Source organism: Lates calcarifer, linkage group LG6, assembly GCF_001640805.2.
Source record: "Lates calcarifer isolate ASB-BC8 linkage group LG6, TLL_Latcal_v3, whole genome shotgun sequence".
NCBI lineage: Eukaryota > Metazoa > Chordata > Actinopteri > Centropomidae > Lates > Lates calcarifer.
The window spans coordinates 15606604-15894961 of record NC_066838.1 but is presented as its reverse complement, the minus strand read 5'-3'; the positions used below and the strand labels follow the sequence as shown (position 1 = coordinate 15894961).

General features: G+C 41.2%; 11 protein-coding genes and 2 long non-coding RNA genes across 14 annotated transcripts; 7 read left to right on the top strand and 6 right to left on the bottom strand.

Annotated features, from left to right (window-relative positions):
• Positions 1-9123: 9123 nt before the first annotated feature.
• On the bottom strand, positions 9124-22530 carry LOC108877905 (NUAK family SNF1-like kinase 1). The gene is made up of 7 exons (XM_018668134.2): positions 21966-22530; positions 17397-17517; positions 16281-16432; positions 14687-14752; positions 12373-12492; positions 11573-11705; positions 9124-11404 (listed from the first exon to the last, which is right to left on the bottom strand). The coding sequence occupies exons 1-7, from the start codon at positions 22296-22298 to the stop codon at positions 10179-10181; spliced, it is 2151 nt and encodes a 716-aa protein (XP_018523650.1). The 5' UTR covers positions 22299-22530; the 3' UTR covers positions 9124-10178.
• A 362-nt stretch (positions 22531-22892) lies between these two features.
• si:ch211-117c9.2 (solute carrier family 26 member 6) lies at positions 22893-45365 on the top strand. Of its 2 annotated transcripts, none has more exons than XM_051071286.1 (19): positions 22893-23512; positions 35444-35583; positions 35911-36021; positions 36163-36335; positions 36440-36604; positions 37716-37868; positions 38084-38166; positions 38941-39088; positions 40451-40564; positions 40683-40760; positions 40905-41000; positions 41100-41206; positions 41331-41400; positions 42583-42675; positions 42859-42969; positions 43092-43454; positions 43545-43599; positions 43833-43963; positions 44089-45365. In XM_051071286.1, exons 2-19 carry the CDS (start codon positions 35568-35570, stop codon positions 44113-44115), a joined length of 2094 nt encoding a protein of 697 aa, XP_050927243.1. In that variant the 5' UTR covers positions 22893-23512; positions 35444-35567; the 3' UTR covers positions 44116-45365. The 2 variants fall into 2 exon arrangements, with proteins under 2 accessions (XP_050927243.1, XP_018523647.1); XM_018668131.2 differs by lacking the exon at positions 22893-23512 and adding an exon at positions 34066-34553.
• On the bottom strand, positions 23510-29374 carry LOC108877907 (kelch repeat and BTB domain-containing protein 12-like). The gene is given in 11 exon segments (XM_018668136.2): positions 23510-24519; positions 24907-25104; positions 25196-25280; positions 25282-25344; positions 25952-26222; positions 26312-26670; positions 26784-27017; positions 27433-27565; positions 27742-27923; positions 28082-28309; positions 29215-29374. Coding segments are annotated over 10 exon segments (1845 nt in total). The 5' UTR covers positions 28253-28309; positions 29215-29374; the 3' UTR covers positions 23510-24370.
• A 5-nt stretch (positions 45366-45370) lies between the features above and the next one.
• On the bottom strand, positions 45371-60392 carry si:ch211-117c9.5 (sodium- and chloride-dependent creatine transporter 1). Its single transcript, XM_018668135.2, has 14 exons — positions 59782-60392; positions 58025-58327; positions 54993-55124; positions 54555-54888; positions 54183-54315; positions 52707-52841; positions 52467-52570; positions 49783-49907; positions 49560-49672; positions 47642-47782; positions 47166-47268; positions 46974-47074; positions 46725-46895; positions 45371-46474 (listed from the first exon to the last, which is right to left on the bottom strand). The coding sequence occupies exons 1-14, from the start codon at positions 59810-59812 to the stop codon at positions 46346-46348; spliced, it is 2055 nt and encodes a 684-aa protein (XP_018523651.1). The 5' UTR covers positions 59813-60392; the 3' UTR covers positions 45371-46345.
• LOC127142568 (uncharacterized) lies at positions 52483-58151 on the top strand. The gene is made up of 5 exons (XR_007813418.1): positions 52483-52589; positions 52743-52811; positions 54989-55104; positions 55616-55703; positions 58009-58151. It is a non-coding gene; the product is annotated as an uncharacterized LOC127142568 (long non-coding RNA).
• A 1187-nt stretch (positions 60393-61579) lies between the features above and the next one.
• On the bottom strand, positions 61580-72097 carry LOC108877909 (transmembrane prolyl 4-hydroxylase). The gene is made up of 9 exons (XM_018668138.2): positions 71216-72097; positions 70818-70899; positions 65946-66142; positions 65696-65786; positions 64353-64515; positions 64065-64250; positions 63865-63955; positions 63542-63665; positions 61580-62799 (listed from the first exon to the last, which is right to left on the bottom strand). Exons 1-9 carry the CDS (start codon positions 71594-71596, stop codon positions 62585-62587), a joined length of 1530 nt encoding a protein of 509 aa, XP_018523654.1. The 5' UTR covers positions 71597-72097; the 3' UTR covers positions 61580-62584.
• LOC108877910 (secreted frizzled-related protein 5) lies at positions 67808-70753 on the top strand. The gene is made up of 4 exons (XM_018668139.2): positions 67808-69204; positions 69629-69804; positions 69887-69973; positions 70120-70753. The coding sequence occupies exons 1-4, from the start codon at positions 68513-68515 to the stop codon at positions 70437-70439; spliced, it is 1275 nt and encodes a 424-aa protein (XP_018523655.1). The 5' UTR covers positions 67808-68512; the 3' UTR covers positions 70440-70753.
• A 1883-nt stretch (positions 72098-73980) lies between the features above and the next one.
• LOC108877908 (cyclin-dependent kinase 17-like) lies at positions 73981-112005 on the top strand. The gene is given in 18 exon segments (XM_018668137.2): positions 73981-74355; positions 79669-79828; positions 82491-82655; positions 93771-93904; positions 97400-97525; positions 102220-102276; positions 102388-102502; positions 102722-102816; positions 102934-102996; positions 103301-103424; positions 104212-104332; positions 105032-105129; positions 105281-105386; positions 105650-105692; positions 105805-105822; positions 105824-105896; positions 105985-106062; positions 108998-112005. Coding segments are annotated over 17 exon segments (1584 nt in total). The 5' UTR covers positions 73981-74355; positions 79669-79698; the 3' UTR covers positions 109036-112005.
• Positions 112006-113680: 1675 nt separating this feature from the next.
• LOC108877871 (uncharacterized) lies at positions 113681-118852 on the top strand. Its single transcript, XR_001960159.2, has 5 exons — positions 113681-114011; positions 116394-116457; positions 116912-117009; positions 117741-117800; positions 118389-118852. It is a non-coding gene; the product is annotated as an uncharacterized LOC108877871 (long non-coding RNA).
• Positions 118853-161494: 42642 nt separating this feature from the next.
• Positions 161495-164652, bottom strand: parapinopsina (parapinopsin a). Its single transcript, XM_051071285.1, has 6 exons — positions 164548-164652; positions 163440-163994; positions 162800-162890; positions 162487-162724; positions 162150-162392; positions 161495-162057 (listed from the first exon to the last, which is right to left on the bottom strand). The coding sequence occupies exons 2-6, from the start codon at positions 163768-163770 to the stop codon at positions 161917-161919; spliced, it is 1044 nt and encodes a 347-aa protein (XP_050927242.1). The 5' UTR covers positions 163771-163994; positions 164548-164652; the 3' UTR covers positions 161495-161916.
• Positions 164585-171065, top strand: ddx20 (DEAD (Asp-Glu-Ala-Asp) box polypeptide 20). The gene is made up of 11 exons (XM_018668172.2): positions 164585-164846; positions 165422-165516; positions 166184-166352; positions 166454-166568; positions 166747-166889; positions 167406-167544; positions 167667-167725; positions 168256-168338; positions 168510-168615; positions 169497-169598; positions 169750-171065. Exons 1-11 carry the CDS (start codon positions 164651-164653, stop codon positions 170916-170918), a joined length of 2376 nt encoding a protein of 791 aa, XP_018523688.1. The 5' UTR covers positions 164585-164650; the 3' UTR covers positions 170919-171065.
• Positions 171066-171211: 146 nt separating this feature from the next.
• Positions 171212-175199, top strand: LOC108877925 (5-hydroxytryptamine receptor 1). The gene is made up of 2 exons (XM_018668175.2): positions 171212-172605; positions 173121-175199. The coding sequence occupies exons 1-2, from the start codon at positions 171559-171561 to the stop codon at positions 173274-173276; spliced, it is 1203 nt and encodes a 400-aa protein (XP_018523691.1). The 5' UTR covers positions 171212-171558; the 3' UTR covers positions 173277-175199.
• Positions 175200-175298: 99 nt separating this feature from the next.
• LOC108877923 (potassium voltage-gated channel subfamily D member 3-like) lies at positions 175299-265279 on the bottom strand. Its single transcript, XM_018668173.2, is given in 10 exon segments — positions 175299-176734; positions 178140-178399; positions 179662-179754; positions 179892-179924; positions 182987-183088; positions 192366-192534; positions 262518-263171; positions 263173-263698; positions 264548-264635; positions 264771-265279. Coding segments are annotated over 8 exon segments (1935 nt in total). The 5' UTR covers positions 263622-263698; positions 264548-264635; positions 264771-265279; the 3' UTR covers positions 175299-176559.
• Between the last annotated feature and the right edge of the window lie 23079 nt (positions 265280-288358).

The following is a 288358-nucleotide window of genomic DNA, read 5'->3' as shown; positions in this document are numbered from 1 at the left end:
AAGAGTCTGTTTCAAGGGAAGCAGTGAATGCAGCAAATTTTTGGAAACTATAATGCAGATTTCCAATGCTCTCTTGTTTAGTTAGGGAGTATACCAACACACCCTGTAAGATGTTTAAGCTTTAATAAAAGTTGTTTGATTTGCTCGTAGATCACTCCCATGGTTGCAAGAGCATCTGTCATTGTCTCCTAATAATAACAATAGTACCATTAAACAACCCCCGTCAGCGTGCAGTCATCTGATATTTGTATTTCATTGTACCCTGCCGACTGCAAACACAAAAATTTCTCTCACACACACAAACACACCCATCACAGTTCTTCTCTTTCACTAAGCAAACAGAACAACTTTCTGCCACACAATACTGTGTGCATTGTGTGCATCACATTCACATCACAGAATTTAAGAAATAATATTGTGGTAAACTGTTGTCTACATTGTCTGAAAAAAAAATTACTCACAGTAACTGCCAGCCAGCCCTCTGAGCTAAATATGCAGCTGCAGTTCAGTTGTGTGTGCTGATGGCAAGATAAAGCGAGATAAGAAACTTTAACCATATGTAGAGTTGTGCCATCAACATCATTACTTGTAATGAAGTATTTTCACATTGTTACTGTCACATCACCTGAAAATCAGACAACTGCGCTTTGCTGTTTTGGGGTCAGCATTTCACAGTGACTGTCACAGCTTACGTCACAGTGTAGACTTTTTGTCTACAGCACATGTGTCAAATTCAGGGCCCGCGGGCCAGATGTGGCCCGCCACGTCATTTTATGTGGCCCGCGAGTGTTTAATTGGTCTTAAAAATCTGTGTTAAAATAGGTCTATGCTGCTTTAAGGCGTGCGTTGACCATAAGCTACATTTCCCTCAATGCATGGCGATTGTGTTACCCGCAAAGTGATGGCATCCCGCCACTAGATCATAGTGTATCATGTATATGCATCATGCGACAAGTGAAATTGAAATTGAAATATCCACAAATGATCCCAAAATGTCCAGGAAGAGAAAGGTTGATGCAGATAGAAGGCAGTTTCAAGAAAGATGGGAAGGTGAATTTATTACATACTTAATGTATAGCAATGTATTTGTTGTTTACAGGTTTATGTGTTTAGGCAGACAAATGTTTACTCCTGCAAGGCTGTGTGCAGCCATTTGTTTTTGTAAAATTTGTCGCACATGTTCTTAGCAGCTCACTATTGTTGACTGTACGTTATTCTGACCCCCTCAACTGTGACAAAACAATTTTGAACAACGTTTATGTCATCTATAATGCATACCATTTGTAACTTGAATAAGTAATAAATACAGAAAGTTATTTAGCAATATGTTACGAAGTAGTTACCTTTATTTTACATTATATTTGGTTACATTTAGTTACATTTATTCTGTCTTACAGTTACATCTGGCCCTTTGAGGGCAACCATTATGCTGATGTGGCCCTCAGTGAAAATGAGTTTGACACCCCTGGTCTACAGGTTTATTATTACTGGTGACAGAGATAATAAAGTAGGATGACATATTGTAATTTCTGAATGTAATTACCTTAAAGTCAGAAAACACACTTACTGGATTGATCCTGTTGATGATGAACTGTTCCTGGCTCATTAGATTTGTATTTGAGAGTGTACAGTTGATGACTGAATTTTACTTAAACAGAAAACAAATTTGAAACACCTAGTTGGCCTGAGGACTGGTGATCTGTACAGGGTGTACGCTGCCTCTCACCCAATGTCAAAGCTGGGACAGGCTCCAGCCCCCCCACGACCCTTAACGGATAAGCGGTGTAGATAATGGATGGATAGTTGATAGTCCTACAGAAACAAAAGTTATAAGCTGATATTGATATTAGCTGTATTTATGATGACAACATCAACAACACTCACAGTTTACATTTTATCTTATGCAGCTCTTTAGCATAATATTTTGGCAATTTAAGTATTTGTTAATTATACAGTTTTATGTGCAACATTAATTTCAAATAACTGCTTAGTAACACTTTTAATATTACCTGTGTGTGTTTGTGGGAGGGGGTACAGTCCATTTAAAGTTCTGATAGCTTGTGGGAAAAACCTGTTCAGTGGCCTGGTGGGCAATGTGTTTTTCCTCTCTAGGTGTGGCAGAGTTAGGTGGAGTGTGGTGGAGAAAGCATCCTCTGAGGACCTTTTGGTTTTATATGCAAACTGTAGGACATCAAGATTTGCAGGGAGCAAATCTATTTGCATACATGTAGACTTCTCTGAGAACTTTACATGCACCATTTTCTGTTTCCTTGTCCCATATTTGCAATAATTTTAGTTTTACAATAGCAACAGTGATTCACCTCTGCCATAGTAGACAGAACTCTTTTGTTTTTCCCCTGTGGCTAAGGATAAAATTTGCATACATGCAGATGTATCTGAGAACTTTACATGCAAGCTCAGCAATGAAAATCAAGCCTTCCTTTTTGGTGGCAGCCACAAACAAACAACCCTGTGTGTATGCAGTGTATGCAACCATTTTGTCAACAAAACAACCTATTTTTCAGAATGAAAACAAGCCTAAAACTAAGTAGTCACATTTGAAACTTAGAACTATGATGAAAAGTCTTACATTTCTCCACTAAATAACAACTACCAAAAAGTTTTCTACCAGTTGCAACTTTCAATTGCACTTTCAGAGACCTTCCCAGCAAATTATGACTTATTAGGGTTTGGTGAGGTGTTCTCTTGTCATGAAGCGCTCAAACTTGAACAGATGAAAAATACAAATTTTGGTCAACGAATAACAAATAAATAATGATGTGAAAGACAGATGAATGAACATGTTTTAATGAAGTCTTATTCAACAACCTGCATACATCTGTAGAATCACAGACGGTAGGTCCTGATTATTAACAGTTTCCTCCACCACCTAAAATACTTTTTGTTCAGAGGATGATGTAGCCACCTGACCTGTTACACAATAAGAAACAGCATTCAAAATGATGTTTCTGTCAATAATGATATCCGATGTCTTTATTTGATTGTAGGCACTTACTGTTGTATCCAACACTGCTCTCACCCCCTGATTTCTGGCACTTGTGTAGCACCCTTGCTAACCTATAAAGTCCCTCTCAAGCCCCATCCATGTTCACGTTTCAGGTACAATCAGCAGCAATGATGTCAGTCACCATTTCCTGTTTCCTTGTTCCATATTTGCTTATCTTGCAATAATTTTAGTTTTGCAATAGCAACAGTGATTCACCTCTGCCATAGTAGACAGAACTGTTTTGTTTTTCCCCTGTGGCTAAGGATAAAATTTGCATACATGCAGATGTATCTGAGAACTTTATATGCAAGCTCAGCAATGAAAATCAAGCCTTCCTTTTTGGTGGCAGCCACAAGAAAACTACCCAACATACATTGGGTAGTTTTGACAATGAAAACTGTGAAACAAAATATTAAGACAGATGAATGGAAATGTTTTAATGCAAAGTCTTATTCAGCAGCCTATATACAACTGTGGAATCACACACTGTAGCTCCTGATTATTAAGTTTCCTCCACCACCTTAAATATTTCTTATTCAGCAGATGATGTAACCACTTCTTTTACAGTACTGTTAATAGGAAACACCTTGAAACGTTATGTTTTTGTCAGTAATATTATGCAATGTTCTTATTTTATTTTGAGTACTTACTGTGACGTCCAGAGCTGCTCTCTCCCTCTGATTGTTTGATTATCTGATTATGTGCTGCTGAACTAAAGTTTCCAGTGCTCTCTTGGTTAGTTAGGGAGTGTAACAGCACACCTCAGTTGTTTAGGCTTTAATTAAAGTTAGGCTTTATAAAAGGCTCTATTTGTTGTATTCTGTGTGACAGTAGTCTGATGGGTAGTTTGTTGTCCTGCATTTGGGATTATGGTCCTATAGCACCATTATGGTTCAATGTCAAAGAAGTGACAAAGAAATTACTCAGACTTTGCAGTTTTCGAAACCTTCCTAGCAAATGACTTGTGAGGGTTCAGTGAGGTGTTCCCTCTCATGAAGAGCTCAAACTTGAATCTTTGAAGAGTCTGTTTCAAGGGAAGCAGTGAATGTAGCATTGTAATTTCTGAATGTAATTACCTTAAAGTCGGAAAACACACTTACTGGATTGATCCTGTTGATGATGAACTGTTCCTGGCCCATTAGATTTGTATTTGAGAGTGTACAGTTGATGACTGAATTTTACTTAAACAGAAAACAAATTTGAAACACCTAGTTGGCCTGAGGACTGGTGATCTGTACAGGGTGTACGCTGCCTCTCACCCAATGTCAAAGCTGGGACAGGCTCCAGCCCCCCCACGACCCTTAACGGATAAGCGGTGTAGATAATGGATGGATAGTTGGCCGTAGTTCCTACAGAAACAAAAGTATTGATATGTTATTATTGTATTATTGAGATGATATTAGCTGTATTTATGATGACAACATCAACAACACTCACAGTTAGACATTTTACTCTTTAGCATAATATTTCAGCAATTTAAGCAATAATAATTTTCAGGGCACCTTTAAAAGTGTCCATGGTCTGTGGTGCCCTCTGGTGGTCTGGGAGGGCATTCCATAGGTGGGGAGCAGCCGAGCAGAAAGCCTTCAGGACTGACTATAACACACTGTCTGCAATAATTAATGTGTAATAATGTTTACACACTTTAATGTTAACTCACTATGGTATAAGCATATTATGTGGGTACTTTGGGCAAATTACATCAAAAGGCCACAAGATGGCACTGTTGCTAAATTCTTTAGGGTTCAGTTTACACTAAGCGATCCACTGAATCAGGCAGTGTGTTGCACCACGTGTTCAAATGAGTACTGATTTATCCTTTGTCATAACTTTTGTGCTAGACCTGGATGGAAATGTCAAAATCAGAGATGAATACCAACAGAAGGAAAAAGAGAAGAGTACAATCATGTTAAAGATGTTCTTCATCCACGATGATAAAGCTGTGCCCCATGCTTAGGACGTTTATCTAAATGTTTGTATCCCAACAAAGGCAGTTTAACATCTTCAGTAATAATATTATTAGTATGTGAGATATTCATAAGTCATATACCCATCAGATAGGCTCAGTATATAATGGCAGTGACATAATTTCTGTTGTAGTTCTGATAAGCTCTAATGGAACTTAGATCTGAGACAAGATAAATGACAAAACTTTAAAAATGGGCAAAATATAAACAGAAACCAACAAACATGGACACAGATACTCTAGCCTTATCCAAAATGAAGATACACTCCTCTATCAACTGTGAGAAATCAGTTCCTACTTTGTCCTGGTTGTGAAGTCATAGATGGAGGTTTTAAGATGCTTTCTGTGCAGACAGACATCACTTTGTTGCACTGTAGTTCTTGCAAGGTCAGATATGCTCTGAAGCCTCAGCAGCTGACATCAGAACTGTTATCTAACCAGGACGAGTGGTTGGTTTTCTCAGCGTCATCAGCATGATATGATCTTATTTCTGGACCAAGGTCATTAACTTAAAAGCAGCTCTCTTTTGTTAAAACAAGGCAACACAAAGCTAAAATATATTTTTTAAAGTAAGTAAGTAAAGGTGAACTATGATATTTACTGTAATATATTTTAAGTACTGTAGTGGTCAGTGTTTTGTTTAAGACTGAAAAGGAGATGTGTCAAGTTGAAACTGATGATAGTGAACAGAAACAAAGACAAATCATTTTACAGATTTAAAAACAAATCCACTGAATTACACTGGATCTAGAGAAAATGGTGAATAAGCAGCCAGGGAGGGGTAATGGAAAGTATGAAGTAACTAACTGTATTTACTTGAGCAGTGTAAGTGTAATTTTGGAGCAGGAAGAGGGTTCTAGCTGAGGAACACATGCAGCATCAAGACTCATATGCCGCAAGTAAATCTTAGATGGAGGAAAGAGCAAGGCCATGTAGGGTAGTAAACGTTTAGAACTGATTCTATACCTAATAGGTGGCAAGGATGGGAGTGGTATGGTATCTCAGGTTCTCAGTCAGGTTTTTAGAGAGCCTAAGACAGGAGATGGTCTTTTGGCTGAGCCCCAAATACAGGTAGTTACAATAATCCAGACATGACAAGATGAAAGCATTGGTGACTGAAGGTCCACTTAGGATTTTTTTTTTTTTTTTTTTTTTTTTACTGCAATGTTCTTAAATTGGAGAAAGCATGATTGTACCATATTGGTAACTTGTATATCAAAACAGAACACACAAATTGTGGATGGAGTGCGTGACATCAGAGGACAGGTTCTTTTTTAAAGTCCTAGGTCAGGTTTGGGGTCCCCAGCATGCAAACATATGTGCCGGATATATGTGCACATATACACATAAATACCTACCCACATGTACATACCTTGCATTAAGACACATTATACATCCAAAACACATCTACACACAAAGCTGCATGCAGGTATACCTTACTTTCCATAAATCTGCAAACTCTAAAAAGCCAAATTCAAGGATTCATAGCCACAGCATGTAGGTAATGAAGAATTTCTCCATCCTAATACTACTGTTCTCTAACTGCCTGAGCCCCAGTAAGCAGCCTAAAAACCAGTAAAGTCTGGCTGCTTTTGTTCACTCAACGGTACTTTTATCCACACGTGACAGAACAGAGAGAAAAGCGTCTTGGCCAGCAAGACTTAGCTGTGAACCCCTTCCTCCTGGTTTGCATTAGTAAGTATTGCAGATATTTGGAATACTTCAGCATCTTTAAAGTCTTTAGCCAATGAGTCTGTGCTGCCTAGGGAAATTGTCAGTGTGATTGACAGGAGGCCCACACACAACTTAGAGGGTCTAAGCTGCTGTCACTCTACAGTTATCTTCCTCTGACTATTAAAGCCAAGTCTTCATTTAGTTTCTTGAGCTCCCCAGTGAAAGAGACCATTACTTGGATCATACAGCTTACCGGTCAAGACTCTTCACCATTTCAATTAAAAAAAAAAAAGAAAACATATCCCTATAACATGGCACAAAAAGGTGTAAGGAGAAGTATTGAAAGCTGTTCCATCTCCCTTTCCAGATACAGTCCACTCTTGAGTGGAGTGGTGTGCAAATACTGAAGCAGTGTCTTTCCAACAGTGAGTGAATAAGTATTCTAATGTATTAAGTAAAAGGATAAATCTGAGGGGCCATAAGATAATAATGATTGAGGTAAAATCTTAAAATGAAAAGTAACTGATACTATAGCTGCATTAGTTAACTATAGCTGTGGTGGAGTAAAACTATAAAGTACCATAGACTAGAAAAGTAAGATACAAAAGCCTCAAAGCTGTACTTCCTACATTTCTACTGTTAAAGCTTTGGCCTTGTGAATTCTTGCAGGTGACAGTTCTTACAGTTACAGGCAGTAATTAGTAAAAGATTTTTTACCTTTTAGTCTTTTAGTCTGTCACTTCTTTCCAGAATTAGAGAATAGTCCCACACCATATGACTGTAAATGCCTTTGTGAACACAGATCACTATTTGAACTTGAAAGTAACTTTATTTTGCATCACAAAGTAAGAGATTGATAGATTCTGTGGCAAAATGTGAATTAATTGGTTGGTTAATAAATGCTAATCTGATTGGACCAAAGTTAAGCATGCACTTTGATTTACAGTATATTGGAGCAGTGCTTATGGGGATCAAGAGTTCAAACTTCAAATGTTATTCTTTACCCTGGAAACAGAAGCTGATAAACAGTGTCCTTTCAAAATCTACTCAATGGCAGTTCTGGAGCTGTCCACTATATCATATGATCTTCTTCATCAGAAGGATTTTGACTGGTTGTAAATGTCTGAATTAAAAAACAAACAAACAAACAACTTTTTATCCTTGTTGATCAAGTTAAAATTTGTTCAATTCAGTGACCACTGGGCAAACTCCACCTGCTAAAGAAGATCATGTGACATTACTGAAAACATCAGAACAGCTCATAAGAGACCTTGACGTTAGACTGAAAGAAGTATATTCCTTCTACTTATGCATATTTTTAGTCTTTCCTTTACTATTTTCTATTTGCCAACCAATCCAGTATACAGCAATGATTCTGTGTTTACACCACCTGATAAGGAATGATGAAGTATCACAGAAAATGTCTTGGACAGATACAACATAACCTAACACATACTGTACCCTGGATCACATTAACTAACTTTTTTCCTCCGTTATATACATGCAGTGTCAATATTAGCTAAGCAGAGATAAATGGCAGTTGTTATGTAACTAAATGACCCCTGTGTGACTGACAGGAGATAACGACTGTTTTGAAATGTCACCGTCAGACTGCTGCTCTGGACTTCATCCACCACTGGCCAAATGAACAAAGTACCTTTCTGCCATCAATCAACCATTTAACATTAAAGTCATTAGACCATGTATTGCAACAGGAAGAACACTTAAATGACTTAGAACCATACAAGTGGGTGGTATAAAGTAATCCCCATGTTTATGTCAGCCATACCAGACTTCTCCATATCTAAACAAGGCATGCTGGTGAGCTTTGCTTTGTTTCATCTTGAAACTGTGAAAACGTGTATGTCCAAAAATGTAGCGTTTCAGGAAATAAGGATCAATAAGGATGACAATATTTAAACCTTTTGAAGGGAATGAATCAAACACATTTTGTCAATCTATAAATATATCTTAAAGCATTAGAATCCTCAAAACTGGAGATATGAGGTTTTTAGCTAACAGTGGTGATGGGCTCTCTCCATTAGACAGAGGACTGTGTTTAGAAAAGTATTTAGTGAAAGCAGAAGGAGGAAACAAAGGGGAAAGAATGTAGGGGTCACAGTAAATGCCCCACTGCTTACTTTTTTACAACATGTAGTTTTGCATGGTTGATATATTAAACCTATTCTTTATACTAAATGATCAAATAAAATGTAAATTTAACCTGAACTGAAGTGAGTTTACGGAATATTTTCAGACACTGCTGAGTGTTTTCGTCTTTCAGATGCATTTTTATTTAAGAACATGGCCTATAATGAAAACAGTCTGTAGGGTAAACACAGCTCTGTGTTTATGGAGACATGGGACTCTGGACATTTATTAAATGGAGAGCTTTTTGTCTTTTGTAAGCACTGTCCCTCGAATTCTCTGTGTTGTGTTAGACTCTGGGCAGAAAAGAGAAAAGGACTGGAAAGTATTCAATTTCACATAATTTATTTACTTAAAAAAAATGAAATGCTTGAACAAAATGAATTTGCTTCTCACAGTATGAAAATTACAGATTTAAAATTGCATACATCTACTGCATACATCAACAGTTTTTTTTTAAACGTCCACAGCAGCGTTGGTGGTGTCACGGTAAAAAGCAATGTGATCCATCTGCTATTCACACTGTGTCTGTTGGTGCAAAGGAGCAAATTGTGCACAGTGTAATACTGTGTAGTACAAATATACTCAATAACATGGTGAAATAGATAAAACTGTACTTTAACCCCGCCTATTAAACATTTATAAGCAGTATATAAAGATTTGATAAATGGTTTATGACACATTATGATGTAGTCGTATGCAGATAACACCAACTGACAAATGCTGTAACATTAGTAAACACTTAAAAATGTCCTTATATCTGCATACAACTATATTTCAGTTAGTCACAAACTATCAGTTAAATGTTTATATAATGCTTATAAATGCTAAATAGGCTTAAGTGTTAGTGAGTTAGAAGTATTAAAACAGTTTAGCAGAATTTATCCTCACAATAGAGCTGTCTATCTAGTCAGTTTATTGTCACTATTGACACACTTGCTCGTTGGCGCTCGTTTATACTTCTCGTCAGTTTTCCAAAAACCTGCAGTGTTAACTTTACCAGATTACAGCATCCAGATTCAGACTCTAAAGGCTTATCTGAATGGAGATCTGCTAAAATCTAAAAAGAGGATTTGTAGTGCAGGTGAGGTTAGCGCAAGTTCATACTGTTTGTCCACTTTTCTCTGCAATACCGCAGATACTGGATCCCCTTTGGGTTCCACTTAATATCATGTAACTCTCTGTTCTGCCTCACATTCACAATACAGTTAAATTGTAAGAGAGTACACTTTAATTTATCATATTTGCCAAGAAATGGTGTTTTTCACTGACAGTACAATTCTCCGGAGAGTCCAAGAATTAGAGATGCAACCTTTCCAGAGTTCATTAAGTCTTTTCAAGATGGCAGGCACTGATAATCAGAAAAGATTGAACTTATGTCTCTTATGTTAGCATTTTCTTCTGTCCTTCTCCATCTTCACCAGCCCTGTCTGCCTCAGCTCTGAGCTCCTCCAGGTCTTCCTCAGAGCTGCAGGCGCTGTGCTGTATCCCCCGGGAGAAGATCCTGCGACGTGACTGGGCGCTGAGGTCCAGCAGGTCAAAGGAATCGGAAGAGAAGAGGCTGTCCTCGCTCACCACGCTGGAGGGGCGGCTACGGCGGCCCTCAGCACCCCCTGCGGCCTGGAGGAGCTGCTGCAGAGCCTCGGGGAACATCGCTGGGGCCGAAGAGGGAGATGAGTAGTGGTCATCAGGAAGATCCAGACTGCGTGAAAACTTGCCATTGCGTTTCAGAATACCCTTCCTTCTTCTTACTGCCTCTGTGCGCATGGTGGGACTGTCTGCTGCTGCTGGGAGACAAATGTCCTGTTTGTGGGAGCACAAATCACTTGCATCGCCCTCTTTTACTCCTGCTCCAGAGCCCCTTCTGTCTGAGGGTGAGCCATAACCTGACTCCCCTCCATACAAGTTCTTCAGTATCCCCTTCTTGGGCATTTTAGATGAGGGCTGACTGAATGTAGAGGGAGACGGCAAACTTGCAGACAGGACTTCAGCGTGTGTTTGGGCAAGTGTATGTGTTCGATAAGGCTGGAGAGAGGTGCTACGTGGCTGGGAGGGAGAGTTTTCTTTAGGAGGGCTGTGAAAGACTGAGTCAAAACTCCTCTGTGGTTTCAGAATACCTTTGGGTTTCTTTCTCTCAATGGTGGACGTGGAGGAAATCACAGCAGAGGAGGCAGCTGTTGCACCAACACCACCGCATGCTCCCTGTGCAGTCTGGGGAATTGCATTCTCTTTGCGCGACTTCCTGAGGCTTGACATTCCTCCGCGTGCTCTTCCTACTCCACCACCTCCTCCTCCTCCTCCTCCTCCACGGTCGCTCTTTAGAGGTAAGCTGAAGTAAAAAGAGTGGTGAGAGCACTGAGTCGGACGGGAGGACTCCGTGGAGAGACACTCTGGGTCAATGGCCATCTCGCTGGCGGCAACGACCCGATTCTGCCAGTCGATGTAGCGAGCCAGCAGGGGGGAGGGGCATTCTTGGCGTGGAGATGAAGAGCAGTCACACACACTCTCTTCGTAACCCCAGTTCACCCACCAATGGTTGGCCACATCCTCTATCGTGGCTCTCTCGTCCACACGTACTGTCAACAACCAGTCGATAAGAGCGCAGGCGTCTGGAGAGACAGAGTCAACAGTTATTTATAGCAGCCGCACTGACTGAACACAGTGTAAGTGACAGGACACTAGTAAGAACAACACACAGAGGAATCACACTGGGCACTCTGCAGAATAGAAATGTAAATATAATGCTGACGGAGACCTGGACATTGACAAAGGTTTACCTGAGGGAGGGTTGGGTCTGTGGTAGCGACCTTGGCTGATCTGCTCAGTGAGGGTGGTGTGACTGCCCCCATCAAATGGCATGCTGCTGTACACCAGGGCATAGAGCAAGACCCCCAGTGCCCAGCAGTCCACCTATACAGCACAAAAACACACATGATGAAGAACATGCCATGCACATAACTCACTAAATTTAGCTTTTAAAACAATGATTCAGCTCATATGCAAGACAGTATTACTCCTTTAAAGCCACGAGTCATAAATATTTGTTTATCTAAAACCAGAATACAAACACCATATGGATTGATTCACTAGGATGTAACTTAAAGCAACATTATGTAATTTTTTCCAGTGTTTTAATTGCAATATGCTTTCTTAATGTGGAGAGGTGCTGTCAAAGTTTTCTGTGACCCAGACTCATCGAATAGCCCGGCAGCAGTGGAGAGATATTCCCCTCTAAAGTTTCTCAGAGCCTCAGCCTCACAACCAATCAGAGAGGGTCAAAGTCAGAGATGGGAGCTTACGCACTTCTGGTCTAGTACTTGTCTTGCACTGAGTATTAGGCCAGTATTAGTATTAGCCGCTATAGCTGACTCAAAGACTAGCAAGCCCCCGATTTCTGCATTAGCTAGAACAGTGTACCCAACAAGGATGTAGGTGAAGAGCAGGGAAAGGGAGGGGCAGAGTGGTTTGCTGTCAAGTTAGCGCTGGCTTGATTTCCAGAACTTGCATGTTGTAGCTTTAATGAAAACACCCATAATGTTTCTCATGAGGAAACCAGAGATGGCAGTGTGTGACCCACCTCTGGCCCCTGGTATGGCAGTCCTTTCACTATCTCTGGCGCAGCATAGAGTGGACTTCCACAGTAGGTCTGCAGCAGAGTGCCCCTCCGGAAATGATTGGACAGGCCAAAGTCAGCCAGCTGCAGAACAAGAGAAGGAGAGAACACAGATTAATACATTCTGATTATATTTATTTTGTGTCCCTTGACACTCTTTATCCAGAGCTAGTATACGACTAAATCATTTTATTAATTCCCAAAGTGGAGCAGTAGTAGTAACACTAACACATATTCCAAGTGAACGTCACGCCACTAAAATAAAACAAAATGTATTCAATGCAGTTGATCTATTATTAAATAAAGACTGACGATAACTGATGGCAAAAATGGGACAAAAAAAGTAGGCAACATATAAAAGAGTAAAAATTAATAATGGTAAAAACAACACATATTATATGAAATCTATATCAGAAAAAAGTATCATATGTCTCTCTTAAGTTTTCCAGCTGTGGACACAAATGACCTGTCCAGAATGTGTTCATATGTATGAGTCAAGGATTTATGTGACAGTGACAGTCATGAATGACATAACCAGCTAACAGCTGTAAATCCTCCATAAATTGAATTCACTCATTCACTTCAACACTCACACTCATCCTCACGCAACCCACATTCCTTTTCACTGAGCATGTGCTGCAAACTTTTAGTCGTATGGCAAAAACACAATAACTCAAAGCAATTCCTTTTAAAGGAGCCAAAAATAGGTATGCTGAGCTTTTGCCAGAGCAAGTGTGAGAGAGGAAAGAGAAGAGGGCCAAAAACATCAGGCTGCTCACAGTCACGTAACGGAACAATCACTCACTTGAGGCTGCGAGAGCCATACGCAGACAAACCGAGGCTCCTCTCTATCTGAAGAGATTATTAACATGCGCACCAGCCCACTATCAGCCCCTCTGGTGTTAAAAATACTCGACGTGACAGCTTTATTTCCATGGAAGAGAGGTACAGGGACACAGAGACCTCACAGACGGAAGATGACACTGTGTGTATATACGTCAGTGCACTGTTGATATTATACCTGTACATGCAGTGGCAATAATGAAGTGTAGACTGAGCACGTGAGCCGCGCTGTTTAGACAGCTTTACTTTCTACTGTAGATGCTACTGTGTGTTTGTGTGTGTGTGCTCTGTGCAGTGTAAATTCGCTTCTGCTGCCAGCAATCCATCTGTGTGAGGTTCATTTCAGTGCTTTGGCAAAGACATTCCTCAGTGTTGAATGCTTGTATAAGACACTCTTTCTCCTAAACATACAAACGACTCCTGCACACGTGCCTTGGAACTGCATGGACCTAGGATCTTGTCTTACTCTTGTTTGGCTCCATACATGTAAACGGTCAAACTGACCTACTGTCTAATGAATAAACCAGCTGATTTACTTTGGTAAATCAAAAGTTCAAGAAAAAAGTTACACACTGTGCAGACTTCTGCCGCTTCTGAAATGAACCTAACATGTCTGGCTGTTTCTGCCTTTAACACATACCATCAAGCAGCTATTGTGCAGACAAAACACGCACATGCATTACACAGAGCCTTGGTCATTTCCTGGAGCGGATGCTGTGAAAGGCCAATGTGGTGAACCTGAGGTTTGCGATGAATGAAGAGCTGCTGAGAGGTCTGCACATAGTGTTTTCTTTTGACGGATAGACAGAGCATACTTATATTAAAACCCCTGCGATTGGCACGATTGCCACTGGATTCCCTGCATTCCCCTTTGGTCGTTGTGCACAGCTCCCATATAAGGAGAGGAATATCCAAATAAGGCAAAAAATGACCCCTAGGCTCTTTTTTTATAAGACCTGGCACCATGTTTGCACTGGTTCAGTGTGCGCAGCTTAACAACACATTAAAATTACTGTGGGCAGAAAGTGTTCCAATGTATGTTCTGAATGTGCACGTTGTTTGCATTTTATTTCAGAACTGGCAAAATAATCCATTATCAGCTGCACTACGCAAGACTTCATTCCAGCATGCTAAATACAGCAGCAGGGGAAAAAAGATTGTTCCCTGAAACATACTAGCCAGTGTGTAATTAAGATGTATGCCTTCATGTTCAAAACAAAAGTGAAATCAGGGGTCTTTGGATGATTCATTGTAATAACCCATGATGTATTTAAAACGCAGGCCAACAATGACTTTGCCAGAGGACATATTCATTTTTTATGCGGGGCAAAATATCTTGTTTTTTTGAGGAAACTCTTCATTTATTTTCCTGCAGCAGCTTCTTTTTGGGAAAGGGACACAAAGGCTCGGTTTGTGTATGTTTTATTCATCTTACCTTTACATTCAGATCTTGATCTAAAAGGATGTTCTCCAGTTTGAGGTCTCGATGCACAACACCGTTCTGTAAGAGAGCAAAGACACATGTGAGGTCCTGCGCCGCTCCTCCCTCCTGTTTACAGTCAAATGTTTCTCTCTGCATGCAAACATAAGACTGAAGGGGCTTAGGTTTACAATATAAACCCAGCCTGTTGTGCATAGGACATTTGTCATTTATAATTTCATAACCCATAACATTCCACCCATGCCTTGTGTTGCAGGGCCATGTGTTTAACATATTGGAGAGCCCTGAGAAAGGTTCTCAGACTGTTTAATCGTCGTCAGGCATGAGGAAGTGCTTTGTTTGGGTTAATTAATCTGATGAGATGAGATCTGATCCCCTGATGGCATTAAGCACCTGGGAGCCAACGAGTAGCCACAGAGTGTAGACAGCTGTGGGCCCTGGTGGGGAAGAGCTCGAGTATATGGGAGGAAAAGCTGGTTGCAGGATCAAGTACTTCAGTGATACTGAGTAAGCAGTAAGTCATAAGAAAAGACAATTCTTCTATAGATGACTGCGGCCACCCAGGAAGCCGTGTGACGCAGAGAGCCTTTAAACATCGCTGTCTGTTTCTCTTAAAGCCACGGGCTAATGAGCCAGAATGGCCTCCTTTCATTCATTAATTACATCCTCTTCAGAGCCCTTAAGTGGAGGAAATGACCCTTGACCTTAGCCAATGTGTTGTGCACAGCATGTACAGTATGTAAGCTTGTATGTGTGTGTATGCAAGGCAGAGACAACGATGAAAGAAATCTGCCTGGTTCACCAGATTATATTCTTGCTATTTTGGAACTGATTTGGAGAATAGCAGAAAAAAAGCAGCAAATGACTGAATTATTTTCATTCTTCCCTTGAAGCCTTTATAATTCCTCCATGTGTCCTGCATACCTCAGAGGCACATTCAATAATTCATTCATGCCGCAACATTCATGTCTATTTTGGGACAATATTCAAGGGCACGAGGAGTGCAAGATCCACCTCCCTTCCTGCTACAAAGCTACAGGAGCTGAATGCTAATCTCTAAATTGAATGTGAGGGATTCGTGAAGAAATCAACCTGCTAAAATAAGAACGATATGAAAACAACAACCTTCCTGTCACATCCAACTCAGCTGACTGTGAGGCACAGATCCTTACTTTTACTGTAACGCACTTCTGTACTAATAGGATTTATGTATTTCCTTGATAATTCTTGTTGATTTTATGTACACAAAAATACAAACAAAGAAACAAAGAAGAACCTGTTCCTTTGCCAGGACTTACAGAGATGTGGAGGGAGGAAGGAAGCTCATTCAAGCAATGTGCTTGTTAAATGTGTCAGTGTGTGACTGTAAAAAACAATCAAGGCTTAATGCGCTCTTAACCCAGAGAGATCTAAAAACTCAAGTCAAGTTTTTCTGCAGTATTAGGATTAGGATTTAGTGGATTTAGCCGTACTGTATTTGCTTGTGCACAGTTGAATACGACCGCATGCAATTCAACACGTGCCTACGTGTCGTTCCCTAATTTATACTGAATTCCTGTGGTGTATTTACGTGTGTGAGTGTGGAAACCTTGTGGCAGTAGTGGACAGCAGATGTGATTTGTCTGAAGATGCTTCTGGCTTCTGTTTCTGGCAGTCTCCTCCTCTCCTGGATGTAATCGTACAGCTCTCCTCTGCTGGCATACTCCATCACTATCACAATCTTATCCCGGCTCTCAAACACTGCACAGGAACACAGGGGACACATTTACAACATGGCATTATGCAGATGCATTTATATGAGTGTTATGGGATAGCTCAACTTTTCACTATCAAACATTAAGGGGGGCTATTCTGCATGTGTAGAAACAGAGACATGAATAATTAAGAGGCTGGAAGCTCGATGTGTGTGGTCCAGTCTAGTCAATGTCTCAGCAGCTCACTGTATCTGCTAAATGGAGTTTAACTGACGTCCTTTAGAGTCTTCTTTTTAGGTGTTTCTGATTTTTTGTGTGTGTTACTGTAGGGATTTTCTACTTTCTTCTTCTCCACTCATATATTCACTGTTTTTTTTTTCCTTTCACCATTCTTTTAAGTAGAATCTACTTAAACCAAGAAGGAACCAGAAATCATGCACACTGACAGTCATTTGAAGTGACTTTGTGAGGTTAGACTCTTACCTGATTATGGATTACTGCCCAAAATAATGTAATTGAGCAAAGTGAACACATGTCTGAAGTACCATTCACAACATATGTATTTGACAGACATCTTAACAGCATAAAATCTAAAATAGGTAGATAGAACAACATATCACAGACTTTCAGAGGATAAGATATTCTGTGTTTTTGTTCTGGTCAACATGTCCCATGAGAAAACCAAACACAACAATGTGTTAGACTTTCTCTCAATGCAGTTTTTACGGACAAAAAATTTCACAAATATACAGTTTCTTTTTTTTTAAGGCTGAATAACTGGGCACTACAGCTATTAGCAAAGCTTTCTCACACAGTAGTATGTGGTGGTCTTGTTGGAGACTATTTTCAGCTCCAGATTTGGTGCATCAGTGACTATTTTCAGCTGTTTACATGGGAACAACCAGAAATTAACTTACCATAGTATAGTGTTCATGGTAATGAGTACAATGTTGTGACTGGGCTTTAAGTCACACACTGTGTGTGTTGTGTGTGTGTGTTTGGAGTCTTACCCTCGTGGAAGCGTATGATGTTGGAGTGCCTAAGCGAGGAGGTGATCTCGATCTCTCTCTGGATGTGAATTTTGTCCAGGTCATCAGTGATGCGCTCCTTGCGGATCGACTTGATCGCCAACTGAGAAAGAAGACACACCAGTGAGTCTGTATGTCTGTATTCATATATCACATTATATGAAACTTCATGTGCTGTAGTTATAAACTTAACAACTTTAAAAAGACAAAACTAATCCTAGAGAGCAAGAAAACAGCATTAGGTCATCGACAGACAGTCGTTACCGTGGTGATATTTTGCAATACTTGTTTTCTCTCACAACGAGCCATTCAGAAAAGTTGATAAACACTGATGAATGCACAATTGCGTGTATTACTTGCACAGACATGCATAGAGACAAAGACACAGTACATAGTGTTGATACACTTACACACAAACACACACACGTACACAAATAAAATCTCTGGGTATTAGAGGTGATTATGTGGGTTTTAAAGGCTGGATGGTGAGAGCAGGTCTCCTGTGATCTGAGCTCGCTCAGAGGCAGAAGGTTGACAGCTGCACTGTTCACACTCTGCTTCCTTAATCTCAGGCACTCACTGTACCCCAATGTAAACCCCCCAACACACACATAAACTCACACCAAAACAGACACCCCAGCATGAGCTCCTAAATCTCTTTGGATAGAATAACTGTCACCAAAACGACATTATACAAACAGAAGACAGATCAGGGTGACCTTTTCAGGAATTCTATATACTAAAAAAAAAGAACAACAGAAGAGTCAGAGCTGTGTTATGATGGGATGATGAGGCAATGGGACCACTTTGTGGGGCTGACGCTCTAACATAGTACTGATTATACCACTGTATAATTCTGTCAGCCCCTACAGAGTCCCTGTAGGCGAGCAGGCCTCTCCCTCGGGTCACAACTCCAGAATTCTCAGCTGCCGGAAAAAACGTCTACGAGACACTGGAAGACACAATTCACACGCTCTGTCAACCACAGCAGTTATGCAACACAACACAAACGCACTCCAGGGAACTCCCAGGACTTGACCCAACCTTTTATAACTGATGTGACGCTATCCAGTGAAAGAGAATATTTGTTTTTTTGGGTTTTTTTTAGGGTTTGTATCTTTTCTGTAATCAAACACTCAGCATACCGTATCACCAGACTGACGTGGCAAAACTAGTGGATGCTGGGTCAGAGATTAGGCCACACATATTCAGTCGTTGTCAGCTGAATGGCGCATGTCCAAGCTCAGGGAGCTATATTAACATGTGGATGCTTACATGTTCACAAATGTTTTCTGACCCAAATACCTGCTGGCTGGGAAAAGCAATGTGAGAAAGGGAAGGGGGGGAATATGAAATAAGCTGAGGGGAGGGTGTAAGAGGCAGCTAAGCAGAACAGAACAGGTGAAAGGAATGGATCAAATATATCAAAGTATGTGGACTCAGGGTAAAAAGACTTGTATTTTACTGTCACTCTAAGCCTTCAGTTGCCCCCTGCAGACTTGGCATTTAAGTCTGATCAGCAGAGCACAGAGAAGAGAGACACACTCAGGGCATTGTTCAGCCTTCAGGGCATTAAGAGCATTTTTTTTAAAGGGGCACGTGTGTGAGGAGGAAGTGTGGGTATGCTTATGTTTGTGTGATTTCACCCTGGTGCATGCAAATATGTTGTGCACATGCGTCATGTCTAAGTATGACCTCTAAAGTATCCTTCTCACTAACAGTGTATTATTGTTCATCTGAATGATGTGCTGCGGGTGAGATATTGGCTAAAAGCACCAAAGTAACTGGACACATGCAGGAAACATAAGCAGCTATGTGTGTGAGTCATGCAGATGTAACCAGATATTCTTTTACATTATTAGAGAATGTGTGTAGGAGAAGAACATACTGTACATGTCGTAATGCTGCAGCCAATACAAATGTACAATATGTACAGAAAAATACACAATGTTCTGCACAGCCATATCATAATAAGACTTAATTTAAACCAGCTGAAGTAGAACTTTTTCTTTTACTGCAAGAGCCCTGATTGTGCCTTTCCTTGCTGAAAAAATGTTGAGGCTGCTGTCTTTTTGCAGGTGTTTTGTGGGCATGTACTAAGTCAGGATGGGGTTTGGGGTGGCGAACGGCCACTCACTGACCTCCTGTCCCATTATTCCCACAGAAAAATTCATGCACATCCTTAGAGCCAGAGCATCACTGAAGATCCCTGCTGCATCTGTGAAAGATTTTAACAGCAGGATTATACAGGCTTCTTGCCAAAAAGACCCTTGACCTCACCATCCAGCTACGTAAACACACAAACACACACAGAGCCCTAAGCTGTTCCTCCCCATAACCAGGAACTTAGGAATTGCACTGTGTGTTGATGATGGTGGATTGCAAATGACGAATATACAAATTCAAACTAGTATGCTGATGAGAAGAATGATATTACTCTCATATCTGTCTGTTCAATATGGAGCCAGCAGCTGTTTAGCTTAGCTTCAGCGCAGAAATAGGGAAAGAGCTAGCCTATCCAGTGGTTTTAAAAAAAGAAAACCAGCACCTTTAAAGCTCACTAATGAACACAATATATCTTGTTTGTTAAATCTGAACTAAAATGTCAATTTGTTGTTTTACAGGGTTTTATGTTTTGGGCTGGGCGCAATGGAGTCTCTGCTGGTGAAGACAAGAAGACGAGAAGGTACAAACATTTTGTTACCTTGGTACAGAGCCGCGCTAGCTTTTTCCCCTTGTTCCTAGCCTTTATGCTAAGCTCAGTTATCCAGCGGCAGTCTCCAGCTCAGTACAGATATAAGTGAGCGAGAACTGGTTTCAGCATCAGCCCATGAGCTCATCCACAAACAACTCTCATTAACTCTCAGCAAGGAAGCAAACGAGTGAATTTTTTAAAAGTGCAATTTTTCTTTGAACAGACTAATTTAGCATACAACAGCATACCAAACATCAGGTGTGTGTTTTTGTATCTAAGAAGATTCAAGTAAATGTCAAAATGTGAATTGCTAACATCTGCTAGTCATGATCTTGAACACAGCACTTTTCTTCCTATAAAAGCTGCATATAAATGATGAAATTATGTTACTTTTAAAAAAACATCAGAATGTACTTTGCGTCAGGCTTCCAGCCATTGTTAGTGACCTACAATACAGACTGGTGACCCAGCATAGCTAAGAACCTGTGTTCATCATCTTTTCCTTCCATTTCATCCTGTGCATTAGTCATGTTCACCTCCTGCAGCAGAGCACTTAGACATTACATGCAGGGACAATCTCCCTCAGTCCACTCTTTAATCTAAAACATCTCCCTTTCCTCCTCTTCTTCCTCCCTCTTGGTCTAGAACTGCCTCCTCCCCACTCTCAAACAACAGCCCCCTGGTCTTGTTTCCAAAAATAATGTCCGTTTTGTTTCAAAGAATCCTTGGTATGTGCTGGCTACTGGCTCAAGGAATTCAGCATTTTCCCCTTGTGCCCGACACTCACACACACACACACACACACACACACACACCATAGCTTATTCTCTCTGCTCCCCGCTCTCTGTATATTCTTCCAACAGTCTACCTGTCTTCTGTCTTTCACTCCATCTCTCTGTCCTGTCTTTCTCAGATGCAGGTATTGGAGTTACAGTAAAAGCAGCCAGAGGGACTGTGCCAATTGCACTTCCACAATCTGATTGCAAAAAAGATTATCCCTATTACTGTGTGTTTGTTTACTAAAAAAAAAAAAAAAAAAAAAAAAAAACAGAAGGGGAATTTGAGGCTGACGGGGTCTCTCGTCTCTTTGTGCTTGGATCACAGCAGAGTGGGGGATTAAATCCTGACTGTAGACATAAAACCACAATTATTCAAACTAATCTGGCAACACGTTCTGTTGTTTAACCTGGATATTCAGACTGTAAAGTTAAACAGACACATAAACATATTATTGTCTGAATGTGCCTGTGTGTGTGTTGGTGTGTGTCTAAGTGTGTTTCACCGGACTTGCTGGTAAAGGGGGTCAGACTCCTGTTGGAGGAGACCTATTGTAGTAATTTTATCCCCTTGTTCAAGTGCTGAGTGAGTCACACCAAAGGCATCTCAGCCTGGCAGCACAGGAAGCAAGAACTGGGTTCAGCATCAGCCCATGAGCTCACCCACAAACACACAAACAGGCATATACACACATAGAGACACACACATGCCACCCAGGCGCTCAACCCCACCTCCAAATTAATATTTAATAACCAATGGGGAACTTTCTTGGAACAGCAAGAAATACCATGGCACAGATACACACACACACACACAAACACACACATAGGGAAGCTGCAGAAGACAAAATCATTAACAGCATATCACATTATCTCTACCAAGCTTTTAGCATTGGTCAGCAGAGGAGGTTAAGAAGTCAAACATTTTCAGAAACGGCTCCATCATAATGTAGACTCCATTCACAATCTCACTCTGCGTGCTCAATATTTAAGACGAGAACAGACATTATCCTCGAGGCAAACAGCTGTGGAAGCCTTAAACTAATATTTTTGCATCATGTTCACTAGCACATTACTGACCGTCTTCATGCTCGCCCTCTCTACCGCCTTCTTCACTTTGCCGTAGGTGCCTTTCCCCAGAGTCTCCATCACTTCGTAGCGATGTTTCAAGTTGTGTTTGTGCTGGTGCTTCTTCACTTCCATCGGCGCCGCGGCCGTCGGTGCCCGGCCCGCCGCCTCCGCGTCCTCTGGGTTTCTCTGCCGGTTGTCCGCGCTGCAGGGACGGTGGCTGCCCAGCCTCGGAGACTCCCCGCCGGCTCGGTGGCCGCTGGACGCCGCGTCCTGCAAGCAGCCGAGCTCGGAGCGGTCACTGGTGTTCATTGCGCCTCTGCTGTCCGCCTCGCGTCTGCCCATCCTCTCTGCGCACTGCGCGCACCTGTCAGGAGCAGCCTTCACCGAGGACTGGATCCCCAAATCGCTTTAATGTCTGAACAGGAGCAGCTGAAGCGCTTGTCAGTGACAGAGAAGTTGCCCATGTAGAGCGTTATCAGAGACTTAAACTAGTCTGTTGTTGTTGTCTTTTTTAACGAGCAGTTTCAGCTAAGCCATCTGATCCATCTGAGCAGCGGCGATGTTTTCTTCTCTCCTCAAAACCACAGCAACAGGAGCGGTGGGAACCACATGGTCCGGAGCGATGGGTGGAGCCTCCTCATTCCAGTGCCAGCTCTCATGGCAACATCCCGGCGCGTCACACTCTCACTTGGGATCATTTTGGGTTTTCCGACGGCTCATGCTCGACCCTGCACAACAGCAGGAGGGAGGCTATGAAGGCACGTATGGAATGTCATGCGGGTCAGACACTCACTCCTAAATCCACCACTTCAGTCAGACATGCTCGTTGATGCTTTGCCATGCGGTGAGCCGAGACAAAAATAAATCCTGGAGAAGGCTTTGAAGAAAACTGAGAGGAAACAGAGACTTTGAAGTCAGAGAGGAGGAGTAATGGCTGGAAAGATTGCGGGATTGAATCATTTTTATTTCAAATTCACGTATAAATAATCAAGAAACATAAAAGTTATCCATCTGTGGAAATGCAGCTTAACTGGTATCAGTTCATCACATAGCCTAAAAAAACATGAAAAAATGACCACAGGAATTCAGAGACACTACACAAACAGACATAATTTTGCTTTGCCATTTGTTGTGGCTGTAGTGACATTAATATATGTGATGTTGATGGGTTATGATGCTAAACCAATCAGTAACAAGCAATTTCAATGTTAAAAACTCTTGATCAACTCCACCAACGTTGCCTCAAATTTGGGTTCACAACTTTGCCACCCAAAAAATCCATTACAAATACACTGTCGCAAGTTATTACTGAACTTTTTAAGCATTCACTCAAACCATTAATAAAGACATAAGTAACCTATCAATAAGTCTTTCCAGTCTTAGCATAACTGGAAACAGCTAGAAATAGCCTGCCTCTGTCCAAAACGAACATAATCCACTGTTAAAAGTGCCAATTTTGTGGTTTGTGACTCTCAGCAGGACACACTGACGTCCTGGAGCCTCCACTGGTTGTCTGGCAACCTCGTGGTGACAACAAGAGTCCATTAAAGATGCTGGTAGGTGTATTTTTTTTTTTTAACTTTTGGAAAGAACCAGACTTACTGCTTATGCAGGGCTAAACTGACTGTTTCCTGGGTGTAGTGCCATATTTGATTGATAGTCATGAGAGTGGTATCATTCTTTGCATTTCTCAGCAGAGAAGCATCTATAAGCCTGTTTACCAAAATATATATTCCTATAAAAAGGCAAATGTTTTTTTTGACAATCAGACTTGTGGTCAAGCAGTCAACAATTGTTTTTTTTCCAAACTTTTCAGAAGGAAAGATGGAGGAGGCCTGACATTTTTGTAGAGCTAAAAAGGACTATTAAAGCAATCAGTAACAAGCTATTTCAATGTTAAAAACTCTGTTGACTGATTTTCTTTACCTCAAATTTGGGTTGACAACTTTGCAACCCAAAAAGTCCATTACAAATACACTGTCGCAAGTTATTTTGTTATTTTGGTTTGTGAAGCATGACCTTTCTCTGCTCTTAATCAAATAGTTTAAATATCCAAACTTTAACCTTAGCAGTGAAAGATGAGAAAACATTCATATGAAGGAAGTGACCAACTTGGTGTTTTAGGTTTGAGGATTTACAGATATTACAGATTGAAAAGGAAAAATCTCCTTGTAGATGTTTTACACCTGAGGTTATAGACCACAGAGAATATTGCCTTTTTGGGGAAGTTATAGACTGACTTCCTTTGTTCATTAAAGCAGCAGCAACCAACTAGACATCCAGATTTCACATTTATCAATCTTGATGTTGAGACATGTGCAATCCTGGAGTTAAGCCAAGTTTGGATAAAGCTGTGTGAGGTTTAGAGGACAGAAGGCCCCTTGCATTGTTGCTCAGAGTCAGGAGGAGGTGCATTAGGGTGTGAAGAGGTTTCGAGGATTGAGGTTAGCCACCAGACAGACGTCATAGCTGTCGTGCATGGCTGCTCGTCTTTCCACCACCGTCCACACATTGTCTACAGGGTCCAGTTCCAGAATCTCCTTGGTGATGATCTCATGACGGCCTGGAGTCATGAGAGAAAGAATGTGTGTTATGGCTGACCAAAATCTAATTTCCAGAGATACTGGCTCATCAGTGAGCTGGCATTCTCTAACTCTGATGCAGACCAAAAGTGTGTCTTGTGTTTGTGCAACAGGAAGCATTTCACCACAGTGATGGAAATTTTCACCACAATGTTGGAAAATTTCTTGGTGACCAGGAGCCAAGGGGGCCAGATGGGTCCCAAAATGACCACAAATAGATGCAAAATGACTACAAAAAGACACAGAATGACAACTAACAATGCAGCCACTTTATAAACAATGTAACTATTCAAAAGTTTGTAACCGGTCCCTGTTGGATACTTTACAAAAAAGCTGCTGCAAATAATGACAGGCATTCAGTAACTGACCGGCCCCCTTGAAGTATCCACAGAGGTAGAGCTTTCCCTCTACTACTCCTATATTGGAGGCGTTGGTTCGGAGGGAGAGCAGGGACATGGGTAGGGTTGGTCCAGCCCTCCAGGTGTCTGTATCTGGGTTATAGATCTCCACAGTACTCAGGCAGCGACGTGATTGGCCACGGTCCTCTCCATCACATCCTATACCACCTGAAGAGAACACACACATTATCTGGCTCTGTTCCTTCTCATACAGAATAAATACATAGGAATACAGCTGCAGCGTGTCTCATAGTCTGACCTAATATGTAGATTTCACCATTGAGGACAGCCGTTCCGCAGCGGTACCTGGAGTACTTCATCCTGGAACACTCTGTCCACCTGTCCTTGCCTAGGGTCAAACTGAAACACACGGTTACTTAGCTTGTCAGGCTCATCATCCGGCTCATACTGTGGGAGGAGAAGAAGGTAGGATTTAGGTAGAAAGAGGAAGAAAAACACAGGAAAACTGTGAGAAGTGAGAACTGAGAGGCAGCATTGGATAAACAGTGAAGGGGAAAAGGGGGAAATGATAGACTGAATCTTTCACCAAATCGCTGAGTTGACTTACATCTACTGCATGTAGGATTTTGTCAGCATTTTCAAATAATTCTGCAGGCATAAGGTTGTGTTGTAGATAATTGAGATGTTGCAGTCTTTCTGCACATTCATCTTAGTCTTTTAAAATCTTTTTTTTTTAATTCTACCACCAGATGGAGCCAAAGTTTGGACTTTTCAACTTTTACTCAAAGTGGATTTATAGCCTTTGATAAATTGGCTTCACATTGTATTTCTCTATAACATCAGATATCACTAAATCCTGATGGTTTGTGCACATTTTGGACGTCACCTTTTTCCAGCTAAGGTCCAGTCACACAAAACCAGTGCGAAAAGCAAGGTAAAACACAAATACAGGAATCTCTCAGCTAAAACATGTGTGGAGAATCTCTTTTAGTTTGTCAGTACACCCCAATTATTATTGATTGCACAAACTATATTTATTGACAGGTCTGTGTACCTGTGGTGTCCAACCCCCCAGCACATACAGATGCTCCTTTAGGGTCACGATGCTGTGGCATGCTAAAGGGAGAGGCAAAGGGGCGAAGCTGAGCCAGCTGCCTCCTCTCTTGAGCGACCATCTCTCCACGCTGTCTGTGATGATGTAGTGATTGTGTACTCTCATCTGACCACCTATCATATAGAGGGCATCGCCTACTGCCCCTAAAGCGTACATGTCCCTGTGTGCTGCTGAGCACACCTCCATCCAGCTGTTCTCTGAATTATCATACCTGGAAGATAAACAGGAGGTTCAGATCTGGTTCTGGATGTAGTGCCACTCAAAAATGTGTGTTTCTTAACCACGAGACAGTACACACACCTGTAGATATCCACCCTCTTCTTCCTGTGTTGGTCGATTGCCTCTATGGCCACCACTACGGTGTTGTCCCGTGTCACTGCTCCCGCCGTGATCTGTCCCATGCCTCCCCAGCCCCTCAGTGGAGAGGGGATGTAGTGAGTCTTTCTACCATGGGGGGCAAAGCAAAAACTGAGGTCAGCAAGTCCTCCACGACGGGCAGGCACTCCCTCCATATCAACCCCACCCAAACAGAGCAGCAGGTCAGTGGTCTCCATGCCGTAGCGAAGAGCCGGGCGAGGTGGAGCTGATGTCTCACAGAGCCCTGAGGTCTGGAGAGCAGCATCAATCATCCCAAAGCACTCAGTGTCCCTCAGCAATACCTGGAAGATTCAATTATAGTCATTATATTCTGTCAATCTCCCAAAGCCTTGATAAATGTAGGTAAAGAGCCTTGACTTTTATCACTCGGCCTTTCCCTCCTATCCCCTCTCACCGGGTTTCTCCTCCTGGCTTTGCGGAGGAATCCAGGGTCCACAAGCTCCAGTCGGACTCGCCTGAGCAACTGCACAGCCTGGGCTTCGCTCTGTGAATCCCCTCTTCGCCTCTCTACCCAACGCAGCACCAGTTCCAGCACAACCTCCTCCTGTGATATGTTGAGGTCATCTGAACCCAGAAGATCCCCAAGACTTTGGGCATCCAGCTCCAATACTTCCTCTTCTTCACAAACCTAGAGAGAGAGTAGGATAAAGAAAAAACAGTGACATTGTCTGAACTATCGAAAAACAAAATATACATGATTGTAGCCAAAACTCTATAGGAAAATCAACACAAATTCCCAAAGCATCTAAAAACCTGTGTTTGACTGTGCAAAACAGCACAGGGGATTGCTGCCACCTAGTGGCTGAAAAACAAAAACCACTGAATGGGGACATCTGGTAAAACTTCAACAAAAAGTTCACCTGTTCTGAGCCTTTGAAGTAGCCTGATCAGCCGGCATGGACATTATAAAACAGTTATTTTCTTAAATCATTTGCAGAATGTGCGTATTTCTTTCTTCATAACATGTTTTATCTTGGAGCCATGAACATTTTTATGGCTCTAACTGAGAGGATATTTGACAATGGTACGACTGAATGCCCCACCTGTGCAAAGTGTTGGCAGAGGTATCTCAAGGCGCAGTCAGCCAGACCAGTGGCCCCCAAGTCTCTGGCCCAGTGGTATAGACCAATACAGTTGGAAGGATCCATACGAGCCTCCATGTGGCTCTGACACAACCTTAAACAACAAGGAAACCACCTTTTTATCTTACTACTGCACGTAACAGAGGCAGTTACATGCTAGACAACAAGTGAGATTAATGGCGGTCATCCCTAATGTCCTAACCTAAAACTATAAATGAACACTGTGAAAATGATCAACATCCCACTTCCCAGTCCCCCTTTTTTTTCCACCTGAAGGCTCCGTCTACATGGAGCAGAAAGGCAGCAGCAGCCACTCCCTGAATGTTGTCATTGGAAAGGGGGAGTTCAGCACGGTACATGTAGTCCAGTAGCAGTTCCAGGCTCTGAGAAGGAGTGTCTCTGAGTGGTACCTCTCCTCCCCGGGTCTCCTTCAGACCACATGTAAACATAGCCTGGACACAGCAATTCAATAAATTCATAGAGCACGATACAATTACACTCTCAGAGCATCCTCAACAAATCTGCTTTGCGAAACACAACTTCCACATTCTTGTGTTTTTTCCCATCTCAGCACAGTAAAATTGAGTGAATCTGTGTGTGGTCTCTTTACCTGAAAGTAAGGGCTGAATGCAGACAGTACAACCTTGTGGCAAGGAAAGGGAATCCCCTCTGCCAGCAGCACCACATCAGTGAGCTCCTCAGTCGCTCTCATCCTCTCCAGCTGCCTGAGCAGAAGTGAGCCATGCTCTGCCTGAGCAGAGTCCAACACCTCAGCATCCATGCACTCTTGTTCTGGATATCAGCATAGAGAGAAAGCTTGGGGCAGAGTAGCGCCAAACTCATATAAGGGGAAAAAATAAGGGGGAATTGGTTAATACACACACTTGTGTAGGTTGCACATGCTGCTGCCTGATTATTTGCTTTGTAATCTTTGTGTGATTTGCAATTTGGACTCAAACCATAGCTGTGATTTGAATAAAAATGTGTATAGACTGGCCTGCTTGAAATGCTGCATGGAAATGAAAGCACTTTCCAAAGCAAAAATTAAAAGCTGAATGTACTCTGTAATTATATCCAGTGAACTGGATCGATGTACAGAGGACACACGCATAAGTTCCACTTTCTCTTTTTTCCAACTGAGCTAATGAATCACTACAGGTTGTTTTGCTTAGTGGTACTGATTGCTATTGTCACTGTATTATTATTATTATCACAAAACATTAAGGATGCTTTGTTTTGTTACACATATAATTGACTTCTGTTACAATCCACCCAGTGTCCCTCTTTGATTTCACTTAATCTACTCCAGTCACAAAAGTAACATTGATAAAATGCTGCAGATGAGACAGCTTTTTTAGACTATTATGTCTCATGTCTTGTGCAAAAAGGGCTTCATCAGGAAGTTGCCGTTACCGTTCCATTCAGTCAGGACAAATCATTTAAAATGAACACAAATTCAAGGACAAACAGAAGTGAGCCTCTCAGACTATGTATTTGTTAGTTACCAGCACGTTCATAGAGGCCTTCCTATTCCATGTCGACCAGTGCCTTAAACTAGTTCTGCCCCCGAGCAGCTGGCCCACCATCTCACACACTTTCAGAGACAGTAATGACACTGTTGGTGGGTGTGCTGAACATACACAGGTCACCCCACTCCAGACACACTGGCAGTTTACAGTATAAGCAGTAGCATGTTAGCATGACTTTATCTAAGCACATGCACATGATTCATAGTTATCATACCAGTAGTGTCCTGAGGCTATCCAGGGGAAGGATATAGAGATTTCTGAATTGAGGTGATGTCTTCACAAGCTGTTGTATTTTGTTGTTGTTGTTGTGGTTTGCTGGCAGGTCTGTCTTGTGTTCTGTGCTGTTTGCTGCCTGTGAGAGGGGGCAATAGTATGCTCACTGGTGAAAAGGTTTAAAATAGACCAGCAAGTGCTAGCAGGGCTGTTCAGGTTTCCAGAAGTCACTCTGCAAACAGTCTTTATGATCATTCAATGTTTCACTCTTATTTATCATGGACTGTAAAAGACGTGCAATTTTCTCTGTAATGTGTTTAAAATAGAAACAGTAGAAGGGTGAAAGCAAACCGACCTGTAAACACACATGTAACTTGACACTGGATTTTCAGCAGCTCTGAAACGTAGAGTGCACAAAGATATACAATATAGACATATAGCTATTATGTCCAGAGAGTTGGCCCAAGTTACAATCATTACATAGAAACTACAGTATGGAGAGCATAGGACAAGAACTAGGAGTACATTGATGTCAGTCCATCTGCAGTAGGCCTGCAGGGCTTTATATGGAAGACAAAGAAATTATATGATTGGATAGTTCACCTTGGATAAATCCACCTTATACCTCCTCTTGATAAGACTTGAGTCAACAGCACAAACCTTTGCATCCATTTTGAAGAAAACACTACCTGGAATCAATTATACTTTATCTACTAATTAGTCCACTTTAAAACACACCCATAGTTCCAGTGTGTTAGAAAGTAGATTTTATGGTTTTATACTTGTTTGCTTACAATCGTGACTCAGCAGCTTCATGCACCTTTGTTCAAGAGGAAATAACTGTTGAAACTTGATGAGGACCACAACTGAACGCACACAGTCAAACATTGACAAAAATGCAGACACATACAATGTACATGATGATCATTTTATAGACTCCGACGCAGGAGGTGTGTCTCCCTCCTGGACAGGTTATTGGCGGTGACAAAATCTCAGCACAGTGTTATTTCAGGCTAATTGTTTTACTAACAGTGTTTCCATGCACAGTTGAGCATACTGTATTACACAACAGCAGGAGCAAAACAATGTGGTCTTTACAGTGGGCTGTGCAGATTAATCAGTGACACCTGGTCAGGATGTGTATACATGAACTTGTGTCCACATGTGAAACGTGCTCACTTGCTTACCAGTAACAGCACTGTCACGCTGCCAGCTCCTCATCAGGACCTTTGGCCAAGTGTGAACCTCAGGAAGGCCTCGGCTTACAGAGCAGGAACATGAATCTAGTGATGAAGCAAAAGAGGCTAAAAATGCTTTTAAAATGTTTAATATCCCAATACATAACCACGTTTTAAGCTTTTTTTTAATGCACTTTTCCTAGATTGACACACTTTGCAGATAGTTGTGCTTTAAAAATAATGATCTTTTCATATATAAGATTATATATTATATTATATATAAGGTCATATATAAGGTTAAACTTTAAAGTCAGTGGATCAAAAGAATCCAAGAAATCAAGCATCTTTTTTTTCTTTTAGCTTTTTCCTGAACCTTGACTATTGGACTTTTATTTTGTGACTTATACACCCATTGTTTTGTTTTGTTTAGCTCTGCTAGCGTAGCTCTAAGAATGAAAATGTTGGTCTGTTGGTCCAGACTGAAATATCTCAAAAACTGTTGGGCAGGTTATCATGAACTTTTGTACAAACATTCATGTCCCCCTGGAGATAAATTGTCTTAACTGTGATGATCTCCTGACATTTCATTTAGTACCACCATCAGGTCAAAATTTTAATTCTTTAATACTGACCTTAGCTTCATAGACTGCTAGCATGGCTATAAAACCTCAGTTGTAACTCCCCCTTTCTCATTCTCTTCTATCTCCATGCAGTTTGTAATGTCTGTATGTAAGATTCGCTTGCTTGCATGCTCTGTTATTAACATAATATCAAGCTGCTCATTCATTTCTGTTGTTTCTACTTTTACTCCATTTATATCTACAAGTAAGACCATTTTTAGAAACTAGGTCAGGAAGAAAAACTTACTCTGCCTTTCAGGTTGTGAGGAAACCTACAGCACTTAATAGGTTATCAAACACCTCACCTATTTATCCAGACAGTTAAATGATTTATCTTGCTATTTACGTATTGATAAGCGTTATCACAAGAGGTGAGCAGCAGCATCCTATATTTGGAAGTCTCATACAGACATAATACCGCATCAATCAAAAGGTAATAAAGAGTTTATTTTTCACCTTTGTACTGCTCAGTTTCAGCACGTGTTGCTCTGCATTCAGATCAACAGATATTTTGAGAATAGAGAGGAAATTGCATCTCTATTTAAAAATTAATTTCAATTTTTATTATGAAAAAAATTAAAAAATACTACTTGAAGCTGAAGAAACATACACTGTTTTTTCTATTAGCAGGACACACTCAATGATGGTAAACCAGTAGAAGGACTTAGATAAAATTTGTAAAATTTGCTGCACAAAAACAACAAAAAAGTTTGAATAAATAAGTGAAAATGGAGCATCTTACTGTCCTGTGTTTGTACATTAGCCATCTAAAAGTTATGGGATATTAGTTGCAACAACCAGCCTTTGCCACTCCAAGTGGTTGTGGTACCAATGCAAACTTGACCAAGTCTAAACAAGGACAATTCCAGAGTAACAGACTAGTGCTGAATGACATCAAAGATAAACAAGAACATGTATCAGTTTTGACTGAAATTGTGTAACACTATATTTATTCTGGTAGGGTTACATACATGCTAAACCATGTTAAAAGATTGTTGATGCTATTTGTTTAAGTTTGAGTTTGATCTTTAATTAAGATTAAACATATGATGCTATTTTGTATAATCTGTAAATGAGCTGAGATGTAAGTGAGGTTCTCTGTGTTCACACTAGTTATGCTTTCAGTGGTGCTTGGTCATCAAAACGTTCCAGAGTTTTAACAGCACACAAACATGTGTGTTACAGGGGCCAGAGTTAATATGTGCAAGAATGTTTCCTATTACATCCAACACTCATCTATTACTGTTAGGCATTTCACTTACAAAAGTGAAATCTCCTCCTGTAACTCAGTTGTTCCTTTACGTAAATGCTGAGAACCTGTGGTAGTGATTACTTTGCCAGTTATCACTGAAAGTGAAATCTGAAACATAAACATATAGTTTCAGGCATTTAAAGCACAAAGAAAAGCATTATGAACAGCCATGCTGCAGGAGTGAAGCATGTAACCTAGCTTTTTGTAATTCAAATCTAATAGAGGAGGTGCTGTTTATCCAAGACTAGTCTCCTAGACAAGACAAATAAAATACAATAAAAAGCTTTATTGTCTTTATTTTCCACTGGCATGGACAATTGTCTCCAACTTCAACTACCACACATCCATAAAACACCATTAAAACATAAACCATTGAAGACAACATGTGAAATGTAAATCATTAATGATATTACAAAGCTGTGAGGAACATCTATTATACAGCACGTATCCTGTCAAGCACAAATTAGTCATATGCTGAGTGCAAGGTGTAATCTAGGATATATAGTAAAAACTGTAACTTCAGGATTAAGATCACGACTGGAATAAAATATAAATCTTTCAGCTCATTCTGATGTTTTACTGTTATTTTACTGGCTACATTAACCACTCCAGCATTAAGTATTTTCATTTTTAAATTGCTTGCGGCAAAACAGATAATTGTATCAATGGGATCCTAACTCTCATCAGATTTTTTTTTAGTTTTTCTGGAATCGTTTATCCTTGTCTCAATCTTTCACCTCTCTCTCTCTCTGTTGACATTTGAACATGCGCTGCTCCTCTTCACGCGGACTGAATAACAAGATAAACCCCAATCAATACTGAGAGTCATTTTGACAAAGACCCGATTAAAAGTTAACCAGCTCAACATAAACATCAAATAGATGAGCTGAAGGAGCCCTGTCAGGAGTGTGACTGATGAATTTGTGTTATAAGGTTACCTGGTTCAAAGGTGAATGGTATTTTATTTACCAAGATAAAGTGATATATTGGACCCTTTTTAAATATAGAGTGTATATATTGGGCCCTTATATAGGCTTCTTATTGTTTATGATACTCCATCTGTGGAGCTTGAGCTTATTTTTTATTCGTTCACTCATCTTATTTCACATCTTGCTCTGTTTCAATTTTCAGTGTCTAATGAGACACATTCATTCTATTTAGTACTTTTATTTTTGTTTTATTCATCACTCACAATCAACACAGTCTGTGTGAGAGAAAATGACCAGATGTCTAATATGTATAGAGTTTCCTGCAAAAAAAAAAACAAAAAATAAAAACTGGTGCATAAACCTTATCATGTTGACGCTGATTGGAGAGGCTTGCACTCTATGTTGAGTGGTATCATTAAAGCAACATGTTTAGGCTGTACATGTGCCACTTAAATAGTAAAGACAAGAAAATTTGGCAAAATCAAATGATTTACTTTTAGTAGTCTTAGGTTAGTGAAAAATCTTTGGAAAATATATTTTTTTTGATTGCCACATCCCATAAAACATATTGGGCAAACGGCAGTAGCACAATGTGTCGCGGCTTTCCTGCTGATAGGGAAAATATTGTTCTTTTACCTCCTGACTGAGGAAATTTAGGCAGCAATAAAGATAAGATGTTATGGTCAATCTGGCGCATACACACAAACCAAACTGGTGAACTGAGATGTGTGTGCTTTCTGAAAGAAAAGCTACATTTTAAACTTTATTCTTCAACATAGAACTAAGTAATTGTCACCAGATGTGTGTTTTTGCATATGCACTACAATATGCATTAAACAGTGTTTGTCAGTTAAGGTGTTTCAGTGTCAAGACACAGTGATTTAGCTGTTTGTTTGTTTTTGTTTTGTTTTTTTTACAGTTTGGAGTGTTTACCAACAGCCTACTATAGGTTAACACACATGCACTTACACACATGACCTCAGGTGTGTGTATGCAGAACAGGGACATGTGGTTGCTCTCTTAAAAAGGACAGGAAAGGGACAGTCACTCCCACTGTCAATCAGTATAGAACAGTGTTTGGGTTAGAACAGCATCTGGCTTGGAACGGTATTTGGCCTTTGTTGTGCAACAGACACCAGTGACTGCCCTCTCCATTCAAGAGGACCCTCGATCAGAAAGGAGGAGCTCAAAGAGACTCACCACCTTCAGAGAGGTGTGCTGAATTTGCTCAAACAAGACATGGACGTGGAGTATTTTGTGCAGAGGGAGGTTCTGGATGAGTCGCGTCTGGATGAAGTGGCACAAAAAGGGACGTGGTCCACCAAACCAGCCCTGGGTGAACGGGTGAAAGACTCCCTGAGGTAAAATTAGACAAGGAGAGGACACAGGGAAGGGAGGTGTGACAGGCAAATGAGAAAACACTGAGATGCACAATAACACAACAACAAACAACAACAGAAAGGAAGTGTTTGCATTAAGCTGTGAACATAATTGTGCTTGTGTGCGTCTATATGTGTGGCTTTACTGTGCCTTTAACTGCTAACTCAGCCTGTTGATAGTGACTTGTGAAAGAGTCATTAATGAATGTGTGTGTGTGTGAGTGTGTGGGTGTGTGGGTGCATGCAAATGGCTGTGTGTTTGGTTGGTTAACTATTTTTGCTATCTCAAATCAGAAAAGTGATGATTTAAAAAGGTGGAGCAATAGTTTCATCCTAATCGTTTAATGACAACGCATGAACAAAGTTCATAGTTTTATTTAGTAGGAAGTGTTATCACAGTTACTTGGGACATATAGTTCTGACCCCAGTATGTCTAATCCAGTGAATAAATGGTAATCCTGTAACATTTCAGAACTTTGTGCACTCTCTGTCTATAAGTTGCATAAGTTTCTCCAGCTAAATCAGAACTAATATTTGTTTATGCCAGCATTCTCACATTAAGTTCATTACTACACAGTCTCTTTCATTGGATGTGAACAGTAGCACACTGACATACTGCTGTTATCCAGTGTGTCATTATTTTACAAGGTCGGCTGATAATAAACTGTAGCAGGTGTAACAATTCTCAAGTCAACTCATTTTGTTTTTATAGCAAACTAATAAAATGGATGTTTGATATAGCTTTCAGTTTGGTGACCCAGTTAAAAAAATCTACTCTTTTTATGTGAGTGTGAAATGTTGTACTTATGTGACCCTCAGTTCTACATACTCAGTAATGTGAATGTTAAGTATTTCTGGGTTGATTCTTGCAGGTGTTCAGTGCCCAGGTTGAAACACACAGTATTGAACTGGGTGCCCGTTCTTGGCTGGTTGCCTCGCTACTCCATCAGAGAAAATGCCATAGGGGACCTGATCTCTGGCTGCAGTGTGGGCATCATGCACCTGCCGCAGGGTTCGTTTGCATGAATGTGTACTAACTCACAAACTTGTCACTTTAAATCCATAGTTTTGGTAAATGAGTTTTTTCTCTTTCTTGCTCATATCTGTCCAGGCCAGGCTAGTACTTTCCATTTCCTTCCAGTCTTTATGCTAAGCTAAGATAGATAGATGGTATCAATCCTCTAATCTAACTCTCAGCAAGAAAGCAAATAAGTGTCTTTCCTAAAATGTCAAACAATTACTCAAACAACCAAAATGTGTCCACTTGAACTAACATCACATTTGTTTGGTATAAGGAACAGACTGTCTTCATTTTCTTTTTTTTTTTTTTGTAAACCAGGCATGGCATATGCTCTCCTGGCTTCCTTGCGCCCTGTGTTTGGCTTGTACACATCCCTCTACCCGGTGCTGGTCTACTTCATCTTTGGTACTTCCAGACACATCTCCGTAGGTGAGATAGTGTGTGTAGGTGGCTGTGATTAAAAAGGAAAGAAATGAAAATAAAAAAAAAGTCTTGTCAACATGGATAAAGTGATCTTTTATGTCTTTGTGCATTAATCTGAATTGGCATGCTCATGTTCTGTACATCCAGGTACGTTTGCTGTGATCAGCATCATGATTGGGAGTGTAACAGAAAGGCTGGCACCTGACAGTAACTTTATGGTAAATGGCACCAACGGGACAGACAGTGTGGACTTTGATGCGCGGGATGCCTTCAGAGTCCAGATAGCATGTTCCCTCACAGTCTTGGCAGGAATCTTTCAGGTTTGTGTTTCTGTTCATGTGCCCGTTTTAACCAGTTGGTGACTCTACTGAGGTACTGAACAACCCTTTCAAGTCATATTTCTCTGCTTTTTTACCATCCTTAGATCCTATTAGGTGTGGTGAGGTTTGGTTTCGTGGTCACCTACCTGTCTGAGCCACTGGTTCGTGGCTACACTACAGGATCAGCATGCCATGTATGTGTCTCACAGCTTAAATACCTGTTTGGAGTCTCACCAGCTCGATTTGCTGGTCCTCTCTCACTTATCTATGTGAGTATGTCTTGTACCATACAACTAACATGTCACTATACAGACAAGAAAATAACTGATAGATAGTTTGTTGAAGCTCATAGTATTTAGTTTAGTTTTGAGGTGTTGATTCAACCCTTTTTTGAATAATAACCTAAGACTTTTAAAGCTAGCAGCTGGTTAGCTTAGCTTAGCACAAAGACTAGAAAAGGAGGGAAACAGCTAATGATTTTCTCATCAAACTCTTTACCAGAAAGTGAATAAGCATAGTCCCCAAAATATTGAACTATTCCTTTAAAATACTTTTCAGAGCTAATATTTGTTTAAGGTCCAGCATACCCACACAGGTGTTTGTAGTTGTTCTTTACTCTGTAGTTACTTCTACTTGTGGAATAGTTTTACCATGTGGTATTAAAACTTTTACTTCACAGTTTTTGTCATAGGGACGTGCATTGCATTCACATAATTATCATATCTCAAACTTGTGGCTTACTATCTCATCTTTACAAGAAAACAACCTTTACCCTCAAGGTCCTGATCATGTAAAAGAGAGCTATCTCAAAATTTTGAGATAATGTAGTCTAATGTAACAGGAGTTGGAACCCTTCAGAACTTGCCTGGGAATCATCCAGTTTTTAAGATTTCTTTAGTCTCAAAGTAATTCAGTATACTGGGGGCTCAAGTTGTTCACTACAATGTAACTCACTGAATCTGTGGCAAAATTATACCTGTTGTTTCTTGAAAAGGCTTGCATTTGTTCACAGAAGTGAAGACTTTTAATGTAATATTTTCCAAAGTACTTTGTCTTCTCAAATAATGATGCTTCATAACCACCTTAATCATTTACCATAATTATGAGAAAAGATCTTATGAGATATTTTCTTGTAATTATGAAACAATAATCATAATCATTTCTTTTCTTTTGTGAATGCAATGTGCTTCCATATTGCCATTATGCTGCCACTACACTTGCTACATTACATTGCATAATTTTGTCTTTGTGTCAGATGGTCCTCCTGAATCTACCAAAGTGAGTCATACTATGTTGAAACAGTTGGAAGCAGGCTGCCAGTCAGCTTTAAATATTACATTTATGTTCCTTCCTTCTCTCCTCTACTCCTTCCCCTCACAGACCCTGGTGGATATTTGCAGACTGCTACCTCTGACCAAGGTGCCAGAGCTGGTGGTCAGCCTGGTGGCGCTCGCTGTTCTCATTGTGGTGAAAGAAATCAATGCCTGCTACAGACAGAAGCTGCCTCTGCCCATCCCTATAGAACTCATAGTTGTGAGTCCTCTCTTTGGTGTTTCCTCTGTCCTTCCTTTTTCTCTCATTCTGCAGGTGTGTTCCCCTAACAGTCCAGCAGGGGGCATCTTGATCACAGGAATCTCACTGGGCTGAGGGACTGGTGACCTTGTTTTACTCTTGCTAAAAACAGGTGTTCAAAGTAATGATTTACCACAAATACTGAACCAACATTCCTTTTGCCTTTTTCTCAACAGATCATAGCAGCAACAATCATCACCCACTTCTGTGGACTTACGAGTACATATGGCATTGATGTGGTTGGAGAGATACCCAGTGGGTATGTTCATCTCTCTGCGTTTGAAATTGTGTGGGGGTGTGTGGACCATAGACTGTGGACAAAACAGAAAGCGGGAGGTGGGGGGGGTGGGCGGGTGGAAGTACAACTAAGGACAGCTGCCTGTGCAAATCTGTTTACAAGACAGAAAAGCAACTAATTTCCTTGTTATCTGATATGTTGTTGTCTGAGCTGTAACATGCCCTAGAAAAAAACAGGGCTACAGTGTGTGAGTTTTTAAAGAGCTCCTGATCCTGGAAAAGCTCCTGTGATGGAAAACTCCTCAAGTGAGTGGAGTTTCCCCCGAGGGGATATGTAAACAGAGGATAATTGCAGATTATTGTAATATATACAAAAGCTGCTCTTTGGTTTTCTTGTGTTTGCTCTTAATATGAGAGTCATTGAACTCTGGTTTGGCCATTTTTGGTAAAAATAAAGGTTGTAAGTTGGGTGTGTTTCTAAATTATCGAAAAGGTTAATGTGTCTGCCAGCTGAAACGTGTGCTTCTATAAATTCTATAACAATAACAGGAGGCTACAGCATTTGCTAAGTGCAAGACCACTAGTCAGCAAAAGGTTACACATGCTGCTGGAATTTAAAACACTCACTCTCACAAGAAGCCTGTTAGTTAAATTTCTTGAACAGGCCTCAGGGGAAATGTGAGCTGTACTAATTCCCTAATCTGTCTGAGGTGCTGTCTGTGTGTCAGGACTCTTGTGTTCTACATGCTAACAGCAAAAACATGCCTGAACCATTCACTTTTTCCTCCTGCTGCAGACTCAAGGCCCCTCGTGCTCCGGATGCCACTTTGTTCTCACAGGTGATAGGTGATGCTTTTGCTGTGGCCATCGTGGGCTACGCCATCAACATTTCCCTTGGCAAAACATTTGCTCTCAAACATGGCTACAAGGTGGACAGCAATCAGGTGAGGCACAGACACATTTGGTTCTCACAAATAGCCATGAGAGTTATACTTGGAGTCCCTGTTCCTCTCTGACTCACTGCTACCAGGGAAGGGCCAAACTTTGGCCTAATATTAGATTTTAGCATCTGCTCGCTCACAGTTGGTCCTGACGGTCACATCAGTGGAAAAAATTATTCAGGTTGTTCTGGAACGAGCCGCGCCCCAGTAGCACAGCCATGAATAACTTGTTTTGTCTGCATTGATTTGTTTCTCGTGCTCAATTCATTTCAAATAAATCCAATTCAGGTATTTTAATGTCATGAATTACAAGAGCAATACAGTCTTTCATCTCAGACTGAGACCGCACCCTTAACAATGTGACAGAAGCAACAACAGAAATGGCTTCATGTCATATTAATCACAAGCTCAACACATTTTTAAATCACTACTCTACCTTGTTTTGAAATTATAGTATAGTAGTAATAGTAAGTAGTAGTAAAGTACAGACATTTATTTTACTGTGAGCGTGGCACTGTTTGCAAATTTACAAATTGCAGTTTTTCTTGAGGCATGATTGTCCATATTTCATCCACCATATTTTACACAGTGGAATAGTGATTGAATTTGAGGTTACTTGCTATGCATCTGACAAAGCTTAATGAAATGTGGTTAAATGTTAAACTGGAATGTATACACACATTTGGGGATCACTGATACTACAGAACAGTGTTTTTGACTCAACCTGGTCATGGAAATGCAAATACTTTCTCATTTGCTCATGCACTGTCTCCTGATAATTCATTCCTGCCAAACTGCAGCCTGAGACTGAACTGCTTTTGCTGGTAGAGCGCTTCATGCCATCACTTTATTGGAAAAAATGATTAATGTTCCCCTGCAAATAGATAAGCACAAGGGTAAAACGTGTATTTTCTCCACAGTTCTGTTTTCACATATATACATATATACACACAGATGTGTTCTTTACTTCTTATTATTGTCTGTAGAACACAGACTTAACAGTACTCCCACACAGACACACTTGCAGAGGCATGTGACTGGGATAATTCCACTCTGGAGAGGGATGGGTTGGGAGCACTCACAGCCTCTAAGAGCTGGCCCTGCTAAATCATTAATGCCCAACAAGCTTTATGCAATCAAGTGTGTCTTAAATATGCTTGGCATTGCTCTCAGAGTGGCAGTGATGTGTTGACAGAACAGCACACTAATGTTATTGACCTGAAGGTCATAGACTCCAGACCCTAAAGGTTGTTGTGTTATTATATCATCAAGTATTGGGATTAATATCAAAGGCCATCTGTTTTTCAGCCTAAATGTGTATGTTATTACCTCAAACTGTGCCTGTCCTGCTGTTTCTTTTTCCAGGAGCTGGTTGCTCTGGGTCTCAGTAACACTGTTGGCGGCTTTTTTCAATGCTACTCCGTGACCTCCTCCTTGTCTCGCAGCCTCGTCCAGGAGAGCACAGGGGGCAAGACACAAGTAAATACACATACACATATGTGCACAAACAGCACAAATACCAGTACCTGATCACACTGAAGTCATGTGTTCAACTTGACACCATTTACTTAACACTAGGTGTGTGTGTTTTTGGCAGGTTGCTGGAGTGATTTCGTCCATCATTGTGCTGATAACCGTTTTAAAAATAGGTGCTCTCTTCGAGGATCTCCCCAAGGTAACACTCTCCTCTCTGTACCAGCTCTCACTAATGATCATTATCTCTCCTGGCAGAATTTAATAACCAATAAGGTTGTGGGTATACGCGAATACATCTGTGTGTGTGTGTGTGTGTGTGTGTGTGTGTGTGTGTGTTCCTCAGGCTGTCTTATCTACAATAGTGTTTGTGAATTTGAAAGGAATGTTTAAGCAGCTCATGGATGTGCCTATGCTGTGGAAGACAAACAAGGTTGATCTGGTACGACTAAATCCTCTTTAAGAGTCATTCTGCTCAGTTAAACACCGTGTGAACCTTACATCACTGTTGACCCCATTGCCTGTTTATACTGCCCTCTAGCTGGTGTGGCTGGTAACATTTACAAGTACCGTCCTGCTCAATCTGGACCTGGGTCTGGCTGTCTCCATTGGCTTTTCCATGCTGGCTTTCATCTTCAGAACACAACTGTAACTACACAACCACTCATTATTAATTATTTATGCAAATGTAATGAGAGATCATGATGAGGTTTCCCCAGAGCTGCGGGGCAGGCAGGTCTTGCTGTGATTTTGGCATTTTATTGCCTTTCAGACCCCGTTACTCTATCTTGGGCCGCGTGCCAGACACTGACTTATATCTGGACACAGACACGTACAAAGAGGTAAGACTTTTTTAGGGGATAAATGAAAGATGCTCATCCACAGAAAGTCAAAGGAACAGGTCACTCAAATGACAAAACTACATATTTTCTCACTTACTTTTAGCCATGTAGATTGCTTTTTTTTTTTTTTAAATTTCCATCTCTGTGTTATCCTCCTGAGAGTTCTACCACTACCACATAAAATGGTAGAGAACGTATTTCTGGCAGTGTCCCAGTTAATAATCTGCTAACAGTTTTCATCTGGCTATCTCCTCAGTAGAAAGTAATTTTATATTGCTCTTGAATTTTTGTTGCCATGTAAGTGGCATGGCTTAAGGGGATGACAGGTTTAGTCCCGACTGAAAAATCTCAACAACTATTGGATGGATTTGCCATGAAATGTAGGAGAGTCATTCATGATCCACAGAGGATGAATCCTAATCACTGAGATGGAGATCTCCTGACTTTTCCTGAAATAGCACCATTGTAGTTGTAGTTTTTAGTGAAATGCATCTACAATTATTTGACAGATTGTCAAGGTTTGGCACAGACATCTCAGGTTGTAATAACTTTGCTGATCCCTTAACTTGTAATCCAACACCACCAGTATTTGAATTGAATTAAATGTATCCAATACTTTAGTTTATGACAATATACCAGAAGAGTTAATAACATTCTCATTAGCCTCAGGTGTATTCTGTGTTTAGTGCCAGTTAGCAAATGTTAGCATGCTAAACTATGTTGGTGAACATGGTAAACATTACACCTGGTAACATCAGCATGTTTAGCACTGTAGTTGTGAGCATGTAATCCTGCTCATGTTAGTATAGATACTGTGCATAAGTACCGCCTCAGAGAGCTGTTACCATGGCTGTGGGCTTTTAGCATTGTTTACAAATACATTTTCTGATGCTGTGAGTTCCCACAAACAAAAGTCACATCTGCTGGTATCTTAATATTCAGGCAAACAAAAGCAAAACTAATCTGCATTTCTAGATAGCAACAGTAAATGAGAAAATATGCTTTTTCTAAAATTTGGGTGAACTGACCCTTTTAGAGGAACACTCTGTGAATAGAGTTATATCATCAGTGGTAGGAAAACTCCATTTAGTCAAACAATACCTGGGGGAGGTAGAAAGTGCAAAGTGAACAGAAACAAGCCTGAGTTTCTGAACTCTTCTACTTCATGATGTGTCCCTGCAGGCCAAAGAGATTCCAGGAGTTAAAATCTTCCGCTCGTCTACAACTATCTACTACACAAATGCTGAGATGTACTTGGAGGCCCTGCAAGAGAAGGTGTGTGTACGTGTGGGTACATAAATGTGGGCGTGTGTATGTGTTTGCATGCTGGCTTGCATTTGATTACAAGATGTAATCCCTGTCTGCGGTCTACAGCACCCCTAATTGCTTTCATTATCTCTCTCACTCGCCTCACTTTCTCTCCTCTCTCTTCAATGTGGTGCTTGGCTTTTTGTGCAGAGTGGAATTGAAATCGGGAAGCTGCTGACGGCAAAGAAGAAACGAGATGCGCAGCTGAAGCGTAAACAAGAGAAAGAGAAAAAGAAAGCGAAAAAGGAGGCAAAGAAAGAAGTATGAAATCCTAAATGACACATTCAGGGACACCATAAGTTATACTAACTCCTCTGAACTGAAACCGATCACTTTAAACTAATAACTGTCTAATAGTTTATACTTTTTCAATTTATGTCCAGAAAAAAGCAGTCAGCCACCTGTCCAATGGCACACTGTCTTTCAATGGGTTGGAGATGAATGAGGGAAACGTCTCTGCAGGGCCGAGGGAACAGAGTCAAATGAATGTTGCAGCCTTACGCCTATCAGAGACCTCTGCAAATGGCAATCGCAAAGGACAAGTAAACTGGGCTTACCAACATGACACAACCACGTTGGACTCAGATTCAGACACGGGTTGCCAAGGTGATGACAGCATCAACCAGGTATCGTGCTGTAGCGACGAGGAGAGGGGAATGGCCTGTGAATCAGGCACACACAGCATCATCTTGGACATTTCAACAACCAGCTTTGTGGACACTGTCACTGTGAACACACTGAAAAATGTATGTGCGATGACAGAGCATACAGGTTCTTCTCAATTTAAAAAAAAAATTGACATAAAAATAAGTGATGTCTTATCTTTTTTCTTCCAGATTTTCAGGGACTTTGGGGCGATTGAGGTGGACATCTATCTAGCAGGCTGCCAAGGTTAGTGGAACACCAGACAAAACAGAGACAAAGTTAATGTCCTTAATGCGGAGTGAAGGCAGCGAAGCTTTAGATAATGAATGCATCAAGGTCTCAGCCTCAGCAGCGCCACATTGTTCCCTGTCCGAAATGTCACTCAAACATAAATATTTATTCCTATAATCACTACATCCCTCTCATGATCTCTCATTGTTACGCATGTTTTTCTGTTTGTATATGCTTTTAAATGTTAGCCTGTGTCGTGGAGCAGCTGGAAACTGCAGGTTTCTTCTCAGAGTCCATCCCAAAGAGCAGGTTGTTTGTCACAGTCCATGATGCAGTGCTTCATATTCTCTGGAAAATGGGACAGACAGACTTCACACTAGTATGTTCATCACTACGAATATTCATAACCCTTATAAAGATCTTTCAGCTTCACTCACATATCACCACTGTTATATATTCTGAAAATTTCCTACCCATAGCTCTGAATCTTCCTCATATTTTCAGGATATTTCCTGCAACACCAAGATGTAACCATCAGGGGTCAGACTGTTCCAACTCTCGCCATCTTCCTCCTCCTCTTCCTCCTCCTCCTCCTCCTCCTCCTCTTAGGCTGCTGGCTGTTCTGTTGCTCACCATTGGCTGTCACTGTCTCCTCCCCCTTTCAGTGGGGGAGAATGCACCACCTTGACATGGCGGCCGGTTGCCGTGGAAATACAGGGAGCCGTTGCTGTGGCAACAGGCTTTTTATGATATCGCCTAATGAGATAGCCAGCAATACGTCATTGCAGCTCTCTCGCTCTGTGGTGTGTGTGAGAGACAGAGAAGGGGCGGAGGTTGAGTGGGAGAATGTAACATTGGACTAATAGGAGTCTGTATTTATAGCCTGTGTGAGAGTGTAGAGAGTGAGGAAAGGTTGACTGTAAGGGGAAACTCATATGTGAGAGGTGGTATTGTTAACAGATGGGCCACAATGTGTGTGCTTGTGTTTGTCACACTGTATTCTTGAATCAATGCAAAAGGAGGAGGCTAATGTCTCCCACAACAAATCAATAGAATGTAAATATTTGTCATTGATACAGTCAGGCTATGCCCTCTGGGAGGGGTTCTTAATCCTTACATTACCACCATTTTGTGCCAAAAGCTGAATTACAGATATGGTGTAATATGTGTTACGTTTTAACAGAGCAGCAGCTTTAAAACACAGCGTGGGTGCATGTATAGTCACTATTCACACGTCTGATTCCTCTGACATCTTAAGCTTCCATCTATTTTTGGGACCCAGTCTCATGTCATCATCTATCATATGTATCTAGCATATGTCAGACACTGTGTTGCAATATATGCTACATGTTTAATTGATTTTTTACTTTCAGAAATTTGTGAGAGTGCAGAATGTTTAGAGGGTCTGCAAGACAGTTTATGTGCATTTCTGTAAATTGGAAAAATGAGTGTCCTAATCATATTTTCTCATGAGTGCAGAGCTGTTTTTCAGCTGACCCTCCAGACACAGTAGCCGACCACCGGAAATAAATTATCTGCGTGCAGAAAACATAGATATGTCCGCCAAATTTCCTCGAGAGTGCCTATCGCTCTACATTGTGTTCACTGACTGATAAAACCTCTAGTAGTGTGTTTAACTATCAAAAGTCTCTTGGAGTTTATTTTTATACAGGTGTAACATTTTTAATGTGATTGAACCAGAACACTTCCTGTACATATCCACAGTATGTTTTATGAATATAGGATGAATAAACTGTGTAAATAAGGAGTCACAAACCACATAGCATCCATCTTCATCTGGTCATTTATTGCTTCTTTCTTTTCATGGCATCAAGTCTCTTCCCCCTCCCCACATCCCCATCTCCTGCTCTTTGCACAATTCAGTTTCTCTCTTTCTCCCAAGGTGGAAATACTGATCGTCATCCCCTCCAAATATTGTTAACACTGATTCACAGACCCTACAATACACTGGATACTTAAGTTAGTTCATAACACACAGCTGGAAGTGGTGATGCATTGTCTCTTTTTGATTATTTTTTTCTTTACAAATGGAAGTTATTTTTGTACAGTTAATTAAGAGAGTACAATTGGCAGAAAACAATGACCAAAGGCAATGCTACATGTAAATGAAGACACCACTGCCACGGCCCCACACACACACTCTTTCTTACAGACACATGCACCCGCCCATACACACACACACAGATACACAGGCACAGGCATTCATGCATCCACACACACATTCAGACCATGGCATATCAGCAGCAGATATGAGGTCTTTCATTTTGAAAGTTTCATCAGAATATTTTGAGTTTCTGCTCACTCAGAACAAAATGGCATGACATGTTAGGACTAATGAGGCTATTGAAACCCTAACAGAGAGGCGCAGGAAGGGAGGATATTGCAACTACACTGGACACGTCACACTTACAGAACAAGACAGGACGGGACAGCACAAAGGCAGGGAGCGGAAAGAGAGGGGAGAGTCAGCGAGGTAGAGTCAGAAAGCAGAGCGGAGGGAATATCAGCCTGTGATTACTGTATAGGTGCAGGTGTGTTTCAGTTCTTTTCCCATCTAATCTTTGGTCCATTTGTCCAGGGCTTTTCCATAGTTTTAAACCTGTAGGGTGCGTAACTAATCTGCACTTTGTTGTGGTGTTGGTTTGGTGTTGCATGTATTTTGAATAGTTTTATGTGTTTGTGTATGTGTGTGCTGATGTCAAGGGCGACCTTGGCTCTGTGTTCTGTAGGGCTCAGCATATCAGATCACACTCTCAAAGAGAAGCGTACTCTTGGTTCCCGCAGGGGGCAACAGCTTGGCCTCGCTCTCCGGCGCCAGGTACTCCAGGTGATGTCTGCCCCAAACTGGGGTGGTTAGGTGCTGCCACCGCTACACAGAAAAAAAAAACACAAAAAACAAAAAGCAGGGACTTCATGAGCTGTTTATTGGACTGATGCTTCAGCCTGCTCTAATGAGCCTTCTCTAATGAAAAATGATGAAATCAGCAAACCAAATAACTAACAGGAGAGGGAGTGCAGTATCCAAGGAGACACATTCCTACTCACTTATCAGCAATCATCAACAGAGACACAAACACAGGAGAATGTGTGCAAACACATTTGCACCCAGGCGTACTGACCTCCCGCAAAGATCCTTTGCAGCGCAGTAGTTTGTAGAGAACAGTGAGAGGGATGCAGAGCATGGAGGACAAAGCCAGTGCCCAGCCAAGCGCTTCACCCCACAACGGGTATGTGTACACTGTGTTGTAGGTCAGGGGCTTGTAGTTCACCACGTGGAACAAGAAAACTCCCTATATGCAAACAAAAAATGTCAGCTGTTTTCAACTGGCAGGTAGAACTTGTAGAAAAACAAACAGAACAACACTTACCACACAGACAAAAGGCGTGATGTAGGACCAGCACCACTTCATGTAGGGCAGGGGCTGATAACCGATCATACGAGCCACGTCGTCCATGAAACGGTCTGCGCCTACCATGGATGACATGGAAAGATGTTGAGATGATGCACTGAATAGTGCGATTTGTGTTGTCTGTGTTGTAATTGTGCAGTACTGTCTCACCATAGACCCATGCAATCACCACACACTCCCAGAAGGCCTGCCACAGCAGAGTGATGCCACTGGCAGAGTAGTAGTCAAACAGCTGGAAGACATACATCCCTCCCTGGCAGAGAGAGAGAGAGCAGTCAGCATTAAGACTATCCTGTTAATACTTTATGTGTGACCTATTTCCAGCCTTGTCTCCACTGTTTAGGCATTCATCCCAGTTCAGTCCTGGCAATAGTTTCCTCAGTCCAATTAAGCATTAGGTACACAATGCATGTATTTTAAAGAATCATTAAAATAATCTCCTGATAGCAAAACAATCTTAAGCTCCGGTAAGAGACTATGGCCTTTTGTTTAGCCTCTGAATGGCATCGTGTTCAGCCCGGATGTTTGTTGTTGTATAATCTGCCAGCCTCCAAATGACTGTGTGTCCCACCTAATTCTGAAGAATTCAACTAAGAGTCTAAAACTCTGGGAAAACCTCACTGTACCTCTGTGACCATTGACATGTCGATGAGGAAGCAGATGACGCAGCAGATGGCGGCTACCACCTCTCGCCGCAGGGAGCCCAGGACAGATTTAGGGGGTAGCATGTCCATGATTCCCGTTATCAAACCCTCAACCCCTACAAACTGAAAAGTGAGAAAAAAGAAAGTGAAGAGGTAGCAGAGAGAAAGAGAGAGGGAAAAGGTGAATGAGAGACCAAGAGACATAAGGCCCTATCTTACACCTGGTGCAAGGTTTCAGCAAAAGGGTTGCAAGTGTCTTTGCTGCTTTCAGACCAATGCAGTTGTCATTAACCCATCCAGCATCTACATTGTTTAAATAGCACCTGCACCTGCACCCATCTGAGCACCCACGGCCATGCTACTCTTAAAATGAGGTGTGGTCAGGCGCATTGTTGGTGCATTGCTATCTTGAGGCAGCGGAAAGCAACTACATGACAGACCAACAAAATCCTGTTCTGAAGTCAACGGTGCAGTGCTTTTAAAGGTGCATTATCAAAATAGTAATATGCACCTACATAGGTGGGTGCACAATGTGCATAAACTCTGCTTGCACACACATCATGGCTGTCTCTTGGACATAAATTAGGACACATTACAGGACTTTAGAGGGTGTGATGCTGAATTGCCTGTGGTGATGCCAGTGAACACAAATTTGCCAGCAGCAACATGGGCAAGGAGAGATCAGCTGGCATAAGAAGCTGTCAAATCTACCATTATAATAGCAATCTGCCAAGCTGCAAGCGCACCTGTCATTTAAAGGGAACCAGAGATAGCACTCTGATTAGTTCATTGCATGTTACACCCAAAACACACCCATGGTTAACCAAGAGGCTAAGTACAACTCTTTTGAATCATGGCATGGCACTGCGGTCGTTTTTTCTGCTGTTAAATTAGCAAAAATTGACGCCCTAAATGTACTCGCTCCATGTGCTTTAGACAGTGGGCTTAGACAGTTAAAATAGAACCCAAAGGGACACAAAGGTGAGGAAGTGGACTAAAAGTCTGAAACATGCGTCTTACTGTACTAGACTCTAGTAGATAGTAACTCTAGTAACTAGAGTATTGTACATGGAAATAACATTAATGTGTTCATTCGATGACAGTGTTGGATACATCAAACAAAAATATCCATGCAGAAAACATTAAAACTTAATGCAAAGGCAGGGGTAATGGTTGAGAATTATACACAAAATTTCACTGTTGCTGACTCAACCCCATGATTATCTGCTAACCTCCCCTTTCAACCAATCAACGTACATGTCACATGCACTGAACTGCAGATGCAATTGACATGTAATTGAGATTTTGCAGGTGAGCATGTCAGCTCAGATTGCCCTTCCCAGTCTCCTGACACAGGAATGTTTTATGTGGATCTTTGCAGAAACATATTTCAACCACCAGAATGAGTTCAGCTGTGCAGCTATTTTTACATCATTTACTAGAAATGGCAGCACATGCATGGGCAATGTGGCTATGGCAGGAGAAACAGAAAGATGGATGGAGAAGAAATGAGGGAGAGAATGGAAAGTGAGAGTAAATGAATGGACTGGAAAGTAGACAGACGTGCTCTGTGTGAATCAGACAGAAGCTCATTGACAAATCCCTGGGCTGTAAAACAATGGATGTAGGCACTGGCTCAAACAGACACACAACAAACAGGCTGCTAAGAAATGCAATGCTAAAACTGGACATGATGTGCCTAGACTATTTCTGTGAGAGGAAATGAGAGAGAAATAGAAACAGAAATGTAGATCTACTACTATATCAACTCTACGTCAAGTTTTAAAGTGCTATAGAATCAAAAAGCAGTTAATACCTTATAGTAGCATACAGTTCCTCAACGCTAAACTAGAGTGGATATAAATAAACAAACAAACTCAGATATGCCTGTAAATATTACCTGGCTGTCCAAGCCCAGTATGAGCAACATAAAGAAGAAAAGTGCTGCCCACAGTGGCGCCAGAGGCATCAGAGTCACAGCCTTGGGGTAGGCTATAAAGGCCAGGCCTGGACCTGCACATTAAGAAACACAGTGAGAAGCATAAAGCATCAAGGGCATATAGCCCTCGCTGTCAACACTCAGCTCATTACACTGGGTTTTAGGCGGCTAGCTGCATTCTTACCACTCTCAGCTACCTTACTGATGTCCACGCCTTGCTCTGCAGCCATGAAGCCCAGCACAGAGAACACCACAAAGCCAGCAAAGAAACTGGTTCCACTGTTAATGAGGGCCAGCACGAATGCATCCCTGCACAGGAATATAGGGAGGAGGAAAAAGGAATAGGGAGATAAAGTGGAAACAGAACAGCAAGAATGGCATTATGAGAAAAAGATGCATTATAATATACTGTAACATGAGGCTTACATAAGATACTCAAGACAAACACTGGCAACAGAAGTTATGGGCTGGGATAAATAAGTGGATCAATAACAATTTCTCTGAAAGCTGCTGTTGTCTTTGTAGCTGGCAGGGGGAGAGGAATAGGAAGTCTGTTTCAAGGTCTGAGAGGGTAGAGAGCGAAAGGATAACCCCTACTGACTAATAGCTACATATATAGAATATATGTCCCACATTATAATAACGCATGCATGTATAAATTATTTTGGATCCTGGATCTAATTCCCATTCAAGTATGAAGTCAACAATATCCCTGTTATCTGGTATGCACAGCGAGGAATGACCTTGTGTTTATCCTGACAAGTCAAGTCTAGTTGGCAACGCCAGCCAAGAATCCTCTCTGTATAAACAACAGTTGCACCATGATAGTTATTATAACACTATTGCAGCTGATTTCAGCAGCAACCTCCACTCTGTTAACTGTCAATGAGCTCTGTCAATCTGAGGCAGTACTCAGAGGTATGTTTGTGGATGTAGATAATCAAAAAAAGTGAGAGTGGGTGTTTGGGTTATGTTAGCAGTCTATGTTAAGACCACAATCATTAAGCAAGACTTAAAGTCTACTGTCACACTAGTAGCCCTGTGAGGCTGTAAAGCTCTTTAGATAATAGAAAACAAAGTTGCTGTATGGAGACAACACTTTCTGTAGAAGTGCAACATGCTAAACTTTGCACTGTTGGTGGAGGTGTTACTGTAGACAAAGCAAAAGGATTTATCTACTGTTCAGTCTGCACCTCAAGACATGGGTCAACTTTCATCAGTGTGTACTGGCTCACATGTACTTGGAGATGAATGCTAACATTCTTATACAAAAGTTAGCATGCTAACAGCTTTTGGATATTAACGTGCTGATTTTTACTTTATAGCATCTAAGGTTATGGCTTGCAACATTAACACTGTAAAGATTACCACGTAATGCCTAGCTTAACTTTGACAAATGTTAGCAATGTTAACAGAGTTTTTCCTAAGTTTAGTAAGGTATGCGGGGATCCCCACCCATGAAAATCTTATGCTTTTAAATTAAAACTATACAATTTTAAAACATTTTGGACCATTTTTATAACCATCTGTGAACGAAAATTTGGACAAGCTAGAGCATGTAATAAATAAACAACACGCAAAAAGCTTGAAGACAAACCTTCACTGGGGACCAACTACAACCATTAGATCTGGGAATTTATTTTGTTAGTTTTGTTGCTACTCACAATAATTTTACATTAATTTGGCTTAGGTGCGGCGCAAAATGATTTGGGTGCTGCACCTAAGCCTTATAATGGTAGGGGAAACCCTGAATGGTTCCTGCCATTAGACACATGAAGACTGCTAATATATCACGTTTCATGACACGATTCAAGATATTTCACGCTGCACAGAGGTCTTGCAATAAAGAATAACAGATGGACAGACTGACATGTGACTGACATTTTAATCCCTAAAGCTACACCATTAGCATGGCTTAAAAAGACAGAAGTTGACCAAAGCTACGTGATTTGAGAGCAAGTGAACAAGACCCCAAAAGTCCAGAGTCCTTAATATACTGTACAGTACATGAGCAATTGACATACACATCTCCCAAAATATTCCTGGGCTACTTTTAGTGTGTGTGAGAAACAGGGCTGAGCTGACATACCTCAGAATCTAAACTCATCTTTCAATTTCCAATTAAGGTCAAGGCAGAGAAAATGTCAGATGGCAGGATATTCATCAGACTCGTCCTATTACGGGCATTACAAATATTCAAGCAATAAGTGCTTTTTTTTTTAATGACCACTACTACTCCTGTGAAGCTAACTACCTCATACGGGTCCCGATATGTTTACCTCTGTCTGTTTAGGGTAAACACATCTAAGCTCATCAGTCTACCTACAAAACAGAAACCTTCTACTGTACCAGTTCATTTGTATAACAAAATAAAATAGAGCTAGTAGGACTTAAGGATACTCTTATGATTCATCCTGGAAACCTATGCATTTCTATTTTTTATCAGGGAGAGAATTACTTTACATCTGAAATGTGAGTAGCGTGCTAGGAAGTCTTTGGGTCTTCGATCATAATTCCTGGCACACTCATACAGTGTATTCATCAAGCCTAATGGTTCTTCTGGAGGCCAGAGAACAGCACAGTCATTACAATACGACATTCATTCAACACAAAAATGAATGAAAAAGAACAGATCTTTTGGTCATGTGATTGTAAATACAGACTGTGGTTGCTTTCATTCTCTCTTTCTGTCAGAGTGTGAGAAGTGAAAGATAATTTTTGAAATGGAAATACTATTTATTTTTTCTGGTTTGTTTGGTAGTCCTTGAGTCCACAGTCACATGCAGAGTCTGGCTGATGGTATTTGTGTTGATGTTGGCCTCCTTCCAGTGACAGTGGTGTCTGATTTTATGTTGTGTAAAAACTCACTGGTAACAGTTGTTATGGAAGCGGTTGTAGCTGCCCAGTGCAGTCAAGGCACCCAGTCCAATGGCATAGGAGAAGAAAATCTGAGTGCCGGCATCAATCCACACCTATCACAAGGAGAAATATGTGAGTAACATCTCACATTCTTTTAACCCATATTTTTTGTCTGTCATATTTTCTTTTCACTACACTGCTACAGTACTGTGTATTGATATCTGAATGCAAGTTTGTGAAAAGTTATACCTGTGCTTCACCAAGTTTGGACCAATCTGGTTTCAGGTAGTAAACAATTCCATCTAAAGCTCCAGGTAAAGTGACTCCGTGGGCAAGAAGAACGACCAGAACCAGGTAGGGGAACAGAGCTGTGAAGTACACAACCTACAGAAAGAAAAAGAGAACTGTGAAATACATTTCTAGATACTATTGGACCAATTTGTAGGATATACTTGGGGGTGGGGAGGTGAAGTTTGAGTGCTATGCATTAACTTGCATTAAGTGAAAGTAAAAAAAAACTCCACAGTAAACATTTAAACCCCTCACATTACATGAAGTAAGTACATTAAAAAAGATGTGGTTATATGATGAATTTAACAGGCTAGCTGGAAAAGTTTAGTGCTTATCAACATGGTCCATCAGCTATGGTCAAATGTTTCAATGCAATAGCACCTAAGTATGTTTTTATCACTTTGATTAAGCAATTACCTGCTTTGCAAATACTCAAGTCTTAAGTAGAAGCCCATTAGGTCCTTCCTGTAGTAGATGTGTAATGGGCCCTGTCATGTTACTTTGAAGAAAAGGTAGCCTGTAAAATGGAAAGCCAGACAATTTGTAAACCTCCTGCAATAGCAGGGGTTTTTGGCAGACCTTTTCAGAAGGTAGTCTTTGTCAAGTTATGCTGAGAAAGCCACCCCATGCTACCTAGTAGAAGCATCAAGTCCCAGCTAAATTAGTACGGTAAGAGCAAAGTAGTGAGAAAGCACATATTTGCCTTGATCTAGGGCGAACATGGGCAGAAAAGCCCCTTTCCAGCTCTAAAACATCTACATGGTGGAAAGTTACTAATCGGCTTACAGCTGGCTGGCTGGCTCAATCTCCTTCATTATTTTTTCCCCTTGCTCTATGAGCTGCAGCTACTCTGGAGACACAAGTATGCAAACACAGACAGCTCCATATGCTATACATTAAGGATGCATTCATTATGTCAATGTATCAGAGCAGACACATTTAAAAGAATGACAAGTAGACCTCTTTTTTCTATAACTAAACTGAAGTCACTCAGAACAATGTGTATATAGATCATAACATAATAGGGATCTAGGGATCAATGGAAGATTAAAGCCTGACTGAAACATTAAGCTACACGCATCAACATATACACGTGAGAAAATGGTAAAAATGCAGCTACACAAATCAACAGACATTCAAAAAAATACACGAGTGTTCTTATATTTGCATTCATATGTGTTTCTGTCTAGACACTGATCCTCTCACTATACTAAAGCTGATTTGGCGTCAAGGGGCAAAATACTGCAATTATTTAAATCTTTCACACGAAGCCATGCAAATAATAGTCTGCACTCCATGAACCCTGATAATGGCACGTAACATTTTATGTACAGTGTGCATATGAAGCCATAAATATTCATCTGCGCTCATTAACCCCAAACACTATCATGTGACATTAAGCGTTATGAATTGCACAGTCAGAAAAGACTTTACCTTGCCAGTAGATTTAACTCCTTTCCACATGCAGAAGTAAACAATGATCCAGGTGGCTATGAGACATAGCACCATCTCATAGCTGATGTCGCCAGGCTCATGCAGCCCACCAGACAGACGGAGCACTTTACGCCTGAGAGGGAGGACAGAGAGAAATGCCCATTAGAAAAGACAGTGGTTTCAAACACACCAACGGTATATATTTAAAGACAAAGTAAATAAGCGAATAACTTCAGCAAGGAGATATTAAGGTACTTTACATTTTGCAAGCCGTATTAGATTTTCATAAGCCTGGAATTATTCAAATCTTTATGGTTTTGGTTTTACATAATAAAATCTCTGTGCTAGTCCACCATGAAAATTTAGACATACTCCCAGAACTCGATGACCGGGGAGCGCATGCCCTCAGCCTCCACGCAGCTGCCGTTGAAGACGAGTTGGGCTGACAGGTTCAGTGGAGATGTAGAGGGGAGCAAGTTGGAAAGGGGGGTAGCAGATGAAGGCAGAGCAAGCTGGACAGCACTACGGTTGTGGCAGGTGCGCCGAAAGTCCTGTGTACAGTTCGGGGTGTTCCAGAGATGTCCACAGGTGGCCCAGGGTAGCGGGTTGGTGAAGGAGTGGAAGAGAAAGTAGAGGCCCCACACCAGAATCATGATGTAGTAGGTGTTACAGAAGAACACAATCACCATTGAAGCCAGGCCCAGACCTGAAAGAGAGAGATGAAATTTGCAAATCAGAGGTGATGAACGGTATCAAAATAACTTCCTGAAAGAAATATAAGTGTGTTCTCTGTGTGTCCGAGATAGGCACCTTTGAAGAGGGGAGCGATGTTCCATGCAGAGACCCCTCCTTGCTTCATGAACTGTCCCAATGCAATCTCCAGGAAGAAGACTGGGATGCCCCCAATGAACACAATCAGCAAGTAGGGGATTAGGAAAACCCCTGCAACACACAACACACATATTCATCACATGGTACCTGAAGTAACAGGAACTATGAGATACATTGTCTGATAGCGGGAAGTACCCAAACATTCAGTAAAACTCAAAAACAATGATTACCTCTGTTTCAAATAAAAACACTGGCAAGGTTTGGATATTTAATAGGAAACATAAGTGAGTGGTTTTTGGTCCCATTAAGAACATAAGAATGATAATAATGGCAACAAATCAATAAATCCCTTGTTGTCACACTTAACCACATCACATATTTGGCTTTGTTCACTTCAAACAGCAGATGTTTCGGGAAGATGAGATGAACAGCAAACATGACATTACGTAACATCATATGTTCCAGTTAAGTTTACTGTAGTTGTTAAAGGACTCTGTCGTTATGTGCCACAAAAGGTATATTTACTGAACAAGTGTGTTTTTGATGTATGTATATAAATAATATGTTAACAGTGTTTTTTTTTTTTACTTGTTGTTTTTTAGGGAGTGGGCATCCAACAAAGGTCCTTGGCACTTAATTAAACCCCTGGCATCCAAAACATCCCATAGTAAAATTATTTGTGTTTAAATGGTAGGTAAAAATCTGAATTAATCATATAGATATATTTTGTTTTTTGGTAATAAATTACAGTATTTTGGATCACACTATTCAGATTGGAGTTGAAGTGTTAAGCGTGCACCATTTTGTCAATCATGCTTCACAAACCTTGAGAAGTTAAAGGACACAAACAGAGAAGGTCAGTGTTTTCTATAAATAATCTTATTTTCAACTCTCATACTGCAGCAGAAACTTGCAGCGATCAAGAACAGACAGCAGAAAAAAAGACATGAAAAAAGGCAGCATGAGACTTTTAATTCACTAAATGGAATTGCAACGATCTGGTTTGAATAATAACATAACTGGGTGATGCCACCACAGTGCGCAGATGGGAGGGAGTCACATGACCAGCTATGACGCAGAGCAGAGAGAGGCTGAGAAGAAAGGAGGGAAAGATGGATAGATCACAGGAGACGGAGGCAGAAAAACTGGGACAACGCTGTGGTAGAGGAGGTTCAACAAATACAAAAATGACACACCAAGGCATTGACCTGGTTGTCTCTGCAACTGCGCTATTGATTGACAATTTGTGCCTCATTCAGTTCATCATTCTTTATGTCATTCTCTGAGAGCACAGGGCTGTAGCCTTATAAGGAAACATTCGTGAGCGGGAGTCTAAGAGAGAAAGGGGTGGGAGATCAAGAGAGACACAGGGAGAGGGAGAGGGAGAGAGAGAAAGAAAGAACGGGAGAGAGATGCAATAGGAGGCGTGAATGGAATGACTGGAGAAAATGCTTGCGCTGACATACCCCAACATATTGGCTAAATCATAGAGGAACTGCAACCTTAATAGGTTTAAGTAAATCCTCTCTAATCATAACTGGACCAGACACATCAGGCCTAGCAGCTGAGTTACAAATAAATAAATAAAAAAATGAGATTAGAATAGATGAGAACATTAATTCCACACATTTACAGTACACTCATCTATTACTGACTCCAATAGAGTGTGTCCTTGATTCAGTAAAAAGAAGATCTGACTAAGAGCCCCAGCCCTTATCTGAAACAGTTGTGTTACAAGGTGTACCCGGGGTCGGTCAAGGACGTAAACTGAAGTACTAGAAGGGATGTGGCTGCGCTGGCACTGAGGGGAGGAAAGGACAGGCACAGTCACAGGACAGTTATTGTGTGACATACCCATATGCCTCCTTATCAGGAGCAGAGTGGGAGAGAGCACCTTTGTATGCTACATGAGTGCTGGGCGGGAGCACAGGGGGGTGGACTGTGTGAGGCAGGCCATTGTTATACGATACCAGAAGGTGGGTATCAGAGCCACGGGTCACAAGACACACACACACACACACGAGAGAGAGAGAGGGCGGGCTAGACTAAGAAACACACACACACACACACAGTCGCCCATTCAGTTTCATTCCAACTAAACACCTCATAAAAAAATAGGAAAGTGGGTAGGACAGAGATAAGAGAAGTCAAGGCCAAAAGCTGCAGTCAGGCCAGGTTACTATTGGACAAGTTGGCACAGATGAAAAAGGTGAGGATACAGGAAAAGACATAAAAGAGCTCAATTGCCAGTAAGATAGCAGCGGGGCTACTATAGACCAACTTGTACTAAGTCTGTCTGTTGAGCAATAGGTGGCTATAACCAATAACATGAAACCACGTGGGTGGGCACAGCTTCCCAGCTACGTGCTCGCAGCCACGCAGGCCCTGGTTTGTCTACCTGTTTCGTCTATTACAGTATTATGTCTCCACATGCTGCCTTTTACTGGTATCTGAGGTGATCTAAACTTTTACAAGCTGACTACAGTAAAATACCAGGGAGATTCTTAATCTAGGTGAACACATTTTTGCCCCTTAAGATTTTCTAAAATATGTATATATATGTTAAATGTATACTGTATTCTAATACAGAGGCAGTGGTAGCTCTAAACCTTTGAATTTGACCCTTTTATTCACCATGCACAGACATCTCCCAACATGAGAGAAAGTAAATAATTAAGCTTAGAGACAGTATCCTTGGCTAGATTTCAGGCGAATGTGATGGGCCATGCTGGGAGGAAAGTGGTGCACTATATTAATAAACTAAATGATGTGTGTCCACGCACAAAACAACTTTAATGGAAGACAAACTCACAATCCACTGTTGAAAATCCAAAGAATGTAGTTGCACACTAACATTTTATACTCATTTGCAGTTTTTGAAAATGTCAGCCTTGAATATCAATCAGAAATGTTTTTTTCTAAAATGGGCCAAAGACATTAAAGTGAGAATTCTCATATGTTTATAGTAACACAGAGACCTGTATTAACTCCACAGTGCTCCTGAAGCTCACCTCCTCCGTTTTTGTAGCAGAGATAAGGGAACCGCCACACGTTGCCCAAGCCAACGGCAAAACCCACGCAGGACATGATAAAGTCCATCTGTCTGGTCCAGGTTTCTCTCTCCACCGCTGGTACTGCTACAGCCCCGTTTCCAGTCCCAGCTGCAGCCCCATCCTGGATCTGTGGTGGGCCAGCCCCTCCGCCATCACCACACCCTGGGCCCGCACCGGGCACAGGCACCAGGGGGCGAGCTGACCCCCCGCTCTCCTCCTCGGACAGGGTCCCTGCCTCCAGCTGGGGGAGACTGATTTCACCTGGACGGGGAAAGATGTACAAAGGTCAGATGAGAAAGAAGAGCAGATCACCAGAGGAAGGAAGCAGACAAGGAGAAGAACAAATGGAAGCAGATAAGACAGCAGGAGTCAGTTATGTCTGAGTAACACTAATAAAATATCTACATTCTTATCACGGACGGCAGCAAACAATATTTTAACAACACTCATATCTAAAATATACACACTCACAACTTCACATCACACGTCAGCACTGGAGACCGATGAGCCACAGTCCTCCTGGGCCAGACTTGCAATGAATGGAAGAGGGAGACTACGCGCTTTCCATTCATTGCAATAAAGCGCCAGCACAACCTTAGCCAGTTCCTACAAACCTCCACTAAGACAGAGCTGAAGTACATCTGTACACATTCACTGTTTTTTGTGTGTAAACTGCCCTTACACAATTAGTATTAGAGCTAAAATCGTGTTGCTGTTGTTCTGCCATCACTGATCCCTCCCCCCGATGTTCATTCTCTGTGTCTGTGTCTCGCAGACAGAGTGATTAGTGTGCTGCGGTACGACGCAAGCAGAGAGAGCCCGCTCAAGGTTTATCTCAAGCCCCCGTGTCACCTATTGTCATCTATTTTGCACACACAACAAAAGAGTAAATGCATGCAGACACCAAAACTTAAATAAATGCAATGTGTCACTTAATCGCTGCCATTCCATGATATCAATGTCAGCCACTCTGTGCTGGATGCAAAGGGAAGCAGCTGAATCCAGATCAGAGCAGTTTGAGGGTGTGTGTGTGTGTGTGTGTGTGTGTGAACAGAGGAGTGGAAAAGAGTGGGAAAGGTAAGGGGTGTCAGCACCTACAAAGCAACTTAATGAGAGGATACCTGTGGTTTAAGATTATTTGTGTGAGGGAGAACTGTTATGTGTGACAATTTAATGTTTATCAAAATAGACCACTAGTTAGGTTTGCTTAGAAGTGAAAAATCTATTGTTCTTGGACATGAATGGAGTCTGTGTCAAGAATATAACCCTAATTACTCACATCTCAAGTGGAAACAGACTATTGTGTGTCCATGAGTCATCTAATTTTGTGAGCAGGATAAGCCTTGTCAAACTAAATGATGATGCACTCATGATACTGACGTAAAACGCGACAATTATTTGTTAGGGAAATAAGTATCTTCTGTGCTTACAGGGAGTGACACCTGTTCAGCGCCATATTTAGCATTAAAATGACTTCTGTTCAGTTGTTGGTGTATATTAGATATTTTTAAGTGTATTTATAATGTGATGAGAAATATAGACTGAGGCAGGTTGAGTGCAGCTCGTGTGGGGCTGCTCTTGTCCCCCAAAGAACAATGTCAAAGCAGTGGCTTAAGGCAGGGCTGCTCTCATTTACTAGCATGTTCTTATTGGTATAAATCATATGTAAAATACCAAGACATTATTAAGCAGTGGAGGTCATTCAGCATACTCACCTTGGCTGTTCTCTTCCAACTCAGGTGACATGTTGTTGGGTAGCGGCAGAAAAATCTTTTTTATTTTATTTTCTTTAAAAATGCAAGCTGGCTTGTTGAGTTTAGCCAGAGACTGCTTAAGTTTTATAAATGTGCCTGGCTAACAAGGCACCCGGCGGGCTCAGAGAGGCAGAGACAGAGAGACGTAGCCACAGTAACAGCTATGCCAGAGCTCCAGTTGTCTTTTTTTGGTTTTCCGAGTTTGTTATTTCGCCTTCTTGATATGAAAAAAATCGCAGTTTTTGTGTATTATCACACGTTGGAACCCCTCAGCTCAGCCAAGAGATGGAAAATTTTCACAAAGGCGCCGCGGTCAGTTCAGCCGTTGACAGGGGGAGATTCAAAAGCAGTCGACGAAGCACTTGAAGGTAAGCCTGAAGAATCTCATGGATAACAGTTAAATGAAAATGATACTGTGCCTTAGGGTGACGATTTTTTGGTTTGAACAGCCCAGTCAGAAGTCCATGAACCTGTACGTGATGCCGCGGCTCAACCAGACGAAGAATGCGAACTGCTGCCTCTGCTGCTGCTGCTGCTGCTCCACCACGGTCCGTTAGCTGTGACGGACACCCCCCCCTTCCCCCCCTCCGCCCCCCCGCTGTTGGCTGACGTGATTGGCTGAGGCCGACCCAGTGCGGTGCGCACAGCATCAGCAGCACCACTCAGTCAAAATGAGAGGAGTCACAAGGATGGGTTTATTACACTTGCATACGTCCTTGACCTGAAATCACACAAATAACTGCAGATAAATGCCCAAAGCGGCGTCTGATGGCGTTTTGCTCTGCTTATTTGGTTTATATTTCGAGGCCTGTCGAGGGACAGTAGAGACTTGGGAATGCAGGGAGAGGCACTGATTATCCACTTGAGAACTGCCTTAGGACGTTTCGACTATTTAAAATTATAGATTTTCTTATCTGTCTGTTCTCTCTCATCTCCCCACCTGCAGTAAGTCTCTCACAGACATTGCGGGATTGACCTCCTGGGGGGGCCCTACTGACCTGGGCTATATATGGCAGTTTCATTATGTCCCCAGGCATCCAGAGACCAACCAGTACTCTAGAGCTGAAAATATTCAGTTGATCAGTCGCATAGCTGACTGACCGAAAAGTCAATTTCGATAACTGATTACTTCTTGAAGGTGAGTTTTTTTTTTTTGGCCGTATTTCCTCAATATTTTGTTTCTGACAAAACAATACATTAGAATATGTCAACTTGTGTGTTAATTATTTGACATAGAAAAGAATTAAAGCAACAAAACTTTAAATCGAGTCCCTACCTCAGATAAGTGAAAGAAAAATTGAGTCTTAAACTAGATTTTCATACAGAATCCCTTTATTAGACCAGGCTATAACATGTCTGATGGAGGAGCTGGCATAGTTAATATTCTACTTCAGTGGTGCAGAAAATTTGAGATCAATCAAATTATATAGGTAATCATGCCTTACCCACCAGGAACTGTGGCATCATTAGCCTTAGTAAATGTATCCTAATTTACTAGTTATAGTAAGTGTCCATCCAGAGTGTGCATGTGCCATCACCAGTATTTCAGTCACACATATGCACTGACATGTTGGTGGCTTATCCATGGTGGAACTACTACAGCAGTTGTAAATTACACCACAATTAGAGCAGTTTCTGAACTAGCTCATGTTTAACAACTCACAGAGATTGCAATGCTCTATTTAATATTGGGTGACATCTAGTGGACAATGTCTATATCAACAGGTTTGCATACATAAATGATCCCACGCGACACCAGTAATAAAACATTGCTTTTTATATTTCATAACATAGAACAAATACAGTGACAAATTCAGTGCAACATCAAGCTGTAATAAATATGCTTTCCTTTAATCTAAATAATCAAATAATAAATAACACTCAAATAAATACTCTCAGACAATTACATATTTTTGAGTTGTGAGGGTAAGGAACACAAAAGTTGGAATATCAAAGACCTAAGTTTAAAGTTAGACCTGAAGGACTGGCCTCCCACAGCCACTGAGACAAGCGACCTTTCCTGTCCAGTTTAGAACAGTCCTGAATTTGCAGTAGGTGTCGCAAACCCATTAAATAACACGTCATGCTAAAATCTCATTAACTCTGGAAACAAAACCTGAAGAACCCGAAGACAGACATGATCTCACAAAAAACATCCTTCAGGAACACATTCACAGATTAATATTGTGATATGGCTTCTAACAACAGAATTGAATTCTATAACAATAAATAACACTGACCTGCAACAAGGGCAGATGCCTAGTAAACTGAAACGCAAGGCAGGTAAACAGGCTTATCTCTTACATTATGACTGCATCTTTTCCGACTCGCATCACAGCATTCATAAATATCTTTTATTCTGAATACATGATATTTTCTTTAAGGCGCGATTTAATATGGAATGGCATTCACTCTATATTTGATACTTATGTATTACAAATGAATTGTGAGGAAACCAATGCACTTGCCTGCCATAACTCTGTATTAAAATCTATGTCAAAAATTCACCAAACTTTCCTAATAAGATTGACTTATTTATTAAGTAAATGTGGATATCCAAGCAGTGGCTTGAGAGACATAATCTAATGCAAGACAGATTTACTAAAAGGAGAAAATATCTGGGATGATATTTTGTGCAATTTTCATTTCAACTACAGCCTCTGACGTTGTGGAAAAGTGTGTCAGCCCTCACTGGCTTCACAGATGCAAGACTGACTCAGTTTTTAAATTATGGTGGCTTTGTCTTGTCATTAAAAAGTCCCGGCTATAGATCCTGGTGGAGGTCACTGTGCGAGAGAGGTTGGTAATGCTCCTCCGCAGCTGATTTAGCTCGATGCCTCTGAGCAACTAGTCTCTGGTAGCGGGCCTGCATCTGATGGTCTGGGTCCACATTTACCCAGCTGTTGGCCACCCACTTCACCCCCCGCCTGACTGGGCAGTCGCCGTGCAGGGAGTACTCATCTAGCTCACCCATCCAACCTGGGGAAGGCATGGGAGAAAATGAACAGCATTTAAGACAGAGGAGTGTGAGCAGTAACTACTGGAGAGAGGTGAACGAGATAAATAAATTCAGATGTTGTATGTTGTTGCTTTATTAGGTACTTCAGTTAGATTTTGTTTTTTGAAAAAGGTTCAGTCATCCAGTCACCACAGCCTTGTATAAAGCTTCCTTACTCTCCCTGAATCCAATCAGATAATCATTTCAGTCCAGTAAGTTATTAAGTTATGATCATCACAACAGATTGAATAAGTTACAGAAAACAAGAGTGGAAAGAGAAAATGAGAATGGAGAAGACAGAAGACATGGAAAAGGAGAGAAAAGGGCATAAAATATTAAAAAATAAACACTTCTTTTAGAAACTTGTTTCCCCAAAGGCTCTCAGTCTGTCATCTGCCTATCAGCTGATACTGGCAAACTGCCTTTTTTTTTTCAAATTCTGTGAAACAGATCCTCCCCTCCCTCGAGTGGTTTTCTCACTTAGTTTGCATAATGTATGTGTTTTGGCGTCAAATGTCGTAAGTTTTCACCTCTGCAGGGTGACAATCCACAAAGAAGTGGGGATTAAAAAGTACACTGGCATGCTTGTGCCTCCGTGGATTCAGGCCTAAAGGCTAGTGACATGGGATTTGATGTACATTGCTTCCTACAATAGATTCAACATAATGAGGGGCTCGCAAGGCGTGTGTGTGCACGTAAATAGCTAAAGTCTTCTGTTGTTACCTCTACCATCAGAGAGATGGTTGTACCAGAGGAGCGCTGTCCCAGCAGTAGGTTTTATTCTCAGGTTCCCTCTGCCACATGTCTCCTGAGTTTCTGTCAGATCTACTCCATCCTGGACCAGTGCCTAGGACACACAAAACTGTAAACAGCTTGTGTCTCATTTGTTTTGGTGCACAGTGTTCATGACGGTATCAGATTCCTTGTCATGGGTCAGCATCATCTGTGTCTTATCAGCAAAAATTCAGGTCATGCACAGCTGTTATTGTTTCACAGTGGCAAAAAGAAAGCAGGTTTATGACTGCATGTTCTGAAAGCGCACTCACCTGCTCTTCATAGGTACGATTGTCTGCCACAGGAAAGGTGGTCTCACCACCTTCCTCTGCAGAGCTGAGGTAGAATGACACTGTAAGATACCTGGAAAAACGAGAAAGGAAGCGACAAATACAGACAATAATGAAAAAAAATTACACTGTAAGCATTACAAAAATCCCTAAATATAAAATATAGTATATGCCACACATACCTGCAAAAAACCTCTGTGAGAGCAGATGTGTTTCCTGCCAGTCGTGTGTGCGCGCAGGTGGTCTCTGTATGAGAGGGGCTGCTGTCATGGTGGGCATTGCTGAAGTCTCCGTGCTCATAGCGAATCACCTGCAGCGGCTCACTCAGGTCAACCAATGCAGAGGGCAGACGTGTCAGACTGGTTACTCTGAGTAAAAGAAATAAAGGGGTAAAACAGTAAAATTTACATACGCATTCACATATGAGTGTATGGGTTACTACATGATTAAGTGTATGCATGTGTACTTACCTGTTCCTGAGTGTTTGCAGCACATGATGGGATCCCAGGCCTTGGTAAAGCCACGTATGTTTGCTTCTCTGTTTGAACTGACTCCAGAGCTTCCCACTTCGCTGTTGTCCCGGCCGTTGGGAGACATCATAAACACGCCTGAAGTCCTCCAAGGTTAGCATCCCTGTCAGAAACACACACACAAACACACACAAAATCCTTCATTTGACTATTTTCTTCCCCTTCATAGAGTTAGGACACAGAAGTACAGTTAAAATACAACCTCATAACTACAGATATGACTGGAGCCCTGTGAAATGATTAAACCAGTCTTTCCCAACTCCCATTCAATTTTATTTAATCTTGAATTCTTGGACAATGTCGTGACCAGTAGGATATGACAGCTCCCTTCTCTTTTTTCCTCCATTCCTTCCCTCTTTGTTCAACTGTATGCTGTTACTCTCAGCTGAATGAATGTCTGGCCCCCATCACTTCCCCTGGGAGGCCGCGCCCCAGCCGCAACAATAGCTCTGGGGTGCCAGAGAAGAGGTGACCGGGGGAGGAGGGGGTGGACTAACGAAAGAGTGTAGAGGTGGGAATTGGTGGTGGTGGTGGTGGGGGATACAGGGAATCCGGGGGAAAAATAAAAAAAGGGGTTGGAGAATAATCAGGTTTTTAATGAGATAGGATGAGGTACATCCGGACTGGGACGTGTACAACTGCCTGGCACAATGGCATCAGGTCAAAATGGTGTCACCCCTCTTCCGGCCTTGCCACTCACAAAGAGTTGCACGCAACCACAACCACCAGTCACCACCACTTACTCTACTCTTATGAATACACAATCACTACAGAAACACTCACACATACAACAGATTAGTCCAGTGGATTTATTATTTACACATGAATCTGACATGCTGATCTTGAACCTCTGAGTTAACTGATTGTAATGAACAATGAAAGTCCAATAAAGGAGCCTTTTGCAAACACAGAAATCAGATGAGGACAAACATGTAACTAGCTGTTGAAAATTAATAGCACCAGAACATGCATTTTAAATGGAAACTTAACTCAATTTTCTCACTTTTCCAGCTTTTCCAGATATTTGTCTCAAAGAGCTCGATCAGAATTCAGAAAATGTCTTTTAAACTAAGAAAGTTGCATTTAAAATCATGGTAAAAAGATACATTCACTTGCCTATTCCATTTCAAATTGCATTCAGTTTCTACAAGTGTCTCACAAATTCATTTCAAAGTTGTACTTTCTGAGCCCCAAAACTGAACTTTGCTGATGTTCTTTTCTAAATGGAATCAGCTGGAACAGTCTAAGATGTACTGACACTCATAAACCACATGAACACAAACCTGAGGGCCGATCTTCCAGACCAGTGAGTATCTGCCGTAGGTTGTCTGGGCTCAACCAAGTTCCATCTCGAGAACGTGAATGACTCACAATCTGAAGGAGAGACCACAGTGTTTTTCTCATAGCAACAAAAAACATTCAATGTTCTGCCATTTCTTGTAATTTGTTATTACTTGTTATTGATTTTTCTGGAAATGTATTTCCCCCTATAGCTGTGTGGCACATGGATACAAGATGTTTCTATCTTATCACCTCCTGCTTCTGCAGCAGCCCGTCCTGGTTTAGGTCCAGCAGACTGAAGACCTCTTCTGTGCTGAGAGAAAGTAGAGGCTGGTTTGACTCCTCTTGTCCCTGGCTGGGTGCTGGTGTCTGGCTCTCCATCAGACCCTTGAGCTGAGCCAGCTGCACCACCACACGACACTCCTCCTCTGACAGGAAGCCAGGAATCTCTGACAGGAACAGGAAAAAGACAACGGTGGCGAAGGTTAGGACACACTGCGGCTTAGGACATGCGTGATCAGATCAATGCCAATACCTCTCAAAGATCTTAATTTGAAATAGGGACACATTTATTTCTCATACCCACCCTAATGATCTAAAGCACACATTTAGTTTTAATGTGACAAATTATGTTGAGTCTGTGGAGTCCTGGGGAGTTTCCCAGGGGAGACTGAAAAAAATATCAGTTAAGAGCTTATTTTTGAAAGCACAAATAGACCGCCACATTACGTGACTTTTCCAGAAGCACAATTATGGAAATGAAAGGCTGCCAAACCCCAGTCTAGCCGCGATCAGAGTGAGGATCAAGGATATACAATCTATCAAAGAGATTGGCTTGGAGATTAAGCGAAGCTAATCAAAAACATGCAAAGTGCGGCTGAGATTCTGGGCTTGTTCATAGATTAACTGTTGTGCATGATGACTCACACATTCACACGTTAAGAGTACACATGGTGATTAGGTAATAGTGATGCTGCTAATTGATAAAAAGCAAACAGACTGAAACAGTTTCTTCTGAATTGCAGATGGATACCAGTTGCAGATTTCCTGATGTCTATGGCATCACTTTAACACTGATTCAACGTTTCTCAAGTTTGAAAAGTCCCTTAACAACCTTGGCACACACTCAAGTGTAACAGACCTGTATTACACCTGAAATTGTGAGTGAGTGATTGATGTTTAAGTGGATTAAAAGATGTCTGTGAGCACTGCTGGCTTGATCTGTCAGACTGCTAAATGGATTACTTTAGATTGCCTTACAAAACCTTTCAGGGTGAAAGGGCAACTTTGACATACTTTGATCAGTGTATGCTAATAATCATATGACTAGGATGTGTAGGCCCTAAAAGGTAGGACAAATCCCAATAAAATTCTTCATACAGTGAATAAGTAAAATGTTTTTTATAGAAACATGAACTCAAGAAAAAACACACAGAAAAAAGTCATAGGGACAAAGGAGTTAAACATAGGGACTTTATATTAGATCAAAATTAACTGGCTAAGGGGAGCTAAACTTGGTGCTAATTATTAATACCTTGCATGTTTCCCGTGTTTAAGCACAGGAACTCCATTAACAGACTGTGCATGCTAGTCCCCTCTGTCACTCCCCAGTGAGTCACTTGTGGTATAGCCTATCCCACAGGACTTCTCCCAGAGGACTTCTCCCAGAGGAAGGTAGAACCTGTGGAGGCTGCTGGGACTTTGTAATTGATGTTGATATCAATTACAGCAGAATTCTAATTTGCACCTACTTATTAGATGACTTAGTAGACAATATTGTTCCAAACCACCTAACACCAAAACAGTTTGTTTCTTTTGTTTGAGATCTGTCCCTGGACTATTACCATTAGTAGGTCTTCCTGGGTTTCCTAGAACTAGGAACACTAGCAAAACATCCTAATTTATGTATTCTACTGGATAGGTTCATTGATTTATTAAGACCTCAAGTGTGAAGGCAGTAGTGTGTCATGGTCCCCTCCCAGCAAAGCATCATGTCTGTCAATCATTACCCCTCTTAATAAAAGGCTTCCGGCAGGTTGCCTGCCTGTACAGTAGAGGCCTTGTTTGTCACCCGTGTCTTTTACACTGTACCCACTTGGTTAATCCCTATTGTCCAGTCAAACCTCATTAATCTGGATAACTGATATGAATAAAGGGGGACTGAGCCTCTCTCTCTTCTCCCCCGGAAAGGAAGTGACCTGCTTGTCTGAACAGGAATCAGGCCATGGCTACACAGCAGGACAACACCAGTTTTATTTGTGTCCACACACACACACTCACATTTGCAAGTGTCTGCACGCAGGTCTTACATGTTCTGTAACTTTGAGAGACATTCTGCATGTTGATTATCTTCTCTTGAATGTTTATAGCTCTGCAATGACCTAACCCTGGGGGCAGCTTAATTGTATCCTTGCTATTATGGGCATCTTCAGTCTCTCATGAGCAGTAAATAGTCATAAAAAAATCCAATCTCTCCCTCTCAGCAGCAGGGGTGGATAAGAAAAGAAGTGCAAAAAGCAAAGAGGTCAGGGCAGGACAGGGTAGTTAAGTGTGGGTTGGAAGAAAATGTGGGATGAAAGGGGTGGAGGAGTTTCGCTACATGAGGGCCAGTCTCTTTCTCAGTTCAAGCAGTGGGGATGGAAATGGCAGAAATCCAAAAGTATCCAAATGCCAAATCATCCACATTACTAATCTCGAGCTCTGTCAAACACACTTAAATCTGCTCATAAATTCTAGTGGATCTGCATCTCTAATACTGCTTTAATGTGTGCCCCACCCCTTCTCCCTACTGTTCTCTAAACCTCCCCTTACCCCTTCCTATGCAAATGTCATCACTGCCCACTATAAATACACCTATTCTGCCATCCTCTCTTGCACTGTCACACAGGGGTCTTTTATCACTCAAGAGACACACTACAGGATTCCTCCTTCTTTCCAGCTTCGGTTCCAGGATGACTTCAGTGCTCTGTCCTCATTTTAGCTCCAGAAAGTCCTCCCGCTCAGCCTCTGTACTATTTTTCTTTTTGCTTGTGGGGCCCAGCAGTACATTAGTGCTGGGTCCTGGTGCTGGTAAAGTAAAGTCGGGGCTGGAGGGACAAGCAAGAGCTGAGGGTAGGGTTAAATCTGGGGTAAAGGACAGGGCAAGTACTGAGGGCAACACTGAAACTGGATTTGGAGATACTCATGTTTCTAGACCAGGAGCTACAGCAGGAGAGGATGGTGAGGTGTGGGGGGACCCTGGTACTACTGACCTCAGGTCCATGCTGTCTATAGGAGAGGGTGGACTGTGGGAGCCCCGCAGTTCCTCTCGCTGTGTGTCCATCCCATCCGGCATGGCCTTGTGCCAAAACATTGGTTATGACACTATGAGGATGCCAAACCTGCTGGGCCACGAGTCTCCAGCTGAGGCTGTACAGCAGAGTGCCAGCTGGTTGCCACTACTTGCCAGAGAGTGCCACCCAGATGCCCGCATCTTTCTCTGCTCTCTCTTTGCACCCATTTGCCTTGACAGGTAAGTTCACTTGTGATTTCTGTGCACAGATAGACAATATTGTGGTAGCCAGCATCCCAAAGTAAAATCACCCTTGCAGTGGGCACCGAATTCCCAGCTTTATTAAAAGGAAAAATGGCTAAGATGTTGATTAATTACAAAGTAACACAGCAGTGGGGTCATTAAGGGTTAACGCCCTTTTGAAAGCTATGCAAATTGGTGCTAGTCTCAGTGGAAAGGGCCTGGTTTCACACAGAAACCAAGCCATCAAAGCACTATAATGCCCTTTTAGTAACATTAGCACTTCTCAGTTGAGAAAGAGAAAAACAAGCAACCAAATGGTATCTAATCCGCTGTTGTTTGTTCCCTGCCACTTCACTATCGATTCAAATCCTTTCATCTATTCAGTGCCACCCATGTTCTCTCTCCATCTCTTCTTTATCAGGTTTATATCACCCTGCAGGAGTTTGTGTGAATCTGTGCGGGACAGCTGTGCACCAATCATGAGTTGCTATGGCTACCCCTGGCCAGAAATTCTGCGCTGTGACCAGTATCCTGCAGACCATCTCATGTGTATCTCCTCCATCACTAACACCACTGCTCACACAGGGGGGCGTAGAGGTAAGAAACTGACTATGCGGACACATATAATTGAGCTGACTTCATTTAACAACTGATTCAATCAGTGGTTTGACTATTTCAGTGCCTCTGGCAAGCTGTCGGGATTGTGAGCTGGAAGAAGCCTCCTCCTCAAAAGATGCACTGGATACCTTTTGTAGGAGTGATTTTGGTGAGTGTCAGTATTCCTCCACCTCTTTGCTCCTGTCTTTTATAACTTCTTCTCATTAATTCTGTACAAGAAATAACAGACAAGAGGACACTGCTCCACAAATAAGTGATGTCAATCATGTTTTGTTTTATCTTCTTTCTTCCTAGTTGTGAAACTGCGTCTGACACGACTCAAGTACAGTCCAGTAAGCCTGTCTCAGTTCTCTCTGGCTGCCAAACTGGATGTCCTGAAGCACGGACCCCTGTTAGGAGGGCAGATCCGCTCTCAAATTGAACTGTGGCTAGAGAGGGATGCCACCTGTGTAAGGAACATGACGCGGCAACACCCTCGAGGCGGCACCTTCCTAGTGACGGGCACAGTCCAGGGGGAGCGCTTGGTGGTCACTAAGGCTTATGCCTGGCAAAAACGAGACAAGAATCTGATGGCGGCTGCGCGCAAATGGAAACAACACAGATGCAGGAGCTAAGATTATGTGTGTGATTAGAAAATTTGAAAGAAATGAATTGTGAAACAAGCATTACGCAGCTATGGTTAGGGGAAGCATAGGGATAGCATATAGATTTGAACCATAACCTAACAGCTGTATATAATGCTTCTTTTTGCCTTTGAAAATCATGTTCAAAATTTATGAAAGAGATAATATCCAATACTCTAGTCACAAAGGAGCTCTGTCAGTCAGGAAGTGTTAATAGAAAATGTACATATCTGTGAATTGTAAGTAAATATTGCTGGTCTATATTTGTATGACTTTGAGAATCATAATTAAACTTTGTACTCTAAACCCTGATAAAATGCCATTTATTCATAACTGGCAGATTAAATCCAGAGACTACCGTGTACTTACCAAATAGCAGAGGTTTCAAGCTTAGTGTCCTCATCTCATGTGTTCTGTCTGGAACAAGGGACACCTGCTGAACATGTCCAACCTGCAGATGCATAGGAGGCATTATCACCACACTCATTTAGTAGGGGTTCAGGATCATGGATATTACTGTAGCAGCTGTAAGTCACAATATATTTTTTAATTTGGACTTCTGCAACTTAATTAATTAACATAACGTTTTAGTTATGCGGCACAATTTGATTAACAAGGCGAAAGTAAGCATCTTTGAGTATTTTAGAGGCTGAAATATCAGCAATCATACCCGTTCTTGAGAAACACATTGCACTAGAGGACTCTTTGCATTGAGTTAAAATGGCATACTTGGCATACTCGCACCGAAATGATGCCAGTTTTCTTACCCGAATCCCCTCAATGCGAGGCAGACTGTAACTTTGACTGTAGTCCTCTACATGAAGCTCTCTCGGAGCTGGTGCAGGATGGGGCAAAGGGCTCCCACTCTCGCTGACCGACGCCGGGGTGGCCCCGTCTCCACTGACAAGATCCCCGGGTCCGTTGTTGTAGTGCACGTAGAGCAGCAGAGCGATGACATTCAGGATGTACACATGGAAGAAGACCATGACCACAACGAAATAAGCCCGGGAGCAGACATTGCTTCTCTGGATGTGCAGCCGAGTGGAGCGAAAGGGGGAATTGAAGGGCGACGATAGTGGTTTGTCGCTGAAAATTGATTCGTCCTCCTCCATTACATTTTCTTCAGTTTCTTCCATTTTCGATTGCATATCAATCACAATGGAAAAGCTGGGAATATCAATGCACTGGGTATCGTAACTGCCAATGTCAGTCGCTTTACGTTGTGCCTGATAACGTTAGCAAATCTAGCTAACTACGAGGCGAACCCCACCGCAAACCTCTGGCTGTTTCGATAAATATCGATGATGTCGTCTCTGCTGCTTTCACCCAAAGAAACGGGGCAGCTCCAAGAGGAAAAGCAGTTATGCCGCCAGTCGTTTTCTCTAATAAATAAATGTGTCATCATTAACTAAAGTCCCTTAATCCCCTGTTAGCTAACTAGGCTGGTGCGCTGCCCCTGACAACCTGCCTAACAACAAGACGGACAAGCTAACGACTGCAGAGGAGCCGCTTTTTCAGGCCCATCAGTAAACCGTTAGCGGCCTCTAACGGTCAACTCCAGTGAAGAAAAAATAAATAAACGATGGTCAGGACCGCTGATTGACTTTTATCATACATACAAGAAGTGGAAGAGGAGCTCGGAGCTTTTATGTAAGTAAAAGTACCAATACAATATTGCAGATATACTTCACTACAAGTAAAGGTCCTGCATTCAACATTTTACTTTAGTTAACGCTAACTACACAGTATTATTACGCCTATTTTTCATTATTAAACACTGATGCATTAATGGGTAAGCATCATTTTACTGTTGTAGGTGGTCGTAGGAGAGCTCATTTTAAATTTCTACATATTATGGACTGTACACCTAGCTAAAACTAATGCAGTCCTGCAGTAAATCTTATCTTCGTGAAGTATATAATGTTCAGTTTGATTTGATTTTTTTTTTAAAAAAGAGGTGTTGATTCAACTTGGTCATCCTATGGTCATTGTGGAGGATGTAGTATGTTTGGTGCCTTATCACGTTATCACGTGTTTCTGTTATTATATCCACCCAAATGATATCAATGAGGTTAAGATAAATAACAGAAAAAACGCCATCACAAACTACATCCTTCAAAATGACCATACAGTTGAATCAACACATCTCTACAACATTTTCAAGTAAAACTGAACATTACGACTTTCATGAAGGTAGGATTTGTTGCAGGAATGTATCAGACTGTATTAGTTTTAGCTAGGTTTACCAAATACTGAGTGTATATAAAGATTACAAGCCTTTTATATAAACATTTACATAAAATGTTTTTATAAACAGTTTGGTATTTCAGTAATTTAGTCCTGTATTTATCAACCTAGGGATCAGGCCAAAGAATCCCAACCCTGGGGGGGTTATGAGATGATAAATAGGGCAAGAAAGAGGCAAAACCAAAGTTACGTTGCACAGACTTGTGCTCATATTTTGGATTTTTCTCTAATCTAGTTTAATCTTGTAATCTGCTCTTTTTAACAGGAAGGAAATATTCTTAAAAGAGTACTCCAGCATTTTTCCATTTTGCTTTTCTAAAGTCGGGGGCAGCACAGGAGACAGTTTAAAAAATAAGGGTCAAAATGGAAACAGCAAAGGTCAAGATGTCATGATTCTTAGTCTCAGAGCATAGGCATATATGCTTAAAAAACATTTGTGGATTCCAGTATTGCACATGATACTGCATTAATGTACATGTTTTACTGTGATTTCCATCTATAGCTATAAATACAAGGACTTACTGAGAGTAGTCCTACAGGCTCTTGTTCAGTCAATGACTTTGGCTTGTGAATGAAAACATGCTGCTCGTGTAAACCACACGGTGGCGATGAAGACCAGCAGGCACACATCTCATCATCAGCTTTGTTTGCTGTGTCATCTGAGATTCCCGACGTAACTGTTGGGGATTCAGGTGATCCCCTTACAAAAAGTATTCAGCTTAGAGTTCTATTCACTTCACAGAAACACTGAAGGTATGTTCTTTGAAAATCTTTGCTTCAACTCCCCACAGCACAGTCACCCAGTAGCCATTTTACATCAAAAGGAGAATATGCTTGTTACTGCACGTATCTGGGCTGTTTAGGACTGTAATTAAATGTAATCCAGTTGAGCCAACTCATCCCGTATTTTACATTGAGGCCACTACAATTTGCCTGATGCGTGCATCACTATGAAGAAATTTTATTTCAACGGGGAAGCGAAACTTGACAATTATGTTTGGGCTATATTTTCACGCACGTTGATGCCAAATAAGCAGTGGTGGATTTCCATAATTTTCAGTCCATGCATTATTCACTAGGAATTTTTCTCTGAGGTGCATATTTAGATGGGAATGGAGCTTGGATAATGAAGAGCTAATTTCCCCGGTGACGCTGCCCCCCTAAATTAATCTATTTGACCCCCTTTTCATACACAGAGGGAAAGGTTTGGAGGTGGGGGTGGAGGTTAGAGAGTCTGATACACACACACACACACATTCACAGTCTCTCTCTCTCTCTTTCACACTCACATGCACAGATATGCACACACACACCCCTTGCGGTGTTTTCCGGGATCACGCCACCGCTTCCACTTGGGATCCACACAGCAGCAGCGATATGGCTGATCATCGCCGGACGGGACGGTGTCGATCATGAGCGAAAGTAAAGGCAAATAATGCACTATTACAAGCCAGCGATGCAGCCAGTCAGGCGAGGGGACACTGCGACACACCGTAAAACACAGGGATAAGAGTTAACCGACGGCTAATAGGCAAATCTGGTGTGTTTTCACAGCAAAGTAGTTGGAGGAACTTGTCGCAGTGGATTCATCCCGGCGTGCTGCCTGGATTACCATACACAAGTGGAACAATAGTCTCCTGCAGCAGAAAAACATTAGCAGGTCAGTGGCAGCGGTGTTGTTGTTTGTTTATGTCCGGCCTGTGTTTCCCACGTTTTTACCCTGTAATGTCAGTGCTGGGACAACCACCACAACGATAACCATGGTTGTCCTATCACCTGACATTGCAGGTGGAGTTATTTTTCGACTCGTTAAAACAAAGGTGTTTTGGTGATTTTTGACTGCGTTAGTGTGCGCCTATGTTGAACTAATGCGGATGCTTTAAGTATCACTGCAAAAAAATCCGAATCGCAGTGGATAAATTGTGACACCATAGCAGATAAAATGGATAGATAGCGATAAGGGCACCTTATACCGACTCGATTTTAATTAGAGCAGTGTACTTTAAATATTACATTATGGGTAAATACAATTTTAAAAACTGAGTTGATCCCAGTCTTGTTTCCATAGAGTTTCAGAGCCGGCCGGACGGCTGTGCAACTTTTTCTTTGCCCTGCCAGACTCTCCTCCTCCCGGATACTTGCGTCAGGAAAACACGGGGAGAGAGGAACTGACCGAAAACGCAAAAGGCCCGGTAGGAAGGTAGAGGAATCTCTCCCCACCAGTCAGGCCAAACGTGAACTGCCGTGTGTTTTAGTTCCGTGATGTTTATCGAGCGGCCGCTTCGCTTCATGTGCGCCCAGCCTGGAGAAGTGTCGGGTTAGCGACGAGGGATATTGTCGGGACCTTCGCTCGTCCGCGAATGTGACAGCGCAGTCCAGTCCCGTGGTCCTGCAGTGTTGTCGATAACCTCGTGGATGTTTCCCCGACAGCAGTCCGTATATTAACACCGTATAGGTTGAACAATCAGTGCCTCTGGCAAAATCGTGCCTCCGAACAGTTAGTTTCTTAGCGGCGTGTTGGGGGTATCATTTAGCACTAAATTATTTATGTATATCTCCATGTGGGATGTCCAGATTCATCCATCAGTGCCTTTGCCCTTGTGTTGCACCCCATTTGAAACATTTCAGTAATATTCCCACACCAATACTAATCCTGTGTTTTTACTATATATATATTACCTGTCTTATTACAATAATGACAACATGACTGCAGCTCCCCGGAGGGCCTCGTTATATATTTTGCAGTCATCAAACATAAGTTCAGGACTTTTGTTGCATATTTGCGTGTGCTTGTTGCCAAGTGGGATTGCCTGTATGGTATTACCTCTGCACAGTTTAATGTCCTGAAACTAGTTAACCAGTGCATTTACATAGGATGCACCATACATCTGTGTCCTCTGGTTTGAATGTCACCCATTTGTATTCTACTCTGTGGTAAAATGAGGTTTATGAACCAGGAGATCAAAATCTCCTAACCAGTAATTCTAATAATGTATGACGATACTAAATAACAAAGTTTTTGCTGTCCAATTATCCAGCATTATTGTGTTCCAACTTTTGGTGGAATCTTATCATGATGAGTAAGACAAAGTTTATTGATGAACAGAAATTTGATGATTCTCTCTATATATTTTGTGCTCATTTCCCATATGTATAGTGGAAAAATAATTCTTTTAATGTGATATTGATTTCAGCCACATTATTCAGCCCTAAGTGAAGTTCTAGGAATATTTCTGTACTTTGTTTGACCCCTTTGAGCCAGATCTCTCCAGAATTATATCAGTTGGTATTCTATTTTTCTTCCTCCTCTTGTGGCTGAAAATGGCATTTCAGATGTTTGGGTTTTTTTACTGGGTTACCCTGTTTTGCAGTTTTTGTTTTTCTGCTTATTCATTCATCTTTTTCTCTAATTTCTTCTTTTCATTTTACTCTGGAGATTTAGGTTAAATGACAGAATAGATGTTGAGGAGGAGCCACTGGGCTTATTAGGACAATGTGCCTCTTTTTGGGTTATTTGTCGGTTCATGTGTTTGTTTACGTGGATGTGTGTAGGATCCTGTAGTTGGGCAGATTTGTGCATTACTCATGCATCCTCAGGCCGCTGTGCCAAGCAGTGTTTCGGAGAGCCACTGAGTGCCCGCTCCGCTCTGCCACATTGTATGTGTGTGCATGCATGCGTATGATTCATGTGCCACTGAATTGCAGAAGAATGCTTGTTTGTTTGTGATGAAAAGGAGACACAGAGAGGTACAAGAAGTAAGACAATATGTGGCAGAAACACAATAATCCCTTGATCACAAGCTGTCAAAATTGTCTCCTCTGTTTCTGATAAAATACGTTTCTGTGTCTGTATGTGTTGGTACCTAAGTGTGTCAAACATGCAGCTAGCTACTGTTTGTGTACGGCATGCGGATACTGCAGACTCAGGTCCTCAGGTCCATTCATTCTTTGGCTGAGGTAAAATTGGCAGCGGAATCCCAGAGCCAGGCTGGCAAAGATTGCATGCTGCAGTACTGTGTGGCATCCCAAGCACTGGAGGGCTGGAAGTTTTTACAGTGGTGTGTGTGTTTGTGTGTGTGCAGAGGGGGTGAGTGTAGATAGTGGAGACAGAGAGATGAGAATCGTGAATTCTCAGCTTTTTGCCTCTCTGTGTTTCATTTCTCAGTCTCTTCACCTCAGAGACAGAAACTGCGGTTCCAGCCTGGGCCTGTAACCTAGCAACCCAAATGGTGTGTGTCTTGAATAAATCAGACTGTATTCTTCCTCTGTCCTCCTCAGGGGTGTGTCAGTTCACCTCACCTCTATGCTACCACATCCGTGCAGCCACTCACACCCACACACATGTGGAAACAGATGTGCACATACTCACAGGCTGTTAACAGACACACACAAACACCTGAGTACAAAGTTAGATTGGATTTTACTTTGTATCACTTACTGATTTACCCTCTGCTTGTGAACAGTGGGTTGTGCTGGTTTCAGCCACAACAGCGGAGAAGCTTGTAGGAGTGAGAACAGCCTTGGTCATCTGAAGTGTGTCCCTCCATTTAGTGAGAGTTATGCATCAGAGATGTTGGTGGTTTGCTGGGTGTCTGGTGAGTGTGGCCTGCACATGCTGCAGCCTGGAGCCACATGTCTCATCCCACTCACTGACGTGCCTCTGCCAAGCTCTTCATGTTGCCACGTCCATCTGCACCAGGCAGGACCCAACATCCAACGCACATTCATAACACATCATTCTTCCTGAAACTTTTTTTTTAAATCTCAAGCTGACCAACATACAGCAGATACACTCTGGAAATCTCTTACATTACGCTTAAGTTTTGTTCTAAATAGTACCAAATGTACTAACTTTGCACAAAGCTAATATTGTAGCAAATATTTGAACATAACGAAAAGTTAATATTGCGTCACAACTGGAATAGAAGGTAATTAAAAGCAACTTTGATGGAATCACAAGGTAGAAATGTTTGAAATGTGTAAACTAAGTAGAAAGTTATTAGTTTTACTTTTTCTACAAAATGTATTTATGTTGTGCTTATTTTGTACAGAGGTTCACAGGATAGGCTGACCTTATTTCATCATAGTATGAATAAAATTGGAGATCTCAACGACATATGCAATATACAGTGGCACTCTGAAGTGTTTCCCACTATGAGATGCTGGGTAATGAGATTCCCACTGCGTTATTGTTTGGGCTAATTCAACAGAGATAAGATGAAGACTGTGAAATTAATCATTATTGTGTGTCTGTATGTGTGTGCGTGCATGGATGGTTAGAAGCGCAAGTGTGTGTTAATGATAACACTGGTATGTATTAATCTGGGTAATAAGCAGCGCATTATATCATTGGCTGTTCCCACATAATGTCAGTCATTTATTCTTGAAAATTCATGGATGGTGGCTGCAAGGTTGCGTGAGGAGAGGCCAGTGTTCTTGTCCGCACAGGCTTCCTCTTCTCTAGTGAAGTCTGGGAAAACATGCAAATGAGGGGGGGAGGGACATTCGTTCCATACTGATAATCCATTGGTGACGGATGATATGAAATGAATGTGAGATGCTCTCCTTTCACTCTTTTGTTCTCTTTTTTAACTTTTTTTTTTCATCTCGGAGAAACGCCTCCAGCTAAGGTGCAAACGGCATCCAACAGGGCTCATGTAAATTGGCAGGGGCAATGTTGTTAGCAATGGATACTCGCCTAAACGCATCTTCTAGTGAAATAAAGCCAGTCGTCCTGAATGAGGATCGCTGGGTATGAATTCCCTCAGAGCACTGGCTGTCTCTAATAGGCCTGAAAGACTGAGAGCCTGAAAGGATGAATGGCTTTTGTTGAAGCCTCCAAGGTTGGACACAAAGAGAAAGGCAGTGGGTGCCGTGTGCGTTTTTTTGTGTCGGTGTCTGTCGGTGTGTGCGTGTGTGAGTGCGCGCGCTTGTGTTTGTCAGCTCCCCGAGCCCTTATGGGTGAGATAGAAGGAGCAGGAAGTGGAAGGGAGACAGAAATACTCTGCCGTAGCTGCCTCTACCTCCAGGCCAGTAAAACAGAGTGACTTCAACACACACTCATGCAAGCACACACATACTGTACAAACACAAACAAGATTTTAAATGTCTGCTGAGGGGCACTCTCAACAATATATAACTTTGAAAGCTTAGTGACGTTAAGAGGTATACACACACAAATACATAACGCACACAGTTGGGTCAACATTGAATATGAAGAGCACTTTGCTGGGAAAATAATATGTGCTTTATTTTAAGGGTGGTATGCTTCTCCCCTGTAACCACATATATACTGTACAGTATTCAAAACCAGCTTTCCATTAGAATTGTTTGGTTGTTGTCACATGACACTAGCATAGATTGGACTACTGCAGAATCAGTGATAGATGGTGTGTATATGGAGTATAAAGAACTTTATTCTTGTGTCATATGATAATTTTGCCTGCCATTCTTGCATTGGAATACTGTAGACTTAGAGTGCACTGTAGTTTGTATACTTCACTATGGATAGCTGATGAACAGCCAGTGAAATGTGTCAATCACAGCTCATCTGCTCTTGTCTGAAACCTCCTGGGAGCTGCACAGTCAGCCATTTACATGTTGTTGGTTTTTTTTTTTGTACATTTTTTTTTTTTGTTTGTTGCTCTCTTTCTCTCTCTTTCTCTGTCTCTCTCTGGGCCTGTCTCTCTCTCATTTTGTGTCTTTTATTCTGCAATGTTTGCACTTGGGATACATAACAATGAGAACACACGCTGCGTGAGCAAACACAATCATCAGGAACCCAAAGAACAGTTGAAAATGCGCCGAGGCTGCACTGCAGTAGTTTCACTGTACAATGAAGATTACCGGGGGCAGTGTGGATCTGTCTGTTAATGGTTATAATGAGAACAATGTTCATGATTATGGTAATGGGGGATGCAGGTGGTGCTGTTGATGATAATGATCATGTTGGTGGTTGTTCCCTTCCCCTCAGCCTTTGGGCCCCGGTGGTGCGGTTGAGAAGATGGACAGGATGAAGATAATCAAGCGGAGGCTGTCCATGTCTCTACGCAGTGCTCGGCCCGTTGACGACTCCCTGTCTGAACTGGCAGAACAGATGGCCTTGGATGAGCCAACCGCAGCCAGGGACAATGGTGAGACACGTGACCTAGTGCACTTACACACAGGTATACACAAGCATTTTAGGAGATGCTGTCACACAAGCATATAGTATGTAACAGAGCACATATTTCAACCTCGCACCTCCCCATGTGCACTGTATCAGCATTCCTCCTCATGTAAGTACAATAACTCAGGTCATAATAGAGGAAACAGAAGAATAAGTCATTATGTCATTATGATGAAGAGTAATTATGCTCTATAACTCTCTTGGGAGTTGCACAGTGATTAGTTGACTCCAGCAGCTAGTCTTTTTACCACATAGGAGCAGGCAAACCACGTTATTAAAGGGCAGCTTCTCATGTGCTTCAACAGTTCAAGACCTGGAGTCTTCATTTAGAGCTTTTTCAGCACCTGAGGAAGCATTAACTGATGCAGTGGTTTGCAAATGAGGTTGTACTTGGAGTTAAAATAGAGGTCATAACTGAACAGTGCATGGAAGTTATGCAAAATTATTGCAGTCTATGTTGCACTGTCCTCCACTCTTGTGTGTCTTCAGTTTAAACTGAAGTATGTGCTCACGTTTCAAAAATGCTTGTGTGTTACTATTTATGCTCTCATAAAGGCATATAGACATGCAAACACAGAACTGACACACACAAAGTTTCACCTGAGCTTTTCAACCCTCTGGAGCCATCTTGACCTTCATCTTCACCTCATCACCAGCTTTGCCACCATCATTTCACTGTTCACTTTACTTCATTAGTGAATCATCAAGAAGAATTCACAAAGCTTTGTTGTGAATTCAGATATGTCAATTTGTGTGTTCACAAAGTGAAAGAGAATGTGTTGGCTCTGAGAGGAAAGTGCAAAAAGCAATGTCATTCTCAGAAACTCTGGGTGCCATCTGGTGGGCATCTTCCAGGACTGCAGGTCCCACTTTGGAAAAAGTCTGAGACCTCACCTGACACTGACATAATGCAAGTGTGATCAGTCTTTGTGTGTGTGTGTGTGTGGTGTGGTGTGTGTGTGTGTGTGTGTGTGTTCACATCTTTATCTTGCTCTCAGGCAGAAACCAGGTCAGAACACAGAGTGAGGGAGGTTGCCTGCATTTCAGCAGACGCTTTTGTCTCGGAAAAAAAGAAAGAGAAAGACAGACAGAAAGTGAGAAAACAAGAAAAGTTTCAGTGTTCAAATATAGCTGTGCTGGGTTTTAGGCTAGAGGTGTTGGCTGCCTTGCAGTTTGAATACAAGGAGTGATGATATTGTTTGTTCATTGTTGCTGTTACTCCCGGGCTGCAACATCCATATCTCCACCTGATTAATTTCAATCCCTGCCATCTCTCTCCTCTTTTCTCCTATTTTTACTTCGCTCTGTAGTCTTTAATAGCTCAAACTGCGTGAGTACATTTCATGAGAGCACAAGGAGCAAGGAAGAGAGTGGGAGTAGGATGGAGGAAGTGATGTAGAGGATGAAGAGAGGGGCATTAAACATTAACCACTGCTATACATCTTGCACTTATCATCCTCTCTTGCCCTTTTCCCTTGCTGTATCACCCTCCCGACCTCCACATCTCGATGTATCTTCGTCAGACTGTGCAAAAGAGCGTTAAAAAAACATTCCTCACATTTTTCAAAGTGCTAATTAGAAACGATGTTGAGGCTGGTGTTGACCTCAGATCTGTTCCCTCACTGCGTTCTTGGAGGACTTAGACCTGTGTTACTGGAGGCGAGAGGCTGGAAGGGAATTGTGTGAGGACTCTAGAGGAACAGTAAGCCCTAATGCTCGGGGATAACAGTGGAATTTACAGTGCAAGGTGAAGGAAATGAGGGATTATTTGAAAGATAGGAGATGTGACATGTTGGGCTTCCACCCACATTCTGCGAAAAGAATTCATTAATACTAATGAATGTGAAAGGAAGGTGATGATGCATGCAGACTGACAGGGTGTTCCACACATTCGTGAGGGATTAGGTTGGGTATTTTGCTTTGAAAAGGCCATTTGTTTGTCCATAAGCTTAACTTTGACTGATTTAGTTATCTTAAATATCTATTCTAGCCCTTCCATCAGTGATTCGGTTACTCCCTTATCTCTGTGGCCTGTTTCCCACAGTGTGTCTGCCATGTCTCTCTTTTACTCTTTGTTCAGTCTTGTTCAATCTATGACTCAACATATTTTCCACTATGCATGCCTCATGTCTTATACAGTTTCTGTGGCTATTTCTTCTATTGTGTGCCACAATTGTTCCTTGTTCTAACACGAGTACAGCAGCTGTATGTTTTTCCACCTTTTTATCTTTCACTACTACATATTTTACTGTTCCTACATGTTCTGCTACTTTTCTGTGTCTGGTCTGTGTGACCTTGTGTCGTCTCTTTTCCTCTTTCTCTTTTTCTCTTTTTCTTTTTCTCCTGTTCCCTCCTACAATTCCCGTCATTTGGCTGTTTCTATTTTGCCGCTTCTGTTCCCTCTCCCCCTGCTATTTCTCAACTTTTCATCCCTCTCTTTCTTCATTTTCCCTTTACCTTGCCTTGCCTTTTTCGGTTTTCTTTCTCCTTGCACTCTTTTTTTGTCAACCTGCTGTCCTTCTGAGCTTTCTCTTATCTTTCTTGCCTCCTCTGGCACTCTCTTTCTCCTCCCCCCCTCCTTCGTTTTCTTCTTCTTCTCGGCTGTCCATCTGCATCATGTGTCTCAGAGCCCGTGGTGGTGTGCGCCGTGCACCCTCCCGCATCCCATAGTGCTCCCTCCTTCCTGCGTCAATACGCTGGTCATCTGGGCCGCACCGCCCTGCGCAGAGAACCAGGTGGGGGGCTGGAAAGAGACAGAGCCTACCTGAGCCTGCACAGGACTGGATCTCTGGGTATACACACACACACACACACACACACACAAATACACACACACACACACACACATACACACATACATACACAGTTTACACAGTGAAGTATGCATGCAACCATAAGCACACAAAACCATATAGCTGTATATATATAATGTATATAAGTAAAATGGGTTAATTCCAAATTTCTGTATATTCAGTTTGGAAAATTAAACCAAAGCCTGGAGCTCATTCTATGGCCAGAAGTCAGTAAGGGAGTCATTTTAAAACAAACCAGTGGTGGAAAATAAAATTGAATTAATTTTGATTTTATCGTTTCATGCAAATATTGTACAGTTAAAATTACTTGATACTTTGAAGATCTTAAGTCAAGATTTTACCCAGAAAGCACACAATCCATTTTTAAAATCTGATGCATTTTTACAAACTTATGTATAAAGCAGGTCTATGAACTAGCTTTACTTCAACCAGCTACAATATAAAACACTACATATACAGTATTGCTTCAGAAAGAACAATCCAGTAATATAATATGATAGTGACAGGAGCCATTCTGCTGCTACTTTTGTACTTTAGTACTTTTGCTTTTGATGCTTTAAAGGCCGTTACTACCTCTGTAGGTCTGCGTCAGTGAAATTTTGGATACAGATATACATGTTGTATTTTTACTGTGAGGCATCGCTACTTTTACTTAACTAAAAAATCTGAGTACTTTGTTCACCACTGAAACAAACACACTCCCAGGCACAGACCACTCGCCACACACAGTTTCCAGTATCATTCCCAGTCAACTTTGTCTTCTGTCATTGTCTTTGTCGTAACATTTTCTGCATATTTTCATATGTCAGTAGTTCAGAAAACAGAGCCTGTCTGTATCTCTCTGTCTTTGCATGCATTAAGAAGACTTTATTATTCAGCTGTCATTGTTGAATACTTATTTAGCATAATTATATAGACTGCGTTACAGTATATAGCACATGATTGTCAAGCTTGAGCAATACTGCCACCTGTGGGTGAAAAACTCTCATTCTCTCTCTCTCTCTCTCTCTCTCACACACACACACACTCACACATGTCATGTTAATGTCAATTTTATGGGCAACAATAAGAGGTGAGTTTGTGTGTGTGTGTGTGTGTGTGTGTGTGAGAGAGAGAGAGAGAGAGAGAGAATGAGAGTTGTGCATGCATGTATGTGGGTTTTCAGTGAGTATAAAACCATATTTAATGACACAACATGGCTATCCTCCCAACATTTACTACGAATCTGGAAAGCTAAAACTCTAATGACCTTAATCCAACATACACAAACACACACGCACACACATGCACATGTTCACAACACTCATTGCTCACACAATCACTTTTTCCCTCTGTCTGTCTGCATTATGTAATGGAACGTGTGGTCCGTGGTTCTATGGATCCCAGTAATCTCATTTCCCACTGTGGCAGAACAGCTTATATCAGGAGCAGTGGGACAGAGCGAGGAGGGGAAAGTCAAGGATGGAGGGAAAGAGACGAGCTGAAGACCTGGATGCTGGATGGGTTTAAAATGAAATGGAGCTTAGAAAATAGCGAGAGATTGATTTATGGGGGACTGTGCGATAGGGAAGGAGAAGTGAAAAGTACAGATGAAAGAAGGGAGCGACAGACAGAGTAGTAGGAGAGTGTTAGTTCCACTATGGCTCCTTCAGGAGTCATATTAGCTTTGTGCTGTGTATCGCCTGAGTCCTCAGCTACATGAACTGCAGTAGACCTCAACAAGACTTCTTGCATCCATTGAACTCTGGCTGACAAGAGACCTAGTCTTGTAATATGAGCTCACAGTTCTTTGCAAGCTGGGAATAGGATGAGAGTGGATGGATGAAACTTAAATGATCCCTGTACAGAAATAGGGACAGCAGCATAGGGAAAGGTATCATTTGAACACTTTCGGTACTATTGTTCATGTGATTCCTGTTTTTCAGTACCAGTGCCAAAACATACACATACAAGTTTTCAAATTGTCTAAACACACAAGAAGAACTACACCAGAACATTACCTAAAATGCAATAGTCAATCTGATCAAAGACTAAATAAATTATAGAAATCGTCTTAGACACTCAATGCCAGCTTTCAGTACTCAATGGTTTTTAATAGCTGTCACCCTGAGCAGCAGCAGCAGCAATACAATAGTAATAGGATATAGCAAATGCTAAAGGGATGACGTTAACATGGCACCTGTAAATATATCAAATGTTAGAAGGTGAGACTGAATCAAAGCTATAAGAATGAAAAGGACAAAATCTCTATGCATAATCATGTTTGGGTTTATCAATTACCCTCCACTGGAGTTTATTGACACAAACTCATAGTTAAAGTAATTTCCAGTGCATTGTAAGAGATGAGGACAGTATGGTAATATGGAAAATAGAGCCTGACTGATAACTGGATTTTTGAGGCCATTAATAATGAATACTTTTATTTGAGTTCAGCAAATCTGATTTTTTTTTTTTTAATATAAAGACATTTTTCTAAAGGGTCAATTAAGTTTATTTCTGAGTGGGACACTAAGTAAACTTGTCAGAGCTTTCTGGTAGAGCAACTTGGTTTTATGTCTACTTCTAATAGAGAAATACCAGTAATATATAGAAACATGTGAACGTCACAGTCTGTCTGGCAGAGTGACTTCATTCTGTGAAGTCCACAGCTGAGCTCAGAGAAGCCCTAAAAAGGACGTAGCTTGACTCAGAACCTAGAATAGATGCTATTCTATTATTAAAATCTTGATAAGGCGTAGTTAAGAGGTACACTGTGTGAGTGCATGTGTGCGTTTTCCACTGGTTGGTCTCGCTGACTCACTGTGTGCCACTCAGCAGTCAGAGCACGTCGCACCCTTTAATAAAACGACATGATGATGCAATCTTTCTTTCCTGCTGCACTAAAGAGATTACCAACCTTTCTCTCTTTCGCTCTCTTCCCCTCCTTTCTCTGTCTTCCTCTAACTTGCTCCATCTATCCATAGGAGTATACAATTAAATCCACTTTTCATCTGTGTAAGTGGGCTTGACTGCAGGGTTACAGTATATGTGTATGTTACAGGTGGCCAGTAGCCAGAGCTGGAGAGTTTTTACAGGTTTGTGATTCATCTATTGCTAACTGGGCCAACACCCACTCCAACCACACTGTACTTACAGTCTTGGAGAGATGAACACTGCACTTTTCATTTCAGCTTTTCACCACTACCCGATCTCTTTCCCTCTGTGAAGATCTGTAGTTGCACTGTTGAGGATTAGTCGGTCCTCCTGTCTGTTTTACTGAGAGAGAGGACTCTACTGAAAAGCTGCCTTCTCCTCTCAAAACCCGTCGCAGGCTGCTATTTCTGATACCGTCACAGATGTCTCCTCTCGTTCTTTTCTCTCCTCTGTCTCTGTATCTACCTCTTTCTCACCACATACATCAAAATGCTATATTTAACCTCCAGATAAAACCAGAATGGGGCAAAGATAAAAGATGGAAAGCTTTTCAGACCAGCCTTATCTCTCTCCCTGTGTATTGTTCACCATGAGAGACCTTGTCTGTGCCAGGGATTTAATGTAATGCATTAACACTGCATTAATCGCTGTAGCCCTCTCCCTCTCTCCCTACACTCTTAGCCGTCCATTTGCTCACACTAACCCTTTTCCCTCACTCCCAGATTGGGTTTAATAAGAACAATGGAGTGGACTCCTTTTATGTAGTTGGTCTTGTAAGCTTTAATGTGTGTTAGAGCGGCTTGCTTGAGGCTAAAGGAAGATGTTATTAAGGAATGCTGGTGATTTTCAGAGCTACATAGAAAGGAGAAGAGGGGGTGAGGCGTTGGGGACCAGCACATATGGAGCCAGTAGCTTACAGTAGGCACTCTGGTCGTAATTGAATAATAAGATTCCTTAGATGCAGATAAAAGGTTTAGAGGTAATTACTGCAGTCTAAATTCTCCCTCTCTCCAACCCCGTGTGTGTTTCTCTATGCGTGCGTGTTCCTCGGGGATGTTATATGCTCTTTGATTTTTATGGTCTTGCTAGTCTGGAGGCGGACTGTGGTATTTACAGTAAAAAAATGATGAAAACAATATATTTTAAATTGGTATCTCAAATGTAGCAGAGCAAACACACTGTAAAGATGTTTAAAACAAGGTGGCAAGAAAATGTGACAGTGAATGAGACCTTGAATGGGGTGAAAAGCTGTGTGGAGGTGGCTGCAGAACAAGAGAGAAATCTTGGGTGTACAGTCGCACTTGTGAATATAAAGAGACAGGGAGACAGTGATGGGTGAAGGGTTGAGTGGCGAGCTTTTGTCCTTGACGTTTTAAACAGCCTGAAGCTCAAGGATGCAGCACTCTGCATCAATATCTGTCGGTCAACACACTGTAAATGGCCATTACTCCTTACTTCAGTCTAACTGAAAACATAGAGTAATGAACCCAAAGAAAACAGTCATGAGTACATCTCATGTAGGTTTTACTTAAAAATGCTTACATGCTTACAGTCCAAATATTTATTTTGATATAACCTCCACACCTAGCTAGATTAAAAAAACAATAATATGTGTTAAGTAAACAGTAGGCCAATGATGTCATATTTAATTATTTAAGCCAATTACACCATTACATTTTGGCTGCTGCCATGTATGGTTTGTATAAGTAGTCCTATAATTGAGTGCATCATTATTGACATGTGGGGTGTGTAAGCTTCTCTGCATGAATGTGTTTTGTTAGTTAAGGCCTACAGGACAACCTGTTTATTGACATGAAGGGAGAGGTGAGGTTTTATCTTTCAGCAGCTGGGCACATTTGTTAAGTGTTAATCCTTGAGAATATTATGAGGAAAGATGGCATTTAATATTTTATCTTGGTGACATTTTGAATGCAGTTGCCATTCAGCACATTCATGTTCTATAAACACTTACTCTGATGTTTCTATGGTGGCAAGATCCACTGTTCCATACCATGAAATATGCATACTAACTATACTAACTACTATACTACTACTATACTAACTATACTAACACACTGGTAGCTGTAGCATATTTATCAAAAATACACTTCTACTGGATTATCTATCTCTAAAAATTGCTACAGCTGCATTTTTCTTTGTCATCTTTTTATCTTTTTATATTTTTTAGATAGTCTTTCTCAAAAATACATTACCATTGTAATACCTTCTGAATAAAAGCCTCACACTTTAAAGATCCCATGAATGGACATTTTAACTCCCTGAAACACTGTTATTTACAGTGCTGCAAGAACTGTGCAGATTACTCTCTCTAGTGAAAATGGAAAAAGCATACTAAAAATAGTCCATTACAAGTAAGACCCTGGCACTTTAAATTTGACTTATGTACTTTTACTTAAGTGTAAGCAACAAAACTAACTTAGATCATTACTGTATTATCCTGTTATTGATGCATTAGTATATAAGCAATAGCTGCAGTTAATTTCTTTAATCTGCTTCTTGTACTGTTGGGTGGTTTAATCAATATAAGGCATTATATATTACAAACCGATCATTTGTTTAATATGTAATATTCTAATTTGAAAAGTAACTAGCAACTAATGCTTTGAAATAACTGTAGTGGAGTAAAAACTATAGGGTTGGTGCAAGTCAGTGGATTAGAAATATGAAGTAGCATAAAACGTAAATACTCAAAATTTTACTTGGGTAAATGTAGTGAGTTACTTTTCATCAAAAGTTATTTCCCAGATAACAGTAAACCTTCAACCAGTGAGGTCATCATAAAACAGCCCATTACTTAACATGGAGAAGGATGGATCCTTTGTGTTGTGTCGCATCAGGAAAAAGATAACAGGAAGTAATGGGACCTTCAGACATGCTGGTTGTACAACACAGCACTACAGAAAACAATCACTTGATGCTCGTGATGCCGCCCCCCTCGGTCACTGCTGCACATTTTAATTAGAACTGAAGTTTGGAATCTATACAAAGAAAACACAAGTGCTCTCAAGTGCTGCAAATCATTCTTCAGGATTAACACTTATACATGCTGCTGAACAGTTCCTTGTTTGTGATTTGTATAAGGAATATAATTGTGCATTGCCTGAATGTGCTGCAGGTGTGTCAGACAGAGCCTTGTGCTGTATGTGTGTAGTCTTCATAGGTATGTGCAGTAAATGTGTATGCAGTGGCATGTATAGGGAATTGTGTGTGTACTATATGTGCACATGGGCTGAGTATGAATAATGGCCCATGGTTCAGGTCCATGGGGAAGGACGGAGGAAGGAAGCGAAAGAGGAAGATAGAGCGACTGTATGAGAGAGGGAAGATGGGAGCCAGGATGCCAGAGGCATCACTCAAAAGCCTCAGGGTTTCAGTTTCTGCGCTAGCGAGTGATAAGGACGGGAGGCACAGGGTGGAGAGGAGGGAAGAAGCAAGAGAGAGGGAAGGCAATTGAGATAGAGCGATAGATAGAGACAGAGCGCAAGAAAGAGGCTGATCAGGCAGAAAATGTTGTCATCGGCTCCTGAATAGAAAGAGAGGAGGGACTGTACTGTATATTCAACACCATCTCTGGAAGCAGATAGAGATAGCAAGAGCAAGGGAGGAAGCGATAGAGACAGGAGGTGGGTGGGAGAGAGAGAGAGGGAGATAGAGAGAGAGAGAGAGAGATTGGTATCACATGAGAGGGAGGAGAGTAATGGCAAGGTGAAGGGAGGGAGCAGGACGACTAACAACACTGAAAGCACTGATAGGGGCGCCAGAGGCAAGGAAGGAACAATCGAGAGAGGGGAGTGAAGAGAGGGAGAGCGGTACACCAGCCTGACTAGAGTGGTGTGCTGAATAACAGAGGAAGAACAGGGAGGACAAAGGGAGGAGGTCTGACAGCAGGAGAAAAAGAAGAGGAGGAGGAAGAAGACGACATCGGACTGTAAATGAAAAAGTAACCAGTGGGAGAGTGTGAAAGGAAGAGCTGGGAGCCAAAGAGGTCAGATAGTTGAACACCAGACAGGTGAAAGTGTTTTTCTTCCTGGACAGAGTTGTAAGTTTCGGTCTCTGTGCTTGTGTGTGTGAGTGTGTTTCAGCATGAATCATAGAGATGGAGACAGAACACCTGTTATTTTGAGATGACGGGGTGTAACAGTTTTCAGCTTGCGTGTGTCGGACCGTCTCTGCAGCATTTTGCCTACCTGCACAGTGTTTGACCTTCCTTAGTCAGCAGGCAGAGTGTGACTGCGGAGAGAGAGAGAGAGGGAGAGGGAGAGAAAGAGGAAGAAAGAGCAAGAGAGAGGGAGTGTCTACTGGAAAACAGAGAGAGAGAGAGAGAGTTAAAGTGGAGTAGTAGCCGAGGGAGTTGTTGCATTGTGATTAGTGTGCCTGTGCAGTCTGCGCTGTCCTCCCAGTGTAAGACTTGTGTTCTACTACATGGGGCTCTCCTGGAGGTAAGGAGGCAGCCAGAAGACTGGATTTGACCCATAATTAGTTGCAGCTCCTAAAAAATTGACTGGACAATAAGACTGAACCAAAGTGGTCCCAACTCCTTAAAAAAACCTGGATTTTATATTTTTTAAATCTCCTTTTGAAATGTATTTTTGAATTTTTATACACACTCTCAGCAGTAGAGCTTTGAATCCTCTGGAACGATGGATATGTCAGGCAACCCCCCAGGGTGCTCTGCTCGTGCTCCCAAGGTGGGAGACTCTAGGATGGGGGAGGCTAGAGTAGGAGAAGGGATGAGAACAGGGGAGAGAGACACCCCGCTGAGGCTGTCACCTTTCCGTATGCTTCGAGTGCTGGACTCATGCCGTCCTCCAGGAAACCGTATTGGTGAGTTTCATCACTGTCATCTTCACCACCAAGTTCATCTACATCCTGTTCCTCCATTCCCTCAGATCCAAGTCAGTCCCCAAGAATAAACTGATCAGATGACAACAGTTTTTAAAACAATATGAGTTTAATATTGTATATTCTTTAAATATTGTTCAATAGTTGATACTGAAATTAATTATACATTTTTGTGCCTTATAATGTTTTAGAATAGTTGTATTCCCATTGCATTAGCACATATAGTATATCTGTATATACTAATTTCAATCTTTGGACTTTGTAATTAAGATCAAACAAGTGACCTGAGGTTTTATTAATTACAAAGACACAGATTTATGCTAAGTAACTTTCTCTCCCAATCTGCTGATCCTACAACTTTGAACTCCTTAAACTTATTAATTTCTGAATATCATCTCCTTTATGTGGCTGGTTTAAAGATTAGGGATGGCTCAGGGCAGTGTGTGTGTGTGTGTGTGTGTGTGTGTATGTATCTTCAGGGATCCCATGTACTCCCCAGAGAAGTGAAGAGTCCTCCAAGTACTTCCTCTGAATTTTTTATTTCCTTGTCAGCACAATGACTGCAGTATCTGTATTCCTTCCGCTCATGTCAAAACCAGACAGTATGGTGTCCTGTGCTTAGAAACTGTTTGAGAAATCTTGACCTAAGAGGAAAAAAAAGAGAAGCCAAGTTCAAAGCCTTGTAATAAATAGCAGGTAATGTATTGGATGTGGAGAGTGACTGTTAATTCTACCAGTTCACCCCTTGAGCAACCCACTGAACTGGGTGCCTGGCCTTGCAGAGTGAAGGCTTATGACAAGAGAATCCAAACATTTCCATTACTCTTTGAAGGGCTCTTGAAGTGAATCTTACACTTACTTTACTTCTTTTAACATCCTTTCCACTGGCTTTTCAATCATTTTCTGAGGCACTGCCAACATTTGCCGGAGATGGATTTCCAGCTAAGTGGAGTACATGCAGAGTTGGGTGAGGTAAGGATAGTTCTAAAAGCAGCCCACTCACTCCTCCAGACGTGCTAGCAGGGAGTCAGCAACCCTAACTAGGCCAGCCGGGATCCACACAGGGAGGCAGTGGTAGCTCATGACATTTACTGTCTGCTCTTAGTCTGTTATGGAAATGGAGCAGAAAGAAACTGCAGGAGACTAGGAAAAGAGTGTCCTGTGTGATTGTGTGTTTATTTTGAGCAGAGAATGAAGCCAGTAAATGAGAGAAAAATGCACGTACTGCATGTGTTAGCGGAACATAATCATATTATGTTGTGTCCTGAGCCCAGGTGATGGAATTTTCCTCCCTGGTCAGTCATCCTGTCTCGTGCCACCCGTATCTGCCCGACTGTTTACGCAAACAGACGAGCTGGAGACCTCTCCGAAAGTGAGAAAGACCTGTGACATAATAGGAGCACTGGATACTTGCTTGTCGTGAGCGTGTGGTCATGTGTGTGCGTCTCTCAGTATGTAGATATCCTGGATCAATTTCCCCTCACTGTCGTATCAGTTACCTTGAGTTTAATGTTTCACCATCAGGGTTGTGAGGGTTGATTCCTGATATGACTACTCACCGCTCAGTTTTCTTACCAAGCTATTGCATTCCCAGAATCCTTGTGTCTGGATTTGAGGCCGCAGGCAGAACATCAGACTTGGAGATTTAAATGACTACGAAATGGTTTACTAAGCATTTACACAGATGGCTTGTGTTTGGGTTGTGTTTTGCTAATGAGCATATGCCGTTTTGTCAACAGATAGTTGGACCAATGGACAGATGTAGGTGGAAATTAGCTACTGGGTTCTATACAGGTAGTTGACTGTGTCAGTAAGAAAATCTCTGACTCAATTCAAATATAGATTTGGTTTCTGCAAGAAATTCAAAAGGGAGGATAGTTTTCATGAGTTTTTAGAAGGTTTATGGAAGGTTTGAGTTCACAGTAAAGCAACAGCAGAGATTAAATTTAAGGAAAAACACCCAGCCCAGATGATGACATACTTAATGTTTATTCCTGACAAATATTTTCTGGCCATTACATATTATATCATGCTTTTAGCAGTGCTTAACTGTATGATGAAACCAATTTTCTCTTCTTTTACTATAGGCTATAAAAAAGTAAAACGAAAGCTGTGTTTAAAAGATAGTTTGCTTTATTTTGTTGATACACTGTTTGCAGAGTCCATATAGCATCTTTTCCATTTTTTAAGTCAGAGGCAGAATCCATAAAACTAGCCTGCCTCTCTCAAATCCTAAGCTTGAGTACAGGAAAGAGACACACAATGACCTAGAATCAGCCTCAGGTGGAGTTGCCCCGCTCTGCAGCTGACAGACAGTGCATTATAATAAATAGCTTTACCTACCCAGCCCTCCGTTGTTCTATCCTACGGCTGAGGTGTCACAGCCTCTCAAGGGACTTATTTTTCTTCCACTTCATTACCCCCCCCCCCCACACACCACACACACACATCTAATCTTCCCTCCATCTCCCTCTTCTCTGCTGAGGGTGGCTGTTAGAAATGTAAACATTAGGTGATAGTAAAGTAAGATGTTACGAGTGTTAAGGAGTGAGCTTTGACATCTGTCAGGTTCCTCCACCAAACATAAAACAAACATGCGCGCACACACACACACACACACACACACACACACACACACACACACACACATACACACACACATACACACTGACACGTACTGTATGTGCTGCACATGACCCAGACTTGAGAGCTATCAGGCATCACACACTGAAACCTGAAGAGAGACCCTTCCCCCCACATTTACTCACACACCACTGAAGGAGGCAGTCCTGTCTGCAGCACCGTGACTCATTAATCAGATGGATTCTGGGTGGTGGTGGAGGGGGTGTATGGTAGGGGTGGCAGGCGGAGACGGGAAAGCTCCCATTGCATGCAGGGTAATATCGATCTCAGACCTCCTCATCTTACCGATGGGATTTTATACACACTTCGGCAAACACCCCTGCATGGCAGGTGGTACAATCCATCATCTGGGGAATGGGACCCTACTATGGCTCTCGGAGGGGTGAATGAAATCTAAGAAAGACAAAAGGTTGTGTCCTCTGATGGGCACATGGAGAGAGTAATAGAGGAGGCGAACAGAGTGAGAGAGTGTTAGTGTCATTAAGCAAAACAAAAAAGCCGTCCAGGAGACCTGAATTGAATGAAATGACAAAATGCTTCATGCAGGTGAAAATATCATAAAATATTCAGCTCAGGTTTGGATTCTCTGCCCGTACAATGTCACACAGGGTGAAATTCCTGACAATAACAATTTGCCGGTGTCTGTGTTTGTTTGTGTCTGTGTGTGCTTTATAGGTATTGTGCATGAGAATGTGAAGATGGGTTCAGATGGAGAGAGTGACCAGGCGTCTGGCACGTCTTCAGATGAGGTCCAGAGTCCAGTCAGGGTCCGTATGAGGAACAACCACCATCGGCGCATCTCTAATGAGGTACGGGAAGCCAGGACACACCTGTTATGCACACGCACACAGACACACACGCACACATACACACACACACACACACACACACACCTGGTTTTATATCAGGCGTGCTGCACTCATATATCGAACCAGAGGAAAGCACACCTGGACAGAACACTATTCACTGAGATTCAAAAATGACCCCACAAATGACTCCTGGGCTCTGTCCAAAGACATTCACACCTTCACTATTCACTACACATTAAAAAGTAAATGCTATATAATCACATAGTCTGTCAGACAGAAGAGCTAGAGCGATACGTCGGACAGGCCCATATATTGATCTCGATCAGTAACAAGACAGCTGTAAAATATCCTGGTCAGTATTTATCTTAGGGATTTTAGGGATCTGTATCAGGATTGTTTGTGTATGTTATGTGTTTTTTGTGTAAAAGAATATCGGCTGATATATAGTCTTTAAAGTCCCAAATATTGATGTTAGTGTCAGCCTCATAAATCCAGTATCAGGATTTATTTTAATACTGGGTTATATCAGAAGGTAAAAAAGCAAATTTAAACACTACTCTGGTTATTTCATTTTATCTGGCAGCCCTCTAAATGTACCCGTTTTTTTCCTTGTCTGCACAATGCAGGATAGTAGTTAGCTCACAGTTAGTGGCCATCGATTATACAGTCATCGATTTTCTCACTCTTTATGTTGTGAGATTATTTTAGTCCAATAATTATGGTTAGTAATTCTTACCAGACATCCACAAACCACTACAAAATCTTGAACCCACAGTGGACCACTACAAAATGTAGTGGACCACTACAAAATGTAGTGGTCCACTGTATGAAGTACTGTGAATGATTTCAGACACAGCCCTGTGTTTTTGTGGCCATACTGAACATACATTAAGTGTCTTGTGTGAGTGCACCTGTACTATCTGTGCACAGGTAAAGTTACTATTGGTTGCTTTAATGTGCCACATCCCTGAGTATGTGCTCACGTCTCGGTCAGATTGTGCATGTGTGTGTGTGTGTGTGTGTGTGTGTGTCTGTCTGTTTGAAGGAGTTGCAGAGTGATGAGCGCAGCATTATTACGGGAAATGCCTCTGGACACACAGGCTGCTGCCTCTGACTGCTGTGAAGAGTGGAAGGGACTAATTTAGACCATGTTTACCACAGAGGGAGAGAGGAAGAAGAGAGGGAGGGGGCAGCAAAGGAGAGGAAAATACTGGGGTGAGGGAGTAATTATGGAAGTAGGAATAATTATTGGTATGACAAAGAAAAGAGGAGAACCAGAGGAACAGAGCTCAGGAAAATGATAAAAGGGAAGAGGGAGAAGGGGAGATGGAGGACAAAATGATGGTGGGAGAGAAGAGAAAAACAATGTTTCCTCTCAGCTATCCCCCCTCTGTTCACCCCTTCCCCCCATCTGTCTTTCTCCCCTCAGGAATCTGTCCATTCCTCTCTCCTCTGCTCATGTTTTCCCCTCTTCCCCCTCCTCCTCTTTTTTCCCTCCTCCTCCTCCTCTGAGCATGTGAATGGCACTCTACCACAGTGCCATCCTCTCTCTCTCTCTCTCTCTCTCTCTCTCTCTCTCTCTCTCTCTCTCTCTCTCTCTCTCTCTGTGTGTCAGTGTGTGTGCAGTCATGTGGCAGGTCAGAGACATGCATCGGTGAAAGCGCATGTGTGTGAGTGTATAGAAAGACACGTTTAAGGAGGACAATGAGGGAGCTACTAGAGCTGTTCTGCATTGTGAGTATGGGGACACACGTGTGTGTGTGTGTGTGTGTGTTACATGTGGGTCTTTATTCAGTCTATACCCGTGAATAAGAGGGCATTAGTGTCAGTGTCTTTGTGAACTTGTGTCTATTGTTGCCTTTTTGAAGAGTATGGAGCCTGCACATGTGGGAAGATCTGTTGTTTTGACCATGAGAATTCGGAATTGCATGAAATAAAATGTGTATGAGGAAAAAGTCATTATTTTTGAGGTTGCGGTATGCAGCTTTAGTGCGTTGTTCTTTCTTGCTGTCTTGTGTTTTACTCTTTAACGAATCAGACATTCAGTGGAGCTTAAACGTGTAAATTACCCAGGTCAAAGTCTGTAGGTCATGTCGGTGCATGTGGCCATGTGTGGCTTATTTTTCATGTTGTGATTATGGATGTGGAGTGTGTCACTGTCCTTAGGGTGACAGCTCGTATGTAGCACTGCATGTTGTCGTTTTAGCCAATGAGCTTGGATAAAACCGTTTCAGGCATGAAATCCCTCTGCCTTTCGTCTTCAGGCATACACACACTACTCCACACTCCCACTAACATTCACATGTAAACACACGTCAATTCACACACCATGGGGTTTTTGGGAATGGGCCAACCACCGCTGCCATGGAAACTACGTGTGATTGGCACCTTGCCAGTGAACATGTCCTACATGGGAAGCATATAGGAGCGAAGCATTATGAGAGTAGCATCACACAAATTGCATTGCAGCCAGGGCTAGGTAGTGAAAGTAGTTCCAGCTGATGTGGAGTAGTATTGGTAGAGGTATTCACTTCACCTGTGCTATTAGGTAAAAATCTGTCAACAACAAAAATACAATACTAACCCAAGTATATGGGAGTAGTGAATTCTCAAAATTAGGCATAGAAATGGGGTCAAAATGTCCAGTAAATGTTTTCTTGTTCTTCTCAGGAGATCCCACATTTCCTGAATGAAACTATAATCTTGACATCTGAACAGTACGCACACTCAGAGAGTGAAGAGAAGCCAGCTACTTTAGGCAGAAGAGTAGAAGAGGAAAATATCAAGCATGTTTAATAGCAAAAAGACTGGTTCCAGATGTGCTCGGGATGAGTTTGTGAACTCAGCGGTGTGCCAGCCTTCTCACTCTGCCAACAATATTTTCAGAAAATTATCCTGAAACTTGCCAGCAGCTTGTTTGGAACTTGCCCCATCATGTAGTGGCCTTGTATTTGGTCTTTCATTCAAGCTTACTAGTTGTAACTGTCATTCACATCATCATTGATTCAGAAGAGCAGATGGCAAAGGTTCGTATTTTGTCTTGAGTGAGCTGCTGTCACTTGACAAAGTCATCGCCAGGAGAGACAGATGGAGAAAGCTGATTTGTTTCTCTTTTTTTGCTGTTTGTTTGTTTTGTCTGGTCTCAAAAGTAGGCCAACTAACCAAGGCTTGAGAAAGAATTTTGAAGCCAGATCATAGTGATCAGTCAAGTCAGAGTCATCAAACTGTCAAGCGGCCAAGAAATATGATGTCATTTTAGGGATAATGATGGTTGGTTAATACACTAGTCTGTTTGTTAATGTTGAGATTGTTGGGATGTCATCTTATATTTGAATTACTATACATACATACATGAATACGTATGACTCACAAACATGTCACTACTGTCATAGAGTTACAGGTTACAATTTCAGAGGAAAATCAGCATGGTGTTGATATATTACAATACTCATAAACCTTTTTTCTCCCTTTAACCCCCCCCCCCCTCTCTTTCAGGACATAAACAAACGTTTGTCTCTCCCAGCTGATATCAGGCTACCGGAGGGCTACTTGGAGAAGTTTGCCATGAACAGCCCGCCCTTTGACAAACCCATGAGCCGCAGGCTACGACGTGCTTCATTGGTCAGTACTCAGTGTGTGTAAATTTTGCATCTGTGTGTATGTGTGTGCAGAGCAACTGAAACTAGTTATAGTCAGCTGCTTTGGTGGGTTTCTTGGTCCCTGCTTAGCATCTGCTTGTGCAGTTTTGTGACTACTGCTGGGTGTGTGCTGTTCCTTTGATGCTGCTTTGTTTTGAAACAAAAGTAATATGAACTTTCTCTGCCATTATGTACTATTAACATGGACAACTAAGGCCATTATATTCACCAACAACACACACACACACACACACACACACACACACACACACACAGAGCAAACACACATAGACTGTAACACACACTAAGTTATGCTATAGAGCTTACAATGGCTCAGTGGGGGGGGGTGAATGACAAACTCTGTATTATGAGTGTTATGACTATGAAACTGGGGGTGGGAGAGAGGGGGATGATGGGTAGGAATAGGCAGATATTCATGAATATGCAGCATGTCCCTTTATACTCCTTTGTAGTGCTGCTGAAGTACTCCTGCTCTTTCACTTTGTTTTTATTTTGGTCACACTTTATTCCACATTACTCCTTTGTTTCTGTCATCACTCAAATTTTCAAGCTTTCCCTCATACATACATAACTGAATAAAGCCCTTCTCACTCATTATCTCCCTGCCTCACATGCTTGCTTCTTTAAATTAAATTTAGCCGGCTTTGATACATTTTACTTAAAACATGATTACCAAAAGCCTGGATATTCTATGGGAAAGCATAAAGGATTCGCCCTCCATCAGCCATTTTTGCTGTAATTATTTAACAGGGCCAGTGCCCTGCCTCCGGCTCTCAGCTTGAAGTGATTTAATGACGCAGCTTTTCTGCAGGAGTCTCACAGAGATGAAAGGAAAGAATGTTTGAAGGGAGGTTTGCAGCGAAGAAGGGAGGTTTATGGTGTAAGGGCGGATCGGAAGAAGAGGATAGTCTGTCTTTACAATATAAATAAGTGGCAGACATTTTCTTACAAGGTTTGTCAACTTGTGTGTCCGGCTGTGTGTCTTTGGGGTTGTCGTATGTATGTGATGCAATAGAACAATCAATAATTCAGCAGCAGCATCATCAGACTCAGATGCTGCAGCTCCTCTCCTGACTAGGATTACATACTGGGACACCTTGAAGTGAACCAGAGAGCAAGGAGGAGAGGGGGAAAGACACAGGGAGGGATGACAAGAGGATATTAGGTGAGGAAATGACAGATAGACATGATTTAAAAAGTGATAAGATGTTGAAAACAAGGATAAACAAATATGTAAAGGGGAGTTTAAGAGAAGATAATTAGCTGCTGCAGTGAAGCTAAAAACAGCCTGTACTGGACTGCAGAGTGTATGTAGGAAGGTACAATACAGCTAGATTTTTTATTAGAGTAGCTCATATTGTGTACTTTATTTAGTGTGCTGCAACCAAGCAGAATTATGTTTTTGACTATGCAGTTCAGTATTTTCACTGTTCGCTATTTAGTTTGATTCAGGACTACTTTTGGTCCTTAGGTCAGTTTGAGCACCTGTAGCTGGAACTGATGAGAGGTTTGATAAGTCAAAACCTCTGAGCATGTTGAAAATGTTTGCACAGAATATGAATGATAAATGAATGTCTTTATCCCCCAGTCTCTCTAAATGTGAATGGACGTATAGCTCGGTCACAAAAGTGCGAGTGTGTAACGTCAGTCACCCTTTACCTCAAGAAGTTTCAGCTTAAAAACGACAGTATGCATCTCTGCATAATGAGGTAACGGCTTTAGGTTATCAGTGTGCTTGTCATTTGTTACCGTAACATAGAACATGTGTCCGGTGTCCCACAACAGATACTCGCATCTGAAACTGTGTATTTTGATCTTTGAATCGCTTCCAGTGTAATGTAAGTGAAGTTGGTTGGTATCAGTTTTCTCTCATGGCTGTTGCCCATTGATAATCAATTATTCACAACAGTCCAATGAGATTCAGTGTTCCATGGTGCTGAGGAAAGAGATGTCATTTTATCTCTAACCACAACACTTAATGGCATTATGCAACGCTCACTTTTTTCTAACCTATTCAAACCTGCAGTGCGAAAGACACCAATTCATGTGCCCCTCTCCACTTTACAAAGTTATATTTTGCTGTTCACTATATTTTATGCTACTGTCTACTGACAAAAAACTCAAAATCCATAACTGAGCTGAGGTCTTCTTGGTTCATTCCTTTCGGTCAAACCTTGTCTCTTGTTATTGGTGGTTTACAGGAAAAAGGTGACACATAGCAACATGTTTATTGGTTGATTGATTGAAGTCCTAAGGACTGGCTACATCATGTTAATGAAAGGGCTCTTCTTTCCTCCCACCTCCCATTGCCTGCCTCTTTCCTCAGCAGACGGCTGTCATTTTCCCTCTCCCACTCAATATCCTCAATCCATCCTCTTTCTCCCCTTGAAGCCTTCTTTCAGGCAGCAACACAGAGAAACTCTAATTAAAAATGAAATGTGGTGGTGGTATTGGACTTTCTTCTCAATACACATTCGATCCTGTCTGCAGACATCTTTCTTCTCGCACTTCTTACTTCTTCAGTCCGTCCATCTGTGTGTCTCCTCAGTTCCTGTACAGGGTTTCAGACAGAGCCCACATTTTGTTTAGTTTATGTTACTTTAATTTTGTCACTAAAACTTGGTCTGACCTAGTTCTGCTGAGTAAGCTCACTGGAGCGTTGGGAATGAAATGAACCCATTGCCATCGAAAGCATACGCAGGGACACACACGCAAGCACACAGACACAAAAAGGATTGTAAGGTGCATAGACAGAGAGTGCAGTTGCACGCTACAAGCAGAAAAAGGGCTGGAGGTAAAGAGGTGGGCATTTCTTTATTTTAGAGATGTTTCAAAAAGGCGAGAGGCCACAGATATATTTACTGGAGGGGACATGGTGGTCATGTATGTGTGTGTTGCCCAAGAGACTGACTCCCCTGCCAGAAGAACAGCACAGTTCAGCAACAGCTCCTGACAGCCCCTGTCACAAGATGGGAGATGGGAGCAGCATGTTTTTGTGGGTGTATAGTGTGTGTGTGTGCGCAGGATGAGTGTGTTTACATTTGAGCATAGGCTACATGTCTCATCACAAATATTCTCTTGCCCACAAGCACACACAGCCAAATACACACCAGACATCCCGCTGCACATAAATGCATACACCCATGCACATTTAAGCATTACCAGATACAGATACAAAACCAATATATAATAAATATTGATTCTAATATATATATATATGATTTTGTCTGTTAAATAATTATGCAAATTATTTGTGCATACCCATGCACTCACACATTTGTTTCACTGTGTAAGCTTGTCCTCTTGTGTCTGAGCTTGTTGGCGTTTAGGCATGCCTTTAAAGAGATCACATGCTTCATCAGCTAACTTGGTCACCAGAGACCCTCCCCCTCATACGCGCATATACAGGCGAATAGTCAAGCATTGGCCTGGCACTCATATCAACATCATGATGGGATGGGCCAGCACAAGATTGAGAGAGATGGGTAGGTTCAGGGAGATGAACACAGATAAAACATGGCTGAAATGACCCTGACAGACATAGACAAATAAGTGAGGAAAAATGACAGGGAGAGGGATAAACACTGACAAGCCTATGGGTATCACAGCTTGACATAGCTACATCCATCTATAATTCATGACCCGGAAACCCAGGGGCCGCATACATTATACAGCTAAACCTTTATTAACTGAGTTCAGGATTAATTCAGAATTCACGATGCACACACCGATGCCTACTGGATATCTATAGAAAAATGTTTAGAAGTAACATGTATTCCCCATTAAGTTGTCTGGTGTGCAGGAACTCATGCCATAGCCAGTTGTCTTTGTTATACTGACTTCCTGTGGCCAAAAAATATATGTGCAACTAACAATGATGTCACTTTGCAGCAGTGAGGAGACACTGGGAGGAGACACAAAAATAACATGTTGTCCAGATGTTCGAATTAGGCGACGAACGCATTTCCCTGTGCTTGTATGTCTTTGTGTGTATGTGGGTTCATGTGATGCAGTACATGTAGTGATTGAGTGACCTAGACAGTCAGAATCTTTGAATGGTAATGTCAGAGGTCTGATGAAATTTAAGATTAAGAAATAGCATACAGTGGAGACAGATGGAAATAATGTTTGTTCAGGATCTTCTACTTACTCTGTGTAATACACCTGCATTTATGTAGGGTCCTCTTAGGAAGATGTGCTGTTTGCACACATGACTGAAACAAAATGTACAACCAGAGTGGAGCTTTAGAAAAGGTTTCACTACCCAATCAGACACATGTCATTTAAACATGGCTGTTTACTATGTGCAGTGTTCATGTAAATGTAATGTGTAGAATAGATGCTTAGTAATACTACTGTACTGTAAGCGTTGGAGAAACCAAGCTAATGTTTTAGCACAGAGACAGACACACACAGAATGACAAGGCCTGGTGACTCAGACCCCTGCAGTTCTAGGTCAGATGTCAGCAGCGATGGGACTAAAATCTGAACTAACAGCCTTGGCACTGAGGATTTGATTCTGGAGACAGTTATCTTAAATATGGTGGAGTAGCCAAGCCTGGCCTGCAATCAGGCTATAGCCAAAATAAATGGGCCCTGGCTAAGTGGTAATGCACACTGATAACGCCTCAACTGTTTTCTCTATGTTTTCTCCAGTCTGAGATTGGCTTTGGGAAACTTGAGACCTACATCAAACTGGACAAACTAGGAGAGGTGAGCTGAACAGAGAAAATCAGAGAAAATGACACTAAGCACATACAAACTCCTCAAACACTCATTTTGCTTCATTTTACAAATACACTCACATGCTTTCTGTCTTTGCAGGGGACGTACGCTACAGTGTTTAAGGGTCGAAGCAAGTTAACAGACAACTTAGTGGCTCTGAAAGAAATCCGCCTGGAGCACGAGGAGGGTGCGCCCTGCACAGCTATCCGAGAAGGTACTGAACTGCCGTGAACAGGTTTAAATAATGTGCTTTGAAAGTAAACATCACACATGTCAACACAGAACCACATTGTCAGGGAGCTTGTACGGTTTTGACAATGTCGCTGAGACTTCCAGTTGCTGCAGAACTGTAGTGTAACTATTGGATGTTTTAGTTCTTTTCACAGGTTGTCTTTGTTTGACTGACAGTGTCTGATGTGTCTCCCTCCTCTAGTGTCTCTGCTGAAAGACTTGAAGCACGCCAATATTGTCACTCTCCATGACATTATCCACACTGACAAGTGCCTGACACTCGTATTTGAGTACCTGGTGAGTGTCTGTGCTCTGAATGTGTCCATGTTTAGTCTGTGTGTGTAACAGACAATCTGAAAATCTTAATACTCTTTCTTCCTTACTTACGCCCTCTCTTCCTTTCTCCTTCATCAGGAAAAAGACCTGAAGCAGTACATGGACGACTGTGGGAGCATCATGAGTGTTCACAATGTCAAGGTAATTCATAGTAATATAAACGGTCAGTATTGAAGAAATGCTGTTGAATGTAATCATTCTTTGAACGGTTTAAATACAGAATTACTCCCTGGTTACAGATTCCATCTTATCTTGATTTATACTTGACACAGTGGCAGCTTGGGTTCTTAATAAATCTAAAAATGTATTGTTGTTCTTTGATCTTTGTTGTAATCCCACACAATTTTTGTCATAACAATAAATAACTTTGGTATTTAATTATGTTTAATGGCTTAGTGAAATACTGAGCTTGCAACAGTAACTCATACTAGTCCTCTGCTCTCAGATCTTTTTATTCCAGCTGTTACGAGGTCTGGCGTACTGCCACAGACGGAAAGTCCTCCACAGAGACCTTAAACCCCAGAACCTGCTCATCAACGAAAAAGGAGAGCTAAAACTGGCAGACTTTGGTATGGCAACACTTTTACTAGAATCACAGTACATCAGTCATCAGTCTTTTTAACTGTCTTTGTCTCTGTCTCTGAGTTGGTTTGACTTTTTAGAGACCAAACAGTGTAGTGCAGGCGAAAATAATTGATTTTGACATGGACAGCTTTGACATTTGCCTGATTTTCCTTCAATAACAACTGCAGTTTTCAAAGCACAGTGTTGAAATCTAGACTTAAAGCTACAATTATCTGATTATTCAGTCTTAGTTCTGTTAAGATTCTGCCTTTTATCCATTTTTTATTTTATTTTTTAGAAAATATATACTGCATGAGTTTGAAAGCCTCACTAGCGACCTCTAAAGGCCATACGGGTCCTTAGACCCAACAGGATTTGTGATTAACCACACAACACTGCCCCCCTTAGGTAAAAATTGAAACATGACATCATGACATGACACAGTCATAGAGTGCAGGTGTAGTCTTGCTGTGTAAATCACTAATAAAATGACCAATTTATACAGTATATTGACATTGAAATGGGAATCTGGATTAAGAAAGCATATTTAAATATAATGTACAGTTTGCACATTCAAATCAATGTCCAAGTTCCATAGAGTAATAACAGTGTGTAAAACTCGAATGCAGGCACTCAAATGCAACTCAAGGTGTTCTTAATTCAGTATGTTATATATCATGTCAAGTTAGTTTTATTTACAGGATATTTTATTGACCTGTTCACCTGCGGTGCCTCACATTACATTAAATAAATAAGGCAATACTTAGTGTCCCTGTTTGTGTTTGAATTCAGGTTTGGCACGAGCCAAGTCTGTCCCTACGAAGACCTACTCGAATGAAGTTGTGACATTATGGTACCGACCACCAGATGTGCTTCTAGGCTCCACTGAGTACTCCACACCCATTGACATGTGGTGAGCAAACATTTACAGAAAATACACAGTTTTAGAGAAAAACATTGCAACTACCCTTTGTTGTCTGTGTCTTTCTTTATGTTGTTTTCTTGCCTTTGTTTGTATCTGAAACATTTCTGTTAATCCACCCAAGCATCTGCCCTAAATCCCCACGTTTTCTTTCACCACTGCCTCTGTCAACACACTGCAGTCCACAGTTAACTTGTAAAGATTCAACAGTGAGTTGGGAGACTGTTTGCAGATGCTGCTGGGTCCTATAACACTTCTAATTGTTAATGTACATTGCCAATTTCCCTGGCTTATTTCTGGACGTAGATTTGGAATTAGTTCCTTCTTTTGCTTTGGTGGGGTGATAATAAGTTGTGTGATATATTACCTTTTACAGAACTTTGAAGACTTAGTTAATTTGCCTATGGTAGAATAATCGAAGGAGAAATGTTCAACAGTATTTTGTTCAGCACTTGAGCACTTTATTAATGTATCATATAAGCACTGTAAAATTTAATAAAGGAGCACTGTTTTGTAGGGATTTATATATTTTATATATGGAATTGAGGTATGTTTTCTTGAATCTTTGCACCTGCATTTAAACAGTTATGGACTTTACAACAACCCTATCTACTGAACTCAGTACACTTCAACACATATAGTATAATTTTAGGTCATGTAACATTCCTCTGTTTCTGTCCTGGTGTGCAGGGGTGTGGGCTGCATCTTTTATGAAATGATCACAGGCAGACCTCTCTTCCCTGGATCGACTGTGGAGGATGAGCTTCACCTCATATTCCGCATCCTTGGTAAGACAACATCAGTGGAATTGGGATGAGGGTCTGCTTGTGCAACATTCATGCAATTACATGCTGTAATAGCGTGTGTGTGTGTGTGTGTGTGTGTGTGTGTGTGTGTGTAAACACTGCATATATCACTGATCTTCCTTCTCTTCAACAGGTACGCCTACAGAAGAGACTTGGCCAGGTATCACCACCAGTGAAGAGTTTAAAACCTACAATTTCCCCCGATACCACGCAGAACCCCTTGTCAACCACGCACCCAGGTGAGTACATTTGGGTGTATGAACACACAACCATGACCACATGTGTCTGTGTAGATTGTGTGTGTGTAGAAGAAACCATGATATGTTAGATGTAATAAGATAAGCTGCAGGATTGATTTTCATGAGGCACTGTAGTCAAGCATTTCCGCCTCTGTTGAAATGGCAGGAACACTACACTGCTCTGTACAGCTTATGTCAGCACTCGACTTCACATCCACTCCATTCTTCCTCTCCATCACTTTCTTTTTTGCTTTCTGTCACAGAATAGACAATGATGGTCACGACTTGCTCTCAATGCTTCTACAGGTAAAAAACATTGCTGTATACAGATAACACTTTAAACATATTTATATCTAAAGCGCTGAATAAAAAGCTAACAGTCCTGTTTCTATACGCCTCTTTGTCTCTGTCTGTCTAGTTTGAGGCTAAGAAGCGGTGTATCAGCTGAGGATGCTCTCAGGCACTCGTATTTTAGAAGTCTCGGAGAGCAGGTTCAAACACTGGCTGACAGTGAGTACATACAGAACAATCTGACTTGGTGAACATACAGTACACTTGTCATACACACTGTCTCACCAACCCCCTGTTGTTGTTTTAGCTGCTTCCATCTTCTCCGTAAAAGGCATTCAGCTCCAGAGAGATCCAGGAAAAAGATCCTCAGTTTACCCGGAGTCAAGTAAGTCCTCCAAGATAGAAAAATAGAAGTGGGAGGGGGGTGCAGGGAATGAGGAATTCCCAGTGGGAATATGATAGAGAATAGGTCCTGCTCCCTGTCCTCTTCCTCCTCTTGTTTTTTCTCTCTGTCGTTGCTTTATGTCGTCTCTCATGCCACTGTGTGGTCATACGTATCACACAGATTCCCAGACTATCACCAGGTTCATGCGTCTACTACATACAGATCCCCAACTCCAGATATTCACAACAACTACTGCAATACACTTGGAAGCATTAATGAACCTAGGGTGATATAAGTTTCTGGCCATTATCGTATTAAAGTCCAATCCTTTGACTTTAATGTTTTTGACAATTTTTTATGAAATGTCTGGACAACTATCAGATGAACTGCCATGAAGTTTGGGACAGACATTCATGTCCCATCAGGATGAACTGTAATAACTTCGGAGATCCCTTAACCTTTCATCTAGTGCCATCTTCAGGTCAAAATTTCAGTTAGTCCAGTACTTTGGTTTGTGATCAGTACCTGCAACACTGATGACCTTCTAAGATGATAAACATTACACCTGGTAAACATCAGTATATTAGCATTGCCATTGTGAGCAATGTGTTGTCGTGCTAGCATTAGCATTTAGCCTAAAGCACCATTGTGACTAAGTACAGCCTCACAGACCAGCTAGCATGGCTGCAGAGTCTTATTGTTTCAATAGTATATTCTTGATTGTCATTGATATATATACACAGAAAGAGGCAGCGAGTGAACAAATCCTCCACAAGGACACAGATTCATCCTGCCTGCCCATTAGGGCAGTTCACATCTGCACCAAGAAGAACTAATACAGATAGACACAGCAGTGAACAACAAGCTATATAGGTAAAGGTTTTACCAGAGGACAACATTGCTTTAAGCACGGTCAGATTTGAAAGTAGACGCTGTAATTATCAGTGTTTGATAATGAAGGATGCTAATTGACTTAAAAGACTTCACGCTATAGACAGAAACCCCATTATAGATAAACAAACTAAGCAGTACAGCCAACCACTGAATTATCCAATTACATTACTAAAGGTACTGAAGTGGAACTGAGGAGTTTTACCTTTGAAACACTATTCATTAACTGTGCATGCCTGATGTGCCTTTTGACATTTGCTTAGATTTACTTCAGTGTTTCTGTCTTTATCACAGTCTCAGTCTGTGCGCGTGTCTCTTTCTTTCTGCTTCCGCTGCCTCTCTGTCATGTTCTGATAAACTGTCCCTTCTCTTTCTTGGTGCCCATGCTCTCCCCTTTCGCAATGTTCATCTTTTCCTTAATCCTCTCTATCTCCCTTGTGTACCCTACTCCAACTCCTCCGTAACACCTGAATATTCCCAACCTCTCCACCCTCCCCTCTAACCCTAAAAAGCGATGGCCCATAAGCTAGGCTCCGCACCCTCGCAGTACTTCCAGAGAGAAGCAGCCAATCCCAGGGCTCAGAGTCACAATCTCTCCTCCACTTCCACTGGCTGAGTGGCCCCTACCGTTCTGGTAAATACGGTCTCTTTCATTCTGTCTGTCCTATGTTCAGTTCCCTTTCTCCTTGTTTTCTCTTTGGTTGTTACCTGGCCTCTTTTCTTCTAACCGTCTGTACTTTATCTTTGTTGCTAATTGGACTAAATGCTCTTGCATCTCTCTTCCCTCCTTGCATTCCCTGAACCAGAACAACATATTATTTCACATCCTTTCTATTGTTTTTTTTTTTTAGTTAATTCCTCTCCCTCTCCCCATTCTTGCTACAGTCTTCCCTCACATTTCAAGGCCTGCACCCACAGGCATCATCTCAGCTTTCACTTACCTAATCCTCTTTTCTCCAAGTGAGCCACTCCCAGTATTTATCTCAGGGTTGAAAGGGGCAACAATATATTCATAATGGAAAAGAATGTGATCCGAGAATGGGGAATCATTTGATTCTTTTCGTTTGCAGTCCTGTTCAGGTTTCTGCAGCGAGAGATGTAGGCTTTATGTTGAGTCTGTAAGTGAGGGTTTGGTGCTGTGTGCGATTGCTTGGTTGTGTGTTATAAAAGCACTTTCTATTAGCATGGATAAGGCTTTTTGTTTTACTGCAGTGTGTTACAGTTACTGGTAAGTATGATTTGGCTTCAGCTTCAACTAGATTACACTCACACTGTAATAGATTATAGAATTATATTATCCAAACGTTTTCCTGGTAGTGATAATGCTGCAGATACACTATATGGTCAAAAGAAGCAGGCTATACACTTTAATGTACTTTTGGTCCAGGGCCTTTAGACAGTAATGTGCTTTAAACTTTGTGGCAACAGTTTGGGGAAGGAATCTTTTTCTTTTACATGACAGGGAGGGGGTGGGGGCAGTATTTGACTATTTCCTTAAGCCACCAGGACATCCCAATTGTTTGGATTCCCAGAAGAATATGCTGAGGTCATGATCTCAGTGCCCTGAAAGTTAACTATGTCCTTGTCGCCAGGTTCCAAAATTCGGTGCAAAGAAATTGTCATGGCAGCTTTTCAATGCCCATTTCTAATTAATTACCAATTAGTCGATCAACGGAAAACTGTGTTTATTAAATGTTTGATGATCACAGCATCTCAAATGTGAAAATTTGCTGCTTTCAATTGTCTTACATTATATTAAAGTAAATATTACAATATGTAAATATAATATGGGTCACAGTATTCTGATGAAATGATGAACAGATATGCTGGTTTATTAATCGATACTGAAAATAATTGTTAGTTCCGGCCTCATGGAAACCCAATGCTTTTGGCCCTATAGTGTATATTTTGTGTTGCTGGCATGGAGTGAAATTTGCAGGTGTGTGGTGGTGTGTGTGTTTGGGTGTCCAAATCAAATCCAAACCTTTGTTTCACATCTGTCTGTCTCACTCTCGGTTTCTCTCTCTCTCTGTCTCTCTCTCAGTCCAGGGGAAGAGCAGGAGGCAGAGTGTGTTGTTTTAGTGCTGGCGGGGGCGCTGAGGTGAGGAGGACAGTGACACGTGGAGCTGTCCTGTCAGACATACATTCACTGACCCTGCCACACACACACTGAAGGAGCAACACACACCCTGCCACATACACACACACACACACACACACACACACACACACACAAAAAAAAAAAGAAGAAAACATATATACACACACACACACACACACACAACAAAATGAAAACAAAACCACACACAACTAAGGCTGAAGAATTCATACTTGACTATAATAAAAATAAAGACTCAGTTCAACCCTAAAGACAGAAAAATTCAAAGTGAGATACATGCGTGATGCTGGAAGAAAAGTGGGAGAGTACAAGATTCTCCTTGCTGCTGCTACCGCCGCTGTCCAGAAGAGGTCAGCGTTTAGGATGTGTGCTGACTTTGGGTTTTTGAACAGAACTTGCTGCATCAGTGAGCTGTGAGGAAGAAGAAGGAATGAACGTGGACACAATTCAAAGACAAGGAAAGAGAGAGGAACCCTGTCGCTCTCTTTCATGATTATTTTTCGTTTATGTCTCGGACTGTTGTTGTACATAAAGAGACTGAGCTGTAGAACTCCGCTTTTTCATAACACGCCTCAGCCTGAATCCAAACTCTGAATATTGCACCTCAGCCCTAGACCCTCGCCTAACCTCTTGGCCCTTTATTACATGATCTTTAAAAATAACACACACACACACACACACACACATATATACATTTCTCTCTCTCTCTCTTATCCTCTATCTTTCTATATCACCCTTAAATACATAAACATAAACACACACACTTGAAAGTTCATTTGAAAGTTAAGAGTGTGTAGATCATTGGAGTTTACAGAGATAAACTTTAGCACCTTATTGTCCAGTCGAGGTCAGGGTGGTCGTCATTATGTTACCTCATCAGTCTCTCAAGCAGAGTAGGATGTAAAGTACACGCTAGATTACTAAAATGAAGAAGAATCAAAATAATGAACCAAAAAAAAAAAGAAACTACAACTCACTAACCATAGGGAAATGGACAGATGTATCGGATACCACCACACTACAATTTAATAAGCACTCTGCGACTCACAAACCAGTAGTAGACAATAATTGCATTTGTCATACACTTGCTGTAAAGAACACTACGCTGACGCTTCTGTTTCAGTACACGAGGGACAACACTGAAGGACAGAGAGGTAAAGGAAGTGTACAAATCCTCACCTGCTTATTCTTAGACACCCCCTTCCTCTTTTGCCTTGACTCAGACATTGTCTTGATTCGTTGTGTGTTGTACAGGTGTTGATGTTGATGTTCTCTCTGCACCTGATTTTACCTCTTTAGATCATGACTAAGACCATTCAATAAGCCCACCTTCTCCTGCGTGACTCCACAAGCTTTTATTATTACTCTTTTTTTCTTTCTTTTTTTTTTATCTGTATATATGATCATACTTTTTACTTGTCAGAAGCAATGATAATTCCAGGACGCTGTTCTCAGTCTTTACTGTGTTCCCACTGGAACAGTTGGCGACTGCCTGGGGACGTGTTGCACATTCCTTGAGCTCAGGACTTATTGCTAGTGTCGTTTTGTGGATGCTGTGAGGTACAGCTGGTCTTGTATGTCCCCCAACCTCAGTAGAGCAGAGTGCGTTGAACATGGCCTGAAAACCCTTTGCAAAGCTGTTTCAAAACTGTATGTGAAGAAGAATCATTTCTCAGCATCAACCTGTCAGTCCTCTGTGTTATTCATTCTCTGTGAGTTTGACTGTAATGTTGTTGTTCGGAGACTACCTTACCCACGTCTTTACTCGTCATCTCTTAAAGCATGTTTGTGTACTAAACGCGCAGATGTTTTCAATTGGTATGTGAAATAGCTGCTGCTGGAAAAGTTATACCTCCAGTTGGTTTAAATTTAGCATGGGACATGATCTTATTACATGATTTTTTTTTCCACAACAAACACCACATTAACCTGTAACTGGCTCCTCAGTGAGTGTGAAGAGTGTACCTTAAATATAGATGACGACAATTACAACACAGTATTCAGCAACAATGTGATGTGCTGCCAGAATTGGGACCAGATAGCTTGTACGACAAGTCTGACTCAACCTCAAGGTATACAGTACAGTAAAAACTGTCATGTAGCCCGTCTAACTGGGCACCAAAGCCTCTTGAGTATTTAGCAGGACTTGAAGCACTCAGACACACTGTTGTTTCATGCTGTTATTGTTACAGGCTGCCAGAAACAACAGGACCAAAATCAATCCTCCAAGCACCAGGTGTTCAAGCACACAACTGTTTCACACACCAATCAGTTGATATGTCAACATGTACTGTACCTATGAGATGGCTTAGAGGGTGTAGATTTAGAGTCTCCTGCTCCCCAGGCACCAACCTCGGGTCGCTTCTGTGGCTTTTTCTCGAAATGGATTCAGAAAAGTGTGAAGTGATCCCACGTCTCTGCCTGTCAGAAGGACTACTTAATTACCCAGAGTGTGACAGTATGTAGCATGTACATAGATTATCCCTCAATCTGTATATACAAAAGTGTACAGGTTTGATACAGCTATTCACATTCTGGCTTTTTTTCTCTTTTCTTTAATGAAAGTCATAGCAATATTTCTGTAATCAATAAAAAGCCAAGGTAATAGGATGAGTATGATTGCATTTGTGTTTATTTAGAGAGGGGGATATGACTGTGAATGATCAAACTGTGAGACTTGACTAAAGTGATGACAGGTTTATTATTTTTTGCTGTTTAACATGCTGGATCCAAAAGGCTGGAGTGAAGTATCACATTGCAAAGGAGTATAACACACTGATAACTTTGATTTTTAACAATGAAAGCCATAAAGGTCATATAAAGGTGACAGAGATCTGATTGTGTGTGTGAAGGGTGTGTACCATGTTTGAGCACAGACCTTAAGAAGCAAAGGGGATGTGTACACCTAATAAAAAATAAAAATCATGTAAGTACTTTTTTTCTTGTCACAAATCCTTTGAAACTCTGTTGCTATGAGGTGTGCTACAGATGCTGTATATGCCTGTTCGATGTTACAGGGCTTCAGCAGTTTGTTGCAAATGCTAATTTGAATTTCTTGACTATTTTGGAATAAATATGTATCTCCACAGAACAAATGTTTACTTTTGCAAAAAGAACGTTTTAAAACCTGTCTAATTTGATATTTAACTCAAGCTGGAATTCAGAAAATTCATCTTCAATTACAGATTTCATTTACACTTTTGAGTATGTTTTATAGGCTATGTGTTCACTTAAATGTATACTATAATGTATGTAAGCCAAATAATTCAGGTACTGACTATAAGAGAAGGAAGCTTGCTTGCACTATAGAGACGTTTTAAAGGTATCCATATACAGAATAAAAGTGTCCAAGCATTATCATTCATTTTCATTTTCATTTAATCTCTAAAATTTTGAATCGACAGTCCTCAAATCTAAAAGAATAATTCATCATATCCATGAAAGAGGTCAAAACTAAGGAGTTGTCTTTATTGTCAAAATACATGCAAAGTTGTGACAACTTCAGACACAGTGTGAACATGTGGAGTGCTGGAGGCTAAATATAGGAAGCCCAATCACAAGCCCTTTAAATGTCTGTGTCAATTACAGTTGCTCAGTCAATCATGAGAAGCTTTGATCAGGGACCAAAAGTAGTTGTTGATATGGAGGAAAAAGCAAGATGGGTAGGCCTAATGCTCGTGCAGTGACCACGTCCTCAGGGGTAATGTTTATGTAGGTCAGTGTTTCCTTTATCGGCTAATTAAGTTACTAAAAAATAAGTTACTGTTTTTTCTTTGCAGTTTTGGAGCACATACCCCTGTAAGTGGGCAACAATACACTGTTACAATAACTAACGCTGGCTAACGACAGTGTTTTGCCGAGTGCAACTATGTCCACTCACATGTAGCTATGTTTTCTCCTTATTAGCTGATTTGCCAGTGACTCCTCACTAATGCCAAATTAAATTACAACCCTGGACAATGTAGACACACCTCGTTTTATTAGGGTTTGGTGTCTCTTATATTTTATCGGAATATCTGGAGTGAATGTCGAAATATCCAACCTAACATACCGCAGTGTGTCTCCTTAATTGTTGATTTGTTTACATTGTTTACATGTTTGTGATGTGCTCCATTATATTGTTGATTATGGTAACTTTAACTTGGGTAATGGCATACTAAGTGAACTGACTAAGTTAGTATTTATCACAGTGGGGCACTTTGCTACCAGGGCCAGTTCTAGGCAGGTATATATGGGAACTGGGTCATTAACTATGTATCCAACCCCCAACCTGGAGAAGTGGATTACACTTTGTCAGGCCTCTACCCTATGACAACTTGGGTGTCCCACCTGAAGACTAAGCCTCTGCTGGAATAGCTCCTAGGGTCACTGAGGCACACAAACCCCCTGACCATGATAAGCTGGCAATCCCTCAGGGGGGAAACTGAAAAATAAAGATGGAAAAATAACATAAAAGATTCCTCATCCAGATTTTAACAATTAACACCACAACATAGTTTCTAAATTAGATCAGCCTAATTCTCGAAATTTGGACTTAACACCATAGCCAATATTTACAAAATTGAAAGTTAGCCTTATTAAAAAATTACCAAGAGTAATATATAACACCTCTGTGCAGCGTCTTATCTTTTTATATGCAGTCTATTGCGACTGTATCAGCGTTTTTCTGCCAACGTTAGCTGACGTCATGTCGTCATTGGTCAAGACGTGTCTCCTCATTGGCCACGATCTTTTGGGAGGAGCGCAGAGAAGCGGAGAAAGGAAGTTGGAAAACATATTTAAACCAAGTTTGAAGACGTGCTCCGGTTTGTCAGTACTGTGAGAAAACGTCTTCATAGAAGAAGCCTGGATGCTAAAACAACCTCTGGAGCAGATTTTTTGTAGCTGCTTTTTTGTCGAACGCGAGTGAGACTGGAGTGAATACACCTGCGGCGCAAAGGTAAGGCAATAAGCGGCTAGCGTTAGCATGGTCATTTTACCTTCGTTTATGGTGTTTTAATTTTATGGTGTTTTATCATGTCGTTATCGCTGGTTTGTGGCCATTTGTGGTCATTTTATATCATTCTGCGTCTCTACCCGGCTGTTTTACACCTGGGTGTTAGCATTAGCATTAGTGGTGAGCATTAGCATTAGAGTCGAGCGTTAGCATTAGCCTTATCTGCCTTTGGGGCTTTTTCCTTTTTGGCGTCGTTTTTATTTGTGTGGGTTAAAGTGTGTTTGTGTTTCTGTGACTAAAGCGTCCCTGACATGAGTTGTGGAGGGTGGTAACTGTTTAGTTTGTTTGTTTACAACTCTGCTTGCAGCTCTTTACAATAACCTTGCAGACATTTTACTGCTTCTTTGTGATTTTGTGCTCAATTTTGGTCATTTTAAGTCGGTTTCTGGCGAATTATCATGTCGATGGGATCATGTTGTGTCTATCTGTGGTGGTATTGCGTCTCTAGCTGGCAACATCTACTTATGCTCAGCTTCTTTGTGGTCATTTTACATCGTATTGTGCAGTTGTAGTTTTGTGTCTGTCCCAGGTCGTTTAACCTTTCTTTTGTGTTTCAGTGTGGCAGTTAAGCATCTCATTGTGATCATTTCGCGACTCAGTTTTGTGCCTCTGTCGTTTTGTCTTTGTAGTGTTGTGGTGGTAATCTGTCCATAGACATCCATTGATCCCCTGTTGTGTACATTATGGATTAGAAATTTGTTCGTGGAGACTTGAGACTTTATTGAGCTCAGTTTTTGTTAAATACAAGCTTGAAAACTAGATTTTAACTCCGTGCTATTAAGTTTTAAGCCTCAAGAGTAGGTCACAATGTATGAGATTACTGTTAGAAGTTATTATAAAAACATTTTAAAAATTGCCTTTTAGGGCTGATTATTTTTTCGATTATTCGATGAATCGGATTAAAAAAAAACACATTTTTAATTTCCGCCTCTTTATTCAGAAATAGAAGATTTGGACTGACAGAACAAATAAGTGCACAAACAACAGGCTGCTGCTTGAATATTCTGTTAAAATAATATTAAATCAAAAATCTAAATGTTAGTCAAACAGCTTCAGTAAAACACTAAATGTACACAAAAATACATACAAATGTATGCTATACACCTGCAAAATATGTAGGCTACTTCTTTTTATAAAGTGCAAAAAAGACACATTTTTGTTGTTTAAGGGACCTGAGCTGTTGGAACAATAAATAAATGATAAATAAAGAAATGCAAATCAGAAAACCCAGTAACAGGATTTGTTTCAACATTAACATTTGACGATCATGTTAAGGATGCTCTCAGTCAAGACAGCTGCTTGCTGTGGCGTACAAGATGTCTTTCTCATCATGAAGCCTGTCATTGTTTGCTGTTTTCTAATGAAATGAGAAAGATAGTATAGTATGAGTATGTATTATAGCACAATTTACAACAACTCAACAATTACCTTGTTTTATTTGCAGTATTAGGTTAAGGCAAGTAAGTAGCCCAAAGAGCAAAACACAAAACACATACGCACACACACACATACACACATATATATAAAGTACAAGTACCATAAAAAATACTTCATTACACAAATTTGAGTAGATGTAATAAGTTACTTTAACCCATGTCTAAATGCAATTCATCCTGCCTCACTCCTCACTCCAATATAGACTAGTGTCTTCACTCAGACTTTATGACTGAAAATTAAAACTTGAGTCTTAATCTTTAAATTATTACCACCATTATGCGCAAGTTAAATTGATCTATAAAGCACATTTAAACCCTGTTTAAGCTGATTAAACTGAAATAAAACATATCACACACACACGTGCCCTATCACTGTCATTAATCAGCTAACAAGCAAACGCTAGCATCAGGCGAGCTACCAGAGAGACTAACGTTACGTTTCCTCACTTTAAAACGGAACAAACGCTCTGTTCAACTCGCTCTGCAGGTGGAGTCTTTTTTTTTCTTTTTTTCTTTTTGTTTTTAACTTTATTTCAGTCAGCCAGCATTGACAAAGCTCAGCAGGTGAAGTAAACGGCTCCGCGACATGGTGAGTGATGCATAAATCGCGCGACACAACGAATCGATAATGAAATTCATTGCCAATGCTTTTAATAATCGATTTTTATCGATTTTATCGATTCTTTGTTGCAGCCCTATTGCCCTTCTCTCTGTGATCAAGTGATTCTAGTGACATAATTAATTTGTTCTCCTCAAAGCTCAAAGTGTCAAGATTCTAGTGTTTAGTTTTCAGTGTTGTCTTTTTCTACACCGTTTTAGGTTTTGAAGGTGAACTTTTCTTTGTAAATGAGGTTATTTGTTTTTCAAATGTTGTACTTGTGTTTTCCAGGTTTACTCGTTCAGCTGCTGCAACCTGGACAGAAACAGCAGCTTTCACCTTACAGACCAAACAGGTATTTGTCCAAGATTTACCCACCCAGTGTTGATGAGAGTGTTGTTGTTTAAATCTTTGGTATTTAATGAGTTTAGTATTGAATATGATAATAACTGATTAATCATGTCTATGAAATTGTCAGAAAATAGTACTAGTTATATAAAACTCAAAATAGTTGTCAGTTAATTTTTTGCCTGTGGACTGAAGTATAATATAAAGATTTAAGATAATCATTGTAGTTATTTTTTCCCAAATATTTATTGTTATTGATTGCTAAAGATATGATGCTTTTTCTTGTCATATGTGACAGGAAACAGCCCATTTTCTGAGAAACTCCTCTAATGTTTGGATAATGTTCTGGTTCAGCTATAATGTTGAATATTTATCCGTTTTGGGGTTAAACTGTTGATGAGGAATAGGTAATAGTGTACTGATCATTTTCCTTTGTGTATTTCTCTTTTTATTTCCTCCAGGTGTCACCACTTCATTCACAATCACAGAGACGTCATCCACGATCACAGAGTCTTCGTACAATAAAGTAGTTCTTTGAGACCAGGACAGAGGCCTCCAGGTAATTCACAAACAGCCTCACATCAGCTGTTCAACACAGAGAACTGACATTAAATTACAAATGTTCAGTAATTGATCTGAAGTCTGAATAGTTTGTGTCTCAAAAAGACAAATCATTACTTAAGTTTATTTACATAGTTCATGAATATATTGTTCAAAGAAAATGAAGAATTTAGACCCCCCCTTTCTCTCTCCCTCTGAACACTCCTCACACCACAGGAAAATCTGGCAACATCATCTTTAGAACTAACTGATAATTGGACCTTTGCTTACTGTGATCTCCACTTTCTCCCTCTCTCTCTTCATCTTTCTCATTAGTAAACATCTTAACATAAAAATGTGATGAACTTATTCAGTTCAGTGTCACACTGGAAATGGTCATTTTGCTTCATTGTGTCTTCTATCAACCAAATTTAGTTCAAAATTTGATCTGACTTTGGAGAAAAAACATTTCCATCCACTGCTGTTCTGTGAATATCAGGAGCTGGTGAAGTCAGTTCTCCAGTCAGAGCAGCTTCTTCTGTCTTTGTGTATAAAGCAAATTTAACTCTTGGACTAGTTCTGATTAGTCCAGAACCAGTTAGTCCACACTCTGGCTTCTTTGTAGATTTAGTGTCTTTTACTTCTCTGTCTTTTGACAGTTTGAAGTTCAACACCCAGAAACTCTGTGCTTTTATTTTGATATGTGAAGTCACATCTTTATATTAATGTTTGTTGTGTTTTTCTCCACAGAATTCAAACTTGAACCATTAAATCACAGAGAAGAGACAGACGTGAAGACATTTCCAGAAGGTCAGTGTTAGTTTATTCTTTTCAGTGACTCTGTCATTATCTCAGCTGCAGTTTGACACTTGTCTGGAACAAATAGCAACAAATTAAAGCTGCTGTAACTGATCAGCTGTAATTAGTATTAATTAGTATTTTTCAACAATGTAGCTGCAAAAAGTAAGTATGGAAAACTATATATTTAACAGAAAATATAAAACCTTAGCTCAGAATAACTTTTAAATACATTGGTAAATTGAAAACCTTTAAATATGAAGTATAAAACCAACCTTCAAAACATTTGTCTAAAAAATAAATTTAAAACCTTAATAGTTCTAAAAAAGTAAGTATGAAATCATTTTAAAATACATTTGACCACAAGAAAACACTTGTTAGAGTTAGGGTCAACGTAGTTATGAGCACATTTTCCAAAGATGAACATTTCTACTAAGCATCTTTGTGATCATTTAACTGCTTGTGGTACAATTGTTAATTAAATAATTGTATCATAACCAGTTGAATGTTCTCACAGGTGTTTAGTCCCATGTCTAGTGCCCATGACTACATTATAGATGGTAGAAAAAAACAAAGTGTTTTTCTTTTCATCCACTGCAGGTCTTCAGCTGCTGTCGTCTTCTCCTCCTGCAGAGACAAGAACATGTGTTAATCACAGAAACTGATCAGTAATTCAAAATATTTTCATGACATACTATTCTGACATTTTTTGAAATGTTTTTTTTGTCAGTTTTTGATGTCTTACTGTACTATGACATGTGGCTTAAGACAAAAGAACTTAAAGTAGCCATCTTACTTTTGTTTTCCACAGATACACATTCACACACTACGCTGCGTGATTGTGGGTTAGGTCAGATTTTAATTTTGAAATTTTGCTATTTCGAACAGTGCACTATCAGCACTCAAATACAATCTATTACTGTGAACATACTCCTTTTCATACTGTTCATATTGTTTAATATTTATATATTATTGTATATATAATGCCCTTTTCTATTTTTGCTGTTGCAACCCTGAATTTTCACACTGTGGGACTGATAAAGGATTTTCTTTACTCAAATAAATACTTCTGAACACAGAATATTTTGCCAGTCTGTTTGATATCGTATGAAAGTGAATATTTTTAGCCTTAATTGTACACGTTAATTGCAGCAAGTAGACAATATTTGGCATTTCTACATTACAAACTTTCACTTTTAATATGAGAAACTCAACTCAAAAGTTAAGGTATGACGTTTTTTAACCATTTTTGAAGCCTTACTATACTATGACATTGCTTTGACTGTTTTTGAGCCCTTACTATACATGGACATTTAATTTTTTTTTACTGTTTTTGACTGTATTATGATTTTTTCTGATGATTTTCTGTGCCTTAGTGTACTATGTATTTTTTTTACTTTTTTGGTTGCTTTAATACACTGACATTTTTTGATGTTTACTATATTTTTTATACTTTAATAAGTCTTACTATGTTCCACATATTTTTTATTTTGATGCATTACAAAGTCATTTTACTTTTAGTAATGTTTCTTTTGTGATGCCTTGTGTACTCCAGATTTTTCACCTAAAAATGAGTCAGGGGCATGTTTTATTACATTTGAAGTGGATTTGGACAGGTTTTGAGTGAATTCTTTGAAAAACTTGACACCACAATTTTTGATATCGGCGACAGGCGGCGGGTCATCGTTTGGAGTGAAAAATGTCAAAATTTCAGCTCCAGATTTTTCACCTAAAAATGAGTCAGGGGCATGTGAAAATGAGTCAGGGGCATGTTTTATTACATTTGAAGTGGATTTGGACAGGTTTTGAGTGAATTCTTTGAAAAACTTGACACCACAATTTTTGATATCGGCGACAGGCGGCGGGTCATCGTTTGGAGTGAAAAATGTCAAAATTTCAGCTCCAGATTTTTCACCTAAAAATGAGTCAGGGGCATGTTTTATTACATTTGAAGTGGATTTGGACAGGTTTTGAGTGAATTCTTTGAAAAACTTGACACCACAATTTTTGATATCGGCGACAGGCGGCGGGTCATCGTTTGGAGTGAAAAATGTCAAAATTTCAGCTCCAGATTTTTCACCTAAAAATGAGTCAGGGGCATGTTTTATTACATTTGAAGTGGATTCGGACAGGTTTTGAGTGAATTCTTTGAAAAACTTGACACCACAATTTTTGATATCGGCGACAGGCGGCGGGTCATCGTTTGGAGTGAAAAATGTCAAAATTTCAGCTCCAGATTTTTCACCTAAAAATGAGTCAGGGGCATGTTTTATTACATTTGAAGTGGATTTGGACAGGTTTTGAGTGAATTCTTTGAAAAACTTGACACCACAATTTTTGATATCCGCGACAGGCGGCGGGTCATCGTTTGGAGTGAAAAATGTCAAAATTTCAGCTCCAGATTTTTCACCTAAAAATGAGTCAGGGGCATGTTTTATTACATTTGAAGTGGATTCGGACAGGTTTTGAGTGAATTCTTTGAAAAACTTGACACCACAATTTTTGATATCAGCGACAGGCGGCGGGTCATCGTTTGGAGTGAAAAATGTCAAAATTTCAGCTCCAGATTTTTCACCTAAAAATGAGTCAGGGGCATGTGAAAATGAGTCAGGGGCATGTTTTATTACATTTGAAGTGGATTTGGACAGGTTTTGAGTGAATTCTTTGAAAAACTTGACACCACAATTTTTGATATCGGCGACAGGCGGCGGGTCATCGTTTGGAGTGAAAAATGTCAAAATTTCAGCTCCAGATTTTTCACCTAAAAATGAGTCAGGGGCATGTTTTATTACATTTGAAGTGGATTTGGACAGGTTTTGAGTGAATTCTTTGAAAAACTTGACACCACAATTTTTGATATCGGCGACAGGCGGCGGGTCATCGTTTGGAGTGAAAAATGTCAAAATTTCAGCTCCAGATTTTTCACCTAAAAATGAGTCAGGGGCATGTTTTATTACATTTGAAGTGGATTTGGACAGGTTTTGAGTGAATTCTTTGAAAAACTTGACACCACAATTTTTGATATCCGCGACAGGCGGCGGGTCATCGTTTGGAGTGAAAAATGTCAAAATTTCAGCTCCAGATTTTTCACCTAAAAATGAGTCAGGGGCATGTTTTATTACATTTGAAGTGGATTTGGACAGGTTTTGAGTGAATTCTTTGAAAAACTTGACACCACAATTTTTGATATCGGCGACAGGCGGCGGGTCATCGTTTGGAGTGAAAAATGTCAAAATTTCAGCTCCAGATTTTTCACCTAAAAATGAGTCAGGGGGCATGTTTTATTACATTTGAAGTGGATTTGGACAGGTTTTGAGTGAATTCTTTGAAAAACTTGACACCACAATTTTTGATATCGGCGACAGGCGGCGGGTCATCGTTTGGAGTGAAAAATGTCAAAATTTCAGCTCCAGATTTTTCACCTAAAAATGAGTCAGGGGCATGTTTTATTACATTTGAAGTGGATTTGGACAGGTTTTGAGTGAATTCTTTGAAAAACTTGACACCACAATTTTTGATATCGGCGACAGGCGGCGGGTCATCGTTTGGAGTGAAAAATGTCAAAATTTCAGCTCCAGATTTTTCACCTAAAAATGAGTCAGGGGCATGTTTTATTACATTTGAAGTGGATTTGGACAGGTTTTGAGTGAATTCTTTGAAAAACTTGACACCACAATTTTTGATATCCGCGACAGGCGGCGGGTCATCGTTTGGAGTGAAAAATGTCAAAATTTCAGCTCCAGATTTTTCACCTAAAAATGAGTCAGGGGCATGTTTTATTACATTTGAAGTGGATTTGGACAGGTTTTGAGTGAATTCTTTGAAAAACTTGACACCACAATTTTTGATATCGGCGACAGGCGGCGGGTCATCGTTTGGAGTGAAAAATGTCAAAATTTCAGCTCCAGATTTTTCACCTAAAAATGAGTCAGGGGCATGTTTTATTACATTTGAAGTGGATTCGGACAGGTTTTGAGTGAATTCTTTGAAAAACTTGACACCACAATTTTTGATATCGGCGACAGGCGGCGGGTCATCGTTTGGAGTGAAAAATGTCAAAATTTCAGCTCCAGATTTTTCACCTAAAAATGAGTCAGGGGCATGTGAAAATGAGTCAGGGGCATGTTTTATTACATTTGAAGTGGATTTGGACAGGTTTTGAGTGAATTCTTTGAAAAACTTGACACCACAATTTTTGATATCCGCGACAGGCGGCGGGTCATCGTTTGGAGTGAAAAATGTCAAAATTTCAGCTCCAGATTTTTCACCTAAAAATGAGTCAGGGGCATGTTTTATTACATTTGAAGTGGATTTGGACAGGTTTTGAGTGAATTCTTTGAAAAACTTGACACCACAATTTTTGATATCGGCGACAGGCGGCGGGTCATCGTTTGGAGTGAAAAATGTCAAAATTTCAGCTCCAGATTTTTCACCTAAAAATGAGTCAGGGGCATGTTTTATTACATTTGAAGTGGATTTGGACAGGTTTTGAGTGAATTCTTTGAAAAACTTGACACCACAATTTTTGATATCGGCGACAGGCGGCGGGTCATCGTTTGGAGTGAAAAATGTCAAAATTTCAGCTCCAGATTTTTCACCTAAAAATGAGTCAGGGGCATGTTTTATTACATTTGAAGTGGATTTGGACAGGTTTTGAGTGAATTCTTTGAAAAACTTGACACCACAATTTTTGATATCGCGACAGGCGGCGGGTCATCGTTTGGAGTGAAAAATGTCAAAATTTCAGCTCCAGATTTTTCACCTAAAAATGAGTCAGGGGCATGTTTTATTACATTTGAAGTGGATTTGGACAGGTTTTGAGTGAATTCTTTGAAAAACTTGACACCACAATTTTTGATATCGCGACAGGCGGCGGGTCATCGTTTGGAGTGAAAAATGTCAAAATTTCAGCTCCAGATTTTTCACCTAAAAATGAGTCAGGGGCATGTGAAATGAGTCAGGGGCATGTTTTATTACATTTGAAGTGGATTTGGACAGGTTTTGAGTGAATTCTTTGAAAAACTTGACACCACAATTTTTGATATCGGCGACAGGCGGCGGGTCATCGTTTGGAGTGAAAAATGTCAAAATTTCAGCTCCAGATTTTTCACCTAAAAATGAGTCAGGGGCATGTGAAAATGAGTCAGGGGCATGTTTTATTACATTTGAAGTGGATTTGGACAGGTTTTGAGTGAATTCTTTGAAAAACTTGACACCACAATTTTTGATATCGGCGACAGGCGGCGGGTCATCGTTTGGAGTGAAAAATGTCAAAATTTCAGCTCCAGATTTTTCACCTAAAAATGAGTCAGGGGCATGTTTTATTACATTTGAAGTGGATTTGGACAGGTTTTGAGTGAATTCTTTGAAAAACTTGACACCACAATTTTTGATATCCGCGACAGGCGGCGGGTCATCGTTTGGAGTGAAAAATGTCAAAATTTCAGCTCCAGATTTTTCACCTAAAAATGAGTCAGGGGCATGTTTTATTACATTTGAAGTGGATTTGGACAGGTTTTGAGTGAATTCTTTGAAAAACTTGACACCACAATTTTTGATATCCGCGACAGGCGGCGGGTCATCGTTTGGAGTGAAAAATGTCAAAATTTCAGCTCCAGATTTTTCACCTAAAAATGAGTCAGGGGCATGTTTTATTACATTTGAAGTGGATTTGGACAGGTTTTGAGTGAATTCTTTGAAAAACTTGACACCACAATTTTTGATATCCGCGACAGGCGGCGGGTCATCGTTTGGAGTGAAAAATGTCAAAATTTCAGCTCCAGATTTTTCACCTAAAAATGAGTCAGGGGCATGTTTTATTACATTTGAAGTGGATTTGGACAGGTTTTGAGTGAATTCTTTGAAAAACTTGACACCACAATTTTTGATATCCGCGACAGGCGGCGGGTCATCGTTTGGAGTGAAAAATGTCAAAATTTCAGCTCCAGATTTTTCACCTAAAAATGAGTCAGGGGCATGTTTTATTACATTTGAAGTGGATTTGGACAGGTTTTGAGTGAATTCTTTGAAAAACTTGACACCACAATTTTTGATATCCGCGACAGGCGGCGGGTCATCGTTTGGAGTGAAAAATGTCAAAATTTCAGCTCCAGATTTTTCACCTAAAAATGAGTCAGGGGCATGTTTTATTACATTTGAAGTGGATTTGGACAGGTTTTGAGTGAATTCTTTGAAAAACTTGACACCACAATTTTTGATATCCGCGACAGGCGGCGGGTCATCGTTTGGAGTGAAAAATGTCAAAATTTCAGCTCCAGATTTTTCACCTAAAAATGAGTCAGGGGCATGTTTTATTACATTTGAAGTGGATTTGGACAGGTTTTGAGTGAATTCTTTGAAAAACTTGACACCACAATTTTTGATATCGGCGACAGGCGGCGGGTCATCGTTTGGAGTGAAAAATGTCAAAATTTCAGCTCCAGATTTTTCACCTAAAAATGAGTCAGGGGCATGTTTTATTACATTTGAAGTGGATTTGGACAGGTTTTGAGTGAATTCTTTGAAAAACTTGACACCACAATTTTTGATATCCGCGACAGGCGGCGGGTCATCGTTTGGAGTGAAAAATGTCAAAATTTCAGCTCCAGATTTTTCACCTAAAAATGAGTCAGGGGCATGTTTTATTACATTTGAAGTGGATTTGGACAGGTTTTGAGTGAATTCTTTGAAAAACTTGACACCACAATTTTTGATATCGGCGACAGGCGGCGGGTCATCGTTTGGAGTGAAAAATGTCAAAATTTCAGCTCCAGATTTTTCACCTAAAAATGAGTCAGGGGCATGTTTTATTACATTTGAAGTGGATTTGGACAGGTTTTGAGTGAATTCTTTGAAAAACTTGACACCACAATTTTTGATATCCGGCGACAGGCGGCGGGTCATCGTTTGGAGTGAAAAATGTCAAAATTTCAGCTCCAGATTTTTCACCTAAAAATGAGTCAGGGGCATGTTTTATTACATTTGAAGTGGATTTGGACAGGTTTTGAGTGAATTCTTTGAAAAACTTGACACCACAATTTTTGATATCCGCGACAGGCGGCGGGTCATCGTTTGGAGTGAAAAATGTCAAAATTTCAGCTCCAGATTTTTCACCTAAAAATGAGTCAGGGGCATGTTTTATTACATTTGAAGTGGATTTGGACAGGTTTTGAGTGAATTCTTTGAAAAACTTGACACCACAATTTTTGATATCCGCGACAGGCGGCGGGTCATCGTTTGGAGTGAAAAATGTCAAAATTTCAGCTCCAGATTTTTCACCTAAAAATGAGTCAGGGGCATGTTTTATTACATTTGAAGTGGATTTGGACAGGTTTTGAGTGAATTCTTTGAAAAACTTGACACCACAATTTTTGATATCCGCGACAGGCGGCGGGTCATCGTTTGGAGTGAAAAATGTCAAAATTTCAGCTCCAGATTTTTCACCTAAAAATGAGTCAGGGGCATGTTTTATTACATTTGAAGTGGATTTGGACAGGTTTTGAGTGAATTCTTTGAAAAACTTGACACCACAATTTTTGATATCCGCGACAGGCGGCGGGTCATCGTTTGGAGTGAAAAATGTCAAAATTTCAGCTCCAGATTTTTCACCTAAAAATGAGTCAGGGGCATGTTTTATTACATTTGAAGTGGATTTGGACAGGTTTTGAGTGAATTCTTTGAAAAACTTGACACCACAATTTTTGATATCCGCGACAGGCGGCGGGTCATCGTTTGGAGTGAAAAATGTCAAAATTTCAGCTCCAGATTTTTCACCTAAAAATGAGTCAGGGGCATGTTTTATTACATTTGAAGTGGATTTGGACAGGTTTTGAGTGAATTCTTTGAAAAACTTGACACCACAATTTTTGATATCCGCGACAGGCGGCGGGTCATCGTTTGGAGTGAAAAATGTCAAAATTTCAGCTCCAGATTTTTCACCTAAAAATGAGTCAGGGGCATGTTTTATTACATTTGAAGTGGATTTGGACAGGTTTTGAGTGAATTCTTTGAAAAACTTGACACCACAATTTTTGATATCCGCGACAGGCGGCGGGTCATCGTTTGGAGTGAAAAATGTCAAAATTTCAGCTCCAGATTTTTCACCTAAAAATGAGTCAGGGGCATGTTTTATTACATTTGAAGTGGATTTGGACAGGTTTTGAGTGAATTCTTTGAAAAACTTGACACCACAATTTTTGATATCCGCGACAGGCGGCGGGTCATCGTTTGGAGTGAAAAATGTCAAAATTTCAGCTCCAGATTTTTCACCTAAAAATGAGTCAGGGGCATGTTTTATTACATTTGAAGTGGATTTGGACAGGTTTTGAGTGAATTCTTTGAAAAACTTGACACCACAATTTTTGATATCCGCGACAGGCGGCGGGTCATCGTTTGGAGTGAAAAATGTCAAAATTTCAGCTCCAGATTTTTCACCTAAAAATGAGTCAGGGGCATGTTTTATTACATTTGAAGTGGATTTGGACAGGTTTTGAGTGAATTCTTTGAAAAACTTGACACCACAATTTTTGATATCCGCGACAGGCGGCGGGTCATCGTTTGGAGTGAAAAATGTCAAAATTTCAGCTCCAGATTTTTCACCTAAAAATGAGTCAGGGGCATGTTTTATTACATTTGAAGTGGATTTGGACAGGTTTTGAGTGAATTCTTTGAAAAACTTGACACCACAATTTTTGATATCCGCGACAGGCGGCGGGTCATCGTTTGGAGTGAAAAATGTCAAAATTTCAGCTCCAGATTTTTCACCTAAAAATGAGTCAGGGGCATGTTTTATTACATTTGAAGTGGATTTGGACAGGTTTTGAGTGAATTCTTTGAAAAACTTGACACCACAATTTTTGATATCCGCGACAGGCGGCGGGTCATCGTTTGGAGTGAAAAATGTCAAAATTTCAGCTCCAGATTTTTCACCTAAAAATGAGTCAGGGGCATGTTTTATTACATTTGAAGTGGATTTGGACAGGTTTTGAGTGAATTCTTTGAAAAACTTGACACCACAATTTTTGATATCCGGCGACAGGCGGCGGGTCATCGTTTGGAGTGAAAAATGTCAAAATTTCAGCTCCAGATTTTTCACCTAAAAATGAGTCAGGGGCATGTTTTATTACATTTGAAGTGGATTTGGACAGGTTTTGAGTGAATTCTTTGAAAAACTTGACACCACAATTTTTGATATCCGCGACAGGCGGCGGGTCATCGTTTGGAGTGAAAAATGTCAAAATTTCAGCTCCAGATTTTTCACCTAAAAATGAGTCAGGGGCATGTTTTATTACATTTGAAGTGGATTTGGACAGGTTTTGAGTGAATTCTTTGAAAAACTTGACACCACAATTTTTGATATCCGCGACAGGCGGCGGGTCATCGTTTGGAGTGAAAAATGTCAAAATTTCAGCTCCAGATTTTTCACCTAAAAATGAGTCAGGGGCATGTTTTATTACATTTGAAGTGGATTTGGACAGGTTTTGAGTGAATTCTTTGAAAAACTTGACACCACAATTTTTGATATCCGCGACAGGCGGCGGGTCATCGTTTGGAGTGAAAAATGTCAAAATTTCAGCTCCAGATTTTTCACCTAAAAATGAGTCAGGGGCATGTTTTATTACATTTGAAGTGGATTTGGACAGGTTTTGAGTGAATTCTTTGAAAAACTTGACACCACAATTTTTGATATCCGCGACAGGCGGCGGGTCATCGTTTGGAGTGAAAAATGTCAAAATTTCAGCTCCAGATTTTTCACCTAAAAATGAGTCAGGGGCATGTTTTATTACATTTGAAGTGGATTTGGACAGGTTTTGAGTGAATTCTTTGAAAAACTTGACACCACAATTTTTGATATCCGGCGACAGGCGGCGGGTCATCGTTTGGAGTGAAAAATGTCAAAATTTCAGCTCCAGATTTTTCACCTAAAAATGAGTCAGGGGCATGTTTTATTACATTTGAAGTGGATTTGGACAGGTTTTGAGTGAATTCTTTGAAAAACTTGACACCACAATTTTTGATATCGGCGACAGGCGGCGGGTCATCGTTTGGAGTGAAAAATGTCAAAATTTCAGCTCCAGATTTTTCACCTAAAAATGAGTCAGGGGCATGTTTTATTACATTTGAAGTGGATTTGGACAGGTTTTGAGTGAATTCTTTGAAAAACTTGACACCACAATTTTTGATATCCGCGACAGGCGGCGGGTCATCGTTTGGAGTGAAAAATGTCAAAATTTCAGCTCCAGATTTTTCACCTAAAAATGAGTCAGGGGCATGTTTTATTACATTTGAAGTGGATTTGGACAGGTTTTGAGTGAATTCTTTGAAAAACTTGACACCACAATTTTTGATATCCGCGACAGGCGGCGGGTCATCGTTTGGAGTGAAAAATGTCAAAATTTCAGCTCCAGATTTTTCACCTAAAAATGAGTCAGGGGCATGTTTTATTACATTTGAAGTGGATTTGGACAGGTTTTGAGTGAATTCTTTGAAAAACTTGACACCACAATTTTTGATATCCGCGACAGGCGGCGGGTCATCGTTTGGAGTGAAAAATGTCAAAATTTCAGCTCCAGATTTTTCACCTAAAAATGAGTCAGGGGCATGTTTTATTACATTTGAAGTGGATTTGGACAGGTTTTGAGTGAATTCTTTGAAAAACTTGACACCACAATTTTTGATATCCGCGACAGGCGGCGGGTCATCGTTTGGAGTGAAAAATGTCAAAATTTCAGCTCCAGATTTTTCACCTAAAAATGAGTCAGGGGCATGTTTTATTACATTTGAAGTGGATTTGGACAGGTTTTGAGTGAATTCTTTGAAAAACTTGACACCACAATTTTTGATATCCGCGACAGGCGGCGGGTCATCGTTTGGAGTGAAAAATGTCAAAATTTCAGCTCCAGATTTTTCACCTAAAAATGAGTCAGGGGCATGTTTTATTACATTTGAAGTGGATTTGGACAGGTTTTGAGTGAATTCTTTGAAAAACTTGACACCACAATTTTTGATATCCGCGACAGGCGGCGGGTCATCGTTTGGAGTGAAAAATGTCAAAATTTCAGCTCCAGATTTTTCACCTAAAAATGAGTCAGGGGCATGTTTTATTACATTTGAAGTGGATTTGGACAGGTTTTGAGTGAATTCTTTGAAAAACTTGACACCACAATTTTTGATATCCGCGACAGGCGGCGGGTCATCGTTTGGAGTGAAAAATGTCAAAATTTCAGCTCCAGATTTTTCACCTAAAAATGAGTCAGGGGCATGTTTTATTACATTTGAAGTGGATTTGGACAGGTTTTGAGTGAATTCTTTGAAAAACTTGACACCACAATTTTTGATATCGGCGACAGGCGGCGGGTCATCGTTTGGAGTGAAAAATGTCAAAATTTCAGCTCCAGATTTTTCACCTAAAAATGAGTCAGGGGCATGTTTTATTACATTTGAAGTGGATTTGGACAGGTTTTGAGTGAATTCTTTGAAAAACTTGACACCACAATTTTTGATATCGGCGACAGGCGGCGGGTCATCGTTTGGAGTGAAAAATGTCAAAATTTCAGCTCCAGATTTTTCACCTAAAAATGAGTCAGGGGCATGTTTTTATTACATTTGAAGTGGATTTGGACAGGTTTTGAGTGAATTCTTTGAAAAACTTGACACCACAATTTTTGATATCGGCGACAGGCGGCGGGTCATCGTTTGGAGTGAAAAATGTCAAAATTTCAGCTCCAGATTTTTCACCTAAAAATGAGTCAGGGGCATGTGAAATGATCAGGGCATGTTTTATTACATTTGAAGTGGATTTGGACAGGTTTTGAGTGAATTCTTTGAAAAACTTGACACCACAATTTTTGATATCGGCGACAGGCGGCGGGTCATCGTTTGGAGTGAAAAATGTCAAAATTTCAGCTCCAGATTTTTCACCTAAAAATGAGTCAGGGGCATGTTTTATTACATTTGAAGTGGATTTGGACAGGTTTTGAGTGAATTCTTTGAAAAACTTGACACCACAATTTTTGATATCCGGCGACAGGCGGCGGGTCATCGTTTGGAGTGAAAAATGTCAAAATTTCAGCTCCAGATTTTTCACCTAAAAATGAGTCAGGGGCATGTTTTATTACATTTGAAGTGGATTTGGACAGGTTTTGAGTGAATTCTTTGAAAAACTTGACACCACAATTTTTGATATCCGCGACAGGCGGCGGGTCATCGTTTGGAGTGAAAAATGTCAAAATTTCAGCTCCAGATTTTTCACCTAAAAATGAGTCAGGGGCATGTTTTATTACATTTGAAGTGGATTTGGACAGGTTTTGAGTGAATTCTTTGAAAAACTTGACACCACAATTTTTGATATCGGCGACAGGCGGCGGGTCATCGTTTGGAGTGAAAAATGTCAAAATTTCAGCTCCAGATTTTTCACCTAAAAATGAGTCAGGGGCATGTTTTATTACATTTGAAGTGGATTTGGACAGGTTTTGAGTGAATTCTTTGAAAAACTTGACACCACAATTTTTGATATCCGCGACAGGCGGCGGGTCATCGTTTGGAGTGAAAAATGTCAAAATTTCAGCTCCAGATTTTTCACCTAAAAATGATGTCAGGGGCATGTTTTATTACATTTGAAGTGGATTTGGACAGGTTTTGAGTGAATTCTTTGAAAAACTTGACACCACAATTTTTGATATCGGCGACAGGCGGCGGGTCATCGTTTGGAGTGAAAAATGTCAAAATTTCAGCTCCAGATTTTTCACCTAAAAATGACGTCAGGGGCATGTTTTATTACATTTGAAGTGGATTTGGACAGGTTTTGAGTGAATTCTTTGAAAAACTTGACACCACAATTTTTGATATCGGCGACAGGCGGCGGGTCATCGTTTGGAGTGAAAAATGTCAAAATTTCAGCTCCAGATTTTTCACCTAAAAATGATCAGGCATGTAAAATGATCAGGGGCATGTTTTATTACATTTGAAGTGGATTTGGACAGGTTTTGAGTGAATTCTTTGAAAAAACTTGACACCACAATTTTTGATATCCGCGACAGGCGGCGGGTCATCGTTTGGAGTGAAAAATGTCAAAATTTCAGCTTCCAGATTTTTCACCTAAAAATGAGTCAGGGGCATGTTTTATTACATTTGAAGTGGATTTGGACAGGTTTTGAGTGAATTCTTTGAAAAACTTGACACCACAATTTTTGATATCGGCGACAGGCGGCGGGGTCATCGTTTGGAGTGAAAAATGTCAAAATTTCAGCTTCCAGATTTTTCACCTAAAAATGACTCAGGGGCATGTTTTATTACATTTGAAGTGGATTTGGACAGGTTTTGAGTGAATTCTTTGAAAAAACTTGACACCACAATTTTTGATATCGGCGACAGGCGGCGGGTCATCGTTTGGAGTGAAAAATGTCAAAATTTCACTTCCAGATTTTTCACCTAAAAATGACTCAGGGGCATGTTTTATTACATTTGAAGTGGATTTGGACAGGTTTTGAGTGAATTCTTTGAAAAACTTGACACCACAATTTTTGATATCGGCGACAGGCGGCGGGTCATCGTTTGGAGTGAAAAATGTCAAAATTTCACTTCCAGATTTTTCACCTAAAAATGACTCAGGGGCATGTTTTATTACATTTGAAGTGGATTTGGACAGGTTTTGAGTGAATTCTTTGAAAAACTTGACACCACAATTTTTGATATCGGCGACAGGCGGCGGGTCATCGTTTGGAGTGAAAAATGTCAAAATTTCACTTCCAGATTTTTCACCTAAAAATGACTCAGGGGCATGTTTTATTACATTTGAAGTGGATTTGGACAGGTTTTGAGTGAATTCTTTGAAAAACTTGACACCACAATTTTTGATATCGGCGACAGGCGGCGGGTCATCGTTTGGAGTGAAAAATGTCAAAATTTCACTTCCAGATTTTTCACCTAAAAATGACTCAGGGGGCATGTTTTATTACATTTGAAGTGGATTTGGACAGGTTTTGAGTGAATTCTTTGAAAAACTTGACACCACAATTTTTGATATCGGCGACAGGCGGCGGGTCATCGTTTGGAGTGAAAAATGTCAAAATTTCACTTCCAGATTTTTCACCTAAAAATGACTCCAGAGAGGCATGTTTTATTACATTTGAAGTGGATTTGGACAGGTTTTGAGTGAATTCTTTGAAAAACTTGACACCACAATTTTTGATATCGGCGACAGGCGGCGGGTCATCGTTTGGAGTGAAAAATGTCAAAATTTCACTTCCAGATTTTTCACCTAAAAATGACTCAGGGGCATGTTTTATTACATTTGAAGTGGATTTGGACAGGTTTTGAGTGAATTCTTTGAAAAACTTGACACCACAATTTTTGATATCGGCGACAGGCGGCGGGTCATCGTTTGGAGTGAAAAATGTCAAAATTTCACTTCCAGATTTTTCACCTAAAAATGACTCAGGAGGCATGTTTTATTACATTTGAAGTGGATTTGGACAGGTTTTGAGTGAATTCTTTGAAAAACTTGACACCACAATTTTTGATATCGGCGACAGGCGGCGGGTCATCGTTTGGAGTGAAAAATGTCAAAATTTCACTTCCAGATTTTTCACCTAAAAATGACTCAGGAGGCATGTTTTATTACATTTGAAGTGGATTTGGACAGGTTTTGAGTGAATTCTTTGAAAAACTTGACACCACAATTTTTGATATCGGCGACAGGCGGCGGGTCATCGTTTGGAGTGAAAAATGTCAAAATTTCACTTCCAGATTTTTCACCTAAAAATGACTCAGGGGCATGTTTTATTACATTTGAAGTGGATTTGGACAGGTTTTGAGTGAATTCTTTGAAAAACTTGACACCACAATTTTTGATATCGGCGACAGGCGGCGGGTCATCGTTTGGAGTGAAAAATGTCAAAATTTCACTTCCAGATTTTTCACCTAAATGACATGAATGACTCAGGGGCATGTTTTATTACATTTGAAGTGGATTTGGACAGGTTTTGAGTGAATTCTTTGAAAAACTTGACACCACAATTTTTGATATCGGCGACAGGCGGCGGGTCATCGTTTGGAGTGAAAAATGTCAAAATTTCACTTCCAGATTTTTCACCTAAAAATGACTCAGGGGCATGTTTTATTACATTTGAAGTGGATTTGGACAGGTTTTGAGTGAATTCTTTGAAAAACTTGACACCACAATTTTTGATATCGGCGACAGGCGGCGGGTCATCGTTTGGAGTGAAAAATGTCAAAATTTCACTTCCAGATTTTTCACCTAAAAATGACTCAGAGGGCATGTTTTATTACATTTGAAGTGGATTTGGACAGGTTTTGAGTGAATTCTTTGAAAAACTTGACACCACAATTTTTGATATCGGCGACAGGCGGCGGGTCATCGTTTGGAGTGAAAAATGTCAAAATTTCACTTCCAGATTTTTCACCTAAAAATGACTCAGGGGCATGTTTTATTACATTTGAAGTGGATTTGGACAGGTTTTGAGTGAATTCTTTGAAAAACTTGACACCACAATTTTTGATATCGGCGACAGGCGGCGGGTCATCGTTTGGAGTGAAAAATGTCAAAATTTCACTTCCAGATTTTTCACCTAAAAATGACTCAGGGGCATGTTTTATTACATTTGAAGTGGATTTGGACAGGTTTTGAGTGAATTCTTTGAAAAACTTGACACCACAATTTTTGATATCGGCGACAGGCGGCGGGTCATCGTTTGGAGTGAAAAATGTCAAAATTTCACTTCCAGATTTTTCACCTAAAAATGACTCAGCAGAGATGTCGGCATGTTTTATTACATTTGAAGTGGATTTGGACAGGTTTTGAGTGAATTCTTTGAAAAACTTGACACCACAATTTTTGATATCGGCGACAGGCGGCGGGTCATCGTTTGGAGTGAAAAATGTCAAAATTTCAGCTCCAGATTTTTCACCTAAAAATGACTCAGGGGCATGTTTTATTACATTTGAAGTGGATTTGGACAGGTTTTGAGTGAATTCTTTGAAAAACTTGACACCACAATTTTTGATATCGGCGACAGGCGGCGGGTCATCGTTTGGAGTGAAAAATGTCAAAATTTCAGTCCAGATTTTTCACCTAAAAATGACTCAGGGCATGTTTTATTACATTTGAAGTGGATTTGGACAGGTTTTGAGTGAATTCTTTGAAAAACTTGACACCACAATTTTTGATATCGGCGACAGGCGGCGGGTCATCGTTTGGAGTGAAAAATGTCAAAATTTCAGTCCAGATTTTTCACCTAAAAATGACTCAGGGGCATGTTTTATTACATTTGAAGTGGATTTGGACAGGTTTTGAGTGAATTCTTTGAAAAACTTGACACCACAATTTTTGATATCGGCGACAGGCGGCGGGTCATCGTTTGGAGTGAAAAATGTCAAAATTTCACTTCCAGATTTTTCACCTAAAAATGACTCAGGGGCATGTTTTATTACATTTGAAGTGGATTTGGACAGGTTTTGAGTGAATTCTTTGAAAAACTTGACACCACAATTTTTGATATCGGCGACAGGCGGCGGGTCATCGTTTGGAGTGAAAAATGTCAAAATTTCACTTCCAGATTTTTCACCTAAAAATGACTCATGTAGAATGACTCAGATGTTTTATTACATTTGAAGTGGATTTGGACAGGTTTTGAGTGAATTCTTTGAAAAACTTGACACCACAATTTTTGATATCGGCGACAGGCGGCGGGTCATCGTTTGGAGTGAAAAATGTCAAAATTTCACTTCCAGATTTTTCACCTAAAAATGACTCAGGGGCATGTTTTATTACATTTGAAGTGGATTTGGACAGGTTTTGAGTGAATTCTTTGAAAAACTTGACACCACAATTTTTGATATCGGCGACAGGCGGCGGGTCATCGTTTGGAGTGAAAAATGTCAAAATTTCACTTCCAGATTTTTCACCTAAAAATGACTCAGGGGCATGTTTTATTACATTTGAAGTGGATTTGGACAGGTTTTGAGTGAATTCTTTGAAAAACTTGACACCACAATTTTTGATATCGGCGACAGGCGGCGGGTCATCGTTTGGAGTGAAAAATGTCAAAATTTCACTTCCAGATTTTTCACCTAAAAATGACTCAGGGGCATGTTTTATTACATTTGAAGTGGATTTGGACAGGTTTTGAGTGAATTCTTTGAAAAACTTGACACCACAATTTTTGATATCGGCGACAGGCGGCGGGTCATCGTTTGGAGTGAAAAATGTCAAAATTTCACTTCCAGATTTTTCACCTAAAAATGACTCAGGGGCATGTTTTATTACATTTGAAGTGGATTTGGACAGGTTTTGAGTGAATTCTTTGAAAAACTTGACACCACAATTTTTGATATCGGCGACAGGCGGCGGGTCATCGTTTGGAGTGAAAAATGTCAAAATTTCACTTCCAGATTTTTCACCTAAAAATGACTCAGGGGCATGTTTTATTACATTTGAAGTGGATTTGGACAGGTTTTGAGTGAATTCTTTGAAAAACTTGACACCACAATTTTTGATATCGGCGACAGGCGGCGGGTCATCGTTTGGAGTGAAAAATGTCAAAATTTCACTTCCAGATTTTTCACCTAAAAATGACTCAGGGGCATGTTTTATTACATTTGAAGTGGATTTGGACAGGTTTTGAGTGAATTCTTTGAAAAACTTGACACCACAATTTTTGATATCGGCGACAGGCGGCGGGTCATCGTTTGGAGTGAAAAATGTCAAAATTTCACTTCCAGATTTTTCACCTAAAAATGACTCAGGGGCATGTTTTATTACATTTGAAGTGGATTTGGACAGGTTTTGAGTGAATTCTTTGAAAAACTTGACACCACAATTTTTGATATCGGCGACAGGCGGCGGGTCATCGTTTGGAGTGAAAAATGTCAAAATTTCACTTCCAGATTTTTCACCTAAAAATGACTCAGGGGCATGTTTTATTACATTTGAAGTGGATTTGGACAGGTTTTGAGTGAATTCTTTGAAAAACTTGACACCACAATTTTTTGATATCGGCGACAGGCGGCGGGTCATCGTTTGGAGTGAAAAATGTCAAAATTTCACTTCCAGATTTTTCACCTAAAAATGACTCAGCATTAAAATGACTCAGAGGCATGTTTTATTACATTTGAAGTGGATTTGGACAGGTTTTGAGTGAATTCTTTGAAAAACTTGACACCACAATTTTTGATATCGGCGACAGGCGGCGGGTCATCGTTTGGAGTGAAAAATGTCAAAATTTCACTTCCAGATTTTTCACCTAAAAATGACTCAGAGGCATGTTTTATTACATTTGAAGTGGATTTGGACAGGTTTTGAGTGAATTCTTTGAAAAACTTGACACCACAATTTTTGATATCGGCGACAGGCGGCGGGTCATCGTTTGGAGTGAAAAATGTCAAAATTTCACTTCCAGATTTTTCACCTAAAAATGACTCAGGGGCATGTTTTATTACATTTGAAGTGGATTTGGACAGGTTTTGAGTGAATTCTTTGAAAAACTTGACACCACAATTTTTGATATCGGCGACAGGCGGCGGGTCATCGTTTGGAGTGAAAAATGTCAAAATTTCACTTCCAGATTTTTCACCTAAAAATGACTCAGGGGCATGTTTTATTACATTTGAAGTGGATTTGGACAGGTTTTGAGTGAATTCTTTGAAAAACTTGACACCACAATTTTTGATATCGGCGACAGGCGGCGGGTCATCGTTTGGAGTGAAAAATGTCAAAATTTCACTTCCAGATTTTTCACCTAAAAATGACTCAGGGGCATGTTTTATTACATTTGAAGTGGATTTGGACAGGTTTTGAGTGAATTCTTTGAAAAACTTGACACCACAATTTTTGATATCGGCGACAGGCGGCGGGTCATCGTTTGGAGTGAAAAATGTCAAAATTTCACTTCCAGATTTTTCACCTAAAAATGACTCAGGGGCATGTTTTATTACATTTGAAGTGGATTTGGACAGGTTTTGAGTGAATTCTTTGAAAAACTTGACACCACAATTTTTGATATCGGCGACAGGCGGCGGGTCATCGTTTGGAGTGAAAAATGTCAAAATTTCACGTTCCAGATTTTTCACCTAAAAATGACTCAGGGGCATGTTTATTACATTTGAAGTGGATTTGGACAGGTTTTGAGTGAATTCTTTGAAAAACTTGACACCACAATTTTTGATATCGGCGACAGGCGGCGGGTCATCGTTTGGAGCGAAAAATGTCAAAATTTCAGGTTCCAGATTTTTCACCTAAAAATGACTCAGGGGCATGTTTTATTACATTTGAAGTGGATTTGGACAGGTTTTGAGTGAATTCTTTGAAAAACTTGACACCACAATTTTTGATATCGGCGACAGGCGGCGGGTCATCGTTTGGAGCTGAAAAATGTCAAAATTTCAGGTCCAGATTTTTCACCTAAAAATGACTCAGGGGCATGTTTTATTACATTTGAAGTGGATTTGGACAGGTTTTGAGTGAATTCTTTGAAAAACTTGACACCACAATTTTTGATATCGGCGACAGGCGGCGGGTCATCGTTTGGAGCTGAAAAATGTCAAAATTTCAGGTCCAGATTTTTCACCTAAAAATGACTCAGGGGCATGTTTTATTACATTTGAAGTGGATTTGGACAGGTTTTGAGTGAATTCTTTGAAAAACTTGACACCACCAATTTTTGATATCGGCGACAGGCGGCGGGTCATCGTTTGGAGTCGAAAAATGTCAAAATTTCAGGTCCAGATTTTTCACCTAAAAATGACTCAGGGGCATGTTTTATTACATTTGAAGTGGATTTGGACAGGTTTTGAGTGAATTCTTTGAAAAACTTGACACCACAATTTTTGATATCGGCGACAGGCGGCGGGTCATCGTTTGGAGCGAAAAATGTCAAAATTTCAGGTCCAGATTTTTCACCTAAAAATGACTCAGGGGCATGTAAAATGACTCAGGGCATGTTTTACATTTGAAGTGGATTTGGACAGGTTTTGAGTGAATTCTTTGAAAAACTTGACACCACAATTTTTGATATCGGCGACAGGCGGCGGGTCATCGTTTGGAGCGAAAAATGTCAAAATTTCAGGTCCAGATTTTTCACCTAAAAATGACTCAGGGGCATGTTTTATTACATTTGAAGTGGATTTGGACAGGTTTTGAGTGAATTCTTTGAAAAACTTGACACCACAATTTTTGATATCGGCGACAGGCGGCGGGTCATCGTTTGGAGCGAAAAATGTCAAAATTTCAGGTCCAGATTTTTCACCTAAAAATGACTCAGGGGGCATGTTTTATTCACATTTGAAGTGGATTTGGACAGGTTTTGAGTGAATTCTTTGAAAAACTTGACACCACAATTTTTGATATCGGCGACAGGCGGCGGGTCATCGTTTGGAGCGAAAAATGTCAAAATTTCAGGTCCAGATTTTTCACCTAAAAATGACTCAGGGGCATGTTTTAGTTACATTTGAAGTGGATTTGGACAGGTTTTGAGTGAATTCTTTGAAAAACTTGACACCACAATTTTTGATATCGGCGACAGGCGGCGGGTCATCGTTTGGAGCGAAAAATGTCAAAATTTCAGGTCCAGATTTTTCACCTAAAAATGACTCAGGGGCATGTTTTAGTTACATTTGAAGTGGATTTGGACAGGTTTTGAGTGAATTCTTTGAAAAACTTGACACCACAATTTTTGATATCGGCGACAGGCGGCGGGTCATCGTTTGGAGCGAAAAATGTCAAAATTTCAGGTTCCAGATTTTTCACCTAAAAAATGACTCAGGGGCATGTTTTATGTACATTTGAAGTGGATTTGGACAGGTTTTGAGTGAATTCTTTGAAAAACTTGACACCACAATTTTTGATATCGGCGACAGGCGGCGGGTCATCGTTTGGAGCGAAAAATGTCAAAATTTCAGGTCCAGATTTTTCACCTAAAAATGACTCAGGGGCATGTTTTATTACATTTCAAGTGGATTTGGACAGGTTTTGAGTCAATTCTTTGAAAAACTTGACACCACAATTTTTGATATCGGCGACAGGCGGCGGGTCATCGTTTGGAGCGAAAAATGTCAAAATTTCAGGTCCAGATTTTTCACCTAAAAATGACTCAGGGCATGTTTTATGCACATTTCGAAGTGGATTTGGACAGGTTTTGAGTCGAATTCTTTGAAAAACTTGACACCACAATTTTTGATATCGGCGACAGGCGGCGGGTCATCGTTTGGAGCGAAAAATGTCAAAATTTCAGGTCCAGATTTTTCACCTAAAAATGACTCAGGGGCATGTTTTATCACATTTGAAGTGGATTTGGACAGGTTTTGAGTGAATTCTTTGAAAAACTTGACACCACAATTTTTGATATCGGCGACAGGCGGCGGGTCATCGTTTGGAGCGAAAAATGTCAAAATTTCAGGTCCAGATTTTTCACCTAAAAATGACTCAGGGGCATGTTTTAGCTACATTTGCAAGTGGATTTGGACAGGTTTTGAGTCGAATTCTTTGAAAAACTTGACACCACAATTTTTGATATCGGCGACAGGCGGCGGGTCATCGTTTGGAGCGAAAAATGTCAAAATTTCAGGTCCAGATTTTTCACCTAAAAATGACTCAGGGGCATGTTTTAGCACATTTCAAGTGGATTTGGACAGGTTTTGAGTCAATTCTTTGAAAAACTTGACACCACAATTTTTGATATCGGCGACAGGCGGCGGGTCATCGTTTGGAGCGAAAAATGTCAAAATTTCAGGTCCAGATTTTTCACCTAAAAATGACTCAGGGGCATGTTTTAGCACATTTCAAGTGGATTTGGACAGGTTTTGAGTCAATTCTTTGAAAAACTTGACACCACAATTTTTGATATCGGCGACAGGCGGCGGGTCATCGTTTGGAGCGAAAAATGTCAAAATTTCAGGTCCAGATTTTTCACCTAAAAATGACTCAGTAAAATGACTCAGGGCATGTTTTAGCACATTTCAAGTGGATTTGGACAGGTTTTGAGTCAATTCTTTGAAAAACTTGACACCACAATTTTTGATATCGGCGACAGGCGGCGGGTCATCGTTTGGAGCGAAAAATGTCAAAATTTCAGGTCCAGATTTTTCACCTAAAAATGACTCAGGGGCATGTTTTAGCACATTTCAAGTGGATTTGGACAGGTTTTGAGTCAATTCTTTGAAAAACTTGACACCACAATTTTTGATATCGGCGACAGGCGGCGGGTCATCGTTTGGAGCGAAAAATGTCAAAATTTCAGGTCCAGATTTTTCACCTAAAAATGACTCAGGGCTGTAAAAATGACTCAGGGGCATGTTTTAGCACATTTCAAGTGGATTTGGACAGGTTTTGAGTCAATTCTTTGAAAAACTTGACACCACAATTTTTGATATCGGCGACAGGCGGCGGGTCATCGTTTGGAGCGAAAAATGTCAAAATTTCAGGTCCAGATTTTTCACCTAAAAATGACTCAGGGGCATGTTTTAGCACATTTCAAGTGGATTTGGACAGGTTTTGAGTCAATTCTTTGAAAAACTTGACACCACAATTTTTGATATCGGCGACAGGCGGCGGGTCATCGTTTGGAGCGAAAAATGTCAAAATTTCAGGTCCAGATTTTTCACCTAAAAATGACTCAGGGGCATGTTTTAGCACATTTCAAGTGGATTTGGACAGGTTTTGAGTCAATTCTTTGAAAAACTTGACACCACAATTTTGATATCGGCGACAGGCGGCGGGTCATCGTTTGGAGCGAAAAATGTCAAAATTTCAGGTCCAGATTTTTCACCTAAAAATGACTCAGGGGCTGTAAAATGACTCAGGGCATGTTTTAGCACATTTCAAGTGGATTTGGACAGGTTTTGAGTCAATTCTTTGAAAAACTTGACACCACAATTTTTGATATCGGCGACAGGCGGCGGGTCATCGTTTGGAGCGAAAAATGTCAAAATTTCAGGTCCAGATTTTTCACCTAAAAATGACTCAGGGGCATGTTTTATTACATTTGAAGTGGATTTGGACAGGTTTTGAGTGAATTCTTTGAAAAACTTGACACCACAATTTTTGATATCGGCGACAGGCGGCGGTCATCGTTTGGAGTGAAAAATGTCAAAATTTCATCCAGATTTTTCACCTAAAAATGACTCAGGGCATGTTTTATACATTTGAAGTGGATTTGGACAGGTTTTGAGTGAATTCTTTGAAAAACTTGACACCACAATTTTTGATATCGGCGACAGGCGGCGGGTCATCGTTTGGAGTGAAAAATGTCAAAATTTCAGGTCCAGATTTTTCACCTAAAAATGACTCAGGGGCATGTTTTATTACATTTGAAGTGGATTTGGACAGGTTTTGAGTGAATTCTTTGAAAAACTTGACACCACAATTTTTGATATCGGCGACAGGCGGCGGGTCATCGTTTGGAGTGAAAAATGTCAAAATTTCAGGTCCAGATTTTTCACCTAAAAATGACTCACCATGGGGCATGTTTTAGCACATTTCAAGTGGATTTGGACAGGTTTTGAGTCAATTCTTTGAAAAACTTGACACCACAATTTTTGATATCGGCGACAGGCGGCGGGTCATCGTTTGGAGCGAAAAATGTCAAAATTTCAGGTCCAGATTTTTCACCTAAAAATGACTCAGGGGCATGTTTTAGCACATTTCAAGTGGATTTGGACAGGTTTTGAGTCAATTCTTTGAAAAACTTGACACCACAATTTTTGATATCGGCGACAGGCGGCGGGTCATCGTTTGGAGCGAAAAATGTCAAAATTTCAGGTCCAGATTTTTCACCTAAAAATGACTCAGGGGCATGTTTTAGCACATTTCAAGTGGATTTGGACAGGTTTTGAGTCAATTCTTTGAAAAACTTGACACCACAATTTTTGATATCGGCGACAGGCGGCGGGTCATCGTTTGGAGCGAAAAATGTCAAAATTTCAGGTCCAGATTTTTCACCTAAAAATGACTCAGGGGCATGTTTTAGCACATTTCAAGTGGATTTGGACAGGTTTTGAGTCAATTCTTTGAAAAACTTGACACCACAATTTTTGATATCGGCGACAGGCGGCGGGTCATCGTTTGGAGCGAAAAATGTCAAAATTTCAGGTCCAGATTTTTCACCTAAAAATGACTCAGGGGCATGTTTTAGCACATTTCAAGTGGATTTGGACAGGTTTTGAGTCAATTCTTTGAAAAACTTGACACCACAATTTTTGATATCGGCGACAGGCGGCGGGTCATCGTTTGGAGCGAAAAATGTCAAAATTTCAGGTCCAGATTTTTCACCTAAAAATGACTCAGGGCCTGTAAAATGACTCAGGGGCATGTTTTAGCACATTTCAAGTGGATTTGGACAGGTTTTGAGTCAATTCTTTGAAAAACTTGACACCACAATTTTTGATATCGGCGACAGGCGGCGGGTCATCGTTTGGAGCGAAAAATGTCAAAATTTCAGGTCCAGATTTTTCACCTAAAAATGACTCAGGGGCATGTTTTAGCACATTTCAAGTGGATTTGGACAGGTTTTGAGTCAATTCTTTGAAAAACTTGACACCACAATTTTTGATATCGGCGACAGGCGGCGGGTCATCGTTTGGAGCGAAAAATGTCAAAATTTCAGGTCCAGATTTTTCACCTAAAAATGACTCAGGGCTGAAAATGACTCAGGGCATGTTTTAGCACATTTCAAGTGGATTTGGACAGGTTTTGAGTCAATTCTTTGAAAAACTTGACACCACAATTTTTGATATCGGCGACAGGCGGCGGGTCATCGTTTGGAGCGAAAAATGTCAAAATTTCAGGTCCAGATTTTTCACCTAAAAATGACTCAGGGGCATGTTTTAGCACATTTCAAGTGGATTTGGACAGGTTTTGAGTCAATTCTTTGAAAAACTTGACACCACAATTTTTGATATCGGCGACAGGCGGCGGGTCATCGTTTGGAGCGAAAAATGTCAAAATTTCAGGTCCAGATTTTTCACCTAAAAATGACTCAGGGGCATGTTTTAGTACATTTGAAGTGGATTTGGACAGGTTTTGAGTGAATTCTTTGAAAAACTTGACACCACAATTTTTGATATCGGCGACAGGCGGCGGGTCATCGTTTGGAGTGAAAAATGTCAAAATTTCAGTCCAGATTTTTCACCTAAAAATGACTCAGGGCATGTTTTATTACATTTGAAGTGGATTTGGACAGGTTTTGAGTGAATTCTTTGAAAAACTTGACACCACAATTTTTGATATCGCGACAGGCGGCGGGTCATCGTTTGGAGTGAAAAATGTCAAAATTTCATCCAGATTTTTCACCTAAAAATGACTCATGTTTTATTACATTTGAAGTGGATTTGGACAGGTTTTGAGTGAATTCTTTGAAAAACTTGACACCACAATTTTTGATATCGGCGACAGGCGGCGGGTCATCGTTTGGAGTGAAAAATGTCAAAATTTCAGGTCCAGATTTTTCACCTAAAAATGACTCAGGGGCATGTTTTATTACATTTGAAGTGGATTTGGACAGGTTTTGAGTCAATTCTTTGAAAAACTTGACACCACAATTTTTGATATCGGCGACAGGCGGCGGGTCATCGTTTGGAGCGAAAAATGTCAAAATTTCAGTCCAGATTTTTCACCTAAAAATGACTCAGCAGGGGCATGTTTTAGCACATTTCAAGTGGATTTGGACAGGTTTTGAGTCAATTCTTTGAAAAACTTGACACCACAATTTTTGATATCGGCGACAGGCGGCGGGTCATCGTTTGGAGCGAAAAATGTCAAAATTTCAGGTCCAGATTTTTCACCTAAAAATGACTCAGGGCGTAAAATGACTCAGGGGCATGTTTTAGCACATTTGCAAGTGGATTTGGACAGGTTTTGAGTCAATTCTTTGAAAAACTTGACACCACAATTTTGATATCGGCGACAGGCGGCGGGTCATCGTTTGGAGCGAAAAATGTCAAAATTTCAGGTCCAGATTTTTCACCTAAAAATGACTCAGGGGCATGTTTTATGCACATTTGAAGTGGATTTGGACAGGTTTTGAGTGAATTCTTTGAAAAACTTGACACCACAATTTTTGATATCGGCGACAGGCGGCGGGTCATCGTTTGGAGTGAAAAATGTCAAAATTTCAGGTCCAGATTTTTCACCTAAAAATGACTCAGGGGCATGTTTTATTACATTTGAAGTGGATTTGGACAGGTTTTGAAATTCTTTGAAAAACTTGACCCACAATTTTTGATATCGGCGACAGGCGGCGGGTCATCGTTTGGAGTGAAAAATGTCAAAATTTCAGGTCCAGATTTTTCACCTAAAAATGACTCAGGGGCATGTTTTATTACATTTGAAGTGGATTTGGACAGGTTTTGAGTGAATTCTTTGAAAAACTTGACACCACAATTTTTGATATCGGCGACAGGCGGGTCATCGTTTGGAGTGAAAAATGTCAAAATTTCATCCAGATTTTTCACCTTCACGACTCAGGGGCATGTTTTATTACATTTGAAGTGGATTTGGACAGGTTTTGAGTGAATTCTTTGAAAAACTTGACACCACAATTTTTGATATCGGCGACAGGCGGCGGGTCATCGTTTGGAGCGAAAAATGTCAAAATTTCAGGTCCAGATTTTTCACCTAAAAATGACTCAGGCTGAAAATGACTCAGGGCATGTTTTATGACATTTGAAGTGGATTTGGACAGGTTTTGAGTCGAATTCTTTGAAAAACTTGACACCACAATTTTTGATATCGGCGACAGGCGGCGGTCATCGTTTGGAGCGAAAAATGTCAAAATTTTCAGGTTCCAGATTTTTCACCTAAAAATGACTCAGGGGCATGTTTTAGACATTTCAAGTGGATTTGGACAGGTTTTGAGTCAATTCTTTGAAAAACTTGACACCACAATTTTTGATATCGGCGACAGGCGGCGGGTCATCGTTTGGAGCGAAAAATGTCAAAATTTCAGGTCCAGATTTTTCACCTAAAAATGACTCAGGGGCATGTTTTATACATTTGAAGTGGATTTGGACAGGTTTTGAGTGAATTCTTTGAAAAACTTGACACCACAATTTTTGATATCGGCGACAGGCGGCGGGTCATCGTTTGGAGCGAAAAATGTCAAAATTTCAGGTCCAGATTTTTCACCTAAAAATGACTCAGGGGCATGTTTTATTACATTTGCAAGTGGATTTGGACAGGTTTTGAGTGCAATTCTTTGAAAAACTTGACACCACAATTTTTGATATCGGCGACAGGCGGCGGGTCATCGTTTGGAGCGAAAAATGTCAAAATTTCAGGTCCAGATTTTTCACCTAAAAATGACTCAGGGGCATGTTTTATCACATTTGCAAGTGGATTTGGACAGGTTTTGAGTGCAATTCTTTGAAAAACTTGACACCACAATTTTTGATATCGGCGACAGGCGGCGGGTCATCGTTTGGAGCGAAAAATGTCAAAATTTCAGGTCCAGATTTTTCACCTAAAAATGACTCAGGGGCATGTTTTATTACATTTGAAGTGGATTTGGACAGGTTTTGAGTGAATTCTTTGAAAAACTTGACACCACAATTTTTGATATCGGCGACAGGCGGCGGGTCATCGTTTGGAGCGAAAAATGTCAAAATTTCAGGTCCAGATTTTTCACCTAAAAATGACTCAGGGGCATGTTTTAGCACATTTGAAGTGGATTTGGACAGGTTTTGAGTGCAATTCTTTGAAAAACTTGACACCACAATTTTTGATATCGGCGACAGGCGGCGGGTCATCGTTTGGAGCTGAAAAATGTCAAAATTTCAGGTCCAGATTTTTCACCTAAAAATGACTCAGGGGCATGTTTTAGCACATTTCGAAGTGGATTTGGACAGGTTTTGAGTCAATTCTTTGAAAAACTTGACACCACAATTTTTGATATCGGCGACAGGCGGCGGGTCATCGTTTGGAGCGAAAAATGTCAAAATTTCAGGTCCAGATTTTTCACCTAAAAATGACTCAGGGGCATGTTTTAGCACATTTCAAGTGGATTTGGACAGGTTTTGAGTCAATTCTTTGAAAAACTTGACACCACAATTTTTGATATCGGCGACAGGCGGCGGGTCATCGTTTGGAGCGAAAAATGTCAAAATTTCAGGTCCAGATTTTTCACCTAAAAATGACTCAGGGCATGTTTTATTAGCACATTTCAAGTGGATTTGGACAGGTTTTGAGTGCAATTCTTTGAAAAACTTGACACCACAATTTTTGATATCGGCGACAGGCGGCGGGTCATCGTTTGGAGCGAAAAATGTCAAAATTTCAGGTCCAGATTTTTCACCTAAAAATGACTCAGGGGCATGTTTTAGCACATTTCAAGTGGATTTGGACAGGTTTTGAGTCAATTCTTTGAAAAACTTGACACCACAATTTTTGATATCGGCGACAGGCGGCGGGTCATCGTTTGGAGCGAAAAATGTCAAAATTTCAGGTCCAGATTTTTCACCTAAAAATGACTCAGGGGCATGTTTTAGTCACATTTGAAGTGGATTTGGACAGGTTTTGAGTCAATTCTTTGAAAAACTTGACACCACAATTTTTGATATCGGCGACAGGCGGCGGGTCATCGTTTGGAGCGAAAAATGTCAAAATTTCAGGTCCAGATTTTTCACCTAAAAATGACTCAGGGGCATGTTTTATTACATTTGAAGTGGATTTGGACAGGTTTTGAGTGAATTCTTTGAAAAACTTGACACCACAATTTTTGATATCGGCGACAGGCGGCGGGTCATCGTTTGGAGCGAAAAATGTCAAAATTTCAGGTCCAGATTTTTCACCTAAAAATGACTCAGGGGCAAATGTTTTATTACATTTGAAGTGGATTTGGACAGGTTTTGAGTGAATTCTTTGAAAAACTTGACACCACAATTTTTGATATCGGCGACAGGCGGCGGGTCATCGTTTGGAGCGAAAAATGTCAAAATTTCAGGTCCAGATTTTTCACCTAAAAATGACTCAGGGGCATGTTTTTAGACATTTGAAGTGGATTTGGACAGGTTTTGAGTGAATTCTTTGAAAAACTTGACACCACAATTTTTGATATCGGCGACAGGCGGCGGGTCATCGTTTGGAGCTGAAAAATGTCAAAATTTCAGGTCCAGATTTTTCACCTAAAAATGACTCAGGGCATGTTTTATGTACATTTGAAGTGGATTTGGACAGGTTTTGAGTGAATTCTTTGAAAAACTTGACACCACAATTTTTGATATCGGCGACAGGCGGCGGGTCATCGTTTGGAGCGAAAAATGTCAAAATTTCAGGTCCAGATTTTTCACCTAAAAATGACTCAGGGGCATGTTTTATTGCACATTTGAAGTGGATTTGGACAGGTTTTGAGTGAATTCTTTGAAAAACTTGACACCACAATTTTTGATATCGGCGACAGGCGGCGGGTCATCGTTTGGAGCGAAAAATGTCAAAATTTCAGGTCCAGATTTTTCACCTAAAAATGACTCAGGGGCATGTTTTATTACATTTGAAGTGGATTTGGACAGGTTTTGAGTGAATTCTTTGAAAAACTTGACACCACAATTTTTGATATCGGCGACAGGCGGCGGGTCATCGTTTGGAGTGAAAAATGTCAAAATTTCAGCGTCCAGATTTTTCACCTAAAAATGACTCAGGGGCATGTTTTAGTACATTTGAAGTGGATTTGGACAGGTTTTGAGTGAATTCTTTGAAAAACTTGACACCACAATTTTTGATATCGGCGACAGGCGGCGGGTCATCGTTTGGAGCGAAAAATGTCAAAATTTCAGGTCCAGATTTTTCACCTAAAAATGACTCAGGGCTGAAAATGATCAGGGCATGTTTTATTACATTTGAAGTGGATTTGGACAGGTTTTGAGTGAATTCTTTGAAAAACTTGACACCACAATTTTTGATATCGGCGACAGGCGGCGGGTCATCGTTTGGAGCTGAAAAATGTCAAAATTTCAGCGTCCAGATTTTTCACCTAAAAATGACTCAGGGGCATGTTTTATTACATTTGAAGTGGATTTGGACAGGTTTTGAGTGAATTCTTTGAAAAACTTGACACCACAATTTTTGATATCGGCGACAGGCGGCGGGTCATCGTTTGGAGTGAAAAATGTCAAAATTTCAGGTCCAGATTTCACCTAAAAATGACTCAGGGGCGGGGCATGTTTTATTACATTTGAAGTGGATTTGGACAGGTTTTGAGTGAATTCTTTGAAAAACTTGACACCACAATTTTTGATATCGGCGACAGGCGGCGGGTCATCGTTTGGAGTGAAAAATGTCAAAATTTCAGTCCAGATTTTTCACCTAAAAATGACTCAGGGGGCATGTTTTATTACATTTGAAGTGGATTTGGACAGGTTTTGAGTGAATTCTTTGAAAAACTTGACACCACAATTTTTGATATCGGCGACAGGCGGCGGGTCATCGTTTGAGTGAAAAATGTCAAAATTTCAGCTCCAGATTTTTCACCTAAAAATGAGTCAGGGCATGTTTTATTACATTTGAAGTGGATTTGGACAGGTTTTGAGTGAATTCTTTGAAAAACTTGACACCACAATTTTTGATATCGCGACAGGCGGCGGGTCATCGTTTGGAGTGAAAAATGTCAAAATTTCAGCTCCAGATTTTCACCTAAAAATGACTCAGGGGCATGTTTTATTACATTTGAAGTGGATTTGGACAGGTTTTGAGTGAATTCTTTGAAAAACTTGACACCACAATTTTTGATATCGCGACAGGCGGCGGGTCATCGTTTGGAGTGAAAAATGTCAAAATTTCAGCTCCAGATTTTTCACCTAAAAATGACTCAGGGGCATGTTTTATTACATTTGAAGTGGATTTGGACAGGTTTTGAGTGAATTCTTTGAAAAACTTGACACCACAATTTTTGATATCGGCGACAGGCGGCGGGTCATCGTTTGGAGTGAAAAATGTCAAAATTTCAGCTTCCAGATTTTTCACCTAAAAATGAGTCAGGGGCATGTATTTTATTACATTTGAAGTGGATTTGGACAGGTTTTGAGTGAATTCTTTGAAAAACTTGACACCACAATTTTTGATATCGGCGACAGGCGGCGGGTCATCGTTTGGAGTGAAAAATGTCAAAATTTCAGCTCCAGATTTTTCACCTAAAAATGAGTCAGGGGCATGTTTTATTACATTTGAAGTGGATTTGGACAGGTTTTGAGTGAATTCTTTGAAAAACTTGACACCACAATTTTTGATATCGCGACAGGCGGCGGGGTCATCGTTTGGAGTGAAAAATGTCAAAATTTCAGCTCCAGATTTTTCACCTAAAAATGAGTCAGGGGCATGTTTTATTACATTTGAAGTGGATTTGGACAGGTTTTGAGTGAATTCTTTGAAAAACTTGACACCACAATTTTTGATATCGGCGACAGGCGGCGGGTCATCGTTTGGAGTGAAAAATGTCAAAATTTCAGCTCCAGATTTTTCACCTAAAAATGAGTCCAGAGGGGCATGTTTTATTACATTTGAAGTGGATTTGGACAGGTTTTGAGTGAATTCTTTGAAAAACTTGACACCACAATTTTTGATATCCGCGACAGGCGGCGGGTCATCGTTTGGAGTGAAAAATGTCAAAATTTCAGCTCCAGATTTTTCACCTAAAAATGAGTCAGGGGGCATGTTTTATTACATTTGAAGTGGATTTGGACAGGTTTTGAGTGAATTCTTTGAAAAACTTGACACCACAATTTTTGATATCCGCGACAGGCGGCGGGTCATCGTTTGGAGTGAAAAATGTCAAAATTTCAGCTCCAGATTTTTCACCTAAAAATGAGTCAGGGGCATGTTTTATTACATTTGAAGTGGATTTGGACAGGTTTTGAGTGAATTCTTTGAAAAACTTGACACCACAATTTTTGATATCCGCGACAGGCGGCGGGTCATCGTTTGGAGTGAAAAATGTCAAAATTTCAGCTCCAGATTTTTCACCTAAAAATGAGTCAGGGGCATGTGTTTTATTACATTTGAAGTGGATTTGGACAGGTTTTGAGTGAATTCTTTGAAAAACTTGACACCACAATTTTTGATATCGGCGACAGGCGGCGGGTCATCGTTTGGAGTGAAAAATGTCAAAATTTCAGCTCCAGATTTTTCACCTAAAAATGAGTCAGGGGCAGTGAAAAGTCAGGGCATGTTTTATTACATTTGAAGTGGATTTGGACAGGTTTTGAGTGAATTCTTTGAAAAACTTGACACCACAATTTTTGATATCGGCGACAGGCGGCGGGTCATCGTTTGGAGTGAAAAATGTCAAAATTTCAGCTCCAGATTTTTCACCTAAAAATGAGTCAGGGGCATGTTTTATTACATTTGAAGTGGATTTGGACAGGTTTGAGTGAATTCTTGAAAAACTTGACACCACAATTTTTGATATCGGCGACAGGCGGCGGGTCATCGTTTGGAGTGAAAAATGTCAAAATTTCAGCTCCAGATTTTTCACCTAAAAATGAGTCAGGCAGGGCATGTTTTATTACATTTGAAGTGGATTTGGACAGGTTTTGAGTGAATTCTTTGAAAAACTTGACACCACAATTTTTGATATCCGCGACAGGCGGCGGGTCATCGTTTGGAGTGAAAAATGTCAAAATTTCAGCTCCAGATTTTTCACCTAAAAATGAGTCAGGGGCATGTTTTATTACATTTGAAGTGGATTTGGACAGGTTTTGAGTGAATTCTTTGAAAACTTGACACCACAATTTTTGATATCCGCGACAGGCGGCGGGTCATCGTTTGGAGTGAAAAATGTCAAAATTTCAGCTCCAGATTTTTCACCTAAAAATGAGTCAGGGGCATGTTTTATTACATTTGAAGTGGATTTGGACAGGTTTTGAGTGAATTCTTTGAAAAACTTGACACCACAATTTTTGATATCGGCGACAGGCGGCGGGTCATCGTTTGGAGTGAAAAATGTCAAAATTTCAGCTCCAGATTTTTCACCTAAAAATGAGTCAGGGGCATGTTTTATTACATTTGAAGTGGATTTGGACAGGTTTTGAGTGAATTCTTTGAAAAACTTGACACCACAATTTTTGATATCGGCGACAGGCGGCGGGTCATCGTTTGGAGTGAAAAATGTCAAAATTTCAGCTCCAGATTTTTCACCTAAAAATGAGTCAGGGGCATGTTTTATTACATTTGAAGTGGATTTGGACAGGTTTTGAGTGAATTCTTTGAAAAACTTGACACCACAATTTTTGATATCCGCGACAGGCGGCGGGTCATCGTTTGGAGTGAAAAATGTCAAAATTTCAGCTCCAGATTTTTCACCTAAAAATGAGTCAGGGGCATGTTTTATTACATTTGAAGTGGATTTGGACAGGTTTTGAGTGAATTCTTTGAAAAACTTGACACCACAATTTTTGATATCCGCGACAGGCGGCGGGTCATCGTTTGGAGTGAAAAATGTCAAAATTTCAGCTCCAGATTTTTCACCTAAAAATGAGTCAGGGGCATGTTTTATTACATTTGAAGTGGATTTGGACAGGTTTTGAGTGAATTCTTTGAAAAACTTGACACCACAATTTTTGATATCGGCGACAGGCGGCGGGTCATCGTTTGGAGTGAAAAATGTCAAAATTTCAGCTCCAGATTTTTCACCTAAAAATGAGTCAGGGGCATGTGAAAATGAGTCAGGGGCATGTTTTATTACATTTGAAGTGGATTTGGACAGGTTTTGAGTGAATTCTTTGAAAAACTTGACACCACAATTTTTGATATCGGCGACAGGCGGCGGGTCATCGTTTGGAGTGAAAAATGTCAAAATTTCAGCTCCAGATTTTTCACCTAAAAATGAGTCAGGCTGTGAAAATGAGTCAGGGGCATGTTTTATTACATTTGAAGTGGATTTGGACAGGTTTTGAGTGAATTCTTTGAAAAACTTGACACCACAATTTTTGATATCCGCGACAGGCGGCGGGTCATCGTTTGGAGTGAAAAATGTCAAAATTTCAGCTCCAGATTTTTCACCTAAAAATGAGTCAGGGGCATGTTTTATTACATTTGAAGTGGATTTGGACAGGTTTTGAGTGAATTCTTTGAAAAACTTGACACCACAATTTTTGATATCGGCGACAGGCGGCGGGTCATCGTTTGGAGTGAAAAATGTCAAAATTTCAGCTCCAGATTTTTCACCTAAAAATGAGTCAGGGCATGTGAAATGAGTCAGGGGCATGTTTTATTACATTTGAAGTGGATTTGGACAGGTTTTGAGTGAATTCTTTGAAAAACTTGACACCACAATTTTTGATATCCGCGACAGGCGGCGGGTCATCGTTTGGAGTGAAAAATGTCAAAATTTCAGCTCCAGATTTTTCACCTAAAAATGAGTCAGGGGCATGTGAAAATGAGTCAGGGGCATGTTTTATTACATTTGAAGTGGATTTGGACAGGTTTTGAGTGAATTCTTTGAAAAACTTGACACCACAATTTTTGATATCGGCGACAGGCGGCGGGTCATCGTTTGGAGTGAAAAATGTCAAAATTTCAGCTCCAGATTTTTCACCTAAAAATGAGTCAGGGCATGTGAAATGAGTCAGGGGCATGTTTTATTACATTTGAAGTGGATTTGGACAGGTTTTGAGTGAATTCTTTGAAAAACTTGACACCACAATTTTTGATATCCGCGACAGGCGGCGGGTCATCGTTTGGAGTGAAAAATGTCAAAATTTCAGCTCCAGATTTTTCACCTAAAAATGAGTCAGGGGCATGTTTTATTACATTTGAAGTGGATTTGGACAGGTTTTGAGTGAATTCTTTGAAAAACTTGACACCACAATTTTTGATATCCGCGACAGGCGGCGGGTCATCGTTTGGAGTGAAAAATGTCAAAATTTCAGCTCCAGATTTTTCACCTAAAAATGAGTCAGGGGCATGTTTTATTACATTTGAAGTGGATTTGGACAGGTTTTGAGTGAATTCTTTGAAAAACTTGACACCACAATTTTTGATATCCGCGACAGGCGGCGGGTCATCGTTTGGAGTGAAAAATGTCAAAATTTCAGCTCCAGATTTTTCACCTAAAAATGAGTCAGGGGCATGTTTTATTACATTTGAAGTGGATTTGGACAGGTTTTGAGTGAATTCTTTGAAAAACTTGACACCACAATTTTTGATATCCGCGACAGGCGGCGGGTCATCGTTTGGAGTGAAAAATGTCAAAATTTCAGCTCCAGATTTTTCACCTAAAAATGAGTCAGGGGCATATTTATTACATTTGAAGTGGATTTGGACAGGTTTTGAGTGAATTCTTTGAAAAACTTGACACCACAATTTTTGATATCGGCGACAGGCGGCGGGTCATCGTTTGGAGTGAAAAATGTCAAAATTTCAGCTCCAGATTTTTCACCTAAAAATGAGTCAGGGGCATGTTTTATTACATTTGAAGTGGATTTGGACAGGTTTTGAGTGAATTCTTTGAAAAACTTGACACCACAATTTTTGATATCGGCGACAGGCGGCGGGTCATCGTTTGGAGTGAAAAATGTCAAAATTTCAGCTCCAGATTTTTCACCTAAAAATGAGTCAGGGGCATGTGAAAATGAGTCAGGGGCATGTTTTATTACATTTGAAGTGGATTTGGACAGGTTTTGAGTGAATTCTTTGAAAAACTTGACACCACAATTTTTGATATCGGCGACAGGCGGCGGGTCATCGTTTGGAGTGAAAAATGTCAAAATTTCAGCTCCAGATTTTTCACCTAAAAATGAGTCAGGGGCATGTGAAAATGAGTCAGGGGCATGTTTTATTACATTTGAAGTGGATTTGGACAGGTTTTGAGTGAATTCTTTGAAAAACTTGACACCACAATTTTTGATATCGGCGACAGGCGGCGGGTCATCGTTTGGAGTGAAAAATGTCAAAATTTCAGCTCCAGATTTTTCACCTAAAAATGAGTCAGGGGCATGTTTTATTACATTTGAAGTGGATTTGGACAGGTTTTGAGTGAATTCTTTGAAAAACTTGACACCACAATTTTTGATATCGGCGACAGGCGGCGGGTCATCGTTTGGAGTGAAAAATGTCAAAATTTCAGCTCCAGATTTTTCACCTAAAAATGAGTCAGGGGCATGTTTTATTACATTTGAAGTGGATTTGGACAGGTTTTGAGTGAATTCTTTGAAAAACTTGACACCACAATTTTTGATATCGGCGACAGGCGGCGGGTCATCGTTTGGAGTGAAAAATGTCAAAATTTCAGCTCCAGATTTTTCACCTAAAAATGAGTCGGGTATGTGAAAATGACTCAGGGGCATGTTTTATTACATTTGAAGGGGACGCAAAGGCACATTGTCGGCCACTGGGTCACCTTGACCCAAAGGACAACACAAGGGCTATACTATGACATTTTTTGACCATTTTTGACACCATACTATACTATGACATTTTTTGGTGTTTGACCCCATGACATTTTTTGAGCGTTTTTCATGCCTCACAGATTTTTTGACCATTTTTGATGCTTTAGTATACTATGACATTTTCAACTTTTTTGATGTCTTACTATAACCAGATATTTTTACTTCTACTTTGGATTACTATCATTTCTGCATAACTTTTATATTACTGATTAATTTTACTCTTACCTCTAGTATTACATTACTTTTAGCATACAACAACATAAAGCTTTTTTTATTACATTTTACTTCGAAATTTACAGATTCAATTCACATCAATTTTATTTGTATAGCGCAGATAACTTTTACTATTAAAACTACATCCAGTAACAGATTACTTTGACTATTACATCTTACTCCTGATATCGCTCTTTATTTTTACATTACTTCTATTAATACAGATTACTTACGCAGTATTTTTATATTGCTCATTATTTCTATTTTAACACTTCTGATATACCGAATACTGAACATAAACAGTTAATTGTCAGTTCTCTGTGTTGGACAGTTGATGTAAAGCTGTTTGTGAATTACCTGGAAGCCTCTGTCCTGGTCTCAAAGAACTTCTTCATTGTACGAAGACTCTGTGATCGTGGACTACGTCTCTGTGATTGCGGACAATGTCTCTGAGATTATGGACAAAGTCTCTGTGATCATGGACAATGATTGTGATCGTGGACGATGTCTCTGAGATCATAGACGGTGCCTCTGTGATCATCGACAATGTCTCCATGATCGCGGGCAATGCCGTCAAATCGGTGACCCCCGTCTCCGCCGATTCTATCGCAAGGTCTCTACGAAGCATGGGACAACGTCTCTGATCATGGACAACGTCTCTCTCATCTTTGACAAGGTCTCTGCGATCATGGACAGTGTCTCTGATCGTGGACAATGTCTCCCTCATCCTCAACAATGTCTCTCCGATCATGGACCATGTCTCAGCGATCATGGACGACATCTCTGTGATCATGGACTATGTGCCGGACCAAGTGTTGACACCTGGAGGAAATCAAAGAGAAACATACAGAGGAAAATGATCAATACACTACTACCTATTCCTCATCAACAGTTTAACCATGAAAACACAGAGAAATATTCAACATTACAGCTGAACCAGAACGTTTAATGGCTTTACATGCCTTATGCCATTTTTCATGCCTTACTATACTATGACATTTTTTGACCATTTTTTTTTACCATTTTTCACACCATACTATACCATGACATTTTTTGACCATTTTTCATACCTTACAACACTATAACATTTTTTGACCATTATTGGTGCTTTACTATAGTATGACCTTTTTTGACCATCTCTGATGCATTACTATACTATGACAGTTTTTGGTGGTTTTTGGTTTTACTTACACAGTATTTTTATATTGCTCATTATTTCTATTTTTACACTTCTGATATACCGAATACTGAACATAAACAGTTAATTGTCAGTTCTCTGTGTTGGACAGTTGATGTAAAGCTGTTTGTGAATTACCTGGAAGCCTCTGTCCTGGTCTCAAAGAACTTCTTCATTGTACGAAGACTCTGTGATCGTGGACTAGGTCTCTGTGATTGCGGACAATGTCTCTGAGATTATGGACAAAGTCTCTGTGATCATGGACAATGATTGTGATCGTGGACGATGTCTCTGAGATCATAGACGGTGCCTCTGTGATCATCGACAATGTCTCCATGATCGCGGGCAATGCCGTCAAATCGGTGACCCCCGTCTCCGCCGATTCTATCGCAAGGTCTCTACGAAGCATGGGACAACGTCTCTGATCATGGACAACGTCTCTCTCATCTTTGACAAGGTCTCTGCGATCATGGACAGTGTCTCTGATCGTGGACAATGTCTCCCTCATCCTCAACAATGTCTCTCCGATCATGGACCATGTCTCAGCGATCGTGGACGACATCTCTGTGATCATGGACTATGTGCCGGACCAAGTGTTGACACCTGGAGAAAATCAAAGAGAAACATACAGAGAAAAATGATCAATACACTACTACCTATTCCTCATCAACAGTTTAACCATGAAAACACAGAGAAATATTCAACATTACAGCTGAACCAGAACGTTTAATGGCTTTACATGCCTTATGCCATTTTTATGCCTTACTATACTATGACATTTTTTGACCATTTTAAAACTACATCCAGTAACAGATTACTTTGACTATTACATCTTACTTCTGATATTGCTCTTTATTTTTACATTACTTCTATTAATACAGATTATTTACGCAGTATTTTTATATTGCTCATTATTTCTATTTTTACACTTCCGATATACCGAATACTGAACATAAACAGTTAATTGTCAGTTCTCTGTTGGACAGTTGATGTAAAGCTGTTTGTGAATTACCTGGAAGCCTCTGTCCTGGTCTCAAAGAACTTCTTCATTGTACGAAGACTCTGTGATCGTGGACTACGTCTCTGTGATTGCGGACAATGTCTCTGAGATTATGGACAAAGTCTCTGTGATCATGGACAATGATTGTGATCGTGGACGATGTCTCTGAGATCATAGACGGTGCCTCTGTGATCATCGACAATGTCTCCATGATCGCGGGCAATGCCGTCAAATCGGTGACCCCCGTCTCCGCCGATTCTATCGCAAGGTCTCTACGAAGCATGGGACAACGTCTCTGATCATGGACAACGTCTCTCTCATCTTTGACAAGGTCTCTGCGATCATGGACAGTGTCTCTGATCGTGGACAATGTCTCCCTCATCCTCAACAATGTCTCTCCGATCATGGACCATGTCTCAGCGATCATGGACGACATCTCTGTGATCATGGACTATATGCCGGACCAAGTGTTGACACCTGGAGGAAATCAAAGAGAAACATACAGAGGAAAATGATCAATACACTACTACCTATTCCTCATCAACAGTTTAACCATGGAAACACAGAGAAATATTCAACATTACAGCTGAACCAGAACGTTTAATGGCTTTACATGCCTTATGCCATTTTTCATGCCTTACTATACTATGACATTTTTTGACCATTTTTTTTTACCATTTTTCACACCATACTATACCATGACATTTTTTGACCATTTTTCATACCTTACAACACTATAACATTTTTTGACCATTATTGGTGCTTTACTATAGTATGACCTTTTTTGACCATCTCTGATGCATTACTATACTATGACAGTTTTTGGTGGTTTTTGGTTTTACTTACACAGTATTTTTATATTGCTCATTATTTCTATTTTTACACTTCTGATATACCGAATACTGAACATAAACAGTTAATTGTCAGTTCTCTGTGTTGGACAGTTGATGTAAAGCTGTTTGTGAATTACCTGGAAGCCTCTGTCCTGGTCTCAAAGAACTTCTTCATTGTACGAAGACTCTGTGATCGTGGACTAGGTCTCTGTGATTGCGGACAATGTCTCTGAGATTATGGACAAAGTCTCTGTGATCATGGACAATGATTGTGATCGTGGACGATGTCTCTGAGATCATAGACGGTGCCTCTGTGATCATCGACAATGTCTCCATGATCGCGGGCAATGCCGTCAAATCGGTGACCCCCGTCTCCGCCGATTCTATCGCAAGGTCTCTACGAAGCATGGGACAACGTCTCTGATCATGGACAACGTCTCTCTCATCTTTGACAAGGTCTCTGCGATCATGGACAGTGTCTCTGATCGTGGACAATGTCTCCCTCATCCTCAACAATGTCTCTCCGATCATGGACCATGTCTCAGCGATCGTGGACGACATCTCTGTGATCATGGACTATGTGCCGGACCAAGTGTTGACACCTGGAGAAAATCAAAGAGAAACATACAGAGAAAAATGATCAATACACTACTACCTATTCCTCATCAACAGTTTAACCATGAAAACACAGAGAAATATTCAACATTACAGCTGAACCAGAACGTTTAATGGCTTTACATGCCTTATGCCATTTTTATGCCTTACTATACTATGACATTTTTTGACCATTTTAAAACTACATCCAGTAACAGATTACTTTGACTATTACATCTTACTTCTGATATTGCTCTTTATTTTTACATTACTTCTATTAATACAGATTATTTACGCAGTATTTTTATATTGCTCATTATTTCTATTTTTACACTTCCGATATACCGAATACTGAACATAAACAGTTAATTGTCAGTTCTCTGTTGGACAGTTGATGTAAAGCTGTTTGTGAATTACCTGGAAGCCTCTGTCCTGGTCTCAAAGAACTTCTTCATTGTACGAAGACTCTGTGATCGTGGACTACGTCTCTGTGATTGCGGACAATGTCTCTGAGATTATGGACAAAGTCTCTGTGATCATGGACAATGATTGTGATCGTGGACGATGTCTCTGAGATCATAGACGGTGCCTCTGTGATCATCGACAATGTCTCCATGATCGCGGGCAATGCCGTCAAATCGGTGACCCCCGTCTCCGCCGATTCTATCGCAAGGTCTCTACGAAGCATGGGACAACGTCTCTGATCATGGACAACGTCTCTCTCATCTTTGACAAGGTCTCTGCGATCATGGACAGTGTCTCTGATCGTGGACAATGTCTCCCTCATCCTCAACAATGTCTCTCCGATCATGGACCATGTCTCAGCGATCATGGACGACATCTCTGTGATCATGGACTATATGCCGGACCAAGTGTTGACACCTGGAGGAAATCAAAGAGAAACATACAGAGGAAAATGATCAATACACTACTACCTATTCCTCATCAACAGTTTAACCATGAAAACACAGAGAAATATTCAACATTACAGCTGAACCAGAACGTTTAATGGCTTTACATGCCTTATGCCATTTTTCATGCCTTACTATACTATGACATTTTTTGACCATTTTTTTTTACCATTTTTCACACCATACTATACTATGACATTTTTTGACCATTTTTCATACCTTACAATACTATAACATTTTTTGACCATTTTTGATGCTTTACTATAGTATGACCTTTTTTGACACCTTACTATACTATGACAGTTTTTGGTGGTTTTTGATGCCTTACTATACTATAACATTTTTTGTTAGCTTTTGAGTGTTTTTGATGCCTTACTATACTGTGACGTTTTTTGACACCTTACAATATTATAACATTGTTTGACATTTTTTGAACGTTTTTGATGCTTTACTATACTATGACATTTTCTGAGCATTTTTGACGCCTTACTATACTATGACATTTTTGCCATTTTATGCCTTACTACACAATGACTTTTATTAATATTTTTATGCCTTACTATACTATGACATTTTTGAAATTTTCATGCCTTACTATACTATGACATTTTTGACATAATTATGCTTTACTATACAATAACATTTTTGATATTTTCATGCCTTGCTATGACATGTTCTAGACATTTTTGATGCTTTACTGTGGTGTTTTTTTGACCACATACTATATACTATGACATTTTTGATGTCTTAGTATAATGTGACATTTTCCTTCTACTTTGGATTACTATTGCTTCTGCATTGCTTTCGTTTTACAGATTACTTTTCTTATTAGAGCCCGAGCATGAAAGTGAGCAAGGCCCTATTGGAATTGCTCAGATTATTAGGTTCTGAGAAGGAAGCATGCAAAGGAAACATTCAAAAGTGATCGCCTATTGGGCTTAGTTTGTTGTATGGTCGTCGACGAAATACGGACCACATATATTAACATGCCATTGCTGATGTTAATGCTGACATCCAGGTATAAAGCAGTCAGGTACAGGCGCAATATAACACAAAATGACCAGAAATAGACATAAAACGATGACAACAACATGATAGACCGCTATAAACCGAGTTAAAATGACCAGGATGGAACACATAATTACAAAGAGGTGCAAGATGTCGGTAAAGTGACTGCAAACAATTATGACTATCAAGAGCTCTTTGTGTTTCACCCGTCCACGTTGGGGGTCCACAACCCAAGTCAGGGACGCCTCATTCACGGAAACTCAAACACACTCTTACCCACGCGATGTGAAAATATTAAAAGAGAAGGCTAATGCAAACACCGCCGCTAATACAAATGATAACGCTAGCCGCTAGCTAGTTTGCTCCTTAGCCTTACCTTCGCGCCGCAGGTGTGTTCAGCGTCCAGCCTCACTCGTGTTCGACATAAAAAGCTTCAAAGCTTGTTTTAGCATCCAGGCTTCTTCGATAAGCAAGTTTTCTCACACTACTGACAAACCGAGGAAACAGTTCAAACGTTGGTTTAAATCTGTTTTCCGACTTCGCTTCTCCGCCTCTCTGCGTTCCTCCCAGAACGTAATAGCCAATGAGGACACACGCAAACCAACAACGGCAGAAAAAAACGCCAATTTGCCAGCTGACTCTGTTCCGCCCATAGACTGTAGACTAGCAACCGCCTCTGATTGCTCAGGCATCAAAAGAAATGAGGGGGCTGACAAAATAGCCAAAAAATCAACAAAGTTGAGGGATTTTACGAATATACCTCTCGGTATATGATGAAAGATGAAACTAAGGCAATGATTAAAAAAGAAATGATGAAGAAATGGCAGGATAGGTGTGACAGGGACAGCAATGGAAGGAAATATACACAATACAATACATTATTAGAAAAAAACCGAAAGGATGAAACAGTTTTAAAGTTTCGACCATACTGGGTTAAATAAAACTTGTACCAGACGCTGCAGTTTGACAAGTCATTATAAGATTTGCACTTTATGGTGTCCGTTTCTCTCAGTGTGCCACCAGTTTTTGGATGCCTACAGTCGCAGGTAAGTATTGAACTCGCAGTCTCCACTTTACCAAGCTGGCGCTTATCGACTTGGTCTAATCAACTAAACAATCGTTTTATATATTTTCAAGCTTTTGACTGTTTTCATGTGGTGTTGGTTTCCAAATTTATTGCCCTTAGCAAGAATGGAACCTGTAATCTCTAAACTACAACACAGGTGTTTATCAGCCCGAGTTATTTATTCAGATGGTTGCTGACTTTTACTTCATCGAGCCTTACGAGAATCAAACCTGCGATCTCAGTATCACCAAGCAGGCCCTAATAGCCTGAGCCATTTGATCTGATGGCTGACATCTATTTCTGCAAACATGAAGCACAAACCAGTAGAATATGAGAACCTGCACACTTGGAAGCCATCACCCATTTGACCTCAGAATGTGTTACATCATGTCTTTGGTTGAGTAAATAGTGTGTTAAGTTTACAAAACAGTCTGACATATTGAGGAGAATCATATTAATAATATTTAATATATAATATTTAATCAAAAAAAAAAAAAAACACAGAACAGCTGTGCAGGTTGGGTTGTGTGAACAGCTGGTAAAAGGCAAACATCATGAGATCAGCCATTGTTGTGAGCTCAGTCACACTGACTCACTGACTTCACTGCAGTCTTCTTATCCACCCCAGCAGTCACCAGCAGTTCAGGTCGACCATCAAGTCAGGCAAAGTCAGCCGAAGTCGATCTCAAACACACCTATTTTAGTGTTTTGTAAAATTTGTGTTTTGTGTGTGTGAAGTATTGTTGTGTTTTGTGAAATGTTGTCGTGCAGAATTTATAGCATCCACCGTTTCTGGTGTCCAAATCAGTCTCAGATTGATATTTTTAAGTGTAAAATTAATCTTTCCTTGTGGTGAAGTGCAGAGAAGACTGGCTACTGGTCTAAAGTAGTTCATATGATTTTGGGCTGCCTCAGACACGAGGCCATGGGCATTAATACACACTTTTATTCTTTTAAAGATTGTTTAGGTGAGACTCTTTGGCTCTTGCTGAGAGTGGCAACAGTGGTCTCACCCTCAGACATTTGTGGGTCTGAAGCCCACGGGTTCCATCCGCACAAGACAGTAGGAACAGCATATCCTCGAAACTGTAAACACACACAAACACATGCCAGAGTTAATTTTCTTCCCTCTACTTTGCTTGTATTTGTGAATTAAAATGTGCATGAGGAAGGATTACCTGTCTGTTCATAAAAACATATATGATGGGGTTGTAGACAGTGCTGCTTTTTGCCAAATAAACAGGTATGGTAGCAATAACGGGGTCAATATATAGACTGGAGTCTATGATGACAGCAAGGGCCATGGCAGCATATGGCAGCCAGGTGATGAGGAAGGCCAACACCATCACCACGACCATACGTGCCACCTGCACCTCCACACGATTTGTGCTGCAGGCCTCAGATACTTGCAGTTTGGTCACCTAGGAACATCAAGATACAAGCAAAAAGACTTTTTAATGATATCGATACAGTCAATAATAATATACTGTATTCCAGCCTATGTCCATTGTTCACCTGACGAAGGGTCCACAAGAGTCGTGAGTAGGACGCCATGATGATGGAGAAGGGCACAGCAAAGCAGAGGAAGAAGTATATGATGATGTAGGACATGTTCCCAGGATCCCGGTTATACCAGTTAGGGGCACAGGAAGTCTTCACCCCCTCCAGCTCATAACTTCCCCAACCAAACAGAGGTGGAGTGTTCCACACAAATGACCACACCCAGGACAGCACCACTCCAGCAACTGCATGTCTGAGGGAGGGACAACACATCCTTAAGTTTTGTACTCTGTGTGACGCAGCCAAGTGAGATCTGGATGGTTAATACCTGGTCTGGAACAAGACAGCGCCCATGGGATAACACACCACTATGTAGCGTTCAACAGAAATGACTCCTATTGTACACAGACTTGCTATACCTGGAAGAGAAGAGAGAGGAATTAAAGACTAAATCAATATTTGTTAAAACATCCTGTTACTGAATATTTCCATTTTATGCCATTTAATACTTCTACTCTGCCACATTTTAGACAGCTGTAGTTACTAGTACAGTGCATTGTTAAATATTAAACCAGTGCTTTCTGACCTTTTTGGCTTATGACCCTTTACAAAAAACATAGTGTTTGCTTTCAGATATCAATTAGTTGTTAGCAATGATCGATTTCACCTTGAAACTTCTCAAATAATTTGATTTAAATAACTGTCGGAGGTTAAAAAAAAAGATGAGAAAAGTCTGATGGAATAATACAAAGTTTTAAAGGCCATTTTCCTGCAAAATTAGTACTTGTGATACTTTAAGTGCACTTCGTTGATAATACTTCAGGATTTTGAGTGTACCTTTAGTTTTACTTTACAAATGGAGTATGAGAACATTGTTACTTTTACTTAAGCAAAGGTTTTGAGTACTGCTTCCACCACTGTGCAAATTAAATTATACTAAACTGCAGACTGGCTTTGTCTTGGCTCACCAAAAAAGGAAACTGCAAAGCCCTCTAACACACAGCCCACACGTCCCAGGCTGAAGTATCCCATGGCACTGGTCACTGTGGTAGGCACACCTCCCAACAAAGCACAGCCCAGGTCACATACGGCCAGGTTAACCAGGGCGTAGCTGAGCGGCTGCCTTAGCTGTCTGTGCCTCACTGTCACCATAATCACCAGGACATTAAGGATGATCCCCGCCGCAGAAAACACACCCATGATAACGGCCAATGTTGTGTAGCCGGTCCGAGACAGGAGCTCTGCGTTGACTGAGCTGTGAGATGATGAGGAGTTTCCTTTGAGGGCGACAGGCTCCATTTTAGCTTGGTGTAGATTAGGTGAGGGACTGATGGAAGTGATGCCCCAAACTGCTTCCTGGTAGGAAAATAAAGTGTCAAGGGTCCATCAACAGTTTTAAAAAATCCAACTCAGGTCCAAAATGTCCACAGGTCAAAACAGCAGCTTTACAAAGATATAAAACAAGTGATAACCAGCAGGCCTGCTTCTCTACAGATGCTGCATGTCTGTTGCTCTGCTGCAGCCTGAAAGACAAGATGGAGATGGATCACTCTTAATAAGCCCAGTAAGAGAAAAGAGGCTCTAGATCACGACATTTAATTCTTGAAAACCAAATCCGAAGATCCGGATTGTGGAGACAATAATTCTGTTTAATATCCTGTAAGACTGCACTTTCCATGATTGCTGGGTTTACAGCTGCCCCTGAGTAATGAAGCAGGGATTCAGTAACACAATGTGGGGTTTACGACCAGAATTAAATGCACGTCTGCTAGTTAAAGACACAGAAGGAGCATCACAGCTTGTTAACATGACACATTTTGTATACAATGAATTAGTCAGCATGTTGAGGCTTCACATTAATTCTATGCATTACAGCTTACACAAGCCATGCCCGCAGATTGGCTTACATATGTCAGCCAAACAAACAGAACAGGGTGAGTGAATCTGTTGTGTAGGAGAAGTGGGCTTGTTAATCCTCTGGTGATCTTCTTTGGCTCCAGCATAAGGAAGCTGGCCTATTTCAATCTTTCCATCTAATTGTAATCACAGCTCAGAAAAATACTGACAGATTAATACCTCCTCCCGGCCACCGGAGGGCGGTAAAGGCGAGGGTCTGCTGCAGCTCCGAGGCTCTTCTCTTCTAACCGGCTGCTCACCGGCGGTAAACAGTCCAGCCAACATGGCGTCCTCCATGAGGAAAGCAGCCCACGACATAGAAACGCGAAAGCGGACCGATGATGTGCTTTTGTCGGAGGGGGTCGACTTCTGCTCCCTCCTGCTGTCTCAGCCCGTGTTGGACGGACTGTCCGCCGCAGGCTTTCAGAAACCCTCCCCGATCCAGCTCAAGGCCATCCCGCTGGGCCGCTGCGGACTCGGTGGGTTCACTCCCAGAAAAACGTAGAAACTTACTCAGAAACAATGTTAGACAGAAAAATCCTGGATAAAAAGAAAGACAAAACGACAGATACCGTCAGGAGTTTGTCGTTACGCAGTGATATCAAATCCTGAATTAAAATGTAACAGTATAAATATATATATTATCACAGTTTTATTTCTGTTTGACTTGTCTGATAGCCTTTTACTACATTTAGTTAATTTTGGGGCTGGGGTTAGTCACCACGTTTCTAAATAATAACTCCCTTCTTCAAATGAACAATATCTGGAAAATACCTATATGTTCACAACCAGATAAAATGACTTATTGCCATGTAGTTAACCTATATCACCTGCAGCTGTGAAGCAGAGAGCACAGTTAACCATGGCGTACTTGAAGTAAACATCTGTCATTGGTCAGGTAGTTAAACTGTGGATAGGATGCAGCAGATTAGGCACTTTGGACTGGACGCATTAATATTGCACCTAATCAAGTTTAATTAACTGTGAAAGTCCAAAGCGTTATCACGATTTTTTTTAACTGTGTGGCACAACACTGTTCATCTGCTGTTTTCAGATTTGATCGTACAGGCCAAGTCTGGCACGGGTAAGACGTGCGTGTTCTGCACCATCGCCCTGGACTCTCTGGTCCTGGAGAATCCGGCAACTCAGGTAAGTGGATTTACACCACAGTGGATTAGTGGAATATTTAGAAATGTATCTTTACCCTTGTAGATGTTCAAATGCAAATATTAAGGTGTGCATTCCTTCAGGAGGTAGGGATGGATGAGTGGAGGTTTACCTTGAGTATGAGTTAGGGCCTACAATTGCTGTTCTGTTTTTAACTATCCCACTTTTTTACATACACGGATGTACAAATATGAATGTTTGTATAATAAAGAGAAATGTATATTTCCCATTATTTTAATCTCACTGATGATTGCACTTTTATTTTTAGGTAATTATCTGCCTGTACCTTCAAATATTATTAACGAGAAAGGCCTTAGGGGAGAAACAAAAGTTTTAATTTGTTGTTTACTTCTCAGCTCATTTTCACCAACAACAGATGGTCATGAGTAATGAGTAATCACCTTGGTTTTTTGGGGCCTTAATCTGATGAGTTTAAGCTGCTCAGTGTCAAAAGTATAAATGAAAAAAGACAATTATTGATAAAGGAGCTGTACGTCTGGTCTAGTTGATGAGTTGGCTGCATTCTAGTGCACTGTAATCTTATTAGCTGTGGGGTCTTACTGGGAACCACCCAGCACCTGTCTGTCTTTAATCTGCTCCCAATCAAATGTAAGTGGTTGTTGACATCTCACTTTTTTCCCTCCTGTAGGTTCTTGTGTTGGCTCCTACGCGTGAGATAGCAGTGCAGATCCACTCAGTAGTGATGGCCATCGGCTGTGCCATGGAGGGCCTGGAGTGCCACGTTTTTATCGGGGGCAGGTCCGTGAGTCAGGACAAACCCCACCTGAAGAAATGCCATGTAGCTGTGGGCTCGCCTGGTAAGAGGCCAGCAGAGTATTAATCAAGAGGCATAACCTGTTTATGTAACCATCATGCTGTTATTAGTGTTTTGTAACCATGTTCCCGGTTATGCTCACAGGTCGTATCAAGCAGCTTATTGAGCTGGGCATGTTGTCCACGGCCAGCATCAGACTGTTTGTTCTGGATGAGGCAGACAAGCTGCTGGAAGAAGGCAGCTTCCAGGAGCAGATAAAGTAAGATGGACATAACCATCTCTAATCATACATAGCAAGTGCAGGTTGCTATATAACCAGAGTGCTCAGACTGAGGCCTCCTATAAATGAAATACTGTATGATACATATGTGCACATTTACAAACTCACACATGCTGAAATTCTCCAATCTCCCCTGCTTGTCACTCCTCTCCCCTAGCTGGATCTTCTCCTCTCTGCCTGTGAATAAGCAGATGCTCGCACTCTCTGCCACCTACCCAGAATCCCTTGCGCAGCACCTTACCCGCTACATGAGGGAGCCCACCTTTGTTAGACTCAATCCCAGTGACATGGGCCTCAAAGGTAATTGTCTTTCTTCATGGTCAGGTGTGCTACTATCATGACCACAAATGGCTGAGGAGAAAAATCAAATTAAAAGGTTGAGTTTATATCAGTTACATCTAGTTTACATATGTAAACTGTATAGTATCAACAATTAACTTCTATCCTGGCTAACTGGGACTCCTCGTGACAGGATGATAAAGTTTGTAATGTGACATGATTTCAGGCTTTATTTTCTGGCACAAACCGTCATTTCTTCCTGAGGGTGTGAGGTATCTGACGGCAAGCATTGAGTGACATAAGGCCTACACTGAAAACATTCATCTCTTTGACAGAATCTAATTTAGGACTTGTGTTTACATTGAGTTTAATTTCTTTCTTAATTGTGTACAAGGTGAATAGTGAAAAATGGTCTCCTCTGAGATTAGGATATTCATAGATGTCTGTTTATACTCAGTTATAGTTATACTTGAACTAATCACTTACACTTTATGTAGTAGTTTCCCATGTATGTTGCCCTTGTGCGCCCCCTGCCAGGTCTGAAGCAGTATTACAAGCTGGTGCAGTCCCATCCGTTACCTCACAAGGTTTTTGAGGAGAAGGTGCAGCACTTATTGGAGCTGTTCAGTAAAATCCCATTCAACCAGGCCCTAGTGTTTTCCAACCTACACACAAGGTAATACATTATATTACTGCATGCCTTCCTTTTCATAAGCACTGTTGATTTATAGACCCTAAAACTGCTGATGTGTCTCGAAGAAACTGTTTATTGAGATGATGGTGGATTTGCTCCCACAGGGCTCAGCACCTGGCAGATATCCTGTCCTCCAAAGGCTTACCTGCTGTTTGTATCTCAGGTGAGGCAGGCTTTAAAAACTGTTATATTTATATGCAGTGTAATATAATGATTTATTTATATGAAGAGATTGCCATAAATTGGGTAGGGCTGCAACTCACCATTATTTTCATTATTGAGTGGTCTGAAAATTATTTTCTTGATTCATTTTTGGGGGAAAAAAAAACAGAAAAAATGTTCATCACAGTTTCCTGAAGCCCAAAGTAATTTTATCAAATTACTTGTTTTGTCTGTCTGAAAATGCAAACCCTTAACATATCCTGTTTATTATCACATAAGAAGAAAAATCAGTAAACTCACAATTCAGAAACTGGAACCAGAGAATGTTTAGCATTTTTCCTGAAGAGAAAAAAAAATTATTTATCAAAATACTTCATTTTGATTTGCTGATTATTTTACCATTGATTGACTAAGTGTTCGCTCTTTTGTGAAAGAGAGAACAAACGCAGGTTTTTCATTGTTGGCTGTCTTAGCAGAGTTGATTTCAGTTGATGTAATTCAGTGTGACTGTGTGTGATGACCTGTACATAGGTGGTCTGAGTCAGGACCAGAGACTGGAGGCGATGTCCAAACTGAAGCAGTACCAGTGCAGGGTGCTCATCTCCACTGACCTGGTGAGACACACACATCTTTGATCGCACTGCTTCTCCATATGTCACCTGTCACTTGAATTCTTGTCATTATGTATCTCTTCCAAGTGTTATACTCAGCTTTGAGGCTCGGGTTGATCAGCTTCTGTGCTTTAATCCTGATTATTTTCTCTCTCTCCCTCTCTTGCTGTCAAGACTTCCAGAGGCATAGATGCAGACAAAGTCAACTTGGTGATAAACCTGGATGTACCGCAGGACTGGGAAACCTACATGCACAGAATCGGACGGGCCGGGCGCTTCGGTTAGTCCCCAGCCCTGTTTGTTTATGGCAGAAATCAGAGGCAACCACAAGCAGTGTTGTTTTGATAATTCAGCATTTTCACCTTTTTGCATCGCCCGGTCAGACAGCCCAGGTGGCTGATGACACTGGGCGAGGGTGGGGGTGGTGGGGTCGGCCTGTCTGTGGAGAAGTTGCATCATTATTGCAGTGTGTGTCCTCTGTTTGGATCATGATTTGGGGGAGACATGTTGTTCGCACTTTACGCCCACTAACTTGTCCCAGAACCCAAACTAAACTAGCTTCAGGGTAATTATTACTTATTTACAGTTAATGAGAAAAGAGAAAATGCCTCATTTTTCTGCATCCTAATTCAGTAGCTATGTTTTAAAGGTAGCATATTTTTTTCATTTTCAGAATTTCTTAACATTACTAAGTTTTAAAAAGAGCAATCATATATCAACAGACAAAGCCAGTTCGGTGTTGCAGTCTGAGCAAAAATCACCTTCTCTCCTGAGGGTATAATATTTGTATAAAATCAATTTATTTCATCTGTTGTGTTGCTCTGAATTAGACTTGATTTGCTTGACCAGCTGCCTTCTCTCTCTCTGACTGTGTTAAACACCATTTTTGAAGATTAGCTTCAGTCTCTGAAGTATTAGCAGGTTTGACCCACCTCACGAGGTCAATAGGTTCCTAATCATGTGCGTTTAATTATAATTACCTTGACTTAACTTGTGTATTGTCTGGAAAACAGAAGGTAATTCAATTTTAGCTTGCACACACACTGTCTTGTCTGTGTGTGTGCGTGCACCTGCCATCCCTGGATACACAACTCTCACACCCTCATTTATCCCTTCCTGTTATGTGAATGGGTTCTCATCAAGATTACATTTTGTTTGTAGGCACTCAGGGGCTGGCTGTGACATACTGTTGCCATGGTGAGGAGGAAAACAAGATGATGGCCATTGCTCAAAAGTGTGGCCTGAGTTTGTCCGCGTTGCCGTGTAAGTCCTGTCCACATTTCTTTGTGGTGTTTTTAAATGCAGCACATGTGACTCTTTTCTCTTTGCTGATTTCTTCTCTTTAAAACATCTTTTTAATTTAATGTTAAGGTGGGAAAGCAGTCCCAGTCTCATGTGTCATCTGTCCTTTTAGCCGCCATAGAGCCTGGGCTGATGGACGAGCCGTGCGACTGGGATGTCTGCACTGAGGCTGCCACTCCGGTCTCCTTGTCCCAGTTCATCTCCAGGACAGAGAAGAAGAGGCGTGCCAAGGCTGACATGCCTGCTGCTGCTGCTGCTACCGCCTCCATCACAGACCAAGCTGTAGAGCATAAGGGACCAACAAAGCCAGAGAAGACCCATCCAACACCCAAGAGAGGAGCACACAATGACCAAGCTGCTAGAAAAGTCTCTCCTGTTAGTCCTACTCAGGAGGTCCAGAGCCGAAAACAGATGCAAGACGCATTACCGAAGATCCCTCCTCTCAGCTCGTACAAGAGTTGCAGGTCGAGGTTTATGACCTTTGAGGAAGCTGAGCGGGACTTCCAGAGCTTCATTACCACGGGGTTGGGGAGATCAGTGGAGGTCATCAGGGAGTTCAGAGGTCGGGAGGAAGACTGCTCCAGTGACCAGAATGGGCACAGAGTGTCTTTCACACTTAATGATGAAGGAGCTCAAAGTTTAACACAAAATAGAGGACAATGGAAATCTAACTTTTCACCCACAAGGTCAGTTTCTGGTTCTTCGGGCTCCGAGTCAGACATGGAGGAGAGCCAGCCAGATAATGAGACACTGGGAAGCTCAGATCACACTAGAGGAGGTGAACACAGAGTGGTGACGCAACCTCAGACTGATGCTAGAAATACACTAACTGTAGCCAAACCAAAATCAAGTCCCAAAGCTTATACTTCTTCTGCACCCAAAGTACATCACCAGGTGCCTGAGAACTACAAATCTGTGCCAAGCATCAGTTCAAAAAGAGTAACCAATCAGGCTGCTTCGGCGCAGACTGGCAGACATGAATCAAGAAAGGCGAAAGGAGAGATTGGGAAACGGAACAAAAAGCTCTCGGAGAAGATGAACAGAGAGCAAATGAGGGACAGGGACGAAGGTGAACAAGATGGTGATGATGATGAAGACGCCGGTGATGAGTGGGGTGCTGAGACTTACTGGAGAGCCTGCTATAGAGCCTGGAACGATTACTACGCCTCCATGGCTCCTTTTCAAGAGCAAGGCTACCAAAGCTACTACAGCGTAGCTCACAACTGGATGGCGGCTTATCGAATGAACGCCGTCTACATGGAAGAACTCCTTAAAAACTAAAGACTTGTCTTTACTGTTGATCAGTTTTTGCACTTCTGGTCTAACACACTGCACTTAAATGTCTTTGAGTGTGTATATTTCAACAAATACCACATACTTGTGTGTCACAAATGACTTTTCTAATAAATCACCAGTGGGGAGCATGTATTTCAAAGCCCTTTTTCTTTTATGGCTCTACACATGAGCACAGCAATAAGGTGGGGAATTCTTTAGAGTATGCACATCACCAGTCATTAATCTAACCTGATGTTTATAGAGCAAGATGAAGAGGTGGAGGTCCAAAATGTGCAATTTACTGTATGTGACCTCTTGAGCAGGGGTACAGCAAGGTCAGACAACTCCACATGCTCCTGATTACAGGCTAATCAACTGGCTACCTACCATTCACCCAATCAGTGCACAAAGGCAAAACGCCCTTGAATTAATTTAAACCAGAGGCCCACTTCAGCTCATTTTTTACCATCTGCAGCATTTATGACACCAGTTTAAATCATCATTATGTAGCAGAGGTGGATGTTCTCTTGTGCTTACTCTGAGCTGCAAACACTGATGTGGGCTATAACTAAAGAGATGGGCTTGTTAGGGTCTGTGAATAAGGGATAGTTAATATTTAAAAGCTGAATGAGAGGACAGGAGGAAGATGGATATTTCCACTCTCCGCAACGAGACAATCCTGCACTATGAGACTCACATGGAAGCTATATTCCTCATATTCAACTGCACAGTCCTGACCCTGACATTAGTCTTGGGTTCACCCGGGAACCTGTGGGTGTGTTGGGTTGTTTTCAGAACCAAAAGCCTGCAGACCTGCAACAACGCGCTGCTGGTCAGCTTAGCCGCCAGCGACCTCCTCAAGTGCTCCGTGGACACGCCGCTGCTGCTCTTCTCTTTCCTCCGCTACGGGAAGGACGGCCAGGTGTCGGTGCCCGTGTGCACCCTGCAGCAGTTCACCTACACCCTGTGCAGCTGCGTCCAGCTGCTCACGCTGGTCAGCATCAGCGTGGAGCGCTTCCAAGCCATCGCTTTCCCCTTTCAAACCGAGAGGAGGAAAGCGAGGGCCCGTTTCTGGATCCCGTCCATCTGGGCAAGCGGCCTCGTCCTGGCTGTAATCTCTTTGACTCTTTCCAAGAAAGCGCTTTTTTACATGCTCTGTCGTCCGCACACAGGGGGGCGCGGCGAGGAGCGGGTTCACTATTCGGATCCATTTGGACCCTACGTGCTGGTGCCGGTGTGGGGGCTGTCTCTGACTTTGATCGTTATCCACTACGTGCGGATATTCAAAGTTGTGAGGCAGCACCGAAAGAAAGTGTTTCACCGGGGAATCCAGCTGAGGCCCACGGTGTCGGAGCACGTTTGGGGCTGGACGGCTCAGCAAGGCTCTATCAAGTCTTTGCCCCCCGTGGGCTCCGTCAGCCCGCTGCCTCCCCGCCGGACGGTGCTCCTGGTGGCCGAGGCCGGTGCTCCCTGCGCGGGCGCGTCCGCAGGGGGAGGCGCCCCGGCGAGACCTCCGGAGATAGTCGGGGCAGTGTGCCTCCTGACACCTGGAGCCAGAGAGAGGGGGAAGAAACAGATGGAGGGGAAAGTGGCTCAGCGCTTTGGGTACATAATCATTGCCTTCACGCTTTTCTGGGTGCCCATGGTGGTTATTTTGCTAGTGAATGTCATCTCTTGGCAGGACACGGACAGAGTGAGTGTGGCAGTTTTCTTTTTTGTTTCTGTTTACACAATATTGCAATACATACATAATAATATGCTGGGTTTCTAACACTTGCTCTCCAAAAGTAATGTGCAAAATAGAGAGAGCTTTCAAAAAACACAACAAATTCGCAGCATCAAGAAGCAAGAGTCAAGAACTGAACTATCTTAACACAAACTAAAAATTTGATGTATTATTTTTCCTCTATTACCATGCTCACTCAGTGCAAATTGCAGTAATGCATTTTAGTGGCGACCATGATAAATTGATAAATCAACAGTAATTAAGTTCTTTATCAAGAGAAAATTAAAAAGATTTGCTGCTCTCTCCATTGTTTATAATTGCAAGTTGCCTCTCTTGGTTTAGGACCATTGGTTTAACAAAACAAGCACATCTGGAAATCAGTCAGAGCCCTATCTCATACTGTAGCTGTTGTGCAGAAAAAAAAAATGGGACTGTATTCTGTGTCCTCACAACCATCCTGAGCTCTGCTGTGTTTCCCACAGTTGCTGATGGAGCTGGAAACATCAGCCATGGTTCTGACCTGCATGCAGGCTGCAGTGGATCCTCTCATCTACACTTTAGTCACCAGGCAGTTTCGCTCCGAGCTCAGCAAGATCCTCTCCTCCATCCCGGGATGTCCACTAAAACTGAGAACCTGAAGTTTTGGGTCACAGGGATTGCACCTTGTGTTTTACACAGCCAGAGTGATTTAGAGGCAGGTGAAGAAGAGAGCCCACAGATTTTTGTATTTGTGGCAGATATAGATGTTTTATCAGGCGTTTCACAGTCGGGACACAAGACAAGGTCATACATAATATCCAACACCTGACAAGATACGCACAGCAGTAGTCTCAACAACGACAGGTGGCATAGGAGGGCAAAGCAAAGAGTGAGAAGAAAATCGACTTGAGCCCAGAAAAAAGACAATCAAAGAAGAGTACATAACAGAGAAAGAGAGACAAACACAATCACAGACCTCTGTTTTTGTTGTTTGTGAATAAAAATGCAATCCTTTTTGACACTTTGAGCGGAAATATGCTTACATAATAATTCAAACTGTGTCATTTTTAAAAGTGCAGCTGACACAAAAACAACCTGTCTGGAAACAGGGAAGCAGAAAATAAATCACGTTTAATCACTGTCCTAGCAACAAAAACGATACAGGGAACCTCACTTCTGCCATTACCTATGTCATTATCCTTGTTGTAGTTTCCCATAGATTCTAAATGTCGGACTTGATGCTGTGAATATGAAGTCAATGTCTTTAACCCCCTTTTTAAAAAATTACACTGAAAAATCTCTGCCTGTCTGTGCTTGTCTTCTTTTTTTCCTTTTCTTCTTCTTTGCACAGTTATAACTAAACACTAACACTGGATCTAGGCAGCTGTTGTCACTGTGTACAGTACTAAATTACCAGCAGTAGCACTAGGTCACTACTAGGAATATCAGAGGTAAAACACACCCTGTTCCAAGAATATTTTTGGCTTTCTTCGGGTTGACACTAACCTGGGAATCAGAGAGAATGAAAGAACAACAGAGGAGTCTAAGGGACCTTAGGGGTCTTGTGTAGTGATGCACTGATATGGTACCAATATGCTATATATTTCCACCCGTATGGGCTGATATGATGATGATATGCGTTAACTGTAAGTCTTAGTACAAATGCATGTGTAAAACTGGTTAAGCTTTTCAGATATCTCCATCTTAAGGTAATTAAATACTTTTTTTTAAAAAAAAGACCATGATACATTTTGCTGCTAGTTTGACGGTTGTTTTAAATACAGTCTACTTCTACAGGAAATAAAAGCTACATATGGGCAGACATAATATTAGACCAATTGCAGTATTGCTTTTGGAATATGCTCTTGGCTGATATGGACAGTTTGCTGATATAGTGGTTTATATCTAGCCCTATCTGTGTGCTCTTGTTCAACCTTGTATTTCATCTATGTGGAGCAGAAGTGGGTGCGTAGTGGGTACTCCCACCAGTGGTGTCATCCACCTAAATAAAGGCAGGTCTAACTGTCTGTGGAGCTGTTGGACTCAGAATGACATTCAAGATGAAAAAGGCCAACGAAGAGGCATTGGCTAGGTTAGCAGAGCTAAAAGGTCACTGTCCATAGTTACAAAGGTCAACTTTGATGGGATTTGATGATGGGTAATATTAAAGTTACAGGGTGGATCTGTGAGTCGAGAGAACAGACAGAATAGCACGTTTTTTTTTTTTGTTTGTGTTTTTTTTTTTTTTTGTTTTGGTGACAGAGATCTGTGGATGGCTCGTCCAGTGTCCTCCGTGTCTCTGTGGTCACCGTTACAACAGACTCTTCCCTGCTTTAAGTTCTCCAGAAGATAAAATAAATAAAATCCTTTGAAACACCAAGGAGGACAAAAAGTACATACACCAAGTTTCCTAACCACATAGAGTACACATACTCAACAACTTTGAAAAATGCCCGCTGAGTCTGGGGGAGGGGTGAGGGGGAGAGAAAAAACGTTGACAGCTATAAAGACTACTGAAAGCATACTGTTGTTCACACAGGAGGTAGGGATACAACAGGACAACAACGAAAGAGAGAGAGAGAGAAAGAGAGAGAGAGAAAGAAATGCAGAGAAAGACAGAGTGAGGGAGAGAGAGAGAGAACGAGAGGACAGCTTCACTGGTTCTGCCAAACGATGGTCAAATATTACAAAATATTCTATTAACAATATTCACAAAGAACCCGGGCTCAGGGCAGATTTGTGTCGGAAATTCTCAGCAGATGCCTTGTGCTTTTAATTGTGGTGGTTTGAATCAAAATGTTTTTTTGTGTTTTTTTGTTTTTTGTTTTTTTTGGTTTCTTTGTTAGAGAATTGAAGAGAATTTGAGGTCCGTCGGGCTGTGAGAGCCGAAAGGGGAAAGAACAGAGGGGGAGAAACTATAAAAAACAAATAAATCTCTTTTTACTCCAGCAAAACAGGCACATATTGTGTGTAAAAGACTTGGTAGCTGAGAATTTCAGACAGAAATATGTGCAATGAACCCTTCAGAGTGGCAGCTAGTCAAATATACCATAGCCATAGAGACTTCCAGAAGAATTGAAACACAAGTTTTCAATCAACTGAGACAAACACATTTGCACGCACACACACACACACACACACATACACACACACACACACACACACACACACACACACACACACACACACACAGGCACATACCTCCTATCCAAAACGTCACAAATCCTCTATCTAGCAAAAGGTCACATACACTCATTCACAAATATGAAACTCATTGGTAACGCCATCACAAACACACCTACCATATTTCATCTTTTAAAGAATGTTTCACTCGAGTGGAATAATATTGGACCTCGAAAAGGAATGGTGGCATATTTATCTATCAACAGGTAAATGGACCAAAATGACATAAAACAAAAAGGGCAGGGTTAAATCAATGGGAGAAAAAGGTTTTGATTATGTGTTTTTTTTCTTTCCCTTAGAGTTTTCTTCCTTTTCCCTTATATTTCCTGCTAAAAAAAATCAGACTGTAAGAGTCAAACTGAAGCGAAAATCATAAAAAGGTGCTTTGTGCACAGTGACACATGACTTGCTCAGGGAACTCATCTCCCGATACTCTGGAGGCGCACTCTCACTCGCCTCCTCATCTAAAATGACTCCCTACACATATTTCCCCACTCTTTCGCCCACACACACTCACATACGCGCACACATGCATGCCGACCACTAACACAAATTTACTGTATCTAAAAGCCATCCTCTGTCTTTACAGGGAGTCCATGTCTTTACAGTACATGACCAGCAGAGGGCAGGCTCCACCGCGGCTAGACTTGGACACCGAATGCTTTCTCCTCCATCATTCCCAGTCCTCCTCTGTCCCTCAGTCTGTCTCGATGAGTCTTTATCTGTCCTTCTGTGTGTGACGCATCCGCACTCTAGTCTTCACAGTGCCGACACCTTCACAACGTTCTGGTGGGTGGGGCCTGCTGGCAGATGAGCATCGCCCTCAGGGGTCGTCACCGGCGGCGTGGGGATGCTGATGATTGCTGTGGTGATCTGGCTGCTCTGGCAGTTCAGGGGTGCTGGTTCATCTACGCGCATGTTCAGACTGGAGCGGCTGTAGGAAAGGGAGGAAGGAAAATCAAAGGTTAGGGTGGTCCTACATAATGTGATATATTTTACTGGAAACTTGGGAGATAGGTTTGTGATTGACAGTGCGTAACTCATGACAATTGTGGCTCAGGAAAAGTGAATGAGAAACCATCCTCTCTCCCTCAACGACTTCCTTTGAGGTGCCCTTAATCAAGACAGTTGATCCCTTAGACCCCTTTCAAAGTGAACAAACCCCGGAAAATCCTGTGTTTAAATTAAATCACTTAGCGTGGATGGATCAACATGACTTACCCAAAATCCCCAAGGTTTCACGTGTGGGTTTTCTAAAGCTCCACTAGACTATGTTTTTGACATAAGCATAAAATCAACTGATGCAGTGTAACAGTAATGGGATGCTTGTGGTGCCAAACCCACCGAGCATCTCTGCTCAGCTTTCAGCTGCTCATGAAATGGTACGCCGCCTTTTCTAGCAAACAGAGAGTCAGAGTAAACAGTGGCTGGAGAAGAAACTTGAGTGCCTCTCAAAATAAACATGTTTTCCTCTGGAGTTTGTGAAGCAAACCAACAACGAAAGGTGCATAAATATCCGGCATACATTTGACAGATGGCCAAAAAAGCAACTCCAGTGGGATGATCATGTTGCTCTGTGTCCTTTGGGGTTCACTATGAGCACTTGAAAAGCTGATAATGGACAGAGTTATGGCTGTTTTTCTGCAAGTTTCTTACTGGCTGCTAGTTGTCAAAAATCACTTTATTCCACTTTATTTTCAATTTGTAACCTGCTTATGACAAATCCTGGATACATAACGGTTAAAAATGTCTCACTCAGAACAAAATACCCCTCCACAGATTCATAGACAACTAAAAATAAGTGAACTGATGTGTTAATGTGGGGCCAATCTGACAGTAAATTAGCAGCTCGTTGTCAATTGTCATTAGTTACATGGTGGCTAATTAGGATAATTGTGTCTGATGGTAGAGAGCCTTTAATGCTAGCCAGTAGCCATTAGTTCTATCTGGTTAGAAGGAACTTGCTAAGATGTTGCACTGCAGTAGAGACTATGAAAGGCCACAGAAAAATGTGATTTTCAGTGGATGTTTTCTTCACAAATTCTACTGAGCAAATCAGAGAAAAAACACTCACTGTGATTTGTCAAATATCTCATTCAGATTCTACAATATCTTTACAAGGGAAAATGAGAACACAAGAAAACTTGACTGCAAGTCTCTGTCAAAGAGTAACTCCTAGGAATCACTGCACATCACAATCTAATTACTTATAGCAGTGTAAGAGTAACCAAGAGAGTATTTTTCCTTTAAGCTGATTTCAGAAATAACACAGCTCACAAATTGGAGGATATTGGAGTCTTTTTGCCCTGTCTCTTATCCGTTGGGAATCCTGATCTTACCTGGTGCTGAGGGGCTGGATGTGGATGGTGCTGAGCTCCTGCAAACCTTGTTGGTGTGTGTGCGTGTGCGTCAAAGGCTGCATGTGGGCTGGGGCACTGGCGTTCGGTAAAGGGGTGTGGTGCTTCTTGCTTCGGCGGGTGCAGCACGTGCCCGTCACGCCGTCTTGGCTGGAGAGGGAGGGGCTTCGAGATGGGTAATTTTGTAGCCCCGCCTCCAGGTAGCTCTGCTGGTAATACTGCTCATCCACAAACTCGTGGTTCTGCACGCAAAGACAAAGAGAACGAGGCCGGCAAAGGGGAAAAAGAAAGAGAGAGAGAGAGTCATAAAAAAGATGTGACATTTACAACATTTATATTTATGACTATGTACTGTGTATAGCTCGATATAGTCTGTCATTTTCTGCTTCATCGCCTGGCTCAATAACTCCTCTAAGAATGTGTGATTATTTTTTATATAGGTGTGTGTCTGTGTGTGTATGCATGCACACACTGGAAACATGTTTTTAGTGCGTTGGAGCTTAGCTCGGAATCAATTTCTTCCCATAGCCTGTTCCTTAAAGCAGCTATAATCAATATTGGATATTAAAAATGGATAACATGATTACTTGTACGTGAAAGAGATCACCTGTGGTGATGAACCCAATTCACCACCCAAATCTGAATGTCCCATCAGCTCTACAGAGCTCTATGGTGTCTTTCAGCTTACTGTTTTGGTTCACTCTCACTGCTTCCATCAGTGTTTTGGGCCGTGGCAGGCAGCCGTTTTTCAGCTAAAACACTACAAACACGCACTGTACTCCACCTGCCCAACTCCAAACAGCAGTCAGATAAAGTTAGAGACTAGCTGGTGAATATAGTGGAGCATTTATCAACTAATGTGCCAGATGATTCCCTCAGGAGTTGGTGGAAAGCAAAACAAAGCTAAAAGAAGAGTGAATATCGGGCTTAAATTCAAACCGGGTGGACAAAAACACAACGAATGAATGAATTAAAGTTGCTCCTCTGCTGAATGTCTAAACTGGCGACTGCTTGCTACCATGTTAAGTATTAACTGTGAAGGTGATAATATGTCAGTGTTGTGTTTACAGCTTATTTCAGTTGCCCGGATTTAACTTACATTCATACTTGACTTCTTGTAGGGTGAGGAATGAGAGTTTGGGTGTGTGCATGTGCGCCAGTGCATGTCAGATTCTTTCATTTGCCATGCACTGAGCTGTGCCAGGCTGAAATAGTCAGTGCATCTGTATCACATACAGGCCGATGAGCGTGTGTCATAAGGGAAATGCAGTGTACCGGACATCACGCTACAGTGAGCTGCACTTGCCCATGCACATACAGATACTGTAGATCTATACACACTATGTCTGGCTGTCAGTTACTTTTATCTAATGAGCTTCAGCCAGCGAGAAGTGTATGGACGACTGCACAGTTTGGGAGTTTATACTGATATTACATTAGTATTTCAAAATCTGAAAAACAAATCTCTGTGTGTGTGTGTGTGTATGTGTGTGTGTGTACTCACAGTGGTTTTCTCCAGACAGTGCAGCAGGTGGTGGTGCTGGCTCTCTAAAAGAGACGTAGACTTAGTTAACCGCTGCTCCTCCTCAGTGGAACTCTGTAACACACACACACACACACACACACATAAACAAACAAATATACACACACAATAAATGAGTGCAATGCTACATTTTCTTATAGGAAGACACTAATTAGATATGGGAGGTGTGCGGCCGGCTGCTGACTCAGTACCTGATCTGAAAGGTTCATCTTGTATGGGAGTTGCTTCAGTTGGAGAAGGAGACAAAAGGAAAACAGACAGGTAGAGTTTTTACTGGTGTTCATAGTTGAGAACAGACAGCCGTCAGGGCCGCAGTCATGCCAGTCAGACACAGGGAACATTACTATTCTTACCCTGAGAGGCATGTCTGCTAACATCAGTGGAGCCAGTGCATTGATCTGTGCTGGAGGGGAGACTTCTAGCACAACTCACCCCTAATGGATATACAGTATACATACAATTCATATAAATTCCATCGTGACATTTCGCCTCCATCCCTGTTATTGCAAAGGCTGGCTACAGGCGACTCGTTAATGACTTGTTTTCCATATTCCTTATTTTCTATGTCGTGGCCTGTTTACACGTTTATTTGTGTGTGTATCTGTGTGTGAACACGTGGGTGCTATTTCTAGTTCTGTGGCGGGTGGGATACCAAACTCATTTCTGTGCACTGGTAAGGTGAGTCAGAGAATAAGTAGATTATGCAGTGTTGTGGATCCCCTAAGAAAGTAAAAACAACAACAACAACAACAACAACAACAACAAAACAAAACAAACAAACAAAAAAAAAACAACAGCCAGTCACTAAAACAAAAGCTGATTGTTAATACTCAGCAATTCATTTGATGGTATTTTTCAGTCCATGTTTACTGTTTTATTAGTCAGATAAATCATTTTACTGAAAGGCCTTGAGGAAGGGTAAAAGCTTGTAGAAAACACTTCCTCTGTGCAGACAAGAAAGGTCATATTCAGAAACACAAACCTTAATATAATATTATAGGGCTTTTAACATTCTGTTAATCTGCCAGCTTTAAAAACACTGTTTCTCAGGTAATAGTTGAAAGAGATGCTTTTTAAAAAATTAATATCTCAAAGGATATTATGCAAACAGGATTTGAAATTTAATATCCCTATACAGCTAACATCTAAGTAGGGTTTTTAGAAGCGCTAGTGCACAGAAAACACAGATTACTTTGCATTATTGTCATAAATATTGGTCACAACAGCCTTAGCTTGAGCCTGGGAAGATGTCTCCTCTGTATATTGCAATATGCCATAATCGTTGTTGTCAGAAGTACAGCAGAGTTTCACATATACAGACTTTCAATAGGTTGCATCAGTCTTTCCCAGCAGAATCTGTAGTTGAGCTGTTTATAAAAAAAACCCAACCAAAAAAACAAAAAAAAAACAAAGCCAAAAAATACGGCCCTGATCCTGCACGCTCCACAGCACCGCCGAAAGGCAAGTAAAATGCCATGTTCGGAAGATTTGTAGTAGCAATTTCTGTTTGTTAAGCGGGTGGCTGGTGTTGTAAGCAGAAGCTTCTTTTGCTGAGGGGGTACATTCCTGCGCTGATGACTCGGGGTTTGTCCTCGCCGACACGGCTCACCTGTGTTTTGTGCTGCTTATCTGTACCTAACGCAGCAGTAAAACACAGGTGTTTGGGCTGAGTTCAGTCTCATTTCAGTCTTTCTCTATACATGCGACTGAAAGCCCATATCAGCAGTCTGTCTGGAGGCGGCTATGGCTCACCACCCAGGTGGCCACCATACTGTAGAGAGTGGAAACAGCTTGATCTGCTGAATGACAAAACACACTGTGTCGCTCTGCATGGTGCTGTACATGTTGTTAGTAAATAGCTGCCTTAAAACTATACTTAAGTTGGACAACAATTAGCATTTTATTGAGCTGACATATATCCTCATATATGAGCTTATGCACTGTTATCTGTTGACAATGGATATCAAGTGTCACTGCTGATACAGAGAGATTAACTGTTGCTATTTCTTAAGTCCAAACTGACTAATTAATGTGACGCAAAAAACAAAACAGAATAAACAAAAGGAAAAGTGAAAGCTACATTTATCTGAGCAGACAGCACAGATGACTGCTCATGAATTTAAATGACTGTATCCATACTGAGAAGTAGAAAAAGGCTTGAAATACTGATAACGTTGCACTTAATTACTTTTGAGCTGTGGCTGCACAATATGGAAAAGTTCTCTTATTGTGTTTTCAGTGACAGATAAGTATGATTGTGATGATGAGTTAGTGCCATGCTTGCTCAAACATTATTATTTAATTTAACTGCATTGCACTCCACAAACATTAACAAAACGTGTATCTTTTCCTGTGTCATTTATAAAACAAACTGCAAAAAGAAATGCGTTTATATAGAACTTTTGTAAACTTTTGTCAAAGTCAAGAGTCTCTTTTAGCACTGCTTTGTCAAGGAATTATCTTAAATCGTAAAAAAACATTCAATAAAGCAACTTTATCTCTCAATATTTACTGTGCAGATGAGATTTACTTGTGACACTTTGGTGGCATTTAAGATAAATGGAAAAATAAGCACTTAAACTGTATTAAATCTACACTGCAGCCTTTGCAGTATATTGTCTCCTAAGGTAATATCGATATGACTTTATGCATTATTATTACTATTATTATTATTCAACCATATATTGAGTATAAGGACTGGTGCCATTCTGATTCTGTCCTAACCACTGCTACTGAAAAGGGAGAGAGAGAGAGGAAGATGCACAAAGAGGGAGAGGGAGAGGGAGAGGGAGAGAGAGGAAGAAGCACTTGTTTTTGTTTTTGCGCTCTGTCAGCCCCAGGCCACTATAGTGCTTGTGAACCACAACATTTTGGTGAAGCATGGAACATCCTTGAGTTGTGTTTACATTTGCTGCTACATTGCCTGGAGCCTGTTCCTCAGATGGGCAGCTGGGCTCAGAGATGCTCACATTAGAAATGCAGCTTATTGAATGAGATCACAGTTAGCTGCTCTGTTGCGATGCTGGGTGTATTCTAAGAATTGATAATTAAAGGGCGGACAAGCGAGGCCCTGCATCCAGCGACTTAGGTTATTGCTCTGAAAATCCTCAGAACCATCTTTCCAAGAAGATGCAGAGGACGGGCCTCCTGTGTCGTCATTTAAGAAAAAAAAAAAGCTACAAATGTTAAGTGTGTCACATGTGGTTGGGGTAAGTCCTGTGGAAAACCACGATGGGACACCAGTGAAGCACATGTGGTCTCTGTGTGGTTCCGGGGGTTTTCTTACCGTGAGCTCTAGAGCTTCGTTGAACAGGCCGTTGCGCTTGCTGTGGAGGAAGGCACTGGAGCTTCCTGTCTTGGATATTCGTATCCTGGCCAAGCGGGCTTTCTGAAAAGAGCAAGAGACCGTAGAAACCACCTGTTAGTCAGTGCCTATATACCACACCATATGTCAGAATGACTGGGTATCATCCTGACACATCCCACTGGTCTGAGCTACAGCACTTTCACATGCTTGTTGCTTTAGTCGTGATCTTATAGATCAAACCAAACATGTGCTACTAAAGCATTCACTCTCATCTCCTGTGATAAATTCACTCTGATCTCCTGTGATGCTTATGAATGATTTATGATGGCTACACTATAAGGCATTCATTGGGTTGAAAATCAGGCAGCTAGGGGTAGAGCAGGTAAATCCTATATGAACTAAGCAGCTAAGTGTCATTCTGTATTTAAAATGCTGAATTCAATTTGTTTGGGCTGTTTTTTTGGGCTGCTGTGTTAGCGGTTTTATTTAGCAAAATAAATCAAGGAGGTGTCCAGGCTCATAATGTTCTACATCTTTACCCCTGAGCCACTATGTTAGTGTCGGCTTAAATGCATCTTTAGTCATCAAACCTGTACAGCATGGTTAATGCACAGTCCAGTCTCTTTTCCTCTCTCTCCCTCTCTTTCTCTCATTCTGTCAAGTCTCTCCTGCGAGGCAGTCAGCAACCGAGATGAACAAGAGGAGGAATGCGGGGAAGAACAGAAAAACAACCTGGTTCTTGGAATTTAGCCTTTTTACATCAGTAGCTTTGACACAGTGGAAGGATTCTACTACAACCCGTCTTTGCTCTCCTGCTGCTACCGAACGCGCATGGAAACATGTCCTGAGTGCACGTAAGTTTGTGTACACAATCCTGCGTGAAAATGTAGGTCTCAATAAATCTCTCAGTCACCAGAACAACTGCTTTTACAGGATAGCGTAATCTGAGTCACTCACTTCTCAAAGGCCCGCCATTTTCCCGTCAAAGTCAAGAGCTGGGTGTCAGGCTCGGTGCAGCTACAAAGTGTGCGTGAGTGTGTGTGTGTTTCTGTTGCTTCGCTTTCTGCATTTTAAAAATAGAATGACGGATTCATTGAAGGGAAATTGGTAGAGGGATAATGTGAGCTGTGTAAATGATGAGCAGACAGAGAGCTCGTTTAGCAGGAGGCCCGTGCACTGCTGGGGGGTTAATTGAGTGTGCGCTTGTGTGTTTGCATATCTCCATGTGTGCTACCGCATGCAGGCCTCATCTTCATGGCTGAATTTCCATACATATACATACTCAGTGAGGGTATGGTAATGTATGGTAATTCCCCTTACTTGAGTTTCATTTAAAACATGGTTATGTTTGTTGACCTGCAGGTAGCTCATGCTGTGATTTAGTAATCTAAAAGGGAGGAGGCAGGGGAGATAAACAGGAGTGTATGTTAGCACACACACACATGCACACACACACAGTGGCCAATCTATACTGTGGCATCTATAGCACGAACCCAACTCATTTCAAAATTGTTTACTTCTCTTCTCCTTTATCTTTTTGGCTCCGTCACCCTCTCTCCTGTTCTCCTTGACAAGTTTTCCTAGCTCTCTTTGTGCCCTCACACTCCAAGATCTACATGTACATTAGTGCTGGCACAGCATTCCCACAGGCCTTTGGGATAACCCTTCTTTATGTTCTGGCATCGTGCTCAGCCAATGGGATCATCTCTCTGGGGGTCACTGTGCAAACAGGAGCCCGTGACTGTGGCGACGGTTGCCAGGCAGCGCTGAGGTAATGGAGGGGATGTTAAGAACATGTCCCGCTAGATTGAATCTACTTCTGCAATTCTCTGATAGATTCCCGGGGCCTTTGGGACCCTTGCGCTTGTGTCTTAGGCCCATCTGTGCTTTCAGGCAGAGCCACCGCACGACAGATTGAGCCTGAATTGCTGCTGAAGCATCATTGAGAGCGCAGAGGAGTGCAAGGAAACCGTGGACACAGGGTTTTCATTAACACCTACACATACATAGAATACCATGTGGAAAGGTAAATGGCATGAACACTCACACACATACACACACAGTGCAGAGTGAAAATTAAAGTGCTCATTTCTATTACTGATGATTGTAATCTCACATAGAATATACTTTAGGTTCACAGAAAGCAGTCATAAATCAGATGATTAAGCATGGTGGTTGTAACTTAAATAAACATAGTTTAAATTTGTTTGCAGTAGCTCCAAAGTAATATACATTAAAATATTAGGACCCTGGTGATTATTTTTAAACCTAATATCCCCTTGGTAATCAAGTGAGAATTTAATCAATACATGAAGAAAAGTAAATTCTGTCCCATACATATGTTACTCTATTCCTAAAGTCGAGTGAAATCACATTTAGACATCACTTTCTGTTATCAAAGATAATCTGAATGTGTTTCTAAATGTATTGTTAACAGGTTTTATTATTAAAAGGAAGAAAAAAAAAAGGTCTTTAGGGAGACTTTTCTACTCAAGCTCAAGTACAGGACAAGACGTGTGTTCATGTTTGTGAGTTAGATAAGAAGAAGAGACTTTAGCAGGAAAGCTAATGTGGGTTGCTGATCAAAGTCTGTGGTTCTTGTGTTGTGTAGCAGGCAACTGCTGTCTTACAGATCAGCTGTCTGCCTATGATCAAACGCTGACCTTACTGCTCTATGAAAATATGGTTTTAAATGAAGCCATCTGATGTATGAAAACGAGTACTCCATTTATGCAGACAGACAATTCATGGTGTTCAGAGAAATTAATGCAAAGAGAGTGTGCACCAAAATGAAACCCCTAAAAAACTTCAGTTCTTTTAAAGCACAATAACAATGGAGGAAAAAAAATAGCCAAAAATAATGTAACCCCCCCTGCTCAATATCACTACTTGAAACAGTCCAGATGTTTTCTGATCCAAACACCTTTTTTCCCTCTTTGTTTCCTTTCTTCCTGGCATTGAGGCCACCATTTAGGATCAATCACACTTTAAAGATTATAGCTATAGGATGCAAGCCAGCACAAATGCTTCATTTTAACACCATGTGCTGCCAGCTGAGGGATCTAAACTGGCATATCCTCAAATGATTAAAAAAAGAAAAAAAGAAAGAAAAAAATAGCTACATATCCACTTAGCTCCCATGCCACATTGCGCTGAGCATTGCCAGTAAGTTTTGTTAGAAGTTCATTTTTTTAACTTGAAAGTAAAAGTTAAAAAATTCATGGCACCTTGTGAGTTACAGCTTTGCTAGACTGCCTATATAGGATTTGGCTGAGTGAAAAAGTGGAGCAATCGAGCTATGAGACCAGATTAGGTTCTGCCTCCGGCCTGCCTTGGAACCATACAAGTGAAAGAGGAGACCATCTGATGAGAAAGCACACTCCCATATACACATACACACACACACACACACACACACACACACACAAATAGCCGTGGAAGAGTCTCATTTTGTTTTGCAGCTGCCACTCATCTTAAGAGTTGCTTTTATACATGCTGACATTTCTGCCATGAGGAAATAAGTCCGTTACTTCCTCTGAGGTATGTTGCTTTATGATAACACACACACACACTCTCTCTCTCTCTCTCTCTCTCTCACACACACACACACACACACACAAGCTTAGAGAGAGCGAGAGAGAGACAGTGACACAAACAAGAGGAGCGCCTGAGAGTAAAAGAGAAAAAGGAGGAGAGAATTGTGGGAAAACTTGACTCTAAGAAAATCCATCAGGGAGTCAGAGAAGGCAGGAAACTCTGAGCGACGGCAAGAATTGATTCTGAGGAAATCAAGTCCTCTGACACCTCTGGCCTACAGATATCTGCCTCTGTAGCAAAGACAGCTTAACCTCAGACTAACACCACTCAGAGACAAAATACCTTTGCTAAGCCTGTATTACCTCCTCTTTATAGAGAAACGTACGGCTCTACTCTGCAAACTGCTCTTATACAGATATTTAGGCTGTTTTATTTTACTGAAGACATAATTCACAGAACAACTCAGTGAAGTCCCCCGTCAACATTCCTCCATCTCTCTTTTTGGTCCGTCTTCTTGCAATGTGCAGACGACTTTATTGATTATCTAGAAGGGGAAAACACTCTCAGCCAAAAGTCATCTCCACCTTTTGACTTCAACCTTCTGAGGGAAGGATAAAAAAACAATAGAGAGATGATTTCGAGCAAAGGGAGCGAGAGAGAGGAGAGGGAGGGAGGAAGAGAAGGGGTCTTGTTTTGGTTTTGTTTTGTTTCTTCCATGTCAGCCCCAAGCCAGTGTAATGCTCACGAACCGCAACAGACAGTAATTTTACTATTCACTAAGTTTGAGGACAACAACTGGTCCAACCGGAGACAGATTTCCAGCCAAAGTGGGAAAAAGCCAAGGCAATAAAATAAAGATGGCAAGTGAATTTTCACAGAGGCAGGAGCGATAATGGGAAACAAACAATGAGAGATATGTATGGATTCTGCAGCTCTACGACTGAGGCTGGATTCATGATCTACCATTAAGCCAAATAAAGGCCCAAAACTCTTTAACCTTACCTTGCGCAGCAGAATGACACATAATAAGTAAAAGCCTTTTCTGATCAGATGCCACTATCAGCAGGAGTACACCATTTGTCGATTGTGACAACGCTGATTAAGGTTTTGTTCCAGCACAAAACTGACTTGGCTGGGTTTCGGGAAAAATCATGTTTTAGGTTAAAATGAGTACTTTGTTATGGTGAGGGAATCTTCATCATCATGTTCACCACAATACCCATATGGTTAGTTAACTGAGTGCTCTGCTAACTGTAGGCTGGAAACAGGAAAAGAGCAGTATCATATCTTAATGTCCAATGTTTTGGGCAACCCAGTCATCCACCCCAGTCTCCTTCCTAGTTGGACTTTGTTGCTTTATAAGAACATCAACACTTTTGTTAAAAGATGACATGGCGTTAAAGTGATTCTGTCTTTTTAAAACCAGGATGCACGTCAATCTAAGAGGACTTATGTAACTACACGTCATGGCTGAGGTCTCAGAATTGTGATTGTCTGCTCATGTCTTCTTGTTTTCCTATGTAGCTAGAGATAGTTCAGGGTGAACACAACGTACAGCTAAAAGTTTAAAAAGGCCCTGATCTCGTCTCCTCTTCAGTGACACACACCTAGCAAAGCCATTCAACTCTTTGTCAAGGTGAATGAAACAATGTAAATACAACACAGACTGCACAGAATAGCTCCATGATGAAAGTTCAAAGTCCAACACTGAACTACAACATTAAAACCTTTGCTGTAGGCATCTATGTCAGAGCTCCTGTTAAACCTTGTGTCAAGTATAAATCCAGCTTTAAGGAAATATTCAAAGAACAAGGTAACAGATCCAGAAGACTACCATATGTAAAAGTTCTGCTGATTTTAATTCCTGTATCCCCTCTAATCCTCCTCTATCGCTTGCCCTTTGTGATTCTCCATTTAAATCTTGCCTTCTTTCAGGTGTAATACTTTGTAATTAGACCTACCTGAGGATATTATTACCTTTATGCAAATAAGCTCTGGGGAGCCACAAAAGGATAACCCCTGCAGATTGGACACTGTTTCGGATCCCTTTATGAGATCATGTGTAAAGAAAGGGAAAGACAGTGTTCAATTCACTGTAGAACAAAAGTAGTGACACTGAAGACTATAGGGAGGCAGAATAGAGAAAATGTCTGTGTCTCAGCTGCCTGTTCATTCTTGCCGCAGAGCAACTGGTGGCATCCTCATGTATCTTTCCTTTGTGCAGTGAGATAGATCAGGGGCTGTCTCTCTACCACCATCCAGATGGATGTCTAATTGTAATGGGAGCCCAGAACAGCCAACAATTAGACCTGAACGAAGATTGATGTGGGTGGGGGTTGGGTGGTGGTGGTGGGGTGGGCTAAAGCATGTAAGAAAAGACAAAAGAGAGGGGAGAAAACAGGAGGTGAACAGAGGAGGCTGGAAAAAGGCTGAGGGACGAATGCTGCACTTTCTTTCCTCAGTAATTCCCCCCTCCCTTTCCTCCTGTCTGCTCTCCCATCGTCATTTAAGTACTGTGAAAGGCAATCTTGAATGGCTGTTTTACTCTCAGTTGAACGTAGCCTTATTCTAAGAAATGATCTGAGGAAGAATGGATTCTCTGTGAAATATAACCACGTGCAGGTAATAAATGCTGAGGAAATGACATTTTGCTATGGCAAATGACCAGTGACACTTGCTAAATGCTTAGCTTAATGGCTGAGAAGGTCATGTGTCATTAAGGTTATGGAGCATTAAAGAACAATACATGTTATATAGCAGGTAGTAATGGGGTATTGAGGGATACGGCGTGCCTGAGTAATGCTTGGGTGGGGCATTAAGGATCAGCTGTCATTAGCAGTTCCAGAGTGGACCATGCGATGATAATGGCTCTATCATACGCTGGAGTTACCATCTTTTATTGAGTCAAAGAACATTAAATTAATATGATGTGACATGCGCTGAGCTGAACACATGTCAACAGCAGTTGTTTTAAAGGGCAGTAAAATACATTTTAGTGGTAACAGCAACAGGCATCTAAAACCATGCGTACATTCTAGAAAAAAATATTTTTTATTTTGACAAATTATGGTGCTGCGGAGAAAAGGTCACTAAAGTAATCAGAATTCATAATCTGGGAACCACGAATGACTGTACAAAACTTCATGGCAATCCATCCAATAGTTTTGGAGATATTTCAGTCGGGACCGAAATAGCGATGGACTGCCCAACAGACAAACAGAACGACGTTGGCTTCCGTAGAATAACGAGGCAGAAAGGAAAAGACCGTTTTTGTTAACAACCAGATGGGATGTGAAATCAAATAATTTCTACAGCATCTACCACTAAAGCTAGCACAATATGTAATTCAAGACATGCTCCACTGGTTTTAAGACACAAGCTTAAATGCTAAGCAACACTTAATCCTGTGGGCTAATTAAAGACAGAGATGGTACACAGATTGCATCTCCTTAATGCTGTAAAATATCACATTTGCAAACCTATCATCATCCTTGACACTTAGACCTTGATTTGCCGTAGTAATAACTCTCTCAAGGATCAAAGCATCCAGGTGGAATATTATTATGGAGGCAATAATAAGACGTTTGAGTCATGCTGTTATGAAATGGAGAGAACTTATCTGTTGGATCTATGGGTGCTTGAGCAAATTGCTGACCTCACTGCAGGCAAACCAGGGAGGCATTCAAGTCGCTGAGGGAGTCGTTTAGTGCTGGTTAATGACGACAGCACTGTCATGCTACACTGGTCAGTTGGTTGATGCTCCTGGAGATGTGCGTGTCTGGTACCAAGCAGTGTGTGGGACACTGCACCGCACTGCGGCTCAGTGGAGAACACACACAGGAAGGTGGAACAGACGAAGGTCAGGCCTAAACTGTCAGGAAGTATGGTGGACGCACACAAAACACACAGTCACATACACATACACATACACACACACACACACACACACACACGGATTCATGCACTCAAACAAATGCACATACATACACAAGCAGGCTGACAGACACACACCTTCCTTCCAGCCAGCACCTCATCTGGGTGATAGCTATTTCAGGAAAGAACACAGCATTAGGACACACATCGCCTCCAGCTCTCCCCCCTTTCTACTCTCCCCCTGCCTCCCCTGCTCCCTCCTTCCTTCTGGCCTTCCTCGTCACTGTTCCTCTCCTTTCTCTTTTCTACGTCAACAATATACATAACATCTCATCATTTCCAACCTGTTTTCGATCTAGATCATTTTCTCAACAGTCCAACACTCTCTCTCGTCCCCCTCTGTGTCTCTCTAACGCCTCCACACAGCTCAGTTACACTGGAGTCTTGGCTCAGCAAGACAAGGTTATGGTTAGTTAAGACTGGGCAGCGGTCAGGTCACGGTCGAACTCCGAGACTTTAAACAGATTTAAACTACAACCAGAGAGCATGTGCAGAGATGGATGGCAGTAATCAAAGAGAGGGTGAGATAGGGAGGGGGAGAGCTGGGGTTCGGGGGGGAAGAGCTAGATGGAGACAGAGGAGAAGCAGAGCTGAGGGAAGAGGAGAGGAGAAGAAATAAGCACGAGGAGTTGAGGGGGGAGAAAAAAGCCTTGGAGAGGTGTGAATGAGAGTGATGAGAGGGAGGAATGGACTCTGAAAATGTGTGTCAGTGTGTGCATGTCTGCTAGATCCAAACAAACACACTATGATCTATCTCAGGAGAACAAAAACTGTCAGGCTTGCCCTCAAACTATGATTACCAGCCCAGTTTTGTACGTCCGCCAGCTGATGCTGCTCTCCAGTCTGGCTCATGGACACACTGCAACATGATTCTTTAAAGGTCTTAAGGCTGGGCTATTTACCTGGAGGAAAACAGGATCTTTAAACCTTCCGAAGTTTAAACACAAATTTACATAATCTGTTTATGAATTTGTGCCTGTGTGTGTTTTTGTAACAATACTCATAAGGATAAAATCTCCTCACAAGAACAGACCAGAAAATCATGCGAGGAGGGGAAATGCAACCGCTTTTCAATTCTTCTGACAGGCATTTTAGGGTTTAGGCTTGTGTTTTTGGATAAGATAATGATAACAGTTAGGTTGTGGAAGTACTACTTTGGTTTGGGGGAATGTGATATTTTACATAATAAGAGTCAGAGCAGTAAGCTTTAGTCCGACCCAAATCATAGATATTAATGGAATCAAGTAATAGCTCAATGTTGTAGCTTTAAACCCTGTGAAAATGAGATTTTTAAATATTCATGACTCAAACATTCACACGTCTGTTCTCCTTGTATATGTTCACATCTTTTCTTTGTTAATAGTAGAAGTGGCAACTTCATATTTACATCTATCTGTATCTATCTATCTATCTATGCATATATTATTTAGATCAGCCATCAATATCTGGAGAGGTTTAATGGTGAATTCTCTTATTTTGGGAAGGAGCTGCCTCTTGATATACTTTGAGCTGCACACAGAGATAGACTGTAGGAAGTCATCAGTATTGTCTGACTCTGGGTAACAGGGAAATAGTCCTCTAAAACTGAACTATTTATACTGTGGAAATGGAAAAGAGGAAGGTCAGGGTTTAGGTATGCATGTCAAGGGACAAGGGCCATTAAAGTGTGGTGATACTCAATGAATATGTATCACCCATCCGCCATTAATGTGCATATGCTGTAAGTGAATATGCATTATACACACATCATCATTAGTCTTAGGGAAGATCTGAACCCTGTGGAGTCCCTTCCTCTGGGAGAGAGAAACGTCAGAGCTCCCCTCTGGGCTGGAAGTCTGGAGGTCCAACCCTCTGGGGCCCAGTTGAAGAGAAATAAAACTGTGTTCACCTGTACCTTCTGCGCCCGCCGCTTGTCTGCTCTCTGGTTCTGGTGATAGATGCGGCTAAAGTTGGACACGATGACAGGGACAGGCAGGGCAATTACCAGCACCCCACTCAGAGAGCAGATTGAGCCAAAGATCTTCCCTGCGATCGTCTTAGGGACCATGTCTCCGTACCTGCAAGAGGTGACAGGAAGAAAGAGAGAGAAAATTTAGTGAAACGTCTTATTATGCATTTAATAAAATCTGTCCGTGGTAGCTCACCCTCGTAGCCACACACACAGCCGACTAGAGGTCAGACAGATCAGACAGACAGAAAGAGAGACACACTATCAACTAGTTTAACTTCCTGCCCATTCATTCAGGCTTTCATCTTTCTTTTTAGGCTTCTCCACGCTGCATGTGTTCATCCCAACCAGAGTAAAGCTTGACCTGCGGCCTCTATCCCACCCCAGGAGAGAAAGAGAGAGGCTTCCGCCAAACCGTCTCTGTCACTGAACGGCACAGTAAAGTCCACTGACTCATTCACTGAGAGCCTATACTATTAACCTTTAGAAAGGAGAAAGGAGGAGGACATGGTGAATGCCAGGGACATTTCCCAAAAGTCATTTAGCCCAATTCAATCTGAAATATTTGCAAGTCAAAAGCAATCCCGTCTCGAGTTCAAAGACAGACAACGCAATTACAATAACTGTATTAAATCCCTTTTTCCCCAGGAAGAAGCCACAATGCAGGAATCAACAGCAGAGGGAAAAGACAGAAGACAGAGGAGAAGAAATTCAAAAGCTAAAAGAGCACAACTTAAGTTGGAAAAGCAACCTTTATTTCTAATGGTGTTCATTTCTTATTCATGAGCAAAAAGAGCAGGTAATTTGTTCTTGTTTTCCAGCTAAACAAGAAGTTCTATTGAATTCATTAGAACTGAGTCCAAGTCAGACTACAAATAACCTGAAACAAACAGCCTCTAAGTATCCAGCTATATATATATATATATATATATATATATATATATATACTTAGAGAAAGACTGATTGTGGAAAAATGTTCCCGTTAACGTCATGGTAAGGTAGCATTTTGAACACAAATCTTTTTGTCCTTCATTGTGAGATATGTAAACCTGTAATTCACAGTTCAAATAATGGCTTTCCATCTGTCTCCTCTCATCTTACGAAAAACAGTCTCATTACAGCCAGGGGACTCAGCCTCTAAAAATCGTGGTGCTGCTTGTTTTTTTTTAGTAAGTTATTATCGCCAATGCGAGTTTAGTTTTATATCTCTACCACAGAAATTTCCACAAAATATTCTCATCTCAAACTGCACAGTAACTAAGAATCACATGTGCCAGACACATTGATGTGTGCACATTACAGTCTCACTCAGGTAAAGAGACAAATGAGTTAATGATTCATGGACACACTCATCTGTGAACATATCTTTTGAAAATTTGCGGTTTGGTTGGCACTCAGAGACTGAAAGGGGAAGTCGCAGCAGAAGCAAAGCCAGAAAGACAGCAACAAAACGTTGCAATGGAATCTGTCTCTTCTCTGTCTCGTCACACTTGCCCCTGTAGAAAGCAATGTGACATGTCAGAAACAGTGAAAACTGAGAGATGTGCTGGTGTCAGTGAGCTGTGCTGTGAATACCACCACTACATTAATGCGCTAATGGAACCACACACTATACTATACACCAAACACATGCTCAAATACTCTCTATTTTAGAATATATATTTGTGTATATATATATATATATATATATATATATATATATGTGTGTGTGTGTGTGTGTGTGTGTGTGTGTGTGTGTGTGTGTATACATATAAATATATCTTAAACCACCTGCATTAAAATGGTACTTACGCTATTGCATTTGTAGAAATAATAGCGCACATACATAATATCTAATAATGTAACACTAACAGAACTAATTTTTGCTGCAAGATGAGTATTTATACATTTTTAAATACATTTTGCTGACAAAACTTACTGTATGTACCTCTACTTAAATACAGTTTTGAACAAAAACAACTTTTACTTGTAATGGAGTATTTTTATGCAGGGATATTGCCATTTTTACGTAAGTAAAAGATTGGAGTACTTCTCTCCCTTATCTCTGCATGATTTTTTTTTTAAGTTTGCATTTTTCCATTTTCCACTGAACTTTCATCAGCACTGCCAGCCAGTGTGTGACAGATGGAAAGGCACGTTTTCACATGGATACTAACAACACATTTGGCATTGGTCCCCTGATGCATTTGAAATGTATATCATAGGCCCCTACGGACTTGGCAGTGCACATATCTAGTCAATCAATCTGTTACTGCTGCTAGGCATGCATGCATATGCACAAACTGACTCTCATCCACATGCAGGCACACACACCTGTCTACACATGTGGAGTTGTAAACCCTCCATCAGATATATTGTGATCCTAACTAACAAAGCCTTAAAAATAATTTAAAAACAGAAATCTTCATAAACGTCAGTACTGCTGTTACTTTGGTTCCTGTTTGAGCAGCATGTTTCACAGTGATGAAATGAGAACACTGCTGTTTGAGTAGTGAGGACATTAAACAGCTCAAAAAACCCTAGCCACACTTGAAATGTACTTCCAAGTCTTGCAAATATCCAGACACATGTTGCTCAATAGTGCTCATCAAATTCATTCACTTTGACAGATCACAGAGAGCAGCGGTGGTTGTTATTTGAGGACTTGGTGCACAGTACCCCAGAGGCTCTCCATAAATGAACAATAATCTGCTTAAGAAGTTGTCGTCGTGATAGTTGTTTTATAATCTAATGAAACACTTCTGTCTCAGTCCATTGGAGGATAGTAAAAACACGTAATGGTAACACACATACTCATAAACCACACACACACACACACACACACACACACACACACACACACACACACACACACACACACACACACACACACACACACACAAACCCATTCAGTTCATTTTGGAGAAGGAGATGAAACAAGAGATGAAACCTCATACTCATTAGTCACAGATTTCGGCAAATATGGGCCCAGTATGAAGCCGTTTAAGTGGAGGGTGGTTTTTGCATCAACAAAAGCAAAGCACTGCCCACACACAGTGAACCGCTGGTCTGCAGCCATAACCATGAGTATACTTACAGAGAACATTCATCGTCTCTTCCAAGAACTTTAATGGCCTTTCTATCCAAATTAGGCAATAACAATCCCATCAGTGGTACAAAGGCCCTATCACTACAAAACATTTCATCTCCTCCCCTCCTCAGAAGATGTTTCCATTAGGAGGAATGAAAAGCTAATCATATTCATCTGCAAGCCTTCTTTAATGGGATCCTATCAGATTGCCTGATAGAGGCCCTTCTCTCCTAATACTACAGTCAATTTGCCGCTCCCATTTAGTCAAGCCGGTCTGTCTCTGATGATACCATCTCTGAGCCATTATACATGGCACCAAGATAAAGCCGGGCTTGCGCACATTAAAGAAAGAGAAAGCTGTAATAAGTGGTGTGAGGGTGAGCATGTGAGTGTGTGTGCATACGATAAGCGAGGTTAGGTGTCATTTCTCTCCCTCCCCGTCTGGATTAATGCCGGGGGCCCCCTTCTGTCTCTGCAAGACGACACGAGGTGGTGAGGTGGAGGTACATATGTCAGAAAGGAATAAGATGGATAAGCAGTCAAAGGAAGTATAGAGGGTGAGGTATTTTCTAAGCAGATGCAGTGCACCCATGGGTTTTTCCATCTCTCCATCAGCCCCTGCCCTGCCCTCTTACTCAAATTACATATGTGTGTCCTCACATATAAATAAATACAGGGTGCATGCACATACACACACACACACACACACACGCAAACATCCAGGTCAGGTGGGCAGGTCATTCCTCGGTCAGGGTTGTCACATCCCATCATGGGAGGGTCAGGTCTCTGCGGGCTGTATTAATAAAGTCTAGGAAGGATAGATGGGAAGTTACTGGAGTGGGACTGAGTGCTCTTGTGAAGGTATGTGTGATGGATGGGCTTATCAAAAATGGTCTGAGAGGTGACAGACACACAGATTTGTGACAACGGCAGTTCATGTCACATCAGGTCGGGAGAGCACAGTCCATCATCCTTAAATTCACACACATACACACACACACAGTATGAAAGAGGCTGTAATCAAAAGACTTTATACGCAAACACAAATATACACAAATGATATAAATACATGCTTTGTAAAAAAATAAAATTCTCACAGTCTTTTTATTGTGTGAGTATACTGAAAACCAGCTGCACAATAAGCTAGAGATTAACTGTTCTGAGCTGAGTCACAGAGTAAATATTTATTGCTGGAATTTGTTTTCACTTTGTGGACCATAAACTGCTTTTATGTATGTGCAGCAAGATCATAATGCTATATTTATTGATATGTCCAGGATTGGAAGCTTCTATTAAAAAGGAAGGGAAAGAGGAAAGGTGGGAGAATGAGAGGGAGGCAGGACAACAAACATATGAACTGTTGAGGGTTGGGTTTCTGTTTACAGAGCAAATCCCTTGTGATTCCACTGCAATTTTCCTCCGTTCCCTTCAGATACAGCCTAAGTGATTCTGTTTGGACCACAATCCCTTGCGGTGGATTGACCCTATGGAAGACTGAAATTGCCTTCTGAAGGTGGCAGTGCATTCACTTTTAGTGAGGGGGTTTTGTGTGTCTACTTTATGTGTGACATGTATGTTTATTTTGTATGTGTGTGTGTGTGTGTGTGCCTACACATTTATAGCAAGACAAGAGACATAAAGTAACTTGAATGAAATACATGTAGAGCAAAGAAGCTCACGAAGCTCTGACTGCATAGTTCCCCTTAGGGAAGATTAAACATGTAACATATATAAACATACAGTATCTTTAGAAACATAATTAATTATTAAGGAGTAATTAAAGTCAAGAAAAATTGTCATATTAAAAAAACATATGCCTGTATGGTAAAGGGACTACATCTATGTAGCACTTTTCTAGTCATACTGACCACTCAAAGCACTTTATACTACAGGTCCCGTTGACTCATTCACCCATTCATGCAGCACTTGTTCTATACATACAGTGCTTTAACACATATATCCTAACAAAATGAGAATCACTGTACTAAAGCAATATGTAAAACAATGAGGTAATTTTTAAACTACTAATATAAATGAAGATTTGGAGCCAAAATGACTGCTCACTGAATCAAATGTTATGACTATTTTTACAATTATAGTCATCTTTCAAGAGAAAATGTCAAATATTATCTGGCTAGAGCTTCTCCAATGTGCTGCTTTTCTTTTCTTTATCATGATTTATATGATTTAGCACAAAGTAACTTCCTCACATTTTGCAGACAAACTCATTAAACATGAAAATAATCATCAGATTAATTGATGATAAAAAAAAATAGTTGTTTGCAGTCTAATCTAATATTGAGAGAATAATGAAGTTTATGAAACACTGGGACCGGGTTTGAATAAGGGGAGGTTTTGATGAATGCAGCTTCACTCATCAGTGAAGCGCTAGTGTCTTACTCAGCCAAGGATCAAACTTATAACTTTAACTAATAAACTATTGCTCTACTGTTCAGCCGTAGCTGCCCTGTTTTCCAGTGATGTTACTCATCATCCCTCCAGAAGTTTTATCCCCAGATCTGCACTTCCAGTGTGCTTGATTTGTTAAATTCAGGACCCATTTGTTCATTTTATATTTAATCCTGGTGGAGGATCTCCACCAGTCTCCAGTTCACATCGGGTTTGCTGAGAAAGCTAGGACCTTTCAGCACCATGGAGAGCTACTATAGCTCCTATCCATGGTGACTGCTCACACATTCTCTTTGCACTGCTGAAAACCAACATCTGTCTGCACCACACTTTACAGCTACTTTGTTGACTATTTTGTGAGTAACCTTCATGTCATTAGCTTTGTCAGTTTACAGGCAAATGTTTGACAAAAAAGATGGCCGCCACCTGTTATAGATTATAAAGCAAAACCAATGTAATATGTTGTTGCTGCTCCAAAAAATGTCACATAGTATGATCATCCTTCTCTCATTAAACTGTTCAATGTATTGATTAAGAATATGGAAAGTAGACTTATCTCAGCATATGTGGCAATTCATATCTACAGCCAAGGTTGACTTTGAAAAATACATGTGTTACAACAGTGGCCATAAATGATGACTCCTCATAAAAATATCCATAAGTGGTAGTTGAGCTCCATTTTTATTGTGAATCCGTCACAGGCCAGTGAAGCTTAGCTCTTTTAGGGTTCAGCAGAGTGAAAGATTGTCTCTCCAGGCCTCTAACCCTCAACCATTCATCCATCTGTACTCTCATCTGACATTTCATGGCCAGTCACTCAGATGGAAGTAACTCTGATGACACATGGCTCTTCAGGGATGGGACAACCATCAAAAAAATCACCCCCACAAATGTCACTGCAGGAAAGCAAGAAGTAAGGAGGGGGTGGAACAACAGGTGGGGAGACAGATACAGTAGGTAAACGGATAGAGAAGAACAGGAGGCGGTGAGAGTATGAGAAAAAGATAACATAAGAGAAGAGGATGGCAGAGAAGAGATTCAGATAGTGTCAATGCTAATATGCAGAGGGTCAGATAAGTTTATGCCTCAAAAGATGTCTTAATGTGGATTAAATCAGATACGCTGAAGCTACAGTAATCTCAGCTCTCCCCCAAGACAGCTCAACACAGACAGGAACTCCGATCGTCATCCTGATTTGTGGTTGTTATGAAATGCCACATTACAGGTGGACGTACTGAGTTTCTGTTGGAGAGTCCAGCTATTAACTTGCCAATAAGAGTGTGCACCAGGATGGCAATGGCTTATTCACATTACTAATCATCATTATGACTGATCTTACAACTGTGGCTACAAAAGATTTGTTGATTAGGAGCAGTTTTGGTCATTAACTTGCTTATAAAATGCAGTTAGGATGGGTGCTGTGAGTGGGAAGCAGTGACCTTTGATTCAAACAAAACTATTTGGTTTAAAAAAAAATACTGCAAACAGCACCCTGCCTGGCAGCAATCAAAGAAGCCATTCAGAAGCCAAGGTTACAGAAATAAACTGAATAAAAGTAATACGTTTGGTTTTCACAGCAAGATAAGCATGAAGTACAGTATGCAGCCCTGTCTTTGAATGGCATGTTTATTGCACTGGTGACCTTGTTTTGAACAACACAACAATAGAAATCTGGGTATTCTGAAGTGCGGGAGCAATGCCAGCAGCTGAAATCAAAAACTTGATCTGTGAAAATGACAGAAAAATGTTCCCAGCAGCTGCCATTATAACCTCTTTTATAGCTCCTCAAACACATTTACTGTCATTCACCTCTGTGTAATACTTCCGTCAACCACCTCTTAAACATCTACAGTGGGGTAAAGGCTATGGTAACTCATTGTCTTCATTGTATTGTGGGTAGGTCATCAGGGCCTGGGAGATACTGAAAGGCTGAAATGAACCCTTGCACTGCTGCAATATAAAGGACTTACAGTTTGCATTTACTATGAGAATGTAAGAGCATTACAAAAGTGCTGTGACAGCATTTCAGCTCCAATTCCAGTTGCTCACATATGACTTCATATGTGGGATGTTTAATCACGTTAGTGCAATTGCAATATCTGCATTGCTATTTATGCTCTAGCTAAATGCTTAGGTTACACCATAAAACTTCTGCCTGAGAAAGGTGGCTTTGTTCTTCTGTATGCTGTGTCTCCTTTCATGGAGAATACAACAAATAACCATCTGTGCTTGATGGTAATAAAATGAAAAAATATAGTAAATGGAAGCACTTAGCCACCACCTGGTAACTGGCTGGGTTATGTCAGAATAATTAGTATACAAAAAAATCTCTTCACATACATGCTACATTGTAAGGGTCAGTTACAATGTAGCATGTATGTGACGGCCACCACAACTGCAAGACCATGGCAAAATCCAGTTTCTTAGTGCACTGCGAGGCAGGCATATAGGTTATACCCTCATTTACATTTGTCAAATGATGAGAGGGGAATGGGAGAAAGAAACACACAGATAAGTTGATAAAGTGAAGGGCATTACTCTCACACCGCACTGCACACAGAGGAAAGGTCATTATCATCACTCACTTCACAACCAATCGCACAGTGAATCACGCTGAGGGATCACCACCATTTCTCTGTAACACACATCCAGTTTGCTACATTATGATTTGGAATGGACTAACTTTGACACTTTGCAGGGTTTCATCCCAGCATTGACTTTTAACAGCATTGTGGTTTATATTTTGTTTTTACCACAACCAAAGAAAGAATGCTTGATTTTGATTGGCCAGAAGGTTATCAGGTGGCTGTACAGCACTGGTGTAGCATCTCCATCAAATTCATTTTCTAAATCTTCACTAAATCACTGTAAGTTTTGTGGTTTTATACTGATGTCAATGTAAAATGATGTTCTATGTAACCTTTTTTTTTGCTAAGATCACATCAGCCTGACAATCCAAAATAATCAAACATATAATTAGTTCAAATAAAGGACACTGAAGCTGCTATAATCTCAGTTTTTATATTAACAATGGAGCACATCTATACTTTTCTGTAAAAGAGGTCAATCATAGTGACCCACAGAGAATCATCACCTGACTCTGCAGTTTCCCCTCAGTCCCCTCACTAGCTAGCCACTGCTAGTTAGCTAAAGAGTCACACAGAAGCTGCTAGAGACCAAAAGAGCTAAAAGAGAGTGAACACTGGACTTAATTTATCAGGCACACAGTAAAACTCCAAATGAATGCTAATGTTGCTCTGCATCTGCTGGGCGTGTAAATAGGAAACTGTTTGCTAACAAGTTTGCCATATTAACTTAAAGGGTGAGAACAAGTCAGTATTGTGTTTACAGCTTGTTTCTGCTATGCTGTGTTACTGCAGGGTTTAGGTTGAAATATAAACATATTTTGGAGTTATTTATATCGATTAACAGGTTGTTTTAACTCTCAGCAACTACTGTTTGGCACTTGGCCCCACCAGAGCTCCATCCATGCATCACCCTATTGCTCAAATTTAGGTTTTCATGCTCCAGAGACTAATGACAGTGAGTGGCAAACCCATTTCCGAGCTTCTAAACATAACTTCAAACCTACGTGGTCTTGCAGATGTTGTTTTCCAGAAAAGTCCCATTAAGCAGCATGAGTACACTTACTTGCCAGGATGTCAGTGAATAATAGCCAGGGACCCTGTTACAAGCTCTGCTCATTTGTGTGCGAGCATGTGTGTGTGAACGAGTGTGTGCGCCTGTCTTTGTAATTAGCGATTACCAGACTGCTATCAACAGAACGCTTCAGTGACTCCACTTCCAAGAGTAACCAGGAAGTGCAAACACAATTACCAGAAGGGAAGGAGCATAACAACATTTAAATATGAATTACATCTGAGATAGGAAAGTCCCAAAAGCTTGCACTACTGACTGCCTGCATACTGCCTAATTCACAGTAAAAAGTAGTACCATTAACATTTATGCATCTGTCTGTGTGAATATATAAGTGCACATGGTAATTTTAATGCGCAAGTGTGGTTATGTACACAGTCCTGAGAACAGGCATATCTCCACAAGTGCTGAAATATTTTCAAGCCCCGGAGGGCAGATACGAGTGGATGTATGGATAAAACCAGTAATGGCTGTTGGTAATTGAAACAGGAGCCCATCTATCTTTGAGAGCTTGGGTACAATGAACAGTGTGTCAGTGTGGCAGAGGAAAGGAGGGGAGAGGTTGAGGAGCTGGGGCATAGTTACCTTGATATGTGGTTCAATTAAGCTGCTAACGAGAATGAATGGTGCTTGGATGAAACATGAATCACTGGAGAAATGTTTAAACTCTGAGATTGATATCTTTTGTTTGGTGAAAGACAACAAAAAAATTGAATTTAGGCACGTACAAGACACGCCTTTCACTTGGGAATCAAACTCACAGGGCGGGCAAGGCAACTACAATGTGCACAGCTCTAGTGTTACACGTGTCCAACAGTGTGTGACATTACAGTCAGCAGTTTAAGGGGAGAGAACAAAAAGGAATGAGACAGCAATTACAAAGGCTGCCACACAATTAGAGCTCAAACGATATAACAGATTTTACTGACAGATTACGAGATACATTGAATTGCACTAATGCTGGCAGGTATGCAAAATGAAATCATGGTACATACATGTTTTACAGGCCACAAATTCTTTCCAGCCATGCCAGCGCTGTAGCTCCAAGGACAGCAAAGTCCATCTGTCGGTCAGTGTACCACTTCAGTCCAGAAATATCTCAACAGCTATTAGATGTATTGCCATTAAATTTTGGTTGACATTCATGGTCCAGAGAGGATGAAACCTCAGGATGAACTGTAATAACTTTGGTGAAGTCTTCACTGTTCCAGCACCTTCAGCACCATCACTGGGTTAAAATTTGAATCTGAATCTGAATATTTTGGTTTATGACCAAATACTTGCTACACTCACGACATTCCCATCAGCCCTGGCTGTACATTATGTTAAGAGCTAATTATAAAATGTCCAGGCTATGGTGAGACAATGAGGGAACAGAATGTGCTAATCAGCTGCATGTTAGCATTGTTATAATGAGCATGTTAGCATGCTAATCGTTCTCCAGATTTTTTTGTTTTCTATTTCACTTTACTTTAAACCTCCTCAGTGATAGCTATGGCAGTTTATCTAGACTTCAATAAAGAGGTATGCTAAAATAAACAGAATTATAATGGCTGTTACTGGCTGTTGTTATCTGTCAGCAGGTCCATATTACCTGAACACAGTACGTCAAAAACAGATTACACCAGAATAAAAAGGTGTTATACTTTAATCTGTAATCTAACCTCTTATTTTTTCCATTCCTTTTTTCTTTAAAACATGGTCCCAGTTCATTTTAGCCCTTCCATAACCCCCCTTTGCTTGACCCCCGCTGGAACTGATCTTCTGAGATGAAAAGAAGTGAGGCTGTGTGGAGAGATAAGGCTGGAGCTGAGAGGAGGGAGAAAGAAAAAGGTCAGAGCCCAGGAGTTCAAGGGTCATCTCTGCTCTACAGTGAGCACAAGGTCATAACAGCAAGGTGACCGACTGGCTGGTCTCACTACAGATTTCACACAGAGATCAAAGAGAAGAAGGAACATACACAGAAAAGAAAAAAAAAAAGATACATTATAGGAAGGGAGAAGGGAGGGAAACGCCAATGTGGAAAAAGAGACTGTAGTGACAGAAAAACAGGGGGGGCTGCCGTGGGACTTGAGGGTGACCCCTGCAGAGACAAACACCAAATGAGACAGAGGGAGGAGAGATAAATTGATAGAAAAAATAAGTGAGAATGGTAAAGCACATTTTAGGACGTCAGATCTAGTCTGCCTCCCATCCAGGTCACAGTGATTGCATTTGTTTTACTTGGCCAGACCATTTCCTCCCATGGTAGAGCTGTGTGTGTGTGTGTGTGTGTGTGTGTGTGATTTAAGTGTGTGTTTTTTGGGGGCATGTGTTTGTGAAGCATTGATTCCTGTTTTTTCTGCCTTGCCATTTTTTATTTCTTACACTGCATGCGACTGTGATGCGATAACATTAATCTCATTGGTGATACAATTATTTTTCTACAGATTTTTCCTCATTCCGTCAGTTCTCTGCCAGCAGGCTGCAGCCAGATTTTCACAGCCCAATCTAATGTCAGGGCGTCAATAAGTAGCCAAATGTGCCAACAAATTCAATGTAAGAAACATTCTCAGAGGCCCTGGTGGTGCAGCAGGTCTAGAATGATTGACTTGACTAAAGTATTGAACTACTGAACTTTTTCCCAAAAGGAGATGGAAATTAATTAAGCTCTGGCCCACCGTTCGTGCCTGCACTCCCTTGCGACTCCTCAGGTGAAGCCATTTACCATGTTACACATCCTGTAGCTGCTGAAATAGAGTTAAATTAAATTGCTCCCTCTCCAATCAATTAAAACATATCCATAAAAACTATTGCAATTTGAGAGGAAGAAAAATAAGCAAATTGTACACATGGAGATCCCTGTGTGTGTGTGTGTGTTTTTCCCAGTCTATATGCCTCAGTTCAACCTTCAATTAGATATTCTCAGGAATATGTCAGGAGTTCTTCACCCCCAAAAAACAAAAAAACAAAAAACAGAATACTGTACTTTCTCATCCGTCTTCCATTTCAACACCAAAGACAGCTCTTATTCTCAGTTCTTTGATGTTGCCTGTTGTCATGGGGACCTTGTGAGTGCTGCAAAGTGAGCAGCATACAGAGTGCCATGTCACTGCGGTTAAAAGGGTTACATTAACATCAGCGACAGGTTACATTAGAGCGGGGCTACATTACCCATTAGCGGTAGCAAAACACATTTGTGGTAGCAGGGCCAGCACGGTTAGCATTGAGAGCTAATATAACTTAACGGGGGTGAACACTCAGCCCATTTAGTGAGTGTAATTCATACTAAACTAGTATCTGACAGCCACAACTTCAGAGGCACTTTTCTTTTTTTGTGATGTACAGCTTTAAAACGACTCACATACAGTGAAAAATGCATTTCACTTCACACAGTAAAAGAATATCCAACAAGGGTCGATTTCACTCCATCACTGAAAGTGAATTCAGGGTAGAGCAGGAGTTGATACACACAATTTGCTGCTCATCTCTCCTTGAATCAAAGATGTCTCTGTCAGATTGTTTATCGGTGGCCAGGAATATTGGCTCTCTACAGTCTGAGCTTATCACACACTGTTTTACGCTGCCTGACTTATTGACTGTGAACATGGCCAACATGGCTCTTCTCATCAGTGTCCGGCACAATGGCAGCATCGACTGTACTGATCTATGACCAAGTCTGATGGAGAGGCGGTCAATACAGCTAACTAGAGCTGGCTGGTGCCTCTAAATCCGCTTTAGGCTGGTCAATGTACTGTCCGGTCAGAGCGCTGGAGATAACAACATGTCATCTCAACTTGACATGTCCATCCATGAAAAGTTAACAGGCTAAAACTGAAACTAGTGAATGCTGGCTTAGATGGGCAGCACCAAAAATGGTGTTATACATATTACATGGAAGAATCAAAAGAGCATATAGAGCAGCAACATTCCCCCAAATCAACCGTGGCAATAGTTAACAACAAGACAGTCAGCCTGTCAGTATGGATCAGTGTTTGTGGATGAAGGTAGCTGTCTGAATGTGTGTGTTAGTGGAGAAAAGTAGGCTGCAAGAGAAACTAGGGCATCACTGAGACTCAGGAGAGGTGTCTCCAGCCCAGCCTCCTGTCCTACTTCACTGCCTGGCGAGACTGGCATGTGTGTTTGTGCGTGTGTTTGTGCATGTGCGTGTGTGTGTGTGTGTGTGTGAGAGAGAGAGAGAGATTCAACACAGGGAGCACCCTGGGCAGTCAAGGGAAAGCTTCAGGCACAGGAGGCAGAGAGATAACAGGTGAGCTCCAGGGAGGCTACCTGTGGGAGAGAGGAGGCCCAGTGACAGGCCTCTTTGCTGGGGTGGAATGGATGTGCAGAAGCCCCTAGGGCATAGACCAAATGTCAGACAGTCTGTGCACACATACTGGAAAACTGCTCTGAGCTTTATTGGAATTTGTCACCTGCGTGTGTGTGTGTGTGTGTGTGTGTGTATGCGCGTGTGTATGTGTGCACGCTCCAACTGGGCAGATGACTCACAACAGGAAAGAGAGCCGAACAAGGCAGCATAGACAGGTGGGGGAAGTGTGCATGTAGGTGTTTTTGTTTGGCTGTGTGGGTGCAAGAAATAAGCTGTCGAGTGTCACTGTAAATATATGCTGTACGGTTTCACAAGTATGCACTATGCAGCACGGCCCATACCACGCTCCCACACCCACACCCACACTCATGTATAAACCCACCCACACTCATACACGCATGCACCCATACTCACACACAATGTTTACTGTACTATGACAGATATTATTTATCCACTCCTCCACAGCTTTCCAGCACATCACTAATTCATCCCTGGCATTTCCCCCCTTGCTAAATAAGGGCAGCCTTTGAACTGACATGCTGACCCTTTAGTACTGGGCCAAGTTACATCCCCAGCTCCTTCTGTAAGCCTATATCCAAGCAGGGTTCATCCCACACTGCAACTCTACCCTCCAATGACCGGCCCTTGTTATCGAATAAGAATGGAGATGTAGGTTAATGTGCGAATCATGCACACCTACTTGATCTTTGACCACGCTGGTTTCGCAGTGCTGTCATCAACAGCACGTATTCAGGTGGGTGTGGGTGTAGTGTCGGATTGCCAGGTTAGGTTTTGATGGGAGAATTAGCTGGTCATGTATCCTGACGTGTAATGAAGGCTGGGTTTGTGTTACAGCATCTGTGGAGCAGCAACTGTAGACACAGCACACTGTAGACTTAACTACAACAGTGTAAGGATAGGAACAACTATAACATCTGCTGAGGTGTTATTCCACATGGAAATATATAAACAGCTACTGAAAATCACCAGATATTTATAAACCTTGCGCATATAGGAATAATTTATTTGGAGAAAAAAAAACACTTCATGAGCTGTTGATTTGTATGCTTGTCAAAACAGTGACCAAACCATCAGGTGAGGTCTTCTGATGTAGTGTGGTACAGAGAGGCTGTTTGAACTGACCTACTCTTACATTTCATGTATTGATTCTGTGTGATTGTGTCTTGACTGATCTGGGAGTGAGAGAAAGAGAGAAGGGGAGAGAAAGAGGGGAACAGCGGTGGGTGGAAGTGTAGGAAAGAGGGCAAGCTACAGGGAGGCACTATTAAATTTTAATTTCAGAGAGGTCAGTTTTTCCTCAAGGTCAAACGTAAAAATAACCTTCAAAGGAAGAGTGTGCCTGGAAAAAAAAAGACAGACTCTGTGGGACTGCTGGGGATTAAACCTTAGCCAAGAAAAAGCGCCATATTTCACATTGAGAGCATGGGCCAATATGACAAGGATGGCTTGTTAACATGTGCTATAAGCCAATTCGTTACCATGGTGATGAATGATGGAGGAAGAAAACATGCCGTCTTTAACACAAATACGCTCTCAGATCAGGGTATGCGGCACATTACCTACTCACATATTATGTAAATATAAAAGACATGTGCATGCAAGGACTTGTACACATGCAAACATATAGATATGCCTTATACATATACAACATACTTACACAAACATAAATTAACCAGAGCCTGAGGATGATTTAAAGCCTCTGTGTAGCAATGGGATCAGCTGAGAAGGATGGAAGACAGGGGAATCCAGGCATCACAAATCATTTCCATCACACATCAGTGCCAGTGCCACTGATACTAATCCATCAGACAGCCATCTCTAATGCTGCAGATAGCCAATCTATCAGGTTGTGCTGTGCGCAAACCTCCCTTCCCCCCCGCCAACTTCCTTTCACACATGTGCAAAAACCACTTTCACAAATGCACCTCAAAGCTATGAGACAGAGGCCTTTCACAATCTCCTTATTCCTAAAAGCCCCCAAAAGCATTTATCAATAATAACATCACACCACAACGTCTTTCAGGTCAATCGGCCTCATCAGCAAAGACACAGATGTTAGGAGAATCAAACTGTTCACTGCAATTTTATCTGTGAGGTTAAAAAAAGGAGGAGAAAAAAGCCAGGAACACCAACTGTCAAGCCTCTCATAAATATTAGAACACTTTACGAACTATTAGTGAAGACATATTTTTAATGCAGAATGTTTGTCGATTTATTATGAAATAAACAAACAGAGGTTATCTCCACAGTAGGCTTCAATAGATGTCTTATTTAGTCTCTTGCTCTCTTGATTGCCTCTTAACTGGCTCTATGTCCACTTAAAGGGATTGCATTAACCTCTGCCACTCTCTGTGGGCAGATGAGCTGCTCCCTCACCCTCCCTTTAAGACGTGCTCTGTATTAAACTCTTCCTTCTTTGGCTGAGATCCCTGTCTGGCTCCTGTCCAGACAAGCACACGTACACACAGACCCATACACACACACTTAGAAAGCCAGACACAGTCCAATGTGTTCTTGTACAGTATATCACTGTATAAGATCTGACACTGCTCTCTGGCCAGGTTACAGTTTTACTCAAAAAAAAAAAACAAAAAAAAAAAAAAAACACACACACACTATCTAGCACTTTTTATATGAACAGATTTGAGGACGTGATATAGAAGTGTGGACCAAGGGTGAAGACCAATGAGGAGAAAGTGAAGCTTAGAAGTTACTTGTATGCACATGCTTGTGTCATGTATAGTAAGCAAATATATATGTATGTACAGAGTCTACTGTGTTACTGGAGAGAATGAAAAAAGTGCCCTTTCCTTGGACATGCTGCTTAGCTACAATGGATGTCTTGCTTGGTTTCCCTTCAAAAAATGGCAGAGGTTGGACTGAAATACATCTGCACACATGCTCTGACACCTGCAATAGTTCTGCAGGCAGAACAGATGCTGATAGAGATGTGCACACACACCCATCTTTTCATTTCTTCCTCCATGTCTCTCTTGTATTCTCCCACGCCTGCTCAAGTCCTCCCAGAAGAATTTACATCCCTTTGCCCACCTGTATCTGAAGCTTGTGCAGATTGCCTGACAGCTGGCATGCCTGATCTTCTCTAGTGCTCGCCCTGCCCCGCTCTCTGCCCCTCTCCAGCTGGCCTGTTCTTGCCTTCTGCTCCCCTCATTGCTGTCTCTGCACCCAAGCAGCTGGTGCGCCAGCCAATCTCTGCCCCTCTCCCTGGCCCACTCTCCCTTTGACCATCTTGGAATGACCACATCTCTTTCCTCTAAATCTGGTGCTCTTCATCTTTTCTTTTCATCTCCGCTCTCCATCCTCGCAGATAGGTCGCTTAACTTTAGCGAAAGCAGGATGCAGGCACTGTGCCTAAATATATGTGGGCCGAGGAAGCTCATAATGTTTAGGACCACATCAAAAGAAGAAAAGAGAAAAGACCTTTATTTTCTTTTATTTATAAGACAACGTTCACAACAAGAGCAAAAATGGCCCTTCACCCCCGACCTTTGAGACAGACATCATCTCCGTTCCTACCATCCACCTTTGTACCCTTCCTCCAGACCAGGAAAAGATCTGCCTCTTGCAAATGAAAACCTCATCAACACTAATAGAGAGAGCACACAGGGAAAATACAATGTTATTTTTAGTACAGTTAATGGCTGCAGAAGGCCTGGTCCCTCTGTGTTAGCACACAAGCAAAGTGGCAGAGAAAAATGCATCTAAACAAAAAAATCCACACTCTTGAGAGAGGGTGTGTGTGTGCATGAGGTAGAGACACACACTTGCTACTTATATGCATACTTATTTGTGGATTCACACACACACACACACACACACATACACTCACACTCACACACAGTACAGTTAGACTTTCACGGTTTGACATTCCTTCCACTGAGCTGTGTATGTTGAGGCCAATCGTTCTGTCAAAACATTTCAACAGTGCTGGGAAAGGAATATACAACACCAAGACCTGACTGCACACACTGCACACACTCCACACACACACATAAATATACGCTTCCAGCCACATACAAAAACTCAGATACACATCATCGCTGTCTGCTTCTGGAAACATGTCTATCTAAAGACGAAAAACTATAAGAGGGTGAAGAGAACACTAAATCTGCTGCTGGTGTGCATTTGTGTCGCTGTGTTGTGAGAACCGAGAGCAGCGGGGAGCCACTGAGTGTCTGCATATAAACTCTACTGTGCTCTACTCTGTACTCTGTGCTCTGTTTTACTGGCAGCCACTGCTGAGAGCCATCCGTGTGAACCTTGAGAGAGACGTTCTGAGGAGATTTTTCGGCTAACCTAAGGGGACCTCGATCAAATAAATTATTTCTCACTTTCCACTTACTGAATGTTCTGCTAACTAATTGGTGTCAACGGACAGCAAGATATTCATTTAAAATCCCATTTTTAGAGCACTCTCCTGAGCAAGCAAAATAGTTTAAGACAGATTTACTTGAAAAATAGAAAGCAAAGCCCCTTCCCGGACACAGCTGTTACTTCTGCTGATAAACTATCTCTCTGGAGAAGTTTCTGCTTAACATTTAGATGAAGATATTCCTGTTACTGTCTCCATGAAGAAAACTGTCAGAGATTCTGAAATGCTTGTAGCAGCGCACGCCACACAAATCCCCCTGCAGTGTTTGTAACAACGTGCAGCTCAACCTATTAATTTGGCCACCAGCTTCAAAACAACCAACTAACAGGGTTATGGAAAAAGTCCAGATGGACGCTCCATTCTCCTCGGTAAACATTTGGAGCTGAGCTGAAAGCTTTTCCATTTCAGAGACTGCAAGCCTGCAAGAGAGCGGTGTGAACATGTGAGTGCATAACAGTGCATGACTCTTATCCCATTTCCATATTACCCTGTCTGATAATTTGATGTGATTGAAACAGACGGCTTGTGTGTGTGTTTAGAGTGTGTATGTGTGTGTGTGTGTGTGTGTGTGCGTGCGCTGTATGCACAGCAGGAGCATGTGCAACGATGCATGTGTGTGAGCCTGGAGCAAAAAAACAGCCTTTGGCCAAATGCTCAAGCTACGTTAGCCTCTTTGCTACATGGCTGGAGGGTGATCTGGGGGGGGGTGTTTGCCTTAGATCTGCAATTAGTATCCTTATATACAGTAACGCGCAAGGTAAGCACAATCTCTGAATGAGGGCTCATGTTAAAAGGTGACAGGACTGATATTTCACCACATGTCAAACTGGTTTTTACTCAGATGGTGAGACATGCCCGAAAAAGACCACCTCATGGCAGAGATGGTCAAAAGCATGTTATGCTCTGGAGTCAAACTCTGTGCACTGACCTTTACAAGAGCCAAATTAGATGTTACACTTCATTCTATTCAAAACATTAACCTTAGCTTTAACCCTGGCAGCCACCTCTTCTGTCATTCAGCCAATATGCTGCAAAAAGGAGCACAAAAGTCGACCTACTCCCACCCACCTGCTTGTAACCTGATGACTATGCCTGCTTCAGAGTGATTTTTCTGAAAGGCAAACTCTGCACACATGTAAACAAAACCTGCCAAACAGGCATAAGGACACACACAGACACACACAAAAAAAACACGCTACTGAGGGTTGCATTAGGCTAACCACAGGCTGTCTGTGTGGATGATGCTCCATTGTTTAGTTCCACACAATTACACTCACAATAACCCAGAGCCCCTCAGGTCCCTCGCAGCCAAAAACTGTGTTCCATTACACAACATTCAAGCCCTGTTCCAAAACACCCGGTAATTGGCTGAAATGTAATCAACTTACTGAGGCCATTAAAGTTTGTTTTAAATTAGCCGCTAAATCAGCAAGTGGTGCAAACTTTAAACTCAACAGTGTCGGAGCTGTGTGTACCTGGCGCCTCGGGCCAGCTGCTGAGAAACCTCAGGAAGGGGGGAAAAAAGACAGCAGGAGTCTGGAAGGGGATGGCACTAGTGAGGCATACCAGACCTTTCTGTCCTCCTTCCTTACTGCCAGAGAAGGGACCTTGGACTTTCATGCTCTGACAAACACAATTAATTGGGGCAAAATGTGGTGCCTTTGGGGCTCCAATGACTCCTGGCTCATTTAATGTGTTCTGCCTTCAACCTGTATCCCCCTCCAGCATGGCTTTAGGCAATGACTGGCTTGGGGATGCGGTGGCCATACCCCTCCCCGGCAGAGCCTTTTGTAGGCTGAGAAGACACATTAACTTGAGAATTATTTTTCACTCCCACGCGGCTTTTTAAGAAAGCAGATTTTTTCTTCCATCTCTGTGAAGAAATGACAGAAACAAAGATGACTTGTGAAAAATGAGAGATCCCACGGGGAGAGAGAAATTTGGGACAGAAGTCTGCAGCTATACCCTCGCATGAACATTAGAATGAATCCTTGTGATGCACTAATCAAGACAAAAAGGGAACTGCAGGCAGAAGAGCACGCAGGACAAAGAGTACAGAAATTTTAAAAAAGTCTAGGCAGAAAGTAATATATAATACACAAAAGAAAAAAGACAAAGCGAAGTGACATAGCAAGACTGAATGTAAGCAAGACTGAAAAACGCAACGCAGCAAGAAAAGGAGCAGTTACGCAGCGAGAGGGCCGTAAAAGACAGAGCTGGGGAGCTAAATTCAGCATCCAGGGTGAGCTCCAGTGAGCCACAGAGAGAGAGAGAGAGAGAGAGAGAGAGAGAGAGAGAGAGAGAGAGAGAGAGTGTTTAAACAAGTGTTGTGACTCCTACACGGCCCACGCTGCATATCGAACCGCATCAGTATACCACGGAACAGGTCTAGCGGGTCATCAGCAGCAACAGCAGCAGCAGCTGAGAATAGCCTTGTAAGGCTTTGCTGACTGTCAGCCTGCTGCACGGACTCCAAAGCAGCAGGCACTGGCTGGCTGCAGAGCAACAGTGTGGTGTTTCATGTGGAGCTCAAGGGGCTGATGGGAGGTGTGGGTAGGGTGTATGTAGGCTTGCGGCACAACGAACACAAACAGACAAAGAAATTAAGGAGGAGGAAATACAGGAACATCAAACGGAGGCTCAGCTGCAGCAGAAAAATACCAACACGCTGAACAATGAATGCACAGTATTATCATGATATTACTTGTCTCTGTTGGATAAAAAAATTGCTAAATAGAGACATCTTCATAACCAGTAACAGCTAGTACAGTTTTGGTTTAAGGGCATTTGAATAGAAGGTAGAGAATAAAGCATGTCATTATGCCTGAATGAGCAAAGCCTCTAAAAATACAACTGAGTGTGTTCTTCCGTTAATCTATTTGAACGTGGTGGTGAGTGGAGTGTGTGGTGTGTGTGTGTGTGTGTGTAGGAGCAGGAGCATGCGTCTTAATGAGGATGACATCACCTATGAGTACTACATTTAGCAGACGGAACCCCATGGGTAAAATGCATGACGCATGAGCAAACACATAATAATATGCTATATATTATTATTTGGTTTAGATTCCAGTGATGTCATCTCAGTCTCACATTCCCTAATTTCACTGAGAAAAGACACAATTGGCTTTTACTTAGTAACAACATAGTAACTCCTAGCAATCATTAAACAGTATTAATATCTCATTTATTGTTCAACATGCAAATCCAATTCAGTTTAGACTAGAAACGCTGTTATGGTAAGTAGCTGCTAAACATTACTCACATATTACAAATAGTCATTACAATAAAATTACTTGTAAAGTCACACATTCAAACAGTGTTTGTACTGTATTGTCATTTAAACAGAACTTACTGTTTAAGCCATTACATTTCAACCACCGATGCCAGATGTACACTCTAAATGTTTATGAAATTGTAATTTCATAAACACAGTCCTTAGTCCTTTGGCTAATCCATCTCCTCCGTATGCCATCATGCTGCATCTGACACCATGCTCTTGCCTTAGCTTAAACATTTACATGCACAGTTTGTAGCACCTGAAGTGCCACAAAAAAGATGAAATGTAGTGAATAATTCATCCTAGTTTTCCATCCAGAGCGGTTGAGCTCCACATCATAGCCCGAGGCCCTCTCCTCTCTTTATTGTTACAGCTAAAGTTTGGTGTGTTGCCTCACAGCTGAGGAACATGAATCGAACATGAAATGCACCGATTGAGACACAAGTGTTTGCACAGAGGCACGACTGTCTACGCATTATTGGATTTCTCCATATGCAAATGCTGATTTATTAATGGAGCAGAAGTAGAGGGGAAAGGGAAGAACAAATTGAAAAGGGCAGGGAAGAAATACAGAAAGCGAGACAAAAAAAAAAAAAAAACAGAACAAAGAATAGTTTTACATTTTGTGAGGCAGCAGTGGGAAGGCAGACTCAGATTCATCTCATCCCACTGAGAAAAAGGGGGCTCAGGATTGTGGTTTACGGTCAAAGAGGAGAGATCTGTTGCTGAAGTCCCACAGCCCCTGAGGGCTAAGGCTCACAAAGCCTCTCATTTCTGTGGCCTCCACTTTAACTTGGACCTGTACCCTTTATTGTATCAGAGGTGTTATCCTTTATGTCTTAAACATAAGCAGAAATCTAAGGGAAGAAAAAAGTTTCAGAAAGTTTCTGCTCTGCTGGCAGATGGCTGTGTTTGACTTGAATGTGTAAGTGCTCGAGTGTGTGCGAGTCGAGCCCCTTTCAGACCAGCATGGCAATCGAGAAAAGCTCTACCAGCTGTACTTGTTTGCATCACGTTTGAAAAGGACCCAGAGTAACTTTCCTGTAAACACTGGTTCGCGATCTGCAAGCATAAGACCTAGTTGCACTATTCTGTATCATAGCTCTGCAAAGAAAAGCAGTTGCAGTTGCATACATAAGATTATGGCAATCCTAAATACGAAGCAGCATGTAAACCAGAGGCGAGATCAGTCTGAATCAGCAGATTTGACTCTGTGACATCTGCAAGCTACATGAGCTACAATACTTTAGTTAAAATGGCTGGACATTGGTCTGATGGCGCAATTTAAGAACACTCTGCGCCAGTGACAAGATAACAAAGGCAGCTTAGCAGTTCCTGCAGTTCCTGCTTCATAAATAAATCTCCTGTGCTGCCCAATGTTGTGGTCAGTGTAACACGAGCAGCTCTATTTGGAAATAGTCCAGTCATGTTTGAACAGTCGAGATGGAACTTTTCCGTAACGGAGACATTCGTTTGCGTGAAAGCCGAAAGGCCGTAAGTTATCTGACAGATGAAGTCAGCTATGTTACAGCTTCCATGTCTGTAAGGAAACCCAGAGAGAAAAAAACCATGGCAGACGCAATGCCCTGGGAAGTCGAGGGAAAGCTCGGGGGCCCTGCAGGGAACGAGATAAGAGGTGAACTTCAGGGATTCTACCTGTGGGAACCTTTTCTTGTGTTGGGAATGGCAGTGAAACCCCTATAGGGATGGCTGTGTTCCCAGGAGTTCTGCTGCTTGGAGCTACTTTGTATTTCACTATTACCTGTGGCCATTTCCTGTGCACACGCACACGCACACTCACACTCACACTCACACCCACACTCACACTCACACCCACACCCACACACACACTCACAGTGACGCTCACTGCATCTGGCATCCTCAAGACAGCTTAGAAATGAGATGCCCGCAACATTGCTGCTGCGCTGGCGTCATCCACATCCCCAGTTCTCGCTTCCTCATAATTCATTATCGCCAGAACAACTGTGTTACTTCCTTCACATCTTCTGTCACAACCCAGCTTCTATACAGGACCCTGTATTCATTGAGCAAAGTCACGCTTCTATATTCATGCATGATATCTCAAATGAGCCCTGACTGAAAGGAGCTGGATGCCTACGAGTGGCCTTTGAAGTAGGAACAAAGAGAATTCCTGCCCTTCTCACTGCTGACGCCTCTCTTTCTTCCTCTTTCTTTCTGTCTTGTTCTCTCCCCTCTTTTTTTTTCTTTCCCTAAATAGAACACCTGTAATCACCTATTCCTTTTTAACTCGCCTTCCCCCCTGAAAGCATTGGTGGTGATTCATAGCTCCTCACCTTGCTCTTCTCTGTGCTCTTGGCTAAAATAACGTGAGGGTTAAAAAGTGCATAGCTGAGGAAATCTTACTTCGTCCCTTCTCTGTGACTTTCTTTCAAGACTCTGGCTACTCTCTCATTAGAGAGGCTGAGAGGGAGAGATGATTCAGGTAGACAGCAAGGTCAAACGTGCTGTCTGTATTACAAATGGGACTGTACAGATGCAAACCTGAAAAACCAAGACGCATGGCAGCATTCTAAACACGCAGAGAAATACAAACAGGTGCACAGGGAGGGCCGTAACACAGTCTCTGCAGACACATGATGCGCACACCAGGAGAAGTGCAAACACACTGACCTCTTTTCAAGCCTGTGGAGTCGCACCTCTGTGCTGTGAGCTATTTTTAGCCTCTCTGTCCTCAGACAGTTAACCCATAATGCCCTTACATCTCACAGAGCGTATGCCCCTAGTGGGACATTTTCAGTGTGGGATCCATCTCAGGCTACACACACACCTACTGTGAGTGCAGAGCACAAAAAGTGTCTCAGCACAGGTGGGGGGGGACAGGTTCATTACATGTCCAAAAATATGCAGACACCCACACAAAGTATGTGGAAATGCTAACATTACACAAATGTGTGATTGTTAAACATCTCATCTCAAAGACATGAGCATTAATAAGCTGCTGTAAGAGCCTTCACTCCTGAGAAGGATTTCAACAAGATCTGCTCATTGAGCCAAAGTTTGTGGCTAGTAGTAGGACTGCAACTAACAAACATTTTCATTACTGAATTACCTAACAATTATTTTCTTGATTAATCGATTGGTCCATAAACAAATGACAAATGCACATTACAACTTTCTGCTTTGTTCAAGCAGCAGTCCAAAACCCCCAAATACTGACTGATTGACATCAGAAGAAGAAAGACAGCAAAATATCTGAGAAGCTGGAACCAACAAACGATTGGCTTTCTTGCTTAAAAAAAATAACTTGGGCAACTAATTGCTAATCAAAATAGTTGCCGATTAATTTCTTATCAATCAACTCATCGAGGTTGAGCATTAATGTCAAACAGCAGGGCCTGGCTCAAAGTCAGCATTCCAATTCATCCTACGCATATTCAACAGGGCTGAAGACACTCAAGTTCCTCCACACCAAACTCTAACCATTTCTTTAGCTACCTCACTTTGCTCACTGGGGCACTGTCACATTGAAATAGGAAACTGCTGCCTCAAAGTTGAAAGTGTACTATTGTCTGAATTATAACTCTGGTACAGTACATTCCTGCAGTATATTATAACATTACATTTTCTGATACTAATATTAAGGCAACTGACTTTGGAAAACAGTTGTACTATGGTAATAAAGCACATGAACTATACTGAATTGGAGGTATGCCAAGCTAGCTGTTTGTTATGTTCCTTGGTCAGAGGCTCTAAGTCAGAGCCCATACTGCTGTCAAAATTTTGTTTAATAATGCATTCATCGTTCCTCCTGAGACCGCTGCAACCCTGCCTTTATCCTCCACTCATCCTGCCCAGTGTGGGGCAAGAGCCTGCGGCCACACACTGCTCTCTCTACTTGGTGTCCCACATTGCTGCCCAACTCTCTTTGTCTGTGTTTCTCTGAGCCACTGTCAGTCCTTCCCTCTCTCTCTCCTTGCATCATTCTCTATTTATGTCTTCAAACTGCACTAACAAGATGGGAGAGAGCAGTGTTTTTTGACCTTGATTTTTGTGAGTAGTGTATGGAGGTGTGCACGCATGGTTGTACTGTAACTGTGTGAAAAAATGACATGTTATTATGGGAATCAGCATATGCTGTCAAATCGGATTCTTTCCAAGTCTGTCTCTTCTTGCCCCCCCCGCCCAAGGACACCTCTTTTTCACAATGATGTGGGAGTTTGTGAGAATGTGAAGGATGTCAAGAGCAATGGGGTAAGAAAAAAAAGAAAAGAAATGTTTTCTCAGAAAAGCCTGAACATTTTTTGTTATTTACCCATGTTCAAGGTGAATATGATGTTTTTAGATTTGGTATAGCCAAACATTTTGTACAACAAATTTTATATCTCCAATTGTTTTGATATTCTTAACATGTCAGTATACAGTTACAGTAGACATTTATTTTTACATTTACCAACTTGTGCCACATACAAAATACAATCCCACCATCTAAACCACACTCTTGTCTATAACAAGAGTCTACAGCCATGCTAGTGGCACTGTGAGGCTGCACAGTACTGAAACAGAGTGATACTTTGAGCCAGATGCTAACATGCTCACACTGACAATGCTTAAATGTTAATGGTAAGAAAGGTAAGATATTTACAAACCGCATCATCTTTAGCATCCTAGCATTTACGAATTAGCACTAAACATAAAGTATCTGGTCATGAACCTAAGTACTGACCTAACTGAAATTTTGACCTGATGATGGTACTAGATGAAAAGTCAGGGGATCGCCAAAGTAATTACAATTCAACCTTAGGGGCATATACATTTATCTACTGAATCTCATGTCAATGCACCCAATAGTCATTGAGACATTTCACTCAAAACCACAGATCATAAAGATTCAATCTCTAGGGACCACAAATATTTGTACAAAATTTCATGGCAACCTATCAAATAACTGTTGATGTATTTCACTGTCATCCACGCAGCCACACTGCTGGTACAGCTAAAAAACACACTCTAACTTAGATCATATGGATCTGACCATAAAGTTTGGAAGATGAAATGTTTTTGCTCTCTGTTGGGGTCTAACTGTCTTGCTGTGGGTGTCAGGTGACCAACTTACAGCGGAGCATAATATACAACTGTGCTTACTGATATGAGCACAGTTAATTTGGCCACAAATAAACTAATGACGAGAAAAAACAGCAAACTCAATTAAGTTCTCGTGTTACTGTGATGGATTATGTGTCTCAGGCAATTTCAAGTCTGTGGAAGTTGTCCTGACTGTGAAATATGTACGGCAGCAAATGGATTCTTCTAGGAAAAATGGGCAATGATATCCACAACACAACTGACTGTGAGCAACAACTAGCAGGAATAATGTAAAGGAGAAGAACAGCTCTCTAACAACAGGTCTCACGTCTAAGCTCTCCTTGTCTTCATCGCTTATATCACTGCGGGTCTGTGTGTCTTCGGGTTAATAGGATTTAACCAATTCAAGCTACCAATTTAAATACTATGGGCTTTATCTGTTTTGAATGTTCAACAGCCAACATGAAAAGAATTTATAGATACTGTTATGACAAGTTTTATTATGTGGATCAACGCTATAATAGAGGCACCGAGAAAATCAGCCCTTGTGTTGTGCTGTGAAAAGTACAGACATGAATTATGCAACAGAGGAGGAGTATGAAAAGTCAGAGAGAGAGGGAGGATAAGTTGCCACACACACATGCATGAGTCCACATACACACACACACGAAATTCCTTTCCGTACCCAATTAGGCTCTGTATGTCTGTTTGATCCATGGCACTGCATGGATGCAAAACCAACACAAACAAAAAAGCTCCTCTGGAGATTACATAACCCAGTATAATGTGAATACCTCTCTTCGCTCTCTCACTCTCTCTCTTTCTCTCTCTCTCTCCCTCTCTTTCTCTCTGTCTCTCCCTCTCTCTCTTCTCTCACCTCTATTTTTCTTTCTCTCGCTTCTCCTCTCTTGCTCATTCTCTGCTATCAGCCAGGGCCAATGCCAGGTACAGACGTGATTTTTTATTTATTTTTTTTTTCACATTTTTATTTTAATACAGCACAAAAGGACATGATTGAACAGATTGGGAGAGAAATAAAAATCATAACTTAATCATGAAGACTGAGCAATAAAACCAAATACTTTGTGAGGGCTAGAAAAAAAACCTCAAACTTTCAAGGCCAAAGTATTTTAAGCTAGCAAAGCCAAAATTAATTTCCCTGAGGTCTTTATAAATGAAATACAGCTCAATAAATCAATACAGTCCTGACCCAGGAAAACACCTGGTGAAAAGAAGACAGGAAGAGAAACCAAGAATAGAAGAGGGGAAAAATGATGTAAAACACTTGATGCTGCAAGTCCTGCCTCTGTCTAATCCAGGACCTGACGCTCAGAGAAAAGGAGCTGAAGGTGTGAATGAAGCTGCTTTCATCTATTTTCTGACCAATCTACGTAACTCCGGTTTCTGCTCGCTCACATCACCACAAAAGCTTCCCAGTGTATCATCACCCCCACTGAGAGCATGCATTCAAGAGCACATAACAAATGTACAACCAGCAAAATTTCTTTACTTGTGTGCTTCTGAGCCTGAAGTTCAACTTTATGCAAATATTCTGTGATGTGCGGGAGCAACAACTGCTCATTTTGATTCTCTCTGGAAACAGGAGCACTGTTGTTTTCTACTCGAACTCAGCTATATAAAAGTACTTCAAACAGGCTGATTGTTGCAGTCAGTGGCTTCCTAGTGCTCTGTAATACAACTTAAATGAGCTACTTGGAGTTGAGTATGAAAAATGATACATGGAAGCTTATTGCTCAGGAGATACACTGCTCCATTGTGCACCATAGTTGCAACAGGAGAAAATGACTGCTCAACCAGAGCCACGGTTGGGCAGTTTTTATCTAAAAAGACACTGTGATGAATACAGAAACTCTACACAGGAAGACCTCAATTTGCTCCAGTTGGGTTTGCGCCCGGGTATTTCATGTCTAACATTGCATAAAAGCCATTTTATATACTACACTGAACACTCAAGTAACATTCTTGATGCTTTGAAAGGTAAAGAGGCTGTACATCACCATAAAGGAGATGTAACTGCCATTAAAGTGTCATCTGGCGGCTCGCCATACTGTATTCAAAGCCATGTAGGGATTATTAGAGTCACACATGAGTCACCAACCAATCTCCTCTGGCGACCTTTCCCATTTTAAAAACTAACAGTGCCTTCGAATTGCCATGAATCTCATTGTCTTTATCAGGACGGATTGATGCCCATTCGCCGTGTCTCAATTTGTCTCTCAGGAGGCTCCTCTCCTTGTCCCCGCTACCTTTCTCCTTCCAATATGCCAGTTGATGAATCCTGAGCACTGAAACCCACTACATCAGTCTTGTGCCTTTCATCATGTGGCTTCTGTGGATTCACACATAAGCCAGTCATAAGTCATTATTTGTCAGAGCATACATCATAAAAACACAGAGTCATCCCTTTGATAGAAACGGACTGAAAGGCCAGGAAATACTGAGGTGACTTCAGTGCTGCTGGTAATTGTGCTGGACTTTGATCAGTTATTTCGACTGGTGACATGTGTGTGGTTTTTACACAGAGTCACCAACATGTTTCAGGAAATATGTTATTAAATGTTAATGTAAAAAAAAATCTATTACTGTGCTCACCCATCATTTCAAGGCTTCAAGCTACAGCAGTAAGTCAGATAGAAAAAATGAGCTTATGGTGGGTAAAAAAGGTTGCCATGTGCTAACATATATAAACATAATCCCACATTTCAATAGGACACTATTTAGGATTAGTTCTGAACATGTTGCTGCTCGGCAAAAAAGGTAATCTCTTTTCACCTTCTCACTTCCATCTCGTGTACTTTCTCTCCTCTCCCATCCCCTTCTAAAAAGCCACAGCTGCACAGGCTGACACAGTGTGGCATTGCCAAATAGTGTCCATTAATGTACCAGACCCGCTCTGCCTACTGATGGCTAATACCTGCTAGTGGGCGTGAAAGCGTCCAGACTCATTTATAATTACTGATTTACTGATCCTTTGATCGACTCCGACTCTGAATATGAAACAGCCTCCAGCTCGAGTAAACTATCAACACCCGGAGCCAGGGCTTAGATGGCAATGCTGACGTCTGTGATGGTGTGATGCTTAACTGCATTTCTCTATGACAGAGTATGACTCTGGCTGGCTCTGAACTCCAGTAATGAGCCCTGTGTGTGATGAGAAGCTGCTTTTGGACAGGAAGCAGGTTGTAGAAAGCATTAAGAGCCTGCCCTGTATGCAAAGCTAAGTGATAATAGAAATGGAGTCAGGCTATTTCCTGCCTCCACCCGGGTGCTATTGGGGATGCATGGGAGTGCCGCTGCTCCCTCTGGATTGGGCTAATTGCAGTATTTGTCAGCAGTTCCATTAGAGAACATTTCGTTTCCACACAAGTTATTGTAATGTGCTAGCAAGGCGTAAAGAAACCATGAGTGGAAAGCTACTCCACAGATTTCACTGCAAACAACAAAAACAACAACAACAACAACAGTCAAGCTACTCCTGAGATGAGAAGACAGCGGAAACATGAGTGTTTGATTTACAATTCCCCTTCCTGATGTGCAAGTGTCACTGCAACAAGGTTTTAATTGGTCTGAGGGGGCAAGATCACACACAATGGACACAGGAGACACATTGACTGGTGTAAGGATGCTGCGATTCACTCCCTGCCTCATCACTGTACACACACACACATGCACATACTCACAACATGCACACACAAGCCCACATGCCTATATTCAACCAGCCATTCTATTTTTACATCCTGCTTCTGAATTGCAGTTTTTCCTGGCCATCCATGTGGAGAACATGAACCATATATGGATGAGGAAGTATATAAATAGCAACAGCCACACGCACATACACACACACACACATATATATATATGTATACGTACACAGACACCTGCCCACACAAACACAGAGCAGTATGAATATTTAGCACTGCAGAACTGTTTCTACTGTGCCACTATAGGCACGCATCATTAGTCGCCATCAGTATAATGACGGCAATGTTGCCAAAGTCAGTGAACACAGTCTATAGATGGCTGGCGAGGTGGGTAACATGGCAAAGACACAGCTTTTCGTACGTCAACCACTGACTCACTCAAATCCATGGTTGACGTAAACACGGGTATTTTAAAATACTTGTACCTGTAGTTATAATCTCTAGTTTACAGGCCCGTTCTCTATATCAGAAAATCACATGGTGTGCTGAGTGCAGCCATAGAGTGTGATGGGTGGTAAACTTATTGGATATAGCAACGGCAGTGGGAGGTGTAATTGAACAATGAAATCCAGATAGACTTATGTTGTTTTGAGCAACAAGTTAAACAAGTGCAATAAATCAAATGCTTCAGCTGTGTTACAGTCTCATCAGATTGCTGGAGCTGGAGAAGGATTTAACTGTGTAGCTGCAGGCATGTAACGCAGAGTTGGGGTTGGTAAAATTTGGTTTGAATCTAGTAGTAGACATTCTTCTGTTAATAATCTGAGATGATAAAAGGGAAGAAATGACTTCATTACAGCTCCAATAAACCAGGGCAAAGGGAGGATTCGGGGAATCAACAGTAATTCTGCAGCCTCATATTATGTGTTTATTTGTGGAAATCTATATTGCACGGAAAAGGTCGGGGTCATCTGACCTCAGGAGCAGTCTGGTGTTTGGTGTGTAGCATCCAGGGGAGCTTTGAGGGGGCAGAAGGTAAATGATGTCAGTAAATGCACTGTGTGAAGGCCAGAATTTGATAGGTCAGAGGTCTCTGACCTGATTGACACCATGACAACCACCTCATCATCGCGCACATGCTGCTGAAATGATGTGGTCTGTTACTGTAGGTGCACACACACACACAAACAGATAAGATATTTTTTAAGCTTTTTGACCAATGGACAGAAACATGTTTGATTCCCTTTATACTGAGTTAGCCTTGAAAAACAGAGAGAGGTCTCAAGTCTCTTATATACCACTGCATTCAAAGGAAGCTGTAATGTAATGGATGTATAATTAAATGTTGATGCATAATCTGGGTTAAGGCCCCTCTGTGTGACAGTGCTGTGTTAATAGCAGGGGTAGAGTATCACAAGGGAAGAAAGCATGGAGCTGGGAAAAAAAAACCACACACAGGCAACAACACCCTCACATGGTACATCTGGAGTCGCCATGGCAACTGTTTCCCAAGAGTAAGCCAGCTGACAATCAAGTCTCGTTAAAATGATACCAGCGTGAGCGTGCGCGCGTGTGTGTTCGTTCCTGTCACCGGGCTGATGGGGCAAGACAGAGTTTAATCTCGGCAGATTAAGTGTGTCTGTGTTTATCATAAGACTTCCATAAAAGATCACAATCAAAGAGGATTTATAGGATTTCCACACTAATGACTGGCCTGTGGAGGATAGCGTGGCAGAAGCTCAAGATGGGAAAATGAGAGGGGTGAGAGAAAGAGAGTGTGAGAGAAAATTAGCTGGGAAAAAGAGAGAGGGAGACAGAGAGAGAGAGGGGAGGACCAAAGGGTAAAAAAGAGGGTCATGGGAGAATTAAAGGGAGAAACAGAAAGAGAGACAGCAGGGAGAGAGGCACAGTGCATGGTTTAATTAGATGGGCTATAAATAACCTGGGGCCTGACATTTGAACATGGAGACCTACTGAATGTCTCTCTGTGTTTTCTGCTAGATGTGCCTGATGTTTGAACACATGCCACCAATTTTAGTGCTCTCCTCCTCCTCCTTCTCCTGTTCGCTCATATCTTCTCGTTGACTCTCTCCCTCTCTCCCGCATGTCAATTCTCTTGTCTCTCTCCCACACACGCAGACACGCAGACCCACATGCGTACACGCACACGCTCGTCAGTCATGTCTCCATATAATCCTCGCTATATATGTACCAGGAGGGAGTGAAAGTGACATATCAAAAACAGGTTTTTCATTAGCTGTCAGGAAGAGAAATGAACACACAGACAGACTTGGCACCCAGTATGATGTCAATACCTAGCCACTTATAGCTCGCTCTGACACCCTGCACCAATCTCCTACACTGAAAAACATATCTGTCACTTTCTGTTGACACTGGAACACAAACTCTGTGAGAAATTTGGCGACAGGTCTATTACGCATTGTATCTGTAGAGCTGTTCTGGTCAATGAGGGTAAAACAGAAACATCTCCCTAAGTTATCCCTGTTTAGCATTTGCTGATTGTAATTCCTTTATGTAATTTTGCCTGTACTTGTGTCCCCTTAGAAGCCTTCATTCATCTCTACGAAAGTTGCTATGGGAACTCCTGTAGCTGCAACAGGAGGGATAGGCTAGAAATCTGAGTTGGAGAGCTGTGAAACAACATTATATGGATGACTAGGAGGTAGATTTAAAGACAGCGGAGCAAAAACAGAAAGAGGAATAAGTCTTCTGTCAAAAACAAAGAGGAGCAAACAAGAGGGTAAGGCGTGGATTGAACAGACAGGAGATTGCGGCTGGAGTGAAGGAGGGGACACAGAGGTTGTTCATCTCTGTCTCAGGAGAGCCTACCTGATTTGCCAGCAATAAGACCGGTCATTACTCACTAAAGCCCAGCGGTAACACTTCTACATCTCCCTCCCTCCATCTCTTCTTGTACCCATCCATCTCCCTCCTCCCTCATACGTGTGCAGAGGGTGCTAAAACCACGCTGAGGTGAGGGAATGAAGTCAGCCCCAGACATGTATGGACAGATATACAACAGAGTAGAGGACAACTGATCAATAGAGGAGGAGCAGCAGGGACCAGATGAGATCACGGAGAGCGGGAACACAGTGAGAGAGGAAAAGGCCTTCTGACTTGAAATATGTCTTTGTGAAACTTCAGGTGTCATTGACTTTAAATAGATTTCACATAATGTTATTACGTATCCAAACGATTGAAAAGAAAAACAGCTAGGTTTACCTCTATCCATAATCAGTAGCATTTTCATAACAGTATTTACTTTCCCTGGAGGGAGAGAAAAAGAAAAGCAAGCGATTATTACAGCAGCTCTCAGAATGAATGAGGCAGAACCTGACTTAAACTTCTGGTTAGCTCTGCGAGGACCATGGTTTTCGCTGCCACGCCGAGGCGAATTTCAGCCCGGAATCTGTGTGCTTTTGTTGCATGTTGGAACAAATGTTTGTGTGTCTTTGTGAAACCGGCTTGCGAGTGCGTGACTCTGTGTGCTTGTCGAAAACCTTTTTTTCTCTTTCAATAGGCTGGTAATAAGGTTTTAGTCTGCCAATATGGTGCAGCCGATAAGCACAAAGGCCAATAATCCATACAAATATTAGCCCAGGTTTCAGAAATGGCTCTGATGAATGAGAGAATTTGTGCATGTCTGTGTGCGCGTGTTTGCGTTGGCAGTCGTGCATGCATTGTGCATGTTTGTTTACACACTTATTGGACCAATTGGAGAACAAGATTTGTAATCAAAATGGATAAACAAAGAACTCTTTATTGAGTTGCTGGCAAATTTCTCTGTTTTGTGCACATGCACGTACACAGCTAACAGAGACTGAATAAACCCCAGTATGCCTCACATATAGTGGTTTGTGTGTGTGTGTGTAGGGGTGTGTGTGTGTCACTATGACACCTGCGACCCTTATATTTGGATCAAATTATAGTGTGCGTGGTCATTGGGAGGTGGACCTAATTTCCCAAAGTTCAACTGGTTACAACTGACTTCTCCCACAATGAGTCTAGAGTGTGTAGGTGTGCATGTGTACATTTGTGTTTTTGTACATTTGTGTGTGAGTATGCAATCTGTGTACATGTTTTTCTTTTTATTGCTCTGCACTCCCTCATAGCTTTTTTCATCTACCTAACTTTGACTTGTCTGGCTGCATTATTTCATCCATGATGTATACTTAAACCATGATACTGCACTGCTGACAACATGTGACAACTCACATAGTCTCTCACAGTCTTCAACTCACAGTCTTGATAAATACACCCACCCCAAAAAACAATTTGCACACAATTGTGCAAAAACATGTACTTTACTACATTTCATCACCTTCGAAATGGAAGACTTCTCATTATCACGAGCAGTCAAATAACCTTTGATTGATACTTGCACTCATTAATCACTCAGAGGTGATCTAAGGGAACGTGGGGTCTCTGTGGTCAACAGCCTCTGGAACAACATCTTAATAGCAGATATTTTCTTCTTTGTGGTGTATGGACAGTTCAAACCCACTAATTTCATTATAGATCCCCTGAAGGAAATCAATACTTTACCACGTTGAGGTCAATACATTTGCACCTAAAGGATCAATAAGTCACTAACACAGAAAGCGCAAAAGCCTGCATGGAAACGCACACATGTTCTTTTCTGATCATTTCTCTGTAATCTGTGTTCATGAACTCAGCAGCACAGCCAGCACAACCACTGTTACACAGTTATATTTCACAGGCAAAGCAGGTGGATGAGATTTGAACAAAGCCTGAAAAAAATAAATCAACTTCAAATCCAGTGTGTTTCAAAGTAAGCTTCGGAAAATGGATGTGGAGCCTGAGGCAGAAACAGTATTTCAGCAGAAAACAACAGTATTCTTGAATAAACTGTGGGTGGACAGTGCACTATAATACATATTTGTCACGCCTGTTCATACAGTGTTGGTCAGTCTGTAGTGTTGCAGAAATTATCCCGCACCAAACCACAGTGGAGATAAATGCCATGCTGATATTTAAGATGCTACCGTATATGTGTTGGTATATCTGGCTTTTCCAAACAGCCCCCCCAATCTCTCAACACATAAACACAGTCCAGGCAAACCATAATAAAGCAAGCCCGTCTTTATAAAAAGCCATGCCAAGCCACAGGAAGCAGTGCTCTTGTTCTCATCTGTGGCCTCGAGGTAGCCACTGTGCTACTGTATTAGCTGGGCTGGATCGCTCTGTGTTGGCTAATGTAGGCACTCAGAAAGACTGGACTCTAAAGTAAGTCAGTGGAGCATGAGCAGACACACACACACACACACACACACACACAGACAGTCGCCCACATACATGCATGATTCTTGGCAATTGTAGCATCTTTGGGCTGAGAGACTTTCTGGGTCAGAGTAACACAGTTAATTTACCAAGACAGGTTAAAGGCTGTGAGAGAGAACATTGTTACTAGCGAGCAGTACTCCCCACACCAACAAATTCACATACACCCACACAGGCAGACACATCCAAAATGCACCCTAGGATCATGAAATGGTGTCCCTGGTATGATGTGCTCCTTTCTGTGCCACAGCAGTTCCACATCTCGATCAGCTCACCCAAAACATTAATGCACTCGTATCCCGAAGCATAATGTCACACACATTAGTACTCAAGTTGAACGCTGTGCACTTGCTTCATGCTGCTGCTGTTGCTGCAATGAGCCATTTGAGCTAATGATTTGTTTCTATATAGAGCCTCTTGTAAGAGCTGTTATTGATCTGTCTGTCTACGGCCACAGGAGATTGTGCATGGGTTTGTGTGGCTGGCTATCACAGATGAGGGTGCAGCACACATGAGTGTCATTGTGCCTGTATGCATGATCAACATGTTAAAAAATCAACTCGCTGGCTCAGAGGAGAATGCCGAAGAATGCATTTTGAGGACATCTGTGCCCATTTAAGCCTCAAATCCTCTTTGACCAGAAAGACACAAGGGCAAAAGGTGAACCAGAACAACAATCCAAGTTGGATTTACTAATACTTTAAACATGTGTGTGGAAACTGAAGGTCATAAGCTTTTCTCTTCCCAACTGACCTTTTAATTGTGGGATAGAAATCTCTTGCAGGCCTTAAAAAAGACAAACGTCAGTATGAGTGTGTGTATCTCTGTATGCTTGTGTGTAGTATCTGATCTCAGCGTGTCAGAACGTTGCAGCCATCCCCTTTGGTCCCAGGTGCCTGTTTGTAATTAGTGTGTATGCAAAGAGTGCAGGAATGGAGGTCCCACAGAGACCTATGTGGCAGTGTCGTACTCACAGAGGACCCTTGCATTCGCTCACAGTCCCACAGAGACACTCACTCCAGAGTTACACATGCCAATACAACACACGTATAGACACAGTGGTCTCGTGGGAGGCATTAGACAGTCACGTGATGCAGGTAAACATTTCGAAGCAGACTGGATTAAACACACTCAGGAGACAGATCATGAGGGGACTCGACAGTGGCTGGGTGTCGCTAAAGCAGACTCAGACAAATGGTCACGTACATTACAGCTTTCCCGATAACAGGAACAGTGAATTCCAAGATACGTGTTACTTCCATACAACAGGCTCGCGAAAAATCCCTGTTTCCATCTGTGACAGGAAGAGTGATGTGGTGCACATTACATCAGGCAGCAGCAGGGCAGCCTGCACACCGCCTGCTGTTCAATTGTGAGTATCATAGATTACCAAGGTGTTACGCAGCTTTTGGCCCTCCTGCCAGTGCAACATACCATCTTTGTCATTGTCATTTCCCTGGAAATTGAGGTGAGGGTTCAGTGGTTCCTCCTTACACATCACAGACAGCAGCTACGCAGGGCCAGAGTCTGGCGAGGAGAACGCCCAGTGGATGGGTTAATGCAGGTTAAATTATCAACATCGCCAAGAAGGAAGCCTGACTAATCACTCGGTTGATGTGATTTCCCATTCTCTTAGAAATGAATGGAGGTCAAGCTGCTGCAGGTTGGTCCAGTCACTCGGCAAACAGACAGCATGTGCGAATGCGCATGTGTATGTAGCGGCTGGCAAGCTTGGCCTGCTAGAGCACTAAGTCCTGCAGGAGTTTCACCGAAAAACTGTTCATTTTTCATTACTGACCATAAGAGGGGACATGATTCTGTATTATGGTAATAAATTGCTTCCTCTCTTAAATATCTCACTCAAGGGAGGAGCGATGGAGCTTAGACGGGGCACAGCGCCAGACAGCCCTGGTAGCTGGTTGGCCTCCGCGCGCGTACACACGCACAAGAAAGATACGACCCAGGTTTTTACAACCTGGGTCGTATCACGCTCCTCTCCATCATATTTAACAGTTATGAGCCTTTTACTCTCCAACATTATTCGTGACAAATGGGGATGCCGTCACATTTTTGGCTGCAACTAATGACTGTTTTCATCATCAGTTAACCTGCTGATTATTTTCTTAATCTATCAATTAATAGTGCGGCCTATCAAACATCAGAAAACTGTGAAAAATGCTGATCGCAGAGCCCAAGGTGATGTCATAAAAGTTATTGTTTTTAATCGGTTATCAAAATAGTTGCCAGGTAATTGTCTGTTGATCGGTTAACTAATTGTTGGAGCGACTACTTCAACTTTGACTCCAGCTTTTCTTTGGAGAGGTTGACGATTACCAACCGGTGTGTTCACCTCCAGAAAAGCCAGAAAAGTGGTTTAGCGATATCTTTGTATCTCCAGATCTCAGCAATTACCCTCATGAGTAAAATGTTACCGTACCCGATAGAAGTAATAGCCAAATCAATGGTTTGAAAAAAATCCTTAAACACTCTCTATCTCACACCCACACACACACACACACACACACACACACACACACACACGCACACACAGATGCAAGCACAGATGTGTTACTATAACATCATAAAGTTTTACACTAAAGTCTCATGCTAATGAATCCCACTGAAACCCCAGCACTTGTAGTTAAGCCTCATTGCCTCACACTGACAATGTTGTGAGTGCTGAAGGGCTCCCTCGTGTCTTCCATACACCCCCCCCCCCCCCCCCCCCCCCCCCCCCCCCACTTCATTCTGTCCATCTCCAGCTCTCTGAGTTATTGTCAGCGCAGACAGGGAGCCACGCCGCATCATTAACTGCCTCTTGCAGTACAGTCTACACCCCAGATGCAGCGAACAAGGCTTTTATGTGCCGCGGCGGCTGATGGACGGTCTAATTCTCTATTAATGGAGGCAACGCAGCCTCATTGCTCATTAAAAATGAATGGAGACAAGCTCTCTGCACTGATAATTACACATACACACACCTGGGTATGGCCCGACCCTGCATAATACTGACAACAGTGGGCACTCGGAGACACACACACATACACACAGATGCGGGCAGAGAGGAACAGACACACAGAATAACAAGGAGTCACCTGCATACAGTAGGAGTACAAGAATTACTTAAGGGGAATAAAAAGGTTGGGCTTCCTGCAGGGACAGTCACTCTGTAGTGGGACTTCTCTCAGGCCATTTTAATAAGGCATAATGGAGAGTCAGTGCTTTAAAGCAATCAAAGCGACAGGATTTGCTTCATAAAAAGTACATATAAAACCTGTAGAGTAAATGAGAGGCCTGAGCAATACAAACCAGAGACTCCACACAGAGTCAACACAAAAAGAAACACTCATTTTTAAAAGCCCTGCTGCTGGTAAAAGGAGGAGAAATAGATCATACTGTTACAAGAGATTGTGGTTTCATGCCAGCTATGTCAAGTGGGGCATCGCCCTTAAACACAACACGTGAAAGAGAAAGGATTAAATATTTAAAAAGTAAAACAAAAGCAGACGGGAGAGCAACAGAGCAACAACACACTGAAGGTGGAGAAGTGCTACAGAGAGAATTAGTTAGAGAGAGACTGGAGGTTAATGATGGCTGTCTTGGCTTCCATAAAACAACTGTATGGGGGCGCTGCCATTATGCTAAAGCAGGCAGGTAATTAACTAAAATGCCTAATTAATTATAATGAAAGAGAGATGCAGATGACTGAGGCAGAAATATGACATGATGACAGTAAGAGAGGAAGTGACAGTAAGATTAGGGGCGAGAGAGAAAAGTGTGGCGATCATTGAGTCAGGGCTGGCTGGCGTACAGCACGCAGTAGCACGCATTCAGCCGTGCAAATGTGACTGTTTGTTCAATTACAGCTAATTTATGTTTACACAGGAAAGCGGAAAGAAACCTAAACAGGGCCAAACAGCCTCGAGGGCCAAAGCTATTAAGTAAAGCAGCCTTTTTTATTGATCGACTCGAATATTAAAAATGCAGCCACCATCAAGACCTCCTGTTTAACTATGCTCACATTAGAGGCAGAGACACAGTGACAAATTGCCTTGGGATGACGGGAGATGCCTGTTCCCGATTCTCTGAGCGTTCTCCCCACACGACACACTTCCACCCAAGCAGGACTGCTCCCTAGTTAAAAGTGCTGAGCTGTGACTTCTGCTGAATCACAATTAAACAGGCAATCTGCTCAGAGCTCGTAAATAAATCACCTCAACAAAAATACTTCAACCGACTCATACTCATGCACCCTCACTGAGAGTGATCCATCATTTTCTGTACATGGGCAATAAAGAGCATTTATGCTTTTTTATTTACAATTATGATTTTGGCATTTGACCTGTGGGGCACTGTAATTAGCAAACATTTCAGAAAAGTGTAAAATGCAGTTTAGCAACTCAACGGAAGCAGAGTTATGATAGATGCTTAAGCAGAGTGTTTAGATTTTCTTAGGTTTGATGTAAAATGACAAAAAAAACATGCTTGTGTCTATGTGAGACAAAAAGGGTTTAATGATACACTTCAAATCTTCAAATCTGGACCTCAACTGTTTAGTCTATTAAAAAAAAAAAAAAAAATCCACCCCAACTTAGCAGAGCCAGATTCCATGTCTTCAAATCTCTTGTTTTATTCAATCAAAAGTCCAAATACCCCAAGATATTTTTTGTTTACAATTATATACATCAAAATAAAGCATTTGAGAGGCTGGAATCAGAAAAATATTTGGCTTTGTTTCATTATTTTGGCTTGAAAAACGACAAAAAAAAGACTACTAGCTATTTTTGTGTAGCATGGCATATTGATTAATAATTTCAGCTATAGATTAAATACAATTAGGGAGACAACTATGCAACTGACTAGAACAATGCAAGATAGAGTCAAATTGTGTAACATGCACAAGACATTTATATCATAATGAGATAAAGGTGTCATGGGGGAAGTGAGAGTGTAGGACGGAGTGTGTGTGACTGCTTGTTTATAGTACTGTAATAAATGTACAGAATTAGAGTGTAAGTGTGTGCACTGCACAAAGAGAGAAAAGTCAGAGGGTGTGAGATAGAGAGAAACAGACAGTGGAAAAACTTCAAGCAGCATGGTTCATCAGAGCTTTAGCTGAAACATGAACAGTTTGCCAATGTGAGTGTAACTATTCCACTCTGAACACGCTGTCATTTGAAACGTTAGACAGAGAGGCAGACATTAAAGTGCCTTCATTTATATATATACATACATATATATACATATGTATATGAACTAGTGAATGTTTGATGCAGGTAAACCTTTAAGGGCGAGAGAAGTTATTCTGTTTGATAAACCCAGAGATACACTGACGAGCCAAAGCTCCAGCCAAGCTACCCTGCAGTTGTTGACTGAGTAAAGACAGGGAGGAGCGATGCTCTGTGCATATACTGTATATTTCAGTTTGTACAACACAAGCAGTTCATTTTGCTGAACATTGCGTTGCTACTGGCAACCCCTGCTGACACAGTCTCCTAAAAGTTTAACTGACAGTGCTTCCACTGTTTAGTCAGATCTTTAATCAAACAAATATTGACCAGCATCTCTTATTCACTCTCCTGATGCCCTTGTTGGAACATTATCTGTAGTCGGCCACTGAGAACTGTTTACTGGCTGGGTGGCAGGTGTGGATTAACTTTTAGTTAACGTTATCTCTGCTGGGAAGAGTCGTGATACTATCAAGCTGCAGAATGTATTCGGGACAGATCAGACACCTCCCTGATGGTACTGCTGCAGCATGATGAATAAGGATCGAAACATCTTAAAATCTCTCTTTGTATCGATTTAAAAACTTGTCAGGATTTTAAAACTCCTGGCTCAGCCTTGTCAACTCTTTCCTGTTCAGTTAGATGATGCCTTGCAGCATGAGGCGCAGGAATTCTGAGGCCCAGAAATTACAATATAACTTTATGATATTCCATAAAAATGACTTTCAACTTGAATAAGTAAATGATGGAATTGTACTTTTAATTTGGTTACAAATGGCATTTTGTTGTTAAATGGCCACGGAAAAATGGGATGATAACTAAGTGTGAATGATTGTGTGTCTCTATGTTTCAGCCTGTGATTGACAGGGGACCTGTCCCAGATGTACTGGTAATCCCTTGTCTTGTGTGTCATCCTCTACCAACTGTATGTGACTCCCTTTCACTCAGGGCCAGGACGTCCTTCTAAACCTAACCAAGAGCTGATAAACAATTCCTTTCATTTCCAAAAGTACATCTTTTTACAATTTTGAATACTAAAGAATCATTAAACATTACAAAGGTTTGTTTTTGTATAAAAGTTGAGAAAACCAGACGTGAAAACTGAAAGCAAGTCATTACCTGATAACAAATATCCTATTTCGAGATATGAAAATGGTGCTCTCAGTTGATGAAAACATACATTTCAGGGACGCATAATGTGGTTCTCATTCAGCACTGAGTTATGAAAGTAGTAATTCAAGCAATATCACCTTATCTGCAACAAAAGCATTTTACTTCACATACCACTATTCCCATTCCATCTTTGAAGAACAGTAATGACTTCTCACTACAGGACCAAAAACACTTTGTGAACAACATAATGAAAGAAAGGAGACGTTCTCCATCACAAAATGACCTGATAGAAATTGCAGCATAGTACAAGAGTTTGAAAGCCGAATGATGACACGCTATTTCAAACGGAAAGCACGCAGCTCAAAATGACAGCTGCACATCACATATCTTGTTCCTTTCCTGCCACTTTCGGCAGCAGAAGACCAGGATGTATGGAGCCACATAAATGAGTTTAATGTTCATTCATTGCCCTCGCTTTAACAAAACATCTCCAACTGATGACACACAAAACAGGAGGCAGAGGGCTTTATTGTCTGAATCCAAAAGCAGAGACAATTAAATGAGTGAAATAGTGTGCGCGCGCACACACACACACACACACACACACACACACACACACACACACACACACACACACACACAACAGGCGCAGACACACAAATGTACCAATTGGACAAATGAAAAAGATTTTTTTTTAAAATCCCAAATGTGTCAAAATCTCTCACTGGAAGCCCTCTGGCTGCCGGGTTAATTTGTCAGGTTTATGTGTGCGTGTCAGAGCGTTTGTGTGTGTGTGTGTGTGTGTGCTGCAAACCACAACCAGGGGCGAGACATCCTGGATAATTTGTCATATTCATTATTCCGTAGGGCACAAATACCAAAGAGAGAGAGAGAGAGAGAGAAAAGGACAGATGCAGAAGGCCAGCAAGGCACCACACTAAGTCCTGTTTACCCTATCACACAATCTTTTAGCACTGACAGATTACCCCACATCACTGGGCCCAACACTGTCTTTGACAGTGTGCGCTTCGCACTGCTTCCCTCTCGCTCCGTCCCTCACCCTCCCTCACTCCTTTGCTCTCTGTCTCTCCCTCTCCCTCCGTCTTTTAAGGCTCCCTGGGAATCCAAACAGTTTCATATTTCCATCAGACAAAGATCTGGAGGATTAAACATCAGGTTTGACAGGCAACATAAGTAAACAGTTATTGAAGATGAGAAGAGGCATTGTGAGGCGTTGTGCGATGAAGGAAAAGGTCTCGACTTACACAACCTTTCCATCTTTGCTTTAGGCTGTAAATAAGTAAACAGTAAACAACAGGGATCTGAGGGGATGTCAGGCTAACTTATGTACTCTACCTTTTTAAATAAAAGGAAATATGGTGATGAAGCATCACCTGGGGCAGGCAGTTATAAACATCACACAGTCAGAGCTTCTGTTTTCACACGTTTCTCACATATCCACATCCATGCCCACATATGAAAACACACAGCCACAAAAGAGCACATACACACACACACACACACACACACACACATTAGAAATAACAGTGCAGGATAACAGGCAGGTGAAGAGATGATACTGGAGCAGTGACATGCTGTTAAACATATGCAGCCAAATGATGCTGCCATCCTTTTCTACCCCACCATCCATGTTGATGATATCATGCTGAAACCACGTTCATTCTTCCCTTTTACTTTCCATCACTCACTTTTCCTCACCTTTCCATTACCCCCCTCCTCCTCTCATTGCCTCCCTACCCCTCCTCGCACCCTCCGACCTGAGAGGCAGGCACCTCCACCTGGTTCATTATGTGTCTTAGCGTGAGGCTAGCCTCTCCTGTTTTGCTCTGACTCCCTCCCGGGGCGATCCAATCCTCCTCTCTCCTGAACCCCGTCGCTAAAAGTCAGCGGTTCGGGCCTCCCAGGACAGTATCAGGTCTGCTGTCCATCTGTCACGGTAGAGCTTGCCAAAACCACACATACAGATCCCCTGAGTACAGAGCTATGATGACTCTAATGATCACCGAACACGCTGCTTAAACATGAGTCTAACACACCAACAAGTATTTTGCTACTGACAGACAGGACACATGAAAGAGAACTTGCTCTACCTTAGTGCCTGATAGATATTCTAATATTAAAAATAACCTGGTGTAAAGATACCGGGACCAGCTTCTAAAAGTGTTGTATCCTTCCACACTATAACTGTTCCAAAGAACATATGAAACAAAGGTGCCAAATAATGGCTAAAAAAAGAAAGACTTAACAATAATTCATTTGTATTCTGGGGCACATCTTAATGAAAGCAAGGGAATGGTGTGTGTACGTGTGTGTGTGTGTCGTGTGGGTTTGCAAGCATGTGTAGAGTGCTGAGTGCCAGGGAGCCCACAGCGAGAGCACAGTCATCTAATCTAAGATCAAGCAGCCTTGGACACCTCCTCACTGGTTTCCACTGGGAACAGGATGGAAGGCTGGACTCGAAAGCCATCCATCCACATCACTCATTTCTCCCTCCCTCCTTACACACCCCTCTCACGTCTACATCTACTGTATCTCTTCAACACTTTGTTCCCAACATGCTGAACTGGTTCTTTACTTCTTTATGTGTACTAACCTTAGGGATATACTGTACATCACTGTGAGCACCTCACTGGATTATGAGTCTCATGAGCTTAAATATCTGATATGTTTAATGTCAGTATAATAATTTTATGCCAATGTAACATGCAAAAGGAATAAAAAAAAAAAACATAGTGAATCTTATAATACTTCCCCAGAGTAAAGCTGAATGAGGTAGCCTTCACACAAGGCCACGTGTGTTTGGTATGGAGTCCCATTGATGACACGCAAATCAGATGAGTTGTCATTAATGATTCACAGCGGGTCTGGATTAACTGGAGGCTTGTGGCAGATGAATGAGGCTATTTTCCAGTATAGCTCCAAGGTTAGCAAGACCTCAACGAGCATGCTCCTGGGGCTAACTCAGCTCTATCATTACAGGCCCCAGCTGCTAGCTAAGTTAGTACTCTCAACCCAAGGCGTGCCATTCATCCATCTGAAGGCAAGGGGGGCGGAGAAGGAGGGCCACAGAGTGATTCATAGATACCGATTTGAAGCATGGCATCTGGCTTAAGGCTTCTTTGTTTTTTCACTGCATCCTTAGCATATTAATTGATTCTGTCCTGTCAGTGACAATCTGACATTCTGTTTTTAATTTTTCATCCATGTGTCTTATTCCAGTTCCTGCAGTTTAAATTAGTCCTGAAATGATTTGTCAATTATATTGATTCAAGAACAATTTTGTCTAGTGATAAATCATTGAAGTCATTCAAGTAAGAATACCAAAAAATTTGCTGGATCCAGCTTCTCAAATGTGAGAATTCACTGCTTTTGTTTGTTTTATACCATTGTAAATTTAATACCTTTGGGTTTTGGGGCTGTTGCTTGGACAAAACAAGCAATTTAAAAGAGGACTGTTTGAAAAAGTCCAGCACATAACACACCGTAAAACCGCAACTTGTCATTTTTACACTCTGGATTTTGAACGGTTTAACCAAAGTATACCAACCAAAGTATAGCATGTTAATTAGTGAGAGTTTTTTTTTTCTTTCTAGCTTTGCACAGAGCCAAGGTAGCTGTTTCCCCCTGCTCCCAGTCTTTCTACTGAGCTTTCTGCTGCAGCTTTATATTGATGGATAGATATAGTGTGCCATCAATATTCTCCACAAGAAAGTGAACGAATGCTGTTTTTTTTTTTTTTCAAAGACAGACTTATTCGACTTTAGTCCTTTTTTGTTACACAAGATACCAACAATACACATTGTCAGACAAAGAAATACTAAAAAAACATGTCCTGAGGTGCTCTGGGAGAACTGTTGGGTGCACTCACTATACCAGCAACTCCTCAGGCAACCAGCTATAATACTTTCAGCCAAAAAGCATTTAATTAAGTCTTCTCATTTTCCCTCTACTGCCTGGTCCATCCACAATCTCTTCATTCATCTATCTGTATCCCTTCTGGGAAATCACAGTTGATCCCTTCTTTCATCACATCCCCACACCTTTAACTCTCCTCCCCTATTTGTCCATTCCCCTTATCCTTCTGAGGCAGGCTGTAGAATTCACAATCAATCGGAGTTATCCATCAACATTCGTGTCTTTACTGATCAATCCCAGCTACCTGATCCCCCCACTCCTCTTTATTTCTCCATACTCCTGTATCTTCCCTCTACCTATGCTTCTCCATTTGTTTTGTTTTTTTTCCAATTGTTACATTTGTTTTTTCCTCTCCTCTTCCATCTGCTCACTTTTGTTGAGCTCCCTCCCTCTATTGGAGAACTCTTTTAAGGCAGCACTGGATCAAAGTCATGAATAAGGTTGGTTTGCCACAAGCATGTAAGCTGACGGCTTATACTCTCCTCCTACCCCCCTATCAACAAACACGAACACACAAACACCTGCAACTTCCCACTCAGAGTCTGACTAAGACTCATGCCCACATGTACACACAAGCAACACAAACACTAAAACACACACACACTCATCTATTGTGAATATAGAACCCATTTCCGCTATATAGGCTAATTCCCCACTCAGATCAGATGTCTGGTGTTCATTGATGTGGGAGGAAAATAAAAGCACAGATTTTAGAATGTGGTGATTCGGTTTCCTTTATGTTCTGTATCTGTGCTCTTAGCAGGGCAGAATGCCACAGGGGAGCAATGAATAAATGGATGTGGAAATAATCACGAGAACTGGCAGTTACATATGTACCGGTAGCACTCTTTCCGGCTCATACCAAAGACATACAACACATTTAAGTGTGGGCAACAGAGAAAAATATGATACTGACCCCTTTTCGAAGACACACAATTAAGTGGCTATAACAGAAATGAGCACACATTTACTATAAATAATATTTTTATTATTTATTTTGGGTAATACCAATGCTTAATACTGGATGCATCAATGCATCCCTACGGGGGCTCTCACTTTTTATTCAAAATTAAAATGACCATTCCAAAAAAAAACAAAAAAAACTGGAATATTCAATATATCAATATATAATTGAAAAAATATTTGATCTGTACAGAATCTGTGCAAATTAAAAATTCTGTGCATATAAGCTCAACAGGCTGTTCCTTGTACTACAGCAGGGTCAGGCCTACAAGGCACTATCCATCTGTTTATAGGCTGAAATACATCTACCTTGGAAAGTTAGCTTGTCACTCAAGTGAGGGAGCAGATGCACTTTGCATCAACAGAAAGGATTCTGCTGTGGCTTAATTTGCACAGTGTGCTGAAGCAAGAAGCTGGTGTGACAGGAGCAAAAGGATGGAGCATTGAAAAAAAAAGTTTAAACTGCTCAAACTAGCATGGAGGTAGAACGTGCCATCCACTAATCACAGGGTTGACATTTCAATCCTCCTGACACTGAAGACACTGAAACCCAAGTTGCTCCCTTCCCAGCACCTTGCAGGGCAGCGCAACCACCATTGGTGAATGAATGGGTGAATGAGATGTAAAAAAATAAAAAGTATAGTAAGTAATAAAAAAATGGTAGAAAAAAATGCACACAAGTAGCAATCATTTACCACTCATTTAAGTGGTTTAAAATCTGCATTTAATAACAATTCATTGTAATTACCCTCTCTTAATGCCTTTGCAATCTTGAACTCTGCAGAAAAAAGGCTTGGTCGATTCACAACCAGCATGTCTGCCCCTTCCATGAACAGGGACTAAAATCTGGTGTGACCACAGTCTCAGTGGTTAGGACAAGCTATGTGGGTTTTGTTCGAATTAGCACGAATACAGTGCATGTTAGTTTGAATCTGTTCAAACTTGATTTTTTGGGAAAGTGACAGCTCTAATCTCCAGAGGCAGCGATGGGTATGTGGGTGTTCAAGAAAAAAGAAAAAAACAAGGACTGGTAAAGAGTGTTAAAAATGAAAGACGAAAGCGTGAACCCAGAGTAATTAATCTAGATGTCAGATGTAAAATGAAACGATAGAGGGTGATGAACTGCGGTGTGTGTCTGTATGTGTGTCGGGCAGCTTGTCTGTATGTCCATCTTACGGTCCCCTGAGGGGTGAACTGCTGTCAGCGCTGCTGTTCAGACAGCCTCCACCTCAGGGCTCAGCTATCCCCATCTTATTCACATGAACTAATCTAAAAGAGAAACTAAATGGTGCAGCTTGTAAAGGGACAGGAGCCGCGGGAAGAAGAAAAAAGACGACGAGGGTGTACGTGACAAGAGGAGAGATGGGAGTCGTACAGAGTGGGAAGACATTTAAATGAAAAGAAAAATGAAGTTGACGATTTGAACCCAGGTAGTAGGAGACAGAGTTAAAACATGTAGATGGAGAGAGCAACACAAATAACATGTCTGAGTTACTCAATCGGCGCATTATGAGTATCCCACTCTGTGTGATCTTCCCGTAATCTAATCTCTCCAAAAGGTACAGCAGCATGTGTTTCCAACTCTCTCTGACTCTTTTTACATAATCAGGGCTACTTGACCTACCATCTCTTTCTGCGCCTCTTCACTTACACAACTCTCCCACCTACAACACTCTGCATCTTTTATGTCCAAGAATCATGAAACTGAGAGAGGGAAGGGAGAGAAAAAGAGCTTTAATACTCTAAAGCCCAATATATATAGCTGTCTGCTACTTATGAGTAATAAGTAGCAACAGAGCTTATGAGTAATTCACTGAGTCAAATGCACATGCCTGTTCAGAACGAACAATGCGGTTCGTTAAACCACACTACACATGGATTTCTGTTCTACGGTTGAATCTCTGTAGATGTAGTGAAGTGGGAAAATGTCTTTAAATACGGGATGTGACAAATCTGAAAACATTTGAAATCTGAGGTGGTCTTTCCAAATTCGTCACCTGCTCTTTTCTAGCACATCCGCCCCATCCCACTGCCTCCGCTGCTCTCTCCTCCACTTATCATCTCACTTATTGTTTCTTTTCGACACTTACGGCAACCCCGATACCAAAAATAGCTCTCTCCATCACCCGCCCCGTTTCATCGGGACAAGGGCTCACAGAAGGGGGGTCAAGAGGGTGAAAGTCAGCCCTCGTCAATCTGGAAGATTCTGTCAGCAAGTTGCCGGCAGCCACTCCTCTGCCTGGTGCAGAACTAGCCAAATGACTGCCATGACAACCCCGTACCAATCAAAAGCACTGCTCTTGTGACCCACCACAAGCTACCTGGAGCACCAGTTGAGGTAAGAGACAGACAGACTGATTACACAGACTGTCTCTGGGTCATTACACAGCCTTGTCCAACCCTGTCTACCCCTTCATCTTTCCCCTTCTGGTCTTTTCTTACACCCCCACCCCCCTTTCTGTCTGAGAGGCCTTCGACCCCCATTACATTTTTAGTAAATAACACAGGAGCCCTTTGAAAAGATGAGTAATTGCAGAGTGGGAGAGAGAGGATAAGTTAACAGAGCCGCTCTCAATGGGTTCTGAAACCAGACTGAATGAACGGGTGGAAAACAGACAGGTGGATTAAAGAGAGGAGACTGGACAGGACATTTGTAAAACTCAAAGAGAAAGAGAGGAAGACACAGAGGTTGAAGGCACCAGTGCATTGCTCCATGTGCTCCAAAGTTTGTGATATAGTTGCAGTGGTGCTGGTGGCAGCACTAGGTGGGTGTAGTTTGAGTGCTCTTATCCATCTAGCCACCTACCGCTGTTACAAAATTGTCACCCCTGACCTGGACCTCTACATACACACTGTGAATAATACACCATGATTGCTCTAAGTTATAGTAAATGATTCTTTTCTAAGATATTAAGATTCTCTCCTAACCATCAAGGCAGAGGGTAATTGCTTCGCACAGCGGTAAACTGCTGGGATCAGTGTGGCTTTAAGTTACCATATCTGCTGGAAAATTAGTAAATATTATTAGTAATCAGTCTTTGGTTCCATGTTGTGAAGTGGATGCTCACACTGAGCTACTCGGCTTTGGCACATTATCCCTGTCTGCCTCAATATCACTGGTGTGAAATTAATTACTACTGCCGCGAGAGTTGGGTGACGAAGCAAAAATGATGAAGGGGCTGATGTTAATGGCAGCGAAACCAACCACATGCGCGACCAACAACACACGCATGAGACATAAAGCTACACTTGAATGTATTTCTTTTGTTAGAAGTGTTGAAAAGGATTGACTTCCCTAAATGGCGCAAGTTCAATTAGACTCATCTTTAATGGGCCATATTAATCTTAAATGTCCTCCTCCTCACTGGTGCTTTGTTCTATTAATCGCTGCAGTGCAGTAATCAAAGGATGCACGTCCAGTGTTTGTGTGAGACAGATATTGTAATAATGTGTATACATATCTATATACAAGTGCTGTACAATATATAGTCATACTTGAAGGGCATCTGTGTGTGTGCATTACTGCACACAGTTGCCTTCCTTCTTTCACAGTACACTCATTATGTCTGTTGCTCCCCGTCCTCTGCGCTGATGAATAATAGATGGTGGCAGTACAGTAAGAAATCAGAGACAGAGCAGTGATAGATGAATGTTTCATGCTGCTATTCGTTCTTTATATGAATGTCGGAGGTATGCCTGTCCACTGCTTCCAGCAACAATGGTACTCCATCAGCGTCCTGTGCAACTTTCATGTGCATACACCCCTTCCCCACCGTGTCATTTGTTCCTGCCTGCCCTCCTATTCTCATCTCCCTCCATTACTCCACATCTTCGAAATAATAACAGAGAGATATGAACTTGTGCGTGTGTGTGTGTCTGCCAGGTATTTCATTCAGCTGTGGTAATGTTCAGATTGTGGACTCCTCTGCCTTGACCTGCTGCTGTGAAGGGTCTGGCTCCCTCCGCCTCTGACAGCTGAATTGCTACAGGGTCCTACAAACCTCATGGCTGCTGGCACAACTATCTAACTTTTGAAACAGGAGATAACATATTCTTCCTCTAACAAATAAAATGTTGAATTCCTGAGCAATAAAAACAGCTTTACCTGGTGGCAAATGTTAGAAAACTTTAGACAGATATTGTTGTATCACTGCCATTACGGAGTCAGTTTGCTGACTTAATGATCCTTCACTTCCTGTTCTTCTGTTATGCTACCTTTTAGCATTTACCATTATAGAGTCATTGTGACTTGTGGCTACAGTGGCTTATGTTCAGCAAAAGGTTTAAGGTATACATTTTTTTCTGCTGTGGGTTTCCACAACACCATGTGCAATGCACTGAAAAGAAACTGCAGCACCAACATCCTATATATGCAGAGAAAACTGAGGAGAGACTATTGATTTTGTGGAAAAGAGGAGGCTGATAACGGATGTGTGAATTTGTCATCCGGGGAGAGCCTCAGAGGGAAATGGCCAGTGCAATCATCAGCAGAGAGGAGCCCTGTAGGGAGGCATTCACACACATAAACACACACACACACACACACACTTCTTTATAAAGACACAGAGGAGAGGAAGCACAAGACAAAAGATATGAAGAAAACAAATGGGAAGCTCAGAACTAATGGACCAAAGAGTAGACGTCCAACTCTAATGTATACGCTAACCTAAACCTCAAACAAACACTGACAAATGGACCGAAATGGGCGTGAAAGCCATGAGCTATTCGGAGTAACAGCTGGTTCCTGCCTCTGTTTCGCAAAAGGCGCCATCGTATATAGCCATGTGGGTGACAATCTGATCGTGATGAACAGTCACATTGTTAAATTAGAGCCACAACAGGTGTGCGATGCAGACAGGGGGCACAGAAAGTGAGTCACTGTGTATTAAGCAGATGCGCTGTGCAGAGTGACGAAGAGTTTGATTGACTCTGCTTTGCTCTTGGAGAGAAAAGAGAGAGGAGGACTAAAGAGACAGAACACGGTTTTATCACTGTTTTATCAGGTCACCTCAGTAATTAAACACATACAGCTGTGGTTACAAGACAGAGGAAGTGAGAGTCGGCAGAGAGAGAGAGAGACATAACGAAACAGATGGAGACACATTTTTGGAGCAAAATTGGGATTAAGATACACTGAAATGGAGAAGAGGGATCTTAACACTGTACCACTGATCCTCTTAGGTGGGAATCTCTGCTGCTGCTGCTCTAAATGTGTGTGTGTGTGTGTGTGTGTGTGTGTGTTTTATAATTATGCACTCAACACATAATTCCCATTTACAGCCTAGGGTTACCACGGAAACACAAACATAGCAGATGACATGTTTAAAAATACGACACACGGAAAAAAAAAGAAACGATCACACTTCGTCGTGTGTGCTTTTCGACAAGCGTGTGCAACTGTGCCTGTTAGCGTATATACGCAGAGTGTATGTGCTACACGGTGGTGTGAGTGTTGCTGCTGTATGAATGTGAAGGGGGGTGAGGAGGAGACAGAAGGAGAGAGATGTGTTGAGAAAAGGGGAGATAATGGGAGGGAGGGGAGGTGGAAGAGAGGGAGGGGGCTGATGATGGGAGTGTGAATGGTTTCTATTTTTAGCCTGTATGTGTGATATATGCCAATAGGTGTTCAAACCACAGAGTGAGAGGTTTTGGCAGGCTATGATACACTGAGTCTGTGCATCCTCACATTTGAAAGTCAACACTGAAATAAGCACATTAGTATAATTAAATAGCATTTCCATTTAGATAAAACTACTGTAACTAATATAATTACAATCGCCTTTTCAGATGAGTGAAGATAACTGTTGCCCCCAGTATTTTCTTTTCCTGACAGGAGGCAAAGGTGCCGAAAGCCTCCGTAAACCAAATAAATTGAGTGTGCCGAAATTAAATTGAGTGCACTATAGAAGCAGCAGAAGAAAAAAAATCATATCATGATGAAATCAAATCAGGATTATATCCATAAAGCTATTCAATCACTCGTTAATCCCAAAATGATTGGGCTTTGAAAGAAAACATGCAGAGCTACTCGCACACGCACGCACACGCACACCAGAGATGGATTAAGTGACATCAATCAATAAATCCTGATCGTGAAGCAATATCAAAACATCCCAACAGTAACAGATCCAGACAATTTCTCTAACACCATGCCGAGCACCAAAAAATGGGACCAGAGGTGGAACACTATTATGAATGATGGCAGAGAGAAAGTCAAATCTACTGTGGCCAAATTACCACACAATTTTAAATGTGGCTTCCCATTCTGCAATATATCTTTGTTTGTGATGCTGCAGTGCAGGGACCACAATCACTTATTGGATTATGTGGCTATCACATCCATCACCCCGTGCTGTGACTGGCCTCCACTTACTAAAGCATTTATCTGATCATCCTCTCATAAATGGCCTGATGAATTGCACCGTCCTCTGACTTTGGTCTAATCATAATTGCATCTGTCTCCAATGGAGACTGTCTCTTGTCCCCTTCTGTCTCCATTTCTCTGAATCATTCTCTGGAGGGGGTCACGCACAAACAACAAAACTGAGCTTGACTGGCAGGGACAGTATTATGCAGACAAGATTATCAGTATGCATTGTAACTAACACATCATTGCAATTTTAATATTCAAAGCAGCAACATAAAAGAGTGAGACTAATAGTCCACAGACACGTGAGCAGCTCTGTGCGCCTGTACCTGGACACAGATGTGCTTTGAGCTAAATGCCAACATCAGCATACTAACATGCTAACACTGGCAATGCTAATATGCTCGTGTTTAGTAATAGTAACGAATTAGCACAAAATACAAACTACAGCTGGGGCTGAAGGGAATGCTATTAGTTCTGCAGGTATATGGTGATAAATCAAAACATTAGACAAAGTGAAATTCTGATCTGATGATCACTCTATAGTGGAAAATGTTAATGGATCAAACCAAAGTTAATGTAGGTCATCTTGAGAAGGACATGAATACCTGTATGTAATTTTCATGGCAATCAATCTAGTAGTTGTTGAAACATTTCTCTTAATAACTACAGATGTGAACTTCATGAGAGAGAAGATTGGAAAAGAGAGGAAGAGCCAGTAGTTTCCCACCATCTCTAGGATTCATCCTCTGGGAACCACGAATGGCTTTACCAAATTTGGTGGAAGTCCATCCAGTAGTTGCCATCCCACACTGTTAGTGCAGCAAAAGAAAAAGTATTATATATATATTCATGTTTTGGGTATGAGCTCTCAGTATACAAATGGAAACAGGCTTCAATTCGCACCGATTCTGTCAACACCCTCAGGTCTTGTTGGGCTCAGACTGAGTTCCAGACCTTTAATATAATCATTGCATTGTTTTTTGTTTTTTTTGTTTTTTATGTAGTCAGTGATAGAAGGGGTGGGGTGGGGGTTTAATCATGACCAAGGTAACTAAAAATAGCAGCAACAAAACCTTGGAGAAAAACAACGACTGCAGTTATAGACCAACAAGCAAAGGTGAGGGAAACTGTGGATTTATGGCCTGTTATATTATATCTGGTTCTGAATTAAGAGTAGGGTGTAAAGAAGTACAATAAAATTGAGAGGGAAAAAAAAGAGGCTTTTCTGTAAAGCAACACAAACATCATCTGATATTTTAGGACAAACACAGACTATCTGATCGTCTGTGACGGCGTGCAAACAATTTGACTAGTTAGGCCAACACGCCTCTGCACACTGTGGAGTCTGAAGCTCATAACATGGTTTTTTTCATCATCTTGAAAAAACCCCACATTTTTGCAGAATCTACTCAATTTATTTAGCCACTCTGAATCTCTTTCTCTCAGTTAATCTTTGCACGTATACACACGAGACAAGGATGGGTACATATATACAATGCACGATGCACATGCAATACACACATTTGGAACGGCACAGCCCTCAATAGCAGCCATCTGTGAATTTCTAAAAGCGTTTGGCCAGGTTCTTGGGATCAGTCTGGTTGTCCATGGGACCTGGCTCAAATCTGTGAGTGTTTCCCAGCATGCCTTCTGTATAGAACACACATCAATGACCTCACAGCTGGAGACTGTAGTACAGGCCAAGTTTATGACTAGGAGTGGTCTCTACAGGGAAAGGAAAAAAACACACACAAACACACAATCAACCACTTTTATATCTCTGCTTTGTCCTCCTTAAAAACTTTAGTTTACTCCCTGACCTCCCTTCTCTCTGCTTCACTGTCTCTCTCTCCTCATTTGATGGCCAACAGATTGCACTGTTCAATCTCATCTAAGCAAGTTTTTGTCTCCCAACACTCCTTTCACTACAACTTTCCTATTGCACCCCCTCTTTCTCTGTCTTAGTGGTAGCACAGGGTACATTTGTCAAACTTGTTCAGAATGAGTTTGAGCAGTGTGAAGAAACGAGACATTTAACATTTCAGTCTTCAAGGAAGGTGTAAGCTCGGCTCTAACTGTTTGGAAATGCTGAGAGAGAAGAACAAGGAGTGAACAAGTGAAAGCTGAAATGTGCGATTCACAATCTAACTTCTGCTAATTATAGCAGCGCAGGCATCATCTGCATCTGTTTAAAAGTCACAGCTCCCCTATGGTACAACTAGAGCACCAGCAACACAGAAACAATGTCTTCATTGCTTCTGGAGCTGTGTGCAGTGTGTTGTCTCTTTTCTGTCTATCGCTCAGCCTCTAAATTGCTCCATCTCCCTTGACAATTTGTTTCTGACTATCTAGCTCATACATACATGCAGCTCATCAAACACTGTGTGAGTAGATAGAGCTCATGGAGATAGAGAAGGAAGAGTATCCAGAGGTGCGCTGAGGCCCAGTGTGCCTGGCTGAGGGGAAGTATTGGAAAGCTGTTGCTCTATTTACATCCACCTGCTGCCAGCCTGGTCCACCTGGCCAGGGAACATTCATTATGATCCAAAGCACTTGACCACAACATCCATCACTGCTGCCTGATCTATATCCACCCATTAGGCTGCCGCTATCATCGCCGTCCAACACTGATTAGCCACATTGGTAATGTGAGTGGATAGGAACCTGGATTGCATAGATGAATCCCCCAGGGTGGCTCTGGTGTTTTAGTCATGAAGACAATTCACTCAGAATGCCAAATGATTTTTTTTATTTTTGCATAGGAGAGGGAAGCAGACTGTGCAAACTGTAGATTTTGTGCAGTGAAAGGACAGAAGAGTTTGTGTTTTTCTATTGCTGATAAGTATCTCTCAGAAATACAGAAACTGAATAGTAACGTGTCATTTTCCACTCCACCTGGGTTAGTTGGCAGGAAGAATTCAGTTTTGTTGCATATTTGGTTTGTAGCAAATCACACAGGAGAGGAAGCAAATGTCAAAGAAGCTGTGTAATCTTCATGAAGAAAATGGGAGCAAATGGAAACACTTCATGTTTATTCCCATATTTCCCATTGTATCATTCATAGACTAATGTTATTACTGTTATTATTTCTATAATGGATAACATTACACAATTTCATTATCCTGTGCCTTGGGGGAAAAACTAGAGAGCCAATTCAGACATATTAACATGAAGGATAAAGTGAGGAATGTACTCTGTTGCTATCTTTCATGGGCAAAGTTGACCTATTTATAGAAGTTCAAATGAGAAGTGTCTTTATTTCTGCATGAGAAAATTATATAACAGTAGATAACCTTAGGAATTTTATACCTTCAATGTATGTATATGTGTAGTGTATTAACCTCTTAAATCTTATCAATGTATTCAAATAAAAACAAACTAATTGTGTTGTGAGAACTCAAAGGAATACTGACTCACTAGCAACAGGAATAGTAGCAGTGCTCTGACTCTTTCAATTGGTCACATGACCCATTTTTGTTGCAGCGGTCCCATGAGAGTCTACGATAATGAAGTCCAGAAATCATCTTGTTTTCAGTGCGGCAGTGACCACATAAATTAAGCTTTTTATGGTAAATTCTTCCTGCAGTGGCATACAGAAGAATTAATCTGCCTGTGGTATCAAAAACCTGACATAAAATCTGAGGGAGGTTTAAAGTTACCGAACAGTTCAAACATTGGATACGGTCTTTTCTCGCTGTGTGTTATCAGCAGAGAGTCCCTTTTGAAAGACTCACTCTACCAGAGCAGCAGAGGGAAATTTCTTTATTAACTTTATTGAAGTGCAGGCTCCGCTGGGTGTTTTTCCACTTACTACCAAGAACACTCTCTGAAATGTGACAACCCTCTGAGAAATGCGATTAAGTTGCACGCCAGTTGTTCCTATGTATTTGTGTTTTTATGTGCTCCACAGTAGCAAAGATCACACCAATGGACTTTATATGTCCTTATGCTTCATCCCTCTCTTCCTCGTCGCTCGCTTTTGTAGTGTTAATAATGAGCAGCAGATAGTTTTCTCTTGCACCTCACAAACATGCTGGGGAGATGAGATTCCCCTGCTGTGTGTCTACATGTGCCCAAGGCTATTGAGCGTAGAGCGCAAACTCTGATAAATTAATTGTAATATAGCCTGGTTTGGGTGGATGTTGTGCCTATGCACTGCAGCAATGCAGGTTCAAAGTCATTGTGTGTGTGTGTGTGTGTGTGTGTCTGAGTAAGAGTAAGAGTGAGTGAGAGAGAGAGAGAAAGAAAGAAAGAGAGGGGGAGGGAGACAGAAAGAAGAGAGAGTATAAGCAAGCTTCTTATGGACTGTAGGGCATTGCAATACATAAGTTGGTAAGGAAATGTTCCACTTTTAAAAACATAATGAAGCCAAAAGAATTTACAAAAAATAGTTTCTAGAACATCAACAGTACTTTGTAGGTGGAGAAAAAAAAAAGAACTGTCAGGTGGAATGAGTAAAGGAGTTAAGATCCAATGTGTTATAAGGAGAAACAGAAAAAGGAAAGAGATAAGAGAGCTGACCGATAAAGTGAGATTGTATTTAAGATTACATATGCAATTGAGATTTTTTTGTTTTCATTTCCCTGCAAAATTACACTTCTTGCCGTTTATCTTTACCAATGACATCTAAACTAAAATGATTTATGGCACAAAATTAGCAACACTCCTTTAAAAGATACTGGGATAAAGAAAAAGTGAAATTAGGTTTTGAGTTCCTAAAGAGACATGTCTGTGAATTAGATTCTCAATGAAACATCAGTTGATTTATTTCATGCTATGACTTCAGATGTACCCTGTAAATACAAAATGACTTCTGAGATAAAACTGGATGTTACAACCCCTCTCCTCACACTCAAACTGCCAATCGTGAGTACATTTAACAGCATCCTATTTTCAGGACAGACATCTTCTATATTAGACACTGCATCTGGATGGTGAGGTTATGTCCTATCCACAGAGCCTCTGCAGAGAAACAAAATCAATTTCCTCGCGCTGCGTATGCGTTCGATTGTGCCTCAAGTGTAAGATTGAAGTGTATTGTTCATGTATACGATGCCAAGGTTATGGACCGTCTCCCCATAACAGCTAAAGTGGTTTCCTTATGGTGCATTCAGCGTGATTTGTTACCTAGAGTCAGCTGATAAGCTTTGGTGGTTTCCTTGCCTGGAGAAGTGCTTCTAAATCTGTTTTGAATATCAGCTGAAAAACTGGATGAACTCATAACCTCTCTGTTTTGAGCAGGACATTGATGTGGTGTTAATTCAATGCTAATAAGATTAAAACATAATGCAGATTGTCTCCTGTGAAATGAGGCTGGTGAAAATCCTTTGAGGAGACTTCTTATTGAGCAGCAGTGGACCATGGCCTCCTCACAGTGCAGAGGAGAAGGAGACGGGTTACTCACGAGAGGGGTTGGGGAAATTGAATTAATATTGCCACCAGTCAAACTCTGAAGGGAAAAAAGGCTTACTGAAATCTATTAATGGTGTTAGTCCATGACTTGACTTTTATGCTCTTCCCAGTGCTTGGCGCTGTCAGATGGCACATGGCAGGATTAATCCCTCAGCATGGGTAATCCCCCAAAGACATCTGGATAAAAAAAAAGTTGATTCCTAGCTTTGTGAAGGACACGTCCTACATCCACGTACTAACACTGTAAATGACAATGACAAAACACAGTTGAGAAATCCAATATAACATCAGTACTGGACACAATGCTGAACCATTTAGAGAGTATGTTTGTTTTTTTTTTAACTATAGCAAAACAAATGTCATGACAGGAAATCCAGTGAGATCATCCTCAGTGAAGCCTGTCAGGGTGGAGAGGAAAGACGACGAGAGGAGAAGACAATCCACACACACAGACACACATACACTAAAGCAGAGGGAAGAGCTCCAGAGACAAGCATTAATCCCCACAGATTTAGTGTAGCAGAACAATTGCTTTTGTCACCCTGGATAATCAGCACAGAACACAGTTTATGAATTACAGTACACCCAGAAAAACGTAGACACAGAGACAAAGCGTGTGTGTGTGTGAGTGAGTGAGTGAGTGAGTGAAAATGCATGTATGTCAGTGCAAGAGCGGGAGCACAAAAAAAAAAAAAAAAAATTGGAACAATGACGTCTACCTGTTCAAAAGCCTTGGCTGCGAATCTAGGAAAGATTAATCAGAGTCATTCAGACAGCGTTTATCACATTCTCTGCAGGGAAATGAGAGGCGATTTATTTCTATAACTTGGCCTACATATATGGAGAACTATCACTCATATTCACTTCAGCCTCCATTATCCACTCAGTAATGAGTATGTCTGCCCAGTGGACACAATACTGTCTAATCCATAATTGTTTACATTCTGGTGTTTGCTCTCAGCCAACTAAATCAAGGGCCACTCCAATAAAATGACTACAACAATGCATTACTAAGTGACGATGTAATCGTCCTCTTAAATCATCCTTTATTCATGCAGTGCAATTAAACCAAAGAGGAGTTAGCAGTTGTATTACTTAAACAGGTACATGCACTTTAAGGTTCATTAATTATCCTTCTTTTTAGTAAAATAAAATAAAAAATACTATTCAGTAATCATGTTTAATTGTTGTTTTTGTAATTTACCAAAGAGACTGGTGTATAATCAGCACTTTGAATTATTTTTTCACAATTTGCTCTTCCCTTCACAAGAGGCATACTGTGAGTTGTACTCACAACAAGGACCTCACTTAATGTCACTTACTTTTTGGGCATTTGTTCTTTTACTTGGCCATTGATGACATGCAACAAAAGCCCCAAGGTGGAGCTGAACTGGGGACATTGCAGTAACATGGCATGCAATTTCTTGCAACGGGAAAGAAGTGTGATCAAGACTAAGATTCTGCAGTGACATCATTATTTTTGGATATGTTTAGTCATAAACCAAAGTACTGAACAAATAAAATTTTAACTTTATGGTGGCAGTAGATGAAAGACCAGTGGATCTCCGAAGTCAGTAGGCTTCATCCTCTGAGGATCATGAATGTCTGTACAGAATGTCACAGCAACCCAGCAGATAGTTGTTGAGATTTCAGTCTGGACTTAAGTTTTGTACTGACTGACCATCAGACAGACATTGCCATGTTTAGAGCCAAATGCCACTTGCATGGCTAAATATTGGCAAAAAAAAACAAAATGTGAGCCTTAACATGATCTAAGAGACAAATACACCCCCCTTGAATTACAAGCAAAAGTTAATGTTGCAGGAAAATGAGGAGACAGGTTTCAGGGCCTGGTGTGGTTTGGTTGCACCATGTGTCTTTAGACCCCCTCAGCGGGCAGCAGCCATCAGCTGTCCAGGATGCTGCTAAACACCCTGGAAACTGATAATCACTGACTCATTTTCAGGCTGCTCACTGAGAGCCTGCTGGTAATTGAATTGGAGGAGTGGGCACAAGTGTAGTGGGCTCTGAAGGACCATAGCTGAAGGCAATCAGCTGTGACAGACAGTGAGAGAGAGACAGGGAGGGAGGGGGAGAGAGAGAGAGAGAGAGACAGGTTCCATAATGAAATGTTCACACGTCTGGTGTGCTGTTTTTTTTTGTTTTTTTTTTCGTCAGCACCTTGAGCATCACTCCAATCACTTTTGCCCAGTTAGTTGAGATGAAGTTAGTCAGGACACTGTGTCCTATGACAGGGCAGCATTTGCATGCATGGCACGTCAATAATGAAAAAAGGGGGTGGCAAAACAAAACACATGCTTGAAATACCTCACTGAAAGACCCTGCCTGTCAATTACCCTTCACAGTCACATTGGCCACAACAAACTCCCCCCGTTGGCTGACAGGTGGCAAGGCAAATGCATTTTGCAAAAGCTTGAAAGGCTCAGCGCTCAATACCACTTTTCAAAAAAATAAAAAATAAAAATGGCCAACCATCCAGATCTCTGCATGAAAAGAGGGTAAAATACATACCAATAACAAAACAGGGGAGCCTGAGCCAGCATCTAGCAGAGCTTGAAAAGAATCATTTCAGTGGCAGATTTTGGAAGGCAGACTGGAGTGCAGTATTGACTTGTGTGACCTCAAACACAAAAACACAAGCAGCAGGTACCAACTCTACTAGCTAGTAAATTCCCTCTCTTTGACAGGTTTAATCTGGTCTTATTTATTCTTTATAGAGGTTATTGATTGTTTGCAGATTTCTTTTGCAGTTCTTGGAACAATTTTCAAAATTGACCATTTTTTCAGCTGCTGCTTTAATCAAGGGCAGATCGAGGGGTAAAGAGACCTGTGGGTACAACATCTTTGTAAGCCGCCTACACTTTACTGGTCCTGTTACTGCTACTCAATAAAATATAACTGTTATCAATCCATCATTCACAATCAAAAACTGGCAATCTGTTGACCATATCAAAAATAGCCGTCATTTTTAGCTTTGCAAGCAGTATGGTGATGACACTGCAAATCAGTTAATTCACTCACTTCAATCCTGACATCTACTGGATGGATGGCTATTAAGTTTGTACAGACATTCATGGTGTCCAGAGGATGAATCCCAATGACTTTGGTGATCCTCTGACTTTCCCCTTAGTTTTCTCTCTCCCTCCACTTTTAGTTTTGTTTTACACATCTGCAAATTGTACATGATAATATGTTAAAGCCCCTATCTGCAGTCAAGAGCACAGGAGCATCTTTGTCTTAATTACGTGGTTGTATTCCAGTGCCATCCATTTAAATAAGTGTACACAGCCTTCAATTTGAAATTTGAAAATATAGAAGAGTAATTTATAAAAAAAAAAATCAAACAGCTGATGCAGACAAAATGTGCATTTTAGTCTTAATTTGACTCTGTCTGGGCTCATGTCATTTTAAATGGCTGTTATAGTTTGTTGTTGTCACACTAAATGAGCGTGTTCTCTGGAGCAGTCACTGGCACAAAAACCCATAAATGTTATGGACCTGTTTCACATTGTGCTATCAGTTATTTATTGAGATACAGGTACTACATTTAAACACACAGTTTAAATTTATGACATCTGCCCCTGTGTTCTGACACGTCTGACCAGCAGGCATGTCGGTAATCAAGGCAGTTGTAAGTTACATTCACTGGTATGAGCAGAAACATGAAAATGCTGTGAGTTATTGCTGTGTACCTAGAAACCGCAGACCTGGAAAACTACTTTAGTGATTTTCCTGCCTTTATAATAACCCCTGTATAGTCACAATTCAACAGCCGTGGACATAAAACAAAACGTGTACCCGCAACACATAATTGCTTTATGAAAGGTACACAGAGATACACAACAGAAAATCTTAAACATATGCCTTCACACCAGGACACAAAACACAATGTAAACATTACTTGAATCTAGGAATGCAGAGAAACATGAACACATGCAGCCTTGGGACACACATCAGTTCAGTAGGAAACAAGAAAAAGAACACAGAGAAGGTTAGGGGCAGTGAATGAGGAAGAAGAACAAAATTAAAAGGGAAACAAGAATCAGAGTCTACAGTCTGGTGAGCCTGTAATGACCATAGAAACATGCAAGAAAACTAAATTGTGAGATAGAAGAAATGGGAAAACTATGATAGCTATGATACCGTTAGTGAGATAGAAAAAAAAAAAACAGTTAGGTATCAAACTAATTTATGCCTGCACTCAGTTATTGAGATAAATGCTGTCTTTTCTAGGTCTCATAGGCTGAGGTACCCTGCAAGTATTTTATGAATTTAACATATTAAAATTTGTACTCACTATAATAAACTACATACCCAATTTATATCACCATTGTGATATAAACGTAATATTCTGTGAATGTATCTGTATTGTGGACCACTAGTAAAATTAATCTCAAAGTAAAGCTGAAGCTGACAGAAATTGACTCATCTGTTTAAAATGCACTGTATCATATCATTAAATAAAGTCTTGGACAAGGGCTGATGTTAATCCAGTTAATAGGATTCACCATCTGGAAACGATCAAGATTTGCCACCAAATTTCATGAGTATGTCAACATCTCAGGCTGGAGCAAACAGCAGACTGACTGATCGATGTTGCCTCCCCAAGAGCCAAGCCAGAGACACACAGAGAGAGAGAGAGAAACTGAGGTGAGAGGGGTGAAAATGGACTGACATTTCTGCTGTGTGACCTCTTTTCTGTTTCCTTTTTCTTTAGGGGAATAGGGTTCAGAGGGCTGGGTGAGAGGCACTAGCATGGAGCACATTGTCCCCTTCTGTCTCTTTACTCTGGAAGGCAGACAGAGGAAGAGGAGATGGAGGGCAAGGAAAGACAAACTGAGGGAGAATAACAGCTGAGAGGTTAAAGTTGAGATTCACTTCCTCTGATACATGCTCTCATGTGTATGTGTGTGTTAGTGTATCTCCATCATAATGAAACATTTCAATGTAAGTGAGTTCAACTGGAGGTCAGCGTTGTATAGAAACCATCTTAAGACCAAAGGTGACTGCAGATGTTACCAGAGCTTTTTAATGTGCTGACACTCCTGCAGGTTTCACCCTCCAGGCAAGAGGACAAACACACACAAATATGACTTTTAATAAGAAATAAAATGGTCTGTTGTGTTGTAATACTGGGTTCCACCCACCACTGTCAGTGTAGGTATAGAGAAGTAATTAATCCACGATTCATGACAAGCACTGATATACTAAAATTAAGTTACAGAGCCTTTCAAGTCTCTTAACTATCATTTAAAGTTAGCAGACTTTGCTGGATTCCTGCCAAATGCTAATTGTGCCACAGCTTTTCTTGGTCCAGAAAACACCTTAAAACAGGTGGTCTAGTGTACAATGTATTTGGACTGATGTGTTTCATGTGCACATCCTAGGATTCATTTCCACCTGTTATTGCCGTGTGATCTTTATCAGGATAAAGACATCCACAAGTCTTTGCAATTATACAGCTGATATTAACTTATGTTTTTCCTTATCCATGTACATACACACATATATCACATGTTAAAGCCAAATGTAACTGAGTTCTAGTGATAATTATCTGCTCAAAGCTCTCTTTTACCTACTGTGGTAAGTAGGTAAGTAGTTTTTGCTGCTGTTGGTTGGTTAAGACTTTGTTGTCCTAGATTTATTTCAGAGGGGAAATTACAGTAAAAAAGAATAACTGGCTCTCAAGTGCAATTCAAACTTGAATCTCTGCTAAACAACAAGATAAAGCTGGTTAGGTTAGTCCACATCATTACAGTCCTCAGTGCCTCGAGCACTTATGATCAGTTAGTCACTAGCATGATCTGATCCTTTCTGCCAGTCAGTCTGCCTTAACTTGAACGGATGGTGTTTAAGTTAATGCTGTAAGTTACTCTGGATAAGACAGCCTGCCAAATGCTGTGACTGTAAATGTAAATGTTGGCTGGAATATCTCCATATATCAACCCCATGAATAAATCCCTTGAAAACCCATGATAATCACTCTTATGATTTTAATGAATAATTAATCTTGATTTAATGAAGAATTAAGGATAGATAGAAAAAAATATATTTGATGTGTTTCAGTGTATGCACTGGAGTGCTCTGACTGTTCACACAGAATTATTTGCATTTCAACATATATTTCAGTTCATGATCTTTAATAAACAGAAAGATGCATGCTTTAATCCCAAATATCTCAAGTGTTGCACATACAGTAGCCACGATACAGAGCCATAAATCATTCACACGCCAACCCCCTGCAGCATATGCACATCATGAACTCATGTCTCTCCTGCCATTATGCAAAGCGAAATAAGTCTTAACTGATATGATAGCAGGCCAGCTCACCACTAATCTTGACCTTAAAACAAGGAAAGGTTAAGAACAGACCTGGATCTAAATCACCATGGACAAATTACTTCCTTAACCGCTCTCATAAATCCAAGATAAGGGGTCAATGACATCACATCTAGGTGCTATCTTTCAGTTATACTCTCATCGCCCATTCTAATTAGTAGCACTAACAATATCGGCCACATTTCTCACTAGTGCCCAAATCAATATCCGCTCATCTGCATTGATCATCGTTTTTCACAAGCTGTTGGCTCCAAAATAAATGCTCTATAAATCAGAGCTCAGTAACAATGAGCTGTGAAAGAGGGCAGAGACGCATTAATATTTAGAAGACACACACAGAAAGAAGGCCGCACACATATACAGCATTTACAGACACAAGTGAACACAAGTAAGCACCCAATGTGCAGACACCCTCCCCTCCCCCTTCCAACATACATCTACTTGCACACAAAATCCTGCACCACAGCCAACGACAATGTACGTGAGAGGTCCTGCGTGGTTGTCTGGGAGACAGAGCAGTGCATTGATCTTAGAGGAGCAGTCATCAAAAGAAGCTGGTCTTTGATAAGGATATTAATCATACTCAGGCACAGCTATGCTAATGAATACAACACAACCAAACACTCCAGCTCTCATCAATACTTCATCAATTGGAAGAGCCTAATGAGTCCGCAAAGATGACAAGACGCATGGAGAGTAAGCTGACATGTTTTGTTATGTGTAATAGGGTGCGTTTTAAGACAGCACTGGAACTGGTTGTTTTTACTGCTCAAACAAATGCACAGTGTTTACTGTATCAAACAGTTTATAGTCTTGTAAACTGACAAGAAGACAACAAAAGCGGATTATATAACACAGCCTTAGATGCATTAGTGCCAATGATGTTCTGAAAGGCCCACAAAAAAAAACCCCAGCCATTTCACCATCATTACATAATGCATATTACTCAAATCTTTAATGATCCCTGTGCCACTGTAGATAAACAAACAAACAAAATTTCATACGCCAACCATAACCTTTAACTATGGAAACATAATAACACTGAGGTAAAGCCAGTGGTGGTCTTAGTCTAATAACCAGACTGAATTGGCAATTTGACAATAACACACATAGCTGCATCTATCTCATTCATGTCTGTTAATAATTCTATTGTTTTTTTCATGAATGTAGTTGAGCTGCTAGCAAGATATGCAGGGAAATTACATCAACAATCAGTGAGCAGAACACCAGAACTATATAATATTGCTGAACAAATTACAGATGTAGGCAGCGATTCAGAGGTCTGGAACCAGGCTGTTGTGATGTAAAAGCTCCCACTGCCAATAGTGGTATATATGTTAATTATAACGGCTAGCTTTAGTGCTAGCCTGGCTTCCTCCATCGGCCACAAGAGCCTGGACATTTTGAGTCTCATCAGCCAGCTGACCAGTGGTGATAGATGGTGGTCTTTACAAAACTAGCTGGCAGCAGCAACAGGTATTTGTGGTAAGCTGCTCCAGTGATGTAAACCCCCAGCAGGCATCTTTATGACAGATTTTTTTTATTTCTTTATGACAGAATTTTATCTGATGAAGGAGGATGTGAAAATATACTTGAAAATCAGCAAAGAGGCCTTTTAAAGAAATGTATATCCATGGTTAAATAGACACATTTTAAGCAATTTATTTCCTTCTATTAATTAGATAATGCTTGGTCATTTATCTTTATGGAGAAAGTTTCTCAAGTGGTGCAGTCAGTGAAAAAGTTATATAAGATGCAGGTAGAGAGGTATATCACTCCTATGTGACTGAATTTGCATTTTAATGAGTATAATGTCATAAGGAAAAAACTGTTTTAATTGACTGTGAGACATTGCTAGAGGCAAAATATATAATATGTAAATATATATCATATTTTTAATGGGCTTTTTAAGATTTTTTTTTTAAGATTGCATATTGAACATTTTCTACAGCATTTTATTTTTTTATTCTAGTTTCTAGACTTACTACGATAAAGGCTATTAAAGCACTTGGTCCATATTATCCAATTATTCTAAGCACATCATTATGAATAACGAATCCAAAAGACAAAAAGTCTTGTGAGAGATCTTTACAAACTACAAGCTATGCTGGGATTGCACTAGGGCAACTGAGGTTAGTTTTCTTTCCTTATTTTTCTTTCTTGTGACTCTTTCACAATGCAAATAAAGACGCGAACTAGAGTCTAGATGGAACGGTAATGAAAAACTGAGGTTTCACAGCTGTTGCCTCTCTCTCACAAAACACCCTGCCTGCTTGATCCCCGACCAGACGACAGTTTGTAATACAGGTTCGACCGAATATGACAAATGGTCAAAGTTATTATCACTCAGAGGTCAAAATCAATTTGTTTAACAACCTAGGGAACAAAATCCCTCACAGGTCCTATTGCCTAAATGTCTCTGATTTAGCGAAAGCCTCATCACCGTGCGCCCGCCTGCCTGCCTGCCTGTCCCTCATTTGCGGGATTTGAGTTAAGCTTTTTAGCCCTGCTATAGAGTGAGCACAGGGCTCTAAGGACGGCAGTGTTGGTTGGTGGCTTGGTAACGTGCTTGGGTGGTTAAACCTTTTTTTGTCCAGTTGGTCATAAGGAGCAGCACAGCCCTCAGGTCCACTTTTGAGGATTTTAGACTCTTATCTTGTTTGTACCAAAGCAAGTTTAGACCAAAATATGTCCCTTGCAACTCTGCCTTGCTGCAGCCTGCTTTTGAAATAACTAAAAAGTGAGATGCAATAAATAGATGTCCTATTGTGCGTTTCCTCCTCCATCCCTAATTTTCGCCCTCTCCTCTCAGCCCAGTCTCCATTTCCTTTCTCCTCTGACTTACTGTTGTCATTAAAGCAACTTCCATTTTCCAGGAGGAAAGAGGAGAGCTGCACTTCAAAAAGCTATTCACCTGGTATTTCATTGCCCATTGTCGAAGGGGGATTATGGATTTTTATTGAGGCCGGATTATTGTCAGATAAACAAAACACTCAAAAGGCCACAGCGGGCAAGGCAGCTTATATGTGGCACAGGTAGGGCATACTGCTAATGAACACAAATGTGCGATCTGACATACATATACGTGCGCACGCACACACACACACAAAAACCAAAACACACAAACACAGTATTTCTCAGAGTGCAGCACACTAGGGCTAAAGCTCAGAAGTTATCAGTAAATTAAACATGAGGGTGCAGATGATATGAGATTCTCCGCAAGGAGAACAAAGCAGAACACATTCTCAACAGCACAAAACTAAGCCCTGAGGCACCTAGACAGGAGGACAAGAAGTCAAGGAAAACATTGTCTGTGGGAACTGGCTTTCATCTTATTTAGTCAGATGAGTTGAAATTGTTGCACAGCATACAGTCAGGAGACTTTTCCACATATTCCAGAGCAAGTTGGTGAAAGAAAGAGTGCAGTAACTTTAAATATATAGATGGTGCCTGTAAATCTAAAATCACGGTCAGTATATGAACTGGATAACCCTAAAAGAATACATCCATGCATTTATGTATATGAAGATATACAACAATATTTTTCTTCCTTTATACATGACCAAATGCATGAGGAGTGTGTGTGTGTGTGTGTGTGTGTGTGTGTGTGTGTGTGTTTATGACGTAAACCAAGAGCAGAGACCAGAATGTCAGGCAGGTTTACATTAGTCAGCAGATGTAGTGGGCCACATCATTAGTCACTCTGACACCCACTTCTGGCCCCTGCTTTATTGATGAGGCCAAGCTCAACAACTACCCCCCTCTTAACACACACACACAGACATAGACACAGAAACACACACACACACACACCCTCCTCTTCCTAGAATCCTACTGTAAAAGCAACAGGAGACCAGTTTAGCATCTCAGGTCTCACTCCAGTGAGAAGAGACAAGCACTGTGTGAGAGGGATGGGCTGCGCATTCACAAAATTATGAGACAGCGGAGCAGAGGATGCAGTACACAGCAGCTGTCCACCTGTCCACAGACCAAACAATCGATCCAGAATCAAACATCTGCTCAACACCAGATCTTCTGGGCAGGTTGTGAATGGCAGGGCACGATGACAGGGTGCCAAGTGTGTCACAGCAATGAGCTCAGAGCCATTTATGGCCTCCATGACTCCATGACATTTAGCACGATGCTGCAATTTGTCAGGCTCTCTCTCTCTGACTCACACATCCACAACAGGGGACGCTCATAAAACACATTACCATTAGGTCTAATAGTGCTGCACCACAGAATTGCATGTGTGTGAGTACACATCTTTCTACGGTTGTGTGGACAAATTTGTTTGGAACTATTGCTGTGGGTTGAGAGTGGTTATGAGGTTAAGATTAGAATACGGTTTAGGTTTGGGTTAGGGTACGAGGCTAGGAAATGCATTATGTCAATGAGTGTCCTCACAACTATAGAAAGGCCAACGTGCGTGCGTGTGCAGTATAAAATCAATGATGTATGTGTGGTCCCCCCCCCCCCCGCTTCCATAAAATGACTGGTGGAAATATACGACGACATAAAAATGAGGAAAAACAGGTTGGGAGACGTAACAAAAGCATGTATCGAAATGCTCGACATGCTCACCTTGTAAAACTCGATCAAAGCCAATTCGTGACTTTGTAAAAGTGAAACAATAACAGCAGCTCTGGGCGGCAGGTTAATTAGGCATTCAGCAAATGATGGAAACACGTATGCCTTTTAATATTGTGTGTTAATAATAATAATTATCTCTGCCTGTTACCCAAACGCACTGAGCTACTTGCTTGCCTCTCAAAAGTGAGAGTATTTCAGTATTCTGCATCAGAGCTTTTATACCAAGAGGCACTTAATTTTCAAGGCCAGCAACTAGTGTAACTAACACAGAGTGAGTGAAGGAGGAGGAGGAGGAGAGCTCTCAAAATGCAAAGTCACTGTTTCAGTTCATTTTGAAGTGAAGGAGCAGGCTGAGTAACCACAGGGCAAACAAGAGAGGAAAATAATGGTATAATCTCTGTTTCTGTTTTCTATCCAACATTAAAATGCTTTCAACTTTCCCTTTTTTCTACTTCTACAATCTCCTATGTCTCTCCCTCTCTCTCTCTCCCTCTCTCTCTGTGTCCCTCTTATCGGTGATGTATAAAGGGCATGCAATGGCGCAGCTATTATTGAGAGAGAACATCTTGATGGCTGGTCTTCCCCCTTAAGAATACCGTTGGTTGTGAACGGTAGTCAGTGGACAGTCTGCTGAAAACTGCCATTTCTCTGTAGTTTCTTATCATTATACATAAAGTTTGTAAAGTGTGTCTTGGAAAAGGGTGTCACTGACTTCTGAAGCAATTGTAGGTTTTTGGGCCACGGAGTCAGACATACATTTCAACTCAAATCATAATCAAACATTTACTCACACATAACAGACCCAACTGCAAATACACATTCACACACACTCACATACACAGACGTGCACTTACACACACACACACACACACACACACACACACACACACAGCACTCGCAACCAGATAAAAGAGGTGTCTGCTCTGCTCTTACCCAAGTGTTGTCATAGTAACGATGGTGTACCAGAAGGAGGCTGGGATGCTGGTGAATTTACTGGAGCTTGAACCCTTCTCGGCGTAGAACATAACAGTAGCAAAGATAATTATGGCCATAGTGAGGGAGAAAAGCAGGAAGCCCAGCTCAGAAGCACAGCTCTTCAGCGTGTAGCCCAGGATGCGCAGGCCCTGCGAGTGACGGGAGAACTTAAAGATACGGAACACGCGGAAAACACGGAGTGTCACAAAAGCGCCACTCACATCCTCGTTGTCAGTCATCACTAGGCCGATGTAGTAGGGCAAGATGGCCACTACATCAATGATGCTCATGACGGACCTCATGAATCGGTAGCGGCTGGGTGCAGCAAACAAGCGCATCAGGTACTCCACGGTGAAAATCATAACGCAGGCCGTGTCCATGCAGAAAAAGGCCACGGTGTAGCGCTCACCACATGGCACTTCCTTCTGGTTGGGTGCAGAGCCGCAGGGTACCGTCTCCACCACGTTGGTGATGACAGAGACAGCAATGAAGAAGCCAGTGACGTAGTAGAAGACAAGAGCCATGGTGGAAGTGTGGGGGTTCTCGAAGGCCCGCCACATGGTCTCCCTGAAGGTCATGTTGGGTAATTTAGCATCCTTGTTGTCCTCCTTGGTCATCCATCAGGCGCTCTGCATTCTCCCTCTTCCTGTCCTTGTACTCTTCATAGCAACAGTCACCGATGATCTCTGGGACTATGCCAAAGAATGCCAGCTCCTCATCATAAGACGAGATGCACTCATAGCGTGGGTAGTGGAGCTTGCCGGTACGGTAGAAGTTGAGCACGCTGCGGAACACGTCAGGGTCCCGGTCGAAGAAGTACTCTTTGGTCTCCTCATTGTAGAAGAACTCCTTCTCTGAGCTGCCCAGCAGGGTGTCTGGGTAGCGGTCCAGAGTGTTCCTCCAGGTCTGGAAGCGTCGTCCACTGACGTTAAGGATGATTAGCTCATCCTGCCTCTTGCTCTTCTCAGTGGGCGCCACTGGCATGGGCAAATTGGCCACAGGCATCCAGCCGATGGCTGCCGCCCGGGCAAAGGGAAGCCATGCCGCTACTCCCGCCGCCATGCTGTGTCCGGCTTGGGGCGTAGGGGGGAACAAATCCAGCACCTTCACAACCAGCTTGACTTCAGCTCATTCACCATCTAAAGGGAAAAGAGGGACAGGAAGCACAGGGGTGCTATTACGATCATGGTCAGAGAAGAAAGTGATGAGGAAAAAAAAACAGATAAGACAGAAGGAAGGTGAGCTAATGAGAAAAATGAATGGACGTAACAATCAAGACAAAAATGAACAATGCAGCTCATATTCTAACCAGGCAGTCTGGCTGAGACAGCAAAAAAAAAAAAAGTATATTTAAGGGAAATAAAATTTAACATCACACTTTAGAGTGGGAAACCTTTACACTGTGCAATATGAAATATATTTCTATTTGATATAGTGAGCTTTAATGTGATTACAGGGACATTCTGCAATTTCCAATAAGCATCATCTTCCCTATAATTACTTTAAGGCTATATTTCTCAGGTCCCCTCTATTGAGTTACAGTTAAGAAGCAGTCTTCTCAAGACCTCAGTTCACTGCATTTTACAGTTTAAAAACTGAAGGCAGGCAAGCAATGAAACTGCATTAGAAAACAGCCTATGGTGGTAGATTTTTGTTAAGCTCTCTTCTATTAATAGGCAAATTTACAAGGCTATAATCTTCTTAAGAGAGAGACACAGCAAGAGATTCAAAACCTGTTGAGTTCCAGTCAGACAAACTGTGGATGCATCTTTATTTTAGCATTTCGAGATTAACGAAGCTAGTTCATGCTTATTCAAATCAAAATCAGGACTGAATTTACCCGATTCTAAACAAGCATTTTCTTTTACCACTCTGGATGGCAAATTGGCCACTGAGCCTCAAGACGGAAAGAGCAAAAGCGACACAATTAGCTGAACAGGATGGGAACTAAATGCAGCTCATATTAGCGTATTTATCCTACAACTCACCGATTCAAAATTCTCCATCCAAAAAACACGACCCTCTTCCGGAGCAGTTTAGTTACAAGTCGTAGGTTGGTTATTTCTGAAAGCGTGTCTGGAAAAAGACAACAACAACAAAAAAAACATAGCAGGACAGAAGTTATTTAGCGAAGAGAAGAAAGAGAAGAAACCACGTTAGACAAACGCTACTGCTGAGGTGAAAGCGGAAAAGTACCGGAGACGGACGTACCACTGCCGTTTTAATTCAGTTCCCATTATGCGAGGGGACAATTGATGAGAGGACTCCGCCGTGAAGACCGTCTTACCTTGGCGTTTTGGGATGAGTGGTGGGAAGAGACAGAGGAGGAGCGCTCTCTCTCTCTCTCTCTCTCTCTCTCTCTCTCTCTCTCTCTCTCTCTCTCTCTCTCTCTCTCTCTCTCTCTGCGCAGGGCGGATTGTGAACCAAAACTGCATTTATGGAAAACCTCGACCAGGACCCAAAAACGATGCGCAGAAACTGGGTTAGGCACTGGTGAAGGGGGAAAAAAAGATTCCTCTCCTCGGAAACAAGGAAACAAAAACGAATGAACTACCCAATCATTCATATGGTTTGTGCATCCTGGTGAACCAGTATTATTTAGACCTACCAATGGCAATTGCTGCCACTTGAGTTATCCAGCAGGGGCGTAGCCAAGAATTGAGGAGCCCCTCAAACAAGGTTACCATGGCCCCCTCTGTCCTCAGCTAAAGCTTTTTTTTTTTCTTGGCCACTTGGAGGCAGTGGAAACAAATTGTGAACGACTGACATCTTTATTCAAGTTTAATGGTAGTTCTTATTTGCACATACTGCAATTATGGAAACATTACCATTCGTCTGTCATCATTTATTCTGTGCAGTGTGAACTAGCTAAATAATGAGCTGAAACTCACTATGAAGCTCCATAAATCAAATTTGGGTGATAGATCTCTGTAGGTTGTTACATTGTCTTCCACATTGTCATTTGATATATTGATACTGTATACAGATTAAAGTCACCCAAAATACTCCTACTGGGATTTTAGTGGACCCCCCTCAACAATGCACCTGTCAGCCATCTTGAATAGAGGTCTTCAGAGGTCCAAAATGTTTGACCTGACTTAAAATGGACCAGCAGAAAACCTGCCCAAACCCAATGTGCATAAATTAAGTTTCAAATAAGAGAAACACAATTCAAATATACCCAAGGATAATTAGATCTGATCCAAAATGATGAAACTTAAACAGACTTAAACAGAGAGAGAACACTGAGATCATTAACAAGTAGCCACACTTGAAAAGAGCAGCAATTTTATAATAATGTCCCAAGAACAAATGTAAAGTCATAGAAACCAATTTCAAAAATGTGAATGTGCTTCAGAGACTAATAGAAATCATTAAAATTCCAAATTTAACTGCCTGTTCCAACCGTAAAACAGTCTGTACCAACCTGGGAGATTGATAGACAGAATATAACAATTTCCTGACTTAATATCTGTGAAGCAAATTCCAAAATATATTGTTATTTAATAGTGTAAAACTTTTACATAGGCTATTGATTTTGAACTGTATTTCCTCCCATGGTTATTACGTGAGCAAAGCTGATACTGAGTACGGTCAGATCCATTTGGATCCACTCAGGTATTCAATACATATTGACATGCAGAGCTGAGACTTGTGGCAGGAATTCAATGCCGTATCCAACCTGATTAGACTGAGTATATTTGGACCCGGTCCTATTTAGGTCCCAGGCTGGGTCATAGTTCCCCAGAACCAAGTAGACCCATGAAGACCTCTACTTTAGAGACACACAGTAAAATATTACCTTTCATAGAAATACAATACTCTATAAAGTAGACATCAAACATGAACTCCAGCAAACTTGACAATCTTTCCTCAACCGAATGGAAAGCTACACCAAAACAGAGTCTAAAATGATACTTTGAGAGAGCTGGCAGAGATTGAGCTACAGTATATCTCGGTTCTTGATATTTTCTACTTGCATTCTTTTCTGGGGGCCTGGGTGTCTACAGAGTCTGGTAATCATCTCGACGTGTAAGTTTACTCATGAAAGCAAAGCAAAACAAAAGGGCTCCACTGGAAAAGCTCTCAGAGCAATCACTGTCAGCACTGAAGAGAAGCAGGTGCAGCATTTACTGTAAGTAAATTTCTATGAAGGTTTACTCAGCCTATGTATAATCTTCTACCTTTTACACAATACACTAAAGTTACTGTATAGTCTATGTAATTTCTATGGGCAGGTGGTATTGACTGAACCAGTTTGACTCTTTCAGTGCTTTACTAAAACATGTCAATCAAGCCTGCAACATGTGACACTGCCATTGATGCTAAAGCTCATAACTCAGAGTAGAATAATTTGTGCAAGTACATGGTCATTTATATTCAGACTCAGACAGTGTCAATGTCTGTGTCCTCACATTATTCAATGCTTTGCAGAACAATATGCAGCCCTAATTGAGTCAACAGGGATCATATTCCTCCGATATATAGTCCACTAGAATATCAATAGGGTCAGCTCGCACACAGACTGCAGCACATATGGTTGTCTTATAATGGTGAAGGATACACATGAGCACAGTATGAAAAATTAATACTTCTGCACACACCATATTACTCACCATAAAATCACTCAGAGTTTTACAGACTTGTTTGAAAATGACAAATCGTTAGTGAATGTTATTTAGACCTACAGCTACACACCTGCGCACCCACGCACACACTCACACAAACACACTTGTTGATGCCTCTGTGCCCTTGTATGGCTATCCTTAGAAGCACCTTTTGGTGACTCAATTAAGTCCCTGACCGTAAACTGGCCCCGTGATAAAATACCGAACGGTCAAAGTGACCTCACCTTGTGAAAAATGTTCCCACTCCTTAAACTGAAACAGGCTGTCACAAGAATAGAAGTTCAAGAAAACACACACACACACACACACACACACACACACACCACGATCATTCAAACACATAAACACACACACACACACACTGCACACAGACTGGCCTTTACAACCAATGAGCCTGTGAGCGATTCCAATAATTCAAATGTCACTAAATAACAAGGTGGGTTGAATTTCATGGTCAACCGCCCTCTGTAATTATCTGAGGACACTACACTGACATTAAAATTCTAAATCCTCTCTGTCCTACGGTGCTTGAAGTTACAGCCAGCAGCCAGTTAGCTTAGCTTAGCACACCTTTGTCTCTTGTTTGTTTTAGCAGTTAAAAAACATCAATCTGTCATACCCCTTTCTCTTTCTCTCCCCATGTTTCCTGTCTGCCCCCTCACTGTTAACTATAAACTAAAGGCAAAAATGCTGGAAAAAATATATCAAACTATTACTTCCTTGCTGTCTATCAGACTGTATCTCATATATATTCTGTTTAATCTCAGTCCAAATCTTCATTGAAGTTGTGTGTTGAATGAAACTGAGTGAAATATCAAAACCATCTGGAAATAGTTTAGATGTCTTGTGCATCATTTTAGACACCAAAATTTAGTCTGACATGTTTTTTCAGGATCTCCACAATGAGTCAAAATAGAAATAGAATTTGGCTTTGAATAAGGCTTGGACAAACAACATGAGTGTAATAAGTAATGTTAAAACAAGAAAAACTTCTGCTGACAGGGTACTTCCATTTTCTCTTTGTTTTCAAGAAAGTGTGTGTGAAGTGCGTTTCTGTATCTTGAAACAGACAGAATAGAGCAAACTATTGCAAACAGCCAGGCTGTTTAAGAAAAGAATATGGTATAATTACCTAAAAGTACAACAGTAATGGTTGAGAAACAGCCGGTCCACTCATCCCAACCATCTCACCACGTGATCATAAGTACTACAGCCAAACAATAAACCTTAACTATAGGTCACAATAAGCTGACTGCACAGACAACCTAAAGAGTCCATTTTTTACAAGACAGTCTCATGAGAGTCTGTGGCATCTATGGAGATAAAGCTGTTTCCAACCTGATGCTGTTTGTATGTATTGGTGTGTTAGAGCAGCCCTTAACCTTCCCTGCGACAGATGTGACTTGAAGGATCCCTGGTGGTGCCAAAGAGCACAGTTTACTGATAGAAATGCTGAGGTAAAGGTGACAATTAATTTCCCTCCTCTATCACTCTCACTGCTGTTGCCTTGATACTTCTGCTGACTCCTGACTGTCGATGGCAACCTCAAGGCTGACGCACGCACACACGTACGCACACACACACACACACATGCAAGCACAGACACACAGCATTCAGTAACATAAACATGCATATTCAAATTCACAACTCTTTCCCTGGTATGCACTTTCTTCACATGAGTAAACTGAGAGGCTTTTGTTTTGACATTTCCCTCATTGTTCATTTGTTTGTTTGCTGGCTTCCTTGAGTTCAATTATTCATAAATTCCCCACTACCTGCCTTCTTAGTTTGTCTAATCCCCATTAGGTATCTGAAATCTTCCTTTGGGGATTTAGTCTCTGACTGTGGTGGAGTTTATCCTTGGTGTGCCAAACACTGACTTGGCAGCCCCTTTGTCTACTGTTCAGGGAGGCAGTCAGTCACACAGGGGGGGTTATAGATGTGCTTTTGGCCCCTTTCCAGTAAGACAGCAGATCCTGCTCCCTTTCCAACCCTGTAAAATGTCACGCTTTGTCTACTGATGCCCAAACTGAGCTGGCTCTCACCAAGGGACCAGGGGAGCAGTGGTGCCAAAGGAGGCTCTGTATACCACCTTAAATCAGATTTTGATTTGATTGTATATCACCATGCTCATTTCAGGAAAGAAGCAAGAGGCACTGCTGAGTTTCCCCTTGTCATTCAGGTATGGTGGCCCAGAGCTGAAAGTTTGCTCTAGCTCAAACATAAATCAAAATTTAATGCACGATACTAACAATATAGGGTTCATTCCACTGGGCTCGTGTCTGTATTATGTAAGAGTCCAACACTGAGTTTGCAATGAGCAAACAGGCAGGAGGATAATTTTCACCCACAGACAGGGATGTGGGGGAGAAAAGCCCTGAATCTCACCTCTGACTCTCTACTCCCAATTTTCTCTTTCATCACTCTTCTCCTCGGGGCAGAGTAATCAGAGGTGTAAAGAGGTCGTTGATATTCCAGACATATACCGACTTTCCCAGAAAATCTAGCACCACCTCAAACCCAACCTCCCTGTAAACACATGCAGACCCTGCAGCAGCATGTTGTAAGGAATGAGGTTGTCTGTATTCCTTCATCACAGAAAGCTGTATATTCATAAATGATGTACTATTGCTTAGTATATCCCAAAGGCACTATTAAATATGTCAAAAAACCTATATCCTTTTCCTACCTGTACCAAGCATTTTTGCTTGTGCTTTAAAAAAAAAAAAAAAAAAAAATCTACCTTTGTCTGCCAGTTACCCTGATAAAGTTGTCTTTTGTGAAGGCCACTCATTTGAAACCAGCTGATTTAATAACCTACAAAAAATACAGGTTTGTGTATCCCCTATGCAAGAAAATTAATTATAGCGTAATCTCTTGTTGATAAACAGAGCAGAGGACTGCATGCTAGCTGCATTTTTCTCACTCTGTCAGTGCTTCAGGAGAGTAATGTGATAATTTTTTGGGGTAAACTTTGGAGTCCAAAAATGCTGACATTGTGAAAAAGAGAAGCATCTTTAATTGATTTTGAAGTGTTGCTCACAGAGCATTATGTGCCATCCTATTAGAATGTGATGAGTGTATAATAATGAAATCAGAACATCATTAAAATACATTATGGACATGGCCTTATGACTTTGTAAGAACATGAGTTCATCATTAAAGATCTGAGCTGGTTCTGCATCTCTTCTGGGTAAAGCTGGATATAGTTCCTTATATCACGTACTGCATACAGTATCTAAAGAAAAAACACGAAATGGGGTCAGCCATCTATCATTTGTCCAATCCCTTATGTAGATCAGGGCCTCAGTGGCAACAGGCCAAGCACACAAGCAAAGATCTGAGATTCCCATTTTCCCAAGAAAACTTGACAGGTTCCAGGTAAAGGCAGCTACAGCTGGGAGATGTAGTCTTTCTGTATTCCCTGAGTCTGAATGGGAGCCTCTTCTTCTCCACTGTAATTATTGTTGAATGGGAGGCTCACACCTGGTGTGAGAGACCATGTCAAGAACTTTGGTTCAGCTATTACAAACCGTAATGTCTGCATCACTGTAGCTGGTGCACTTGATCATTGAACCTCCTCCACTCTGTGGAACTGTTCACCCTTCAACTGGATGGCAATCCACCTTTACCTTAAAGAAATGTGGTCTTGAAAGAGGAGACAATCTCCATCCAGACTGCATTAAACTCGCCCAGCACTGAACCCTAGAGTACATAATAAAACCCTTGAATGCAGAAACTCTAATACCACTGAACCAGATCCCCTCAGGAGCAAAAAGGTGCACAAGACACTTCTTTGATAAGAAACTTTATACTGTGGAACTTCTCATGAGCCGTAACCCTGATTTGTCATGAGGTGAGAAAAATCCATGGTTGAGTAACAGACAGGATAGCGTTACAGTAATAAAACTAGAATATATAGGAGGGAAATATTTAAACTATATTGTGAAACATTTAGTTTTTTTTTCTGTAATAGCAAAAATGTGTCAGTCAAATTCTTTGCATTGTTACTGCACTTAAATTTTTGCAGTTTTTGTGGCTGCTGGTGTGCATATTATCATTTTCTGACAGTGGCTGACATTCAGGACCGTGTCTTCCATAGTGAAATGTTCTCAGGGGACGGAGTAGCAATCTACCTGTCATCGCCCTACCACCACATTTGCATTGAACAGACACACTTTTCCCTTAATCACTCACAGTCAGTGTTGAATAAAGAGCCAGAGGGACACACGCTTAGTTAACCTTTTCAGAGGAACACACACATCCATACGGCAGCATACTTTACTTTACAAGGCCAGGAATGAAATACAAAGGATGTTTTTTTTCTTGCTTCAATCTAAACACCTCTTTCACAGATCATTCATATAAATGCTTTGATAGGACCAATATGGCAGACAGTAGATATACTGTATATATTAAAACTGGCTGCATAAGGTTTACACATTCAAGTAGTGTTGGCACAGTACAAGAGCCCTGACGTGTTTACTATGTCTATGTAAATACTTGATAGTACAACAACAGATAAACCTGTAAACTGACTTCTAACTGTACTTTGTGTCTTTTAAGCTGCACCACCTGTGTGGTTCTACTGGTCTAACACTCTGGTTTACTGTCTTTATATTAACAACTGTTAGATAAATTGACACAAAATTTGAAACAGACATTCAGATGATGAATAATAAGGATTCTGCTTCTCCTCTGACTTTTCATGCGGCACCACCCATAGGTAAAAATTTCCACTTCTCTAACACTTTGAAGGATGTTTCTGAAAATTGATTCCCATTAGCCTCAGTTGTAATCAAACATTAATAATAAGGTTGCGTTGTATGCCAAATACAATCTACTTCACAGATTTCCATGTTTACAACAATGTGATATTTTTCGGCTGTCAAACATTTGCATAGATATCACTGTGACTACCAGTGGCAATCCTAGACTCTGAGGGACCAGCAAAGGAGTCTATTGAGAGAAGGGGCTGCCCAGGTAGAGCCTATATACAGGAATCACTGACTACATACCAAGGTCTCCTTGGGAGCTCCAAACATTTGCCTGGTTTGCCTCCCCTGAAAGTGACTACACAAAATATTGTCTGATTTATCACATTTGTAAAAATGCTATTTGATGACAAAAGTTTCTGAATCTGAAAAATCCTAAACCAGCCAACATGCAGAGGATAAACAGTTTCGATTTACCTAGTGCCATGCCACCTGCAGGTCAAATATTACATTTTCACCCCACTAGTAGAAAGGACCTAAGTTTCTCATGTGTCCACCAAAGTGTAATAAAAAATTAGGCTGACTCCAGCCTCCAGTTTCCTTTTTTAATTTCTAAAAATATGGACCATGTGGATGCTCTCATTCTCTGACAGATGTGGTGATGGGCCAAGGAATGTATAGCAGTTTTGGGGATTTAAATGCTAGCCAAACTGATACTGGATTTTTGAGGCTAAGACTGACAAAACAATAATATAACCATAAATTCGTTTTTTAAATAATAGTGACCAATATGGACATTTTACAAATGGAAAATGGAAAAATAAACCTGTCAGTACTATCTGGTGGACAGATTATGTAATAACACCACTACTTCAAGCATTTCTGTTTGAAAGTAATCATGAGATCACGAATAATGCCATCACATTCAACACAAACAAACAAACATACACAAGGATTTATTCCCTCCTGTGAGACAAAACTTCTCGTGGCTCCAAGGTGAAAAGAGCATTATGTTTCCTCATTCCTCTCCTCTCCTAGTCTCCGTGACTCATCTCTAATGCCTCTAAGTGAGATTAATAGAGCGTTCAGTTCTCATTCCAGTGGCTCCTGTGCATCCAATTACCCAACATACGCAATCAAAGACAGTAAATATCAAGGATCACACAAATCACTTTGCAGATGTTTGGTCAGGAAAATCTGTCAGAGTGAGAAAAGCAGGATATAACTCTCTGAGTCTGTCTTTGACAGTTTTGCCAATCCAGAAAGTCATTAAGTCTTATGCATCACAAAATAACAACTCTCTTTTTTTGCCTAATTAAACCAATCTCTTTTCAAGGGTGCTTGTCTTCTTTTACATTTGTATTAGGAGTTGGGAATCTTCTTGCATGATTACTTAGTACCTGGAACTCCACTGCATCCTAATGGTAATGATGAGAAGTAATCACTGAAGGTTAATAAGGGTGCACAGCACTAATCAGGGTAGGTCCGTCTGGTAGAACAGTCACTGCCTCCTGGCCGTTTATTAACAAAGTCATCAAGGAAAGGAGAGTAAAACTCAAATCCTGCAGGCAAAATTCAAAACAGAACAGAATTTAAAGGAATGTTGGTAATTTACATAGATATTTTTAAGTAATAACATGACTGAACTGTCAATATTTTTCATACCAGAGCCTACAGCACATTATTTAGTAAGTCAGACACATTCCAGCTGTCTTTTACACTTTGAACACCCCATGTTCCTTATCTCTTCAAAACAGGGAAAGGAAAGTTGAGTTTTGACAAGTGGATGATGATGGACAGATAAAAAAAAAGTTATACTTCCTCAGGTTTTCACTATGTATGCTTCACTTGGGAGTTTTACTCTATATTTTATACTGTTTCCAATCACCGCTTACAAAGACCCATGGGTCATCAAATGCCATTATCAAGTTTGGCGTTTCTTCCTTCCACTTCTCATTTGTGTCTTCTCACTTCGATCTCCAGTCCACTGAGCAATAAGCGGGGCGAGGGGGTCATCTGTAGGACACAACAATAAAATGAAAGAAACAAAAACAGTGGTGCCGCCATGACCTTTGTCACGCATGCGAGAGCAAAAACACATTTAAGATGATCCTTTGGGACAAAATTAGACCAGGCCATGTAACACACACACACACACACACACACACACCACACACATACACACAAAAGGAAAATAAGTACTCTGGTGTTAAGACAGGCTTCTGCCACTTATGTTGTAGACACTCACCGAGTCTGGCAAAGTGAGGAGTGACTTTGACAAGATCAAATGTAACTCGGGGAGAGCTGGCTGTCCTTTTGTAGTAGAGGACAGATACTGATGACTGTTATGGATGGCAGCAGACAGAGTAATGGCCTGAGGTGATGGTGAGAGGCTAGATGCTGATCACACCGTCACTTTTAGGTGGGGAGATGGGGAAGGGGCCAGCACTTATGCAGCATCCATGGTAACACTGACCTAAAGGAGAGCAGCAGACACCTCTGTTTTCTGTATGCATGTTAACACGAGTGCTATGTATAATGTGGGCATAAATACATTTGTGCTTGCATGTATAGGACATCTATACATGCAAGCTATAGAGTGGACATAAATGAATTATTCAAATGTGTGTATGCGCTTGTGCTAATGCGGGTTTTTTGTGTGCACAATACGGTTTAATTTTTTATTCAGTGCTTTGAGACTGCTTCTCTCTCTATGCATATGCATTACTCATTATTTTCTATACATAGCTAATATGGCGGAACATAACCCTGCCATGAGTGATCTGTGGACTAATGAATACATTACAGTTAGTACGAGGAATTCAAGTGGGAATACTGGCCAGGGAAAATTATTCTATTTTAGTATAAGCATTCTGAGTAATTTTTACACTTTAATGGAGAGGACAATGCCAATGTCAAAATCCATCAATCAAATTCCATTGTGCCCTCTGTGAAGATGTGAACTCACTGTACCTTACTGTTGTCTCAACATTTTCCTAGCAAAGTGAAAGCCTTGATCAATCACTGTCTTACCTTCAGTTTTTGTAGATAGATTGCAGGATAAAAAGACTGGGAAACATAAATAGGATTTTGTTACATGTTAGTATTACACGTGATCCATATTTTCTTGTGTCTGGCCATGTATGGACATGGGTGACATGTGTCCTGTCTGCTGATTGGCTGAGGGCTGTCTCAGGTGTGTCCTGGTCAGTGTGGTTCAGTGGGGAACAGTTCTATTTCTAGCCACACTTTGCAGGAGCGGTGGTTATGTTCAAGCCTGAGGGAGTAGGGATATTGGTTCAATTTTAATGTGGCTGTCTGCTCTGGACATAGTAATATAGAGAATCATATGGAAAATTATGCATTTCTCCACTTATAGAAAGTTGCAGTGACCTCAAATGTGGTGTTAATAAGGTGTTTAAACCCTCAGACCTAAGACTGTGATTGATCAGAGGTTGGCTACATCATTCAAGGGCATGGGGAAGAGGATGGCAAGCCACAATCTATTTTAAATTAGTTTCTTCTAATCTGTTATTCAGGAGTTCTGTTTATGAATGCGGTGTTCAAGGCGATAGGAACATTTCAGCAATCTCATCAGAGACACCTGGTTCAATATCCTATTGATGCTGCATTACTTAACTTACCATGTACACTGCATTCTCTGTGGTAACTTCCACATACAAATAAACATTTCCTGCTATTCCCATGTACATATCCCTGAGGTTCAGATCTATGCATGGAGTGCATCCTAATCTCCGTATCCTACAGCAAATATACTTTATCACATCTGTGCATGATGGCAATTAGAGCAGGTTGTGTCAAATTTTGCCAACAGGAGCGCTGGGGATTTGGAGGGGTCTAATTAGGAGAACAGTGTAAACCACCCCTGGCCCAGCTAGTGCACAAGCTCAGCCCTCCTCCTCTCATCTGATTCATTTTCATTATAGGTAATAAAGAGGTGCTGTTTGAACAGAATGCATCAATCATTGTACAGATAATTGCCAGCAGAAAGTAGCTGCAATGCACAGACAAAAAACAAGATATGTCAGAATCATTTACAGGGGCAAGAATAACCATGACTGATGGAAATGTTCATTAATTCATTGGATGAGCTAAAAATGTGAAACAGTTTTTCTTTTAAGTGAGAGTTTCCCAAATGACCACATGGCTGATATGGAAGGGTGTTCATCTGTTTCCCAGTATGAAGCATCTGCTTGATGGATAGTTGCACATTTTCACAAGTCTGTCCTAAAACAATGCTCACATGCCAATATGAACATTGAAATAGTTTTTAGTTTTCTTTCATTGTTTCTCCTGGTCATACTGGTGACAAAGAGATCTTAAAACAATTTCCCTCGAGGGAGCATTCCCAAAGTCACAGTCTTTTTAGCAACACATCAAAATCTCTTTAACAAGTGATCTCTCTGGGGCCTGTATAGACAGAGGAAGCGGTTCTGGCAACCAGTAACTCTTTCAATGCAAACAACCATGTGAGTACTGTATTAAGATATACTTGAAAAAAGTTGAACCTGTCCTTACAGGGGTCATCTTCTTCCCCTCTGTGAAAACTTCTTTTCCTCCTCCTCCTCCTCCTCATCATCATTGTCCTCCTCACTGTCTTATGTCCTCTTATCAGCAATGGTGCTGAACCCATCCTCTTTTTGTGATGTGTCACTCCCCCTCCAATTTTAAGCAGCGTATTTCCTCTCCTCCCCATTCTCTTCTTTGTCTGGCTTCACTCCAATTGCACCAGCAAAAAGCTTTGATCACAGTCTAACACTGAGGAAAACCTCATTTGAAGATGTCTAGCGAGGCAGCTTTGGGGTCAAACCAAGAAGATGGAGTCATTCCAAAGAGTAAATATCAATGGACATGATTCACTTGGAGAGATGGGGTGAAGGGCGAAGGGCAGTCCTAAATTCTTTTATTATAGAATTAGAGTGATAATAATAAATTACTTGAACAAAATCACAATTGCAAATTAAATAATAACTCAAACTAGTTATTGTCCCATACAGATGATCACTCTATGGCATCTGTTAATCCCCGCTACTTCATACAAAATGACCATTTTATTATTTATCAGCATGTGAGCAATTAGCTATGACCTTATTAGAGATTCAGTTCATTCATTTGTTCATTCTGACTGACAGGCAGCCTCAGCTAATCTAACATCTGTTGTATAATTGATTACACCCATTGTATAATTCAAAACTTTCTATAAACTTATTAAACATCCAATTTAAGTAGTGAAATTTATATTACAACTCCAGATACAGTCTTGAAATGAAAGAAGGGTAGTTTGTAGACAGAGTACCCTTCTATGGGTCTGTCAGACCCATATTTGAACAAAAAAGATGAAGAAGAAAGAAAATGGACAGAAAGGGAACAAGTGAATCAGAAATTAAAAGCCCCTTTATATGTCCATTGGTGGTACTGTCCACCCAGTGGTCCCCACTAATTCTGTAATGGAAAGTCCCAAGATTGGACGAGCTGGACTGTATTCAAAGCAGATGAATCTGTTTATAATGAGATGTAATCTCATTTGCTCTGTGGCATATGGTTTGGTTTGCCGAGCTGTCATTGTGTTCCTGCTGAAAATGCACTTCTCGTCCAAAACCCGAAAAGAGAGGAGAGAGTAGTGTATTCAGGAGGGCTCTTCTAAAGTCTTATTACCATAAATCAGACAGGCATCAAAAAAGATTCAACATTGCTACCAAGCATTCCTGGAATTCTGCTGTTTGCTGATTCAGTGCTTTGCCACATTAGTTGTGTGATGGAGGGACACAAGGGGTAATGCTGCCAAAAAGCAGTCCACCAGACGATCCTTTTAAAAAATGCAGCAATGTAGCCTCAGTATCTCATGAAGAACAAAAAAGTCTAGATGAGTTGCAAGATGTGGAAATACAATCTGAAGCATGATAATATTTTTAATGCTATTGGACTATGACTTCCTACTTTCTCACAGCATCTACACCTAAGCACAGCTGTCACATTACAGTCAAAGTTACAAAAACAATCTTGCTTGGATCACTCTTCTGACAGCTTTTCTGCAGTTAACAGCACTCACATCCGTCATTGCAGTTCACTCCTTTTATTTCTGTTCCTTAAAAAAGTCAGATAAGAGCATTCTTTGTGAAGGTTGTTGACGAAGAAGACAATTGTGTGAATGATGTCGAGCCCAATAATGGTCCCTGCATCAGATGCTACGAGAAAGATGCCTTCTCTTTGGCAGATGGTGTGATATGGAGTTATTGATCACCTCTGTCAGACCAAGGCTGGAATTCAAGGGGGCTTATCCTCCATTCATTATGCCAATCATTAAGATGTGTCACCCAGCCTTAGATCCTCACCACTTGGAAACTGATGATGGCAATAACAGGCGCTCTGAATGCTGATATGCCTCTGTCTCTTTCTCAAAAAAAATTTAAGACATTCTGCACAAAAATGCTCAAAATCAGTGACAAAGACAGTAGTCTATTTATGGTACATGTATTTTCAGGACCAAAATGGGCTGCAGACCATGAAACAGCTGTGTCTTGACCTGCTAGAGACATTTGTGTGTTTGAGTGTGTGTGCACGTGTGCGGGTTTGTGTCTCTCTATGTGCCCTGTATCTTTGTTCGCATGTGTCTGTATGTGTTTGTCCATGTATTATCGCCCCGTCACACAGTAATTACAAAATGCACCTGATCCACTTCACTATCTAAGAAAAAAAAAACCTTAACCACAAACATTCTCTCACTCTGTTAGTTTAGAGAGGACTGAGAGTGAGGGAAACATTTCATCTGGTTTTCATCAGTTCCTTTTAAACCTGCCTGCTTCACTGAGTTTCTACGCTACTCTGACTGCAGTGAAAAAAAATGATCAAAGTCAGCGAGGGGAGTGTGATTAGCGTCTCGGTCCAAGTGATTAGAACATTCTACGTTGATTAATAATCTGCTGATTTGCCCTTTACTGCAGAGTAGACACACTCCTTCTCCCCAGCATCAAAGGCAAGGCATTCTCAAACAATGCATCAGTGTTCCTTCGTCGTATTGAGGCAAACACACAAACACACATAAAGAGGCAGCTCTCCTTTGAAGTGAGGGGAATGTTCAAACTCAATGCATCCTACTGAAGTCTGAACACCTGCATGAACAATCCTCATATTGTGCGACACGATCACCCCTAGCGTACCACCCTGGCTGTCTTCTTAGCCTGCCTGTACATAATTTACATATTGTGCGAACCATTTTCCCCTCCACGTCTTTGGTGTTGGCACGAGCACTGATCCTGTAGGTATACACGGAAACCCTGCCGAGAGACAGTCAGACAGCAGCACGAGTGATCTGCCAAGACAGCCTTGCATTCTGGGACACTCATCAAAATCGTGCTTGGAAAATAGGGAATTAATTAGGCCTCTCCAACACCATATATATATGCTCTGAATTCTCATTTCACTGGAAATCGATAACAGGTGGCCCATCTGGGCAGAAACCGCTGTTTACTCAGAGGATGGTTTCACTGGTGTGTTGATTTAGTCGAGCTATGTGCATCAAAACAGAGGGGGGAGACAGTGGGGGAGTCAGAGAAGTAAGACAGACAGTAAGACATGCAGGGAAACAGAGAAATAACGGGGGTGGGAGGGGGGTGTTCAAGTTACAGCTGAACACTGGCTGACCAAGCATGTTAGTCCACAGCTGGTGGCTGCTGACAGCTTGTTATTCCATTTCTGATGAACCCATCAATTAACTACAGACTGACAGACTAAGAAGAATATTAAGAGAGAACTGTTCCAAAAAGCAGCCATCCACAGTTCCCAAAAATTTGCTGTGGGAGAAAAATACATTATTGAATTCTGTTAAAATTATAGTCACGGTGATTTATCCAACCTCCTTTGCTTCTGACCCCTTAAAGGCATTAAAAACCTATTTTCTCAATCAGCTTCTTACTATGAGCAATGTTTCAACTTGAATACACCAATTTCTGCCAAATTAGTTCTGATTATTTCACTTGAGAAATATCTTGTCTGTGCTCTTTTCACTGGTTTGCGGGGTGCTTGACTTAATTGGAAAAAGCTGATGTCACGTACCTCTGTGCACCAGTCAGGATTTTGCAATATCTCAATCTGAATCTGATGGTGGGAGTGGGGTTATGTTCTTGGGTTACCAGCCCTCTGTCAATCAAATCTGCGCCACACAGTCCTGATTTAGCAGATTTGCAGAGTTCTTGAGTGTTAAACTGAGCTAAAACAGTATCCCAGGGAGTGTTTACTCCAAACTTTGACTGTTGTTGCACATTAAACACTGAATATTACAAAATGTGAGAAATGTGTTAGTTTGTCCACATTTTCAGGCACTTTAATACAAAGCAATGACTACTTGTGATCCCTAGTCACAGGGTGCCTGTGTATTAATTGTGAGCAGTTCAGTCAAAGGGCAATTTTCCTTCCTCAGATGTCATTTAAAAATGTTACAAAATGGGGGCGACCTGATGGTTGAATGGTTGGGGTGCGTACCACATGGGCCTCAGTGCCCTGAGCAGCTGGTTCCAGGTTTGACTCCTGACCCAGCCAGACCTTTGCTGTGTGTCATTCCCCTGCTCTCTCTCCCTGTTTCCTGTCTTCTCCTCACTGTCCTGTCAATAAAGGCATAAAGTTCAAAAAATAATATTTAAAAAAAAGTTACAAAATTACACATGATTTTTGTGGTATATTGGTAGTCATCATCAAATCTTGCAAACCCTTCTCAACGCTCTAACCCTTGGATTGGGAAGCAGTGGTTTTGATAAGAGCATCACATTGTATGGAGGTTTGAAGTATGGTCTTTTACTCTAAATATGATCTGATGAGGTTCTTCTACCTCACCTCAAGTGTCTCATCAACTAACAAATGTGACCTATCTGCTGCTCCTGCTGATATGGAAAAAACTATTAACGCTGACCTATGTGTGAACTGGTTTGAGTATGTATTCATTCTGTCCTTGCAATCACAGTAATGAGAGGACATATGCAAAATCAGAACTGATCACATGATTGTCTGCTAAAGCTACAGTCACGTCACAGTGTATGCCATTGTATGTATTAATATCAGTCTGGATTTAAAAAGGATATCACCTCCCAAGAGTTACCCTCTCTACCCAAACCATCCGCCTTCCACCTTTCACCCTCTTCCTCTCCTGCTGTCATTTCCTCTCCTTGTTCATTCCTCATCTTTCAATCCATTCCTGAGTACGTTTTCATCTCTTTTCTACTTTTAATTCATGATTCCCTTTCAGTCTTCCTTCCTGTCCTTGATTTTTTTTTCATCCCCTACATCATCTTTCTCTCTCAGCTTGATCTGCTTCACCAAACCCCTAAACAATCTTCCACCAGTTCTGCCTTCATCTGTCCCCTTCCCTCTCCTGCATCGTCTCACCCTCCCTTCATCTCCCCAGTCTCTCTGCCTTTCATTCACCTTAAGCTGCAGTTAATGATGAATGAGATGAACCTCCCATGGGCTCAGACCTGGGTAGCTCTGTGGGATAGCGCTCAGTTACCCACTGGACGCTCAGGCACCCACTGGACGCTCAGGCCTAATTCCTTATTCATGGACTGCACTAACACCAGTCCTCCCAGTTCTCTGTGACTCTAGAGACACATCACTCTGTCATGAGAGTGAGATGGATCTCTAGAGTCCCCTCCCCTCACCCGTTTTCAAACTTATTTTTCACCTTGCAGCAATTTCTCCCCAATTTCTGCTTCCTTCACCACATGATCTTATTCGATGAGTGAGCTATTTTTTGCTGAACTTATCCCCACATATTTTTCCCACCACAGCCTATTTTAAGACAGTGATACCTTCTCTTCTAACCTCTTGATGGGCTATTGTTGTGAAGACAGTTCCCACTGAATCTCAGAAATATTAGCATTCCTACAATATGGTAAAGAGAAGTAGACAAAGAATCCTAGATGCCTATATACAGAGGCTCAAACACATTAGGGTCCTGTTCAGTTGAAGTATAATCGACATTCATTCATATTCATTCAAACTGTGTGCCGACTGTATAGTTGCTGCATTTGAATGGATTTTCAAACAATTAAGTGTTAAAATCCTTCCCCATCTGAGGGATTATTTGGGAATATGAAGCCATTTCAGACTTGAGTTGCCGTTTTTTTTTTTTTTTTTTTTTCACCTTTGTGCGCATTAGAGAGAGCTTACGGATATCACTATTCTGACTACTCTTGTGGCAAATGCAGTCTTCCATTCCGGCACCATTCCCAGGAAAATTACACAACAATCGCAAAGCAATAACTTCCACAGCAGCTCTTTCAGTGGAGAAGCGTGAGGTAATCCAAGCAGAGTAGGTGTGAATTTTGGTAGTTCAACAGAAAATAGGAGGATTCAATGAAAATCCTGCAAGTGGCTGCTATCAGGGACACAGTGCCCTCCTTTCAGCAAGGGAGCCAACAAGTCTAATCTGCAGCATGAAAATGAGAAGAGAAAAAGTGTGAGCGAGAACAGAGAGAGCTTTCACCAGCCTGTGTTCCTACAGTTTTCCTGTTTATGCATCAGTGTCCATCTTTGCAAACCCTGGCTCATGATTAATGCAGTCTTCTCCACGTGGAGTTTAATGTAATTGCATGTGGGTCAGATCCCAAGCCATACCAATGGCGTCATGACTCCAGTGTAAAACAGTGGCCTGCTAAGCCCAGTTACTGAACACTTGTCAGTACTCATCCACGCACACATCCCCCAAATGCATACAAACACAGCATTGAAACAGATTGCATCATGCTGCACTATGCTGTGCGAGAGAGACAACATTCATGCACTCATGTGATCTTTTACTTATAAAAGCGTGATAAATGCAGCCCGTTGGGTTCGGCAGCAGAGGAGGAGTGAAAGAGGGAACGGGGGGAAGGGGAGGGGGTTGGGTGGGTTGCTGCTTTGCTCCCTTCAAAGCCGTGAGCCACATTGATCACTCAATTCTCGTTCTCACATGAATATTGAGCATTAGTCACGGTTCATGAACAAAGAAGTCGAATGTGCTGGAATTATAGTTTAAGAGACTTCTGGATGTCATCAAAGTATAGAGTACCCTGCTGGTAGCTTGAGATACAAGTTTTCAATTATTATTCTTAAGGAATATTATTATTCTTGGTAACACACACACACACACACACACACACACACACATTTATCATTATCATCATCATTAATATATTTAACATGTGTATTAGTAGTATCTGTCTACATCATTCTGAATGAACAGTGCAGCAATTTAAAATTCATACTTTGAAAGCGTAAAAAGATCATTCATCATTTGATAATGTTGGTCTGTTGATCAGTCCTCCACTTTCATCCAGGCTGAAACATCTCATTTACATGAATTTCTATACATACATTCATTGTAGCAAGAGGATAAATCCTACTGACGTTGGTGATTCCCTTGACTTTTCCTCTAGCATCACCATGAGGCTCACATTTATGGGTTTTAGTGAAATGTCCTGACAACTATTATAGATTGACATGAAGTTTGGCACAGATACCCATGGTCTCAGATGATGTTTCCTGGTGATCCACTGACTCCTCCTACTGCTGTAAAGTGTCAGGTTGAAATCGTCACAAGTGTCTAAGGCGCAAAACCAAAGGCATTCTCATCAGCCTCAGCTGTACTTATGCTTATATTTAGTGCTAATTAGCAAATGTCAACATGCTAATATATGAAACTAAGATGCTGAATATAGTAAACAAACCTGCTAGACATCATGCAGAAGTTAGCATTTAGGTTGTAGTCTTGACACATCATTTGCTAAAATTCTGCATTTCTGCATGCAGGTCTAAATTTACATGTGTTTATTTTATACAATCAAGACAACACAGGTTCTGAAGTAACGTGTCTTTTGTGGGTTGTATGCCAAAATTGTGTGCGTGTAGGGATGTGGGGAGGTGTCATCAAATTATGCATACACACATTGCAACACCACAGACATACTGAAAAACAGCCAACCATGAAGATGCTTGATGCACACAAATAGAGCAGTTACATGTTGAATGTATTCTCTACTGAATGGAAATGACTCTCACCATCCAGGCAGTCTGACGCAGATGAACACACACGTCAGAGCAATGTTACTGATCCAAGCCTGAAACAGACAGGGTTCACTTTCCAGGGAGAATCTGGCTGCTGTTTCTTTTGGAGTTAGATTTTCTTTTATTTTGTTGCAATATTTATTATTCATATAAAATATTTTCAAAATAAATAAGAGAAACTTTTAGCTATGTCTCAAATTTTTTACTTTTATTTCTTTCAGGGGAACACATGAATACTTTAAAGGGTGCTCTGCTGCTCCTGGTATCCCCTTAATTTAAATTCAAAATGTAGTTACAATTCAAAAACATATAACTAATAAAGACTCATAAACGTGTTTATGAGTTTTCTACACTTTTCTCCTCATCATCATCTTCCACCACCTGTCTGTCTGTCAGTCTGCCCTTTAAGCTTCTATCTCTTTTGCATTGGCTATCTATGCCAGGCAATAGCCATATCATTTATTTAAGGCTGCCACATTCAAAGCTGAATGTATGCATAATGAATGACTCTTATCGTAAAGAATCACAGCGCAGGTTAGTTTCTCTCACAGAGATCTAAGGGCTGCTGTGTTTCTTCTTCCTGGCAGGCATCTCATGTATCTGTGCCAGTCTGAGCCAGGCAGAAAAAATCTCACTCTTAAAAATATTTACATCTTATGACACATAGCTACGCCCACATTTACTGCTTGCTTGACCTGTGGATCATTCCTGTATGTTTTATTCATCTCTGCTGTCACATGAATGTTTTATCAAGGTGTCTGGCTATAGCTCTTTCTTTCAAACCAACACTCTTCACTTGTCTTTTGATGTATATATACACAAGAATGAATGTTGATCACAAACTGTTTCAGTGGGTGTGTTCTCAGATTATCAGCTCATTGCCTTTAAGTATCAAATTAATTGCAGAATCATTGTGTATATTCCCCCAGGGACAGAGAGATTTAATTAGATATTCAATCTAAATGGCTAACCAAAATGAAATATTCATGACTTAACATAGAAATTTCTTTGGTGTCCCTTGGCGATGTTCTGCTCCATATCAAGTGAACACTTATTGATAAAGAAAATATCACACATTTACATTTGCCTGTGCTGCCAGCCAGGAATTTTCCCAGTCATCTCAGAGATATATTGGGTTTAAGCACTATCTCCGATGGTATCCATTACAGAAAGCAAAAATATTTTAAGATTTTCTTCAGTGCAACATCAGGAACTGTCTGATCAGAAATTCTGCCTGCATAAACCCTGTGGAGGGTAAGGTCCATTAAAGGAATAGTTCAATATTTTGAGAAATACACTTATTTGATTTCTTGCCGAGAGTAAAACAATGAAATCGATATCACTCCGTGTGCAGCTACAGCCAGGCGCTTAGCTTAGCATAAATATAGGAAACTAGCTAGCTTTGGCGGTACTCCTACCAGCTTAGAATAGACAGAGCAATATGAACATCCCATTGGAGTTGCATTTTTGGCCAGCTGACAAATGTAAATCCAATTGTGATTCACATTGTAACTTAGGTTTAAGAGAAAGAGATAAGTCCACAAACTTTTACTTCAGTAAAATTTGAGGAGGCAACAGAATATTTCATTAGGTTTCCACCCCCTTGGTGCTCCATAAAGAATCTTAAAATATGTTATTCATAAAATGCTCATGCACTGTATGCTTTACAGGAATACAGAAATGTCTTCACTGTGCCAAGGAGAGAGTAGATGGACTGCAGCTGAGTTTTACTGCAGCAGCAATAATGGAAGGGAAAGTTCTGTTCTGTTCCATCCTGTCAACTCTCAAGGTGAAAGACATGTTTTTCCATCTGACTGGACCTGTACCTCGTGGGTTGGTGTCAATTTCACTGGCCTATAGACTGAAGTGGTTGATCACATAGAGATTGCACTCCTCCCCTGGAGATTTCACCATTATCATGGCTTTACACTGAGGAGGATTGCACCCAGGCCCCCAGAGTTCTTCCAGACTCAGATCACTGTACTTAGACTTTATACTGCCTGTAGCCCTCCTGAGACAGCAGCTGGCCAAGTGCTCTTACCTGGCAGGGCACTGGTCAAAAACTGAACTGTTATAAAGTTTTGCCTGAAGGTCTAATGGGGAGTAAACTAATCACAGCCCAAAGGGGGACAGAGAAAGGTATTTGCACACAAAGACATCACGATTTGCTGCTTTATCTTCAGAGATAAAACACTGCAAACTGTATAAAGATACACCAATGTAATGAAAGGGATTTAGGAAAGATTAAGGGCTTATAACTTCAGTGTTTCCCAGAAGTGTGTCCATTCAAATTAGGTCAATGGTATTTTAAGGATTATAATAAGATGACAGTAGGTTTAGACTTGAGAATTTAAATATACAAGCGTTAATTCCCTCCCAGGGTTTAGATGTCCGGCTCAACCAATGTCGTCCTTTCTCAGTCTCCCTGGTGAATTTTCTGCAGATTACTCATTCAGTGCGCTTGCTTCATTTTCTCTCTGGTTTCATTTGCTTAGATAGTTGCATGTGACTGCTAGAGTCAAGTAAGGACAAGGGAACATGAGAAGGAATCCCAGCAGAGGTAAGAGAAATCTAACACAAAAAAACATGCTTTTAAAAATTGCTCAAAACAACGAACCTTCGACTATAAGTGAGCCCCAACAATGAGCTGAAAACTGCTAAAAGCCTCACAGAGCTACACACTGGACTGTTGACTCTCAGTGGGATCAGCAGTAGTGACACTGTTACAAAAAACAGGGCCTATAAAGACAGTATGATAAATTATATTTATGGTTTATGGTTATGGTAATACTCAGCATTTCAGTTTTATGATGTGAAAATGCTATAGTTAAGATTTGGTTATAGGCACAAAAATGACTTGGTTAACTTAAGTGAAACACTGTGGTTTGGGTTAAAATGACTACTTTCTTAAGTAGGGGAGTTACACTGTCATGGTGACAATAATAAATGCCTGGTTAAGGTTATGGGACGATCGTGGCCATGTTTAAAAAAAACAAAACAATGTTGAGTTTAAATCAAATGTTTTCTTGACCCATTTATCCACCCCAGTCTCTTTCCTATGAAAATTGAAAAACATATGGTAGTGTTGTCCTGGAGCACTTGTTGAAGTCTCTGATGCTTTCTTCTTGGTAGGACATTCTCAACTTACAGCAATGTGTGGACATGAGCTTTGCAAAATAAACAAAGGTGTCTGCCTAAATCTATGCACATTACCAAAACATAATAATAGGGAAATATTAATAAACTTTAACTGACAATCCAAATACACCCTTTTAAAATGTATTTGTATGTTTACATTTTATTTGGAAAACAGCAAGAGCGAAATACCAATATTCTTAAAGTTCAAGTATAAAACAGTGCCATCCTTTAGTATACCAGTATTTTAGTACACAAATACAACTTACATAGATTCTGTGTTGCACTGGCAATAGAATTTATACTGCATATGATATGTGGTTAAAAAACATGTAGTGTATGTATGTGCCTGCAGTAAGACGTCACTAAGAATTTAACTTTACCATGACCCTTATGATCATAATCAGTATATCTTTGCCAAAATGTAGGAAGAGACCTTTGAAGAGACACACAAATGCACACACACACATGCGTACATACACACGCGCACGCACACACACACATACACACATGCATGACCTTTCACAATACAGTGCATTGCTTCAGGTCCTGGACAGCATTGCATTTACGTCACACTCTAAAGCACCATGGACCTCTAGCCTGGTGCTGTTCCCCACTGTGAGGCTCTCAGGAGAGAAAAAAAAGAAATACACACACACACACATAAAGATGTGCACATCCTGGCCTTCAGAAAGACATCTGGAGCAAGAACATCAGAGCGATGCCACTGCAGACTGAACACCTAGGGCTGTGTCACATGCACAGACACAGACACACCACACCACACACTGTGGTGGATATTGCCGAAACCACTCTGCACTCTTGAAATAACACACACAACATTGATGGGTTGAAGAATAAAAATATTTTGTACAATATATGGACAAATTCACGTATACAGGAGTCAGAAGTCACAAAGATTTGTCTCTCAGAAGTATGGAGGAATTTCAGTATTTATGGCATGTCAGCAAAAACAAAATCACACATAACTGGCCGTCTGTTGCTTACATAAAATCGTCACCCAGTGGCAATCTGCCCAACTTTAGAAAGAGCTAAGGTCAAGCAGCACTCTACATAGCAACAACAGGTCACTAGGGGAAAACATCGGGTCTAGATCTCCCTTTTAGGAAAAGCTAAGAAAGCCTGAACAGTAAGGGTACGGTATATTTAGAATACTGCAGTTGCAAGTCATATAAACAGAGAGGCAGAATTAAACTAAAAATATAGTTATGATAAACAAAGTCTAAAGACTTTTGCAAAAGAGCTG

Coding starts and splice junctions, on each gene's coding strand:
- LOC108877905 (XM_018668134.2), bottom strand. CDS start 22,298: ATGGGCAGACGCGAGGCGGACAGCAGAGGCGCAATGAACACCAGTGAC. Junction 17,518..21,965: donor AGAGGGCGAGCATGAAGACG/GTCAGTAATGTG, acceptor CTTCTTTCTCAG/TTGGCGATCAAGTCGATCCG. Junction 14,753..16,280: donor CTGTCCACTACTGCCACAAG/GTTTCCACACTC, acceptor GCTCTCTTACAG/AACGGTGTTGTGCATCGAGA.
- parapinopsina (XM_051071285.1), bottom strand. CDS start 163,770: ATGGAGCCTGTCGCCCTCAAAGGAAACTCCTCATCATCTCACAGCTCA. Junction 162,393..162,486: donor TCTTGTGGACCCTTCGTCAG/GTGAACAATGGA, acceptor TGATGTTCCTAG/GTGACCAAACTGCAAGTATC. Junction 162,058..162,149: donor ATGTTTTTATGAACAGACAG/GTAATCCTTCCT, acceptor GTGTGTTTACAG/TTTCGAGGATATGCTGTTCC.
- ddx20 (XM_018668172.2), top strand. CDS start 164,651: ATGGCGTCCTCCATGAGGAAAGCAGCCCACGACATAGAAACGCGAAAG. Junction 167,726..168,255: donor ACCTGCTGTTTGTATCTCAG/GTGAGGCAGGCT, acceptor ACCTGTACATAG/GTGGTCTGAGTCAGGACCAG. Junction 169,599..169,749: donor GAGTTTGTCCGCGTTGCCGT/GTAAGTCCTGTC, acceptor CTGTCCTTTTAG/CCGCCATAGAGCCTGGGCTG.
- LOC108877925 (XM_018668175.2), top strand. CDS start 171,559: ATGGATATTTCCACTCTCCGCAACGAGACAATCCTGCACTATGAGACT. Junction 172,606..173,120: donor CTTGGCAGGACACGGACAGA/GTGAGTGTGGCA, acceptor TGTTTCCCACAG/TTGCTGATGGAGCTGGAAAC.
- si:ch211-117c9.2 (XM_018668131.2), top strand. CDS start 34,432: ATGGACGTGGAGTATTTTGTGCAGAGGGAGGTTCTGGATGAGTCGCGT. Junction 40,565..40,682: donor GCACAGGGGGCAAGACACAA/GTAAATACACAT, acceptor TGTTTTTGGCAG/GTTGCTGGAGTGATTTCGTC. Junction 41,207..41,330: donor TTCATCTTCAGAACACAACT/GTAACTACACAA, acceptor ATTGCCTTTCAG/ACCCCGTTACTCTATCTTGG.
- LOC108877909 (XM_018668138.2), bottom strand. CDS start 71,596: ATGCAATCGAAAATGGAAGAAACTGAAGAAAATGTAATGGAGGAGGAC. Junction 70,900..71,215: donor CTCGCATTGAGGGGATTCGG/GTAAGAAAACTG, acceptor ATGCATCTGCAG/GTTGGACATGTTCAGCAGGT. Junction 64,251..64,352: donor CTGCAAACACTCAGGAACAG/GTAAGTACACAT, acceptor TCTTTTACTCAG/AGTAACCAGTCTGACACGTC.
- LOC108877910 (XM_018668139.2), top strand. CDS start 68,513: ATGCAAATGTCATCACTGCCCACTATAAATACACCTATTCTGCCATCC. Junction 69,205..69,628: donor GCACCCATTTGCCTTGACAG/GTAAGTTCACTT, acceptor CTTCTTTATCAG/GTTTATATCACCCTGCAGGA. Junction 69,974..70,119: donor CTTTTGTAGGAGTGATTTTG/GTGAGTGTCAGT, acceptor CTTTCTTCCTAG/TTGTGAAACTGCGTCTGACA.
- si:ch211-117c9.5 (XM_018668135.2), bottom strand. CDS start 59,812: ATGTCACCTGAGTTGGAAGAGAACAGCCAAG. Junction 52,842..54,182: donor GAGTTAAATCTACTGGCAAG/GTAAAGTCTTTT, acceptor TTCTTTCTGTAG/GTTGTGTACTTCACAGCTCT. Junction 47,075..47,165: donor GGTGATTGCATGGGTCTATG/GTGAGACAGTAC, acceptor CATCCATGGTAG/GCGCAGACCGTTTCATGGAC.